The sequence below is a fragment of the Carassius carassius genome, chromosome 40, assembly GCF_963082965.1.
Source record: "Carassius carassius chromosome 40, fCarCar2.1, whole genome shotgun sequence".
In the NCBI taxonomy this organism is placed as follows: Eukaryota; Metazoa; Chordata; class Actinopteri; order Cypriniformes; family Cyprinidae; genus Carassius; species Carassius carassius.
In genome coordinates, this window is record NC_081794.1 from 16,447,194 (window position 1) to 16,693,660 (window position 246,467).

Here is a 246,467-nt window from a genome sequence, read left to right on the forward strand (position 1 = left end):
CTGGTGACCTGCTTCACTGTGAAAAGTCAATTGATGTTTTGGAGTAAAGAAGAATATTGCCGAATGGCTTGTTCCCACAATTAAAAAATTGTTAACTAAAGAGGAACAATCAGATGTTATTGCAAAGATGGCAAACACAGCTAAGAAGAGACTTCCAAGAAGAGAAGAGAAGTCCATCAGCCTCATGTTTTGTCCTGGTCAAAGATTTGAACCTACTTACTGGGAGAGATTTTTCAACTATTCATGAAATTTTTGAAACCATCAATATTTAATGGAATAACATTGACTCTTTTTCCTGTAAAAGGTAGTCAGCAAAAAAACAAAGGGAAAGGCTATCCGGTAATAAGTAACTTAGTTTACATTATTTGTGCAATTCTTGCTCTTTTTGATTTGGCCAGGAGTGTACATATATCTTAGCTTACTAGTCTGCTTTTAATATTAGTGTTGTTTTAAATGCTATTATGATATTGGTATTGTGTGCACTGTGCAGTCCACTCTATGTAGTGCCATAGTAAAGGTCACCTTCAGTAATACGTTTCATTGTATAACAGAAAAATAGACAGATAACCCACTTCTAGGGAAAATAGGGATTGTCTTTTTTTCCATTACATATTCTGTAGCATTATGAGGTGCCAAACCACAACAACTGATTTTAATACTTAAGGGTAATGAGCAATGAGTTTCTTCACCACAAGAGGGAAGCGTGGTCTGATTTATCATACTTATTGCCATGACAAATCAGCATAGAACAGATAATGGATCAAAACAGTAAATCCACATTATATTAGACTACAGTATTTACATAGACTATTGATTGTCCTTTACATTTTGTCATGATTGTCTGTTCTCTTGTTATGATTTTGAATCAAAACTAGCTAATATAATTTGTGATTGTTTTCAGATGCATATGACCCCAGTCGTGTGGAAAGAGTATGATCTTGGACACTGTCAAAGCAAACTCTTTGATCTTACTGAAATACACATTGTAAACAAACACACATCTGAAACTGGACATGATGCAGGCTTGGAATCAGTTTACTAATACATAGTCACAGAAGTTCATAAGCAGGCAGATGGACTTCATGCCACATATTAAGACTAATTTTTAGAACTTCTATGCCTTGGCAATGGATGATGAAATAGCTAAGTTGCTCATCAATGAGATATGAATGTATAATGTATATCAAGTAAAGCTCAGACATTACAGAAATAGCTAAAAATCAGTCTATAGAGACTTAATATTTTCTAAAATTTCTCTGCACCAGCAATTACTGGAGTTCTGTCGGACTTTCACAGAGCACAGTCTCATTGTGCGAACAGCGACAAGAAAGACACAAAAGCTTGCACTTCTCATTTACTGCAGTATTACCAATGAGAGAAAGGAAAGAGGCCTTGATGTATTAAAGCAATGAATTGGACTGGTGAGGTAGCAGCTGAATCGGTGACATTACACTGTGCTTTTAATCACAGATAAATATTTTTGTAAGAAATGTTAAAAAGAAAGTTTGGTTATCTGTTATACAGGTGGGAGAAACCATGTATGTAACTGTGGTAAAACTGCAATATAAAATCGTATTTTTTGCAAATGGAATAGGCTGCTTTTACCCAAACGGGGCAGCTAAGAAGAAAGCTAAACAGAGTCAAAGATTTAAGAATATTTTGTGTGAAGTCTTGGTCTCTAGCAACTTTAATCTTAACTGCAGAGTCTTCAATAGTCATTTCCCATAGTTATGCTTTAAAATCCTTGATAAAATCCTTCACTTAAGGTTTTTTTTATATATATATCGCATTTGCAGTTTGAGCTTTATAGCAATCTGATAATGTATCATCTCATCATGAAATGCAATCAAAAAATAAAATAAAAAATTTATTTATTTTTATCAAGCTATCAACAGTCTGTACAGATGAAAATATATTCAAAAAACGTGTTTTTATTTTATCTTGTGAGTTTTTTTGCTCGCTTACAATCATTATGGATATATAACATCTGAATATGTCTATTAATCCTGTATTACTTGGACAATGAATGATTCTTTTATTGTGGCGTGTGGTGTGCTTTTTGTTGCACAAATGTCAGAAAGTGTTACATGTGTTTTTTTATCCACATACTGTACAAAGTATTCTGCATTTTAAGTCCAATATCAATTATGAAAACTTACTCATATTGTGAGTATATATCTACAGGATGTAGTGCTTGTCAACCACTTTACATTTGTAATTGCTTGGTTGCTTTCTGTTATGACTCGACTTGCAAAGTTGAGGTGGACACAGTTCCTCAATGTTGTATCCATCACATAGTTTTTTAAATGCAGTCAAAAGTGCACTAAAAGGATTTTAGTATTTAGCACATCCAAAAACTGGCCAAAAACTCAAGCAGAAAGTCATTGCATCTATTTACTCTGAATATAGTTATTGTTATGGATAAAGAGTGCAATACCATAATGTTATAGTAATATTATTGTCAATATATTCCATAAGCATAATAATAAACTATGAATTCATACAGATAGATGTTCTGTAATCAGTGGATGGTATAAAAGACATAGCATTCATCACACTTACATTTTGTAAGTTAGAATCAAATAATTGTTGTAAGTAGATATTGATTGTTTCTACCATTTTGTACAATTTTGTTTTTCAAAACGGATGATTATATTGTTGCATATATCGTAAATGGCATTTAAAGTCTTTTTCTATGAAAACTGTACATGATTATTTTGTATTGGTTTGGAATTGATTTGCTATCTCTGCATGATATAAGAGATGTAAACTAGGGTCAGGAAAATGTTTTGCATTTGGTACTACATTAAAAATATATTCATTATATTACGTTGTGCACATTTCTATCCTGCTAAAAAAGAACAACCTTTAAACAATATTTAAATTCAAGACAAGCTATTTTTTTAATATTTTACAGAAAGGGAAGTATTTACTGTGCACCTCAGTACTTGTGTCTTTGAAGTATTGGGTGAATGCGAATGAAATGTTTGAGAGGAAACTCCTTTGTATAGTATAGCAGATTGCTCATTAATAAACTCCTTGCATGGACTGTTGTTTTTATTTTTATCTTTTGGTTAATGTCATGTGTAATATGAAAACGAGAAACTTGAATGCATATATCATCTTTAAAAGTTTTATGAAGAGTCATGCATGAAACGAAACAATTCACATGTCAGGACTAGTAACTTATTCTGACTCAAATATGATGATTCTCTCTTACAATGCATTCAATTAAGGTATTAATTAAGTTCAATCCTTTCTGGAAAAAAAAAAACCTATAAATGAACATCAAAAAACATTTGTTGAACAAATGCCAAGTAATAAAGAAATCTTTTCTCATCCTCTCTCATTACTGTCGTTTCTCATTAACCCCTTATTTTGAGTCATTATTTAAAACTGTTCCCTACTTTCACTGAGAAGTTGGTTTTGCCATATTGTTTTGGCAAACTATCACTTTATATGAATCAGTATCGCATTTTATCAATAGATTTTTAAAGAAGGCAGAGTGGGGAAAGTTGTGAAATTTGCTCTCAGGAAACATTGCATCCAAATCAGTTCATTAATTAAGAAAAATTATTTCAAAGTGCAGGAGTCTCTAAAGCCAAAGGAGGCTAAACTTGGGACCCCAGGACCCTCAATGCATGCAATGTATCGCTTGGGAACCCCTCTACAATTATTAGACATCTTATTCTTTGAAAATCATGACTGTTTTAAACCTTTTCACTTGACATTTGAATTGATCTCACAGGACCGTTATCCAGCCATGATTATAAAATTGGCGCAAAGAGGATGTGACTTTGTGAAATTAATTAGCTAATTTCAAACTGAGAGCTGCATTGACATTGCCTCTAATTTGCCAACACTTAAATATGTAACATATATGATGTACAAATGCGTAAAATTCTGAACAGATTTTATGAACCGAATATGCATGTTTGGTTCATTGTAAATCTTTCAGCTCTCTCTCTCTCTGTCAGTTTGTCTGCTTCCTCTCATGCCCCTCTGTGTTATTTCAAAAGGTCAAAAGCATAAATCGCCAGCAATTTATGCAAATTGAAGTCAAAGTTCAATTAAAGTCACAGGCAAAATTGTCAGTTGATGAGTGTTTGTGGGAGTGTGTTTGTGTCTCTGGTTACAGAAAGAAAAGGTTAGGCTAAATAATTACCCTTCCCCGGACTGAACCAGAGCCAGTGGCCTTTTCTAAGACTGACCCTTAGTTGAGCATTCAGTCGGCGGCAAACATGAGCTCTTACCAAATAGATGGACACAGAAAAAAAATGCTGCTTATTGTCAGCATTTAATTAATATGTTTGATTTCACCACCTAACCGACCTTTCATAGCAATCTCAGATCACTCACTCACCACTGGCAACTGAGGAACTATTTACTGTCAGTGCCTCAATCCAGATCTAGATAGTCATGCAACTGAAACCTTGTATACTACCCATCATGTCCACAGTGATTCAATCAGATTTACTACCAAAATGCTTTAATGTTGGATTACGGAGTGTTTTCTTGTCCCAAGCCCTGGATGAAGTTTAAAGCAATTGTACTTGTGTCAAGGATTTACTGGTTTACTGTTTACCCCTGCCAGACATTTACTTGGTAGCCTTCACAAAGTAAAAAGTTCAAAAAGTGTGCCGCTGACTGTTGACTCTTTTCATCAAAAGCATGTTTGAAATCAAGCCCAGCTCCATAGGAGGGTTTGGCCAACCTATTTATAAGCTTGGCCCCAATCACTAAACTAGAACCCACCATTTAGCTCACCAAGAAAGTCTGTGGACCACCTCACATCACAGAGCTGAAGTCTATGTGAAATATTGAGATATTTTCTTTCATTTCATGTTTTCTCATTCTTTTTCTGTTGCAGACCCTACCTTCTGCTGATTTCCCCAAGGTGTCAATCAGTAGCCTACCATCTATACTTCCAGTTCTTTAATGTCACGGTAATTATAGAGTCCAGAAGCACTGCTAAGTTTTATTAGTTTGTATAAATTTACTTTTCAATGTTTGCTCGTTCCAGTCAGACTGCGACACTGTTCATTAGTGCAAGTTTTTAGTGACTCTTTCTGCAGACATCACTACACCTGTAGGTGACAGCAAGTGACTGTTTTTATGAGTAAATAACATGTTCGCTCAAAAGCATTGATTCATTCAGCAATGAAATTCAATGGCTGAGGGAGTCATTGAATCATTCTGTCAACCAATTGTACAAAAACACTGATTCATTTAGAAATGACACACCAATATGTTGCTCAGAAACACCACTGCTAGTTTTTCTTTTCTTTTTGTTTTTGTCAATAATTTGTATAAAATGTAGGATACTCCAAATTAACTTCTTTCTTTACTGAATGGTGGATAAGGAAATGGGTGACTACATGCGCTAAATTTCTCGTTCTTACTATACAATATATATTGTATAATATATACAGTTTACAATATATATTTGTATAATATATACATTTTTAACCTATTACTAAATAGTCGCATTGTTTTTTTATAAATACATTGTGAATTCAATGTGAAACGTACAGTTGAAATCCCGTTTTAGTTTGGTTCGTTGGTTGTGCTTTAGGTCTATTAATAGATCACCAATACCTTCAAACATCTCACACTCATTTGGTCTTGTTATTGGGCCTATTTGTCAGTTCTGTAATGTTTCTGTTTATATGAGTGAGTGGATGTCTTTAAATTATTTATTGAGAGTACCCGGAGGCCACATACAGGATGAGATCTTTTTGTATTCATCCTCTCAATAGGACTTGACTGAATAATGCATATCTGAGAGTCATATGAAAATAAAAACTGGATGAGAATATTTGACATAAACACAATACAGCCACGGGCATGTTATAGTTGAGCAATAATATTATTATGATGTCTAACTCAATGGGTGGGGGATGGTGGTCATATTTGAAGCCCTTTTGTATTCTTTTCCTTTGCTTTCTTTTAGGTAAACACAGGCTTTGTCTCAGCAGGGGCTAAAGACATCTGACACTGCTCAGCATGAGCATAAAACATTTACAGATACTTTTTTTATCAATTTTTATTATTACAAAGATCATGTGATGAGTTTAATCACAAATTCAGTCCTTTTAGTCATCTAAGATATTTGCTGTTTTAATACATTGTGTCAGGACTGTTTTACATGTCATTTCACAAATGTTTTGCTGTGTTTGTATTATATTATGTTTCTTTTTTTGTCCTAACTTCCCTGAAAACTCTTCAAGCTGAAGGCTTAGTTTGTAGTTTATACAGATTTTTAGAATAAAGGGCTTTAATTTAAGATCCAATATAAACTAGGGTTCTTATTTTATTTTCTCTACAAAAGATAACCAAAACAACCAAAACCTTTGTGCCATGTGAGATTAATGGATCATAAAGTTGGAGATGAGTGTGCATGCAAACTGCCAAGGACAACCGGTCAGCAAGAAATAGTCCATCAAGCTTTGTAATTCTCCGGTCAACTTGAACCTATGATTCATGGTTTTCGGTCTCAAAAGACACATTTTCCCTATTATCTGGATACTGTAGTATGGTGTAACCAGGCTCCATTGGGGTTTTTATTAGGCTTTTTTTCTTCACACTTCCAAGTTATGTCTGATCTAATAGCATCTAGCTCCCATAAATCTGTACTGCATGGAGATTCATTGTTATAGGCAAAATAGACCTCCTCTTGCTCACACTCAATATGGCTCTTGCTCTCTTCTCTAACCCAGAGACTCTTCAACATGATCCATGTAATAAGTTCTGTTGTTGTCACTCTTATTTCACTCTCCATGTGTGCTTCTTCATTCCTTTCTGTTTAGATATGTTCCTCCTTGTCCCTTGTGAACCATCCATCCTTCATTCTCTGTCTCACGGACTCAGAAGAAAAAGAAGAAAAAGGCTTCCAGAGCTTGGAATGTATAAAGTGTTGTGTTCAAGTGGCTGTCACTTTGATAATCACAGTGCATAAAACTATTGAATAATTAATTTGTTATTTCTATTCCATATATGTTGCTCCCTGTCGACAGCATTCACACTTTTTCCTGCTGATCTGTTCTATAAAGATCTGGGTTTTGTTAATATATGTGTATGTAGTTAATACAAAAAAGCAGTGGTTCTAAAGTTATATCCTATGCTACATATTTTTAATAGTGATTTGTCAGTTTAATGTTTTAAGTGTAATAGGCTTTATTAGTATATATTAATATTTTTAGTTTTAGAATTTCAGTTTTCACTGTCATTTTAGTTTCAGTACTTTTGTCTTTCTTCCCTAATATTCATTAACATTTTTAGTAATTTTTGTAATATTTTATTTTATTTCATTTCATTGTTAATTTAGTAATTTTTTTATTTTCAATTTTCAGTTAATTTCAGTTCAGTAACACGTTTTAATAGTTGAAGTTTTAGTAAGCAATAACAACAGTGATTAGAACAGAATACACACACGCATGCACGCACGCGCACACACACACACACACACACACACACACATATATATATATATATATATATTCAGATTTATGCATTAGTTTCAGATGAAGTCTTGCTAGCTATGCATAAGACTTGAAATTCAATATCAAGACATAAAGAGCAAGATGCTGAGGAAGGTCACATCTGTTTCCTATGTATCAAAATTCCAAATGGATTTGCAATCAAATTTCCCTTCTGCTGCATGTGAAATGATGGTTCATGGAACATTATTTACAGTGTTCAACATTTGAATTTAGTTTCTCTTTACAATGAGCATTGAAGTGGGTCTTATATTAATGAAATCAACTGTCTTATATGTAAACAACACAATAAAATTAAGATTTCATTTTAATTACTCATAGAGAATATATTTGACTGTTGAGCAAGCAAAAAAAAAAAAAAAAAGACTGATGCATACAATGCATCATTTTGTTTGAGTGTGTTGCATCCAACACAGGTGTTTAACTCATAAACTGGATGGACAGATTCAATACCAAGTGTATTCATAACCTCTGGCTTCTTCAGAATGACTTTTCTTAGAGAGAAATGAATTCAAGTAACCAGTGCTGGAATGAGTCTTAGCTCTTCTGGATCCATTGTTTCATATGTGGTAACCCCATGTTTTTTCCTGTTTCAAATCTGTTACGCTGACATGCTGTTTCAATTCAAGTAGTCCGCCAACTAACAATTGTTGTCTTTTCAAACTTCAGCTCTCTGATTACAAAGATGTCTTTATTGGTGTAGCTGAATTTGTATTGCAGGGAATTTGGTTGCAAACCACAATGATGTATCTGACAGTTTGTATATTCATTCAAAATAATGAATAATGGAACAGCTGATGATAAGGGAACAATTGTCATGTCTATTATGGTTTCATGTACAATTTCAATTTAGGGATTGTTGGCTATATTTCATTCCCCCTTGTATTGTTTCAACCCAAAAAGAAACAAAACGATGTTTTGGAAAAACTACCTCAGTCACCATTCAATTTAATTACATTCAAAGAAAGTGAATGGTGACTGTCTCTGTACGTCCCTAAAATCTCCTTTAGTGTTCCATAGAAGAAACAAAGCAATACATGTTTGAAACGTCATGACGGTAAGCAAATTATTATAGTAATGTTTATTTTTTTTTTTTCTGGGTGGATCGAGTATGCCTTTAAGATTACACTCACGTCGCCCGGAAGCTGCTGCTGAGGACAAATGCATGTCCGAGGCGCGCGCTGGTGAGCGTGAATGATAGACGTACGCGCGCGCGGTTCCTCTGCACTCACTTGTTTGTCAAGATATGTTTGAGATATTTTTTGATGCCGCTTTTGTGTTCACGAACTACAGTTTGGAAATTAACTTCTAAACATCAGTGACAAGTACCTCTCGGTAAGTTGTTAAATTAATTAACTCGCATACGCACAGTTCGTTGGGTGTTACGCCTTTTAAACATTATTCCGCTTGTGCGTAATTCCCCAAGTGAGTTTAGTATTGTTTTCAGTAATACACCAAACAATAAACACAACCTAAGTAGGTTTGTGTTTAAGTACTCTTGAGGAAATAATAAATAGTGTTGAGCTAAAGCTGCTTCTCCTCAAAACCTGTTGTTGGTTTGTTTTTGTTTTTGTCCGTCTGTTTATCGATTTCCGAGTAAAGCTTTTTTTAATCGTTTTTATGTTCTTATTTGTTTAGTTTTACTTTAGGTGTTGCAGTTAGACAGCACGACTATCATTTTGTAATATTTCTTCAGTTAACATCAAGGTTTCTTGAGTTAAAGAGCGAACAGGATGCGCGCTCCCGTGCGCCAACAATTTAATGATGGTTGTGCTCTTACACGTGAAAAGTGTGCAAAATAGACCGTGAACTAAATATTAAACTTTATTGAAGATAGGAACAGTGCGGGATTTCGAAGCGCCATGTAAAACCTATTCAATGGTCTGTTTATCCTTCACTGTGGCTAAAGGAAGGGTCGCTCCCGTTACTTGATACACTGCATGTTTCCCAGCTGGGGTGCGCGGTCATGAAGCGCGCTCCTGCGGAGATGCATCTCTCTCAAAAGCAGAGAAATGAATGTGACATGCTGCTCATATGATGTCATGGACTCTGCATTTGGGTGTACGTTCTTTTACATTGTAAATCATGAATGTTACTCTATTTGTTGTACCAAACTAATGTAAAAGTTAGTTGTATCTATGTAAAAAGAGTTTGTTAAACTAAACTAACTACTTTATAGTTTAAGAGCTCTATGTACATACAGTTAGCGCACAAAGTAACAAAACCAGCCTTTGCTGTGCTGCACTGGATTATCTTATGATCCATTCTCATTTGCATTGAGCTAATAGAAACACCATAACTGATGCAGCTTTATGACCTTGTGGTTCCTTTTTGAATTTAGTTCTGCTAGAAACAACTGCATTTTTACATGTGGGTAATCGGTCTGAATTATGGGAAGTTGTTCTGTATGACATGCTGTAGACCATCTAAAACAATTTTAAACAACATTTGCATAATGCATTTATATAAGGCAATCCGTTTTATTATACATAAAAAATTATACATAGTTTTAAATCCAAGTTAATTACTATTTTTACTGTAAGCAAACTGTAATAAATGCAACTGTATAATCTCTTACCATTACATTAAAATTTAAACCTTGTTTTGCATTTACAAAGGGTATGAAACAGGCTGTCAATTCCGTTTGGTTGAGAATTGGCTAATATTCATATTATAAAAGTATACAATAAAAAGTAGCAAACCAATAATAGGAGCATTTTGCTATCAGGTCTTTTTACTTGTATTTAGGGTGTGCCTGGGTTGCATTTGGAAACCCTCCTGATCTTTAACGATTTCCTGCTTGGCCTTTAAAATCTGAATTTAATGGGTTTTGTAATGCTGGCAGCTATTAGAATAGATCTTCAACCAGAGAGTGAGAAAATGACATGCTTAGAGATTGGTATGGACTAAAACAGAGACAACTGGCCCAATGATGTAGTTCTGTTTTATACTCCAAGGACATTAAATGTTCAGCATGCTTTTTATGTGTCCATCTCTCCATTCTGGTGTAAACAGACTAAAAGTTATGTTTGAGTTAAAAAAGCTGATAAAACATCACAATAATCCACAATCAGTTTACATGACTGCAATCCATCAGTTAATAAGTGAAAAGTTGCATGTTTTTTAAGAAACAAATCTATCAAGGCTTTTTAACATGAAACCTTTTCTTCTGGCCAAATATGAGTCCATGATCAATCATAAGAAACTGAAGAAGTCTTTTGCCTGCTGTCCTCACATAAAAATCCACCTGACATATTTATTTAGGAGGTTTTTGGACTGTTTTAACTTAAAAAGTACATAAAAAGTACTTGATCTGTGCATGTTTCTCTCTCTTGATTCCAACAAGATGACATTTTTACTGAGAAAGCAAATTATGGATACAGGACTCATATTTTATCCAGAAACAGTGGTTTGAAGTAAAAGGGATAGTTCACCCAAAAATGAAAATTAGCCCATAAATTACCCCCCTTCAAGTCATCCTAGTGTATATGACTTTCTTTTTTCAGATGAATCCAGTTGGAGTTATATTAAAAATAGTCTTTGATCCTTCAAGGTGTTTCAAGACCCTCAGTGGGTGTTGCATGCATCAGTCCAAAAGAAGGTAAATATAAAGTGACCATCCATAAAAAAAGGGTCTCACACGGGACAAAGGACTTCTGTAGCGAATCAATGCTTTTTTGTAAATATCACTATTCAAAACATAATAATCACTTTAATGTAGCTTGCGATCACTGTTGTACACGGAAGCAATTCTGGGCTGATGATGTATGGACATCCTTACAGCATGGAATGCTCACACTGCAGGCGTACCAGGGATGGAAATTAACTTTTTTGTCCACCGGCCACTGTGGCTGGTGGATTTCAAAATCTACCAGCCACTCAATGTTTTTACCAGCCACTTACTTGTTTTTAACCGACAATGTGTAACTGCATGTGATGCTCAAAAATGCTGCCTATCTAGGCAGCTTACTAGGTTTTGAAACAGCCGACTCTTGCTGAAGTAGCTCATTCTCTCAACTGCGTTGCCCAACCGGATAATACACTGCACTGTTTTCGTACGCTTTAATAAGGTTGTATTTAATTCCAAAGGAAAGGATTCACCAGTATTTGTATGTGTAAGTGTATTTATTTATTTTTATTTTTTTGTGGTTCAGGGAACACGTGGGGAAAAGTCCCCTGTTCAACACTGTATCACTGAAAGAAATCTCGGCTCGCAAACGTTTACACCATCGACAAACGAACGCACAGCGTTTTTAATACATCGTTTTTCTATGCGTCTCGTCACGCCAGAGCTGCCATTCAGTGTTTCCGTAAAAAAAAAAAAATTGGGGGAAAAAAAACGGACAAAACTCCTGATAAGATATTAATAATAATACGATTCCTACTAATAAAAACTATAAAACACACTAAGGATTACTAAGGATTAATGAGCTGCTGGATTTATGAATATAAATCAGGTTTTGTGTGTTCGCTCGAACTGATTTGCTGAAATCAAAACAGGGACGATAATAGGTGAGCGCCAGCCAATGAGATTGCCATTTGGACATTAACTCCACTCACTAGGCAAGGCAAGGCAAGTTTATTTATATAGCACATTTCGTACACAATGGTAATTCAAAGTGCTTTACATAAAAGAAAGTAAAATAGTAATGAAGAAAAATAATAACAAGAATAAAACAAGCAATTTTATAACTTTTAAAATTATTAAAACTGTACTTATTTAAAATGAATTTAAAACAGTTAGAAAATGATTTTACATAAAATTAAATAAAAAAAAACAGTGAAAATATATATTGCAATCAGTTCGGACATTGCACAGTGCTCATTCAATAAATGCACAGCTAAACAGATGAGTTTTAAGTCTAGATTTAAATGTGACCAGTGTTTTAGCACATCTGATCTCTTCTGGAAGCTGATTCCAACTGCGGGCGGCATGTTAACTTAAGGAGGACTCCCCTTGTTTTGTGTGAACCCTTGGTGTTTCTAACTGACTCGATCCTAATGATCTGAGTGCTCTGTTAGGTTTATATTTAGTGAGCATATCTGCAATATATTTCGGTCCTAGGTCATTTAGTGACTTATATACGAGTAAAAGTACTTTAAAATCAATCCTAAATGTAACTGGAAGCCAGTGTAAGGACCTGAGGACTGGTGTGATATGCTCAGATTTTCTGGTTCTAGTTAGAATCGTGGCAGCAGCATTCTGGATGAGCTGCAGCTGTCTAATGGTCTTTTTGGGAAGGCCGGTGAGGAGCCCATTACAATAGTCCACCCTGCTGGTGATGAAGGCATGAACAAGTTTCTCCAAGTCTTGGCTGGAAACAAAAGATCTAATTCTTGCAATGTTTTTTAAATGATAGTATGCTGATTTAGTTACTGCTTTGACATGACTATTGAAACTAAGGTCTGTCTCCAGAATCACACCAAGATTCCTGACTTGATTTTTAGTTGTTTGACCCCTAGAGTTAAGGTATGCATTCACCTTGAACACTTCATCTTTGTTTCCAAATGCAATGACTTCAGTTTTTTCCTTGTTTAACTGAAGAAAGTTCTGGCACATCCAACTATTAATTTCATCAATGCATTGGCAGAGGGAGTCAATGGGGCTGTAGTCATTTGGAGATAAGGCTAGGTAAATCTGGGTATCATCAGCATAGCTGTGATAGGCAATTTGGTTCTTTCTCATTATTTGACTTAGGGGAAGCATATACAGGCTAAACAAGAGCGGTGCAAGAATTGACCCTTGTGGGACTCCGCATGTCATGGACGTCCACTTAAACTTATGCTCTCCTAGACTCACATAATAACCTCTCCCTTCTAAGTATGACCTGAACCATTTGAGTACCATCCCAGAAAGCCCGACCCAGTTTTCCAGTCTCTCTAGTAGTATGTTATGATCGACAGTGTCAAACGCAGCACTGAGATCTAGCAATACCAGCACCGATATTTTGCCAAAGTCACAATTTAAGCAAATATCATTTATTATCTTAATGAGTGCTGTCTCTGTGCTGTGATGCGGTCGAAAACCAGACTGAAAATTGTCCAGGTATCCATTTGAGTTTAAGTATTTGTTCAGCTGATTAAAAACGACCTTTTCTATAATTTTACCTATAAAAGGAAGATTAGATATTGGTCTAAAATTGCTCAAAATGGTGTTATCAAGATTGCTCTTTTTCAGGAGGGGCTTAACAACTGCATTTTTTAAGGAGTTTCGAAATGTCCCAGAAAGAAGTGAGGCGTTCACCACTTCTAAAAGATCTGCTTCTAAGCAGTTAAACACATTTTTGAAAAAAGATGTGGGAAGTGTGTCAAGATAGCAGGTTGACGATTTTAGGTGCTGCACTATGTCTTCCAGAATTTTACTATCAATTGCTTCAAAAATCGACATAGTATCTTTTTGATATTGTGGCCGAATCTGTCTGACCTCTGCATTACTTGAGGATGTGCTAATCGCCTTCCTGATATTGATGATCTTCTCAGAAAAGAAGGATGCAAACTCAATGCATTTGCTGTCTGAGAGCATTTCACTGGGAATCTGACTTGTGGGGTTTGTCAGTCTCTCAACAGTGGCAAAAAGAGTACGAGTGTTATTTAAGTTACTGTTTATAAGGTTTGAGAAGAAATTCACTACCGGAAAACCCAGCTGTTCTTAAAAGCTGAAGACTTCCATAGGAACGCTGTTATTTTGACAGGAAAATACAATAAATAATATTGTTTATATGTAGCACTTCAATCCCCTCTCTCTCTCTCTTTCTCTATGTGAGTGTGAAAGAAAGCAACGGTGATTTGTGCGCCTTAACACTAGAGTTCGCGGTACATTAAACACAGGTGCGTTGCGGATCCATTGAGGAAAAAAAGGCACAGATCGTCTGACGGAGAGTCAGAGAGTGTTTGTGAGTGGAAAAAAAATCTGTGCTAAACTTAGCCTACAACTAACACAATTTATTAGCCATTGGCTAATATTAGACATAATTTAGTAGCCAGAAGGAAGATTTAGTCGCATATGAGAGTGATTTACTCGCAATGTAGAAGGTTGACTTACTAGCCACAGAGCTAACTTCTGAAAAAGTACTTGAAGACTGGAAGTAAAATGCATCCCCAGGACAGCAGTTATTAGACACGCGACCGATAATACTGTTTGTTAGTTTGCTTATTATGCCGTTAAAAACAATAAGATAAACACAAACTGTCCATATAATCTAAAATGTTGCAGAATGCTGGAGGAAAATGAACTTACCGGGGTCTGACAGAGACGTGACAGTATGCAGAAACTTGTGCGCGATAACAAATTCAACTCTTCACACGATCTTGTATATCATGAGCGCGTGCTATAAAACGTCCAGTAAATAACCAACAAATATATCACTCCGTCGGCGGCACTAACTTCAGCTGCAAACACTGTACTGGGAACAACGCCACTGTTTCGAGCCCGGTTTACACTGCCTTTCTCCAAGGAGCTGCTTAGGATGATATTATGCTATTTTTATTTACCCGCCATGGTGGCCGGTAGGTGAAGCGAGTTTACCCGCCACAACACAATCACCCGCATTTGGCTGGTGGCAGGTGCTAATTTCCATCCCTGATGCGTACCGTCTCCAAGCCCAACTGAACTGTGCCCTGGCCTACCTCTTCCAACCAGGCCAGGGCCGGGCTAAACAAAACACGCCCGAGTGCGTCACGAAGCTCTCACACTGGTCAAACAAACTGGGCTTTGGAGGTTAAATGCCCTGGTGCGGAAAATTCACAAATGACCTCAAACACCATACACAGCATTTCCTTTTGATTGGCAGGTTTGAGCTGAGGAAAATATAGTTTAAGCAAATAAATTTTGTGTTGGGCGATGCACCTTGTTGGTAAACAAATACTACATCGCCGAGCTCGAGCATCTCCATTCATGTCACCCATCCGTGTTTGTACAAGTTCCATATTCCATGATCGCAAATGCCTGGCAGGTCAAGTTTGTTTAGGCTTTCTGCAAACTGGCCAAATACAAATGAGACAGCAATAATTTAAAGATGTTAACAAGAAATGTGGCAATGATTCCTATTTCAAAGAGAGCACGTGCAGATGAGGAGTTAGTGCACCCACTTGGTTGGTTGTCAGGTTGAGTCTGTCTAGTGTCTACACAGGACATTTGAACTCAAGATTCAAGATTTCAAGATTCAAGATTTTTATTCGTCACATACAAAATTATATATAGCATATATATCCAGCAGTGACTCTGTGTCAGTACCTCATTAACAGAAAAAGGCAGTTTACTGTCGGGGATTTGTCATAGTGTAGCATCACTGATTATGAGTAATATATCTCGCGTCTGGTAATCAGGGTTAATTTAAACTTCTTTTTTTTTTACTTTCTTGTTTAACTGTATTCTTTTATATTTATTTTAGTGTTTTGCAGGCTCCGTATTCACTGACGGAAGTGCTAAAATAAACACAAGCTAAAGAGTTAAATCAGGTGTGTTAGATGAGTGAGACAGTGCTGGGCTAATCAAGGACAGTTTTGAAAACCATATCAGAGAATGTTCTTATGAATCATATAAAATATATTACATGCATGCACCGTGTTAAGGCAGCTTTAATCGCCTTTTTGGTTACTCCATGACTTAACTGAACATGCAATTGCATGCACATAGTTTATTTCCGCCTTTGATGTGAAAAGCGCCTTTGTGCGTGCAACTGAAGAGTACGCGCTGCGAGCCCAGTACTGTTTTCACTCTCGTTTGACTCGTGCTGAAGTGGAGCACGCGGCTGAAATGTCCCATTTCTGATGGTACTCATTCACTGCACAGGATCCATTAGTAAACAAATGATGTAATGTTAAATTTCTCTAAATCTGTTCCAAAGAAGAAACAAACACATTTACATCTCAAATGGCTTAAGTTTAAGCAAATTTGTGCAGATGTTTTCTCCAGTATTGGAATAGGCAAATTCCATCTTTCGTTCTCCAAACTAAAGTCAAAGGATCATGCTGTCCATTCATATCTGTTTTCATCACACTGATCAGGGGAGCTTTGCCTCGTGACTGATCATAGTTCTAATGTTTCATAACAAAGCTGTCTTTCCATAGGCTGCTATATTTTGCAACATCAGGCAGTGGAAGGAGCATGATGTGGATTACAGAACAGGATGTCTAGTCTAGTGAGTTTATGGTTAACCTCACTTTCCGTCTGTGGTCCTTGAGTCAGATGACTGTTGTAATGTATACTTACTCAAAGCTCATGCCTTGTCTGCTTCAAATCATTTTAAAACTATAATTTGTATTAATTGGTTCACTTCTTAATGGGCTGTGAATTAGAGATCCAGAAAACTAGACTGTGATGGTAGACAGTAGTTTTTAAATGTTAATTTAGCCATCCCTATAGTATAATAAACAGTATTAAAAAAAATTAAATTTAACAAGTCTACAGAATTGTTTGTTTTCATTAACTTTATGTAGATTATTGAAAAGATAATTAAAAGAAAAAATAGGAGTAACTAAGCATGCACATTTAAATACCTATATATTCATGCCATATTGAATGCAGTGTTATTTTATTAATGTTTATATACTATTATATGTGTGTGTGTTGAATTTTCTATTATTTTTATGTATTCAGTTATTTTTAGTAATTTGTTGTTGCTTCTGTCACTTTTATTAGTTAATAGTATTTAGGAATAATTGAGTAAATAATTTAGGATTAATTGTTAATTAACTTATTTGAAGAGTTTTAAAAATCTTACTTGTGAATATATGGCTTTAAAATAAATATTTGTTCTAAAATATTTTGCATGTGAAAATAAAACCAAGTAATACATCACGTTCATGTCACTTTGATGTTTCAAATCACGCAAACTAGGGGTACACGCTAAATATTTATCGTGCACCCGTAATGCGCACTTCTCATTGAGTATAGGTCCGCATAATGGGGGAATGACCATGTGTCGAGGTTGGCACAGTAGCACCCATATCCATCATTCAGCAGACATAACCCTCAGGGCCTTCTGAAGCAACTGCTCGTTAATCAGAATCAGGATCAGCTTTCTGAACAAGATAATAGCAGCTGTAGTCTTTCTCTGGCATAAGCAGGAAGAGACCATGACCTCGCAATGAGACTGGATTGTTTTCTTGTCACCAACAGTAGTACTTGTTTTACCCTTGATTAATATTGTAATTTCCTTCACAAAGGCTGTCATTGTTTTTCATATGACAGGAAGACTGTACATAGAGCACTGAGTTTCTTTGTCTTCCTGTCTCTTTTTTAAATATTACTGATGAACTAACCCTTCTATCATAGTCTGAGAAGCTATATGGAATAAAAGCCGAACATATACAAATAAAGATTTCCTTTAAATGTGCCTACAAATATTTATAAAAAACAAAACGGGCACATATAAAGTTCCAGAAAATTGGTCTTTTAACAATCATCTAATAAATGCAGCTTATGAGAACATTTAATGAGAAAAAGGTCTTGATGTTCCCTTTCTAGTGCCCCTGAGTTTTCTCTCACACTGTCCCAGTGTTGTCCGAGAGCAGAACTTCCCTGTAGACACTCCTGCTTTCTCTCTGAGTCATAGCTGACTCTGTTGCATAAGTTCAGGGGCTGACATCATTGTTAAAGACCCAGAACTGGGGTTGGAAGGCAGTGTGAACCGTTGTGGAGCCTCAAATCTCCCCCTGCACTGGGATGAGGAGCAGCTGGGGCTCCTGAGGTGTGGTCCACACTGTTGAGGAAAGATTGTGAAAAAGCTCCTCTGTATGTACTGTAACACAGGCACCTGGTTTTTGCATTTTGCTTGTAAACGATGTAGGCTATAGCTTGGTGTGTGTGCCTTTGTATTAGTCTCTCCTCTGATAGATTTTGCCTATATATACATAACCTTTGAAAATTTGTAGAGAAGATTTTAAACGGCAGAGAAATGGATAAAATGTGGGCATGTGCATTTGTAGTTTAATAATCACAGACTAAGATGTTTAACAACGCTAAATATATTATCAATAGTGTTTGAGCAATTAATAGTCATTCATGGTATAAATAAAGTGCACATTTTTAAAAATGTGTTTTAAAGAGGTTACTTTATGTTGGCACCAATAGGGCAGCGCACCGACTTGTTGTGCTTTGGGTGTCCCAAATTTGAGTCCCGACTCGCGGACCTTTCCTGACACAACCCCCCACCCCCCCCTCTCTCTCTTGCACTTCGCTTCCTGTCTAATATATTGTACTATTCTAATAAAGGCATAAATGCCAAAAATACATCTTGTAAAAAATGAGAGAGGGTATTTTTATTTTTTTCCCTCCTTATAATGTAATGATTTTTATAAATAGTAGGCCATTAATAGGCTATTTGTTGCCACATATGCTTTAGATCTTCGGTGTAAACACCACATTTGCATGTGAAATAACATACAGCACTTAAATTGCAACCTATGGATTTGCTGTCAGGTTTATAGTTTTAGCTGCTGTGACATGTTCACAATAATCTGTGATTAAAATGTCCACATATTGCGAAGGTAGGACTGAAATTGATCAGGAATCTTGTTAATAATACCGTTGTAATTCTTCAGAAGAAAGTGCAGAGCCGTAGGTGCTACACACAGCCAGCAACAGTGCAAAGCTTAACCGTCTTTTATTAGGAATAAAAGTATTTCCCCAGATTTCTCCTTAGGGATTTCTGAATACCAGACAGTAGTTGCTGATGTGTAAATGTTCATTTTTCTAACATTTTAAAGTTGCAAAAGTACAAGGCGTGTGCAGTTTAGTTTCTTTTTTACACTGGGGAGGAAGTTTTCAGTTTTGAAAGTTGAGTTTACAGTATGTTTTCAAAATTTTATTCCTCATGATATGACCCCTTTAAAGCTTAAGCTTGGAGGGCATGTTTTCTTAGCTGAGAGAGAACGGATGTGTCACAATTATGAGTTGAGAACATCTCTGACTCACTGCGAAGGATAAACACACACAAGCACATGAGCTCCTGACCATGGACAGGCTTGGCACCATATTTACACACCGACATACCTTCAGATGCAAATAGTTAAAAACTTATATTTAGTGCTCACATGAGGATCCCAGATGTGTTGATCACTCACAATGTTCTCTGACAGTTGGACACACAATCCTGAAGTATTCAGGATAACACTCGGTTTCTAAGGCCTAATGAAAACATTGTCTGCTAATGGAAGCCACAATTGGTATTGCTTTTGTGTTTTTTTTTGATTGTTTAAAAATATATGTCACAGTAGAAAAAAACACATCCATTTAGAGGTTAGGATGGTTCATATCTTTTTTTTTTCATGCCCTCATTCCCTTTGCAGCCGTTGGGACTTCATTTGAAGACAACAGTGCTTTTATATTGATTCTTTATGTGCATCATCAGCTGTTTGGCTGCTTGCTTATTCATTCTAAGATGCATTGAGGAGGTTTACATTTATGCAATTGCATTTGTTTAAAACATTGTTGCCCATGTGATGGAAGTTAACAACTCCAGACAGTTGTTAAACTATGTGTGGTTTGCAAATTGCATTTGGTTAGTCTCTTAACATGGAATATGCAGGCACAGTTGTGTCAGTTTTTTTCCTGGCTGGATAGTGTAGCCCTTTTTTGCTCTTAGCAAAATCATTCGAATTAGGCAGATAGTCAGCAGTAATTTCATTAGCGGAACTTTTACATGGATGATTTTTGTTTCTGTTATTTATTGTAGCTGGAAGTAAATGATGCCAGTGAAATCAGTAAGCCAAGAAATACAAAAATGCGAATGAGATCCTTTATTGCCATTGTTTTGATCTAAGTTTTTATTGCATTCACCTAAGGTTATAGTAATCCCTGGACGTCATGAGGACACACTTAAAAACAAATGCCAGCACACTTTAGACACACACATCTTGTTTCTGGTTGTCTTCTGCATGCTGTGTTGTGGATGGATTTGTCTTTCCAAAATGCAACTCTGTTTTTCATATCTATCTGTATATTTTAGTTGATGATATGATTTATATGGCCTTGTCAGCTGCAAACTATTGCCTCTGCAAATGGCACTAAACTTCCTTAGCACAGTATATGTCACAGAGGAAAAGAGGCAAGAGGCAGTTTTTTTTTTTTTTGCAGAGGTGATGGGTTCAGCCTGTGCTTGAGCGAGAGAAAGAGAGCGAACATGATTTTTCAATTAAGCCTTCCCTCAGAATTTTCTTCGTAACAGTGCAAAAAGCCAGATCTGGAGGGAGATCAAACCTCCACCCATGTTAAAACCATGTTAAATTGCACACACACACACACACACACACACACACACACTTTTATATAGAGTAATGGAGAACCACCCCATGTTTAAAATCGTACTCTTACTTCAACATTCATTTGTTAAATGCACTGTGTAGTAGATAACCAATAGTGTCAAGCCCATGTTGACAATATCTGTAGGACATGTAAGCTAGTAGCACACACACAGTGAATTTTGGATTATGGTGGTGCTAGTGAGTGATTTGTCGTGATCTACTAGGTCTAATATGCATACTGGCTTGCATGATTTATGTGCAAATGCATGTGTCAAATGCACACATTGGCAACAGAATCACCATTGGCCAAATATTTTGCTACATAAGAATTAACTTTCAGTCATCCTGTAAAACTATACATCTGCCCTTCTTTTACAGCATCAGCAATTTTGTCCATCTTGTGGATGTTCTGGGAACTAAAGTTCACTTAAAGTGGTAACTGATTGTCTTTTCCAACTTAAAATCTATACATTTATATTTGTGTATAAAGCAATATATTATAACAATGTGTTTGTTGAATTATTATATATGTTTTTTAGCTCCTGTTCTGTAATGTCTATGTGTAGACATAGTCTCAGAAAAATATTTGCAGGAATCTCATTTTACATTATATCTTCAGATTTGAATTAGAAACTCATGAGACATGTGACTTTCAACCCATTAATTTTCTAGATTGCTCCAGGACTAATTTCATGTATTTTTATATAAAATGTAAAAAAAATTCAGTGTGGTAAAAAAAAAAGTTCAGGGCACTTCAGTGTCTATAACTTATAATATTTTTGAGCATTATCAAATCTGGTTGATAAAAAGTGAAGCCCAAATGGTCTTTCCAAAGACACCAAAATTATGTGTGTAACAAACATAAATAAGGAACTGTTACAATTTTAAGTTCGGCAGGGCACTTTCAGCTGTGAGTCCCATAATGGGGGGTGCTGGCTAACAGGTTAAAATGCCATTTTTCACTTTTACTTGGGTATTCATTGATTGACATGGAAGGATGATCCTCTGTCACCGTCGTTCACTCTCTCTCTGTCATGCTGGCACATCTGCTTTTTTTTCTCAGCAGGTGTGCCATCAGCATTGGTACTTGACATATAATGATTGTTTGAAAGAGTCTGATATTTTTATATTTTAACATGCATTTCTGAAACCGTATGCTATTGCTAATATTTGTGTTTCCTATTTGTATTTCGGTAAATTACATGCAAAGACATAGTATGCAAAAACAGTAAATGCTAAAAGTTGTTTGCGTGGTTATTTCCACTCACTGCCAAAGGAATCAGTGGCAGTAGCTTCTGCTTGGTCATAAATACTTTTAAGGATAAAGTAATTAATTCCAAACAAATTCCATCATTAAGAAATAATACAACTTACATTTAGGGAATCAGACAGACAGTAAGTAGCCTGGTGCAAAATTTTGTTGCATTTGCAAGTAATTTATTTGTTGATTTACATACATGCCTTCAATTGTGTTTCTTTAAAACAACCAGTTCCTTGATTCTTTGCAAGTAAATCTTGCTACTTGACATTCAAGGTATTCATGTATAAAGTTTGTAAAAACCTGCAATCTGTATGTGCAAATGTTATTTATTTATTTATTTATTCATTCATATATGTGTATGCAAATTGTGTAGTTTTTTAAATATATCTGTTCCCATGCAGTGCCCACTTTGACATCTAAAAGTATGAGAAATATGCATTCTCTTATAGTCTAATACTTTTTCATTACATTGAAATGTATTCAGTATGGTCTCGGACTTTTGGACCCTGCTATGTGTGAGTAATTTTCCAAGCATCCTAAAACACCAGTCAGAACACTATAATTTGGTAAAACGTATCATCCTGACTTTAATTGACCAGTTTGACACTAGAGTTGCTCAAATGTGTATAGGAAATGGGGCACTTTTCTAAATGTGTGCCTAGGAAATGAGGCACATTTTTGTTACAGTTTTACATGAGATCACTGACTTTTCTTTTCAGTAGTGCTTATCAAAAGTTTAGGCATTATCTTTGCAATATATCTGTCAGACATAATGCAGTAATGGAGAGATAAGTCTCCATGGTTTATTTGATGGATGGAGTGGTAGAGATAGAAAAATTGCCTGAGGAGAGACATAGAAAGAGGACGGGAGGATACAAATGTGTTTTTCACACATTCTCTTCGCCTTTAGAAATGCATTCACCCAGGGACACTGTACTCCGATGTTAGTCTGATTCTGCCCCCCACTGTCTATAATAATGTCAAGCTATAGTTTACCTGTCTTAAGCTAGTAGAAGAAAAGGTTGCAAACATTAAGCTTGAAACATTAGTGGGTGGGGAAAAACAATAATTATTCCCCTCTTAAGAGGAATAATTATTAATCATAAAAGTAGATTCAAGATTCAATGTGACCCATAATTTTTTATTAACATAATTTGGTATTTAAGCACTAATTAAAATTGGTAATAATAAATATGGGTCAGCTGATAAATGCTGGTAATTCTCACCAAGTAGAATATCAATTACACTGCAGTCTATACAACCGATTTTTTTTTTGTCATAGTCTAATGATTGTCCAGTTATTATTGTCAAGAAGCAAAAAAAAAAAAAAAGGAAGATGCAGATGTCCTTATGAATAAAGAGGCTACACTCATTGTGTAGACAGGCAGTGGTCCATGTTATTTATATGACATGTTTTCCTACCGTGACCCACTTGGTACCCTCATTAAAAGTTTTTCTTCATGATTTATGTTTCTATCAACACTTCAGCACTCTAATGAACTGTTATCTCCAATCATTTGAGTTCTTGATGAGTTGGCCAGCTTTTCGTTATCCTTTTGTGACTATGGTTTGGGGATGGCCATTGTAACTTTGTTACAATGTAACCATTTGTCCACTGTCTGTATTTGGGTACTGTACTTGATTTTCTTCCAGATTTACTTTCTTGCTCCTTACCAGTCATAAAGTGTTATCTTAAAAAAAAAAAAAACAACCTGTGGTAGTAAAGCTTCTCTGGTGTGAAACCACATGGTTTTGGGTTCATGTCACGTGTTTCTCAGTTCACTGGGCTGTCCAGTCCTTCTCAGACCATCCCATTTGGCATGCCTGTCTCTACAGTGACTTCTTCCCAGTCTTTGCAGGATGGATCGTCTTTCTGTCAGTTGCATGGTCTAAAGGCTCCTAGATTTCTTTCTGCTGTCCAGGTGCAAAGAAAGAAATGCTAAAGGGAGAGATCATGTTGAGAGGTAAAGTATTTTGGCTCAACGTATAGTGTCTTTCTGTTTGTCATGTGCAGATTTATTTCTTATGCTGATAAAGCTTATCCAGAATTCTCTATCTTGGGCTGTTAGTTGTTTCTTTGGTCTATATTTTAGCTCTAACAATATGAGTCTGTGTTCATGTATATTTGCACTTTCTGCCTTGAGTCTGGTTTCTTTTTGTTTAGCATGTCAGAGAGGATTAAGAAATACATTAAAGAGCCTCATCTGGTTTTGCCCATTTTAATGAGACATATACAAGCATGTTTGTTCCTCATTCTTCTCTGTGATAAAGTGTGTGTGTGTGAAGGAGGTTGGGGAATTGTTCCCTCTCTCCCATAAATATGCATCCTCTGCCAAACTTGCTTTGCCTAATCATAGATTTCTATTTTTTTCTCAGTAACACTGAGAGACTTGATTCAGGGCTCCAAGGTTGCTGCAAAAATACATTGCCATTAGTAGTTTGAATCGTTTGAAACCGTTTTGAGCCACAAAAGTAAAGCTGAATGACATAAGTTAATTTCATAGCGCTGATGAGTGACTTCTGTGTAGCTAAATTTTTAAAGCCTGTTTTCGTGCACAAACAAGGTGTTGATTACGAAGTGGTTGAGCGTTTGTGTTTGTTGCATTGAAATAGTTTTTGCTCATTTTTGTTATTTCTGGTTATTTACTAGTTGGATAAAGCATGTTCAAGCACTGTAGTTATTGGACTGAAAATAAAAATGTTCTGTGGACAATGACGCATCACATTCTCATTATCTTTAATTGCAGCTTGTCGAAGTGTTAAGACAAAACTTCAAATGAGTGTGTAAAACTGGACTCCTCTGATGTCTCTTACCAGTTGAATAGTCATCATCAGTTGAAATACTATTTGATGGCATCTAGCCTACGTAAAATCAAATATGCATTTACTTATCCAAATTCTGTATTCTTTTATATAGTTTAATGTGCTTCGTAACATAAATTACAGGAAATAATTATTTCTCTTATTGAGGGTGTCCCCAAAAGAAAGTTCTGCCCACAAACATTGAGTTGTAAAATGCTGGATAAACTAAAGGCTGTTGACTAATTCAGACCAAAGTTAAGTTTCCTCAAAGGTTACTGATGAATTGTTTACTTAGCTTAATTACAATAAGTGTATTATGAGCACAATAGGGAAGTAGAAAGGAAATATTTGTAAATGATTGTGTGTGAGGGTTTGAGAAGGGGCACTAGGTGGAGCTCTGATCTCTTTCAGGAGCTCAGCACACGTGAGGATCTTGGCTTTTTTCACTGTTTCTCTTTGTGTTATTTGTGTGATGTGTGTCTTTCTCTCAAACATTTATTTGTTCTTCTTCTTTACTCCTCACTCTTACACAGAATGCAGTAATCTTAAACAGCCATGATCTGTTTTATCTTACCCTGACACCTAGACTCTGGCCTGCACACTGTCATCATGTAATCTCCAGAGATCCCTCTCTTGGTTTAGTGTACACAGCACATTGGTTTTGTTTAGAGAGGAAACAACTTGGATATCTCTTTCACCTTTTTTTTTCAGCAGCAGTAAGTTCCAGTCTAGTGATTTAGATTATATGTCGGCCAGGACAATTAGTCAGCCAATATTTTTCCTCCGTGAATTTTTTTTTCTCTGCTCTACATCAAAGAATCCTGACAAAAAGTATCCTGGTTTCAACAAAAACAATAATAAATGTTTCTTGGGCACCAGTAAAGATCATGTGGCACTGAAGGCTGGAGTAATGGCTGCTGAGAATTCAGCTTTGCCATCACAGAAATAAATTTCATTTTATAATTTTATCAACATTTTTGATAAAAATAAATGCTTGTATGGTAAGCAGCACAAGAGGCACATTCAAAAATATTGCCGACCACAAACACAGGAGACACATTTGATTTGTTTGCACGTATTCTGAAACTTCTATTCACTTTTTAATTCAAAATTTCAAATGGTTATGCTGATAATACTATTTCATATAATTTAATATGTGAATGTGATCTCTTGTGTGTTATTTTCTTCTAGGCTCCTTATAAAACCTTGTATCCCTGCAATGTTACAATCCATTCTTATATTACTGTGATCTGCATTCATGCTTTAGCTCACCAACACATCACATCATTGTGTCAAACTTCACTTTGTCCTTGTCCTTTCATGTCACAGGATCACACATCCACTACTCTCCTCCCTGCCAATCTGTGAGGCCTGCTATGGCATGACTGTGGTGGGAAAGCACCGTGCTATATTTGAAAGCCTCTGATGTCTGTCTTCACATGAAGCTTTAGCTGCCGCACAGTACTCCTGTAGAGGGGGTGTGATTGACAGTAAAGGGGTGCTTGTGTGTGTGTGTGTGTGTGTGTATGCCAGTACCACTGTCCTCCCCTCTTCCTGTTGCTTGTTCGCTCTCTGACCTTCTCCAGAGCCGATACATCTCTTTGGAAGAGCAGCGAATACATCTGTCCTGAGTACTACTCTGTATTTAACCCTTTCATGATTTGAAATGTAGTGAAAGCAGTTGACTTTCCCCAGTGAGGCACATCTGATACAAGCATTACTGCTACAGTAAGTTATTTGGACACATTTTGTCTTTTTCTTTTTTTCATTCTCGTATTTATTCTGTTATTTAAAGTTTTTGAAAGTTTCAGAAAGGTGAAATCTGAATAAGCATGTAATTTGAATGAATTGTGTGTCCTCTATAGCCTGTGATTTAGTTTGTGTACATTAACTGAACTCAGAATCCCAGTATATCTGGTTTCTTACTGTAAGTAAAGTGGGTCAGTATCAGTGACTGAGAGTTCAGAGAGACTATGCAGTGTCCATTAAGGCTGAGTGATCCTTGATATGAGACAGACACGGAAAGACAGTGACAGAAAGTGCTTAAATAGACTGCTGAACTAAGTGGTATTGAATCGTAAAGAGCATTTGTTGCCTCCCATTCCTGACGAATTCCTTAAACTCTCAATGGTCCATTCTTACTATTCTAGCCAAATCGTGTGTACAGTATTTTTTGATCTGCTTGGAGTTGCTGTGAAAGCTTTTTAACATCATAGTATTTGTTGTACTTTATTTTGCTTGTTCCACTGGGTGTGGCTTAAATGATCACATCTCATCTGATTTTAGCATAATATAGAATAAGTTTGAAAACCAAGTAATGTATACAGATGTTTGCATAACATTCTGCCTGTTTCGTTACCTTCATCTGATCCTAGATTTGTCCTTTTATTAATGATATTGCTGTTCAGTTCGGCTTTTTGGTGGGAAGAATAAAAATAGGCTCTGAAGGATTGGCTAAAGGAGTAGATTTATTTTAAAATGTCCCTTTTTCAACTAATGACATTTATATGGAGCCCTGCACATGACTTGCAAACAAAAATATATTTATCATGGCCACAAATGAAGAATTTTCCTGCTGGTTTTATTCATTTATTATTTAATTTATTTAAATGTAATATTTAATTGATAAAAAAATAATTGAATTATTTTTGTTAAATCATAGCTAACAAATAAAAATTGATTTCCATCCTTACAGTTTATTAATGTAAGTTTCAAACATAGCCATAGTGTTGTTCTGAGCACTTTCTGTTGCCGAGTTGTTCATCCTTTAATGGTGTGTGTGGGCACTAAGCCTAAATAACGAAGCCTCATGCTCAACAGCTGTCCAGTGACCCCACCTGCTCTCTCTCCATCACTTTGACCAAAATAGACCCCCACAAATGGCAGATACACATTACAAACAATATTTTCTGTACAACATGAGGTCAGAAGAGGAAATTAGGCTTTTATGCTTGTATCCATAGGCAGTCAGATGTGATTAGGACGTGAAAACACATTCTGTACTGCTGGATAAGCTTTTAAGCTATGTAAATATTTTAACTCCATTTCCACACCACCATATCATTTTCCACTGGATGAGTATTTGTGTCTGTAGTCCTTAATAGTATGACAGGCTTACGTGTTTGCTGTAAATTAACTAGCCCAATGCTAAATATACTCGCTCTAGCTTTAGCTAAGCTTAACTGGCTAACAATGACTTATTATCTGGCTTAAGGATGAATTTCTGTGTTTTCACTGCATAATAAAATTCACATTCGTCACGACAGAGTGTTTAGCTCATAGCATTGTAATACCGAAGACTAAAAACATCTGAACACATTTTTGTTTTCAAAAGAGATTGAACACACTGAATGGAACAGAACATGGGACTCTTGAGATGCTTTTTAGAAAGTTGAACTGTTAGAGCATCTTAAATATGACATAATGCTTATGCATGTACACTACTGTTTAAAAATTTTGGGGTTGGTAATGTTTTTTTTGGGAGGGGGGGGGGGCTTAAGTGTTTTTCATAGTCTTTTATTTTCATCAAAGCTGCATTTTAATATAAAATAAAGTAAAAACAGTAATATCTTGAAATAAGATTACAATTTAAAGGAGCTTATATTTTATTTTAATATTTTAAAATACTGAATTTTCAGCAGCTGTTATTATTAGCAAGGTTGAAAACAGTTGTGCCATTACATTTTTGTGAAAATCATAATACTTTTTTCAGGATTCCTTGATAAATAGAAGGTTCAAATGAATGGCATTTATTTCAAATAGAAATCTTTTGTAACAATTCATGTCTTTTAGTGTCACTTTTGGGCAATTTAATACATCACTGCTGAATAAAAGTATAAAAATAAATACATCTTACTGACTTCAAACATTTGAACAGAAGTGCCCTTATAGCAACAATCAGAAAATACCTTTTGTGTGCGTTAATATTGTGTACTGTTTATGTACATACTGGCACTTGTTTGTTTTCTTTAAGCTGGGACTGAAAGCCATGGCTAAATCTGTTGGCTTTCTTTAGAAGGTGGCTTGTCATTGGTGCCCTAGATACTCAGTAAGGGTTATGCACTGGGTGCACACACAACCTCCTAGTGCTTTCAGCATAAAGGTACAGTCACATCATTGACACAGCCCAGCCATTCAGACAAGGGAAAGAGAAAAGCAGTGACCCAGAGTCAGCCACTCAGAAAGCACATTCCCTTTTTAGGACAGAGGTAGGGCAGTGTGTGAGTGAGTGAGTGAGTGGTAATTTTAGGTAAATGTAATGTGGAATGAGTGGACAGTTTTCTGACCTTGTACTGCTCCGTACTAAGGTGACCAACGAGTGGTTGAAACAGGACTCCATGATCGTTTACCAGTCCCTCTCAATCTCGGGAATTTGATAATATATCAAGCACTGTAGTCATACTGGTTAAATGGAGCAGAATGCTGCTACGGGTCATCAGTTCATTCTTCTGAGATTTCATTCTGCTACATCAGTTACGGGGTGAAGCATTGATTCACTGATGTAGTGTGATTCCTTTTGCATATTATTGACATTCTGCTTCAGGCTCTGCATATTAATATAAATGGAATCTTAGCCTTTAAATGAGGTCTACATCTATAAAAATATGTGAATTGATTAGTTTAACCTTTTTGTTTGAGTCTTATTACAGCAACCTGATATGGCATCCACAAAATAAGCTACCTTGGATCTGTAGAATGTAATGCAGACTAATGCAGATAAAATTTTATATTTATATTTCTGAGGCCCAATGCTGCTGGAAACCCAACTCTCATAGTATAACATTCAAGCGGCAAAGAAGATGACCGATCTAAAGAGATGCTGTTAATCTTTCTTCGTATTATTCAGCACAAGGTAGCATCTTCAGGGTTTTACAGTACATCTTAAAATAATAAAATTACAGATATTTATGGAGAATATTTTTTATTTACACTGGTGTGAAAAAGCTTTTGCCCCCTCCTTGCATATTTGTCATGCTTGAATTCTAATAACTGGTTGTGCCACCCTTTGCAGCAACAACTGCAATCAAGCATGCGTTAACTGGCAATGAGTCTTTCACATCTCGCTCTTTGCAGAATTGTTTTAATTCAGCCACATTGGAGGGTTTTCGAGCATGAATGGATTGTTTAAGGTCATGCCACAGCATCTCAGCCATAGCATCTTGAGTCATTCAAAGATGGACTTGCTTGTGTGTTTGGGATCATTTTCCTGCTGCATAACCTAAGTGCGCTTGAGTGCAGAATTCCTGTTTCCAGGGTGTGATTTGTGAAAAAAACAGAGGGGGGGATGTTTTGAAACATTTTAATTCATAAAAATAAATCATGAGAACATGAACTAGATGACGTCATGCACTAATTAGCATATTTATGACGTAAGTGCGTCGTATTGTATTGCCTCCCTGCAATTTAATTTAGCCATTTAATTAAATTCTCAATAAAACTGTTTTTATTACTATTTAATGTTTCTGTTGTCAGACAACGGAATGAATATTATAATGACTGAAACACGGTCCATTAATATACATAATCAGCTCTCAAACATTAATCTGCACTAATGAAATCAAACACACATACGATAAAGTCAGTAGTTGTGCTGTGACTGATGTCGGCTATACTTGCTTGTAAAATAGAGTTAGAAGCAACAGAATATCTTTTTTTTTTTTTTTTTACTGAAAGTGCCGTTCCTCTCTGCGCTCGCTGAACACAGCAGATGCAGAGAGAAAGGCTCGCGCTGGGAAAGAGACGAGAGACCTTGCACTCGTGCGGCAGCACCAGAGAGTCTCAGAGACTAAATAATGATTGCCCAAAAAGTCGCTAGATTTGTCGTTAGTCGCTTTTTTGGAATAAAAAGTCACTAAATCTAGCGACAAAGAAGCCAAGTTAGCAACTCCACTGCCAAGCGGACCGGCTTCAACCGTCACGCAAGTGTTGATAGGCTATTACTCGTGAGGTGTAACCAATCAGGGACATTGAGCAAGTCTGCAGAGTGGTGAATACAGAGAGCCAGCCAAAGTAGCACATTTTAAAATAAAATTTACTTTAATTAAACCATGGATCTGTGGTAAGTTTTGTGATCCGTCTCTCCACTAGTGTAGTAGCACTGATCACTTTGAGGGGGGAATAAATTTATCCCCACCGGGGATAAAAATAATTAAGCAGAGGCAGGGATACATTGACCAGAAAGGGGGAAATCCCACGCATCCCCCCCCGGCGAATCGCACCCTGCCTGTTTCCATCAATTATGGCAAGTCGTTCAGGTCCTGAAGATACAAAGCAGCCTCAGACCATCACACTACCATCACCAAGTTTGACTGTTGGTATGATGTTCTTTTTATGAAATGCTGTGTTGGTTTTACGCCAGATGTGACGGGACACACATCTTCCAAATAGTTAAACTTTTGTTGCATCAGTCCACAGAATATTTGCCCAAAAGTCTTGGGGATATTCAAGATATTTTTTTGGCAAATGTGAAACGAGCCTTTGTGTTCTTTTTGGTCAGCAATGGCTTTTGCCTACGAATTCTCCCATGGATGCAATTTTTGCCCAGTCTCTTTCTTGTTGAGTCATGAACACTGACCTTAATTGAGGGAAGTGAGGCCTGCAGTTTTTTTAGATGTTGTTCTGGGTTCTTTTATGACCTCCTTGATGAGTCTTCGTTGTGCTCTTGGAGTAATTTTGTTAGGCCAGCCACTCCTGGGAAGGTTCACCACTGTTCAAAGTAGGGCTGCACAATTAATTAAATTTCTATTCGTGATAACAGTTACGGTGGCCACAATTACGTAATCGTTCAGAGCGGCAATTAATCATGTTAAATGTTATTCTGCGTTCTTAAGATGCGTTTTTCTTTCTACATGTTACTTTTTATTTATTTATTATTTATTATTTGTTCTGGACAGATATCACATAGATACAGTACAAGGAGGGGAACGGAGTTCCACTCCACTTGCATGAATAAACAAAAAAATCCTAAGGGTTTTTATCTTAAGGGTCTTATCTTAAGGGTTTTTCCCATTACTTTAATTTGAGTTTCAGTATAAGATTTATAATGGCATTCATATTTGTGCTTTTTTTTATAATTTAAAGAAGAAACCAATCCGATGTATAGTTGACATTTTAGGCTTAATACTATAGAAAAGCAGTAAAAGTTTTTCAGTTAGTGTTTTCAGCTCGTTTATTTTCATATAAAAATATATTTTGCAGTTGTTTCAAACAATGGTATAAACATCATTTAATGTAAATTGTAATCGTAAATCGTAAAAAAACGAATAATCGTAAAATGTATTAATTTCAAGGGAATAATTGACATTTATGATTATTTTTGTCATAATCTTGCAGCCCTAGTTCAAAGTTTTATTCATTTGTGGATAATGGCTCTGACCATGGTTCACTGGAGTCCCAAAGCCTTAGATATGGCTTTATAACCCTTTCCAGAATGATATAGGTCAACTATTTTGTTTCTCATCTGTTCTTGAATTTCTTTAGATCGTGGCATGATTTGTTGCTCTTTCAGAATGCTTCACTTTGTCAGACAGGTTCTATTTAAGTGATTTCTTGATTCAACAGGTCTGGCAGTAATCAGGTGAAATCAGTTAAATTTAACTCTACTTCCTAAAATAATGTGGTTAATCACAGTTCTTTCGTGATTTAACAGGAGGAGCAATTAATTTTTCACATAGGGCCAGGTAGGTTTAGACAGCTTTTTTCCGTTGATGGATGAAATCATCATTTAAAAACTGTATTTTGTATTCGCTTGCATTATCTTTGTGTAATATTACAACATGTTTGATGACCTGAGTCGTTGAAGTGTGACAAATATGCAAAAAATGTAAAAACAGGAAGGGGGCTAAACCTTTTTCACGGCACTGTAGCAGATAATTTAGTTGTATTAGAAAACTAAAAGTCAGATTAGCTTAAACTCTTTTCCCGGTAGTGTATTTCTGGCACGGGACATTCTGAAATTTGATATGTGGGGAAATCAGGGCCATTTTGAGGACAAGCTAAACATGAGGTATAGTATGTTATCTTTAAGAGAATCCAGAAATACGGCTAGATTTCTGCTAGTCATATTTGAACTATCCGGACTTTAATTAGCTGCTAAAAGGATCAGATATTTTCCACTGGCTTTCCTACATGTTTCCATTTATTTTTAATATGTTTATTTGCCTTCCCTGGGACATTTTACAGTACTGTTTAATTGATGATAGATGTTAAAATTCAACAAACCAAAAACATGGCCAAGTCTCTTTGCTTAGATTTATGAAATGTTTTGGTACACAGAAAACAATTCTTACACTAACATGCAATTTTTAAACTCTGGATTTAAGCTTAGACCCACTGCATGGCCATTTGGCTTAATTTGTCTCATAATTCCTCTTTATTTCTGTTTGCTTGAGTTTATTGTCACCATTTACCACTTTAATCCTTATTTACTACTGTAGCGTGCAGATGGTGTTAATCCAAGCCCAGCAGTTTGAGCTGTAAATACTGAACACATGTGCATAAGACCGTGTCATTAGATGGTGTTTTGGATCAAGGGATGATGTCATATTTGTGCTATTTGTCATCTGAGAACGCAAACCAGTCTCAGAGGAACTAGTAGATTACATTATTTTTAATGACAAGGCAGTGCACATGCCCTCATAAGTGTCACGCGGTGATGTCATCTATTTTTGGGCTTTAGTTAGTTCCCAACTGGGACTCAAGTGCTGATATTTTAGATATTAGTTCAGTCTCTGGAATGTCTTTGATATCCTAATCATGGTCTGTGATGAAGGCTGATCTCCCTCAGACACTGATTGGCACATTGGCACATGTGATTGTGTCAAGAACAACAGCAGCTGGTTTCTCATGGCCACTTGAGACACTCATTGACACATTCTTGATTTTGGATGGGTCTCAGTCTCAGGCCATCCTTAAGGGCGTTTGTTTGTGTGTCGATGAGTATGAGAAGTATTGCAGTGGAAACATTGCAGTCAGGATAATAGGCCAGAAATAGTGCAGGGCAAATGCCATTCTGCATGTACACAACCTCATTGTGCCTTCAAGCAAGCAGAGCATTTAAGCACTTAAGTTCTCTCTACTGCTGTCTACTCTTCCTATATTCCACACTGGCCTGTTTCTTATTGTCCAATATCTTGTGAACTTCATACTGCCTCCCTCAGTCCTTTTTGTATCCCAGTGGCCATTAAAAAAAAACCCAATTTAAATATTATTTATAATGTCCATTTATAATACATTCTCACAGCAGCACAATGTGGTTGTCAGTCCTAGTTTAGAGGGCTAAATATGGTTTATATTTCCATAGAGTTAACATTGGGTTGCCTTTCCTGTGTTATGGATGACGTCTTAGATTGGTTGCCACCATCACAATATTAGAAAAAGGGCTTGACTTCAGTTATTTGTTCATATTAACATTTAGTTCACTCAAAGCTGTTATGTTTACAGGAAAATTCTAGAACAAAAGCATGAAGGTCCATTCTTAACTCCACCAATGGAAAAACTGTCAATGGGATGTAAGGACATTGTGCAACAATGGGATTGATTGCTAATTCACATGAAATTGAAGAACATTCCAAAATTTTTAAGTTACAAAAATTGCTCTATTGAAAGTGTGTCAGTCACATCTATAAGTAAAGTTGTCTGTCTTCAAAACTGACCTTGTCAATGCATCTGAAGACTCCTTTTTAATGGTTAAATCTGTATTAATCAAAAAGCATGTCTAATTAGTTAAAAGTATGACACTTATACAATTTCACATCAATGTATCAAAAGTTTAACAAAAATTACATGTTTGACATGTTTTTTTTTCTCATCTTATATTTTGTTACCAAATTCTGTGTTTTAGCATGTCTTTTTTTAATGCATTAAAACAACTTAATTTATTCCAAGTTATTATTACAGTAGCCTTAGTGTTGTTGTTAAATTTTTCTGGCTATCAAATGAAGGCATAAAACATACATTTTATTAACCTATTAATTATTGAAAAATTTCTGGCACAATGCCTTCAAATTAAATTGAACTTTTATTTTGAATTGTTGCCATGAATACCTTTTTAAATTTGATATTATGCTAGTTTTGCTCAAATTAAACTGTAAAGTGCTTATGAAGTGACTGTTGTTTATGTATTTATGTCCTCATTTAGTGAGAGGACAGATGCTGAAATCACCAAAAGTGAGATGCGAGCTTCAGTATATTAAATTAAACCGTGCGTCTGCACGATTCTTTAACACAAAGAAACGCAAAACTTGCAAGATTCATATTTAAATTGTCTTTCTGCAGCTAAATGTTTACAGAGACTAGTCCATATTGTGATCTGATTGAAGTGTAATGACCTACTTTTGATTAATTAATCTAAAAAATGGCGAATACCGTGACATTCCGCGTTATACAGTAAATGCCATTTGTATTACTGGATTATGTGATCCTGCCTGTGTTTTCTGCATCGCAGAAATCAGGGTCCTACGTCTGTTAGTTCTTGCACCAAAATATGCATTAAATTGATCAAAAGTGACAGCAAATGCATTTATAATATTACAGAAGATTTTTATTTCAAATAAATGCTGTTCTTTTGAACTTGAGAGAATTCACATCATGATTTTCTCAATATTAAGCTACACTGATAATAGTGAAAACAAGAATGAATGACATTTTAAAATATTCAAATAAAAAAGTCATTTGAAATTATAATAATTTTAATAATTTCTCTTTACACTTTCATCTTTTCCTCCATAACTCAGCATTCAATGTCTTCCTCACAGATGTGTGACTTTATTACACGAGAATTTCTGCGTTTGGCTGCTGGTTTGAATATTTTATCCCATTTGAACCCCGGAGCTAACAGGTGCGCTTGGTCAGAGTCATTCTTTTGAAGCTCATCGTTATTCCAGAGAAGAAACTCGAGCAAGGAAGGTTGTTTTTTCCTACACCACAGGGACCAGGATAGTAAAAATGAAAAATCTAAACCTATTTAACACAGCATCATCTGTTGATATTGGGAAGACCGAGTGGGAAATACCTGATGAGTCCATAAATCGAATGGTTTTTCTACTACACACGTCGTCAAAATTTTTTTGTCCCTCCTTTGAGCACTTAGCACAACAATATGACTTGGCAAGTTAAGTTCCCCATGGCAGAGATCTTGCTTTTCCACTTTCTTTCTTTCTCTCTCTCAGTACCACAGATATGTCATTGCTCAGAGATGACTGGAATCTTACTTTCTTGCCCTTTCAGCTGTCCTAAAAGCTAAACACATGTCCACTGTATGCAGCTGCTAGTGCATATAACCGCTACCGTCTGACCACTGTTGTCCCCCCCCACCCAACCCCTCCATATACATTTCTCTCCCTCCTCTCATCCCCCAGCCTCAGTATTGTTAATCTGATTAGCAGTGAGCAGCATTAGCACCGGAGTTACCTTGCTAGCATTTAGCAGTAGCCATGCAGACAGCAAAAGGCTCTCCGTCAGCATAGTGTCATAGTGTTGGAGAGATACTGTTCTCCTCCTCCTCTCGCAGTGTTTCTCTCTCTCTCTTTCTCTCCACCTCCCTTCTCTGGCTGTCCCAGGACTGCTGCAGCTAACTCTGCATCACCTTGCAGTTCAGACACTGCTGCCTTTCTGCAGTCCTCTCTCACTCTCTCCTATTTTCCTCCACCCTTTGGTCCTTCACAACCCCCTCCCTCCTTTCCAGTCACTTTCTTTTCTTATCTATCGCCCACTACTTATTTTATTTTATCAATATGTACCGGAACCCTTGGATCCCTAACTACATCAACCATGTCAAGTTGTGCCAAGGTAAGTAAATAGCAGTTAAAGAGGGATGGGATGGGAAATGGCCCACCAAATGCTGCTTGGGTTTAAATGGTACCAGAGCCTCCAAGGACCTAAGTCTTCAGGACAAGGAACTCGCTGACTCGAAATGAAGAGAATTGAGGCATTATGAAGCAGAATAAGTAATGTGTATTTTGCATTTTGTGGTTTAGATGCAAATGCTTTCAATAAATTCTGCAGATTCTGTCTGTTAGTCAGTTTAAGAAAGTTCAGCTTGTGGTATTGCCTTTTAATGGTTTTGTTTTGGTCTGTGCACTTGCGCAACAGCACATACTTTTTCATTTGTCCTGTGTGTTCTTAGTTGAGTGGTACATTTGCACATTTATAGCAGGTGTTTGTGCCTTTTAGATATTTTGTGCATCTAGATGAATATAATTGAGTGTTTTCAAATGTTTAATTTGTTTTCAATCATAGTGGAAGTATTCTATAATAATCGGTGTTTAGACTGCTTTAATTTTAAATAGGTTAATTGAGTACATGTATGAATGGGTTTTAGAGATTCCCTGTAACCTAATTCACCCTTTTTCTGGATTGCAGACACCAGCTGTCTCATTTAAGACTCTTAAGATCTTCCCCTTTGTCTGTGAATCTGTAAATGACAATTTTACACTCCTTTAAAGGCATTAGAGAATGTTTGGAGTTTAAATAATATTAAACATAGCATAAACATCATGATTTAGTGCAAGTGTCGCCATACCTATGCATTATGGCACACTTACTGTGTCACACTGACTAATCCTATTCCTTTTGAAGACTAATCCTTTATTAGATGTGACAAGTCCTACAATAGCACCTGACTGGCACATTTTGGACCTGTTTTCCAGGTTTTTTTAATTAATGAGTAGAATGTTCTACTTGCTGACTTTTTATAATTTCTTTAAGTGATTAGTTGTCAGTTGCTTTGCTTTCTTAATTTTACTTAAATGCTATACTTATTCAGATTTATTAAAAATATTTATTAGTTCATTATTGTTCAATACATTTGGAGTCAGTAAGTTTAGAAAGTGTGTTAATACTTTTATTCGGTATGAATGAACTCTGGAAAACACCACAACTGTTTTTGGCATTGAACACTAATAAAAAATATTTCTTGAGCACCAGATCAGCATATTCAAATGATTTCCAAAGGATCATGTGACACTAAAGACTAGAGTAATGGGTGCTGAAAATTCAACTTTGCCATCTGGAATAAATTGTTTTAAAATGTTCAAATATAGAAGTTATTTTAATTGTAATCTTTTATAATATTACATTTTTAGATAGTTTTGACCAAATAAATGCAGTCTTGGTGAGCACAAGAGACTTCTTTCAAAAACTTTAAGAAATCATCTTTTGAATGGCAGTGTACATTTGTTGAAATGTGATTGATTTAAACCTTTCTACATAGTTAGGATAATTATTCAATTCCTTTTCAGTTATTTTACTTGCATTGTGGTTTATCATTTCTAAATGTGCCTAAAAGGTGACAGCATTTAAGAGTCTGAGAGCATTGGGTTTATGATCTCGTCATTTCACCAAACAAGCTGTGACTTGCTTTATCTCCCTCATGCTTCTACTCCAACTAATACCAGATATCAGTGACTGAACCCTACAGTCATGCAAGTTTACCAGTCACCATATTATTTGATCCTGACTATGCTGGAAAACCGGTGTGTGATATGCTGGAACATAAAATTAACCTGAACAAGTTTCATAGCTGTGCAGTCAGCCTCTATATGATGCTTGTTGTAGATCAGAGAGGTATGTTGGTGTGTCACAGGCCTGTGGAATAACATGCGTGCCATTTAAAGTGAAGTAAATGTCACACTTGACTGTGTCTGATTAGCATCTGTACTTTAGCAGGCACAGAGCCAAGGTGTTGTGGATTTCCATGCATGTCTGTTAGCAGTGGGTGCTCTCAACAAGACCATGCAATGCACATAATTAGTGCTTAGGATAACTTAAGTGATCAGTCCAGTTTATCTGCATTGTGGACTGTCAGTTAGCATGATAGGTTTGTGATGTTGTTTCTGCTTCTGGGAAACATTGTCATTAACTTTTAATTTACCCTGTAGTGTTAATTTACTGAGGACATCGGAAAATCAGTCAATGCTTTGTTTTTAACACTGGCATCATTTATCACTTGGTATGGTTGAATGGCAATGGCTTTGTAGTTGAATTATCCCAGATGCAACAATAGCACTTCGTAACATATGGCACAGGAAGATATACTCAGTGCAGGGTACCAGAACAGAGGAGCTTCTGTAATTTGCTGTGAATTCTCTATTCCACTGATTCTCAACATGTGTACCCTATATGTGTAGAACTACTGTAAATGTTTTACTTTACATTTAAGTACAGTTCAGTTTTTAAGTACAGTAATTTTTTTATTGAACTTTTAGGTACAGTAAATTTTAATTTAATCATTTAAGTTTTTTTTATTTACCTGTATGTAAGCACATGCAGTGTTAATGTTCAAGCTGTATTTGCAATGTTTAAAGTGGCCAAAAATAATACATATTATTATTATTATTAGGAATAAAATTGCTTCGTTTTTTAACTGTGCATGCTGTAGCTGAATAATTAGGCCTACTATCTGCTGAAATTTAATGTTGGTCATTATGGTGGTACATTGAGAGCCAAATATTTTCTGAGGTGTTACTTGGTGTAAAATGTTTGAGAACTACTGCTCTATTCTTTGAAGCTAAAAAAAAACGTCTTGAATCAAGCATAGCAGGACAAATCCACTTAATTTTGCCTCCACCCAGTATCTAAGTGTATAATTTCTCTTTTCTTCCAAAACTTTCCTGTTCTCTCTTTCCATCCCCCCCTGGTTGATGTTGCCTTGTCCACTGGCCCTGTGACTCTGAAGTGAGAGGAGATTTTTAGGCAGGGAGGAATGTTTTTCACAGATACTCATCCCAGCTGTGAAAACTCACTCCGTACCAAAACACAAGCCATCAGCTGGCTCTCTCATTCACTTTCTCTTCTCAAATGGTTTTTATAGATCAAGAAGGAAGGAGATAATGACATCTAACCACACTCCTTATTGTAGAGTAAAATATTAAAATATTGAGTTTTTGAATGTCAAAAAGGGGGTTTAGTCTGTGAGGGTGAAAGTGTGGGCAGGCTATTGATCTGTGGGTAAAGTGGAAACATGTAGCTCTTTTATTTTATTTTACATATTATTTTATTACATAAGCATCAAAAACTTTATTTGATGTTGACAAAACATTTTATTGAAGTAGTAATAGTATTAATAAGTAGTAACAATGTTAATATAATAATTTTATTGCATTTTTGTTTATTTATTTGCCCTAACAATATAAATATAAATGAATATTATTATTAGTTTTGGAGCAGAATTCATTATCACTGCATTGCGTTTTTTTTTTTTTTTTTTTTTTTTTTTTTTTTCATATCTTTGCTGTTGCCTGAAAATGGTGCATTTCCAATCAGTCCAAGTCTTTTCAACTATGGACATAGCACCATGTTGACATCAATGAAATTGATACTATTGTTTTTGTTCCTGCCCTTCACATGGGGCCTTTGAAACAACTTTCGCTGATCACTCCTGTCACCAGCAGGAGTATTTGTAGTCTGAAGGCTATGCTTTCTTTTATGTGCACAGGCTTCACAGGAGAAACATCTCCTAAAGTTGGCAATACCAAACTACAACGGAGAGCTCTTAGGTAAGATCCTTATTTTTATATAACTTGGGTTTTGAGTGCTTGTATAAGCTCAGTGGAAAAGATCCACACTAACAGAAATTTTGTCTTTTTAAATGTCTTGTATAAGGCTTGAACAAATTTAACAGGACTACATTGTGTAGCTCCAGATGTAGTCATGCTTTGGGATGTGGGATTAAATGTGTTATATTTATTCTACCAACTATTTGTTTTTGTCCTGTATGGTGCTTTGGCATTATTTGCTGTTGGGAAAATATTTCTTAACCTTATTACCCTTGTTACAACTTTAATAAAAAATACCTTTTCCAGTTGTGGAAAATCACATTTTATGTGAAGAGATTGCATTTCACATTTTTTGGATAGATCTGTGTGATTTCTGCCAAGATTCAGATCCCCTTTCAGGTGCTGCTTCAACAAAAGCAGGCAATTCTGAGGCCTCTTGGTTCTGTTATAAAGATTATATGCAAAACGTATTGAAATTTAAAGCTGGTTTCTCCTTCTGTCCAGCTTCCAGAAAGAGTTCTTGTTTGAAGAGAAAGACGAGGGAACCAGCAAAGAATTACATGTCAATCTGCTGGGAAATACACCTAAGGGTAAGTATAGTATACACCAACACTCGCTGTGTGGTTCTTTATCATGACTATTATATCAGTTCAGTTAGACTCTCACTAAACCAGGAGCCACGAGCTCTGTCACAAACTTAGAGAGATTCACTTGACTTGATTTGAACACTAAATGATCTGTAGCTCTTAAGCCCATTTAATTTTAGGGTGTCTTTTCCTGATATAGACACATAAGACATTCTGTATTCACATTAGACAACAACAATCTGCTATAATGGCAAGTGAAAAAAGTATATAATGCTAGTGCCTTGATCAAAGTTTATCAGACTGTATGTTCTTTCAATTTGCATTGTCTTGATGGATCCTGGACACATGGAGGTCATTGGGTTGGGGGTTGGCGGGGGGTGTTGATGACCTATATTTGGTCTGCTGGGGGCCACCTGTTGTTGGGCAAGTTCTCTTGCTTACTGGCCCTGAAAAATGTGACAGTTGTGTGAAAGAGAGTGCAAAGATACTTTGTAAAAGTGTTTGCACTGAAATTCAATTTAGAAAATGGTTGAACATGATTTTGTGGAGCTCTCGAAGGAACAGCTTTCTTCTGGTAAGCACCTAAATACATTTTTGCATTAAGTCGTATTCTGTCTTTTAGTTTTTACAAATGCTGCCAGTGGGCTTATACATTTTGTCGGTCTCTTAACAGACTTTTTTTAACGCATATTTTGAATTGAATGTAAGCATATTTTTATTTAAATTTATTTTTATTATGTTTGTGCCTGGTCTTGTTGTGAACAATTTATTGTGCTTGTAATTGTCCATTGACATCACACGGGCTATTTGTTATTTATTTGCTAGCCAAATAGCAGTTTAGACTTTTGTTTTAGTGAACTCACATTTGGTTTGGCTCTATTTTAGTGCATAACACCCACTTTTCACCTACGATTAATTCCTGATGGATGAAATCAAGTCCACATTGTTTCCATTTGTTTTTAGTATGTGTGTGTTGTAAATTTGCAGGTCACAGTAGGTGTTCTCCTTTCAGTAAAGCTGACAGTGATTATTCTTGGCTAAAACTTTGTATATTTTAGTTATTTTATGTCCCCCATTCATTTTGCTTGCACGAAGCTCTAATAATTGTGTAATCCTGGCTTGTTAGAATCGGGTCTGTCTAATGTCAGTTCTATACTGCTGTTTGTTCTTCCCCACTTTACAAGTGGGAACTTGATTTAAAACATGACATAACAAACGCTCTCGCTGTGTTACTTAAAATATATTGGAGTGTCTAATAAATTAATAAAAATAAGATAAATATAATGAATTGTCCTTTGACACTTTGAAATATATGTTCTTGGACTTAAAAGTCTTAAGTAGCCCTTACACAAATTAAGGCCTAAAAAGATCTTGGATCAGAAACGTAGGCTTGTCATTATATGTGCTGCAAAAAAAAAAAAATCTTCCTTAGTATTTTTGTTTTGTTTTCCAATACAAAAATCCTTCAATCAAGATTGAGAGAGTTAATGTGTAAAACAAAAGAACAAGCATTTGAAAATTAAGCTGAATTTGTTTTTCTGAGGCAGATTTTTGTTAATGTTTTAATCAAACAGTTCATTTTGATAAATTTTTCATAAACAAAACTTACTATTTTGTCATTTTGTGTCTCAAGTACATGCATATAATTTAAGGATCTTTAGACATTTGCACTGGAAAACAACTACTGGCAGGGAGCAGAGATATTCAAACCTTGAACAAATAAATGAATACAAAGAAATATGAATAAAAAAATAGAGATTGGTTGAACATTTTTCCAATGTCAACAAGATATACAAGCTGCTACATATTTACATTTAAAGACTATTTTGAAGTATTGTATTGTGTTCTGTTGAATTTATTCCTTTATTTAGTTTTTACTTGGTCTTAAAAAGGTCTTAAAAAGTCTGTTACTTGACTACATGTTACAGGAAGCGAACTCCTGCCCTGTAAGAATGAACCTGCCCTGTGTCTTCATTGCATCGCTAAGAACTTTGCTTAAAATCCCAGAGAGACCAGACTGGGGAAGCATTGTTAAAAACAAGTGTGCCATGTGTACACATTAGCCCATGATGAGTCTCTTCTCAATCACTTCTCAGTCTTCTGGTGACTGAACACAGTTGAGTGTCATATTTCCATGGCTACAGCTGAAACAACATTCACTGAGGATGCACCTATGATTGGCTAACTTTTGTGTTTAGCCAGTCAGCCATGCTCCTAGCTAATGTCAGATGACTGTAAGCAGCTTTTGTTTTAGATAACACACTGGACATTTGTCTCCTCTACTATTATTGGAATTGTGTCACTGTAGCTACATGGCAGTATACTTGGTGACACTGGAAGCTATACTATATAAGGATAATTTATTTTATTTGGAAAACAAATACAAGGGATGGGATTGGCATTTTTATGTTTACCACTCATTCTTAGGTCTTACTGTAGGAAAATAATAGTGTTGCCAAAGAGCTCTCAGAATTTAGCAGGTGTAAGTGAGGGTAATGAGGGTAATGCCTGTGAGGGTAATACATCAAATTCATCATGAAACAAGACTTGGTATTAAACACCAGTGTGCAAATCTAAACTATGTAAGGATTAGACTGTCCTCATGTGGTGTGAAATGTTGTTTATCTTGCAGTATACAGTAAGCTCTACTTTTTTCTTTTCTGAGTTGTTTAAGAATATAACAAATACAGAATACTCTTTACTACATTTTAGTATTTCTAGTGGTTTTATCGATTTACTTGTTCTTGTGAGAGATCATTATTTTACCGGTCCATTTTCACTTTGCTTTTCTTTTTTCTCTTTTTTTTTTTTAGTCTCAGAATTAAGGAAACGTTTTGAGAGTGTAAGCTCGAGTCAGAGTTGGGACATGAACAGGTGAGAAGTTAAATCATTCTCAAAGCATGCACAGCCAAAGTTCAGTTAATACAGGTTAAAAAAATTGTCAGCACAATTTAATTTCCCTTTCAACACATGTTTCAAGCTCTTCACCAGAATTAAAGTAGCATACATATCCCAAAAAAAACACAATGACTGAATAATGTGTAATAAATGGGTACACTATGATTTAAAAGCTTGGGGTCATTACTATTATTTTTTTTTTCTATCAAATACATGTATCCTTTGTGAACACTAAAAGCTTCCTCGGGGTGTGATTTCTTTCCGACCTGAAAATGATGCTCTCGTAAATCATGCAAAAAAATTGGTAAACATAATGACCGCTTACCGCTGTCAACATTTTTTGTGTGTCTGATTCATGTCGTCATGTCACTCCGCAAGTAGTCCAATCATTTGTCACGATTGAAGTTCAAAGTGTACGCGCACCGTTCTGAATGCGCACACACCCAACCATTTCCCGATAGCGATGTATCTTCGCTCTGAAGAGCGCTCTCTACGTGCAAGGTTATAAACGCTCTCCGCAAATCCACGCGTTTTTCCCACTTTTAAAACTTTACTTGACATGAACGCGTTCTACGTGCTACTAAAGAGTCGCTGTTCATTCGCGAAATTCGTGCTGAAATATAACCTATGGAATCGTATTCTGAACATTCAACCTAATAATCTTCATCTGTTGTGGATTAGCAATCATAGAAGTCTATAATAAAGCACTGACAAAATGGCTGAACAAAAACACAAGAAAAGAAACCTTTCAAAAATATAGAGGGAAATAAAGATGTTATTTTTAATAGATGTAAAGGACACCATAGAAATGAGGACAAGAAATGCCCAATAAATGGCTAGTTTTCGTGCACGTCAGCAGCAAATCATTGACAGATTTTTTGGAATTCATCCCTATTTTGCCCAGTCTTTGAAGCATATGTACCACATTACTCCATTTATGATTTGTTTTTTGTTCAATCATTTAATTTAGATGTGCATTTAATTTTTTCTTCCCTTTTTAATTAATTTATAAATTCATTTAAACAAAAAACAAGTACAATATTTTTAATTTATTATTATACTATATAAATTATGTCACTGTAGGTGTGTGTGGTTGGGGATGGGGGGTAGGTTGGGGCTGTCGCCGCGTCATGGTAAGTGCACCGTAAAGTTTCCTGCTTTTTTGTCCTTTGCCAATCACACCTATGCTTCCTTCAAAAAAAAAAAGAAAAAAAAAAACCCTAACAGAATCTAAACTTTTGAATGGTACTGTATAAATGTAACAAAAATATAAAATATATGGAAAACTAATGAAAAAAAGTGTTTTTTCATTAGCAAATGTATTTTTGTTCACACTATTTTCAGTTCAAATTCTCGCTATTAACAAACCATTAACTATGACTTTTCCCTCAGTAAACTCCTAATGAGCTGCTTTTTAATAATAAGTTAGTTTTTAAGTTTAAGTATTGGGTATGATTAGGGATGTTGAATCTGGTTATGTAGATTAAATGCTTTATAAGTGCTAATAGACAGCCAATATGTTAATAATAGGCATGCTAATAAGCAACTAATTAATAGTGAGAATTGGGCCCTATACTAAAGTGCTAACACCAAGTCGACTTCAAAGAATTGCAGTGATGAAAACCGACGGTGTTGTCGTCTCGTGTTTGGCTGCATCGGACCAAAGAGCTGCGCTCAAACACACCGCACAGACTGCAGCAAATGGCAAACTATCATGTGCATTTTGCGCCTGCGTGAGAGGAATGAGCTGTCCATATCAGCAACTATCAATAGTATATATTCATCATTCATAAAGGAGAAACTGAAACATAGATATATGAGATAAACGCAGAAATAAGAAATGTAAACAAAGCGGCGCTTGCTTATCATTTTGAATATCAGTAACATTGATAACTGTAATTATTTTAAACGGCTCATATTGTTCTGAAAACATTTAGAAAAAAAATTTCAATGATTGGGAAAGGTCACGTAAAAGCCTTCTGTCTGTTCCGTCTTCATTTACATGCTTGCTTTCATCACTTTCGCTTAAATTCCTGGGCACTGACTCTAATCAGAGTTCTCACTTTTGGCGACAGTCCCGACACAGATTTAACATGTTGAATCGGGCAAGCTTTCTCCAACGTGAGCACGATGAGTGGAGCACACCAAACAAACTAGCCCAACTCTTGTTTGGCCCCAACGCTTACCATTGCCTTGGTGTGTCCCGGCCTTTACCGCTTCTGACCCCCGCCCCACCCAGATTAAGAATAATACGGTTTAATATGCCCTTGTACCACTCCTGTTTATAGGAAAGAGCGAATTGCAAGACGTCTGGAGGGATTCGATAGTGATGTTCTCCAAAATCTCCCAGGCTGTGACGGTCTAGTTACCAATCGAATGCTAGAGGAGGACACTCCAAGATATACCCGTGCTGCAGACACCTGTGACCCCTGTACAGGTGAGAACTGTGCTTAATATTTTTATACTTTGAATTGTTCACTCACCTATAACATGATTATAGGTAATAATGTGCATTAAGCATCTGTATTATAAGGTTGCATATCAGTACAGAAAAGATAGGTTTGAGTTTATTATAAAAGTTTAGACAAACTGATTCAGTATAAATTTTTTTTTATCTTTCTTTATCTCTCCCATTGTAGTTTCTCTTCAGCACTATGGCAAAAATGACCCAAACTTCCCAAATCTGCACAGTGCAGAGGTTCAGTCCAGAACCCACACAGTCCAACCACAGTCCAACCATGTCTATAGCACTGGCTGCACTCATGTGGCAGAGCTGGACTCTAAAGCCGAAAGGATCGCACGGTACAAGGCAGAACGGCGCCGTCAGCTAGCAGAGCGCTACGGCATCTCTCTGGATCAGGAGTTGGAGACTGACTATACGGCTCGCTACTCCAAAACCTCCAGAGAGCCCGACGGCTCAGACCGACAATATAGGTCAAAGGTAGTAGGAGGAGATGGAATGGAGCATAATGTTTACACCCCCAGCCATCATGTAGACAGGGCCAGTTCACACATTCACAGCGATCCAGAGTATATCAGGGATCGCACAGAGTCCATCTCCGAGCGCGAGAGGATGATGAATCTGGAGAACCAGAGGAGGGCAAAGGAGCGGGATAGATTGCATGGAGGTGGAGGGGTTGCACCTGACCCATCTGCATATATGGATGTATCAGGGTCTGCCAGGGTCCCAGGGAAGGAACCAGGGGCGATGGGGGTTCCCAGCTCGCCTAATGCAGGCCGAAGGGCCATGATGCTATCTCCAAAACAGGGAGCATCTCCTGGTGATCTGTTTATTGAGCAGCAGGCTCACAACATCCTCCAAAGACACGGGTGAGTGTTCTCAGCATGATAGATGTTTCTTTTTTATCTTAGTCACCTAGTAGAATATTTATATATCATTAATTTTATTTTCCTTCACTTACTCTTTCCTTTCTTGGAAAGAATGTTGGCTGGTATCCCCCTGAATCTGTCTTTCACAGGTATTTTCCCCAAAAGAAAGCCGTCAATATGCTGGATTTGGCTTGCATACTGTTATGAGTGTTTTAACAGCTCCCTAAAGATGGGTGGGCTCTGTTCACTATGAAACATTATCCATTAGCATTGACCTTTACTGTCCTTTGGCATTTGTTTCTTTATGGCATGGGTCAGTGCTCTGTGTGACGCATTGGAATTAAAGTGCGTGCCAAATTAAGCAGCAAAAGATTCCAGCAGAATTAAAATTCCCAACTTCAAGCCAAGCCAAAAAATTGCAAATGAATATGATAAAGAATGATATTCAGGAAATACCCAAAGCACTGTAATAATGTCAGTATAAAGTTTGATTGGTTAGTTAATGTGAACAAATGAGGACTTGGCCTTTAAAACCCTGTTCCCAGCAGGCCGAGCTCAATTTTCATAACTTATTTGAGGCCCTACTTTCTTTTCAGGAACCTAGTTTTTTCCCCAGTTTATTATTTATTTTATTATACTTTTTTTTGAAGAAGAATTGTTTTTCCCTTCTCTCAAAGCATAAACACTAAACTGTTGAGTGGTTCACTCTTTTGGGCATTTCTCAACTAATTCAGCTCCTGTAGTCAACAAACGGATCAGTCAACAAACCAGTGGTCACTTCAGACTGATTCAGAAGGAGACACCCTCTCTCCGATCAACTGGCCTTCCAGGTACCATACATTTGGGATTTATGGGTGTGTTTGACACCCTTCACTTAACAGTGGTCCCACCTAACCTCATGGCCCTATCTCAAACCATCTCTAGTCCTAAAAACAGAAACCCATACATGGATGTTTTCATAACTTGAATTATTGGGGCATTCTGACTGCATTTCAATAGGCTGCTTCATGCAGTCTGGACTTTCAAGATGTGTTTTTGTTTCTATTTGCAAAGTGAGTGACATACTCAATGTTAACTTGCATATCATTAAAACAACAGTAGCGATATTAAATCGCAAATGCTAAATATTGCACATCCCTACAAGGGAACAAACTTAGCCTGGAAGACTGGAACACAAAATTGTAAATTAGGCCTACGTGATTGTTTTCTTCTTATAGGATCATAGTAGCAACCTGGCATTACAAAGGGACAATGAGGACTGGTTAGTCAGTCAGGTTATTTGGAACCAGCAAGGTAGAGGGCTCAGGGAGTGGTTTTGAGTTGGGCCTATCATTTCCGTAACAAAGTGGCCATCCTCGCACACATTTCTACCACCCATCCCATCCACGCTGATAATGAGTGCTGTGGGTTTGTATTTGGTCATTGAACGTTTAGACCTCTTGCTGCAGTTTGCCCTTAACTCTTGCTAATATTCTTCAGGCAGATCCAGTTACTTTGTGTGTGTGTGTGTGTGTGTGTGTGTGGTTTATCCCTATATGGCAGTTATTGTCCTTGTATTGTATTTCAGTACCTGGCTGAATCAAGTGTGACATGTTTGAGTTTGTGGTATTGTGGTGGAAAAGAAAATTTTTAAGCTATGAGTCACCAAACTCGACAAGAATGTAAATGCAGATCATTTGGCCTGCATTAGCTCAATATGCCAAATGGAGAGTGTGATAACTTGATTAGTCATGCAAAACACTACAGCCAAGTTTGCTGGGAATCATTTCACATGCAAATTGTGTTCCCATCTTTTTTTCTTCTTCTATTCTTTCCCCGTGCTTTCATTCTCATATTCTTGTAAGTTCTTCCAGCGAATACTAATGAATACTAGTTCAGTGTATTATTTTACAATATGGACATATTTCTCTTTTGCAATTCCTTGTCACATAATGTCTGCTGCCATAACAAACCCAATGTAGATAGAAGAATTATAGAGGGAAATAGAGAAGGATGGGCTCTCCACCTCCTCCGAAGAAGGGTCTACAGAGTATTTACACAATCATAACCTTCTAAAAAAAATATGGTTTCCTATTGTTATAGTGATCAAGTATGAGTTGTAGATGCATTCTGAGTTAACGTTCAACTGCCATGAATTTGCATTTAATGTCTACATTAAATTTTATTTAGATATTTAAATACGTGATACTGGTCTTATTGTAAATACAGACTTTAAGTTAATAAACCTCTGTGTTCATATTTGCATGTACTTTTTTAAAATACTTTATTTTTCATTTTGTGTACCATATCTCTTGGCTATATTTTTTTAGAGACATTTTTCAGCCTTGAAAATACAGTCTGCTTGGAGAAGGTTAAAAACAGTTCTCATGACTCAACAGTTACAGAGTTTAGTGCATGGTTTCACTTAAACAGGGATCCAGAGGAGCTCAACAGAGTACAGTACATGGTACCATATGTGAAACTCAAGTGTGAGCGTGTAGATGGCAGCTGTCAAGCTCGCTTCAGGAGAAACTTTTTTTGTACACTGGAGTAGTGTGGGATAGAACTCATAAAAGAGTGATGTGTAGAGGATGTTTGAATTGTTTGCTAATATCTGTTTTTAACAGTATTATGGCTCTGAGCTGATGGAAACCAAGCATTAATGTTAACAGGTGGAGATGGAAGAGATGGACTCAAAGAGTGTAAACCTATGCCAAACAGACATTTTTAAAAGGGTTATAGGAAGTTTTCTTTGTGATATATGTCCCTTCACTGGTAGTGCAATGACTGCTAAAGCTTTTGGATGAGAGAGTCTTTTGCCTCCCCCTGCTGATAGCTTTGATTCTGCTGACCTAACATAAAGAACCAGTCATTACAAAGCAAGCTAGTTTATCAGCCAACCTTTTTCATCCATCATGTAATGAAATGCCGTGTTGTGTAAAATTAGCTGGTGGTTGAGATGTCCATAGCTATACATGTATAAGATAATATATAAGGGAGAAACCACCTTTATGTATCGAAATGGTTTGAGTTTTTCTACAGTTCACAGAAAAGCTTATTCAGTATTCTCAATGCAGAATCTCTTGTTTTTTTTTAATCATTTGCTATTCAAACTGGGGTCTGTGGAACCCCAGGAGGTTCTAATGAAGTCGGGGGCCATGGTTAATGTAAAAAAAAAAAAATAATTTGATTTAAACTTTTTTTTCTCTTCAGATTTATTTATGCTACACTGCAGATATTTTCCATTTGCCAATTATTTAAAGGGATAGGTCACCCAAAAATGGAAATTTTGTCATGTACTCATCCTCATGTTGTCCCCATTGCTATGAAAGTCAGCTGTTTGGTTCTTCAAAATTCTTTAATATATTTTCTTTTTGTCGTTGGATTGACATGAGGGTGAGAACAATTGTCACTTTTGGGTGAACTTCCTTTAATGGTTTTGTAATTTTGCATAGTAAGAATAACATAAAATTGCCCATAAAATTTAATTTCTATTAAAGCTAATTATTTATTTTTTCAAACATTGTTTTCTTAATTTTCAAATATAGTTGCCTATAAAAAGTTTGGGATTTCAGGATCTGTAATCATAGCTAGAAAGCCTCTGATTCAATAGACTGAATTATTCACATAAAATTATTATTAGATTATTTTGACTATAATCACTATTTTGAGATTATTTCAGTATGTTTCAGTTGTTTCAAATATCACAGTTGTTGTTTTGCCGCTCGATCTTTGTTACAGGAAGCGCAACATTTTTCACATGGTTCTCATTATTCCAACCACTGAAAACACCAAATTTGATGCACATTTTGTGTCTCAATGTTTTATATTTTATTCCAAACACTGTCAAATTTGCTGTTTAACCACATTCTAAAAAACACAAACCATACTGAGTTACTTCTACTGGTTCTGTGGCTTGGGTTGTTTTGGATGGATCAGAATTTCTTGCTTCCACTCACGTCCAGGGCCATGAAATGGTCCTGTTTTTTATTTCTTCTTTTGCAGAGTCCGTTAATATCTCTTAAGTCTAAGTAACCAACCCTTTTCTCTTCTTCTGAAGAATCCGAGTTAGGGAGAGACTGGCCCGTGACGAGCCATTTCACAGGGGTCAAACTACAGAAGGACCTGCACACAACCAGTTTCCCCAATCATTCCCTCGATATCTCCCTCACAATCGCAACCTACCTGATGCTGCAGCCAAACAGCGGCTTACACATCCTGGACAAGAGGAACGCCGTGACTTGGGGAGCCAGAGCTACTTCTCTATGGGCAGCGAATCTGGTTCCAGGCATAAACAAGAGACTCAAGAAATGCTTGAACCAGAGGGAAAACAGGATGTGAGAACAGTGGGGCTCCTGCGGAGCAGGAAGGCAGTTTTACCTTCTGAAATTCGGCGGAAAGAACGGAGCACTGAAGACCCTTGCCAAGGAAGTACCGACAACGTAGAGGTAAACCCAGGCATCAGTCGGCACAGAAGGGAGGATATTGCAGATGACCCCAGAGGGCGCCGTGGAGGTCAGTCAAGAAGGGAAGTTTACACAGAGCATGTGTCCCGACTTCAGGCCGCAGAGTCTATGCAAACAAGAGCTCGAGAGGCCCATAGAAGGGCTGAAGCTAACTGCTACCCCCCAATCCAGACCTCCAGTGGGATATATATGCCAAAACCTTTGGATATTGGAAATGTCCAACAGAATACCATCCAGAACCCAATCAGAGAGCATGCCCCTCAGGAGAAAGTGCTCAATGGTGATCACCTATCCCATGATGCAAGGGTTTCAGTTGCCCAACTTCGCCACACCTACCTGGAAAGTGTTGCGAGTCCCCGGAAAGCTGAACTGTAGGTGGTGGTACATTATCATTATGTCGACTTACTAACATTATCTAACATTGATGATTAACATGCCGTTAATCAAAATCTCATCTTATGTAACTACTTTTGATAATGAAATGTTAGAAAAGACATAGTGATCTTACAGAGGAATCACTCATTCAAAGTTGACCAGCAGATTCTAATGCTCTATTCTTTCAGCCATCATGCTGCTCGGCTTGTCTAGTGCGCAGTAATAATTAACCATTTCTGCCTGTCTATCTGTCTTACCTTGGCTTGGCAGTTTTGTATTTCTAGAGAATTATTGTGTATTTATGTTAGTTTTGCTGACAAAATAATTCTAAACCACTTTTTATGTTTGTAGGGTTTTCATTAGTTAGTTTAACCCACTGTGAGGATGCTTAGATGAAATATTCATCCAGCATTAGCATTTTGCCTGTGCACCGGTCATTCTACAATCTCGTTCAGTCATGCTTTGTGACATAATAGGGCAGAAGAGGTGCCTCCAGATACACATGCACCCTGGAGAAGTGAGAGAGTCAAAGATCGCTCATCTCGTCGCCCTTTGCGGTATATATGTCCTACTGAGAATAGAAAGACATCTGAGAGGTTTAGAACACAGCCTATCACATCAACTGAGCGTGAACAGTCGAACCGGTAGGCATTTTGAGTAGTTTTATGCACGATATTATATATATAATTGTCCTGGAGTGCAAATTAAAAATTACAATTGATGTGCAGAAAACTAAACCCAGATTGGTTCGAAATGTATTTTTTTATGTACCTTTAACTGCACTGTATTTATGCACTGGTTACTTCAAGTAAGCTTTTGGCTCACTAAATAATTTTACTCCTTTAACACACTGTATACTGTTTTTATGTGTATTGGATTCTAATCCAAAAGTTTGGTCAGTGGTTTTTATGAAAGGCTCTTTGTTGTCTTTTTTTTTTTTCTATTTCTGTAGCATGTTGCAAAATCTATAATTCTGTAAAACACTGTGGATTAATAAGGCTTGATTATGTTTTCTGCACTTTCCCTTTAGCTGCTTTGTGTATTTTCCTGATTGTCTTTTTCTTAAAGCTGCTGCTGCTTTTGTCTGCTTACACTATTGCAAGTCAGCTGGTTGACCAAATCATTTTAAAATCCAAAAATTTTTGATGTTTAATTGTAACCCTTTTTTAAGTTTTTTACTTTTGTTCTCTTTAGGTCTCATATAAGCCCTGAACCACTGAGCCCTGAAGGTAAGGTTTTTTTTTCTTTTCTTTTTTTGCATACGCAACACATTCTATGTTATCACTGAAGGTTTAGTATAGCATATTTAGCTTTTGTGTCATTTTTAAAATAGAAAGTCACGCTAGCCACCTTTAGTTGCTGTCTGGCTTATGTATACAAATTTTGTGATGGGGCAGGATGACACAATAACATTACAAAACTGTTACATTAGTTTCCTATGTGTGCAGCTCAGTAAGACAAACTGACATGCTGATGGTACATACAATTATTGAAACAGATGTGTTGAAACAAATGTATTGCTTAATATATTTGTTGTAAACCATTGCAACACTTCTGCAAAGAACAGCATTTATTTGGGAAAATAAATCAGTCTAATGCATCCTTGCTGAATAAAAATATGCTGAATTAATGCTGACCCTAACATTTTCAACAGTTAAAGTTGTGCCTTGAGCAAGATAAATAAATAGTATTTGATAATTTAACATTTAAAATTTGGTAAATCTTTGATTCAACGCAAATTAAGATATTTTAATGAAACTTAATGACACATGAATCTAAGTTTTGGTTTCCTGAACTTTCAGTGGATGTATATAAGTCTCTGTAGTTTAATTAAAAATAACCTAATTTGTATTTTGAAGATTAACCAAAATTCTATGAGTTTGAAGCAACATGGTGAGTAAATGGTCACAGATTTTCTTTTTTGGGTGAACTGTCCAGTTGAGTGTTGCATAAATAATGTCACAATTTATATAAGAGCATATTTTAATATAATATGCTGCATTTGAAAGATGTAAAGCATTTATTTCCCCCTGCTGTTTCTCATTTAAGGTTTCCTTTGTGAACTCAAAGTAGAGAAGCAGAAATTTGCTTATGTATTCTTTCTACCATGTGTTTAGCATTGTGTTTGTCCTCTGAAAGTCTTGGGTTTTAATGAAATAGTTCTCATGAAAAGGCTTCTGACTCATTCTTTTCTTCTCTCCTTCCTGTGTTTTTGCAGTGGATGAAGAGAAGTTGGATGAGCGAGCAAAGCTGAGTGTAGCCGCCAAGCGCTCTCTTTTCAGGGTATGTGGTTCTTGAGTGTGTCTGTGCTTCTGTTCCAAACCCTGAAAGTGAGCTGCTTCCTTTCTACTGTCTATAAAGACAGCATCCTAACCAAAAGCTTTTTAAGTGGCTTATTCGAAATACTCTGTGTTGGCCACAACCCTGCATATGGTTATGCAGACCACACAAATATTGTCCCTTACATGAAGTGCACATAAGAATCAACCACAGCTCTGTTGATTCCAATAGTGTCTAAGCTAACTATTTGATGCTCTAATAAACACAGCAAGTGCTTAACACACCAATACTGAGTGAAGTTCTGCATTTTTAATTAAACAGCACAATATTCAAAACAAAACAGTCAAAACAAAACAAATCATCCATCCTGAAAATTTTCGTTTTCTCTGAGATTGTGGCAGTGTGTTCTGGGAACCCCCCCCCCCTCCACACACACACACATACACACACACAAGATTGATGACTTGCAATCTATCTTAAACTTTCCGTTTTCTTATTTTTGGAACAGAACCTGTCTGTCTGTGGTTGTACATGCTTATTAATTCCAGCAGTTGTGTAAAGAGGACACCCCTCAGTCCATTACCCCTAAACTCTTACATCATGCAAACATGCACATTCCTCAGATATGACATTTGAAACTCCAGGAAACAGCCAATTGTGACCATCAACACAATTTAGTGAATCTAATAGAAACCTGACTTAAAGGAAAAACTTTAAAGAAAAAATATCTTGAACAAAGTCAAATGCAGCATTTTAGTGTTTTTATTTTTTGTTTTATATTTATTTTGTTAGAAGTTATTGTGCAAAGCTTTCATTCAAAGCCTTCCTGTTTCTTAGGAGCTTGAAAAGACCTCAGATGGTTCAGTTTTGAAGGCATGGAGCCGTAACCCTGCTGTTGAACGCAGGCTGAGGAGAGGACAGGATCGCTCCCGCACTCAACCAGTCACCTCGGAGGAAGTGGTCATTGCTGCTACGTAAGTTTTATAGCATGTGACGTGTTCAATAAGTCAAGTTGAGAACACACACAAAAAAAATCCCATTTTTACATTTGTTAGTTTCAAAATTTGGCAAGATTAAAAAAAAAAAATTTGAAATGCGCATCATTCTGTAGTGTCCTTCATTAGGCAAAATCATAACAGTCCACCATGACTAGCTAATCAAATCGCATATTCCCTAAATAACCCAGTAAAGACAGTGATGTTTTCAGGATGCGCCGGCTTCCCTTTAAATTTGTTTGATTGCGCCTGTGCCCGCCTCTGTTCTTGACAAATCACGTGAATGCAAGCAGAGTCTATGTTTGATTAGGCTTAAAAATACGAGTGTTTTATAATGGATGGTGCAGAAGCCTGAAGGTGTTTTTTTTTTTTTTTTTTTTGATTTTGAATGGATCCTTATAATAGCCTGCACAGTCAGGTCAAGTCAGTAAATTTAGTGATCTTTTGGTTTCTCCATGTGGTCCTGTTTGATATTGCAGCTTGACTAGTGCTTAATTGCATTAAAACAATTTTTTTGGTTTTGTTTTGCATAATATAGTATATAAATAAATTGTAAAAAGGTATGGGGGAATTAGGGGGTTTACTATTTGCCCTTCACTGTATGCCATGGATGAAACAATTCTGGATAAATTGATTGATTTGTTTGTTTTTTCTTTTTTTTTTCTTTCTTTCTTTTATATCAAATAGAGATCATGATCCTCCTACAGATAACGAAACAAAATAGCTTGTCTACTAGAGGTTCTGGCAAAGTGTTAATTGTTGCAGTCTATGTAATTTTGTACATTTTAATTATTTATTGCAAAATCTGCACCTCTTTTTTGGCTAATATTAATTTCATAATGATCCTTACTCTGTGAAGTCAAGTAGCAGAAGTTACAGTAATTGAAAATGTGCAAATACTGCTGGCCCATTTTGGGGTGACCTAAATATGCAAGACTAGTCTTACATCACTGTTTAACACGCAGGCAATTCATCCTTTGCTGGGCCATTTAAAAAACAAATGGGGACATAAATTAAAAATATACCCACTTCTCCAGCAGACACCACTACACCACTGTGCATATATATGTATTTATAAACAAAAATGTCAATCTATGTACAAGTGTGCTATAACTTGAATAGAACAGAAGTATGTACTGTACACAGTTTTTTCCTTTACATTCTATCCCTTCCTTTTCTTCTGTGTGGTGTGTAGAGCTATGATCTGTTTTCTTCAGTTTTTTCCTGTGTCTCTGTTTCTTTCCTTCTGCTCTGTGTGGTTTAAAGTGTCCCTGGCCATTTGTCACAGTCCGTGACTGTACAAACCTCTGTAACGCGTGTTCCTAGGCCCACTCTAGTCAGCAGCTCTGTGACCAAATCCAGGTACCCAGGACACACATACAGACACTCCCATGAGCGTGTGTGTGTGTAATACAGGCATGGTCACTCTTATCAGTACTAATGTTTGTCACTGAGAGCTTGCAGGTTCAACAATTTCTTTAGATTCATGCATCATGAGAAAAGCACTCAACTATTGTATTGTGAAATGTCATTACAATTTAAAATAAACATGATGAAGGATAAAAAACAGGATAAAACAATACATTTTTCCTGTAAATCATGCTTCAAAAATGTTTATGTACAACTTTTAAAAGTCAAATTGAGAACCAGTCCAATACAGATCATTAGTTTACATTACTAGAATTAAGAGTGAGAATTTCAAAAGCACACCCACATTTTCATGAATATCCTGATCCTCACTGACTTGTGTTGAGCTGTAATATATGTTATTAATATTTTGTAAGGTCATGAAATGTTAACAGTTGTTAAATGTGTCTGAATTACTTGTAAAGGTATGACACATTGCTTGGAGGGATTCGAGTCATGTCGCTTGTGTTTTCTTGCTTCATCAGCAACATGTTGAGCATATAAACTGCATGACCTTTTATCTGCACATGCTACTGTGATCTTAATATGAAGACATTTTTTATTTGTCATTGAAAATGTTTCACACAGACATTTATTTATTTATTTGTCTTCATAATTGGACTGCTGAATGAACAACACTTCCAAAATGTTATCTAGCTTTATTCATACTGTAACCTGAATTACGATTGCTTGTGTATTCTATGCATGCCACGTGTGTTTAATCCAAGTTTATGCAAGTAGTTATTTACACAAAATGTTGTGATTCTTCAGTATTATTATAATTATATATGATAAATACAGAAATGCAGCCCAGCCTTACAGGTGATTAAAATGGAATTAATATGAAACACATTGAGTGTTCCTGAACTGTCTGGTGTTGATGTGCCCTACAGCTTGCAGGCTTCATCTCAGCAGAGCTCCATAGTGAGAGAGCAGGCCAGAGAGGTTCGGCTGGCTCAGGAGACAGTGGAGACGAGTCGAGCTCACCATGCATCTCCAGAGGAGGATGGCCTAGAGGAGCCAGATCTATCCACGCTCAGTCTGGCAGAGAAGATGGCACTCTTCAACCGCCTGGCACAGCCGTCCAGCCACGGCCCTCGGGCCAGGGGAGACACTCGGTCACGCAGAAGTAATGCCCGCTACAAGACTCAGCCAATCACACTAGGAGAGGTTGAACAGGTATGTAACATTTCTGTATCTTCATTAAACACTTATTCAGTTGAGAATTGTATCAGTTTAGTGCATTACTCATCGTGTAATTAAATCATGAATCATGAATGGCCATTAAATTAAGCACATATGGGTGTGATCTTTTGGGTGTGCACATGCTTTTGGCCATTATAGTGTATGTCAGTTAAATACTGGAGGAGAAGAGAAAAGACAAAAAAAAATTAAGCTATAAAGCAAGTGAGAAATCTGGGGTCAAGAAACCACAGGCTGATCCTGGAGTTACATACTCTGAGTAGGTACTTTTTTAGTTTTTAATACTTACTTTGCATACTTAACTTTAAAAATTATGTTCTGTATAGTATTAATATGTGTAGCGTGAATGAAATCAGATGCATTATATTTGTAATATTGTCATTGTTGTGAACTACAGCAAAAGTTGCATTGCTTTACTACCATTCATGTCTTGTTTTCCACCTATTTTATGTTGCATTTCACTGTATAAAAAGTGAAATTGAGTCTGTGAGGGATTAAAGTACCTCCCTACAATCTTTCAGCAAACTTTTGAAAGCTAATGTGATGGTTTTTTTTTGTTGTTGTTGATTTAATAGTCAACACCCAGATACACAACGACGATGTGGGGTTTTTACAGTTAATCTATAATAACCATACATATATATTGTGTCGTTAGACTTTCACATTTTTAGTAGGTCTACTGATTATTTTCTTATCGAAATGTTTAGCAAAATTGTTATTATATTTTTGTTCATATCGCCCACTCTTACTGTGTACCCTGATTTAAGTTTATCGGAAACATGTTGAAGTATTGCATCCACAAAAATGTAATCAATCTTAGTTCTACACACACAGACACATACGATTGAACATTTAAAGAGGTTTGTCTCTGATGCAGGATGATTCTGATTCTGAGATGTTTGACGAGGAATCGGAGTTCTCAGAGCTTCTGAGTGATCTGGAACATGTGAGGATACCAGAGTCCTCTAGAACCGTATGATATTTTGTAGAAACCAAGGTTTTACTCAGCCTGCAGTAAAACCAATGTCCCATGTCTTAGAAGCAGTTGTCATAAGCATAGCTTCAGCATATATGTCAATATGTGCCAGTAGGCTAAATTCTGGCATTTCGTTTAAGCATCTTGCTTAGATGAACGTACAATTTCAAAGGAGGCATGGAGGTAAATGATTCTGTTTGTGAATGTAGTTCCAGATTGCTGGTAGTTCAAGTACTGGCTTCGCAGTCTTTATGTGCTTTTGAAATGGAGTGGAGAAATGTTAACACGTATGATGTTTTGTCTGTTTATTGTGTGTCATGTATAAACTTCATTAGTGCTGGGTTACTCTGCAAAGAAATTTGCTATAGTGTGTTTTGCTTTCTGTGATTAGAGAATGACGAAGCATGGAAAAATTGTGGCAAATGCACACCGGAATGTGTATATAATGAAGAAAAGAACTATTTCTAATCACTATGGGCTATTATTATAGCCCATTTTTAGGGCTTTCTCACATGTGCTTTCTCCCTTAGTTTGATTCATTTAGACATATCAGAACAGAGTAAATGTGCTTACATCACCTGATCGAATCTTGGCCCAATTGAAAACTCTGGGGTGGTTGCATCTGGTGAAAAAGCAGTATGACCCAACAAACCAAACTGTATTGTAATGCAAAATGTTATTAAAAAAGATAAAGAGGTAGTTTGTTGTTTTCCACTGCAAAAAGACACTGCTGCTTTGAAGTAACATTTCCCACATACTGCCCACCTCTATTCATTATTGTTCATTTCTATATTTACTTTTCAACGATCTTATACTGAATGGACACCACAACTGTATCCCTGCTGACACAGTAGTTTTAAATTTAAATGATTGTGTCTGTGACTTAGTGTCTGTTTCTGAGGGCATGATGGGAACAGTCGGGTTCAGTATATAAAGGGCATGGCTTTGTGAATTGTTTTGTTATTGGCTGATTTGATGCTTGCCTTTCAGTTACAGGAAATGCAATAAGTCAGCCTCTGATTAGTCAGCATGATTGACGTGTGTCTGCTGATGAACTGTTGATGAATGTGCTGTTTCCTGCCCATGCTGACTCACTTTTTGTTCTCATCCCATCACTCTCTCTTTGCTCTAATCTTTCTCTTTCTCATACTGCTCACTGTGAATTCTTCTGTCCTTTCCTTTTCTGCTCAAACTCTTGATCCTTTTCTTTTATTGCACTCTTGTAGCTGCAGCCTGCAGGTGGAGCTTGTTTTGCATCCACCTCTACCTCGGCCCTGAGATCCTCAACTGTTTCCACTGAACATGCTGGTGACATCCATCTGACCATGCCCAATGTATCTGGCCCTGCCTACTATGAGAAGACCCTCTCCCCACCTTACCAACCTCAAGCTGCTCATCAGAGCCCAGAGGCGGCCCAAGGAGAAAAGCAGTTATTGAGCATGGGGAAGAGGAAACACCCCTCTCCAGAGAGCATGAAACCGACACCACACGCTCAACCGGCTAGTGACTGGGATGAGTATAAAGGGCACAATGAGGCTCTGGTGACCCCTCAAGACCCTTCAGTAACAGATGGAGAGCACAAGTCAAAGGCAGCCATGTCAGGTAAAGAATATAGATATAGGTGATGTGTTTTTTTAAGTGGCACATCTTCTCATACGTTTCTGTACTTCAAGGTATTGTTATTTAACTCTTATCTTTCCTAGTTAATATTATGGCAAGATGCTCAGTGTAAGAACAGTGCACAGACACTGATATATAGTTAGACACATACAGTGAAACATGTACAGGTTGGTGACCCATCACCCAATAGATTCTATTTTTAGGGGAAATGAATGGACGTCTATATATATATATATATATATATATATATGTATATAGACGTCCATCAATTTCCCCTAAAAATAGAATATATATACAGTACAGACCAAAAGTTTGGAAACATTACTATTTTTAATGTTTTTGAAAGAAGTTTCTTCTTTTCATCAAGCCTGCATTTATTTGATCAAAAATACAGAAAAAACAGTAATATTGTGAAATATTATTACAACTTAAAATAATAGTTTTCTATTTGAATATACTTTAAAAAAATAATTTATTCCTGTGATGCAAAGCTGAATTTTCAGCATCATTACTCCAGCCTTCACTGTCACATGTAACATCCAGTCTATCACATGATCATTTAGAAATCATTCTAATATTCTGATTTATTATGTGTTGGAAACAGTTCTGCTGTCTAATATATTTGATGAATAAAAGGTTAAAAAGAACTGCATTTATTAAAAAAAAAAAGAAAAAAAAAAGTCTAATATATATTCTAATAATATATTTTTTTAACTATCACTTTTAATCAATTTAACACATCCTTGCTGAATAAAAGTATTGATTTTATTTAAAAAGAAGAAAAAAAAAAATTACTAACCCCAAATTACTGACCAGTAGTGTATATTGTTATTACAAAATATTTATATTTTAAAAACATAGCTACCTTTTTTTTTTTTACTTTTTATTCATCAAAGTATCCTAAAAAAGTATCACATGTTCTGAAAAAATATTAAGCAGAACTATTAAGAAAATATTAAACTGTTTCCAACTTTGATAATGAATCATCATATTAGAATGATTTCTAAAGGATCATGTGATAATGATCCTAAAAATTCAGCTTTGCATCACAGAAATAAATGATAATTTAAAGTATAATAAATTTAAAAACAATTATTTTAAATTGTAATAATATATCACAATATTAAATTTTTTTCTGTATTTTTGATCAAATAAATGCAGGCTTGATGAGCAGAAGAAACTTCTTTCAAAAACATTAAAAACAGTAATGTTTCCAAACTTTTGGTCTGTACTGTATGTGTGTGTGTGTGTGTGTATATATATATATATATATATATATATATATATATATATATATATATATATATATATATATATATTATAATATTATTATTATTAATTATTTCCTCCTTTAGACTTATATAAATTACTGTGCCCATGATGTGCATCTTACAATTCAAACAGTCATATACTGTTTTATCAAGGATGGCTTGTTATGAAGGTTTCCTGCAGTGTCTGCTGTACATGTGGTCTGTGCTGATGTGCGTCAGTTCTGTAGAGTCTTCCTGTTTGGTGTCTGTCATTCAGGCTGGTGGTTTTAAACTTTTCCTTATTTGAAAAGACAGAAAGATGTCTGTCTAAGCCACATGGCCACAGCATGAGCAACAAAGCTTCCTTTTATGCTTAGAAACTGACAGCCATTTCCTGTGTTACATTTTCATCAGTTTTACTATGTGTGTATTCACATGCTCAAGTGAGCATCAACTCATGACAGGACGGAGTGTGTGTGAGAGTTTGGCTTTGTTTGTATGTGTCTGGTGGCTCCGCCTGTCAGTGAGCTGTTATTGATTGAATCACTGGGGCTGCTCTAACCCTTTCCTGTATCTGTGTTTAACAGATCTTCCTGTTCACACAGCCACAGTACGTGCAGCAGCAGCTGTATCGCAGGGCTCATCCTCTTTACGGAGCAGCTCTCTCGCACCGCACACACACACAGAGTCTACTGGATACCTCTCAGAGGACAACAGGAGAGAAGACGAGCAGGAGACTGACTTTAAAACAGAGGAGGGAGACAAGTTCTCAGACATCATGTTTGCCCGACAGATGTCCATCAAAGAGAGGTGCGTGTATGAAAGCATTAAATATCCAAAATGACATCTTTTGAATAGTTTGTTAATTTTATGATGTGGTGATATGGAAAAGAAAAAAAGTCAGCATAATGCAATATGTGTTTTCTCTTGCATAGGTCAATGTATACATATAGATGTATATTAAAATCTGATACCTTTCTATCTCTATAAAGCAGGACATTGTAAATTGTGTAAAACAAAGCTGCCTTAGTCTTTTTTGTGTGTGTGTTCCACTTTGACTATTTGGGGAAAGTGGGTTGCATTGTGTATTCTGAATATATATGTCAGTTCAATTCTATTTAGAATGAGATCTAGGAGAAAAATGACATTAGAAATGGAAACATCAGATGCTCCAAGTCTTTACACAACATTTTTGACTATAAAATAGGTCATTGTCGATAGTAATGATGCTGTTGTAATGTCTTCGTGCCATGTGACTGCCTCCTTGTGTTGTGGTTTGACAGCAAGCACACAGATGGAGGAGGACAGATATTAGAAGAAAAAATAAATCATATTCCAGTTCCATGTAACAGTATATTGTGTATAACTCTGTATAGTTTGGTTTTAGTTTTGTAAGAGCTGTACTATTGTGTCCGGTTTAAGATCAAAGTATTGTGTAAGTGATGGGCAACTGTCTGTTGCCATAGAAAGCAAGCTGATGCAAGCTATTAAAATTGATTAATGACAAAATGAAAACCACTCATATGGAAGATTCCTGTTTGTTGTTGTTTTTTAACTTTTCCACAGAGATAAATTAATTTGCAGAAGAAATTTCTGTTTGTCATGAATGTTTAGTTACACAATCCCAGTCAAAAGTTTCAACACACCTATTTGTTCTTCAATAAACCCCTTTTTGTGTGTGTGTGTGTGTGTGTGTTTGTGTATATATATATATATATATATATATATATATATATATATATATATATATATATATATATATATATATATATATATATATATATATATTCTGGATTGCTTTTCAACAGTGTTGAAGGAGTTCCCAAGCATGCTTGGCTCCTGTCAGCTGCTTCACTATCTGTTCCTTCTCATCCAATAGATGTTTTTGTCAAGAAATAAGTCTACACAATTATTAATTAGTAAATGCATCTACAAAATTAATTTCAGGCATTTAAGTGTATATGAGATTTTTAGATCTTTTCAAGAATTGATGATGACCCATCATTGTGTCTCGCAGGCTGGCTCTGTTGAAGAAGAGTGGAGAGGAAGACTGGAAGAACAGGATAAATAAAAAACAGGATGTGGTGAAGGTTGCTGTGTCTGAAAGACACGCCCAGCTATGGGAAGTGGAGCAAAGCTTCAAGAAGAAGGTAACCTCTGAACCCTGAACTGTCTCAGCTCAGGTCATAGGTATATTGTAACATCTTGTATTATCAATTCCAGTTGATGAAGAGCAAATATCATACAACTCGTTTATTTTGTGGTTTAGTAGATTAGTTTGCATTTGTTGCATAGTCCAGCATTTCAGTTTAGAATTGGCTTTTGTGCAGTTGAGTAACTCTAAACAGAGAAGGGTTTGTGCTAGTCATTGTTTTCTTATCTTGTATCATTTCACTTTATTCTGTCCTTTCTGATAGCATGGTTTGTGGTGTGCACGGGTCACTTTTAAGTTGTTTTTCAAATTTAATTTAATTTGCTTCTGTGTGAAACTCTAGTTCTAATCTGCACACAATCTCTATAGCAAACAAGTTTGCTCAGAGCTAGCTAATTTATTTACTTTTAAATAGTGTAGTCTGATTGTTAATGATGTTTAGAAATCATAAAATTAGAGGTATTTATGCACTCTCAATATATTGTGACTGGAAAAAAAGGGCTGGTAGAGATCACGTGGTCATCATGAACGTGTAAAAATTTTTCTAGTAAAGAGTTCTGGATTATTTGTATGTTTGATACAGTATGTGTTCTTAACCTGCATAATCTCTGTCTTTCTGCTAGTCCACTACTCTAATGCATGTTTTTTTTTTATTATTATAATAAAAAATGTTTCAAAACTTTGCATGCTTGATGATAATTCTCTACAACGGTGGGGGATGTGGTGAGGTTTTGCATGCCTTTCTCTGTTTGGATTTATTCTCTAGATTATTTACTTCACACAGGGTTTTGATATCTTCAGGTTGCATTAATTCCGTAATGTGATTTACTTATAAAATCACTTATTACTAAATTCAGCATAGGAGATTAGCTATCATTAGAGCAAATACTTAGCTGAAGATCTGGCAGATCAGATTCAACAATAACAATTTATTTACAAGATCTTCTTTCATCAGCATGAAAGTCTTCCTGTGATCTTGTGGTGATGTACTGTATGCAGATAGTCTCAAATCACTTAGTCTATTTAACCCTTTCCTTTCTCACAAGAAACTGCAAGCTCGTATTCAGATCTGCCTCCATTCAATCAAACGCTTCACTTAGATGTACATGTAAATATGGGAGAAAATATTCAGTTGTATTCGTTTTCATTGTGACTTTAATACTTGTAGACCAAAATATGGTACTACAGTTTTTCTTGCTGATTTAACAAATAGGTTAACTTATAATATGAGTAGCATTTTAATAATATTGAGAATCTCAATCCGAGTTACTTTATTATTAGAAATAAATCAGGTAGAATCATCAGACTGCATAATAAACATGTTTATTCTTTACAGTAACCAGATTAAAGGTTTAATTCAGTATCCAAACTTTTAGTAGGGGATAATTTCTCCCCTGTTCATTTACCCCTTTTTGTAGGATGATGGGATGATGATTGATGACTTTGCAGTGTCTGATCAACTTTGGGTAAGGCTGTTAGCCACTGTGCTAACAAGCTTAGCATGGGTATAGCCAGTGTGCAAAGGGGTTATGGTTTCGTTTTTGTGTTTAATCCTTTAATCACGTTGATGTCAGTGTGCTGTCATGGTGTTTCCGATCTTGTTGTCAATTCAGGATTACCCAGTTGCTTGTGGTGGTGATTGTATTTGCTTGTTCCTCTCACATTGCTACCATGGTGATGTTATGTGTTCTACAATGTCAAAGTTTATTTTATATTTTATTTTAACAGCCATTGTGGTGGCTTTGTCATTTTACCCAATGGTGGCTTCACGGTTACAGTGTGGTATTAATCGCTTTGTTCAACCACTCTTATAGACAAGCTAACTGAAAGCTTATAGCCTAAGTCATACATTTTACACAGTGATGGTATCCATTAGGGTTTCTCTTGAAACTGCTTGATTGACAGCATAGTTGGAGAATGATTTCAGCATCATTAGTTTCAAGGTGGTTGTACAAGGATGATGATTGTGTGTTGTATTTTAGATTTGACCATAGCATTGTACAAAATTACTTTGTCTTGTCATGTGGTTATTTAGAGGTGACATTTTGTCTAAGACTAGACCAGTGTCACCTGCCTGCTGCCTGTCCCTTGGACTTCCTCTTCATTCCCTCCTGTTTTTTTCATGTGTCTCTCCATCTTTTGTCTTGCTTCCCCTCTCTGTACTGTCTGTAGGATCCTGTCTTTTCCTCCTCCTTTTCGTGTGCCTCTGAACCACTGGATCAAATAGCAATCCTTCCCAAGGTGAGCAAAAACACCCAATGTAAACTATCCTTCTCATTCCACCCTCTGATACTGACAGCTGCCCTCTTTTGACCACTAATATATTTTTCCCCATTTTTGCTTTCTGCCTCATACTAAATCCTTTTAAATTTATGGTTAAAAAAACATGTCAGACCAGACAAAGTCCATCTTACAAAATACAGGGTCAGTGTTTCAGGGATGGCAGTTCACTGTCTGTATATTTTACCTGTGTTATACTTACATGTATCAAAGTTATGTACATAAATGGTAACAAAACAAAAAGATATATATATATATATATATAAACATCTGGCTTCAGGGAACATCCTTTTACTTTGTTTTTAGTTTATAAGAGTACACATACTTTTTTTTTACTTAAAGGTAAACAATTGTTACTATTGTAACTCATTTATATTCTGTACAGTGTAACAGTGCACAACATATGTACAAGTATTTCTTGAAGTCTAAGAAATTAGCTCCTTGTATTTATTGGATTAATTTGAATGGCACTCTCAGTTCTTTTCTTCTTGACAGATTCTTGTCTTCTACTAATTAACTCTTAAACTCTTGATCTTTAACGTTGTGTCTTTTTTATATACATTTTATATACTTGACTAATGCTTAAACCTTTAGGCCTGTATAAATCTTTCTACCATCTTCATTATCTTGCCCAACTGGATACATACATGCCTATATAATTCTGTTTGACTTCAAGACCAAACATGGAGTAGCAGGTCAGCGATGCAGTGAAGAATCACCCTCCTATGTCTATTCATAGGAGCTTCTTTAGTCTAGAATGCATCCTCTCACCTTTTATCCTTTCTTTCCATTCTTTTCTCATCCCTCATTCCTCCCATCTGTCTTCCTGCTCTTCCCTCTGTGTGAAGGCTACCCCCCTGCCCGTGCAGGTGGATGAGCGTCACCCCTGGAGACGGAAGGTGCCTCTCACCCACAAACACACATCCACTATTCCTCCATAACACAACAATAAGACTTGTTGTAATGTATGTAAACATATGTATGTTAAGTGTTTTTGTCTTGTATTTGGTGTCTTTTTTGGAGTAAATAACTAGCTAGTTTGACTACATATGAATATTCTGTATATTTTAGATGCTTTCAGTTTGGTTTGTTTCCAGGTTAATGTTAGGAAAACAGTGGCTAAGTGTGTATACTGAAAGCTCCTTTCACAATTTTATTTGAGTTGCTTTCTTGGCTTAATCTTTTGAGATGTGTTGATTCTCTCACTACTTTTGTAAAAATAATGTTTATCAACAAAGCATCACTTTTAGATTAAAAATATATTTAAATTAAAGTGTGAGAACATGGTTCACCCTGACATTGATGTAAATGCTTATTTATTTTCTTATTTGTCATCTCAGAGGATGGGAAATGAGGTGGAGGAGAGTCAGCAGATTGAGCGAACCGAGATATCTATTCAGGAACGCTTGCAGCTCATCACCGCACAAGAGGATGCCTGGAAGGTCAAAGGTTACGGAGCATTCAATGACTCCACTCAGTTTACAGTGGCTGGACGTATGGTTAAAAAAGGTAATTGAAAAATGCACATATTGCTTCACAGCAGTGACACAAATTGAGACTTTTTAATGTATTTTTGCACTAGGTGGTAATATAGTTTTGATGCACATAGTTTTGTAACATTGTGTTTTCTCCAAACCAGGTCTGGCAGCCCCTTCTGTTCTCACAAATCCAGTGCTGTCCCCTGTGTCCTCTAAAAACAAGAATGCCTCCCATACCATCTCAAAGCCACATGAAGGTGAGAAGCTCATATTCAAGTCTAGCTTGTATAATTTCCTGGTCCCTCTACCCTTTTTTCCTTTGTATTTTCTGTTCTTTTTCTACAGTAACTGTTATATATTTTTTATATGTCATATATGCGTATATATAGTTATAATCACTGCTGTATTTTCTTAAGCAGAGATAGAAGTAAGACAGGACATGAAGCTGGAGTCAGACAAGAAACTGGAAAAGTTGGAGTCATTCCTTGGTCGGCTCAATAATAAAGGTGAGTGTGATAAGAAAATATGTAATGAACTTTAAAGATGTTACATTTTCTCCGATATCAACTTTATTTAGTTTATTCTTAATGTTTTTATACATTTCTTAGTTTCAGGACTTCAAGAATCCACGATTGCAGTCACAGAGAAGTCTGTTAAAGAGGTCATGACTGTGGATGATGAGATCTTCAATAAGTTTTATAGACACACAGAGGATATGGCCAAGATCACTAGCGGGGTGGAAATCAATGAGGATTTTGATGCCATTTTTGGAGTGCAGTTGCCCAGGTAAAGCCAAAAGAAACATTGTGGAGCAATTGTGGAGCTATAAGTGGATGTTGAAGTCGTCCCTATACAAACAGCCATATTTTTGTTTTAGAATATTAATTTGTTCATTTATAGCTTGACAAATAATTATAATTTTTTTTTAGGTTGACTTCAGACATGGTGCAGCACAAGCGTGCAGTACGGCCAACAAGAAACGTTCAGTCATCCAAAAACCCTCTGAAAAAGCTGGCCGTTCGGGAGGACATCAGACATGAGTACACAGAACAGAGACTGAATATCGGCCTTCTGGAGAGCAAGCGGATGAAACAGGAAAAGAGTGAGGGATTGAAGGCTGTAGAATTGGACTACTCAGTTTATGATCCCATTTCTTTTAAATATGCACAATTATATTAGCAATATCACATTAGTAGAAGTGAGATATGGCTGCATATAGGCTTTGATCTATCCTTTCATCTGTTAGGGGTGATTTTTGATGACAGCACAGTTAGATGCATTTGTTGGCTGCATACAAGCTTTTTTAAAGAAAAAATAACTTCCTTGCACAAAACTGCACTTTAGTATTTTTCAGTTGTAAAGTCTTTTCTGCTGACTCGTAAAAACATTCTCTTGCGGAACGATGCAACTAAAATCACCATCACGAACACAGACACACAGTTTCCTAATACTAAATACTACTATTATTTATTTAAAATATTATTTATTGAATAATATTTAATAAACAAAAACAACAGCCATCATAAAAGTTGCTAGGCAATGTGGTCAAAAGTACAAAGGCAGCGCTCTGATATAAAGCATTGAAAGTACATAAACATGATGAGATTTTGTCAAAACTATTTGCTATGGAATCAATAATAGCTTAAAGAGACCAAAGACTACCCGTTAGATTTGCCCAAAACAAAATATATCTTGTTTAATCACTATAGATACATCAGAGCCAGCAGTAAATTCCAGAAAATCTTTGACCGAGGTGAGGTGCTCTCTCCACGGGTTTATGAGCACTGGATGACTGCTGGCGCCCTGGAGCTTACATCTCCAAAGCGTCATAGCAAATTTTCACATTGACACAATCTTTATTAACAAACTGCATATTTGAAGTCCAAACAAGTACAGTACATTTCTCACCTAAAATGCTCTTAAAACTACACTCTTTGACACAAAACTGTATTATTTTTTAAAATTATAGTGGATTTGGGCATCTGCCATGACACTCGCTGTGAGAAATATGGCAACTTCAGCTCGGCAAGCGGAGTGATACAAATGGTGAAATGGCTGTTGCAGTTCTGTTGGACTGTAATATCAACATTCTTACCAGCCAATCAGATTCGAGGACCAGAAAGAACTGTTGTATAAAAATAGTTATGGTGTTGGAATTTCAGCCAATATGCATTTTTTTAACTAGACCTCTTTTTCTATAACAAAAACCAATTCTGCACAAGGATTTATGTGATTCCAAGGATAGTGTAGAGCAATACAATGAAACACAGTTTTGAGTTACTCTCTTTTAAAAGTTAGGAGTTCATGCTCTTGTTGTCGGTCTCTGTTCCTCTCTTTCTTAGTGAATAAGAACAGCGGTTTCTCTGAGGTCGCTCTTGCTGGATTGGCCAGTAAGGAAAACTTCGGCAGTGTGAGTCTGCGAAGTGTGAATGCATCTGAGCAGAGTTCCAACAACAGTGCCATGCCCTATAAAAAACTCATGCTCATTCAAGTCAAAGGTGAGTGACAATGACAACAGCTGTTTGTGATGCACAAAATTTCAGCTCAGTGACAGGATAGAGGGCTCCTTTTACAGATGGCTCTGCTGATTAACATCATCTGTTCTGACCTTGTTTGGGCACAGCTTTATTCACAACAGTGTTTCATGTAAAGATTAATGGTCTCTGATTAGCAGCTAGCCATATAGGGTATGCTCTATCTGTGTGTTTCTGTAGAGACCGCACTTATTTGGCAGTGAGACAGCCATTAAAGGTGCTGTTTACTTAAATGTAGGAGGGAGAAGCCATCTTGCATGAGACCTGCTGCTTTTGTTATGGGGACAGCTGTCCTTTGGACACCAATTCCTCATAAGGCATCCCTCTCAATCTAAACCATATGTGCATGTTCCCAAAAGAGCATTCTATCCTTAATAAAAACAGAGAGAAAGAAACCAGATAGGCAGTTCAACAACAACATATTATGGCCAACTGTAGTAATGTTTTGTTTGAAGGGAAGTTTATGCTGATTTTAACAGTTTTCAGTACACATTTTATAAAAGTAAACTATAACATTTCATTATGTATTATATCATAACATTAGGTGTCTTGAGTTTAAAATTCAACCAAGATTAAGCAGTACAGTCAAGGCAAATCACTTGGAGTGTTTGCGCCTGACACCAGAGGGTTCAGCATGTGACTCACATTGATAGTGTCCCAATTTCTCTGTGCGTTTTAATCAGGTCGACGGCATGTCCAGACCAGACTGGTTGAGCCCAGAGCTTCCTCCTTGAACAGTGGTGACTGCTTCCTTATGATCACACCTCATTATTGCTTCATCTGGATTGGAGAATTTGCAAATGTTATTGAGAAGGCCAAAGTGAGTGTGTCCTGATACGTACCAACAAATGCGCATCACGCTATCAAGCTTTAGCATTGTTTAATATCCAGCTGTAAACAGTGTTGTTATTGTTAATTAAAACTAATAAAATGAAAGCTTAAATAAAATAAAATATAAAAATATGTATTAAAGTTCTTAAACTTATTTCAGTTAGTTGTCAAGGCAAGATTTACATTTTGGACTAAATTTAAGTTAAAAACCTAATAAAATGAAAAAACAACAATTAAAATGGAAAAGAAAAATGGAAAATAAAAGCTAATTAAGAATTTTAATAAACACTAATAGTATATAAATAATACTGAAATAACCCTGGATGTTTAGTGCAAGATGTCAGTATTAGTGACTCGTATACGTAAGATGTTTTTTTGGGTCTCAAGATTTTGTTGCTGTTTAGTCTGTCATATCCTGTAGCCGTGGTGTTTTCAGTACTATTCATATGTTGGTGAGTCCCCCACGTGCAGGAAGTAAACAGAATTACCCACAAAGGAAATGTCATACTGTTGCACAAGAAGCAGGAGGTGAATTGTAAAAGCTCCTGTGCCTCTCTTACAAATTAGTCGCAGCCTCAAGTGTCTTATATTGTTGGAATCCTTGGCTCACAACGGACAAAACTCAGATTTGTGGGTATTGGTTTTTTTTTTTTTTTTTAAACTGCTTTTGTGAACTAGTCCTAGTTTTTTCACCCGATCGGAACCAAACCAGTGTAGAAAGATTCTCATGAGAGTGAATGTCAATAATTATTACAAAAATTATTACCCACCGACTTTTGACTCAGTCACAACGGGAAGCTAAAACATTCACAAGGGGCAGAGCTGCTTCTACTAAAATGCCTATTAACTCTTGAATGAAAAAAAAAATACTTTCACTAAACTGGGAACACATATGAAAGAGCTGAAAACTGAGCTGACAGTGAAAAAAGAAAAACAAGTTTGGACATATATAACAGGGAAAACCAAACGACAGGTAACAAACTAGGAAATAAATACAAACATAAAACCTATGACACTTAAAACCAAGTGTCTATGAGGACATCAAAAAACGTAGCCGCACTTGGCCAATGAATTTTGAGCATCTATTAGCCAAGGTTAACTAGTTTTTTCACTCAGCCTTGTTATAAGCACTGTAGCATGATTCTCTGAACTCCCTAAATCAATAATTATCAAAAAATAAAAAATACATTTAACTTTACCCTTGGGTTGCTATAATTGGTTTGTTTAGTAAAGACACATGTCCAAATATAACCCAAAAACCTATAATTCCTAAATGAAAACTTCACCAAACTTGGTGAGCACATGCGACAGATGATTCTAAACAAGCATGCAAAGTTTTAGTTAAAGCTATAAAAGTCATAAATGGTAATAAGCATCATATTTCTATGGTAAATTACCTGTAATTGACAAAAATAGTATTTTAATCACTGATTTAGCTGCCTACAGGCTTGTTAAATAAAATAGTTTTTCCTTATGTGCTTAAATGTCTTAAAGTGTTTGAACTCTGATTATATTATGATTATAATATACTATATTCATTCATGCAGGCCGCAGAGTTAGCTACGTTCATTCAGACCAAGCATGACCTGGGATGCAGAGCCTCGTATGTGCAGACCATTGAGGAAGGTGCCAACACTCACACTCATGCTGCCAAAGAGTTTTGGAAGATTCTTGGTGGCCAAGCCAGTTATCAAGGTAAACGAATCTGTAATTCCTTCTGCTTAAGGAAGAGTGTTTGAGCTTCTGTTTTTTTTTTGTGTGTGCACAAGCATAAGGCATGCTGATGTTAGAGCAGTTTAATGACCTTTACTTACCACAGTCCCTGTTAATATGGCCCTCTCTACCCTACAGCTGCAGGCACTCCAGAACAAGATGAGTTTTATGAGAGTGCGGTCGTAGAAACCAACTGTATCTACAAGCTCATGGAGGATAAACTTGTTCCTGAAGATGACTACTGGGGTCGAGTTCCTCGCTGCTCCATGCTTAACCCTAAAGAAGTACTTGGAAATATTATATATTTAATATTAGGGATGGTTTGATGAAATTAAATAAGATTTGTTTTTGATTTGCAATATATTTGATTCATATTATAAGCAGCAGTCTACAAGTTTGCATGCTTGAAGTTGAAAAGTTGATTGCTTGTTTTAGGGTGTATGGTCATATTTGGTACGATTATCTTTTTTAAATATTAGCCTACTCAGGCCAAAACCTGACAATTAAATTAAAATAAATTAAATTCAGTTCAATTGTAAATATACTGTACATCTCTGCTAAACACACTATATTATATAATATGATCTAAAGTATGGCAAATTCAAGTTAAAATCTTTTTTTTTTCTTGTTTAAAATCTAGGTGCTGGTGTTTGATTTTGGTAGCGAGGTCTATGTATGGCATGGTAAGGAGGTGACGCTGGCACAGAGAAAAGTGGCATTTCAGCTGGCAAAGCACTTGTGGAATGGCACCTTTGACTACACCAACTGTGATATTAATCCTCTGGACCCTGGAGAGTGCAATGCACTTATACCCAGGTACAAAAGGGGTCTCCTTATAAAAAATACATCTCACGGTTTAGTTTTGTTCTATTCTTATGAAGTTATATAGAGAAGTTATATACAGATTTGCATAACATTTTATGAAATTAAAACAATTATTGTATTTTCTGAATTGGTTATTCATAGGAAAGGCCAGGGACGACCAGACTGGGCTGTGTTCGGCAGGTTAACCCAGCACAATGAGACTATTCTTTTTAAAGAGAAGTTTTTGGACTGGAGTGACTCCAAGAAATCCACAAAGAATGGTGACTCTCACATTGTAGAAAACAAGGTAGACTAGCCCAAAATAAGTTACTAAATTAGAATCATATACTTCAGAATATATTTAAAATGATCCAGGACATCAAATTTAATTGGTTGGTTTATTTCTTTAGGAGCATCGGGGTGGGGAATGTCGGCCGTACGATGTGTCATTGATGTTGACAACAGTACAGACGCCAATCAAGACCGTTCTTGATGGGGTCAATGTTGGACGAGGTTATGGATTGGTGGAAGGTGACGAGGGGCGTAATTTTGAGATCAGCACATTATCTGTTGAGGTCTGGCACATTCTAGAGTTTGACTACAGGTAGGATGGATCATTTATTGGTTAAGCCTATTAAATTAATGGGGTTTCATATACAAACACTCTCTCTCTTGCTTGTTCTAGTCGTCTACCCAAACAGAGCATCGGGCAGTTCCATGAAGGAGACACATATGTGGTAAAATGGAAGTACATGATCAGTACAGCAGGTGAGTTGTATGTTGGAGGCGTGCAATGGAATGTTGTTTTTTCAACTTAAATATAAAAATAAAAAGTTTCAGCAATTGAAATAAATTAGCAATTTAAGATGGAAACCTTAAATGGGTGCTCTGGGAACTAACTAAAATTTTAAGCACTAAAATTGCTAGCACATTTTACATGTTTAATGTTAATTTAATTTAAATTAAACTCCTCTGCATGGCCTGGTGTTATACCCACTGTGGTCCCATCTTGCAGTCCATCTATATTATTTCATATGAATTCATTTAATTTTGTGAAACCACTGTGAAAACCAAACGTTCTTTGACCATGATCCAAAACTCTGCTTTTTTGTACAGTTGGCAAGAGACTGCATTCAGAACGGATCATCGGTCCAGGGAAGGAGAAATGTTGTTATTTCTTCTGGCAGGGTCGCAACTCCACTGTGAATGAAAAGGGAACCTCAGCACTGATGACTGTAGAGCTGGATGAGGAGAGGGGTGCTCAGGTATTCACTATAGATCATTTTATACTTCAAAACTCATTTTTAGGATGTTCTCACACCTTTACTCCACTGCTGTTTAAAAGATTTTTTTGTTTTGTTTTTGACGAAATCTCTTATGCTCACCAATGCTGTATTTATTTAGATTAAAAATACAGTGAAACGGTAATATTGTTTTTCATACTTTTCATACTTTTCTGTACCTTGACCTTGACAAAACTTATTTGGTAGTCTATTGTAAAGTCACAAGCCTCCTGGTTTTCATCCAAAATATCTTAAATTGTGTTCCGAAGATGAATAAAGCTTTTACAGGTTTGGAACGACATGGGGTAAGTGATTAATGACAAAAAATTTTTTTTAGGGTGGAATATCCCTTTAATATTTTTGACATGTCTTTTAATATAACAGCATTATTTGAAATGAAGTATTTGTAAGAACAAGTCTGTTTAACATGATGCTTGTTATGCAGGTCCAGGTACAGCAGGGAAAAGAGCCTCCATGTTTCTTGCAGTGCTTCAATGGAGGAATGATTGTTCATGCTGGAAAGAGAGAAGAGGAGGAAGAAAATGCACAAAGTAATTTTTTTTGCTAGCTTAACCACATATGGTTGATATTTTACATAATTTTACACCTTGAAAATCATATTTTGAGCAGATTACTGGTTACGGACTTGACTCGATTTCCTTTATTTTTTTTAGATGACTGGCGCTTATACTGTGTGAGAGGAGAGAAACCCATAGAGGGCCATCTGCTAGAGGTTGTGTGCCACTGCAGCAGCTTACGGTCTCGCACCTCTATGATTCTCCTGAACATCCCAAAAGCCAGCATGTACTTGTGGCATGGCTGCAAAGCACAGGTGCACACACGTGACGTGGGTCGTACTGCTGCCAACAAAATTAAAGAGCAGTAAGTCAACTCGCATGCAAACAAACAAATGGCATTTCGCATCAAAAAGGTTGCAGACACCTGAAGTAGACTTTCTGGTCTCCAGGTGTCCTCTGGAGGCGGGGCTTCACAGCAGCAGTAAGGTGTCCATCCAGGAGTGTGATGAGGGAGCTGAACCACAGGGCTTCTGGGAGGCATTGGGAAGAAGAGATCGAAAGGCATATGACTGCATGCTGCAGGGTGAGCCGACAAAGCATGTGTCTGTGTGTTTGCATGCTGACGTGCAGGTGATTTTCAGCATTCCTGAGGGTCCTTAAGAAGTCTTAAATTCAGTATGATCAGTTTAAGGTCATAAAAAGTCTTAAATATATTAAATAGTAAAACAACGGTTTTGAGAAACTGTTAATAAAAAATGAAAATCCTGTCATCTTTTGCTCACCATCAAGTGGAACTATTCACTATTCATTTCACTATCATTTTAAGAGATCTTGCATTTGGAGACAGGAAAGCAGGAATCGTGATACAGCCTAGTGTTATTATTAAACTAAATGCTGCACGTTACAAAAAAAAATGCAGTGCTGTTGTGCATTTTATAGGCTAATGGTTTCAGAGGAGTTAACAATAAATGAACACTGCGCATTTATGCAAAGCCATTGCTTATAATCTATTAGCAATGTCTATTCTATTGTGTTTGTTTTTAATATGTTTTTAATATATATATATATATATATATATATATATATATATATATATATATATATATATATTTTTTTTTTTTTTAATGAGCAGCTGGTAATAGTGATGCATATGCATTACAAAAAAAGAGTCTCAAACATAAAACGTCAAAAACTCTAGCATTATGCATACATTTTTCCTGGCTATTATTGGTACATTGGTTACATAATAAACTGTATCCAATATTCAGTTTATTTGTATCTGTCTTTTAAAAAGAAACTGTTGATTCATGTGTTTTGTCATGTTTCTCAGATCCAGGAAAGTTCAACTTCACTCCCCGGCTGTTTCAGTTAAGCAGCACTTCAGGAGAGTTTGTGGCAGTGGAGTTTGCGTATCCATCTAGGGAACCAAATTTGGTCAACTCGATGCCTTTCCTACAGGAGGATTTGTATACAGCTACTCAGCCAGGTGCTTGACATATTCATGTCCACTAAACACTGTTAAGAGTGCTGTCTGATGTAACTTGTTAACTTGTACTGATAGGAATTCTGGGTGGGTGTCAGATACACTTTAATTAGGCTTTTCTACACTCATTACATGCATAATGCATTAAGGAAATGTTATTCTTCACACTCATTTAAAAATCATGAGATTAGTCTGTGGCAGTGTCATGATGTCTCGACTTGTGTTTGATTGTCTTTTAGCCCTGTTTTTGGTGGATAATCACCATGAAGTGTACCTATGGCAGGGCTGGTGGCCTCAGGACAGTGAGAGCACGGGATCAGCTCGCATACGATGGGACTCTGACAGGAAGTGTGCCATGGAAACAGTACTCCAATATAGCAAAGGTGACTTAAAAAGACACACCAGTCTTTAATGGTGTTAGAAAAGAAACCATATGATATTAATAAAGCATGATATGTTGACTTTCTAGCAGCTCCCCATTTAAACTACTTAGAGGTTGGCAAAAGATAAAGATTTTGATTGAAAATTACTTGTATTGTTAAAAAAGATTTTGGTGCAGTGCAGAGTGCAGAACAACGTAATATAGGAAGGAAATCAGATATATTTGTTTTCATATTAATTCATAATAAAACCTTAAATTAAAGTCTTAGTCCCAAACAAAAATGCATGTTTGAGTTGTCTTAACTATGACACCGAATCATATTTTCATAATACTTTTTAAGAGTTACTCGCTCAGCCAATATTTAAATCCTAAATTAAATCAGTTCATCATATAAAGCGGTCATATAAATTCACAAAACTCGATTCATATGGATTCATTTTATGATGGATATCATGTCACTATAAAAATATCTTAATTTGTGGTTCAAAGATTAACAGAGTGATAGAGGTTGACAAGTATGAATTACTTTCTGAAAAGCAGCTATGAAATGAAAAATTAATTTTTATACATTTGACTTAATATCATTTTGAAATGAATTCCTCTTGAACATAAATGTGCATTTTTTTATAAGCGGCTGTGCTCATGGGGATGCATGTTCAAATCCTAACTGCATTATTTCCCAGTCAAAATGTTTTTGTTTGTTTTTTTGTATAATTTTTATTTTAATATTCTGACAATATTTAAAAAATTATGCAATAACTTCGCTTTGCTTTTGTTTTAATAGAAAAAAATGAGAAAAAATCTCCAAAATCATACCTGATCCATGCAGGACTTGAGCCTCTTACTTTCACTAACATGTTTCCCAGCTGGGAACACAGAGAGGACATCACTGAGATCACAGAGAAGGTGAGAGAGAGAGTTTCATCCACATACCAAGTTTGTGTTATAAGAATATGGTTTAAAGATTGTTGTTTTCTGTGATTTATAGGAGGCGGAAGTATGTGATCAGATCATTTTGGTTGAAGACGTCTTGACTAGACTCTGCAAGACCATGTATCCACTTGCTGATCTTCAAGCCCGTCCACTACCAGAAGGAGTTGACCCTCTACGTCTTGAGATCTACCTTTCAGATGAGGACTTTGAGGTGAGAAAAATCACATTAACAGTGACCTTTCAAAAGATTACTCATAGCATTTAAGTTTCATTAGTTGTGCAAAAAAGCTTAACTTTATAGTTCTGGACGATTTAAAGTATTGTCTGATTTTGAGACATTGGACAGAGATATTACTGAAGTGTTTCTGTTCTGTAACATCTGTCTGCCTGTGTGTGCTCATGTATTCTGTCTTTTTTAAGTACTGTCTACTTTTATTGTGCCTTTTTTACCCTTCATCTATTTCATGTTTCTCCTTCTGCTCCCACTGTCATCTTGAAGCAGCCTCTCTTAACCTGTCTCTACCTGCATCTTTCTGCTTTTCCCCTTTTTGCTGGTGTAGTCTTGCATCTGATGAGGTTAATTTTTCCCTTCACATGCCAGGGTGTAGGGGCTTCTGGGAAGGTGAGTTTTGTTTCATGAGGAACACTGGTGTTTTCTCACTAATGCTGCATCCTCACTGTGTGAACTGCATCACCGTGTGCTTGTGTATCACATGCCATGGCACAAACTGCCTATTATCTAGCAGCGTGTGGGTCACTGTTCACCACTGTTATCTCACTGATTCTCTTGGTCTCACACATGGGGTTGAATTTTTCTTGGTTGTACACTATGGTCCAAAAGTTTGGGGTCATTAATCTTTTTTTTTCTTTCAGTAAAAAATACATTTAATTAAATGTGAGAGTAAATACATTTCTATTTTATTGAAGACTTAATTTTCAAATAACTGCCTTTTTAAACTTTAAACATAAAAAAAATGTATTACAGCTTCCACAAAAGTAAGCAAATTAAACATTTTGAAGAATTTCAGATGTGTTAATAGGAAATGTCTTGAGCACCAAATTAGCATATTTCAAAAGATCATATGACACTAAAGAATTGAGTAATGGTTGCTGAAACTGTAGCTTTGCCATCACAGAAATAAATTACATTTTAAGAAGTTATTTTAAGTTGTAATAATATTTCACAATTATTTTATCATTTTATTTTGAAAAAAATAAATGCAACCTTGTTGAGCCTTGGTTTTTTCCCCCAAAAACATAAGAATTCATAATAACCCCAAACTTTTCAATGGCAGTCTTCTTTAATTGTGCTAATAATAAAATTAATCCAAACATTATTTTTAAATTATTTTAATGTTATGGCATATAACAATAACCACTTTTTTCTAAATGAAAAACAAATATATATATATAATTTTTTTTTTTTTTTTTTTTATGGGCATCACATTATAATATACTAAAATATATGATATTCACTTTGATTAGATTCAGCAGTGTTTTTAAATGATTGTTTTTATTAGCTTTAGTGTTAATGATGGCAAAGGTCATTTAAATGTTAAAAAAAAGGGAGAAATGAGCATGAGCGATTAAAAATATTCAACATTGATTATTAGCTCTCTCTCTCTCTCTCTCTCTCTCTCTCTCTCTCTCTCTCTCTCTCTATATATATATATATATATATATATATATATATATATATATATATATATATATATATATATATATATATATATATATATATCAGCTAATAATAGAATATAGTACAAGTGAATTGTGAATCTTTAATTTAAATACTTTTAATATCGTTCCCATTTTTGGATTGGTGAGTGGCAGTGACCAATATCCTCCAGCTCTTGTGTGTGTGTGATCATTCATCAATTTTTTTTGTTAAGCACCTCAGAGTCTTGAGTGTGATTAACACTTGTGTGTCACCTGCTTGCGTTTTTAAATCCCTATACTTCAAATTATATCTGTGTGTATGTTGTCTGCAGAAAGCATTGGAAATGTCAAGAAGTGAATATGAGGCACTGCCAGGGTGGAAGCAAGTGAATGTGAAGAAAGCCAAAGGACTGTTTTAAAGGAACTGCTGATTGAGATTGAATCTGAAGTGGAGACCTTCTCATTCCTTTTGATCCAGGCAGGACAAACGCAAGTGAAGGTCTACCTGTGTCAAACCACACAGGGAGGTGAAAAGGGGCTGGATGAAGGAGAAAGACACTGATGGGCAGGGGTTTAGCAGCCTCTTGTAGCACATTTCTCTCCTATTTTCTCCCAGTTTTTTTTTTTAACAGTAAATTAGCAAGATTTTTTTTTCTTGTTGAATGTTTTGAGTCTTCCCTTTGTTCTGCAGTGCTGTGTTCACATAAAGCCAGTCACCGTCCAACATGCACAAGTCAGCCCTCATGCACTGCCCAGCTTTATATAAAGACCTAATACATGAAATTATCTAATTGTAAGAAAGCTCAAAAGAGCACTTTATGTAAGTACATTCATACCTACTCTCATAAATGGCCTCAAGATGTGTTTAAACCTTCCAGATAGATGCTTGAACTTGAGAACCCTATGTGTGTGTGTGTGTATGTATGTGTGTGCGCGTGCATGAGTGTTTGTGAATCCATACAATGTGTGTATCTCTTCAAAAAGGATTGAATGAAACTGTGGCAAAAGAGAAAATCTCTTTCTTTTCTGCGTTGTATAGTGCCTTGCCTTCATGTACAGTTTATATAAAGACAGATGCTAGTCTGCATTTTGAAAACATATTTGTGATATAAATAAATAAACACTGAATAATGTAGATAATGAAAATCTTGTCCGGTGCTTTGTTCCCAAATCAGTTTTGATTCCACATATTGAAATCAAACTCATAAAATCTGAGGTTTTAGCACTATGCATGTATGATTTAGATTTTGGTAATGTTTTGTTTGACATGCTCTGTCCCAATTTGCATACAATCAAATTAAATTATATTAAATGGTATTCGAAATTAGATTTAGTGTGCCCAAAATCGTAGTATGTTGAAATCACTGTCCTAAAGGTCCTAAGTTTCCTAAATGTAGTCATATAGTAGTGTTGTATCAGATTATTGAATCCATTTCAAAGATGATAAAAAATAAAATAAAAATCTATAAAAACATTGGACCAGCAGAGGGCGCTGTTGTTCCACAAGTGAAATTGATTAGTATTGCATCATCCCAGAATGTCTTATAATAAGAAACTGTAAAATATCTGAATATACATTTGCAGTATCTCGTTGTATCTTTTTTCTTCAACTTGCCATATTTCTCAATAAATCCATAATTCACAAAAATACAAAAATATATAAATTGCCTTTTAAATCTCCATAGCTATTGAATCTATTTATCTTTACTCTAACACAGTTCTTATTTCAGGAATATCCATAATTAAATGTCAAAAACTGGTTAAAAAAAAAACAAATGAGCACTGCCATAAGTCCACAAGAGCGCAATTAGGACACTTTGAACTTGTCGGCTCAAGTGGGATTTATAAGTCACATGATCCAATCAAAGTCAGGGCTAAAAATGTTGTATGCCAAGCAGCCGCTTCCTGTCTGTCTGACTGAGGATTGAGGAGATACCTACATCTCAGACAACTCGGATGCAAATGTGCAATTACTGTACGCTAACCATAGTGTACAATAGCCATTACTGCAATCCGTATGAACACATTTTAACATTAACATTCATATGCATGTTGGCAAATTGTACCGGTAAGTGACTTCAAATAGTAACTCGGAGGGAGTTTTTTTTTTATGATATGCATTCAATTACTAGTCCTTTCAGGTGCTCTATTCTCTGTTACAACTGACATAGCACCATATTTTAGAGACTAGCCACAGGGCCTATAATCCAGGATCTCTTAACAATACCCATGATCAGGGCAGACAAATCTGCTTTACCTGGAATGCAATAAACCTCCAGGCAAAGAATCTGATTGGCTGAATGGTAAAAGGTCACTGCGTCTGATTAGCTGGAATTTCTACACTGAATTTCCTATTGGTTGAAAAAAGATGTAGGGTGTGTGGTTGATGGGTAATAAATGACCTTGAGGAACCTATCGACCAAGGAGCTGTGGGAATGTAGTGTACTTTTATTTTCTCTGCCATGAATCTGCTTATTTTGTGTTGACCTGGAGGCCTCTGTCAAGATTAAATATCTGTGAGAAACTAGAAATCACTTGAGAGCATGAAACATGAGAAAAATTGAATTAAACTGTTAGACTAAAGGCCCATTGAGCTACAGAAAAGCACACATTTTTGTACAACTGAGAGCTCATTCAAATAATGAGAAAGAGCCTCTGAGTGGTGACCGCACAGAACACTCTTCCCGTCTTCTGCTGTGACAGTAAGTCAAGTGAATTTTAGTGCACTTGGTCAGTACGCAAGGAAGGAACCAAAGCCGATTCAAGTTATCTTGTTAGTATCATTGCCTCGGATAAACCGTTAAAACAATGTGAAGGGCCCTATAAAGCTCGCACAGTGCGGATGTTCTCAGCATTTCTGCGGTTAAAGGACATGTTCATTTTAGAAAATGAGCAAGAAAAGGGGAGGTTTTCGCAGTGAACTAAAGTGACACACTCTAAAACTGTAGTGCTTTTTATATGATTTATGCTCACATGCTATATACTATGAGCTAACGGCAAAAACTCACTTTCCAATACTAAAACTCCAAGGACTATGACCCTTTTTGGGATCCTCTTTCACTGATATGTAGCTATTTTTATGAAAAATACAAAATAAATACATTAATACTTTGTAAATAAAAAATATACAGTTAAAAACTGAAATTATAAAATTAGATAAAATAGATAATTAAACTAAGATATTATAAACAAAACATTCAATTTAAATAATTGGCTTTCATATTTCCTTTATAGTAAAACCTAAGTAATTTATTAAAAGGACAAAATCATTTAGTGTTAACTTTTATTGTATTTAATTAATTTATGCTATCAAAACAAATTTAAATAATTAAAATAAATGGACATTTATTTAGTGTTAACTTTTTTTTTCTTTTTTTACTAAACCTTTGAAAAAATTGCACAAATTAATTTGCTGTTAACTTTTATTTGCTAAATCTGTTGTTCAGTTATTGTTTACTTTTTTTACACTTTTGAATATGTATTACAACAAATCAATTTTGTGCTCATTTTTATTTATAATTTTATTTTATTGTTTTATTTTACACTTTTAAAATTTAACTACATTGAAAAATGTATTTATATATATATATATATATATATATATATATACATACATACACACACACACACACACACACACACACACATATAACAGCCCATTTACATGACATTTATTATTTTATGTAGGCCTATTATTTTGCTTTTTATTTTACACTTTATGAAAATTACAAATTAATTTAGTGGTAACTTTATTTAAAAAGATTTAATAATAAATGTAAATGTATTATTTTATTTTATTTTTAAATGCTTTTTAAATGTTTCCTTTTGACTACCTTGCTATCGGGCCACGTTGCTGCATGTGCAGGAGAACACCGGTAGGGGGCGCGCCGCTCAAACCTCTTTGTTGCACCCGCTAGTGTGTGTGTGAGTGTGTGTCCGTGTGCATGCATGTGAGTGTGTGTCTGTCCGTGTGACTCGTAATATGTGTCAAGAGAGTGAGGGGAGACTTCTCTATGTAGGTGACTGAAGCTAATGTGTTTAACACCAGAGGTCAGAAAGACAAAGGTCTATCGAAGTAACACGTTTTGATCTGAAACTCGCTTCACAACACCGGCACATATGCGAAAGTAGCGGATTTTGTGAATAAAACAAAGATTTGTTAAGCGAACTTCTGTCAAGAGGGGAAGGAATTAAGCCGGACACGTCAGAAGAGGATATTTCTTTTTGGAAATCGTAATATGAAAAAGGAGCGGGCCGAGATATTAGGTTTTGTCCCTCAGAAAGAGATCGTCTACAACAAACTTCTCCCGTACGCAGACAAACTAGACCGCGAGTCCAATGACATTTTGGCCCAAATTAAAGGGAACTTGGGTCGAGCTGTCCAGCTCCGTGAGTTATGGCCCGGAGTTTTACTTTGGACTCGGAAACTTTCCGCGTAAGTACATTAAAGACTCCAAAACTGATTTGCCTTGGGAATTGAGCCTGTTTTATTATTAAACAGCAGGGAGAGCTTAATGACTCGGGGAACGTTAGCTTGTAGCCGTTAGTTAGCAAGCTAAAAGCTAAGTGCTACCTGAGTCACTCAGCTGTGCTTCCTTGCTCATATGTAAACATCACACATCTATCTGCTAGTACTCCACGATTATCTTTCATAGTATCGAAAGTAATATTAAAGTTACTTCGGTCTGGTTCGTCAGCGAGGCTTCAGTCTGTAAAATGCAGGACTGTTGAAAGCTCATTTTAAAGCTAATCAGCTAACGGAGGCTAACATTAGTGCTGGATAAGCAGCTGCCACATGCATCATTGCAACTAGTGGTTTAGACTTAAAAATACATTTTACTTGAAGGAGACTGCTTAAATGTTTGTTTCATGCCTCTATGGGTTGCCTAATTAATTTCGATTTATTTTAATATGTTTCTTATTGGCACTCACTCAATTCAGTGTGAGTCATGATTATTTTGTTTTACCATAACAGACATTTGCACATGTATATTAGACCTTATTGATGGATATAAGGGGATATTATGCCATTCAAATATTTAAGTTCTTTAATGCATTATTTAATGACACTTAAAAAGTCTTACATAAGTTCATGCTGCATATAACAGGTTACTTAGTTGTGTTAAGTCTATCGCTAGTGGTTTTGATTGCTGTAGAATTTCCATAGAGTGTGTATCACACTAAATACATGACTGCATCTCTGCTTAAATGAGCAGTGTGTTTGCAAACTTCATTCCTCATCTGTTTGGCTTCTTACCTCATCATCAGATGAAATTCAAGGGATTTGTATTCGTAGTGTGCATGTTGTGTAGAAATGGATATAATATGTGATTCAGTAAGAGAGCGAGTTGTTTGAGCCAATTCAGTACATTTTTTTCCATTGTAATAATTGTAGCTCTGTGTGTGTGTCATTGTGAGTATTTAAAGGTGTGCATGTTTAAAGATATATGTGTGTTTAAAGGTGTGTGTGTGTTTACAGATGTGTGTTTGCCTTTACAGTATATACTGTGCTCTTCCATACTGTTTTCAAGGGTACTACAGTTTAATAGTTGCAGAGGAAACTCTGCCAAATAAATAAAAAAAAAAGACCCAAATGCGAATAAGTCTGAGCTTTTAACATTTAGTTAAATGTTTATAAAGACTCTCTTATATAACCAGAGTCACAGCTCTCTCCGTTTGTCTCATGATCACATGGCGGCCTTCACGCTTACATATTTAGTGATAAGCTCAAAAGTGCTCCTACACTTAACTGATGACCATGTGTTCTTCCCTCCAAAACTATATATACAGTTGAGGTCAAAAGTTTGCATACACTTTGCAGAATCATACAAAATGTATGTTATTTTGTTATTTAGTATTGACCTGAATAAAATATTTCACATTAAAGGTGTTTACATACATATAGAATTTATAAAAATGACCACGCTCAAATGTGTGCATACATTGACTCTTAATACTGTTGTTACCTGAATGATCGACAGCAGTTTTTTTTTAAAAGTGATAGTTGGTCATGAGTTCCTTGTTTGTCCTGTAAACTGTACTTAATACTAAGAACTAAATAAAGTAACTAAATAAAGTCACATGCATTTTGCATAAATGCATAATTAGCCTAACATTTAGCCTATTCTTCAAGATGTATGTGAACTTTTGTATATCAACTATATATATATATATATTATTCATCCACCAAGGCTTCCCGAATAGTCACTGTATTATTATTGTATTGTTTTAAATATTATTGTATTATAATACTACTTGTTATTTTGGGGTGGTGCTCACTTTCATATTTGGTGGTTTATTATTGCTTTGTGTTTATTTAACCGTAAACTTAAAATCAATGAAAATTTTGTTTTAGAAATAGTGTGCAATCTGTAGACTTACAGACTACACAAGTTTTGGTTTAGTTAATCATGCTGTTTCTCTCCTGCTCTTACCACTCTGGCATGATCTCTGCACTTTTATAGGTACCTTCGGGTGTACGGGAGAAAGTTCAGCAAGGAGGACCATGTGCTCTTCATCAAGCTTCTGTACGAGCTGGTCACCATCCCCAAGCTGGACATCAGTATGATGCAGAGCTTTGCACGACTCCTCATCAACCTACTGAAGTATGCAGAAGTGTCCCCATCAAGCACACATTTGAGAATTACACAGAAATTTTTTTTTAGATGATTCAAATGTTTATTTACATGAATGAATGATTAAATGTTGAATTTCTTTTGTTAATTGCATATAAAAATCTAAATATCAAAACAAAGTAATTCAGAGTTTTGTCATTTTATGAGAATATGTTATTTCTATATAATTGAATAAAAGGCCTTTGCTTTGATAAATGCATTATTATCATTATTAATGATAATATATAATTATAACTTAGTGAATTCCTAATGTTTCTGAGCATTTTTTTTTTTGTAACATACAGGAAGAAAGAATTGCTGTCCCAGGATGACTTGGAATTGCCTTGGAGGCCTTTGTACGATCTCTATGAGAGTATCCTGTACTCAAAAACTGAGCATCTCGGTCTTAACTGGTTCCCAAAGTAGGCCTCTTACTCTTTTAATCTTTCTACCTATCGCTACTGTAGTCTCGCTGGTTTGCTGTGAACTATGGAAACAAGTCCAAACAAAATCTTTCATGTGACTGGATACAATGTTTTTTAATACCATGGTACCTGAAAATGCCATCATTCACAAAGTTTTTTTTTTAAAGCTCTAGGCCATGTTTATAGTTAGTTATACATTATTGAAACCCATTCAATAGAATTCCATCCCAAAATCAGCACAGAAAATATAAAATGAAGTCTTAAGTTTCTTAGTGGGCCTGTTCATGACACATTTGCAGAGATGTAAAGTGTTTCTGTCTGGTGAACACACATATGACGTATGATTAAATGTACAGGGCAAAGTGAGGTTTAAAGGAGTAAAAACTTTGTCAGTGCCAAGATTGGTTCATAGAAAAGAAGGACCCTGACGAGCTGCCTAAGATTTAGCAAATTGCTTTATCTTGTTTTATTTTTGTCTTCCCAGTTCCCACATTTCAGGCCGTTTAACTGGGCACTGCAGACTCTTGTAACACAAACAATCCAATTAAACACACCATGTATTCTCAGAAGAATCTATTAAACACTTACAACTGTGAGATTGATGTTATTGCTATGTCTAGCATTGGCTGATGCATTTTTCCTTTTCTCACATTCAGTTATCGAGCAGAAGCCTCAACTAAACAAAAAATGCTTAGTATTGTGCGCAAGCGGTAAGCACAGCCCATGTTTTACATGTTGCACTGTACCTTTCCAAGAGCAAAAAAACATACATTTATTTGCATGTGTCCACAATGAAAAGCAAATCAACAATCTAAATGAAAATCCCATCACAGCTTACACCTGCATTTGTATTTATAATCTTTGTTTCTGTAGTAGCCTGGTCGTATCCACTTAATAACATGCTTCATAAACACGTTAGGAAATGGTGCTCCTTTTAACGTTTCTAATATTTCATCTTTGTCTGTCAAACACAACTCCTGGATGCTCAGAGGGGTCAGTCAGCTCTCATATTTAGGCTAAGATCTCGCCTGACAAACTAAAACAGCACATTGATAAAAAAGTTGTTGTAAATAACTGTTCTGCAGCACACCTCCTCCAGGAATGGGACAGACTCACCGCTGTGACTTCATTCTCTTTATCTAAGAATTTGATTGTTCTTACAGGTGGGCAAGGGGTTTATATTAAAATAAGTTACTAATCAAAGCTGTGTTTTCCAAAAGCATCATAAGCCTATAGAGTGCAATCATTTTCTCCATAGGGAAAGAATTAAATGCAGACCAACTATGAGTTTCCGAACTATGAATTTCTCAGAAAAAAATATATATGTTTGGGTTCCACAGGAGCAGCATTCATGCAGATTTAGAATGACGTGAGGGTGAGAAAATTGTGGTTGAATTTTAATTTTAAAGTGGACTATCCCTTTAAGCTCACAGCACTTTTGGAAAACACAGTGTAGTCTGTTGTCAGTCCTGTTTCTTTTAGGTCAGGCTGTGTATGTGGGTCGGATCACTTTGACTCACTGATTTAGAGGGCAAGGTCACCCAACTTTTAACCAATTTTCCCCTTGGGTTCTGGTATCATTGTGTTCTATTTAAGGTAATCTTGCCCAAACTGAGAGAGTGCTGAATGTGGAAGGTGTTTATTTACACTTATACCAAGAGGAAGATCAACAGCTGCAGTGTCTTGCTAAGTTTCTCTGGGGTGTATTTTTAGAACTGGGGATGTACAAGACAACACATTGTAATTATTAACTAGTCATTGGGTTATCTGAACAACTAGTTGATAGGCCTGTCTTAAAGAGATATTCCCCCAAAAATGAAATCCCACCAAGTCATTGCAAACCTGTATGACTGATTTCTGCAGAACACAAAAGGTTCGTAAATAGAATTTTTATTTTTGGATGTACTTTTCTTTTAAGTAAGCCTTGAAAGATCAGGATCAGTAGACCCCAGTCAGATGTGTTTTAAGGGGCTTAACTTAGTGTTCTTGCATAAAAAAACTAGCTGGATTGACCACATTAGAATGGAACAGAATGCAGGTTGAATAAATCATAACTTCACACAATATGTAAAAAATGGTGCAGAAAAGTTAAAATAGCACAGAATGATTTATAAAGCCCTTCAATAGCATTATTTGATAGGAATCTAATAAATGGTTTGGTGAATATACATTTTATAGTAAATCACTGTCATAGTCCTAAAAAAAAAATATTAAAAAAATTCCTTGTGAGCACCACAGCCAAAAATGTAAAATTCTTTCATTCATTACTCACCCTCATGTCATTCCAAAACCGGAAGACCTTCATTCATTTTTGGAGCACAAATTAAGATGTTTTTGGTGAAATCCAAGAGCTTTCTGACCCTGCATAGACAGCAATTCAACTGACACGTTCAAACCCAGAAATGTAATAAAGACATTGTTAAAATAGTCCATGTGACATCAGTGGTTCCACCTTAATTAGATGAAGATATGAGAATACTTATTGTGCACAAAAGTATTTTTGTAGCTCCATAAAATTATGGTTGAACCACAGATGTCACATGGACTGTTTCAGTGATGTCCTTACTACCTTTTTGGGCCTTGATCGTATCAGTTGCATCAAAGATATATTAATTTGGATTACAGAGATGAATGAAGGTCTTACGAGTTTGGAAATATCAGGATGAGTAATTAATGACTAAAGAGCCCTCCCTTTAATTCTAAAATCCTTATCAAATAGTTCAACTCTATTAACAACATTTAGTAGCCTAATTGCAGTGTGACTGTATTCAGCATTTTGGAGCTCAGTTATAAAAAGGACCTGAGGAGAACCTGATAACCTGGCATGATGCAATCATGTGCCCAGACTCTGGTGTTGGGAAACTGTCATTCAACTTTCACAAAACGCACTGTAGTTGGGTTTCTGCTTTGCATGTGGTCTAATCGCATCTATTTGCTTCAACCTCAAATGAGCCTAGTCTTTCAAACTATAGTAACTTCCTTTCTCTGTCTATTCCCTCTTCCTCCCTCTAGCTCAGTGGAGAATGTGTTGAAGACCGTAGTCAAGAGCTGCAGACTGTAAGTGCTTTCATCCTTCGTCATTCACTAATGTGCCTATAAATGCAAGACCCCTTCCACAAATAAATGCACATTGTGTTAATCAGCTTTTAGTTGTGCTTTTGAAAGAATCATGTAATCAGGCCGTTGTTCGACAAGCCCACAGCTTTCACACTGAGCCGATTACAGCTCTCTTATCACATTATACTGTTGACCATTTCATTCACATAACATCCCCATTTCATCATTTTGCAAGAGCTCACATGACAAATAAACATCCATGGATCTTAGGAAATGACATGTGATTTGGTTCTCACAATGTTTGTGTGTATGTGCTTAGATATTTCCCTGAGTCAGCCACACAGGAGATGCTTGATGAGTGGCGGCCATTACTGTGCCCGTTTGATGTCACTATGCAGAAGGCCATTGGTTACTTTGAGCTCTTCTTGCCCACCATCATGCCCCCAGAACAGCATCACAAAGGCTTCAAGTAAGACTCTCTTATGCAATTTAGTAATGAAATAAGAGGATTGCAATCTAAAATGAATGACTCAATATTCATAAAGTGCAACCAATAACTGAGTCAGTGTAATAGGAGGATTTGTGCATGTTTTAGGTTATGGTTTGATGAACTGATGGATCTCTGGGTTTCAGTGCAAAACCTGCCTGCTTGGGAGGGTGTAAGTACTTCTCATTCATGATTTAATTTGTTAAAGTGCTAAATATTATGTCACCATTGGCTCTCTATCCTCTGACAACTCTTTTTTTTTTCTTCTTTTTTCTCTTACAGAATTTAGTGAATCTTTTTGCACGTCTGGCTAATAACAACATTGGCTATGTGAACTGGGATCCGTACATTCCCAAGGTATTTCCCTGTTTATAATTGCTACTGTTAAAAATTTTGTTATGTGTTTGATGTCTCTTACTAAGGCTGCATTTATTTGATGAAAAATACAGTAAAACAGTAATGTTGTGAATTATTATTATTATTATTATTATAATTTAAAGTAGCTTATATATATATATATATATATATATATATATATATATATATATATATATATTCAAAAATATTATTTACTCTCTAGTCTTCAGTGTCACTTGATCCTTCAGAAATCATTCTAATATACTGATTTGGTGCTTAATGAAACATTTATTATCAATGTTGAAAACAGTTGTGGAAATTGATGTATAATTTTTTTGATCAATAGTAAGTTCAAGAACAGCATTTATTTGAAATCCATCCTGGATGAAAGTACCAAATTATTTCCAAAAAAGCTTAGTGACCCCAGACTTTTGAACCATAGTGTAGATGATGATGTAAAGACATCAGAGCATGTTATCAGAGCATTTAATACTGATACTTTGTTGTCTTCCTTCAGATCTTTACCAGGATTCTGCGTAGCTTCAATCTCCCAGTTGGCACCAGCCAAATGGTCATTCCCAGATACTTAACCAACTCCTATGAAATCGGTCACGTGGTCCTCTGGATTTCCTCCATGCTTGTAATTTCATGAATCACACTCCTGCTATTATAGGTTAGTAATTAAAGGGTGCATTTATTTACAGATCTTTATGATTTTTTTTTTCAGGGTGGCCCACAGAACCAGGTCCAGAAACAGCTGAATGGGCTCTTCAGTAGTATAGCATCTTTCTATCACCCTTCCAACAATGGGCGCTGGCTGGTAAGATGTTCCCTATTAGGATAAACATCCAGAACAGTATGCTTCAGTGCGCAATCTTGTCCCCTTTAAAGTCCAGCACATTCTGGAGCTGTCTGCGGTTTGTGTGTTGTCAGCTGAGCTTTATGTTTGCATTCAAAAGGAAGATATGCAGTGACAGATGGTCCTCTGACATAATGAGGTCACTCCACATTCCAACTACTGAAAAATCACTAACAACTTTCCAGTTACTGACCACTGGAATTATGCTAGACATGCATGCTTTTCCTGCACTCGTGACACAGTAGAGTACCATACAGTATCATAAGGGTAGTTTGCAGATGTAATTATTTAACTCAGTACTGCAACAAAGACCAAATGTTATTAAAAAGGGTTGAGTATCACTAAGTCTTTATTCCTTTGTGCTACTTTACCATTCAAATGTGGTGATGCACCTAAATTACATTTTTACAGAATCACTAGTGAAGACTGGAACAGAAAATAAAGTTTGAATAATACATATGATTAATGGAACTTGGTATAATGTTTAGGGTGTTAGTTAGGTGATCATTTAAACCAGTCTTATTAAAGTTCTTCAGCAACAAGCAACCTCTCAATATCTCAGCCAGCTCAGTTTTTGCATATTGCTACAACCCGAATTCCGGAAAAGTTGGGACGTTTTTTTAAATTTTAATAAAATGAAAACTAAAGGAATTTCAAATCACATGAGCCAACATTTTATTCACAATAGAACATAGATAACGTAGCAAATGTTTAAACTGAGAAATTTTACACTTTTATCCACTTAATTAGCTCATTTAAAATTTAATGCCTGCTACAGGTCTCAAAAAAGTTGGCACGGGGGCAACAAATGGCTAAAAAAGCAAGCAGTTTTGAAAAGATTCAGCTGGGAGAACATCTAGTGATTAAGTTAATTGATATCAGGTCTGTAACATGATTAGCTATAAAAGCTTTGTCTTAGAGAAGCAGAGTCTCTCAGAAGTAAAGATGGGCAGAGGCTCTCCAATCTGTGAAAGACTGCGTAAAAAAATTGTGGAAAACTTTAAAAACAATGTTCCTCAACGTCAAATTGCAAGGGCTTTGCAAATCTCATCATCTACAGTGCATAACATCATCAAAAGATTCAGAGAAACTGGAGAAATCTCTGTGCGTAAGGGACAAGGCCAGAGACCTTTATTGGATGCCCGTGGTCTTCGGGCTCTCAGACGACACTGCATCACTCATCGGCATGATTGTGTCAATGACATTACTAAATGGGCCCAGGAGTACTTTCAGAAACCACTGTCGGTAAACACAATCCGCCGTGCCGTCAGCAGATGCCAACTAAAGCTCTATCATGCAAAAAGGAAGCCATATGTGAACATGGTCCAGAAGCGCCGCCGTGTCCTGTGGGCCAAGGCTCATTTAAAATGGACTATTTCAAAGTGGAATAGTGTTTTATGGTCAGACGAGTCCAAATTTGACATTCTTGTTGGAAATCACGGACGCCGTGTCCTCCGGGCTAAATAGGAGGGAGACCTTCCAGCATGTTATCAGCGTTCAGTTCAAAAGCCAGCATCTCTGATGGTATGGGGGTGCATAAGTGCATACGGTATGGGCAGCTTGCATGTTTTGGAAGGCTCTGTGAATGCTGAAAGGTATATAAAGGTTTAGAGCAACATATGCTTCCCTACAAACAACGTCTATTTCAGGGAAGGCCTTGTTTATTTCAGCAGGACAATGCAAAACCACATACTGCAGCTATAACAACAGCATGGCTTCGTCGTAGAAGAGTCCGGGTGCTAACCTGGCCTGCCTGCAGTCCAGATCTTTCACCTATAGAGAACATTTGGCGCATCATTAAACGAAAAATACGTCAAAGACGACCACAAACTCTTCAGCAGCTGGAAATCTATATAAGGCAAGAATGGGACCAAATTCCAACAGCAAAACTCCAGCAACTCATAGCCTCAATGCCCAGACGTCTTCAAACTGTTTTGAAAAGAAAAGGAGATGCTACACCATGGTAAACACGCCCCGTCCCAACTATTTTGAGACCTGTAGCAGAAATCAAAATAGAAATGAGCTCATTTTGTGCATAAAATTGTAAACTTTCTCAGTTTAAACATTTGCTATGTTATCTATGTTCTATTGTGAATAAAATATTGGCTCATGTGATTTGAAAGTCTTTTAGTTTTCATTTTATTAAAATTTAAAAAATGTCCCAACTTTTCCGGAATTCGGGTTGTACTTTAGAATCATTTTTGGTCACAGTGAAGCATGACCACACTGTTGTAGCCTGCATTGTGTGCATGAAATAGGGTAGATGTTAATTATATTAATGTTTTAACTATAATGCATGGCAGTTTTTTAAAATGATTATTACTTTTTGAAGTAACTAAAGAAGCGGAGCAAAGTCCCATGTCTACTAAAAGAAAAACTGTCATTTTGAGGTCATTCTAGCATTCTAGCAAGCATTTTAATTTGGTACCGTTTATTTAGAAAAAGAGTTCTTAAGAAAAGAGTTATGACATTTGAAGAAGTTAGAAAAGCCCATTGCAATGTTTAATAGCTTTTTCAAATATTAAATACTTGACTTCACAAAGCCCAGTTTTGGTTTTTAAATGGCAAAAGAATAATCTTAATTTATCCGGAAACCCTACAGTTTATTGTTCTGAAGGCTGTTCCATGTGTGAGTTGCACAACTTTATTGAAAGAAGATGCAAACTTTGTCTAACCAGAACTGAAAGAAGTGGTCATTCTCTATAGATTGGGAATCCTAAAGTTTAATTGAAAAAACAAACAAAACAAAAAAAACATGCAAAATGCTTGTTTCATCTGCAAGAGTCAAGAGAAGACAATGGGATGCTGCTGGCATTTTTAGATAAAAAAAAAAAAAAAAAAGGCGGATCACTACTATGGGAAGTACTACAGAAACCATAGAATGAAACTTTAGCTTCATTTTGTACTGGATTAATGATTTCCAAACTCAAATGAATTAGTCTTGGCCATCTGCGTCAGTAATATCTTAATGTTGCTGCCGTCTGTATCTTATTTACTTCTCCAGATGAAGCTGATGAAGCTTCTACAGCGTCTGCCTGCCAGTGTGGTTCGGCGGCTTCATCGGGAGCGCTATAAGAAACCCTGCTGGGTCACCCCTGTTCCCGCCAGTCATAAACTCACAGACCAGGATGTGACAGACTTTGTGGAGAGCATGAAGCAGCCGGTACTGATGGCCATGTTCAGCAAGACAGGCAGCATGGATGCAGCTCAGGCCTTGCAGAACCTGGCCCTGATGAGACCAGAGCTGGTCATCCCACCTGTGCTGGAGAAGTGAGTGTGTGAAACTGCTGGAGATGGTCAGTCCTGTAGGCACTAATAACAGGCATATGGCATTGACTAATCCACCTAATTTACGTCAAAAGTTTACGATGACTTCAGAGCTAAACCAGCAAAAGTGAATTCACCCCCACAGTCTTTTGCTTATTATCTATTCTGATAAATTTGTTAGTATATGATGATGTATAGCTTATCAAATGTGGTTAATTTTGTAGTATTTAAGCAGTTATTGAAGATGAGTTGCCATGTAGAATCATGATTTAAAGCTTAAAGCTGTATCATAACCTGTATAGTGGCTTCTTTTATTCACTGTCAGGATCTACAAATTTAATCTTTGTAAATAGGCTTTGTAAGCAATGTAAAGCAAGCGCTGGATTTTTCCCAAAGGAGGAACCAACTAAAAGCATATGTGTGAATTTGCTGCCCCTTGCAGGACGTATCCTGCTATGGAGACGCTGACGGAGCCGCACCAGCTTACTGCCACTCTCAGCTGCATGATTGGCATGGCCCGCAGTCTTCTCAGTGGGGGCCGACATTATCCCGAAGGCCCCGCGCATGTCCTGCCCCTGCTAATGAGAGCACTGCCTGGTGTTGATCCTAATGACTTTAGCAAATGCATGGTGGGTAAACTGTGACACAAACATTGACAATTAAATAAAGATTCCTTGTTATTGCTCTCCCGACTGTGATTTTATTCCCAGTTGACTTAAAATAATGTTCACATATTTTGTTTTTAGATCACGTTCCAGTTCATTGCTACTTTTACTACTTTAGTGCCTTTGGTGGACTGTTCATCAGCCCTCCATGAGAAGAATGACTTGACGGAGGTAGAGCTTTGAAATCTTATGTAAAAGACCCACTGCAGAGATTTTACATAATTATTCTGTCTGTATTCTGTCAAAATCTTTTATTTGTTGTAGATGGAGAGAGAGTTGTGTTCGGCTTCTGCTGAGTTTGAAGACTTTGTTCTGCAGTTTATGGACAGGTGAGTCATTTAGTGAGATGTGTGTCTGGAAGAAGTATAATACACTATTGTTGTGGCTTATGCCCTATTTTGTGTGTCTGTAGGTGTTTTGCATTGATTGACAGCAGCACTCTGGAGCAGACACGCGAGGAGACGGAGACAGAGAAAATGACTCATTTAGAGAGTCTGGTGGAGCTGGGCCTTTCATCCACCTTCAGCACCATTCTGACACAGTGCTCCATGGAGATATTCAAGGTTTTTATTACATTTAATAGGATTTTAACTATTTCAACTATTTTAAACATTTTCTTTAATGAAAAGATCTCAGATCTGTTTTCTTTTCCTCTTAGTAATTAGATTTTGTTAACCTTACACTCACACACTATATATATATAAATATATATTAGTGCTGTCAATCGATTAAAAACTTTAACTAGATTAATCACACATTTTTTCTGTGATTAATCGCAATAAAAAAAGAAATGTTTTTGTACGTTTTTAATATATTTTTTAATGTAATAATTTCACAGTTAATCAAATTAATGTAGAAACAACATAAAGACAGTATATTTTAAATACTTGTTTAAATGGCATCTTTTTATGAATATATAATGCATATATATAATGCAGTTTTAGACAGACATTTTTGAATTGCATTTATTACAACAGCAGTCTCAAACTCTGCTGTTGCGTTTTTAACATTCTTGTCTTATTTTAATCTGCAGCTCAGTGAGTAATCTAATCTGATTTAGTAAATAAGTGAGTTGCGTGAATGAATCATCCCATGAGTCAGATCAGTGACTCTTTATAGACTGATTCACCAGTTGTTTTGATTGATTAATCAGCCAAATTTTATAGGACGTTGCACTGTGTGGTTGCATTTGTGTAAAGTCAGCGAGCACAGCGATTAGTTTTTTTTAATTATGTACATTATGTACATATACATTCACATTAATTCTGGCAGTAAGGTTTAGGAGCTCATTTTTATTCCATCTCCTGTCCTGAAAAGTCTTGCAGAATTGACTAAAAATTAGCTCCTTAAACTTCCTGCCTGATTCTGGAAGATAAAGTCTTCAAACAGTGGTACAAGAGGATGTGGTGCTGGTCCTCCAAGAGTCCCTCTCAATTAATCTTTTCCATAAAAAAAAAATTAAAAAAGTTTTTTTTTAGGATTTTGTACCCAAGTCTCTGAGAACCTGACACCTTGTAATTCTGGAGACTTTTGGTAGGTTACAGTTCTGGAAAATGGTGGCGCTGGAGACTAAATGGTTTCTGGTGGTTTTACATCTAATTCTTCACATTCATTCTTAAATCTTTTGCACTTAACTTTTTTTCTCGCAGTTTCTTCTCAATTCGGTTTTTCTGACCTGGCTGACCCAGTGAGCATTTTGCTGTCCAGTGGTCATGTCTTAACTTAGCAATTTCTGTATTGCATTAGTTCTGAATATTTCTCATGGGGATTTAATCATTTTTGACTTTTCAGTCAGAGGTAAACCTCTTTTTTGGCTTATTTTATCTGTAAGAGAAAACATGCCTAATAATTCTGCACACCTGAATATAAGGAGTTTTTCATTTCCAGACTTCATGGACAAAAATATATATATTACTTATAAATGATTAAATACAAAAATAATAGTATTTATTAAGATTGATGTGGTTTGGAATTGGTAAAATGTGCTTGGAAAAAAATATACAGAATATAAATGTGCCTAATAATTATGCATGTGGCGTAATATATTATTTGTGGCACCCATATACGCTACTGATAAAAGTTTGGGGTTTTTCAGCAAGGATGCATTAAATTGACCAAAAGTTACATATTTCTATTGTTACAAAAGAATCCTGAATGAAAAAATGGATCTCAATTTCCTTAAAAATATGAAAGAACTTTTGATTAAATATATGCAGACTTGGTTGACATAAGATTTATTTCAAAACATGTATAAAAAAAACAATTATTCAAACTTTTGAACAGTGTATTTTCCCATATACAATCACGAGTTAAAAGCTGTTGTCTGTCAATAGGTTGCTCTTGAGAAAGTCTTCAACTTTGCCACCACCAACATCTTTGAGACTCGTGTCGCAGGCAGGATGGTGGCAGACATGTGCAGAGCAGCTGCCAAGGTAATACTTTCCCTTTGCCCAACTTGTGCTGACACACACACAGCTGTCGGGCTACTTTGATTCAGCTGTCCTCTGCTTTGTTTCAGTGTCACCCGGCTGAGTCTCTCAGGCTGTTTGTACCACACTGCTGTAATGCCATTACTCATCTAACTGCCAGTACGTACAAGAACATAAATTACAGTTTGTTCTCTTGAGTCTGTTTCATCATCCTAATTGTGCTTTGGTGTGTTCCAGATGAAGATGTTTCAAATGAGGAAGAACTGGATAAAGAACTGCTCTGGAACCTTCAGCTGCTGTCTGAGGTCAAAATAACACTAAATTAAACTGCACATGAAAGATTATGTGCAGAAGAGCTTAAAATGTATTACAAAATCACGATAGCTGCCTAAAGATTTACTCACCTCCTAATGGTGCTTTAAAACCTTTTTGACTTTATTTTTTCTATACAACATAAAAGACGATATGCTGTTAGTAGTCAAGCAGTTTCAGTTTCCATTTATTTTTTTCTTCATATAATAATAGTCAGTGAGAATCAAAACTGGTTACCAACATTCTTTAAAATATAATTTATGTTCCACAGAATTAAGTAAAGTCATACAATTCTGAAGCAACTTAAGTGTGTGTAAATGATGACAGAATTTCGGTGGTCTATTCCTTTAACTAGGTTAAATTATTAAGTTTGTATGACATGCACTTTCATTAGGGAAAGTAATGGAGTCGCTGCTTATGAAGAGTTTCTCACATCAATCACCTTACATCTGTTTAGACACTAGACAACAATTGTTGTGTATCTCACATCACTTCAGGTGACTCGTGTGGATGGAGAAAAGCTCCTCCCGTACCGCACACAGCTGGTGCAGACTCTGCAGCTGACCCTGCGTTTGCGCTGTAAGCAGGGCTACACTCTGGCCTGCAACCTCCTGCACCATATCCTGCGTTCCACAACACTCACTTACCCCACAGACTACTGCAGTGTGCCCGGCGGCTTCAAAAAACCTCTGCAAGAGTACTTGCCTATTAAGGTACTGGGATTTTGTCTGGACCATGTGAAGGACATATTACCAGTGGAGAGAACAGAGCAGTGTATTAGATAATTGTTGAGCCCATGAGTTCTCACTTCCTCCCCTCATGTTCTTTAAACAGGACTGGGGTCGTCCAGGGGACCTTTGGAACCTGGAGATCCAGTGGCATGTTCCCAGCGCAGAGGAAACAGCATTCGTTTTCTATGCTCTGGACCTGCTGCTGCAGCCAGAGCTCCAGCGTCTGCAGAAATATGCACAGGGAGAGCAGGAAATGAGCAGGTCAGATGTCAAAAGTGCAATCTGTAATAATGGTGAAGACAAAACAAAAAAAAATCATTCTGTATTGGTTTTAAAAATCTTGAATATTTGCTTAAATAGCTTTTGCTAATGCTGACACGTTTCTGAACTTTAAACAGAGATGATGTTCTTCAGAGCCTGTGTATAGTCCAGCACTGTCTGCTGGGTGCTGGCAGCATGCTCCCCCCTCTTGATGGACCCACAGTCACCGGCCTGTAAGTCCTAAAACTCACTTTGATATAGAGCAAAGTTTGCTCTAAGCAGCGGATATGTGAACGGTCACACAGCGCTGATTAAATTGTATTTCACTTCTAAAAGGATAAATTGGGACTCTTAACCGGTTCAAGGAACCCAAAATGAAAACCGTAAATGAATGAAATTTTAACAGGAACAGAACCAAAAACAAAAATTAAATCAAATTTTATATTTCCAAACAGATTCGAAAATTTGAAACGGCCATTAACCGGTTAATAAAATTGTTTTTATTGTTCCATTTTAATATTTGAAATTTGCTATTAACCAATCACGAATTCAAGTAGTATGGCGTATGCAGATGTGAAGCTGACGCATCCAACGAGTGAAAGGCTTCTTAGCTGTGAACTCATCATTAAGCCGCAGTGGCAATGCACCAGCATTAGAGTTTATCCAAGGATAATGTAAGATGGATTCATCAGATCACATGTACCTGCAGCACTTCTGTGAATGGAGAAAACAGAATAAAACTATAGCCTTACAAAAAAGGAATAAATAGGGATATATACGAAATACATTTACATCATTGACAGGTTAACAAAACAAAAACAGAACAACTGTTGTCAACATTCTTAATAAAAAGGAAAAAGACTGCTAAATGGCTGTAAAAAGCCATGGATTTTTTTTTAATTATGTTAAAAATCTTAAAGTTTTGCGTTATTTTTTTTACATTCTCCTTTATGCAGTGTACCCAGCTTGGTTAGTTTGGAGGAAACAAAGCTGTACATTGGTGTTGACTACGGTAAGCAAAAACTGGGGAAGTTCACATTAAAACTCTGCTAATGAAACCTGTTGTGATGAATGTGCAGTTAGAATAACTTGTTGTGCATCACGATGATAGAATAGGATATCAGCTTCTCAGTAAGTCATTGCTGTTTTTTTCCAGATGAGTCCAGAGAGAACTACCGTGAGGCCATCTGTGAAGTTATGAGACAGTTGCTTCGTAAGTGATCCTCATTTAAAACACCTTCCAGCACACAAAATGTCTTTAATCTACATTACCCACAATTCTTAAGACAAGCATCTTCTAATTCTTTTTTAGATTACATTCTGGAACACTCAGAGGATGACACCAAATCCCTTTTTGCCATTATCAAGGTATGTGTGCACAGTAGATATTCGTGCAAAATGAATTAACTGTTGTTCATTTAAGTTTGTATTGGATCATAAAGCAATTATTAGGCATAAACATTTTGTGATTTATCATGTTTTTTGTCTCCCTCAGATCATCTCTGACTTGATGCACTTCAGAGGTTCCCACAAAAATGAGTTTGACTCTCGTTGGAAGAGTTTCACCTTGGTGAAGAAGTCAATTGAGAACAGGGTGTGTAGTTGGGCCTAAAAAAATCTCCTGTGCCATTTATTTGAAATGTATTATTATTGTCTTATGAATCTCCTTATTCTTTCCAGCTTCATGGGAAGAAACAGCACATCAGAGCTCTTCTGATTGACAGAGTTCTTCTTCAGCATGAGGTAGGAGCCAATGCTAATAACCTGGCATAGTCATTTGAGCTGTCACAATATCGTCATGATATCTATAGAACGTTTGAAAAAATAAATGACGCCATCAGTCAATACATTTTTGTGTATTCTGTTGTTTGGCCAAAGAGTCACACTAAATATGATTATTTTTTAATCATAAAGGCAGAGGGAAATATTTAACCAAAAGTACAAAGCATATTAAAAAAACGTACTGCTGACTTACTGTTGGGGTGTTTTTTTTAAGCAATCCAAAAAAACTCACACAATGGCTGGATAGCTTTTTTAGGGTATGGGTAGTTAAGTTCAGTTCAATTTTATTTATATAGTACATTTAAAAACATCCTTGGTTGACCAAAGTGCTTAACAATGTGAGGAAGAACTCACACATAAACAAGACAAATACAGTAAAAACATCACAATGTCTCAGATCAGCTCGAAATAAAAGCAAAGGAAAACAGGTGTGTCTTAAGTAACGACTTAAAAATTTCAACAGTCTGAGTAGTTTTTATGTGTACAGGTAAACTATTCCACAAATTAGGTGCCACCACTGAAAAAGCTTGGTCACCTTTGTTTTTTTAACCTGGCTCTCGGGACATCGAGGAGCACCTGATTGGACGACATCAAGTGTTTTAACAGGAATGTGGACTTTTAAAAGCTCTGATAAATAAGCAGGCGCCAACCCATTTAAAATCTTAAAAACAAACAATAAATCTTGAAATCAGTCCTGAAGCGGACAGGAAGCCAATGTAGTGAAGCTAAGGCCCAATCCCAATTCTATTTTATACCCCTTCCCCTTACAGTTCCCCATACAGTTTACATACTGAATCACTACATTATATTTTCCAGCGACGAGAGGATACAATCGCTGTTTTAAAGTAAACTCGCTCTAAAAAGATAAACACACAGACGCGAATACACACAACTTTCATTTCTCTTTCTCTCTATCTCTCTCTCTCTCTCTCTCTCTCTCTCTCTCGAATAGGCAATATTTGAGAAAATGGTTGAGATTTCTAATTATTGGGGGGATTAGCCCCCATCAATGTCTACGGCAGTTGTCGCCCTGATCAGACATATGCTGTGGCACTATCATGCAGTCTGTAATGATATGACATAAGCAAATATTAACAAGGTTTTGCAAACATTTCTTTGAGTAACATGTTGCCGACATAATTCATACCCCTTGTTTGAAGTGTGGTCCCGAAAAATCTTTGTTTGAAGGGCTATCTGGCCTCTTCCTCTTACCCCTACCCCTCCAACCAAAAGAGAATCGAGACACCTCTACCCCTTCACGTGAACGCGCGAAACGGAGGGGTAGGGGAAAGTGGAAGGGCTAAGGGGTAGAATTGGGATTGGGCCTAAGACTGGGGTAATGTTCTCATACTTTTTAGTCCCAGTTAGAAGCAGAGCTGCTGCATTTTGGACTAACTGTAAGTGTTGAAGAGATGACTGATCCAAACCAACATATAAAAAAAAAATAACAGTAGTACAGTTTATTACGTGTGGCAACCAACAAAAGGCAGTTTCCCACCTATAATTTTACAGTGTTAACCAGATAGTTACTGGTGCTGGATTATATACTATTAAATATAATCATATGTATAGTTTTAACATGATATTGGTATTTAATTTATTTCAATATGAGATTGTCAATACCAAGTATATTTAAACACCCCATATAGGAAGTTAAATTTTTTCTCTTTCCATGTTCAGTTGCGAAAGCTGCTGGTCGAGGGCTGTGAATATAAGACTGTCCATCAGGACCTGTTGAAGGACCTTTTGCGTCTTTCCACCAGCACCTACAGCCAGGTCTGATTCCACATTCACCAAATGTAAAAAAAAAGGAGTCCCCTTTATTATAAATGTTCTCCTAATTACCCATTTTTGGACCCTCAGGTCCGCAGCAAGGCCCAAAAGGTGTTGTTCACAGCTTTGGGGACCTATAACTTCTGCTGCCGAGACATTACTCCACGTGTCCTGGAGCTACTGGAGCCCACACGAACTGATATCACCCAGCAACAGTTCAAGGTCTATAGTCTAAAGTTTTCACTTTTTTTGTCATTAGTGTAATGCTGTATTTGTCTTTAATTTAATGATTTAATACCATTGTTTTGATCATATTTTGCTTTAGGGTGCGCTCTACTGCTTGCTTGGGAACCATGGTGGAGTGTGCCTTGCTAACCTACATGAATGGGATTGCATTGCTCAGACATGGCCGGCCATAGTGCGCTCTGGCTTCAGCTCAGCGATGTCTCTAGAGAAGCCCTCCATTGTCAGACTGTTCGATGACCTCGCAGACAAAGTCCACCGGAAGTACGAGACCATCGGCATTGATTTCACTGTGAGCAGCATCACCTGTTTTATACATTTTGTACATTAACTTTAGCTTAATGTGGTGTGTCGTTCAGACTGTTAAAGTGCAGATACATTAATTTTTTGGTGACTATTCACAAGAGAAATCCAGTAATTTTAATAGGAATCCAGATATTCTGGAATTTGTCATAAAGATTTGCCCACAGATTCAAATTGTTCAATGGATTTGGTGTGTTATCCAGTAGAAAGCTGCTTGATTTAAAAGTGATTTTTCTGCAAGCTGAACTTCATATATCGTTAAATTGTTTCATAAATTTCGCTTTTGTGGCCGCACTTTTAATGGGCCTTTACATGCCACCATTTTCAAATAAAAACTGAAAAGTTTTGGCCATTTATTTACATGACAGCTGCGTTTTGGGTGGTTTTGAAAAGTGCAATTTTTTCAAACGTTATGTCATCTCTGTGTAAATTACAAAAACATGAATTTGAGAAAACAGGACATGCATATAATGTGTTTCTTTACAAAGTGACATCGCCAACTAGTTGCCTGGCATGCATAATACAGCGTTTCTCATCGTTATCATGGATCCACGTAAAAGACAATTGAATAGAAATGTTTTCAAAACAAAGGAAACATTTTTGTTTTTAGCATATCATTTTCTTGTAAACATACCATTGGGTGGAAAATAGCATCTACCTTGTGCTGAAAGACTCGTGTTTCACTGAATGAATCTGTAGGTCCCTGAGAGTGCAGTTTTGCTGGGCCAGCACATCACTGATTCAAGGCAGCCAACGCCACACATTGGCACTCCCACAGAACAGGAGCTGGAACAGGGGCTGAAGCTTCAACAAGACACAAATCAGGAGGCAGTTCAGTAAGTGTTACACATATACACAATCACAACGTTTAATACTCCTATAACATGGCTTAGAAAAATCTTTGCTGTAATTCCTCTTGTAGGAAATATGAAAAGCTGGTCAGAGACCTGTTGGAATGTCTAGATGACAGGGACATGTAAGTATCAAACAGATGTTTAAAAGTGCTACATTGTTTCTATAAAACTGGACACATAAAAGTATCACTTAATTTATGAATATGTTATTGTGTGTCATCAGGCCTTGGAAGTTTGAGCACATTGCTATTGGCTTCCTGTCTCTACTGCTAAGAGATGACTATCCCCTCCCGGCCCCAGCAGTGCTCTTCTTTGTGCAGAGCCTCAACCATGATGCACTTATTGTTCGCAAGGTTCGCAGAATGCTGTTTTTGTCAGCTTTGCATAAATCTGTATCAGGGTTTGCTGGGGTTTAGCACCAGCCTGCTCCAGTACACTTACCTAGAAGAATCTGTTTAGATGTGTTAAATTTGGATTAGGATTAGATTTAGGTCTAAAATCTTTTTTTTTACATTTTAAAAGAGGTTATACTCCCAAAGGCAGCATTTATGTGATAAAAATATTGAAAAGCAGTATTATTGTGCAATATATTATGAAGTAATTATTACTTTTTTGACGTTTTGTTCTATTTAAATTTTGATCTATTTTAAAATGCAATGCAAAATGTATTTTTCTAATGGCAGAGCTAAATTTTCCACATTAATTTTTAGCCTTCAGTGTCACATTAACCGTTAGAAATTTAGAATGCTAATTTGGTGCTCAAAAAACATTTATTGTCAATGTAGAAAATTGCGTAAAGTGTGTTTTCAGCATTCTTTGATGAATAGAATATTCAAAAGAACAGCATTTATAATAGAAATTTATAAATGAAATTTTAAGTCTTCACCGTCACTTTTAATTCAACAGTAGTAAATGTGCACTTAGTCTGTTAAAAAACATTGTGTATATTATTGTTTTGCTTCCAATAATTGCTGATATAGATGGCGATCGCCGCTATGGCAGGCATACTGAAACAGCTGAAGAGACAGCGCAAGAAAATCCCTGTTAGTCCCTGTGATATAAGTGAGTAAACAACAGTGTACAACTACAAACAAATAAATAATACAATTAAATGAGGAGCTCCATCTGTTGGTCCATCTGTAAGATCTCAGTATCTGTGGAAGGAGATAATTACACATGTGGTGCCTTGCAGGTGGGGTAACGGAGCCTGAGGGGCTGGTGGCAGGAGACAGGCCGGGGAATGACTGGCTGCAGTACCACGGTGACAGCCTGCCGAGCACCCAGCAGGACTGGGACCATTTCTGTTTCATAGAGAAGACACACTGGGGCTACTACTGCTGGCCAAAGTAAACAGTCTCAGCCTCTGATCACTGTATGATTCACTCCAAATCTCTGCTTTTAGCTATCTTCTCAGTCTCTGCACTTCTCTGTTTATAGGAAGTTGATGGTATATGCCCCAGCAGCAGAGCAGCCCGAGGATCTTTCCGCTGAGAACATGAATGAGGTATACATGGACCGAGTGTGCTAGACTTTGTTTTACTGCCAAACTTGACTTTGTGTATACTAAACGTGATTTCCATACAGAGGGAGCGCATCATCTGTGACCATTTCACAGACCCCATGTTCATCGAACAGCTTATTGAGTTCCTGTCTCTTGAGGACCGAAAGGGCAAAGACAAGTTCAATCCTCGTCGCTTCTGTCTTTTCAAGGTACGTGCATTTATAAGACAATAATCATGGTAGAGGAGACAAAAATACAGGTTGGCAGTAGATTAGAAATGAAATCAACAAAATGGAAATTAAATTTACTAATTAATATGACAATATGGTCTTTAATATCATCATTGAAAGGTTTTGTGTTTAGTAAGATTTTTTTTTTTGTCTTAATTTTGACTGCATTTATTTAATAAAAAATGCAAATGGTAATGTTATGTAAAAAGAAATAAAATTTAAAATAAATTTTTAAAATGTATTTTAATATAGTTTACAATTAGTCATTTATTCATTTGCTGACATTTTTAAATATGTAATAAAAAAAAAAAATCTGATTGGACCTAAACTTTTGAACAGGAGAGTATAAGTGGTTAGAACTAGGGGTGTGTGATATATCGTCGTGATTATATCATAATTGTTGTTTTAAGGATGTGCGATTTGACATTATCGAGTATTTTACAAAAAACAAACAAAACACACACCTACAGAGTGCACTCATACATTACATGATGAAGTCTAATGAAGAGGACTAATGATGAATAGACAAATGTGGGTGCACATTTAGAGTGTGTTCTTTCACTGCATGATTCAGTCTATTAAAATACATTTAGAATTATGACAAATTCAATACATGGGTGGAGAAAATGTATATATTTATACCACTTTATTTAGTTAATTTTATACAGAGTGCAGTTTTTTTCTCCAAAAGTGACCATGATTACAAATGTGATATAGATTTATTTTTCAGTTCAACAGTTCAATAAACAAGAATTATTTCGACAGCAAAATAATTCCAAACACAGCCACAATGCTGTTTTGTATCTCTGAGGAACATGACAGTGTTTCATTCTTGAATGATTTGGTTCAATCGTAATGACTCACTTATTAACAGTGACTTGCTGCTGTTGGTTTAAATTTCACAATTAAAGTATCTATTCAGCGTTTTATGATTAATATATAAAAACATTATTTATGCATTTTGTAATCGCAGGTTAAATGCATTCATCTAAATGCCACTTCAGGATGCAGCTTCTGCATTTCCTCTGCACTGCAAAGATAAATTGATGATACTGATTTAATTTTGCTTGGTAACAGCCCACATGTCTTATTATTCTAATTTACTGATTAAATGTAAGAATTTGCCTCGAAAGATAATGGACACTTTTAGAAAAAATGGCTTTGTAAATGTAAAAATCTGTTTAAACTTTTTGGTAAAGATTAATTTCTGCCTGACCACTACATTGAATATGAAGAATATCAAAAACTCAATATACTTGTCCACGGCAGTCCTAACCAGCACAATAACACACTCAGCAAAATATTGTCTAATTATCGTTATAAATATAATCCCAGATATTATATACCTAGATATTATTATTTTTTTCAATATCACACACATCTAGTTAGAACTAATGCTGTCCCTCTACAAACTGCACAATTTTTTGACAAAAGTCAACAGGATGGAGATTTAATAAGCTTATATTCGCTCTCTCACAAGTCATCATACTTGGCTATCGTTGAAAGCATGTTGAATAGCCTTGGTGCAATCTGTAGAAATATTTTTCGATGTTCTTGTGCATCTTGTTAACATTGTCCTCTGCACCGGGCTGCATACATAACTCACAAATGCAGAGAGGACATTAAGATATGTTCAATCGCCACATAATTTTGCTGACTTCTATTTTTGGCTTCTTAGCAGCAAGAAAACCTTTAAGAAGTAGCATTTGTTGGATCATTATCATCCTGTTTATGTTCACTGATTCCAGCAGTTTTGTTGCAGTTTCCCCAGCTGTAATTCCCAAACTGAGAGATTGCACCGATTGTAAGGACGTATTCAATAAATGATTAGTGGAGTGCAGTTAATACAATTGTGCTCCCAGCCACATCTACCTCTGAATAATCTATACATTTTAACCAGCTCATAAACCTGCCTTGCTCACCTGCCATCAAGAATTTATTACAAAATACAGTTGGCTTGCTTTCTCATTCAACGTCCACAGGGACTCTTCCGGAACTACAGTGATGCCTTCCTGCCCGTTCTAAAGCCTCATATGGAGCGGCTGGCAAATGACTCTCACGAGAGCACCCAGCGCTGTGTGGCTGAGATCATTGCAGGACTGGTTAGAGGCAGCAAGCACTGGAGCTTCAGCAAGGTGAGCAGGCACGAGGGACACACTTAAAATTAGGACGCCGCTGAGATGTTTAACCACATTGATGTCTGAAGCCCCTCTTTCTTTCACACAGGTGGAGGCATTATGGAAATTCCTGATTCCTTTGATGCGCACAGCACTGTCCAATATTACTGTCGAGACCTATGCTGACTGGGGTACCTGTGTGGCAACTGCATGTGTATGTGTTATAGAACCTTACTCTGTTAAATTATATGCTACGTAATCCACTGCCTGGATCTCTACTTGCAATAACATTAAATAGTCATGAAGACATTATAAATTGACTTTAAATAAGTAAATGTGTGTATATTATATTATATAAAATTATTTAAAATACCCAAATTAAAAGTCATTGATTACTTACCCTCATGTTGTTCCAAACCTGTAAGACCTTTGTTCATCTTCATGTGTCACTAAATACAGCAGTAATGGTTGGAAACCATTGATATTTTCAGGAGAGCCGAGATCCACGAAAGCTCCACTGGCTTCTCGAGATGCTGATGGAGTGTCCTCTCAGCGGGGAAGGTGGATCGTTCGTAGATGCCTGGTGAGTGTATTTTGTGTGTTACTTCATTGGAAATTCGAAAACCATTCAGATTTGGACGCATTATTGATTTCTGAGAGATCAATCATTTCTTTCTATCTCTGTAGCCACCTGTACGTGCTGCAGGGTGGTCTGGCACAGCAGGAGTGGAGGGTCCCAGAGCTGCTACACAGATTGCTGAGATATCTGGAGCCCAAACTCACTCAGGTTTATAAGAATGTAAGAGAGCGCATCGGCAGGTATGTGTGCAGTCGGGGTCAAAACGGTCTCTGTAGTCTAAAAATACACCAGCAGTTCTCTCTTGTCATGATTTCTGTCTTGTCATGTCTTCTCTTGCAGTGTGCTGACGTACATTTTCATGATCGACGTTACCCTGCCATACACTCAGCCTACAAAGTCACCACACATTGCTGAGTTTACCGAAAGGATCTTGTCTCAGCTGAAGCCCCTGATTGAGGGAGACGAGGAGATCCAGAACCACGTGGTGGAGGAGAACGGAGTGGAGGAGCAGGACGAGAGGACCCAGGCCATCAGACTCCTCAAAACTGTTCTGAAGTGGCTGATGGCCAGTGCGGGGCGCTCCTTCTCTACTCCAGTACCTCAGCAACTACAGCTGCTGCCCCTGCTCTTTAAGGTCGTGCATGCTTTCTCTCTCTCTCTCTCTCTCTCTGTCGCTCTCTCTATCTTAGCGAATGTTCTTTGTATCTCATTCTTTATACATTTGTTCGGAGTGCTCTTAAGTGGATTGCTGACTTCCACTCAGTGCATGTTTCTCTCCATCTGTAGATCGCTCCTGTAGAAAACGACGACAGCTATGATGAGCTGAAGAGGGACGCAAAGACTTGCCTGTCCCTCATGTCTCAGGGTCTCCTCTATCCGGAGCAGATCCCTATGGTACTGAAGGTGCTACATGAGGTAAGGCCTCAGACACGCTAGACACGACCCCGCATATCAGGACAACAGTTTAAGAGCCGCATAACACACGTCATAACCAAACGTTATGTGATTGGCTTATGGGTAACCAATGATTTTAAACTTCAGACAAGTGCCCCCCCCCCCCACGAGAAAGAAAAAGCTTGTCAATTATGCCATTCCAGACTCTGTCTACGAAGCAAAGTGAAATAGTAGAGTTTTGTATAACCAGGCTAGGAAATCAGACGGTTGGTCACGATATGATATCAATTCTCATACCCAGTGATACAATATTTTTCGATACCACAAAAAATTCTACGATTACAGATAACCAAATTACAAGCAATAGCAGAAAATAAATACAGTAGAACAAAGACACAAGTTCAATAAACCGTGCTTTTCAGGTTTTTCAGCTCAGTCTAAAATCATTTTCAAGTACGCAACAGAAATGTAATAGGCTAATCAAAAGTAAAATAACTGCACAGTCTTCACGGTATAAATTAAATATAGATTAATAATTTTTGATGTTACAACGGTTATTTAGTCAGGAGCAGTGAGCACTTGTATTTTTCATTGACAGCATTAGATTTATTATTAGTTTGCTTTCACTTTAAGAACGAAGCACAGATTTTATATACTGGTACACGTCTTTTTTTTTCTCAACTGTTTACGTTAAGACATATGCCTAACCGACTGTGTTTACTAGGATATTCACCAAAACGCACATTTTGATGTAATTTTGTCTGTATTTATTCATCCATGCACAAAAAAGTGGAAGATAGCTCAATTTAGTATTGAGTGCGGTCTAGACGCGGCTGTCTGTGTGCGTGCGAGCGCTTCAGATGTGTGCGCTGAAAACTTTTCACACAGCGCTCGGGCAGTCCGTATCTCGAGCCCTGATACGTGAGTTTGAGCGAGAATGCATGCGTTGGTGGTAATGCATAGATGGATATTATTTACAGCTATCGATATTTTACATCTGCCATCGATACATCGTATCATTGTATCGATCTATATTGATGAATCATTACACCCCTAATGTTTAGTATTACATACAGTAATATCCCACATGCTTAACATGTCTTTTTTTTTTTTTTTTTACCATTGTTACCCAGTTCTAGTGAGTGCTATATTTGCTGTGCAATCATAAGATTCTCATTTTTTCAGATTGCTGGCAGCAGCTCTTGGCATGCACGATTCTCAGTGCTAACATACCTCCAGATAATGGTGTTCTATAATCTGTTCACCATACTGAGTAATGAGCAGGCTGTTCAGGACGTGAAAGCACTGGTCATCAGGCTGCTGGAGGATGAGCAGCTGGAGGTAGCTTTCGGGCCACACTAGCATCCTGGCATCATCACTTATTCACTTTCATGCAGCTTTGTTCATTAAACCTTTATCTCTGTGTCTTAGGTGAGAGAGATGGCTGCCACCACTCTCAGTGGCTTCCTGCAGTGCAACTTCTTGGCAATGGATGCCTCCATGCAGACTTACTTTGAGGCTCTATGCAAAACCAGATTACCCAAAAAGAGGAAGAGAGGCTCTGTGGTGGACACTATTCCTTCAGTCGGTATGATCACGCTTTAATCACATGCAGTGATGTGCTGTTTGTATCAGAGCCATGGCATAGTACTAACATTGAATGCCTGCCAAATTTAAGAACCAAAGTCATTTAAGTCTGGAGTCAAATCACATTCCCTCTGTCTAATTATAAAATAGCTGTATTGTTTTATATATGTGCATATTTTTTATTTTGAATAAAAATTTTAAAAAATATACTTAAGACATGATACATTCACTTGATAAGCAAAACTCAGGCCAAATGCAATTATGTTCAAGATAAATTACAAGTGGTTTATTTATTTATTTTTATTTTTTGGCTGTTCTGGTGAATTTATCTTGTTTTAAGGATATTTAGAAATTTTACTGGAAAACAAAATTATTTTAAGAAAAAAATAGAAAATTATTAACTAGTAAATTAGTTTTCTAGTAAATCTTCTAAATATCCCTAAAACATTTTTTTCAGAAGTATCTAAATATCCCTGTGTAATAGAAAACAATCTTGCATTTTTTATATCCTTTTTTTATTTTATCTGTATACTATTTTAAAAGAAAAAATGCCTTAAGAATCATATTTATCTTTTTAAAAATGTATTATTTATATTATATTTAATTAAAATTGAATTTAAAATAACTACACAAACATTTTATAGGGATATTCAGATAAAAATAAATTAAATCAAGTTTTTGAAATCATTTTCTTTCTAGTAAATCTAAGTATCCTTAAAACAAGATAAATCTGATTCCCCTTTTTTTTTTTTTTTCAAAAGTACCTGAATAGCTTTCATTTTCATCAATATATATTTTCTTTTTATACTATTTAAAAAAAAATCTCAAGAATCCTGTTAATTTTGTTTTAAATACTTTTATTGCTTTTATTTTTTATTATTTACTAGTAAATACAATTTTACTCAAATAAAATGTTAAAGAAGTACACAAAAATAAACGAAATCTGTTTATTAAAAAATATATATATATTTTTATTTTTTATTTAAAGGGATATTCAGATTCTTTTATTGAAAAAAAGAACAGAATAATTTTTCTGTAATTAACCCATGTTTGTCTGTCCTCAGATCTAGTGCGGCGTCATGCCGGGGTGCTGGGACTCAGTGCTTGCATTTTATCCAGCCCCTATGATGTCCCAACCTGGATGCCTCAGCTCCTCATGGACCTCAGCGCACACCTCAACGACACGCAGCCTATTGAGGTACACCGGTCACATCACAAACACAATTGCTTTCTGTCTCCCTCTTGTGCTCTTGGCTCTTAGGGCCCATTAAATCTAACAAAAATCAATACAAGCCTATCTCTGCCTGATTTAGATGACCGTGAAAAAGACTCTGTCTAATTTCCGCCGTACTCATCACGACAACTGGCTGGAGCACAAGCAGCAGTTCACAGACGACCAGCTCGTGGTGCTCACAGACCTCCTTGTGTCACCCTGCTACTATGCATAGACGGGTACATTACAAAGACACTTGTTTAAAGAAACCGCTCATCCAAAAAATGGCAATTTGCTGAACATGTACTCAAAATCTAAACAGGTTTTTTTTTTTCATCAAAACACATTTCGAGAAGTTTAGCATTACATTACATGCAGTGAATGGGTGCCGTCAGTCCAAACAGCTGATTTTTGTGCTCTCATTCTGACGGCACCCATTGAAACTCATAAATGAAATTGTTTAGTCTATAAACACTGCTTAAATGCATGATCGTGATCTTTATCCCTTTCTTTTCAGGTTGGGATGAAGTTGCTGCAGGTTTTAGTTTAGTTTAGTTTAGTTTTTTTTTATTATTCAAATAAAATATCTTATGCATTTATGAGGGTGAGATGGGAGGACACAGATGCTCAGGATCTCAGCATCTACAGTAGAACCTCTCGAAGCTGAACCCAGAAGCCCACTTAACCACGAGTACACGAGGAGAGGAGGGCAGGAGACAAGTATAGGCACGAAGGAGACAGGAGATGAGTGATTTAATGACCTAGACATATACTCTGTACGTACTGTTTTATGTATATATCTAGCCCATATTTTTGCATTTCAACTATACTTAATATTTAAGGTTTACCAGTGCAGGGATGTACGGCCTGTAATATTATTGTACAGATAGATTTTTTTTCCTCTATAATCCTGTGACTTGATATTAAGTGTGTGATGAAGGACAGAATGCCTATGGATCACCCCATAAATCCAACTCCCAAGCCTTCATGATGCTCTCTGGCGAGGTTCTCATTGATCTGAGCATGTGAAGGTAGTCCGACGACTGAACCAGATGCATTTAGAATTTGAAACCACTTAACTGGGAGATTTTTCATGTTTTAGCATTTTGTTTTCAGTCTACATTTTACATCTAGCAGCATGTAATTCTTGGTTAAGTGACATTGTTGGCACGCCAGCGTCTCTTCAAGCTAACCCTCCACAGTAATCTGTTGGCGATGGTTTCTCGATGCATCGGTAACTTGATGAAGAATATATTCGGGCTGAGCCCTCGTTATTTATCATCACATGAAGACGCAAGTCTGAGTACTGTGACGTTATTGTGGTATGTGTGTCATTGTCCTGATTCAGTATGGGAGTTTGTGGAAGGCGGCGGGATACATGTGCATGTTTGTTTGAGTGCGCATGTTTGTAGTTTGATCGTGTTTTGAGCAATTTCTTACTGGTATGTGACCAGAATCCAGGATTGATTTTTATTTTATTTTTCTCCAACCTCAGTACAGAAACACTTTAGATTGTCGTCTGAATCACACACAGTTCCAGGAAGGGCTTCAGGTTCTACTATGGTTAGCTCTGTTGCAAATTTGGAAGTGTACATAACAGAAACATTATTTAGCTTAGTGCCAAAACTGCAGTGATTTTTCTCTATTTTGTTAGATGTTTGCTCTGTTTTACTCTCAAGGCCAGTAAATGTATTGTTTTTAACAAATAAAAACACAAGGCCTCTTTTTTTCCCCAACAATGTTGCATTTTTTATTATTATTATCTGGGTCTCATAATAAATATGCCACCATGATAAAGTCATCATTATTAGCTAGTAACAGTGGTGAACTCAACAAAGATCTTGTACACAAAATAATGTCAGTACAATAGACTTGTGCTAGAATGGAGCTGTAACAGTTCTGGCATTGTTTTAAAAACAATAACTGATAAATTATGAATAAAAATAGATCTTGCTTGGGTGGATAGATAGATAGATAGATTTTTTTAAAAGACAACATTAAAGTACAATATAGTATTTTATTAAGTACAATGTTAGTGTGAATTTGGTTGGAAATTAAACCGTTGTCATTAAATGTTAAACAATCAGAAAAAGGTTTGAAGAACAGGTTTAATTTGTTTAACATGTTTATGTTCATGAGATTCACTTTAGTGTGGCTGATTTGAAGATCAGGATGGCAAGGAATTTTAAAAATACATAGGAAATGGCTTGGTAACATATTCAAGTATCCTGAGTAAAATGAACCAGCCTCTGAAAAATAAATTATCCATTCATTTACATTTTTCATGGATGTAAAAACGTACAATATGTGCAATATACTGATATTCCTATAAGTTCTTGATTCATATCTCAAGTTTTAAAGCGAGACAAATTATGTTAAATGTCACATCTTAAAATCAAGTGCAGATTCAGTAGAGTATGCATCGGATATCATAATCTATAAATGAGGAACAAAAAATGGACTCAATTCCTGAGTGTTTCAGAAGATTAAGGACAAAGCAGATGATAGAAGATCACTCCATCTCCTGCTTCTGCAACTCCTTCACAAGGTGCTCCAAAGAGAACAGGTGATCGTCTAAATCTTCAGGTATTAGCTGCCTGAGGGCTTCGGCAAGCTCAAACAGGTAATCTATATTCTTGCCACTGGGGCCTACAGACTTCACAATCTGCTGAGCAATTGTCTCCAAAGGTGCCGGGCCAAGGTAATTTGGGTTGTCACAGGAGCCGATGTAGAGCAATGTGTCCTGCATCGGTTGGTGTTCTTCATCTTTGGGATGAAATGTAACGGTGATCACCCCATAGCCGCCTTTCTCTCGGTAGTCCAGATACTCCTTCACTTCTTTTTCTCTTCCTGACGGCAATTTATAAGCAACGCCCCAGACACAGCCCTACAAGCAAATAGAGTTAACGAACAGGAATAAATCTGTTGGATTATTCACTTTTGTTTGGATTACCTTTTATATGCATGTAGCATCTAATCAAAATAGCATAAAAAAAAAATCAAATTTTAAATCATGAAATGTTTGTAAATCTCATATACTATCATTAAATGATGTATCAAAAATGTATCAAAAATATGGCACTTTACGTTATTGTAAAAAAAAAAGGGGGTCTGAAACTTTTTCAAAACCATTAAATAAACTAAATATATATATAAATATTTAAAGTACAAAAAATATTAAAGTGAATTAAAAGTAATCATTGTATAATACGGTGTATTCACCATTTAAGGTGGGATATACAGACATTTGCTAAATGTCATGCTAGGTTAATTATGGTTGTTAATAATAGTTTATGAAAAAAACATTTTTCGGAATAAAAATAAATATACACTATGTTACATCTCCAGTATTAAGCTGGATAAAAACATTTTTGTTTAAAACTCGTGTATTTAACATTCCATGCAAGGTTAATTACGTTAGATAATTTATATATATATATATATATATATATATATATATATATATATATATATATATAAATGTGTATTAGAAAACTATATATACTGACACTATAAAAATACTGTATAATCATCATTTTAAGGTGGTATACAGAAATAAGATGTTTAAAACTAACTACATTTCATTCAATGTTCGGTTATATAATTAACAGTTTATTTTAAATATTTTTAAATACAACTTTTAATATAAAATATTACTTTTAATACATTTTATAATGATAATTTATATTCATGTTATGCTAGATTATTATAAATGTAGTATTCCTTTTAACTAGATAATAGTTCATCATAAAATATTATATAAAGTAAGGCACTGAACAAAAAACAAAGTGAACCGCATTCGAGGAATGTAATGTGCCATATATCGGGTACAGGTTGACAGTCATTACCTCAGGGTCCTCTATTAATGTCACCACTCGCCCAGGCTGAAACACAATCAGTAAGAAGTAAAAGTGTTAATCGTACTGTAGTGCTCTGTCATGCTGAAAGGTCACTATGACTGGGCACCTGCTGTTCAGAAACTCTTGGGTCCAATAATTGTGTTCATACCTTTCCAGGGACACCGCGATGATCCGTACTTCCCTGCCAGAATCTGCGACTGAAGCCTTTGACGAAACCCACTCGTTTCTCCTCGAATGGAAAGTCAACTTTCCAAATCAAAGATCCGTAACCAAAGACCCACATGCTTCCTGTTGACAGCTCACGGTGTGCCTGAACACATACTCCACACTCATACATCGATGGACGGGTTTGTTTAGGGCTCGTGTACCGCTGACGAGTTTGGTTAGGTATGTTGACACCGTTGGCATAGGTGTGGTCTCAAAACAACAATTAGTATGCTAAAGAGTACAAAAGAAAGTCATAACGTTAGTTACTTGCCAAGGGCAGATACAGATCTAGCCGATAATATCTGGCATCAAGTCTCACATCCGTACGGCATTAGTTGAATGTATGAACGGCAACGTTGTTAGTAGTGATTATTTTTCAAAATAAAAGCCAGGTCACCGGCTTTAAAAATAAACCCCTACAAAATAATACATAAATAAATCTACCATGGTAACCAGAATATCCACTATTATATTAATACATTACTGTAGTAATTTACAGGATATTTGCAGTTACAACTAATAGCGAAGACATTCTGATGAAACCTGTGTGTATAATCGTTTTTATGTAAAGGAAGTTCCCTTTCATAGGTCACTTCGATGCTGCGGTGACGTCACCGTATGGAAACACCTCTCGGTGTGACGAATGTCTGAAGCCCTATACCATCCCACCAATCCTATTGGCCAAATAGCGATTGGCACCGCCCCACGCATGCGTACGCATCGTATACCTGGGAGCCGCGCGCTATTTTGCTCAGATTTCATTTCCTTCAGGAAAGCGAATCATCTGTGCCCTAGGAATCATCCCGCGTTCTCAGCGGTTTTCTCCGAGCAGTGTTAACTCCTCTTCGCGGACGCGATGAATTTTCGGAAGTGTAAGGAACCGTGTACCAGGTTCATCACGAATGGAGACTCTCATGAAAGGTGCGTAGTGTGCTTGGGCTTACATCACGCACAGGCAGCGCTTATCGGCCTTTCTTCTTGCCCCCATTGTGATGGCCTGCGGCTTAGAGTACTGCGCTCGAGGGTAGAAGTATTTTCTAAGGTCGCCCCCGCGTCTAACCCACGCCGTGTCACTTCTGCGGCTGCCGAGGCACCGCACGAGGCGATGGCTTGGGGAGACATGTGCGACATGGATTATGAGGACAGCGCTGCGCTGGAGTTTTCTCCACGTAGCTCTCTCTCCCCTACCCTAGTGCAGGAAGCGAGCTTTGTCAAACCAGTCGTTTTCTCAAATGAGGATTTACAGCCCACCCCGGAGGCATATGATGCTATCTCCTTCGGTTGTGGATGATATGATGACGACATCTTATCCACCACGGCCTCGGGGTCTGAGGACTTCACGGCTGACGCTTGCATCCCTCTCCCTCCTAGTGGACAGGAGAAAGCGTGTTTCTCCCTCCTACAGCGAGCTGTTGGACGTGGTTTCTCGCGCGGTGGGTAAACTGGGACTGGATTGGGAGGTTGAGAAGGCCGAGGCCCAACCTTCATCTAAGCTGGACGACCATTTTCTAACTAGTCGTACACCTGCGCAGCCCCGAAGGCCCTTGCCTTTTTTCCCGGACCTCCACCAGGAGGTTTCTAGGTCCTGGAAACAGCCGTACTCGGCGCGCATTACTAATGCTGCGGCTGTGGATTTCGCCACCATTTCTGACATGGCGAACCATGGCTATGCAGCGATGCCTCCGGTGGAAGAGACTCTCGCCGAACATCTCACGCCTAATTCGGCCACGGCACAGAAGTCTCGTCCCCTTCTTCCTTCTAAGGCGTGTCGAGTCACGTTCAGCCTCGTCAGGAAATCCTACATGGCTGCAGGCCAGGCAGCCGCATCGCTCCACTCTATGGCGGTCCTTCAGGCCTACCAAGCAGAGCTCTTAAAGGAACTCGACAAGGGGGAGGGTATCACACCCGAGGCTGTGAAAGAGCTGCGGCGAGCAACGGATTTGGCGTTACGCGCTACCAAACATACTGCTCAAGCAGTGGGCTGTTCTATGGCTGGATTGATTACGGTTGAGCGCCACCTCTGGCTTAATCTCACCGACATCAAAGAAAAGGACAAATCTTTTCTCATGGACTCCCCTGTTTCTAAGGACGGTTAATGCCTCTCCTTCTCGGGCCTATAATAGCAGCTCCTGATATTCTCGCTGCTTGCCAGGGACTGTGCCCTCCACTAGAGAGCGCTGTTGGACCATTTTTGCGCATCCAACCCTCTCACTGCAGTCCTCACGCTCAAACATTGATTGTCTCGCCGCAAAGGGCGCTTCGAGCAAACGTTGTGAAAACGTTGCAGAAAGCAGAAATCTTGAAACCGCTAATGTTATTTTGGGCCGCGTGGGAACGCTTGCCCGGCATTTCACAATGGGTGTTACGCACAATTCGTCATGGATGCACCATTCAGTTTCGAAAAGGCCCGCCTCCTTACCGCGGAATTCTTCCCACGGTTGTGAAGCCAAAGGAAATAGCGGTGCTGCGACAGGAGATGTCAGCTCTGTTGAGCAAAGGGGCTATAGAGGAAGTACACCCCTCTCAGATGGAGTCAGGTTTTTACAGCCGCTATTTTGTTATACCAAAAAAAGGCAAGCAAATTCAAGATGTTAACGGTAAAGTCTATTTTGTCTCAGATTCAACCAAACAACTGGTTTGTCACGATCGATCTGAAGGATGCATATATTCATATTCAGATCAACAAGAGACACAGGAAGTTCCTCAAATTCGCTTTAGAGGGCAAAGCGTATCAATACCGTGTTCTTCCCTTTGGCTTAGCTCTGGCTCCCCGAACTTTTTCGAAATGCATGGACGCAGCTCTGGCCCCGTTGCGGCTCCAGGGCGTTCGCGTGTTGAATTACTTAGACGATTGGCTGGTGTTAGCACAATCGCAGACTCAAGCACACTCTCACCGGGATCTTGTGCTGAATCATCAAACAGCCTGGGCTTATGCACGAATTTCCAGAAGAGTGTTTTAATTCCCTCTCAACGGATAACCTTTCTGGGAATAGACTTGGACTCTCACGCGATGACAGCAAGACTATGTCTCCCGGACGCTCAGTCTCTCACGTCATGCGTCCGTCACATCAAAGTGAGTCGCACAGTGACAGTGAGTTTGTGCCTCAGACTTTTAGGTCTAATGGCAGTGGCATCCCCTGTAATCCGTCTGGGCTTACTTCATATGTGCCCTTTTCAGTGGTGGACGAAAAGCTGGAACATTTCACCCCATTGTCTTCCGCATCGGACGATTTCGGTGACACGGAGGTGTGTTATGTCAATAAGACAGTGGATGTCAACCGAATTCCTTCTAGCTGGAGTTCGGCTGGGGATTTGTGCTTCCCGAGAGAATGTCACGACGGACGCGTCTTTGACCGGTTGGGGAGCTGTTTGTCAAGGGCGCCCAGCTCACGGAGTATGGACGGCGACACAACGCAGTTGGCATATAAACAGGTTGGAATTACTGGCGGTTTTTCTAGCCCTCCAGTACTTCTCGAATCTGCTGATCGGCCGTCATGTACTGCTCAGGTCAGACAACATAGCGGTTGTGTCGTATCTGAATCATCAAGGAGGATTACGCTCTTGCCCCCTGTGCAGGCTGGCGAGAAATATTCTTCTTTGGTCTCAGAACAGATTTCTGTCGATCCGAGTGGTTCATGTCCCCGGACGTTTGAACTTCGGAGCGGATTTGCTATCCAGACAGACTCTGGAGCAGGGGGAATGGAGGTTGCACCCGCAAACGGTGAGCCTCTTATGGCAAATATTTGGAGAAGCAAGAGTGGACTTATTCGCGTCGAGCATGACTAAGCATTGCCCGCTGTGGTTCTCCCTATGCCCTCCATCGCCCCTAGGCTTGGATGCGTTAGCTCACAATTGGCCCAGAACCAGCTTGTATGCTTTTCCCCCGTTTCGTCTAATTCCAGCGGTGTTATCCAGGATACGGCTGGACAGAGTGGAGCAGCTGCTGCTGGTGGCTTTGTGGTGGCCCACACAGCCGTGGTTTGCGGAACTGGTCAGTCTGTTAGCGGGCTCTCCATGGGAGATTCCCCTCAGACAGGACTTACTATCGCAAGCACAGGGAATGATTTGGCACCCAAGGCCAGATCTATGGAAGCTATGGGCTTGGCCTCTGAGCGGAGTGAGTTAATATAACCGGTCTTTCTGTTGAAACCACCGAGACTATAATGAATTCTAGGGCAGCTTCTACGAGACGCTTATAAGCTTTCAAATGGAAACTGTTTACGGCCTGGTGTGGAATTCATAATATGGATCCAGTTTACTGCCCAGTGGCTTCAGTATTGGAGTTCCTTCAAGACCGTTTCTCTGATGGAGTAACGCCAGCCACTCTGAAAGTTTACGTGGCAGCCATTTCAGCTAACCACGTATATATAGATGGTGCTATGGTACGTATGTAACCACGGCTCCCTGAAGAGGCCGTTCCATACCTTGATAGCGTTCTTCTTCAGTTCATGAAATCTGAGCTAAATAGCGTGTGGCACCCAGGTATACGATGCGTACGCATGCGTGGGGCGGTGCCAAGCGCTATTCGGCCAATAGGATTGGCGGGATGGTATAGGGCTTCAGACATTCGTCACACCGAGAGGTGTTCCCATACGGTGACATCACCACAGCATCTCGTTCCCTATTCAGGGAACCGTGGGTTACATACGTAACCGAGATGTTACATCTGTAAAGCTGAGCATAAATAGAATCGCATGTAAAAAATATTATATATATATATATATATATATATATATATATATATATATATATATATATATATACACACATACATATTCATGTATGTCACAAACATTACACGTATATTTTTTTTACGTTTTCTGACTGTGGTAACCCTACTTGTTCAATAGACAAGCAATGTCTTGCGTTATGTAATTACATCTAATTAAAGATCTGGAACAAATAATTCTGAACAAAAACGACTAACGTTAGATACTGTTACATATTGAATAATATCTCCTTATGATGAGAAAGTTTCCGTCTAGCGGATGGATCACCTGCAAATCTGTCAAACAAAACACTGGACTTGTTTTTATGATGTTGTTGTTATTTTAATTTGTATTTCCTCGTATTTTTTTATGGACGGAACGAAACATTACATATATGTGTTCTAGCCGGAGCTCTGAATCAGCCAATCAGAAAACAGCAGCGCCGGAAATACCCACACATTTATATTTTCCTAAAACTAATGGAATAATTCAGTCGTCACTTTTTCATGTGTGTACAGATGATTTAAGGACCGCGATGTGGTTTTTGTTGTCTTGTGGACATATTAAAGATTCAAAGTGGGAAAGTCGAACTAGATTAACGTTACTTGACTAGTATAGTTACTAAAAGTGGCACAGCCGTTAACTTATTCTGCAACCAAAACACTTATCTGGCCAGTTTATCAGAATTATTGGTGTAACTAGTGTGAACTTGACCTGGTTGTGAATTATAGAGGTTTAACCTGTAGCACTTCAGTGTAAGGTATAATATAAGACCTGGACCTGTCAGCTTGCTCTCAGTCTGAGCCGCTGTGTGTAAATACTGAGAGAACACGAACTCTTTCAGTAATGTTTGAGGGATAGTGCTGTGTTTTTAAACGGATAATAATCAGATGGACTTCACGGAGTGCTATGGAGACACCTGCTCAGCCGTCGCGCTGGCAGCCCGGGAGGGGAAGGGTCGACGGGTGCAGAGGCTCATCCAGAGAGGCTTCGCGGTGGATGTGAAAGATAACCGGGGCTGGAACGCCCTGCATGAGGCTGCGGCGGCTGGATCCTCGGAGTGTGTGCGGCTTCTCCTCCCTGCAGCCGGTAAACTACTTCAGATCGGGGTTTAGATGCTTTGAATGCGTGGAACATCACAGAGAGTGTCCCGTTTAGACAAGGAACGGATAGTTCACATAGAAATGCAAATTCTGGCTTTTACTTAACCTCATGTCGTTCCATACCTGAGCGACTTTCAGTAAAGCACTTGGTAAAACGTTTACGCTGCTCTTTTTCCATTGCTCATTTAATTATAATGAATGGAGACTGGGGCCATCAATCTCAACGACAGACATAATTGTGCAATAACGTTCATCTTTACCACTTGTGCGCCATTTATCATATCTTAGTACAGTTTTGCATGTAACAAAGTGAAGTCTTGAAAATGGGAGCGACGAGTGATCCCCCCCCCCTCCCCCCCAAAGTTTTAAACCAAAACTTTTTAAAAAACAACTTTGTAACCTGAAATAAATTAAAGATTAGCTGAAATATAATAAAAACTTAAACTAATTTGATTTCATCTCGTTGCCAGTGCAGCATCTCTAATTTTTGCCAAATTTCATTTGAAGTACTAAAATAACAAAAACTGTAATTAAAATAAAAAACAGCAACAGAGAAATGTTTCAAATAATGACAAAAAATGTCTTTCATTTTCGCAGAAGAGACAAAAACAGTCAGATAAATAAAATCAATACAGTTTTTAATCAAAGGAGGGTAAATAAATGATGACGTAATATAATTTGAGGGTAAATTATTAAAGATTACCTGTAAGACCAATAAGCAGACCTCTTTTGACACTAGTATGTTTAATAATTATAAAACTGTTTAAGATGCAGTACATGACTGTATCTTTTTCTCTAATGTGCAATTCATTAGTTGTATGTCCCTGTTCACTTCAGTCAATTGCGAAGACTACGTCAACACTTTGACTCATAATTCAGAGACTCCTCTTTATTTTGCCGCGAGGAATGGACATCTCCGGGCAGTGAAGTGGCTTATCAAGGGTGGTGCAGACATTAACAGGAAAACCAATGAACTCTCCTGTCCCCTCTTTGCAGGTAAACTCAAAGTACCTAGGATCTATCTCCTATCATTTTAACCATGTGTATTTTTTCTTCTTTTGTGTCTTATATAGTTGTCTCATTTTTTGTTTCTAGCTGTAGATAGTGGGCACAAAGATGTGGTGGAGCTACTGGTGGAAAATGGGGCAGACGTCAATGGGACTTACTCTGTGTCAGGCTGGTCTTGTCTCCATCAAGCTGTTTACAAGGTTATAGCTTTAAATTTATAACTCTGATTTAAGATTGATGTTTTGGAAACATCAAAAATTGCACAAATACTAGATTCCCATGCCTTAAAATGTTCTACAGCTCTTCTTACTCACTTTTAAGTATAAATGCTTATCAGCTAGTTGTTATCAGGAAAAAACGTAACAACAATCACATGATTACTACTTTTAAATGTATACCTCTTTCAATAAATGCTTTTAAATGTTAAATTAAGCTTCAAATAATGAAACCCCAAGGCCATTTTGCTTATTCTAATTTATTTAAGTCTTTAAATGTTACATCTAAGGCAGTTATCAAAGTCTTCCATCAAAAGAGTGATGAAAAAATATATGTAAAACCATTTCCAGGGCCATACAGAGATTGTGAGGTACTTGGTGAGCATGTGCTCTCTGGAGGCCGTTGATGACTATGGGATCACACCATTATTTGTTGCTGCACAATATGGACATCACCAATGCTTAGAGATCATTGCAAATGTCGGTGAGAAAATTTCATTAATGATTAACCCTGTACGTGCTGCATCTGGCCAGTCACATGCTTCCCTTTTTGTACATTACATGCTTTGATCAATGTTAAGTCTTGCAACACCACACTGCTATTTACAGCGACACATTCTTCAGAGGCAGATAAAGAGTTTGATGTTAGGGTCAATGACATGCTGCTCAGTTTTGTTCAGTTCTATTAATTTATTAAAAAATGACCCTTGCCCACCCTTGTGATTCTTTTTCCAGGTCAGTAATTCTCTGAAAAGTACAGATAATTGATATTTTTAATTAACATCCAAGGTTAGTTTAGGTTGTAAAATGTCTTGTGGTGTTATTCCAAAAAGAAATTGTATAATAAAGTATTTTTAGTTAAATACTTTTGTTCAGAAAGACTTTTAAATTGAAAACAGGTGACAATAAAGTCATTTAGATGTCAAATTAATGCTGTTCATTCAAACTTTCTATTAATGATTAAAATGTTGTTTTTATTTTTTACTTGATGTTCAATTTTTATAATAAAATTGATCTTGAAAATAAACATTTATGAAAGTCATATGAAACTAAAATGAAGACATTTCTAAAAACATGGCACATTTTTAAAAGCTTTATTTGATTTATGGTGGGCTTTTTTTTGTCATTGACCTAATATGTGTAATTGCTTATCAAATGAAGAAAGCAGAAGCCACACTGCAGTCGTGTATAAGTCTGGTTGCCTAAGCACAGCTTGTCTTTACCACAGGGGCGAATGTGAACTGCCAGGCAAATGATCTGGCCACGCCGCTGCTCATTGCCGCTCAGGAGGGCCACGTACGGTGTGTGGAGCTTTTACTGGCCCATGGAGCTGACCCCAACCTGTACTGCAATGAGGACTGCTGGCAGCTACCCATCCATGCTGCGGCCCAGTTCAGCCGTCTTAGGTATGGCAGCTTGGTTAATGACGTATGCGACAGTTACTTACTATAATGATAAGCACGTTTGAAAGCTAACCTTTAGTTCTTTTTAAATAAAGATGTTGAGAGTGTAACTTTGGCCTTTATGAAATAAAATTTTGTTCAACTGCATTAATCTAGCTGCTCATCTTTTGACGTTCTCTGTAGTATTTTAGAGAAGCTGATTCCGGTAACGAAGCGAGAATGTGACCGGGGCGAGGGAAAGGTCAGTCCAGTTTATTTGGCAGTACTTAGCGGACAAGCAGACAGCCTGCGGGCCTTGCTAAAGAAGGGCTACAGTCCAGATGCCCAAAACTGTCGACAGTTTGGCTACAGCTGCCCTTTGGACATGGCTCTGTGGTGCAACTCTTGGAAGTATGACATAGATGTCCCGTTTTTTTTTTTTAAACACAATCAGTTGGTCAGCATGACGCATTTTGTCCTGTTTGTCTTTCAGTTTGAACAGCGAGCGTCACCAGATTCGTGAAATCACTCTGATGCTCTTGGCAGCAGGGGCCCATGTGAGCTTGGGCATCTATGCTTTTGCGTTACAAGGCCACGTACCAGAGCACCTTCCCTTGATCTTAGAGCACGCTGGCCTTCCTCAGGGCGACCGACTCGAAGAACTGGCCCACAGAGCCATCGGTGAGATGCAGAGTGCCTCTTTCTGGCTCCCCCTGCTGCTCAGAGCAGGAATGGACCCCCTGCTGCTCCTCCAGGACAAAATGTAAGCAACACATTGCGGTTGTTGTGCCACACAGGTTTTTATTTTAATCAAGAGTGGATTCACCATGCGTGCATTTTAATAAATGCCTGTGCTTTATTAGCGTCAGAGTTAAATCGCACTGTGTTAAGCTCTTCTCTTCTGCCTGTTATGCTCTAATTGGGTGCAGGCTTGAAGAAGCTGAGAACAGAGTGCTTAATTTCTTTCTGGAGTTCATTAATTGGAAGACTCTGCCCTCCTCAATGCTTCAGATTCTCTTTCACCGTCGAGCAGATGGCTCCTGGACGCCACGGAAGCATTTCGGTATGACCTGTACACTTTAAATCATATTGACGTATGTGTATGTGTGGGTTTCATGACATTGTTTAGGCTATATATATATATATATAGCCATCAGAATGTTGCATATATCAAATATTTACAGTATATTCACAGTTATTTTGTTGGTGATATGAAATTAAATGAATTGTTCATCTAAAAACGAAAATGTAGTCATTTACTCCCCCTCAAGTCTCTTTCTTATGTTTAACACAAAAAAAGATATTTTGAAGAGTTTTGAAGAGCCAGACAGTTGTTGGTCTCCATTGACTTCCAAAGTAGGGAAAGAAATACTGCTGAAGTCAATGTGGACCGTCAGTTGATTACCAGCATTCTTTAAAATATCAAACTCCTACAGGTTTGGGACAACATGAGGGTGAGTAAATGATAAAAAAAATATTTTTGGGGTGAATTATCCCTTTAAGAAACTTTTAAACGTAGAGTGATTATATTACACTTTTTTTTTTTTATGTCCGTTAAGTTTCCTTAAGAGAAACATGGTGAATGATTTTATTATACTTTTTATTTGTCCATTAACTTTCCATAAAGAGTTTCTGCATTATAGTCGATAAGCTCAGTTTATTTTTTTGGAATCCGATTGTTTCAACAAAGCAATTTAAAACCGACAGATTAGCCACTCAGCCATTAACCCACTCAAAATTAAAAATAAAATAAAAAGATTATGTATTAAAATGTTTTGTTACGTATATCTGTTGGTAAATGTTGCTGTTTAATGCAATTTATTTTTATAGTGTATAAAATATCATGCTTTCATGATTATTTTAACTATTTAATCTATATAAAATAGATGGCTGATTGAAAATGTGAGTTTGTGTGTGTGTGTGTATACACACACACACACACATGCACGCACTGTGATACCAATTGTGGTATCTTTTTTAGTATTTTAACGTCATTTACATAATTTTTTTACAGGATTCTTTATGAATAGAGCAGTAAAAAAGAACAGCCTTTAAAATCTGAATTTTTTGTAACAATGTGAAAATCTTTACTGTCACTTTTGATCAATTCAGTGTGTCCCTGCTGAATGAAACTATTGTTTATGTCACAAATGATTTTTTTGAAAAACAGCTCTGTTGTTTTACTGTATGCCATATCATCTGATGTGGTAAATGGCCACAGCTCAGTAACCTCTTGTCTTTGGTTCCAGAATCGGTCCCTGTCCTTACCCATCTGTGCAGACTGGCAGTGCGGGCAGCGGTGGGCAGCAGTGCTCTGTCTAAGACGTCCTTCATCAAACAGCTGCCCGTCCCCACACTGCTTCAGGACTACCTTCAGTTCAGCGAAGTCTCAGGCTTGCTTACATAGCGGCCTGACTGTCAAGTGTGGCTAATTAAGTTATCTCAACTTGTTCCACTGCAGTATTTTGTATATAATGTTAATACAATTTTAATGACTGCTCAATGACGCTGGACTCTGGCTCTTTTCATTACCTTGATATTTAGAAAACGTGGGAGGACAAATGGAGAATTCTACCAATTTATCCTCACTGTTCTGTCCCCCTCTTACACAGCTGGCCTTCATACCGAGTTGGTGTTGAAATTCACCTCTGCTCCGTGTCTTTGGTCTGCCTCGTTATCTTCTCTCTCTCAGCGGCTCTCCTCTCTGTCTGCCTCCAAGGTCACTCTGCCTCAAAGACGCATACTCTCTTCGAATGTTAATTGCCAACGCAGCCACGCTCATTCAGAGATGCTACTATCTGCCTTTGGTCATGCTATTTATTTAAAATTGTATGTTACCTTTTAGCAATGCACATAACACCTTCAGAAGATCGCGTTAATTTAAATATCTCTGCGGCGTGATGCTCTCAACCTCTTGCTGCTTTGTGAAAAGAGGTGTACAGTTATGAACCGGCACTTAAATTTTTTTCTATTTCACACAGGCTCAGTGTTTTTTCTGCTATACATATCCTGCCAAATTGTTTTTAACACCTCTAACATCAATTATGGAAAGACCAACTGATGCTTGTGTTATTGTTACAAAAATAGTGTTATATAACATCAAGGTGTTCCTTATTTCCAAGCCATTTCTATTGGAATACTGTATACCATGTGCAAACAGCAGGGGGAGAACACGGATTACTGACAGCATGCCCACCAGTCTTACCCACAGTACCTAGCAGCCTGATTACATGAAAGAGGGGAGCCATTTCTGCTCACTCCCTGATATTTTGGATTCAGAGCAAACCAGAGGCTGTGTCTCAGCAACTCTGTGCCTTGTTCTAGACAATCAGGCCACCTCTCTGTGGGAGACTCTGAAAAGGCAAGGCATCAGTAATCATGTGCATTAAGCTTTTCTTGTGCTGCAGGTAAGCTCAGGTCCAACAGTTCGCCTTTGATTAGCAATCAGACTTTTGAAATACACCAAAGGAGTGACTGACATTTGCACATTCTTTTTCATATTTATAAAATGTATTAAGAGTAAAAATAGATTTTCCGATTATTCAAACCTCATTGAGAAAAATATTTAAATCTTTGGATACATTATGTATAATATATCATTTTAAAAAAGGAAATAATTGTTATATTTCATATGTACATCTGTTGCTAGAACATACTGAACATCCATATACAGCAAATTCGAATGTCATGGAAAAGTTTATTTCAGTAATTCAACTCAAATTGTGGAACTGGTGTGTTAAGTTCAGTGCACACAGACTGAAGTGTTTTAAGTGTTTGGTTCTTTTAATTGTGATGATTTTGGCTCACATTTAACAAAAAACCTCCAATTCACTATCTCAACAAATTAGAAAATGGTGACATGCCAATCAGTTAATTAACTCAAAAAACCTGCAAAGGTTTCATGAGACCTCAAAATGGTCTCTCAGTTTGGTTTACTAGGTTACACAATCATGGGGAAGACTGCTGATCTGACAGTTGTCCAGAACACAATCATTGACACCCTTCACAAGGAGGGTATGCCACAAACATTCATTACCAAAGAAGCTGGCTGTTGACAGAGGGCGGTATCCAAGCATGTTAACAAAAAGTTGAGTGGAAAAAAAGATGCACAACCAACCGAGAGAACCGCTGCCTTATGAGGATTGTCAAGCAAAATCCATTCAAGAATTTGAGTGAACTTCACAAGAAATGACTTGGACTGAGGCTGGGGTCAAGGCATCAAGAGCCACCACACACAGAAGTGTAAAGGAATTTGGCTACAGTTGTCTTATTCCTCCACAGACAACATCAGAGGCCTTACCTTGGCTAAGGAGAAGAAGAACTGGACTGTTGCCCAGTGGTCCAAAGTCCACTTTTCAGATGAGAGCAAGTTTTGTATTTAATTTGGTAACCAAGGTCATAGAGTCTGGAGGAAGAGTGGAGAAGCTCCATATCCCAAGTTGATTGAAGTCCAGTGTTAAGTTTCCACAGTCTGTGATGATTTGGGGTCCAATGTCATCTGGTGGTGTTGGTCCATTGTGGTTTTTTTAAAAAGCAAAGTCACTGCACCCGTTCACCAAGAAATTTTGTAGCACTTCATGCTTTCTTCTGCTGACTAGCTTTTTGAAGATGCGGATTTCATTTTCCAGCATGACTGGGCACCTGCCCACACTGCCAAAAGCACCAAAAGTTGGTTAAATGACCATGGTGTTGGTGTGCATGACTGACCAGCAAACTCACCAGACCTGAACCCCAGAGAGAATCTGTGTGGTATTGTCAAGAGGAAAATTAATTGATGAAAAAAAAAATGCAGAGGAGTTGAAGGCCATTTTCAAAGAACCTTGGGCTTCCACACCACCTCAGCAGTGCCACAAAACCAAGTACATGTACAGTAAATGAGCATACTTTCCAGAAGCCAACAATTCAATTAAAACTTTTTTTTGTTATTTCAATTGCTGAAATAAATGAACTTTTACACATTCTAATTTCTTGAGATGCACTTGTATATGCATGCGTGCGTGTATTCAAATATATATATACACAGTACAGACCAAAAGTTTGGACACCTCATTCAAAGAGTTTTATTTTCATGAATATGAAAATTTTAGATTCACACTGAAGGCATCAAAACTATTAATTAACATGTGGAATTATATACATAAAAAAAAAAAAAGTGGGAAACAACTGAAAATGTCATTCTAGGTTCTTCAAAGTAGCCACCTTTTGCTTTGCACACTCTTGATGAGCTTCAAGAGGTAGTCACCTGAAATGGTCTTCCAACAGTCTTGAAGGAGTTCCCCGAGAGATGCTTAGCACTTGTTGGCCCTTTTGCCTTCTGTCTGCGGTCCAGCTCACCCCAAACCATCTCGATTGGGTTCAGGTCCGGTGACTGTGGAGGCCAGGTCATCTGGCGCACCACCCCATCACTCTCCTTCTTGGTCAAATAGCTCTTACACAGCCTGGGAGGCGTGTTTGGGGTCATTGTCCTGTTGAAAAATAAATGGTCCAACTAAAATGCAAATAGGATGGAATAGCATGCCGCGGCAAGATGCTGTGGTAGCCATGCTGGTTCAGTATGCCTTCAATTTTGAATAAATCCCAAACAGTGTCACCAGCAAAGCACCCCCACACCACCACACCTCCTCCTCCATGCTTCACGGTGGGAACCAGGCATGGAGGCATCCGTTCACCTTTTCTGCGTCGCACAAAGACACGGTGGTTGGAACCAAAGATCTCAAATTTGGACTCATCAGACCAAAGCACAGATTTCCACTGGTCTAATGTCCATTCCTTGTGTTCTTTAGCCCAAACAAGTCTCTTCTGTTTGTTGCCTTTCTTTAGCAGTGGTTTCCTAGCAGATATTCTACCATGAAGGCCTGATTCACACGGTCTCCTCTTAACAGTTGTTCTAGAGAGGTGTCTGCTGCTAGAACTCCGTGTGCCATTGACCTGGTCTCAAATATGAGCTGCTGTTAACCTGCGATTTCTGAGGCTGGTGACTCGGATGAACTTATCCTCCGCAGCAGAGGTGACTCTTGGTCTTCCTTTCCTGGGGCGGTCCGCATGTGAGCCAGTTTCTTTGTAGCGCTTGATGGTTTTTGTGACTGCACATGGGGACACTTTCAAAGTTTTCCCAATTTTTCAGACTGACTGACTGACCTTCATTTCTTAAAGTAATGATGGCCACTCGTTTTCCTGTACTTAGCTGCTTTTTTCTTACCATAATACAAATTCTAACAGTCTATTCAGTAGGACTATCAGCTGTTTATCCACCTGACTTCTGCACGACACAACTGATGGTCCCAACCCCTTATTAAACCTGACAGGGCACACCTGTGAAGTGAAAACCATTTCAGGTGACTACCTCTTGAAGCTCATCAAGAGAATGCCAAGAGTGTGCAAAGCAGTAATCAAAGCAAAAGGTGGCTACTTTGAAGAACCTACAATATGACATATTTTCAGTTGTTTCACACTTTTTTGTTATGTATATAATTCCACATGTGTTAATTCATAGTTTTGATGCCTTCAGTGTGACTCTACAATTTTCATAGTCATGAAAATAAATAAAATAATATATATATATATATATATATATATAGGCAGCAGCAATCATAAAGGTGAACATTTATTAATAAGGAAATTAAAAATGTTTATTTGATTATTATTTTTTCAGCTTATTATTGTGTTTAACCCATCATTTTTTTAGAGAGAGGGTGTGTGTGTGTGTGTGTGTGTGTGTGTGTGCTTGTTCATGCTACACGGTGGGGACCAAATGTCCCCACAAGGAGAGTAAAACCTGAAATTGTTTGAAATTGTGGGGACCGGCCTGCACTAGGGGAAAAATATAAGAAATTGTAGATTATGTTTATCTGAAAGTGTAACAATGCAAACAGGTTTTCTGTAAGGGGTAGGTTTAGGCTAATGGTTGGGTTAGGGGATAGAACAAGTAATAGTATAAAAGTAATAGAAGTCTATAAAGTCCCCACAATTCACAGAAACAAGCGTGTGTGTTCTTTAACTCATTTTAAATACAGATACTGTTTTTTCACATGTACTATCTGTTGTTTACAATAACATTTTTCATAAATGTTAAAACCTAGCCTCAAATAACCCCTTTGTCTCCCCTAATTAAATTTTGACAGCAGCATGGAGGAACCATGTCTAGAATAGAGCACGTACATAATTGATGCAACATAATCTAAAATGTATCAGTCCTGAAATGTGGTGCACGTTCTATAAAAAGCCAGTGTGACGTGCAGCCCTAAGCCAGTCTGCCCGTTTGCAGCTGTAAGCCTGAAATTTTGAACAGCCACCACCCTTCATACTGTGAGTTTTGTTGATTCCAGAGTGGCTCAGGACTTGGAGGCTTTGAGCTCTGGGGAAAATCATCACAGTGGAGCGCATTGCCTGTCTCTTTTTTTAGTCACATACTATGTCTCACATTCGTGTGCTTGGGCTTTTCAGAAATGTGTTAAAGAATGCTTTCTCTTAAAGCTTCTCTGAGTGTTCATTACACAAACGTAGTTGACTCTGGCTCTAGTACATTAGTTTTTTCAGTGATATAATGGGTTTTTATCTGAGTGAATTATTTTTCGTATTTCTTATACACAGGGATTTAGTTTGTCTCAGTGTAAGATCCAGCTTGGAAACATAGAGCTGTGATCATTGCCTCATTGTGCTATTCTCACCATGGACCTGAATCATGAGGACACAGTTGCCTGGCGACCTGCTGATGGGAAATATCTGCTAAAATATTACCGGGGAGTTGTTTTTCCTCTAGACCCTCTAGAACATCTCATACAAGACGTATACGTGCTAATACTGTATAGATTTCAATCAGTTATAAGGACAAAAGCATTAAGGCTGCTTTGCCTCGGCATATTGCATCACCTGTTGGGAATCGTCCAGCTTTGGTGCTGTATGGATGATTTATTTTCGTCAGTATGATTAGATAATTCTTGCCTTTTTGATGGAAGAATACTGGATCTTATTGCATTTGTGCAGTCTGTTACCCACTGCTAACACACTCCAAGGAAATAAACAAGGGTGATGGGCTTCTGTTTGCTTTCACTGAACATGAGATTAATGTGTTTTTCCAAGTCAATTTGTTGTTTTATCTTCCAGGTACTACATGTCTCATCTCATTGATTTTACTCTTTGCCACCTCACAAACAGGTCATTATGTATTCGTTTGCATGTGTTTGTGTCAGTGTGTTTGTTTTGTCAGGAGTAATCTGGACAGAGGAAATGGGCCATTTCATTCGGACATTTGTTTCAGGGAATAGAAGTAGAGAGCTGCGGTGTTGATATAAGACTTGCTGTTGGTGGGAGGTGTTTTCAGTGATTGGAGGCCTCATTTTCATTCCTGTCAAAAATTAAATATGGTGCTACCATGACTAAGGATTAACAGCGAACAGTGAGAGCATCAAAGAGGTTGCCAAATGCTCAACTTTATGCAAATATTATGCAATAACCGCAGGGTAGGAGAGATACATTTAATGACATCTGCCATGAGTGTTTAAATGTCTGTTTGATTTAGTCCCGGAATCATATAGTTTACATATTATCATGTTTCATCCTTAAGCCCAGTTCACACTTCCAGCAACTTTTTCACCATTGGTTGTCATTACGAAATTCGCTGCTTATTTACATAAAGTTGAAGGATTCTGAACTTTTGTCGCTTGACTTGCATCGCTTGACACGCCCATATTCCTTCGCCAACGGTCACTTTCACTCGTGTTCCCGGAAGTCGACAGCTGTCCATTGAAAATGAATGGGATTATGTCGCTCTTTCGCTGTGTGTCTGGCAGTTTGAACATTGCTTAAACTTACTTTTAATAAAGTCAGGATGCTTTCACTCAAATAAATTGGCTGTGTTTACAAAAGTGTATTAAATTGAGGCTGTATATTTACCTAGGAGATCTGGACACAAAGCTGGCATTCTTCCAATCACATGTATATGATGATTATGTTGCCCATGTTTGCTTGCTGCCAGCACACCCAAAAGTGGAAATATTGTAGCAATTTGAGAGATACAGAGAAGAGTTCTGAAATGGATATTCCGTTGAGGTGTGAGGTTACATTAGTGAAATGTCAGCTAAATTTTTAGGGAAAAAAGATCCATTGTCTACTGTCAATAGTGTAGCAATCACAATCAAACCAAGCATTTTTCTGTTGTTCAGCATGATGAATTCTTTTGAAATTCACCCACAAAATTTTACTGAGCAACAGTAAATTTGAGTCCACGTTTAGAATATAGCCTTTTAATATGGATTATGTACAGCGCATGTTCATTCATGTTGCTTGAAAGGATCTAAACATTGTTGGCTTTCATTATGGAAAAGAGCATCTTGAACATTCAGCAAAATGTCTCCTTTTGTGTTTCCCGGGAAGAATAAAAAGAAGTAGGTCTAAATGATGACAGAGTTATCATTTATAAATGAGCAATACCTTAAAAACACTGCTCTGTTGTGTATTCCGCATCGTCCTCACTTACTAAAGCAGATTAGCAGAAATAATTGGCGTGGATCGGTACTTTCATCACATTGGTGTTCCAGGTGTGAAACAGTCGCTGATTGTGTGAAGAAGTTGCTGATTGAGAGAAATCTGAACCTCCCCGGTGAGGTAACGTCCGTTTAAATAATGACTGCAGTCAATCACTTAGACATTGTGTTAATCAGTGAGGTACAGAGCCCAGCAGAAGAGAAGATGGAGGAGATTACTTCAGTAGGTAGAGAGAGAGAGAGACTCTGGCCGCAGACTAATCCTCCACGGTCCTATACTCTCCATCCAGCCGTTCATGTTTATCTATCTTGTGTGAGCGTGTGTTATTGTCTTTGCATGACTACATCAGCCTTATCAAAGACTAGGAAATAAAATTTTTAATTAACCTATATTAAAAGCAGGCCACTCTTCTTAATGAGTTCCCTGAATAATTGAACAGGCAAACCGGTGGATTTTCACACTTCACGTGCTTTGTTAGCTGGGAATGTCCACAGTCACACACCGCCTGCAGTGACCCTGCTGAAATGATACGCCTCTGCTCTGGTTCCCCAGGCAAAGAATTGGTTTTAACCTCATATGTGATCTCAGTGTTTGAACAGTTGGTTGTTTCTTATCAAGCTCATTCTCAAGAACTTGAGAGTCCATAAGAAATGACCCCTTGGCAGCCTCCACACCAGAAGACTTAACTCAGTCACAGACCCCGCCAGCTCCCCAGCCAGATGAACATAAGTGCTATCTGATGAAAGCGCATCACAGAAGGTTGCAGTGACAGCCGCGGCAGAGAAAAAAAGTCTAGTTTTAGATCATTTAAATGCTAATTATCCATTTTCAATCCCTCATAAACTTTAACTGCAAGCCTTTGAGATTTGAACAAAAATAACATCTTGAGAAAGAACGTCCCCTTGGGAGCCAAGTCTTTTAGTTTTCTTTTTCTTAAAAAAAAAAAAAAAAAGGATTATTCACAAGAGGAAATTAACATGCTTTACCATTTCAAACCAACCGAAAATTAATTTCCTCCATTTCCAATCTGCACAGGTTTTACTTATTTATGCCACAGGCATCCTTGTCCTTGGTATTGTATATTGTATCCACTTATGAAGCAGAGCCATTTGAGATAATCACAAGCATCAAGGCCATACGTTATGGACTTTGAAGTATTTTATTAATCACATAATAGTAGCATGTAAAATACAACACTGTCCAGCTTGTATATATCGTGTACACACGTTTTCATGCGTTACTTTTAAATGAGGTCATGAACTTAGAAATCAAAATACATTTATATTTTGATAGTCATTTTACTATAAAAACATCCTGTAAGTTTCAGAACTCAAAACTTTCTTGTTAGTCTAAAAACAGCTTATATTGAAGCCAATCTGATAAAAGACAGGTTGTGGAATGTTCCACTCTATTACATAATAGTGTGGCTAAACACCACATCTGCAGAAGATGATCAATGCCCGCCTCTACATCGCTGCCTGTTTAGCCCCGCCCACCGTTTCGCACATGTAGTAGGTAAATGACAAGAGCGGCAAACACAGGTCTACACAGAAACCAATAAATAATAAACTTAATTTTTAATGACGTTTCTGATTGCATCAGTAAGAACTTGGTCATTTGTACACTGTTATTTTAGATTATTTGATATGTACAGTACTTTATTTAAGTGTTTTTAACTTAAATCACAGCAGAGTTCATCTGTGAAGGACTTAGGTTGTCAAACATACACAACTGTTATCTAATCATAGCAGTGGGCGTTTACTTCCTAGTCTACAATCCACCACGCCTATTGAAAAGGAATGTTCCATTTGAGCGTGGGTCAAAATAGACTATTACTTCTATATTATGATGTTTTATTTGATATGTAAAGCATCGAAAACCTTTATTAATTAATACATTTTAGTTACAGATATGAAGTATTAAATTAGAATTAAAACATTTTACAGTATGGTGTTTCCAAGCACCTCTGTGGACTTGAGACCTTAAAACTGCTTGAAACTGGTAGTCAAGAGAAGAAAAACTGACCTGTGTGTGTTCCATATTTAGCTTTTGGAATATCACCACTTGTAATTTGTATATAAATTAACTGTATGTACAAGTCTAAAGTATTAAATTAGGGAGCTGAATTAAAAAAAATTAATGAAAAATGTTGTGAATAATATAATGAAATTGGCTACATCCAAGATAGGTCTAATTAATCTGGGTTTTCATAATGATGTTTTTGAAAACAAATGAGTGGTTTAATTCTGTAGGGGTAAAAAATAAAAAAAGTAAAATCATAATTTATTGTTTATATTAAAAAATAAATGGGCAGCTGTTTTTTCCAAACGACCTCAAAATATGCACATTTCATCAATGTCAGAATATTAAGAAATGGTGAAATTGCTGATTTTTTTTAAAAGTGAACCTAACTTAATTGACTGCAAGCTTTCATTCAGATCTCAACTGAATATCAGAACCAAGTCCTAATCCAATTTTTTTTTTTTCAATGATGTTTCACTCGGAAGTACTGTATGTCATAGGAAGAACACAGGAGAAATGATATTTTGCTACTTATCTTGAAACATGTCTCCCATGGGACCTTTCAGGCTCAATTCAGTTTGTGAAGATCAGCTTTTGTTGTAAAGCACAGTTATTTAAGTCTATGGGATCTATGGGAAACATCTGTCTCATTTGCACACAAAAGTGCCTTAAGCACTACACAGGTTATCAGCAATTAATATATCAATGTGATTATCGATAACATAGTGCTGAATATATAAATGTGACTATCAACTGCTTTAATTACACATGCTGGTGAATGATAGTTTTAATTGTCTGGTATGTGTTAATCAATAATGCCTGTAAAAGACTGATGGCAGACATACATGAACTGTGTATAAGAAATCTCCAATCTGACAGGCCATCAATCAGCCGTTTGCCACTAGATGTCACAGTCCAATCATCCATCTTTCATTGTTGTCGCTGACAGCATTGGCCATAAAGATATAATAGACCTCATGATGTCAGTCTCATTACATTCCTGCCACGTTTGTCTTTTTTTGTCGTGCTGCATTACAATTATTACAAGGTCTTATAAATGTGTTTTATACCCAACAGATCTTCAAACACACACAAAAACATACAAGGGTTTTTACACAAACGGTAAAATATACAGGTAAGGACCCTCTGGGAATGTTGCATGTGAGTGTATTGTGTAAATAGTAGCCTGTGTCTTTTGTCTTTGGTTAGTGTGATTTCCTCAGCTGTGGTCCTTCAGGGTGAACAGCAATTCACAGAGCTGTTCCTAGGGACTGTGCAGAGCTTTGCCTGATTGAGACTAGCCTCAGGAGGGAACCCATTGCTAAAGTGCGACTGCAGCCTTCTCAAGGTCCTCTAAAAGTCAAAGGCAGAAAATCAACTTGGCTCCCAGCAAGCCGTTCACAGAATCGGAGCGGGGCTCTGATGAAAGTGAGATGCTTTGAAAGACTGTTAAGCAAAAACGCAAGCTCTGCATCCTGCATCCATGCTTTTAACTGCGGAAAAGATCCGAATCCTGCCTTTGGCCCCCAGTGTAACAAATGTTATCTTGGTAATTGTATTTGCTGTATTCCTTGCTTAATGTTTTATCGCTGATTCTAAATGTCGTCTTGGGCTTGTTGCCATGGTGACATTCCCTCCAGAAGTCAGCTCAGCCCCTCCATACAAACACCTTTGAAGCAATTACTTTCATCCTGCAAAAGAAGAGTGGGCCATTTTGAACTATGTCACATTTTACCAGTCTTTGATGCTTTGCACTCATGGCCTTGCTTATGGTGTTTCCAAGCTCCTCTGTGGACCTTAAAACTGCTTGAAACTGGAGAAGAAAAAACTGACCTGCGTTCCATATTTAGGCTTTTGGAATATCACCATGCTCGCTACAGCTTTTTCAAAGGTGATAAATATACTATGTAACGTTTGCCAGGGGGCCAAGGCTCTCCGACGGACATGTTTAAAACAGGGAGAGGGAAGAAAACAGAACCCTGTAATCATGCCTCATTAAAACAACCTCAACTTGTCGTTTCGAGAAGCCTTGCACAATCAGTTGTCATCATCCATTAAATTAAGGCCTTCGTATGTGCCAGATTTGAATGCTTCTGCCCAGTTGCACTCTCAGCTTTGTCCTCACTTGTCAGTGAGAAGGCCAGAGTTGTAATTATGTTACAGCACATTAAGGTGGTTTAAAAAAAGTAGAGCTGTATATGTATTAAATATAAATTCGCCATAGTGTAAAATGCAGTTTATGACATGATATGACAAGTGTGCCAGATGGATGTAGATTGATTATAGCTCTGTGAAGAAATAAAACAGATGACATGCATAAGAACATTCCATGCAGTTTCTGATTGATAGAAACAAATTCCAATGGAACGCCTATACAGAATTTCCAGTATGATTGCCACAGGATCCAGGATGTACCTCTGACAACACACGTCTCAGAATTACTCAAAATGATTAGTAATAAAGAGATATGTTTAAAAATTACATAAGTTCTGCCTAGGCTAAAACATCTGGTGTCAGACTGAACAGTAATGCCCACATCATTAATTTAAATCTATTTACTATATATAGTATAGTTTTCAAAATGTATAAATGCAGCCAGTTGATACACTGTAAAAAATATAATCAAAAGAAAAAAATAGACAAACAAAACATTAAAATGTTTACCACTATTATTACATTTCATATTTTAAATGCATCGGTGTAATTCTGCCTTCAGTAACAAAAACAACAACACCAGCAAAAAACTACAGAGGTGGAAATAGGATTCGCACATGTCATAACCTGAGATCATATCTGGTTTGTTTGTGTTTGGAAACGGCGCCCTCTAGCTTTCTGGAGGAATCGAACACTTCTGAAGAGAGTGTTTGACCGCCATCGTGTGGACTGTGGAATCATTTAGTAGAAAAAAACTTGAAGGATAACTCGTTTGGAATAAAAATAAATGAATAAATAAAATGGTCGTAATTTACTAAAGCCTTGTCCTGACAGAACAGGAGTTAATAGGTATGTGCGTCTTCATTACTTTTGACAACTCTCGTTTAGATTTGAACGATAGATTTGCTTGTTTGATGTGTAACGTTACTCATGACACAAGTTAGTATTCGCTGTAGCAATTTATTGGCTAAAATACTGGTCAGTGGTCATAACTGGACTGTTATACCAGGATTGATTGTCAAAATTAAGATAAATTATATGTTGTCGTAATACCGTGCAGACAGTTTATGTAAACAAATTGTATTTCTGAAAAGAAAACCGTGGACATTTCCTAGTTCATTTGGTCAAACTATCAAATGAAATCTCACTTGTAATTATCTACGAATTTAAAAACGGGGACAATATGGTTTTGTGTGTTTTTTTTTTTTTATTGTTGTGGTTTCCATACAGCATAGTAACTATTGGCAAATAGCCTGGTGTGTGAAAAGTCCACTCCCTGTTAAGAACATCACTAAACATGATTTATGATTAATTTAACATACCAAGCTTTTACCATTTAATTAAAAAAAGCTGTCATCCCTGCCAAAACATGAATTGTATTTAAATTCTCATCACTGATAGCATTTGCACCTTTTTTGTGCATTCAGCAAATACAGCTAAAAATATATCAGAATGGACATGAATTGTGTGTGCTTGATTCGAAAACAAACCTCATTGGTTCTTTCACATCAAAAGCACTTTTGAGTTTCTGTTTTCCACATTTAATGTGCATGACATAAAATAAAAATGCAAAAAATATTAATGAGTACTTAAGTTGAAATAAAATTGTAAGGAGTAAAAAGTAAAGTTCATTTTTTCAGACATGTAATCAAGTCAAAGTACAAGTAATCAGTTTACATTTTACATGAATAAAGTACAAATACCCGAAAAATAATACTTAAGAACAGTAATTCAATAAAATTACTCAAGTATTTTACACATAGCTGTAAGGGCAAACAGTACTAGCAACACCCACTATAGCATATGTGAACAGTGCATTATCCTCCCATTCTTGTTTTTCATTTTTTTTCTTTCAGTGATGTAGCATCACAGATATGTGCTTTTGCTGTGGCAAATTGTTTTCTTGTCTTTAATAAGGGATGCTGTGTTGCCAAGTTGCTTTAATAACATCTTCTAACTGTTATTACTGTAGCAGCAAGTCTCCCTGGAGCTTCGTAGAGGGACAGAATAGAGCACATTTGAGAATGATGCAATTAAGGGGAAACTTAACTAACATTGTACCTGATCTGCTCGATCTGATGTTTTTTTTTTTTTTTTAAATGCATTTTCCTTTGCTGGAACACTTTTTCTCAGTGCTATACCTCCAATGTTTTAATAGTGCATTTGAATGACATCAAAGGAAAAGTGATTTCCCAGAAATTACCAGCATAATTCCCATTTTCGGGCGAAGAAATGGGGGAAACACTAGTAATGACGTTTTTAAATTGGGAGACATGAAGTATATCTCTTTAATTATACCTTAAGAGAGAGCTGAAAGTCCTTAAGGCACTGGAGAAATCAGCTTTTGTATTACATAATGTGGCAGGGGATGAAAATGAGCACAAAGAGTGAAAATGCCCAGGAGAGCCACTTTAAAATAAAAATTCACACGACAGAGTCTCCAGTGCCTTTGTCAAGGGAATAGTAAGCACAAGGTTCTTAGGCGGTGTGTTGAAGTCTGTTGCATTGCAATAATGGCAAACCAGGGTGGGCGCGAGGTGACAGGCGGCTCAGGTTAGACTTCAAGTGCTGAAAATATAGTTTAAAAAGGGCTGGAAATCTTGGCTTGATTACTACTTGTTCACCTTATGAAGTTGCTGATCAGTCTTGATGAAGCACAAAAATTATGTCCTATGTTTGCCTATTTTCTTTTGCATTGCCTATTTCTGAATTCTCTATATAGCTGTGTTTTGACACAGTGGCTGCTGTTCATGGACTCAAGAGCAGTAAGCACGTATTTATACATATGTAAAATAGGTGTACGGGAGCACCTCTGCTGGTGCTGCAAAAAAAAAAAAAAAAAAAAAAACAAGAATCCGTAGGAAACACTTGTGTAGAAATGTTCTCCAGTGCCCACAGGCACAGAGTGAGTAATATTCACAATGATTTGCTGGCACCATGCAGAATTTTACCTAATGTAATAACAGCTAATGGTATGTTTCCAGCTTGAAGTGCTGCGTTATGTGTACCTTCATGTTATTCAAGGTTACCAAGGGTATTTAAGTCTGCAGGCAATGCCAGTGTGTGAAATCAGTTTAATGCTACGCTTTATTTCACTCAACATGATGTGGTTTACTGATGAAATTCATACATGTAAGCTAACGTAAGACCACCACAGAGAGTCCTTATCATCAGCTAGGGATTCTTATTAAACCTATACATCGACAAGCCTTTTAGACGTGCAATGCCTGGCAATGTGACTAAAACACAGCTAAACATGTCACACCACAGCATGTCAGTGTATTTTTCTACTCTAGTGTGTCAAGCTGCCTTGAGGATATTGTGGTACAGTATTGTATTATTATTTATATGTTTATGTATGGTTAAGACAGGCTCCAATATAAACAGCTACCGTTGAATCATCTGGTTGGATAGCATAGCAGTGATAAGAAAAGCCATAAGAAAATCCATGCTTCTGAATGACAGATCCTAATGATGACATGTAGATGGAGAAGAGAAGAGGTCCAAGCACTGAACCTTGAGGAACCCCAGTAGCGAGAAGTTGTGACTTAGAAACCCCACTACATATTATAAATACTCAGCCTATATCAAACGATCTGTAATAACACAGTAATAGTGATCATGTAATAAAAAATGTTACACAGACTTGTGTGGTGTGACATTGGAAGCAATATAGTCGACATTGCATCATCTTTTAGTTTCAATCTTTCGGAAAATCCCATGTCGAATAGTGCCTTGTTTGTAAATGAATCCGTGGTACTTAAAGTTTATCACTTGGTGTCTGCATAGACCTGCAATTGCCACTTTGTCTTTTACCTATTATTTGTGCAAATCGGTGGGTGGGGCTAAACAGGCAGTGATTTAGAAGCAGGAATTGATCTTCTTCTGCAGAGGCAGTGTTTAGCCACACTATTATGTAATAGAGTGGCACATTGTTTTGGCAGATTGGTTTCAATTTAAGCTTTTTTAGACTAACAAGAGGTTTTTATAGCACAATGACCTCTTCTATATTGAAAGATCAAAGGAATTTAGATTTCTCAGTTCATGACCCCTTTAACTAAAATCAGGGAATAAATTAGTAAATCGTGGCCATGATACACATATCATGTGCAGGGCTTTGTAATTTAGAGTTCTTTGAGGGTGTCCTTTTTCTGGTACTCATTCACTTGTTTTGTGAAAAAGAGCAGCGTGAACATTCTTCATAAGGTCTCCTGTTGTGTTACGTGCACGAAAGAAATTAAAAAGTGAGTAAATAATGACAGATTCACCTATCCCTTTATAAGCACTGTAAATGGCATTGATTCGTCCTCCTTAATGTTTAGCAGAGGCATACAGGGCAGTACTGCTGAGAGTACGTCAGTCTCCGCAGAACAGTTCATAGGCGACGAAAATATGAACCTCTCTGAATGCCTCTGTAATTACCATTACCAAGTGTTTCTGCAGGAATTGTGGGCACTAAATTCTGCCCTGTGTTTTAGTTGTTAAATATCTCAAATGTATTACCGATAATACGGTTACACTGCAGGAGAAAAGCCAGCATCTGTCTCATACTGCATCAAATGACATATATTGAAAGGCTGAATATTTTAATGCATTTTGACATTTATCTGACATTTGACGTCTTCATTGCTCCCCCCTGAAAATATGCTAATGTGCAAGTGAGTGCTGTGGCCCATCAAGTCAGAATGTGTCATCACTGATGTTTACAGAACAGCTGGATTGAACGAGATCTAGATTTGACTGAGCAAATATGTGCCTTTGATTATGGGTGCAGAGAGAGCCTGCCGTAGAAACCTTGCCATAGGATATTAGAAGGCTGTTGCCATGGTAACAGCACCTTGGAATATGAGTGGAAAGCAGAGGTGCTCTCTTCTCTGTTTCTGCTGTCATAGATGTGCCGGAGGTGTATTTGATGGAGTCATCTATGCACTATTGAGGAGGTCCTCTGAAGTTCCACATCCACGATGACTAAAACATCCATTAGCGTGTTTATTTTGCATGCCCTTGTGCTTTTTCAGTAAAATTATAAAAACACTGTAGCATATGGATGGTTCATCTTCAGGGCTTCAGACCAACATAGAGAAAGGTGAAAACCTGTTTCTTTTTTTCATTAACCTGATCTACACTTTAGGCCTGTCACTTTTATCCCAAGGGACTTGCATTTATTTTGACTTTTTGTGATTTCATTGGCCACTAGTGGTAAATAATAAAATGTCATTATGTAATTGTGACGAGTGCGGTGAAGTGATTGGAAATGAACGACACTGCGACACTAACTGGTCTTGAGTCCCATGAAGGAGATGGAAGGATATAAAAGAGGAGTGACGACAGTGAAGGACGAGAGAGCACCGGGCCTGGGTTTTATTTTATGTTTTGGTTTTGTTTGTGCGCGGCAGTCGTCCGTAAGTTGCTGTCTCGCTGTTTTGTGTTTATTTTATTATTAAAGCTTGATTTTTTTATTGTCCGCCGGTTCCCGCCTCCTTCTTCCCATTTAAGAACATTGTTACAGTAATAAAAAAACTCATCATAACCAGGGTTGGGGAGTAACAGAATACTTGTAATGGCATTACATAATTCAGGATACAAAAATCTAGTAACTGTTATCCATTACAGTTACTTCAAAAAACGAAGTATTCAGATTACAGTTACATTTTGTACAAAGTGGGAATACTATCAGGATTTAAAAAAATAATAATTTAAAATTAAATAAATGAATATTTTGACATAACACCATATATTTAGCACTGCATAGTTCCTGATTCTGTTGACACGTAGACAGCTGCCTGATGGTGCGTGCACAAATAACACAGTCTACAGTCGTGGCCAAAAGTTTTGAGAATTACATAAATATTAGTTTTCAAAAAGTTTGCTGCTAAACTGCTTTTAGATCTTTGTTTCAGTTGTTTCTGTGATGAACTGAAATATAATTACAAGCACTTCATATGTTTCAAAGGCTTTTATCGACAATTACATGACATTTATTGCAAAGAGTCAGTATTTGCAGTGTTGGCCCTTCTTTTTCAGGACCTCTGCAATTCGACTGGGCATGCTCTCAATCAACTTCTGGGCCAAATCCTGACTGATAGCAACCCATTCTTTCTGGGGAGTTTCCAGGCCATGGACCCAAAATTTCAACATTCTGGTCCCCGAGCCACTTAGTTATCACTTTTGCCTTATGGCACGGTGCTCCATCGTGCTGGAAAATGCATTGTTCTTCACCAAACTGTTGTTGGAAGAAGTTGCTGTTGGAGGGTGTTTTAGTACCATTCTTTATTCATGGCTGTGTTTTTGGGCAGAATTGTGAGTGAGCCCACTCCCTTGGATGAGAAGCAACCCCACACATGAATGGTGTCAGGATGCTTTACTGTTGGCATGACACAGGACTCATGGTAGCGCTTACCTTTTCTTCTCCGGACAAGCCTTTTTCCAGATGCCCCAAACAATCGGAAAGGGGCTTCATCGGAGAATATGACTTTGCCCCAGTCCTCAGCAGTCCATTTACTATACTTTCTGCAGAAGATCAATCTGTCCCTGATGTTTTTTTTGGAGAGAAGTGGCTTCTTTGCTGCCCTTCTTGACACCAGGCCATCTTCCAAAAGTCTTGGCCTCACTGTGCGTGCAGATGCGCTCACACCTGCCTGCTGCCATTCCTGAGCAAGCTCTGCACTGGTGGTACTCCGATCCCGCAGCTAAATCCTCTTTAGGAGACGATCCTGGCACTTGCTGGACTTTCTTGGACGCCCTGAAACCTTCTTTACAAGAATTGAACCTCTTTCCTTGAAGTTCTTGATGATCCTATAAATTGTTGATTTAGGTGCAATCTTAGTAGCCACAATATCCTTGCCTGTGAAGCCATTTTTATGCAACACAATGATGGCTGCACGCGTTTCTTTGCAGGTCACCATGGTTAACAATGGAAGAACAATGATTTCAAGCATCACCCTCCTTTTAGCATGTCAAGTCTGCCATTCTAACCCAATCAGCCTGACATAATGATATCCAGCCTTGTGCTCGTCAACATTCTCACCTGAGTTAACAAGACGATTACTGAAATGATCTCAGCAGGTCCTTTAATGACAGCAATGAAATGCAGTGGAAAGATTTTTTTGGGATTAAGTTAATTTTCATGGCAAGAAGGACTATGCAATTCATTTGATCACTCTTCATAACATTCTGGAGTATATGCAAATTGCTATTATAAAAACTTAAGCAGCAACTTTTCCAATTTCCAATATTTATGTTATTCTCAAAACTTTTGGCCACGACTGTACGATTATTCTCCTCAAACGCGGGATGACAGAGACACTGCTACAGTAAATTAATTACTACACTTCCTGCTGTGAAAAACGTTTTCATGTCTTGAAATTTCACAGTTATTTTGCTTTTCAAAGAGGATAAAGGAATATATATAGTTGTGCAGCATAATATAGTTGTGCAGCGTAAGCTATGCATGAAGACTCTTGCTTTAACAAAAGCTACTCAACCAGCTTGAACATTTGCAGGTACGAGTCCGACAAGCATAAAAATCATCATGTTAGCTTAAATTAAGTGTTTTTTTTGTAATTTAAAATTCCATGTTGTGCATGACTGTAGTTGTACATTTTCTAGCTGAAAATGAGCCTGGAAATGTATACAGTCAATTCATCATATCAGTCAGTGAAATAATGATCATAGCATTTCACATGCATTTCGGGATGTAGGCTTATTTTAAAATAGACTAATATGTATATGGTGTAAATTTTTAAATGTGTGTATAAACTATACTTATTTTCACTCGTATATATATATATATATATATATATATATGGAGAGTTCAGATGCAAAAGCCTCTAAGTGCCATCTGAAATTTTCATCTAAAATTTGGATTTTTATCCTATATTTATGTTCAGTTATTTCACTTTAATAGCCTGGAAAAGGACCTGCACATTGCCAGTAAAATTACTCAACCTAAGCATAGGAGCCTGATAAAAATAAAAATTTTAGGTGGAAATTTCAGATGGCACTTAAGAGGCTTTTGCATCTGAACTCTTCATATATATATATATATATATATATATATATATATATATAACAGATTTATAATACATGTTTGTAAAATGGTACAGTTTTTTAAATATAGGAAAGTACACTCTTAACATCAGTCAGTCAAGCAATCTTAATATGATAATTAAGTATTATTTAATGATAGAACCCAATGAGATTGCCGTTTGTGCATTAGTTCCGCCCACTAGCGGAAAACCCTGCAGTCCTTAAAAGCTGAAGAATTCCGAAGGAAAGCTGTTATTTTGACAGGAAGATACAACAAAGTATATTGTTTACCTGTAGCATGTCAATTCTCTCTCTCTGCGTGTGTGTGAGACAAAGCAATGGCGGGTAGTGCACCTTCACAATAGAGTTTACATTACGTCAAATACAGGTGCATTGTACATCCTTTATAGATTAACTGAAAAATATCACGGATCGCATGATGAAGCGTGAAACTCTGAAGCGCAAATATATCAGCCTCCATGAAATATATCTGTGATAAACTTTCACTTAGTCTCCAACTCACACACTGGCGAGTAAAATCTAAGAATTTATTAGCCATTGGCTAATATTAGACATCATTTAGTTGCCCACAGTGAAGATTTAGTCGCATATGCGAGTGATTTACTCGCAATGTCGAGGTTACCAGTCAAAGGTTTGGACACTTTCCCATTTGTGTGTCCAAACATTTGACTGGTACTATAGATAGAGTGCAGTATATATATTGGGGAAGTCATGGCATAATGGTTAGAAAAGTTTGACTCCTAACCATAGGGTTGTGGGTTCGAGTCTTGGGCTGGCAATACCATGACTGAGGTGCCCTTGTGCAAGGCCCTGAATCCCCAACTGCTCCCCAGGTGCCGCAGCATAAATGGCTGCCCACTGCTCTGTGTGTGCACTTTGGATGGGTTAAATGCAGAGCACGAATTCTGAGTATGGGTCACCATACTTGGCTGTATGTCACTTTCACTTCACTTTACATGAACAGAATATATATTATAAAACATTTTCTGCAGTGATCACTCAAATGTAGTGATCAAACACTTATAATGACGTGACAGAGATATGTAATGGAGGCAGGGCATTTAACAATAAACTTTATTATCCAAAATGAGTCTGAAAGTGCACTGAACAGTTAAGTTGATGTTTACTCAACTTTAATTCAATTCAATTCCATTCAAAACCATTCAACTCCTAAACCTTGGGGGCTATCATGCAGTCTCATTTGAAAGAGGGCCTCTAGACATACACTGGATTCGAATTCGACTGGGTTCCTTTCCAATTTGGTGCGGATTCGCCACATCCTTATGGAGATATAGCCATTCAAAGTTTCAATGTTTATCTCTAGACTTAAGCTTTAAAGCATTTCATCCAGGTTGCCAGTAGCAAATAATGGAGTGCGTAATTACATCATTTTAAGCATGTTATCTGCTTTATGTTTCGTAAAAAAGTTTACATATCGGTGACATATCGGCGAAATATTCACCGTAGTATGTGTCTCTGCTGAAGCTCGTTTAAACCTCTCTCCATTTTAAAGTTGGACAGCATTATGTTTATTTATAAATCATTACATCTCACTGTCGCATGTTCTCTCTAGTATTCACAAGTTGCTCTACACACTGTGACGTTATGCAGAACTTTTCAACTTCTTTCTTTAAATAGTTGCAACAATGTTCAGCCAGCCAACATTAAACAGCCTCCATCAAGATGGCCACAGAGGAGTTCACGATTACGCATCCTACATGAGGGGAAACAGTAATACACAAACAAGCATCTGAATTTATAAACTAGTCAGCCTTAATTGCCTGTGCAAATAAAATCATAAACTCCCACTCGTGTATCCCTCATTTTCTCTGCCTTTTTTGTCCTGCACTTTCTTTTCTCGCACACCGTGACTCACAGAATCCCACCAGATCCTCCTGCACAGTGTGAGGCTCAGCACTGCAGAGGGTGGTGAGACACACTGATTTAGAGATAACTAAAGTAATCCACCCTAAAACAAGTCCAGCTCATGAAGCATGGGGTCGTTGTCTGGTCACTCAATATGAAGTATCTGACAGTCTGGCAGACAGACAAGGGATGTCTTGAAAAGGAAGTCGGAGTACTTTTTTGACAAAGTACTATTTCTACAGTCTGAAAGAAGTATAAGGCTGATCTGTTGATCTTTCCCTCAGGCTTTACAACCTGTCATGGACAAGCTCTGAAAAGTGGTCACGTGAAACTCAACACTTGACCTCTCGAGAGGCGAACAGAAATCTGCCCTCTGGCAGGGCAGAGGTGTCTGCACTCGATCGTGGTACTTCTTGCCTTTTAGAGGTGCCATGTTGACCCTCAGGGGACAACTTTGACCAACTTAGAGTGAAGAGAGAGAGATAGCAGATCAGCATCTCATTTTAATTACCTTATTTCAGATGTTGATTAGCATATACACACATACTCTGCTGCTCTTGCTACAGGTTTCAGAAAAAGCTTCAGGTTTATTAAAACCTCCTCATTTAAATATCACCTCAAACACTGAATCACACTACTTTACAAATTAGACTTTTATTCCTCATGAAATCAAATCAACTTTCCATACTTGCCAATAATTAGCTGTGAAATGAAAATATTTTGCACTTAATGATTTACGGGCATTATAACGGTACCTTTTGTGTTGATAGTGATGCTGAGGTTGGGGCAGAAACATTTAGATTTTCTTCATTTTGAAAAACTCTTTGATTGTATTGTAGCAATAATTGCTTGTTGTGATTGTATGGTATATCTCAATATCTGTTTTTTTATGTTTACAGGTCATATTCATATTCCTCATTCCATTCTATGATTTATTTAAAGTTTTTTTGTTTTTGATTTGATAAATGATCTTAGATACACCACCATTCAAACGTTTGGGTCAGTAATTTCTTTTTTTTTTTTAATAATTGAAAACTTTTATTCTGCAAGGACACATTCAATTGATCAAACGTGACAGTACAGTCATTTATAGAGTTACAAAACTATTTCAAATAATGCTGTTTTTAAGCTTTGTATTCATCAAAGAATACTGAAAAAATATTACATTTCCACAAATTTTTTGTTTTCAAAATGTTTTCAACATAGCTTATTAAGAAATATTTATTGAGAAGCAAGGGATCATTTGACATTAAATGCTGGAGTAATGGCTGCTGAAGGGATGAATTACATTTTAAAATATATTACAACAAACAATTATTTTAATTGTAATAATATTTTGCGATATAAGATTTTTTTTTTCAAATAAATGCAAACATGAAAATAATAGACTTAAAAATAAAAATCACAAACTTTTAAAAGATAGTGTAAGAAAATCCTAGACCTCAAACATGCCCCCATTAAAGGTGCTCTAAGCGATGCCGGGAGTCGTAACTTCTTGTTGACGTTCAAATTGTTGTCAAACAAAACGGAGGCTAGCTAGACCCTCCCGCCTCCTCATCCGTGCACTAACCCCCCAAACCCCACCCCCAAATCTTTCTTGTCGGTTATTGGCTGGAACAGTTTGTTATGTTTTGTGGTGCGGGTGAGCCCAGTTTGTTTTTCTTGTTGTTTGTGGAGCCTGTGGTGTCTAGAGAGACCCCGTTTTTTTACAGTGTGTTCAGGGGACAAGCAGCTAGCGGATAGTGAGGAGATGTTTGCTGGATGCGACAAAAAATGTTTTGGCCTAAAAAATGTGTGACATCACTTAGAGCACCTTTAAATACTCATTATATTTAAAATGTATAGTTTAAGTCTAATTCCAAAGCTAAAGCCTCATGTACAGTGTTAAAATGTGTGTAATTGGCCATCATTTTCCTTAACTGGCTTATTAAACTGAAATGGCCATAAGCTGGTGCAAATAACAATCATCTAAAAGAACATCTGCACTAGGATGGAGATACTGTACATAAAACAGACACAGAAAAAAACTGCCCACTGTTGTATTCCATGGCTGCCCATGTGGGACTGCTTTGGTTGAATGCATTACATGCACAGATGACGGTATGTACCAGTCCTCTAAGCTTCATATTCTGTTCACTTTTATTATGTTCAAACTGGCTTATCACAGAACTGAGAATGAAGATCCACAAATGGTGTGGTGGTCCACAAATAGCCGAACCAAACCTTTAATGGCAGGTCTGGCAGAGTTGTTGGACCCTCTCTAAAAGCTGCCCCAAAGATCAAACATCGTTCAAAAACCTAGTGAGCTGCCTTGTTGGATTGCCTTTTCTGTGAAAGATACTTGTGATGCTCCCAGACAAGGCAGTGTAATTATGCTCTTTGCCTTTTGGCACAGCCTTTGTGTCTTATGATGCCTTAAAATGCTGCCTACTTAGACAGCTCACTGGGTTTGGAATTGAATCATGCCGTCTTAAGGGGGTTGTTATGTTAGCTAGATTCTGGCATCTTTGAGTGAATGTTCACCCTTCATATGAGGGTCTCTTGAGATTGTACCATCTTGTATCTGAAAATTCTGACACCATGTCAAGATTTCACCACAAGGATCCTTTATTCTGGGAAGTGGTGTAGATTTTGTCACTGGTGTCAGTTAAAATTATTCAACCCAGTGATGTATTTCTACAGGGTTATTGTTTCTCTTGTAGAGTTGGGTGATATCTTCAAATTTGGCATTGGACGATGTCTACAGTGAAACATTTGCAGGTTGAAAACCACTGTCCTAAGCTGTAAGTCATAAGCATCCGAATTAAAACAAAAAAACTCTTGAAATATTTCAGTTTGTGTGCAATTAATCTACAATATAAGAAAATTGGCTTTTTTTAATTAAATTACAAAAGAAGAAGAACCTTTCCATGATATTATAATTTTTTGAGATGCACCTGTAATCCACATCCATAATCAAGCTTTAGCAGGTCTAAAACGCAGCAGCCAGAATTCTTGGATCCATAAAGTTTTGACACACCAGGGCTATTTTATCCACTGTGCACTGACTACCTGTTCAGCTTCTTCTTGACTTTAAAATACTACTATTGACATGTTCAGCTCTAAACAATCTAGCCTCCAGTACCTGAGAGATCTCCAAAGCCTTATAGCCTTTTGCACCCCCTACAGTAACAAAATGCAGGTGTTTTACCACTACAAATAATAAAGAAATATAGTGCAAAAGGAAGAGCCATCCCCTAAACTTTGGAACAGCCTGAGAAGCCATACATCCATTCTTCCCTCATCTCTCCTGTGTGATTGTCTGAACCTGAATGATGCTACTCTAGTAACTCAATGCATCCATGCATTGCGCAAAAGAACCGGTGAACCATTTTCTTCAACCGGTTTATTGAATCGAACTGTCCGAAAGAATTACTGGTGATCCGAAAACCGATGCAACCGGTTCTTGACTCTTGAACGAGTCATTATCTGGCTCAGCTCGGTGTTCATCTTCAGTTCTCTCTTCACAGCAGTTCAGTCAGAGTACTGTTTGAGTAAATGAATTACTCAGGGATATTGGTTTGTTTGAACTCAGAGGGAGTGTCAGCCACATTAAAAAAAGTTTACAGCTTAAGTCATTTGTGGATTAATGCGTATTGGAGACGCGAACCGTTTAAAACGATTTAGTTCGATTTGGTGAACTGGTTCAAAAAGATCCGGTTACATCGAATGATTCGTCCGCGAACCGGATATGACAAACTGCTTTGTTTTGAGCTCTCTCACAACAGACACGGAAGAGAAGACAATGCTTAATAAAGTCATAGGTTTTGCTATTTTTGGACCAAAATGTATTTTCGATGCTTCAAAATTTTCTAACTGACCCTCTGATGTCACATGGACTACTTTGATGATGTTTTTCTTACATTAGGGTGAGTTATTAATGACATAATTTAGATTTTTGGGTGAACTATCCCTTTAAAGAGATGGATTCTCATACTAAACATGTCAAAAGTAAAAAAAATAATAATTTGGATGAATGACAATTTCTGTGCTGAAAATCTTACTTCCGGGTTGGTACAAGTTTCGGCTGTTTTTTTCCATCGTGGATCTAATGACGTAGACGATGATGGAACTCCTTATATGAGCATTTCTCTTGGAAAAGCGCACCCACGCACACGTTGATGAGAGGAGAGCAAGACCGCACACATCAGCGCGCTTCATCGGGAAATTGTCGGCAGCACTGCATAGGATTTGTTCGAGAATGTTTCCAAATAAGTGTGTTTTTGGATGTGAGGGAAAGTTTATCGTGTTCAGCTTCCCAAAGAACCCACTGTTATACGAACAGTGGATGCAGTTTGTTTTTCCGGAGGAGCAACGGTGTGTAGCAAATCCGTTTGTGTCTCCAGGAGCTCGGCTTTTTACAGAGAGAATCGGAAAGCTGTATTTTTCTTTTATAAATATGATAAAACTAAAGACTTTTTGGAGATATGAAGGATGCAGTACTACTCTATAGGTACTCAAGATTAACATGAGATTAGGTGAAACTGTGTATGTTATGTACCCTTTAAAAGATACAAAAAGATCCAGCAAAAGATTAAATAATTAAAATTTTTGGGTGAACAAAAAATGTAACATTTGAGACTGGATTGACAAAAAAATTAATTTGAGAGCTGGAGCAGTCTGATTCCTGAACGAATCTTTCAGTTTTGTATAGTGGATCAACAGCTTCTTTGAAGAGCTAGAGCGATTGTCAAGCTATTAAGTGAAGAACAACTAATGTTGCATGTTCGATTTGTTGACATATCTTTGAGCTCTTGGAAAGTAGGCATAATGTAAAACGTAGCAACGCGTTGGAAGTTAGCAAAGTGGTTGGAAACACTCACAGCTAGAGCGACTAACCGTAAAAAAAAAAAAAAAAAAAAAGGTGTTTATCCATTCGAAGACAATAGAGTTGACTTTTTCAGTATTTGGGTAGGAAGCATTTACACATGCCTTTCTGAAAAATATAAACTAGCCAAAAACATCTACCAAGCAACTGCCAAGAGAATAGGTTTGGGCCGATGGCTGATAGAGATCACAATGTTGCGCCGGCATCATGATACCCCGCCCCTTTTTGAATGCACAATCGTTTTTTGGTTTCACTATCACTTTCAAGATTCGCGATCGCGATTAGTTGTTTTTCCTTTGCCTATAAAGATTCATGATTCGGGCACATCTCCCCCAATCACACTGCACGCGGTAAAAGGCTAGAAATAAAAAATGCGAAAAATTGCTTTCACATTATATTTATCTCTCGCTGCTGACCGCATACACATACTGTATACTCACTGCAAACACCTGAGGCACCGCTACAATTAATGAGCTCTATGAACAATGCATGGCAAAAAAAAAAGTCCCTGTACACAGGATTTTTTTTTTGCCATAAGTCTATACATTTTGTTACATCTTTACTATAGTGATAATTTTGACTTATGTCTGTTCTAGAGACGTTACAACTTTTTGATAAAGCTCTAATTGGTTTTCTTTTGGAAATATGTTTCAAATTAATCCTGAATGCATTTATCCATTAAGCATATCGGTGTGTGTCACAATCGCAAAATTGATCAAAGAATTCGCGATAGTTTTTTTTTTTTTTTTCATATCGCACAGCCCTAGTTCATTCAATAAATACAGTTAACAATCTAGCTTCTGAGTACTTAGTTATTAACCCAACAATAGCGGGGTCAGTTACTTTTTTTGAAGTGGGCCGCGCAAACATATTTGTGTGGTTGTGTGGGCCGCGAGTTGAAAATGGTTGGGAACCACTGGCTTAGGAAAATTTAAAATTCAGTATCTTAAAATATAATATAAATATTTTCAAAAATCAATAAATAAAATCTATAATTTACAAAACAAAAATCTTCAAGATCTCCAAAGATCTCCAAATTCAAGATCTCCAAAGCAGGTTTAATTATGCACTCAATATTTAGTTTGTTTGGGGCTCATTTTGCACGAATTTCTGCTTCAATGCGGAGTGGCAAGGAGGCGATCAGCCTGTGGCACTGCTGAGGAGTTATTGAAGCCCAGGTTGCTTTGATAGCGGCCTTCATCTCCTCTGTATTGTAAGATGTTACTTATCTTCCTCTTCACAATAATATCATGGTCAGCAAACCACTTGGAAGTGGTTTTGGCACTGTGGGCCAAAGGTGCTAAAGTCCTGCTGCAAAATGAAATCAGCATCTCCATAAATCTTGTCAGCAGATGGAAGCATAAAGTGCTCCAGAATCTCCTGGTAGATGGCTGCATTGACTGTGGACTTGATAAAACACAATGGACCAACACCAGCAGACATTACAGCACCCCAAATCATCACTGACTTCAGAAACTTCACACTGGACTTTGGATTCTGTGCCTCTACAGTCTTCCTCCAGACTTTTATTTTCCATATTAAATGCTAATTTTACTTTTATCTGAAAAGAGGATTGTGGACCACTGAGCAACAGTCAAGTTATTTTTCTCCTTACCCCAGGTGGAATGCTTCTGACTATTTTTTCTGATTCAGGAGTGGCTTGTTGTGTCTGATTCAGCAGTTTGTGTGCATTAAGTATAAGAAAGTTTGCTATTTTCATTTTCATGATATTCAAATCTTTTGAGATGCACCTGTATATTCCAAAGAAAGCTGAATTATTGAATCCATTAACTCAGTACCTCAAATCAGATGTGAAAGCATGATTATTATTACATTACCAAAAAGCAATAGTCTATTTTTTAAGTATTTATTTGCATCTGTTGCATTGCAAAAAAATAAAAAATCAGTTAAGTATGAAAATGGTTTAAATATGGCTAGGCATGGAACAATGAAGATTTTGTTAAAATGTGTGAAATTTACTTGTAATACATTTTTTGATTCATATATAAATCTATTGTGTTTCAACAATTTTTTTTTATTAGTACAATTACATAAATCTTGTTTTTATTTGTTTCTTTTACGTATGACTGGCAAATGTGCATCGTTAAGACCAAATTAATGGACATGTCATGTGCAATTAAGACATAAATGCTAACTATAGGCCTAAATATTTAAGGCAGTTTTTTTCATTATTCCAGTTACATTTCAACATTTAAAGGCGCATTTAGTATTTTTGGTTTATGTTGTATGATGGTATTTCTCTCTTGGTGTTGTGATATGAAAAAAACATCTTTTATTACAACTTTGGTTGGGAGTTGTCATCTCCAGATTTTTAAACTTTTTAACAAGGAGAAAAATTCTTAGTGGACCTTTAGATTACTGTCAGCTATGACACCACATCTTGTAGTACATGAAACCATCAAAACAGAAATTGCTCTTGTGAACTTGTGCACATTTTATTCAGATGTTATATAGATTTAGTGACTCTTAATTCTGTTTCCTTGAAGATAAGGAAAAGAAAATTGCAGGTCACTCAGCCTGTAATGTCCTTTTTACAGCCAGCTAATGTAAAAAAAGAAAATTAATCTGCTTCAATCTGACAGGTGAGGTATAAACCAGGCAAGCAAATGCTGACATACAGTAGTTCTCAAACCTTTGAAAAAGGATACTATGATCTGTAGTGTCAAATGTAGCAGTAAGGTCTAGTAATAGAAGCACAGGGATACATCCATCGTCGAATGTAATTAAGTTACTCTGACAAGAGCTGTCTCCATGCTGTGACAAGACCTAAATCCTGAAGCTCTTCAATGAAGCTCTTAATGAACATTATTCTCCAGGAAGGAGCACAGCTGAGAGGAAGAATTGTTAAATCTAAAAGTGTCTATACTGGGTTAAAAAACAGTTCACTGTAAAAAAGGAAAAATATTATTTTAGGTAACAACTGGACTGAAATGATGTGTGCATGTACAGTAGTAGCAAGAAAACGGTCAGTGAAAATGCTTTATTGCATTCTTTTCAATATACAGGTTTTTATTGAAAATTATATAATCAGCATAACTTGAGTGAAACTTTGCATTGATCGGACAAATATCAAAATGGTCAATATAACAAATTTGTTTATTTGATTTGATCAGTTTCAGATTGCTCTCAGACTTGTATGTATATTTAAACACACCTCAAAAAATCACTAAAAAGGGATTAGCAGATCAATATCTACAAAACATGCTCTAATCTAAACTGTACTCTAGAGAGTTATGTCAGCTGATCTCTCACCTCTCTCTTGTTTATTACATCTGATGTGTTCCTTGTCAACATATAGCCTAAATAATCTTTGATAATAATAATTCTGGTCACATACTTTACCAGGAAATCCGTTTTCTCAATGCATTTCTTGCACCTACTGTCAAATCATCAATTGGTCACTGAATTTGTAGCATCATAAAAGATCTCCATCTATTAATGTTTCTTAAAGATGCTAACTTGGCACTTAAGCAGCAATGTTTGCTGTGTCATGAGCCTTTCCAGTTGTTGTGGTTCATATTTCCATGAGGACCATCGTGCTTCAAACCATTCAATCACATTGGCTTATCCAAATACTGGACTTGTAATAGTACATATTTAAGATTAGGACCCCCCCCCCCTTTGATCCTTTGATGTTCACTTGTAATGTTAGGCGAAGTTTTTGTGGCTAGATCATTTAGTTTTCATGGCCATTTTCCACCATCTTCCTTTCTTTTCTTTTTTTTTTATGCTGTACCTTTAAAAGACCATCTTAGAAATAAGTTTCAGCTATTCTTTGCTAATTCTGTGATCGGTTAAGAGATATTCAGAGTTGCTGGTGCTACACATTGTCAGAAATATGACTTTTCACATTTATTAGTTATTGTGGAAATCATATTTTAAACCAAGTTTCTGAACACCAAATAAGTTCTGTTGAAGTGTAAATGTGGGCAGTCATATTTTAATATTTCAGGCATCAGACATCAGAAATCCAAGGATTTCAAAATGGGACATTTTTGTCAGCCTAGTTTCAAAAGATCTTTCAAAAGATTTTATTCACTGGAAAAAAAAGATTTGCATTTTTTACAGTTATTTGATGGTTTTATTGTATATAAAATGAATTATTAAATATCATAATACCGCTCAAAGGTTTCATTATCATTATAATGGTTTCAACACAAATATTAAGCAGTGCAACTATTTTCAGCATTGATAAAAATAAGAAATTAGGTCAGAAAGCACCAAACTCAGGACTGTGTGACAGTGAAGACTGAAGAATAATGGTTGCTAAAAAAATTAAGCTTTTTAAATAAATTGAATTTTAAAATAAATGAAAATAGAAAAGAGTTATTTTAAAAGATATGTAACATTACTAGTATTACAGAATGTTTGATCAATTAAAATGTAGCCTTGATGAGCAGATTTTTCAGTATTTATTATAAGGTGAATGGACAGAGAAATTGGGTGTCTCATCATGCGTCTGCATTTCTATTGAATAACTAATTTAAAGGTATCATTTCATAATCCTTTTTGTCATTACTGATGAATAAATTTTTGTCAATAATATATGTTGCCTGACAAACAAAACTGACAGGGTATAATTAACTAATTTGTGTACTGCGTTATTTGGGCACACTCGTAATGTCTGTGCTTGTATGTGTATGTTTGTGTGTTAATTAGATTTAACACAGAATGATAGGCCATGTGTGTGTGCTGTATTCTTTTTTTGGCCAGAATGGGATGCTTGACCTCTAGCTGAGGGTTGCACTAATGGGCCAGTTGCACACAGCAGATGTGTGCTGAAAGCATGTGTGCCAGTGTGGACTCTGTCCAGCTCAACAGCCAGGGAAAAATGACATCATTTACGAGGCCATTAAACCTTCATTCCGGTGCGATAATGACATGTGATGTAGTAGAGGACGAAGGCCTTTTTGACATGAAGCCGTGCATTCCACTAAACCTTTGACTTAATGTACAGTATATAGACCCTCTCAAGGACAGATGATACACACACAATGTCAGCCAGACCTAGATAGATTAACTAGAATAGGTAGATAAACTGGATGGGCATCTTATGTCTTTCAGCCTTAAGTGTAGGCTTTGCTATAAATGCTATTAAAGGGACTGTAAGTAGGAATTACTCCCATCTAGTGGTGAAATTCTATTTTGCATTCAAACTAATTTTGCTCTCCAGCGCCTCGCTTTTTCAAATGCGCGTTGCATCTACGGTAGGCGATATGTACCAAAAAGCTTTGACAGGATGTCTTCTTAATAGCACTTCGTTGAGTTTTCCTTCAGGTGAACAGGTGTGTTATTTCAAACAAACTGCAACATGACAACTAACAAACGAATGTTACAGTATGGATTACTGACTGTGGAAAACATAAAATATTGTAATTAGTAATTATGTCTTCTTTATTCGTTATATTTTCTGAATTATGTGCATTGTTAGATATCATCATCAGATGATTCAACAATAGGGAGAGGAAGAGGTAGAGGTAGAGGGAGAGGACAGAGAGGCAGTGGATCAGTGGGATCTAGGCGAGGAGGTGGACGAGGAAGAGGAGGAGAGCGAGAGTCAATACCACGACGACAAAGATGCCTGGCAGCTACGAGAGACGATCTTGATAGAATTGAAAGTTTACAAAAGGCAGAGAAGAGAAGCGACCGAGGTTTGTAAAATTTATGTCTAGCAATAGCAATGAATTTTCATTGTCTGTACAGTTATATGCACATAGCAAAATATTCACAACTTGAGCTAATTAATTGTTTTTGAAAAAGTAACACTGACTTACCTGTCGAGAAGAAAACGTGCCACTTCAGCGTCTCTATTGAAATCTTTATCCAGCATTAGCTCTTTCCACCTAGAAAAAGCTTCCCCGACATTAACTCTTGTTTTCTGTAATGTACGGTCACGTTTCCTTTTACGTTCTATTTTTGACTGTTTTGGTGACGATATTTTCTTCTCCTGTGGCGCGGCATATGTATGGTCCATAATAAGAATGCAATCCAGACTTTTAAACTTGCCGGTGCAGTTTCAAGTGCCTCTCACTGCTCTGCACCTGCGTTTCTGGCTCTGACCGAAAACGCGTTGGCTTAGTACTTTTTGTCCCTCTCTGCTATTATAGTTTTGCAAGATGGCGGAACTACATGGAAGCCTCCGTCGACCTACCCGTCCCATGTATATAAAGATAATAAATTCTTCATTTACGAGGATTAGTTGAAACATTGGCATAGGTATTTGTACACCATTGAGGGCATATTTATGAATAAAAATATTGATTTTAGATAATAAAATACCTAAAAAGTTACTTATTGTCCCTTTAATGAAATAAAAGTGGATATGACTGAATGAATTAAAGCAAAAAAGTATAGTCTACAATACACTTTGGAGTTGACAAGAAAAAGGTGTCTTGGTTTTTAAATGAAGAAGCACATCTCACAAGAAAAAGTCTCATGGCGATTCACAAGTATTTTACAATTTGGCCAATTGGTGACTAATATGTATGCATTTGTAACTCAGTCATGGTTATGTTTATAGATGGACTTACGTTTTGCCCTCGTTTTTCATTAGAGGTCGACCAATAGTGGATCTTGGTTGGACCACACTGGCTGATACCGATTAATTAACAGATAGCTTTTAAAATGGATACTGAACAAAAACTAAAAAACTTTATAAAAAAAAACAAAATTACTGAACCATACTACTAGTAGTAATAATAATAAAATAATAATAATATTAATAGTAATATAGTAAATTTTAAAATATATTCTCACATTTTAACTGCTTCTATTCTTGAACATTTAATGATAATCTAATCAAAATAAGAGCAGTGCTGAGTCCTTGAGAACTCACTGGGTATCACACACACTCCGGAGATGTCGCATTCAACTCAAACAGCGATCTAAAAGAGTAAATTTATATTTAACAAACAGACACAAGTTTACTTAAAGGCAATTAGGCATAGATAAGTTTGAAGTTCAGTGTTTAAAAAACAGAGCAAACACAAAGAGCAATCTATATTATAGCTCTATAAATGAAACATACAGACTTTTTTAGAGCCACAGAAAGACAAACGTTTCGATGAAAATGCTTGATGTACAATTCATTATATAAATTAACGATTTGGGGCGAATATAATGTAATTTAATGGAAAACTATGTGAATGGCGCTCTGTGGTGTGGCAGGATTTTCTTCAACTATCAGTGCCGATTAATCTGCAAAACCGATATATTGGTCGACCTCTAATTCTCATATGGTTCACAATCACATTGCATGAATTCATAAGAAATCACTTTGTAATAGTTTCATAAGAAGTCAAGTTAATATTTGTGGCACAATGTGTTGCTATGACACGGTAAGGCAATCAATACTAAAATGACAAAAAATTGTTTAAACAGCTTTTCAGTTCGAGTAATATACAGGTTTTAACAAGAAATTAATTGAAGTGCTTTTATAAAATTATAAGCTTCACATTTCTGCTTTTAAGTTCATAAAAATTTGCCCCGTTTACTTCCACTGCGCTTTGTTGTAACCTAAATTTTTGCTTTTTTACTATTATTGTGATTTGCTTAATTTTTTTTTTTTTTTTTTTTGAGACAGAGGATGTTTCAGAATTATTTTTGTGGTAATCATCTTGACTTGTATTGAATTCAGAATATTTCTGCTAGTCATGGGATAAATCCACAAAATTGTGATAAGGATCTTAGGGTGGATGACATAAATAAATAAATAAATAAATAAATACAAATATTAATAAAAAAATTGTGGGTGAGTTGTGGGGTTGATGTCTGAAATTAGTTGGTAATGTTCTCAGCCAGTTCTCTCCCCTCCTGTGGAGAGAGACCTTTGGTGAATATTGAATGATGCTAATGTCAGTCTGCCTCCAAAAGTCATTCTCATTTTCCATCGACCAAAGCAAGGAAAACAATTCTGGCCAACCAGCTGAGCAGGCAGTAATGAAGCAGGGACGACAAATTAGAGCTGAAATTAAATAAAGGAGATTACATAAAGCAAGGGCGTGGGAGCATGAAATTCAGCTGAAAGATTTTGTGAAGTGGAGAGATGTAGAAAATATTAAAGGGGTCATATGATGTTGCTAAAAAGTACATTATTTTGTGTATTTGGTGTAATGCAATGTGTTTATGTGGTTTAAGGTTAAAAAACACATTATTTTGCACAATGTACATTATTGGTGCTATGCCCCACCTTTCTGAAACGCATTGATTTTTATAAAGTTCATCGTTCTGAAAAGCAATGTGTATGCTGAATGGCCAGCTATCCAGCGTGTTGTGATTGGTCGAATACCTCAAGCATGTGACGGAAATGTTACGCCCCTTACCATACTGTGATGCCGTGTCCTGGCACAACAAGACAAAAACAATAAAACCCATTATAAATGTGGCATTTGTTACATCCAGTGGGGACATAATTACTGATTATAATGACTTATACTGTCTTTTGAAACGTTGTGTTGAGTTTTGCGCTGTGTAAACATAAAACCATGTCTGCATGTGTGATTGGAGAAATTACAAACAAGTGCTACTCTACACTGCTCAAAACTCGCGTTTGAATCATCAGTGGTAAATTCTTTAAATATGAAAATGTATTTACAGGCTGTGAGTCAGAAGTGCCAGACTGTTCTTGCAAAGTTGGAATTCACTCACTTTATAGAAACATACACCGTATTGTAGGCTACTGTACTAGGAAACAGTCCTCGTCCTCCGTAAAATGCACTGCACACATATAAAAATTTGAGTTGAAGTGTTCCGGAACAGTGTTATAAATACAACTTAACCACTGATTTCTAGTTGTGTCCTCTTTTGGAGGACCAAACAAAGTAGTTTTGCTTTCACAACGAAACACACAGCTTCTCCACAACATGGTGGTGGCAACAGCAAGAATAAAAGTTATGCCTTCTTTTTTTATATGAACATTTTGATGGCGTTATGCAAATCTTCCCACATCGCGACGTATAGTTGTGGGGGGCGTTTTAGAATGAGCCATTTTAGGAGGACGTGGTTGACGCTTAACTTTTCAAAAATAATATTTCTTTGGATTTGAGACTTTAGTCTTTGCAACATTGCAGATCTTCTTTATGCACCAAGAGCTTGTAACACTCCAAAGAGAAAGAAAAAATTTAAATTGCATCATATGACCCCTTTAATACAAATCTCTCTCTCTCTTTTTTTTGTTGTTGAAGAGACCACATTCAAACAGATAAGGGTACAGTATATAACAATTATAAACCAGTCTTTTGTTCACTTTCTTGAATCAGTTATTCAGTGGAGGCCAGCAATGACCGTGTGAATGGACATTGAACAGAGTCTTACTTGTATCACCATGGTAACTTCTAATGCTTCTGGTTCATATCTGAGGAGAGGAGAGAAGTCTCTTGAACAGTGTTGCGTTAGGGCTCATTAATTACAGCAAAAATCAGTTACGCCTGGCCAAGTCACACATCTGTTCAACACTCCTGCCTGCCTCTGTCTAATGCACCACTGATCACACAGAACACAAACCTCTCTTATAATGATCCACATATCATTCTCTCTCCTGCATCATCCTCTTCCCTGTTAATTTTCAGTCTGGATAATCTGATAGTTCTTCTGTGTGTTTATGGCCATGATTTTCTAAGATCACAGATAAATGGCACTGTGTCTATGCACTTGTATTGTGGCTGATTTGCAATATTTTCTCAAAATAAATGTCTTTTTATAATATTCAATATCTTAGTATTGGTGTTTGTTTAGGAAAAAAAATTCCACACTATATTAAACTGCAGTATTTGGCAACACATTTTTACCACAACACACTCTGAAATGTGAACATGAAATGCATGTTGAAAACACAACAACCTGTTTTTTTTTTTCAAACACATCTAACTCGACCAAAGTGTTAACCTTCTTAAGACACTGTGTTTAACATGCTTGTTGAGTTAAAAGCAGCATAAAATGTGTTTCCTTAAAGGATACTGTAGTTTACCCATAAGTAAACATTCTGTCATTAATTACTCACCCTCATTTCACTGCGAACCCATAAGACCTTCGTTCATCTTCAGTACACAAATTAAGATTTTTTTTTATGAAATGTGAGAGCTTTTTGACGCTGCATAGACAGCAATGCAACTTCCATGTTCAAGGTCCAAAAAGGTAGGAAGGACTTCAATACTTTTTGTGTGCAAAGAAAACAAAAAGAATTACTTTACACATACACATACTGTTTTAACGATGTTCTTACTACCTTTCTGGGCCTTGAATGTGGCATTTCCATTTCTGTCTATGCAGGGTCAGAGAGATCTCGGATTTCATCAAAGATATCTTAATTTGTGTTCCGAAGATGAACATTCCATGGGTTTGGAACTACATGAGGGTGAATTATCCTTTTAACTAGATGTGTCAAGGAAGTAGTTTAGAATCACGATTTGTTTAAAATGTTTTATTTTTATTCATTAATAAAAAAAGAAAGAAAAGAAAAAGAAAAGTTAACAGTAATTGAAGTTCCTTGGATTTACAAAAATAAATTGTGTGCTGGTTTACATTGCAAGCATCTTCAAACATTAGAAATAATTTATCTTATTTGTTCACGTCCACACACGTGAAGGTGAGGTGATGGAGATGGTTGCAAATCTCTCTGCCATTAACTGTACAAGTGTTTAAGGGCTTCTTCCATTAGAAGCTGAAAATGTGCATAAAAAAGAGAGATACATTTGTTATGTAAATATATACAGTATACAGCAAGCATTTAGTTTAAACAAGCATAGTTCATTTAAACATTAGTGAGAAAGCTAAGAAAAGCTACTTATTATATAATTTTGCAACACGTTCTCACTCCCAACTTCTCACATATTAATGCTTGGTCAGGACCACTTGGAATCACTTTTTGATGCTCAAGGTACCCCTTTAGCATAATTTTTCTGGCTAAAGACATTTTGTATGTTGCTAATAACAATGAACATTCAATGAATCACCTAACTTCCAAGTATCATGTATATCCATATATACATATATGATGATGATACAGGAATCCTGATTTTTTATTATTATTATTATGGTTTCCACAAAAATATTAAGCAGCACAATTGTTTTCAGCATTTATAATAATAAGAGATGTTTATTGAGCACCAAATAAGCATATTAGAATGATTTTGAGTGAAGGATCATGTGACACTGAAGTCAGAAAATTAAAATAAATAAAAAAAATCAGCTTCATCACAGTAATAAATTACATTTATATATAATATTATATATAGTAACTATACATTTAACGGCTAGTATTAAGTAACAATGTATGAAGTAAGAGTATGTACTTGCTATAGGGTTAGGTTTAGGAATAGAGTTTATAGGAATAAAGTGTACTTGAAAGTAATTATAAGTAATGTACTGTTATTATTACAGGAAGTACATGTAACATGTAACAAGGACGTTAAAATAGTGTAATCAAAAGTTTTAAATAAAAAATATATTTGAGAAGTTTTAATGTATTTATATTTAGTTTTAATTTATTTTTTTATCAAATAAATTTAGCCTTGTGAGCATAATAGACTTAACCAAACATTTGAATGGTGTGAATATATATTAGGGGGTGACCAATGTGTTTTTAGGGCCAATGCCCTAATACCGATTATTACAGATCAAGTAGACTGATAAAACTGATATTTGGAACTGATATATATGTCTGCTTTAAAAATGAAAATTAATGTCACAATTAAGAAAAACAAGGACTCTGACAAAAATTTTATTTTAAATGCTTTTAAGTGATTATATTGACAAATTTATTTTGAAAATGACAGAAACCGATATCCATAAAACTGCTTAATATTGGCGCCGATATTTGGCTCAGGGCGATTATCGCTAATTCATATGTGTATTTGGTAACAGTTTATTATAAGGACCAATTTTCACTATTAACTAGCCTGCATATTACTAACATTTTGACTGTTTAGCAGTACTTATAAAGCACATATTAATCTCGAATACTTAATCCTTTATAGTCTAATAGATGTTAGTAGATGACCTCTGATATAAATCAGAGTGTATTTGAGGTGCCATTTTACGGATATGTGAATAGAGGATAATTAATTTCTGTAGAATACCTTTAGCAATCACAGATGTCCGTATCCTGCACTATTTACAATAACGAAAGGGTAACGCTTATATATATTTGTGACGAGTGGGGTGGGGCCGAGAGACGTGGGAACAGGAGCGAGGCCGGTGGAGTGATTGGAAATGAGCAACACCTGCTCGACCCACCGGTCTCGAGTCCCACGGAGGAGATGGAGGGATATAAAACCGGAGCGACGACAGTGACGGATGAGAGAGGACCAGGCCTGGATTTTAGTTTGTGTTTTGGTTTTGATTTGTGCGCGTCAGTCGTCCGTGAGGGGTTGACACGCTGTTTTGTCTTTATTTGGATTATTAAAACCTAATTTGATTGTCCGCCGGTTCCCGCCTCTTTCTTCCCGATGATTATGAAGGTTTTATTGTTACAATATTGATTTACCAAATTTAATGACCTCAAAGACCTAAACCAAAAATAAATAAATAAAAAGATTAAAAATTTACTCATATATATATTATAAGTATCTGCGATTTATTGAGATTTATTGATCTGAGGTGCCCTTGAGCAAGGCACCAAACCCCCAACTGCTCCCCAGGCGCTGCAGCATAAATGGCTGCGTACTGCTCCGGGTGTGAGTTCACGGTGTGTGTTCACTGCTGTGTATGTGCACTTTGGATGGGTTAAATGCAGAGCACGGATTCTGAGTATAAGTCACCATATTTTTTTTCACTATTCTCCCTCTCTTTCTCTCTCTCAGTATTTTGGTCATCCTCTCTGTAAGCTTTCAAAGAGGAAAAGCTCCCTGGACACCGGTCTTATATGAGAAGTGCAGAGCAGTCTAAGTTCATTTATACCCAAATGGCACTTAGTTAAAGCTCCTCCTGAGACATATTTTAAATATGACACTGTTGAGTGTTTAGGTGAGAATTACAAGCTTTCGGTTTGTAGTATCTGCCTATCATTCTCTATTGTTTGATAGTATGCTGAATGTTCCTCTAAAGACTTGAACATACATTGTAGTAAGTGCTGGTAAAGCTATAAGGGTATTTTGGTGTTGCATGCCTGTTTTTATTTCCATCTGCTGCGGTCAAAAAAACAAGAACAGTTATATAATTTATGTAGTTCTTCAAAACACCATAATAAATATAAACTGAATTACATTTATCATGTGATCATGTAATAATTAAGTTACTCTAATGTTCCTGTCATGATCCAGCCACTGAACTGTTAATTCACCACCAGAGGTCATCATCCACAACACAGACTCTCACACTACAAAGTAGTGCACCAATCACATTTACTTGATAACAATCACACCATGCACCGAGACCAATCAGACACACTTTATAAACACTGGACTTCCTTTCACACACTGCTGAGTAATGTTCTGCACATATCCCTCTCCTAGCGATAGCTGCGATACCAAGCCATTCCCTGTTTGTTTTCATAGTCTTGTTTCAGTTTCTAGTTTTCATAGTCTTGTTTCAGTTTCTAGTTTTCATAGTCTTGTTTCGGTTTCTAGTTTTCATGGTCTTATCTTAGTTTATAGTTTTTTATAATTTAGTCTTTTTCCTGCCTTGCCATGTTTCTCGTGTTTTGACCCTTTGCTCTGGATTACCAAAGGGTATGCTATGGATTATTCTGGATTATTTTGGATTACCCCTCTTTCTTAGCCCTCTGGATATTGTTCGTTCATCGAAGACCCATGCTTGCCCTAGGACAGTGGTTCCCAACCTTTTTCAACCTGCGGCCCACACAACCAAACACATATGTTTGCGCGGCCCACTGCAAAAAAATTAACTGACCCCGCTATTGTTGGGTAAATAACTTAGTTTTCAGAAGCTAGATTGTTAACGGTCTTTATTGAATGAACTGGCAATGAACAGAAAATACAGTACAGACCAAAAGTTTGGACACACCTTCTCATTCAAAGAGTTTTCTTTATTTTCATGACTATGAAAATTGTAGATTCACACTGAAGGCATCAAAACTATGAATTAACACATGTGGAATTATATTATGGAATTATACACATAACAAAAAAAGTGAGAAACAACTGAAAATATGTCATATTCCAGGTTCTTCAAAGTAGCCACCTTTTGCTTTGATTACTGCTTTGCACACTCTTGGCATTCTCTTGATGAGCTTCAAGAGGTAGTCCCCTGAAATGGTCTTCCAACAGTCTTGTAGTGATGGGAAGTTCGGATCATTTTACCGACTCGGACTTTTGAGTCTCGTTCAGCAAAATGAACGAATCTTTTTTCGAGTCGTTCATTTTAGCAAAATGTAATGAAAATGTTATGTGTTACTTCCCCAACACATCTAGTACTTACGCAAACGTTGATCACACTAAAAACAATACAAAACTAAAATGCTATAAGATACAGAAAAAAAATTCATTCTTTACCTGGGTCTTTAGTCTGTGATTGGCTCACCTCTTATCTGACAAGAAGTCCTCGGGTTTAAGTCATTCCTTAATCACGTGACAGCCCCATACGCAAAACTAACGCAGTCTTGAGCCGGAAAGAGAATTGATTAGTTCATTAATGAGTCTTTCGGGCCTCGGGTCGAGTTTGACTCGTTCCTTAATCACGTGACTGTAACAAGGAGTCGGAGGCGTTCGGATCCAAATGCAGCATTTATTCCACAGAATGGTAATACAGGCAGAGATCAGGAATGGCGTCAGGTGTGTCAGGGATAACCAGAATCGTAACCAAAAACAAGCAGAGATCGGGACAGGCGGCAGAGAATCAGAGTCGGAATACACAGTCCAAAGGTCAAAACACAGGAATAACAAACAAAGAAAAAAAACCGCTCGGAAATGTCAGACTGGCTAAACAAGACTTCGCAGTGAGTGAGAGTGAGTGTGCTGCTTTTATGTGTGTGTGTAAATGAGGTGCAGGTGTGGCAAGGAAATTGGCTGATGAATGAGGTGCAGGTGTGGCAGGGTGATTGTGATGCAGTGACTCATGGGTAATGTAGTTCGGGTGTGGTGCAACAGTTTGAGAGGTGCTAGTGTCCAAGTGACAACTGGTGGTGAATGGGTGGAATGGTCCTGACTGGAGTGCCCTCTACTGAAGCTCATGGGCACTCCATCTAATGATCGTGACAGTGACAGACCAATACGCTATTTCTGACATTTTCTGTCACTGTGTTTTTGTTACTGTTTGTTGAGGATCTGTAGTTTGTTATTATTTTATAAATAAATAAAACCTTGTTATAAATAAAATATTGATTAATTTGTCTTTTTGACGGTCTATCGGTAAATAAACACCAGGCTATATAATAATATAATAATCCAAGCTTACAATAAAAATTATTTATAGACTAGTTTGTTAATTTTTACTCCAATGTTGAGTTTGCTGGTATAATAATTGCTTTTCCAAGGCAGACTTGACATATTGGTGTAATATATGTATAAGATTGCTCAAAAAAGGACATAATGACATATACATTAAAAGCAAATAAAATTTTGAATTTGAATTATTAATGTTAGTTTAAAACATTAAGATTATGATAACTTCAGCTTTAACAGTTTTAACCCAGCTCAGAGTGAGGAGGATACTTCAGATCCTGGTGCGACTGCCAGTGCAGGGGCCATGTTTTGGGAAGACTTTGACGAGAGGGTAGCAAGCTTGAGGCCTTCTGCTACCTCTTCTAAGACCTCAGATGCTATAAAGGTGCAGGCCTACCTTGCAGAGCCACTCTTACCCCGCACATCAGACCCTCTGGCCTGGTGGAGGAGATGTTCACCAGTATACAAAAGCCTTTCTGAAGTCACAAAGACAAGACTTTGCATTGTGGCCACATCTGTGCCATCTGAAAGAATTTTTTCTAAAACTTGGCATATTATCTCAGATAGAAGAAACAGACTCAGCCCATCCAAGGTCAGGGAGCTTGTTTTTTTTTTAATGCAAACATGCCTTAAAGCAAGTCCTAAAAATATAGCCACAGTGTGTTATTTATTTTAAAGCTTATTTATTTTTATTTATTTAGAAAAAGACTAGCTTGTTGTGCAATATTTTTGTTGTTGTTGTTGTGATTTTAAAGGTAATTTGTTATTGTTATAAGGCTCCGTAGCTTCAGTATCTCTTAATTTTCATTTATTTTTATTTAAATGGTTTAAAATTATTTGGGGAATAGTTATGCTCTTTGATATAAAGTTTTTATTTTGGCACAAAAGTGTTATTTATTTTAAAACATATTCATTTTAAATTATTATATTAAAAAAAGCAAAGCTTGTTGTACAATATTTAGTTTTTCTTTTTTTTTCTTTTTTTATATTGTACTTTTAAAGTTCATTTGTTAAGGTTATTAGACCCTGTGGCTTTATTATCTTTTAATTTTAATTTTATTTTTAATTATTTACTTTTTTATTATTTTGATTTATTTTGGAATAATTGTCCTCTTTGTTACAAAGCTTTTCTGGCACAAAAGAATAAACAATAAACAACGATTCAAAAGTATGTACACAGTGTTTATAAAGTGTCATATGTTACAAAAGTATGGTTTATACAGACAATCTGATTTAATAATTACTCTAGCCAATGTTGTCACATCACGGGACAAAAGAACGAACAACCCGAAGAACCGAAAGATGAACTAATCAATTCTCTTTCCGGCTCAATACTGCATTATTTTACTGTCTATGGTTTTAGCGTATGGGTCTGTCACGTGATTAAGGAATGACTCGACCCGAAGACTCATGAGATGAACTAATCAATTCTCATTGACCCCACTTTTCTTTTGTGCTTAGAAAATGTTTTATTTGGTTTTACTAATATCCCTTCAAATAAAACCAAAGAGTATTACATTATAAATTTAATTTTAATTTTTGCAAAATTTCATATCCACAAATGTAAGTACAGTAAAACCAATCCTTTATTTTTGGTTCTTGAAAAAGAAATTCAAATTTATGTGAATACGATTTTTTATTCACGTAATAAGAAAGCAATTAATACAGTTTCCATTTGTAAATCCTTCAATATATTTATGTAATGGTTATCCCACCCCCTGGCTATATGTGTATTTTGAATGCTTATTCTTTCTTTATATTATGTTTGTGTTATATATTTTCATGTGTATTATTGTTGCTGTAACTGTACTTTGACTGTGTTTTTTGAAGTTTAATAAAAAAAAAAAAAAAAAAAAAAAAAAAAAAAAAAAAAAAAAAAAATAAAATAATCAATTCTCTTTCCGGCTCATACTGCATTGGTTTTAGCGTATGGGGCTGTCACGTGATTAAGGAACGAGTCAAAAACCCGAAAGACCCGAACTATGAACTAATCAATTCTCTTTCCGGCTCAGACTGCATTGGGTAAGCGTATGTGGCTGTCACGTGATTAAGGAACGAGTCAAAAACCCGATAGACCCAAACTATGAACTAATCAATTATCTTTCCGGCTCAAGACTGCATTGACTGACAGGTGAATCACTACTACTAGAACAGAACCTATAGAATAATGCGCATGCGCGACTGAACGAATCACTCCCCGAGACGACTCGTTCTTCCCAAGTCACATTAAAGATTCGTTCAAAATGAACGAATCGTTCAAGAACGACACATCACTACAGTCTTGAAGGAGTTCTCCGAGAGATGCTTAGCACTTGTTGGCCCTTTTGCCTTCCGTCTGCGGTCCAGCTCACCCCTAAACCATCTCGATTGGGTTCAGGTCCGGTGACTGTGGAGGCCAGGTCATCTGGCGCAGCACCCCATCACTCTCCTTCTTGGTCAAATAGCCCTTGATGCCTTCAGTGTGACTCTACAATTTTCATAGTCATGAAAATAAAGAAAACTCTTTGAATGAGAAGGTGTGTCCAAACTTTTGGTCTGTACCGTAACTCGGGCTGGCACCACTTGGCACAACTGCTGTTGTTCTGTAGCATATGTAGCAAAAATATCTAAGATAAATTGGCGGTTTATTCTTAAACCAATCAGCAAACTCGAATAGTGGAAGCATAGTTAGTTTAATATAATTTTTTTTCTTATTTAATCATATATATGAAATGGTGGTATTATGTTATGACTTAGACATTTTTACATATATGAACAATATTATTATTTATTTTAAAAGTAATTGGAGGCTCACCTGCAATATCATTGCGACCCACTAGGGGGCCGCGGCCCACAGGTTGAAAACCACTGCCCTAGGAATATTCTTTGTCTTGCCCTGTACAGTATATACCTGTTTGCCAGTGTTTGACTCTGTGTAAAACAATCTTGCACATGGATCTACATGTCTCACGACTCGTCAGATCCGTTACAGAATACTCGGCCACACAAGAATCCAGCAGCTGTTCAGGTGAACACTGGACAAGTATGGACACTACAAAAATACTATTCGCCATTAAGCAAGGCCCTTACTATTTTGAGTTACCGGACATTTTTTTTATAATTTCCGCGATGGCATAAATCAACATCTCCAATCTAACCTTAGTCGCGAGGGGCCACGTTCATCACTCTTTTGGCTCTTTGTTTACTGTGAGTGTCACAGAGGAGGAACGCGGCATCGCACTCATTCATGAAATGGCAGCTGCACAAGAGCACACTCACAAAATAGCAGTGAAAGTAGAGCCTGGTCACAAAATGGCAGACACGACAACACCCCGTCAAGTCACCGTTGGTCTTCCAGAGTCAAATCAAGTCACTGTTGGTCTTCCAGAGTCAAATCAAGTCACCGTTGGTCTTCCAGAGTCAAATCAAGTCACCGTTGATCTTCCAGAGTCAAGTCTAGTCACCGTCGATCTTCCAGAGTCTCGTCAAGTCACCATCGATCTTCCAGAATCTCGTCATGTCTCAGCTGAACTTCCAGAGTCTCGTCACGTCTAAGCTGAACTTCTAGAGTCTCGTCACTTCTCAGCTGAACTTCCAGAGTCTCGTCACATCTCAGCTGAACTTCCAGGGGCTCATCACGTCTCAGCTGAACTTCCAGAGGCTCATCATGTCTTGTCTGTTGCACCCAGAGCCTGGAGGTCAGCTCTTCAGTATCCCAGACTGGCATCCAGCATGGAGGATCCACCGCTGCTGTCAGTAAGAGCAGCTGGTATCCCAAAACCAGTGCACTCAACCCCTCCTGTGCAGGAACTGATTCCCCAGTCTGAAGTGCTACCCATGATGGGGATTGTTTTATGTTGCGTTTGGCTGTGTACACCACCACTGAAACTCTAGAGGGGGTGGTGTCCACTATGATTTCTCCAGAGGTTGCAGCTAATGCTGCAGAACCTTCCGAGGTAGTGGTGCTTGCTGCTGGGTTCCCAGAGGCAATGGCATCTGCTGCAGTTTCTCCAGAGGTGGCGGCACATGCTGCAGAACCTCCCAAGGCGTTGGAGCTTGCTTCAGCTCCTTGCTTGGTGGTGACGCCCAGCAACTCACTTTTGTCCCATTATGTCACTGTCAGAGGAACCACTGATGAACATTGTTTCTGCCCTGCTAAAAGACTATTAATGATCTCCCCCTGTTTTCTGTAGGTATCACTGTAGAACTTCCAGAGGTGTCAGTGGTATCAACCTGTGTACTCTCGTTATGTCCTGTCATGGCTATGGAGACCGTTTATGAACCCTCATCCTGTCCTGTCACAGCTATGGAGGCCGTCTATGAACTTCCGTTTTGTCCTGTTACGGCTATGGAGGCCGTCGGTGAACTCTCGTCCTGTCCTGTCACAGCTATGGGGGCCGTCTATGAACTTCCGTTCTGTCTTGTCACGACAATGGAGGCCGTTTATGAACTCTTGTCCTGTCCTGTCACGGCTATGAATGCCATCTGCGAATCCTCATTCTGTCCTGTCACGGTTATGGAGGCCGTCTGTTTGTTTACTCTCGTTATGTCCTGTCACGGCTACGGAGGCCGTTTATGAACTCTTGTTCTATCCTGTCACGGCTATGGAGGCCATTTATGAACTCTACTTCTGTCCTGTCATGGCTATAGAGGCCATTTATGAACTCTCTGTGTTCCCTGCCTCGGTTCCTGAGACCAGGAATTCACTGCCTGTGTTGTCTGTCTCTGCTTTCTCTAGACCCAAGTCTGTGCCATGGGTCCTGGCCCCATCTGCTCCGCCCTCCGCCTATGTTCTGGACATATCCCTCTCCTAGCGATAGCTGCGATACCAAGCCATTCCGTATTTGTTTTCATAGTCTTGTTTCAGTTTCTAGTTTTCATAATCTTGTTTCAGTTTCTCATAGTCTTATCTTAGTTTATAGTTTTCATAATTTAGTCTTTTTCTGCTTCTTGTGTTTTGACCCTTTGCTCTGGATTTTGGATTACCCCTCTTGCTTAGCCCTCTGGATATTGTTCATTTATCAAAGACCCATGCTTGCCCTAGGAATATTCATTGTCTTGCGCTCTATATACCTGTTTGCCAGTGTTTTACCCATGCCTGTTACGACCACGTCTCTGTGTAATAAAAGTTTGCACATGGATCTGCACGTCTCACGACTCGTCAGCCCCGTTACAGTTCCTACAGCATTAAACAATTAAATGCATGGTACATACATGCATGGTAATATTAAACTTAATTAAGAAGGAGAGGAATGTATTAATACTAAGAATTCCTTTAATAACGGTAATGAGGTTCAGGAGCCATAACTGCCGAACAGTACAAGACTAAAATAGCAAGCCCTTTTCACCAGAAGTCTGTTTGGTCTGCTCTCGGCAAGACTGTGCTTCTTAAATATGCTAAAAACAGCTGCCTTAAATTAAAGTTGGGATTTTCTCACTGGCAGAGTCTGATTAACACTATTTCTCTCACAGCTGGGAAAGCGGATAAATCCTGTTTCTCTTGTTAAATATATCAGTTTTGGGACCCGTCCTTTTGCCACTGTGTTGATCTTTTGATTTGCTCCTTTGTTACCTGCTGGATAAACATGCCACAGAAGTAAATTCACACAAGGCATGCAATTTATTTTGAGTTTTTCTGTTTGATTTTGGCATTTAAAAAGGTCATAGATTACAACATAAACTGTAACATTGTTGGAGAAATGGCCTGGTTGATAATGAACGTACTCCAATGTGTTGCATGCCTGGGCTTGATTATGGGCCTGGTTCAGGTATTTTCTGGATTTCTCTTCCTTTTCTCTGTCCTAACAATAAAAGTCAGAAATTTTTTTTTACATTAAAACAAAAACAGAAATGTGCTGATACTATATAGAAAAACTAATTTTGATGGGAGCCGGTGGTGGAATACAAACAGATTTAAAATAAATAATAATAAGCAAACAGTTCAATAATGAATTATTAAGTCATAGATACTTATTATATGGATGAGTAAATTTTTAGTCTTTTTATTTATTTAATTTATTTTTGGTTTAGGTTTTTGAGGTCATTAAATTGGGTGAATCAATATAACGTTACCCTTTGGTTATTGTAAATAATTCAGGATACGGACATCCGTGATTGCTAAAGGTATTCTTAAGAAATTAATTATCCTCTCTTCACATATCTGTAAAATGGGAAACAGATCTATGTGTTGAGTGGACTTCAATGGCATTTATTGTAAAAAATAAATATATACGGAGAGAAAGTTCTGAGTGTGCACATTACAGCAATTATGATACTGGTAGCTGGCTTATGATTGATAAAGGGGTGAATGCATCTCTGTAATATCAGAGAATGGCAAAAGCCCTTCAGATGTATCCAAACTACTTGTGATCATGGAAAATGGCCTAAAATGGGACTCTGTCAGGCAAGAAAGTATGTTTTTAAAAGCTTTTCTTTGTCAAGCAGCCCGAAAGAACAACCGGTTCCCACTGTGTAATACACATAAACCATCCGACAGCCATTTTTAAAATGCTTCTAATTTCCTGAACAATTTTTGTATAGTTAAGGCATATGCACAAACTTCATTGTTTATTTGGTTTTCTTTTGTTAAATGGTAAGAACATTAAAACAATATGCACTTCATTTTAAAAAGCCAAAAAGGCTGTGGGGTGGTAAATAAAAATAAAAATAGAAATCTGCAAATTAATTGTGATTAATTACTAAAACAGTTTCGGTGTGTTTATTTATTTATTTTTTATGATTGGCAATATTATACTGTAATTTGGTCTAAAGTAGAAAGCATGTCATCATTAGATGGACACACAACAGAGATATTATTAGTTCCCCTCAGGGTTTCCTCCTGTCTCCTCTTCTTTAGTCTATGATTGTATTTGCTGCCATACTTCCTATCTTGAAACTTTGGTTTCCTCCACCTCAGAACTAATAAAGTTATGTCTGTTCTATGAAGACTGCTGACCTAAAGGTTGGCAATGTCAGAGCATCTACTAGTGGTGTTAAATTACAGTTACAGTGTTTCTACAGACACCGTATTGTTTTGTTGTAGGGTTAGGGTCATCTATGTTGATGATGGGTAACCAGATACTGTTGAATGAAGAGGGACTCACTGAGACAATTGTGTGCATAGTTTCATAACATTTTTGTCATGTCAGCACTTGGAATTTTAAAGGTACAGTAGCATTGATTTATGATTTTAATAATTTACTTATAAAAACATTCAACAAAGTTAATTACTATGTGTACATTATATACATTATCCATGATAGTGATCTCCTTGGATCAATATGCAGGGCTCTAAACCTAAAAAATAATTAGAAAAATTTAGGAGCACAGTTTTTTTTAGATTAATATAAAAAACTAAACTTATCAAATATGACAGAGTTTAGAATCATAATGTTAAAAAAGTGAAGTTTAATAAACTACTTTTTTTACATTTTGTTAATATGACAGGCTGCAAAAATAAACAAAAAACAGCTCATGTTAAACTGTTTCACTTTGTGAACATAAATACAAATAAATAAAATTATTGCATAATACAAAATACCATTATTATTATTATATTGTAAAAATTAAATACACCACAAAATGGTACTGTAGTAATTATACTATTGTACCGTAATATCAACTCTGTGAAGAAGAATAGCCTATGTTTTAACAGTAAAATCGCAATAGGTATGCTTATGTCATATTTGCTTTCAGTTGTTAAATGGGTGGTTGATTGTGATTTCACTTTTTACATTTTAATTAATGTGTAATGTTGCTGTTTGAGCAAACAATATCTGCAAAGTAATGATGCTGAAAGTTGTTGCCTTTTTAAAATTATGTCAGTTTAAAGAAATAGTTCACCCAAAAATGAAAATTCTGTCATTAACCCTCTGAGGTCTAAATGTATTTTTGGGGCCTGGAGAAGTCATTTGTGCTTTTTTCAGTTACTTATAAACATTTAATGGCCAAAGTCTAATATCACTGTAATCAGCACAAACTGGGCTATAATAATATGTGAGCAGCATGTATGTACATGATTGTGTTTTTGAGAAAAAAAAATGTATGTGTGGTTAGTGAAAAACTAAAAATGTTAAATCACTTGAATAAGGCCATAAAACATACAAGAACATTGGTTCACAGGACTTTTGAGAACTGGAGCTTGAAGCCTAGAATTTTTCTTTCTAAATTATGTGAAAATCATCTTGTTTACTCACTCACAGAAAACAATATGATTTAAATTTTCTAAGACACTTTTTTTTGTAAAAGTCATATGTGAGTAGGCGTCAACTATCATGAATATCATTGTGATTTACACCTGAGAAGACAAAGGCCTGCATAATGAGCTGCATAACGAGCCTTTCAGTGAGCTGTCACTGAGAAGGAAGAGTTACAAGAAAGAATGTGAGGACAAAATAAATGTATATATTTTTATGTTTGTAGTTTATTTAGAATATAATTAATTATCCCACAACATAATTTAATATTCACTTGAGAGTGCAGTAATACAGTTTATTAGGAACAATCAAAGCTGACTTTCAAAGTTGATTTTTTTTGCATTAAAAAAAATATTATCATTATTATTATTATTAATATTGAAAAGAGCTGAGAATATTTTTTCAGATTTTTTTGGGATAAATTGAAAGAACAGCATTGTTTGTTACATTTGTTACATTTATATAATTTACATAAAGCTTTTGAATGGTATAGTAGTGTATATTGTTATTGAAACCATAATGTTACACTTGATTATACATTTAGTCAGGAATTATAGTTTGGAAAAAGTCTTAACTAGTAAAATGTTTACACGGTATGTGAAAACTAGTACAAGTATATAAATAAATAAAAAGAGACTTTCTCATGTTTATGATCTCTGCTGAATAAAGCGCTTAATTCTTTTTTTTTTCTGAGGAAATCCTAATCTCAAATCCTGAGGTAATCCACATCACATAATTTTGGAGTGAATTATTCTCATTCCTCTCATCGCGAAGCAAAGAGTAAAATAAAAAAACTTGAAGAACAGTCTCTCTGCGTTGTTTTCTGTTGTATGGGCGTATTCAAGCCGCGCGCTTCAATGAAACATGGTCGCATTAGAAGATAAGGAAGGGAGACATCAAAAACAGACATTGCGTTGTTTTCATATGGATTACTTTATCACACAATATTTGTTTTCGGCAGCACTTGTTTAGTTTAAAAGTAGACATATCACGCATTCTGTAGATATCTCTCTCATGTCTCTTCGTTGAGTATTCACTGAGTTACAGTTAATTTTAATGACTCGTGTCTAAATGAAGATCAACGCAGACAAAGGCTGCAGACAGCACACCTTGTCTGTTATCTTTATCTTAAGTTTTGTTGTTATTATGTCTGTATACAAAAAAAGTATAACCTTTACAGATTCGATTGATGTATTGCTCTTATCTGTATGATCAAAACTGAAAGTGTAATTGAAGTTCTTTTCGGGGTTATCAGGAGAAAATGACTCATAACGTGTATACGCGTTAATCGACCCGAAAGGGTTAATCACTCACCCTCATATCGTTCAAAAACCATAAAACCTCCGTTCATCTACGTAACACAAATTAAGATATTTTTGATGAATTTTGAGAGCTCTCTGACCATCCCATAGACAGCAATGTAATTAACACTATCAACGTTTAGAATATTTTTTGGGTGAAATATCCCTTTAATGCCTACAGTTCGTGATGTCACCCATAGGTTTCCGAAGAGAGTTTTTGAAACCAAAAATGGGCAGGGTGGGCCGTCGCCATCTTGGTAGCACATCACCGCGTGTCACTCTGGGGAAATCAAAAATATGCAAAAAGGCGGGAGCTGGTTGCTGAAGCCACTCCCACCTAGCGCGACGGCGGTGACAGCAGCGGCAATCCACCTGTCACTCTAGTGGCCACACCTTTAATTCTGCAGAACTTTAAGGCATAATATAATTTAAACGGATGAGTAATAAAAAAATTCACCCCCCTCACAGTTGTCATGAAGGGTAAAATTAGCTATATAGACCAAAATAATTTTTTGCACCAGGCTGTAAACATGTTTTTTTCTGCTGTAAAGTTGGGCATTTTAACATGGTGATTCTATGGGATTGACTCCCTTTTGCAGCCAGCCTCAAGCGGACAGTCGATGAATTACAGTTTTAGTCACTTCCTTGTTGGTTTCAAGAGAGGGAGCGGGAGGTTGGCGCTGGGTATAGATAGACATTTTTCACATAGCTACTTGCTATAATACTTTCTGGCAAACACTTTTACTGTTACAAAATAAACAATTACTTTACAAAAATGCTACAGTGCAGTCATGTATTCTGCTGTATTAAACCTTTAATAAGGCTAAAACCGTATATTAGAAGCTAACATAAGCAGTAGCATTTAGAAATAACAGTGTATCTTAAAATATGAGACAACAACAAAGAAACATAGCATTCTGAAACTTCCTGTAAGAGCTGTGCTTGTACACGTACTACATGATACTCTTTACTAATATTCTCTGGGTCTCTCTCGGGCTCAAATTGATTAGCAAGATTGGCGACTCCATTGTTTACAATACAACCAGAGTGCATTCTGAGGTGAGGGGTGTGACTGTTCTGGACTGCATGAGGTGGTTTAGAGAATCACAACGCACTGGGCCAGCTAACCAGTCTGAACCCACTGCGTATTTCTAAGGGAGGGGTTTGATAAAAACAGGAAATCATCAGAGCGTTCATTGGAGAAAGGACAGAGCACTGTGGAATAAAGGTAAATTATTTGGAAAAAGCTATTTTAAAAATGAACCATTAACAAGTTAAACTGCACCTCATAACACAATCAATCCTAGAAAAAAAAGAGTCAACCACACCTTTAAACCATCAAGTTGTATTTGCAGGGAGACCTTAAGCTGTTGCAAAACCTTAAGTTGTTGCAAACCAATTTATAACAGATTGAAAACAAATTGGTGGTTGGCGCATATTGTGTTTATAAATGCACCTCATAAACGACCCAAGATGATCTCAGACACTGAAAACAGGATTGTGCATTGCACGCGTTTAACTGAACATATAGCCGTGTTTCACCTTGAAATGCACAGTGCATCAGACTAAAAATGTGACTGAAATGGTCGACAGTTATCAACAACTGCGGAACAATGAGCAAATACAATTTAACCAGGAGGAACAGCTTTCTTTGCAACTATAGCACTTGAAAAGAGTCATTCTGTTAACAGCTCCCGTGGCATTATGGGATAGCAAAGTGTCTGCTGGTTGCACACTCCAGAATCTCAGCAGATGCAGTTCATCATCCCGGTATTGTGCATTCTGTGGAGCAGGGAAGTACGTTTCTTCGGACACAGGGAGAGTGAGAATGTCAGCTCTGGATGCTCTTCGTCTCTCGGGTTGTTTTGTGTCAATCCATGAGGGAACTGGTAAAGAACATTACCTTTCCCTACCTCGCTCTCTTTCCTTACCGTACCATGACAAAACGACTTCTTTCAAGAAAAGACATGTGACTTCAGGTGTCTAGCTGTGCGTTCAGGGACACCGTTAGTTTCACTCTGTGGTTTTCATGCATCGTCCCTAATCTGCAGAGAACAATCATTAGCAATTGATGTCGAGCTTTATAAATGGTTATGACTGTAGACTACATAAACCGTGCAATAAAAAGTTAGGCTAGAGTTGTTTCCTACATTAATGACCATTTAATGCTTCTCCTCCCTCTTTCTTCAATTTGTATTCTGCTCATGGGGTGCAGTTTGTACTAGGTTTTTCCGCCCCTCCCATCCCTTCCCTCACCCCTTTGCTAAATCCCTCCCCTCTTCTCTTTCTCCAACGCTCCACTTGTCCGTTGAATGGCAGCTTGATTTTTTTCTTTTTTTTTAACACGGGCCCATTAAGCTCTGGAATTCCACTTTGCCAGTGAACCAAATCCCTGTCTCCTGTCTCTTCTGTCTTTCCCTATGGACCGTCCTGTGAATATACAAGATGGTCTGTGTCACCGCACTGTCCTGCGCTATCAGACGCAGAAACACTGCGGAACGGTCCGTCCGCCGGCAGCTCTCACAGCCTGTTGTTTTGTGAAACCTTTGCTATATATGCCATTGCTTCCTGCTTTTCTTCTTCAAAACATCACTTTAATTTGCCCTAGTTCTTATCTTCTCCAGCAGAAGCCTTTTTATGTGCCTATCTTCAATTAGAAAGATAAATGTTAAATAGCATTAAGGCTACATATTATTTAGTGCAGAGAATATTATACATTTAATGTATTGAACACTAGTAAATACATATTTAATTATAAATATGTTATATAAAATTCTAATTATATAACAAATGTATGACATAGCTAGCAATAACATCTATTAGCTAGATAGATATCTGTCTGTCTGTCTATATTTATGGATGTAATGATTCACTCAACTCACGATGCGATGCGATACGATACGATTCATGACACATTTAATGATACAATTTTCTCATTTTTTTTTTTAAAAATGATATTCAAGACAAATTATAAATGAAAATGTGTCCTTTTTTATTGCTTGGACAAAATGCAGCACATTTCTTTGCATTTGCATCTATCTGTCTGTATGTCTGTCTGTCTGTCTGTCTACGTGTCCGTTTTCTTTTTTGTCATTTCAGAAAATGCTTTGTCATTCTAAGATTTAAAGTTTGCTATTCAAACATTTCTTATTTTAAAATGACATATATTGCAGTGATATTAACGTTAGAGATTTGGAACGATCAGGTTTTTATCAGTCTTTTGGGAAACAAAATCCTTGTTTATATGTACCAGCTTGTTATTATGAGCACTTAAGGAAGAATGCACTGAGCAGAAAATGAACTATTGTATAACTAAATTTAAGCCAATAGAAATAGTTATAATTTGCTTAGCCATTAGCCACTAATTTCTAATTTCTCCTGTGTATGTGTTTTTTTAATGTGCCAGTCTATTATTGTGGCAACACCTGCCACTGACTTAAGGGGGTGGTTCTTGGCCAGAATAAACTGCTGTGTAGAACATACTTTATGAACACTTCAAAGTGTGAGTTACAGTTACAATTTAAGATTAAAGTTTTGACCTACAGACTTGTGAGAGTGAGATCAGTGAGAGACCAGTGCATCAGTATATAGATATTGGAGGATGTGGATTAAGATCCATTCAAGTCCATTTGGTTCTTTTCAACAGAACATCTCTTTTTGGCTCTTTCACACTCTGAAATACAAATGAACTGATATACACATCAAAAGTGGGAGGCTTCCCTCCTGTGTATGACCTCTCCTCTTCTGTGGTCTTACCTCCCTCCTAGATATCAAAGACAGTGAACATCAGGAGATCTTTTTTTTCCCGCATGTCTTTGATATTTTTGTAGCTTGGGTTGCAGCTGCAACTGAGCCATCAGACATAACTGTGTTTTTTTAAATATCTAAACATTCACAAAAACTAAAATGTACTTGAATTAAATTTGTGTTAAACAGAATATATAACAGAATATATCTTGAATTAAGCTTATTTTTCTCTTGTATATTTTTTATTGTTTTAAGTACAAACCTTACTAAATGTAGCTACATTTATGCTTAACACCAGAAAAAAAGTTATCAATGGGGTAAAAAAAATAAACAAATTTTGAAAACAATGACTATAAAGTCTCTTATCAATGGGGTAAAAAAACAAAACAAATTCTGAAAACAATGACTATAAAGTTTTGAAGTAAAGAAAATAGATTTTAAGTATTTAAGTATTTAAAATTTAAAAGACAAAAATACTGGGTTACACTTTATTTTAAGGTCCAATTTCTCATCATTAACAAACCATTAACCACATTTGCCTCAGTAAACTCCTAATTCGCTGCTTATTAATAGTTAGTAAGGTAGTTGTTAAATTTAGATATAGGTTAGGATTAGGGATGTAGAATATGGTCATGCAGAATATGTGCTTTATAAATACTAATAAACAGCCAATATTTTAAAAATAGGCATTACAGGTAATAAGCAATAGTGTTATCAGATATTGTTAGGAAAATGATAATTGCAGTGAAAGAGATTTCATGAGATTTTCTCTTTTACATTTTAGTTTTATGGCAGATTAACATGTTTTCCTGACTGATTTACAGAATAACTAACCAAGTAACTTAACACGTCTCATGTAGTTGAAATGTGATTAAAAGGATTTACTTCATCAGTGAAAAATGAAGCTCTTTTGTGCATGTGTCTGTGTCAAGTCAAGTCAAGTCACCTTTATTTATATAGCGCTTTAAACAAAATACATTGCGTCAAAGCAACTGAACAACATTAATTAGGAATGGTGTTGACCAAGGGAAATGGGGTAGTTACAGATGTAATAATTTATATGCAAATCATCACAAGAATTTCAAGTAATGAGATGACATTGTGGAAAAAAAAAAACTCTTGGTGGCAAGAATTTAATTAATGCAATCAAAGGGCTGTGAGGTAGATCAGTTCAGTGATGAATATGCTGTTGCATCAGAATGAAAACTGGACCTGAGCAGAAAAAAGGCTGTTTTTTTTTCATCCAGTAGAATGTTAGGTAAAGGTTGTGTTGCTTGAAGCTTAAGGACATTCATGATTTCATTTTAATGCATATTCTACACCTTTTCCTTTTTTTTTTTTACTCTCTTTTCATATTAATAATGTAGGAAGGATTGAACCATGGTGACCTTGCTGTTGCTATGTATGTCTTATCCTAGTTTAGCCTCCTTATTCAAAGATGTGGAGCTCAGCGGTGAGCTTGGTGACAGTGCCTCACGGGCATAAATCAAGGCTGCAGTGAGTTTAGGAATAAAATACATGTGAGAAACGCTCTGGCATTGTATTCTTCAGGTGAAAACACTTTGAATGAATGTATTAAATGGACGCCACAGCAAAAAGGAATGCAGACTGAGTAGAGAAATGTATGCTTGCCAATTCTCCTGCTTTAAAATGATATTAAACATGTCAGATGTGAAACGGAGATAATTTTTTCAACATTTCTCTCTGCATTATCCATCTGTCATCCGTCATCATCTGTTCTCTGACACAAGCCATTTGGATAATTTTGCACAAACTGCATGTCTAGCTGTGATGTCGCACTCCTCTGAGAGTCTGATGATCTTGGTTATACTCACAGTTGTTTCTTTGTTTTCAGAAAGAAGTGTTGACTAATTATCTCCTGCATGCTAAGTATGGAAAGAAATGGACAGCAGGAGGAAGAATGGTTGCCTGGGTTAGCTATTGGCGCTTCTAAAGCTTCTTGTGCTTTTACGACCCTGTGAAGCAGACCATTCTTCATCATTATCTGTGGTTGTTAAGAAGCAGCCTCATCTGTATGCCCCTCAGTCGGCGCATGGCTTGCTCACACAGCACACATTGACATTCAAGTCCAGGTGTGGCTCAACTACAAAAACACAGCTCGGTTTTAGACCAGAGCTATGTGTGATAGATTTCAGACCTTTCTGTGATACGTGTTTGCTTTTCCGAAACGTTTCTTTTTTTTTTTCTTTTTGTTCCTTATTCTTAATACTGTGTTTAGAACTGTCCTGCTGCCTTTATTTGGAACTGGACATGCAGCCAAGGCACTTGCAGACAAGTGCCCGCTCCATATCGGTAAGTGGTGAAATGGTACTCAGGCCTGATTATGGAATGAGGCGGTCTGACCGTTAAGCCCTTTGAAGCAGACGCCTATAGTGCTGTTTTCATCCAATCACAATAAATGATTTATTCCCCAACAGACATGCGTTGCTGTAAAGCAGAGCTATAACTGGGCACTTATTCCCTACTTAAGAAGCTGGCATGATGCAAAGACTAGACGGCAGGCTTTCTGCAAAGGTAGCGACTCAGCAAAGTGACATGGACCAGAACAACAGAGCCTTTCTTTTCCTCAGCGTGGTGTTACTTAATACCGCTATGGGCCATCCGTGAACTAATTATATGGTAATGAAGCTGTCAAAATAAGGCTGATATTTATGAGCTTAGGTCTGGCGAGCAAAACCCAAGGAAAGTATTTTCAGTGCTGTCATGTGATGATGCCTAGGGATGGGAGTAGCAAGGAATTGAAAGATTCTGGTTTTCTGGTTCTTTAGCATTTGATTTGTTTGTTCTTACAGAATAATTGATCATAATAACACAGCTTGTGCTGGATGTTTTTTTGACTCCATAGAAATAGAAATGTGCTTTCTACAGTCTTTTTTTTCAGCAAATTCAATTCAGAATTGACTAAACAAGAGATGGACAATATATTGGTACCAGATTGTTTATTAGCTGTTATTTATTTAGTTATATAAATATAATTTATCATTTCAAATGCACTGAGCCTGTCATTCATCTCAGTCCATCGGTTCAACCGATGTGTCTGTGATTGGCTACATTGTTCAGCACTGCAAACGTTGTAAATAGAAACATCTAATGCTTTCCAGAGAACAAATGCAAATATGCATAGAAGAGTTTGCTAAATATGTTATTGTTAAAGTTTCATCTAAGGGTGCTTTTTGGTTTTTGAAATATCTCTTACATTATCTTCATCAAGGCTGCATTTATTTGATAATTCTATAATTCTAATAGAAAGAATTCTAAAAGAAAACAAGCAGTAAATGAATAGAGAGCAAATCTAAAAGGGACTGGCGCTGGCTGTGTTTACTTGGTATCAGATCGATGCCAAAATTAGCAGTATTGCACACCCCTTGTATAAATATGAGCAAGAATTTAAAAGAAAATCAGTTCGATGATGCAACACTGTCTCGACTGTGGAAGTGACAATTCCTGTCGACTGTGCAGTTCACTTATAGTGCAGACACTTTGTGATTTGAAGCCATTTGCGCATTTTGAGAGGGAAAGAGAGCATGCACAGTGATTCACTCATGGTGTTTGGGAAATTTTATCTCACATAAATTTTTTTTTTTTTTTTTTAAATTTTATTTAACTTTTTTCAAATACAATAACAAACATCCAACAAAACACTAATGAAGCAACAGTGACAACAAAAACCACAACAAAAAGAAAAATAAATGAATACAAAAAAAAAAAAAAATACAAATAAAAAATTACAAATGGAGATACAATGAAAGACAGTTAGAAAATTAACTATGAAATCAAGACATGTGGTATATTTATATAATTCAAAAAGGGTTTCCAGATTTTATAAAATAATTCACCCTTGTTTCTCATTGAATATGTGATCTTCTCTAAGGGTACACAGCTGCAAATCTCCGACAACCACATTCCAATAGGCACGTCAGTGTCTGCTTTCCATTTCAAAGCAATACATTTTTTAGCTATTATTAACAACATTTCAGTAAGCTTAATAGCTTGTCTGTTTCGGAGATTAGAATTGGTAAAATTGCCTAATAAACATACCTCTGGATCCATTGGAAAGTCAATTCCATGAATCTGTGATATACTATTACATACTTGTACTCAGAACACCTTAACTTTAGGACACAACCAGGTGGAATGCAAAAATGTCCCTTCTTCTGTACCACATCTGAAGCATAGGGGTGAAATACTGTTATTAAATGTATGTAATCTAGATGGAGTATAGTAAAGCTGGTGTAAAAAATTAAACTGAATTAATCTATACCTAGAATTCAAGGTTGATGTCACCCCATCTTTACATAATTCACCCCACAGGTCTGCATCTATTCTTACCCCCAAATCCTGCTCCCATCTCTTTCTCGATTTATCTAGGTCATCTAAAGGCTGATTTGAGATAAGAGCTTCATATATTCTAGAGATAGTTTTATATAGTGGTTTATCGGAGTAACAGAGTTGCTCAATAAATGTCAAATCTGGTAATTTAGGATAAGTTTTTGCTTTGACTCTTAAACAATCTCTTAATTGTAGATAACTAAAGACTTCTTTATTACTCAAATTATATCGATTCTTTAACTGTTCAAACGACATTAAAACATCACCATCAAAACAATGCTCTAACAGTGTAATTCCTTTATCTGCCCATATCTTAAAATTTTTGTTTTGATGACACATTGGTAGCAATCTGTTCCCCCATAAAGGTGTTTTAGGGGAAAGAAAATTATCCTGTCCCAGCAGAGACCGCAGTTTTTTCCAAGTCTGAACTGAATGTCTAATCATGGGATTATTAGTTCTTGTTTTAATCAGTCTATCATCCCATGTATATAAAATATTGGCAGGACATTCTTCTTTTATCTCAGATATCTCCATATTCAGCCAAGAGGGAAAGGGGGTATTAGCAAACATCTGAGCTAAGTACCTGGATTGGGCTGCCCAATAATACATCTTAAAATTGGGAAGTCTCAGTCCTCCTTGCTTATAATCCAAGGACAGTTTATCAAGGCTGACCCTAGGTGTTTTACGATGCCAAATAAATGATCTTATTAACTTATTAAGAGAAGTGAAAAATGAATTAGGGATTAATATTGGAAGAGATTGAAACATATATAAGAATTTGGGCAAAATATTCATTTTAACAGCATTTATTCTACCAAGTAATGTGAGTGGTAGATCCATCCAGTTGGTTAAATCTCTACCCACCTTCTCTAAAAGACTGGCCAAATTGAGTTTATAGAGATTCTTTAAGTCACCATCTACCTGAATACCCAAATATTTAATTCCAGTAGGAGAGCACTTAAAGGAAAAGCCGTCCAGTGCAGTAGAGTCGAACCCTGATAATGGCAAAATGACACTCTTGTCAATATTCACTTTGTATCCAGAGAAAGTGCTATATAATTGTAACACACTCTGTAGATTTGACAAAGAGTCTATGGGGTCAGTAAGAAATAAAAGAATATCATCTGCAAATAATGATATTTTATGCATTTCAGGGCCGATTCCAAAGCCTTTTATATCAGAGTTGCATCTAATAGCCTCGGCTAGAGGTTCGATAGCCAGTGCAAAGAGAGCTGGGCTTAGGGGGCATCCTTGCCTACATCCTCTGTACAAGGGAAATGTAGCAGAAGTAATTCCATTAGTAACTATTTTTGCTTTAGGAGATTTATAAAGTGAATAAATTAGGTCAATATATGCAGCTCCAAATCCAAATTTTTTCAGCACTTCAAAAAGATATGGCCACTCGACGCGATCAAAAGCCTTTTCGGCATCAAGAGAAACAGCTACTCCCGGTATGCGTTTTTCTTTAGCAGTATGAATGACATTGAATAGTCTCCTCAAGTTGTTTGCTGAAAGTCTCTCCATTACAAAACCAGTTTGGTCTGGGTTAATCAGCAGAGGAAGACGGGTTTCTAACCTCTTGGCTATCATTTTAGTAACTAATTTATAATCCACATTAAGGAGAGAGATTGGCCTATAGGACGCACATTTCAGCGGATCTTTACCTTTTTTATATATTACCGAAATTATTGCATTGGAGAAAGAGTCTGGAAAACACTTGTCCGTCCTAGACTGGTCAAGTACTTCCATCAAGTATGGCACAAGCAAATCTTTAAAAACTTTATAAAATTCGGATGGGAAGCCATCTTCACCCGGAGATTTATTATTAGGCATTATAAGAATGGCTTCAGTCAACTCAGAGGCAGAAAAAGGCTGATCCAAATCAAACCTGTCCTCCTCTGAAAGACATGGTAAGTGGATTGAGGATAAGAAAGAATCCATTTGTGTACTATCTGTACATGCCTGAGAAGTATATAACTCTGTGTAATATTGCTTAAATGCATCATTAATCTCTACAGGAATATATGTTTCCGCGTTACCTGTATTTATAGCATTTATCGTTCGTTTCTGTTCATCACGTTTTAATTGCCAGGCCAAAACTTTATGTGCTTTCTCGCCAAGCTCATAATAACGCTGATTAGAACTAATAATAGCCCTCTCTGCCTGGTAGGTGTTCATTTTATTATACTCCATTTTTTTATTAAGTAATTCCCTATAAACATCCTTATTCTGATCCTTATGGTATAGTTTTTCAAGTGCTAAGATTTCGGATTCTAGCTCATTCAATTTGGATTTTTTTGATTTTATTAACCCCTTAGTATATGCAATACAATGGCCCCTAAGATAAGCCTTTAAAGTGTCCCATAATATGAAGCTATTAGAACAAGAACGTTTATTTGTAGACGTAAAAATATCGATTTGTTCTCTAATAAATTTTTGGAATTCCAATTGTCTAAGAAGAATTGGATTTAGCCTCCACCTATAAGTTCGTCCTATTTTTTCTGGGATGGACAGTGACATTACAAGGGGAGAGTGGTCACTCAATAAACGAGGAAGATATTCAACATCCATCACACAATATAAAAGTTGGGTGGATAACAAAAAATAATCTATACGGGTGTGTGTATCATGAGGATGTGAATAAAAAGAGTAATCTCTATCTTGTGGATGTTCATGCCTCCAAACATCAGTTAGATTTAAATCTCTCATAAAAGCAGTGGTTGATTGAGCTGCTTTAGAAAGAGGCAATGGTCTGGTTGAAGATCTATCAAGTACATTATCAAGACAAAAGTTAAAGTCCCCACCTACCAAAAGTGAGCCTGATGATTGAGCGATTTGAAGGAAAACATTTTGCATAAACAAGTGATCATCAATATTTGGCGCATATATATTTAACATTGTCCACTGTTCAGAGTACATATGTCCTTGTATCATTACATATCTTCCTGACGGGTCGAGTACCGATTTTGTAACTGTAAAAGGGATATTTTTATTTATCAGTATAGCCGTTCCCCTTGACTTAGAATTAAACGAGGATGCAAACACTTGACCTACCCATTCTCTTTTTAATTTTTTATGCTCAGAATCCGTTAAATGGGTTTCCTGCAGAAAAAATATTTCTGCCCCCAACTTCTTAAGGTACATATAGACTCTTTTTCTTTTAACTGGACTATGTAGACCCTTAATATTAAATGTCACAAATTTCAAAGGCTTTGTTGTCATGTATAATCTATGGTATCAAAATCACCATATAAAACACCCTTATAAAAAATAAACATTATCCTGATTGATCCACTGTCACCCTGTATTTTAACTGTTGACATGTATCTCTCCGAAAAGGAAATAAATAAAATAAACATGATAATAATAATAAAAGAAATACACATATAAACACAGAAACCCTGCTAAAGCTGCTGAACCAGAACTATCAGCAGCTGAGTGGAAAAAAAACCCGTTGAGAAACGAATAGCTCGCACTTCCTTCCCAAGCAAAAATGAAGGGCTACCCCCGAGCTCCCTTTATATTTAAAACACACTGATATAAGCAACAGTCATTTATAATAATGCCCCAAACATATTGAACTCTATTAGCTACAAATCTAATCAAGTGCAGCCGCCCGTCAGAGAAAAACTGTCCAAGTCTGTTTTTTTTTTTTTCAGTCCATTATCAGATGAAGCCCCTCACTGATATTGTACAAGGAAAAGAGAAAAACAAAATACAGTAGGCCCAACTCAATACTTGGGGAAAATAAACCAAAATAGGCCTTTACCCATTCAAAAAATAAAAATAAATAAATCGCAGGCGACCAAAGAATATTAAGTAAAGTTCCCAAAATATCAGTTTAACAATCACTCACCCGTCCAGATCTAACAACTAATCGCTGAGTCAAATCGATCTGGGACAAGTATGAGACTGTATCCATCCCAAAACGTCGCACACTCCGCCACGTCAACTACAACTTCAGTCACGTTCCGACAGAAACTTGAGGGCTTCGTCCGACGTGTGACAGAATCGTGTTCCACCATCCTCCGTAAAAAAATACGAATACGAGCGGGATATACAAGATGACAATTGACATTCTTCTCCTTTAATGCCTTAAGCGCTGGAATCATCCCTCTTCTGCGGGTCATCACGTCTGATGAGAAATCCGGGAAAAAGCTGACTCTCTTTCCATCAACAGAAATTGGTGCTTTGTCTCGGGCGATACGAAGGATACTTTCACGGTCCTGGAATCGCAGAAGTCGAATCAGGATGGGCCGCGGAGCCTTTCCCGAGACTCGCACTGCCGGAACGCGGTGTGCACGCTCGATGACAATTGGAGCGCCGAAGTTCTCTTCTCCCAACACGCTCGGCAGCCATGTCTTAAAGAATTCAACCGTTTCCCGACCTTCAACTCCTTCACTCAGTCCAATCAAGCGGATGTTATTTCGCCTGTTGTAGTTCTCTATATATTCCAGCTTATTTCTGAGAACCTCGTTTTCTTTTTTGATGAGATCGAGAGACCGCTCACTTCCCGAAACTGCATCTTCCACATCACTGATTCTTTGCTCGGCCGTAGTGATCCGGCCTTGCATAGACGAGACAGACATGGTCAGGGTATCAATTGAACCCTGAATGGAGTTGCGAAGTTCCGACATTTGAGAGATCAGCTCTTGCTTAACACTCCCAATGATCTCCCGAAACTCTTTCAGCGCGGCGGCGAGAACCCCCGCTGAACTTTCCCCCTCAGAGACGATCCCCTCAGCAGCCATTTGCGGAGACTTTCTCTCAGTAGTTTCGGCGGCTTTATGCTCATCTTTCCTGGGTTTTGGTCGACGCTCCATTGTTCCGCGTTGCACACAAGTATCAGATATTTTTCAGAACTATTTGGGCAATGCTTCAGTGTTTAATTCAACATATATTAGGTGAATTCTAGAGAGCTCTCTTGGATACGTCTAACTACCTCGAGCCCATCACGTGACTCCTCTCACATAAAATTTTAAAATGATTTTGTAAGTTAATTATTCCACTGCACCGGACAGAGACTGATGAGATGATGCCACTGCATGTCATGGCGAACCTCTTAAAGTAAGCATGTCATCAGCTTTAGACCGGTTTATGAGATCTGCCTTTATAGACCGCTGATCAAACATCCCAAAGCGATTATCGGCCAATAGTGATCGGGAGCCGATCAATCAGAGCAGCCCTAGTATTAGTGCAATGATCTGTTCACATAAGTGGATGTTCAGGAACCATTAACAGAAAATCGTTCAATCTGTATTTGCTTTTTAGAAATGGAACCGGATTTAATTTCCCAACCCTTCCCGTGTTTGGGAATTTCCACTGTGCGAATGTGTGAGTTTGACTGAAAGCCCACCAAACGCACACAGCTTAGGGATCCTGCACTGTCTCTGATTGATGGAGTGCAAGGTGGAGCCGCCTGTTCCCATCTAACAGATTCATGAGTCAATCACACGGCTGCAAATAACTCTGGCCAGCAGCATTTCTGCAGGAAAAAACGCCTGCAGGAGGTGACATCCTGCACTGGATGAAATAAACGCAGGCCTGCCCTGTAGACAGAAATCCCATGAGCCCTGTCGGAGCTGCCATTGTGCTCTTTTAAAGGCGAATTTAAAGCCTGACCTCAGGAACAGTAAAGGTTAAGTAGAATCCGCTGTGAGGCCATATACCATGTGTTGTGTATGTGTGTGAAGGTAAGATGCACAGTGTCGTATAACCCCCCTTCCACTCCTCTCTTCTAGCCTCCCATCTCATATGAAATACACTCAACCCTTCCTCCAGTAGGGGGAGGGAAAAAATCACACCACATCAATATCGAACGGAGGGAAGATTGTATTTTAAAATTCAATTTACTGAAGCAGAATGAGGTGAAAACTTGTTGGCGGGGTTTCGCTGACCCGATAAGAGGGTGGCAGCCTTGCTAATGGAATGAGGTCATGCTCTGATGGGGCGGGGCAGGGGGTGTGGCATCTGGCCCAGACCTGTATGTGATCCACAGCACTACTGCTTGAAGGACTTCTCATATTTTATTAATTTACTCCTGCCACACAAGTGTTGTGCTTTCTGTGATATGAATTAAGAAGGCTAGTGCTTATTTTATATATATTCCACTCCAATTTTGCATTTTCCAAATCTGTATGACTTTTTTTCTCATTTTCAATATAATGACAGTGAATGACACTGATTGTAAAAATATCCTAAAAGAAAGTATCATACAAGTAAGAGAAAAATATATAAAGTCTGTGTTGAATTATTCTTTGAGTCATAATCTTTTGATTCAGTTCACACAACTGAACGATTGTCTGAATGTTTTGTTCTAGAGTTGGACTGATCCTTTTTTTCTTAAATTCAACCCATAAATTCAAATTTAAGGTTTTGTGGTTTAAGATTAAGTTAAGATTATCGGTGAACCTAAATTTCAGACTGGCCCTCACACCACAATAAAATACAAGTCCTACTGAATTCTTAGGCCATCCTTAAAAATATTTTGGTTTGCAGTAACAGTAAAAAAAAAATTTTTTTAAAGGGTCAGTAGGTAGGTCTATACATTGTTTTTCCAAGTTTCAATGTAAAAAAAAAGTAAATTTTGGTGATTGTGATTACATAGGTATGGATTTAAACAAATTAGCAAATTGTGACGTTTATAAATGTAAATCTTTGTCAAAAACATGTTTATTGCATGAATTTTTAGGTGAGAAGAAAAAAAATGAGGTACTGCCAAGAGAAGGTCAATAAAATCAATTTCCTATTTTCGTTTTCGAAACTTGTGTTAGTTGGTCCAATCGATTCGTGCAATAGATTTTCGAACATAAAGTGACAGTCGACACAGTCAAGGTTTTAGACTAGATGGGAGAAGGGATGGGAAAAGATCTGGGCACAGTTTTTCCAGAACTTCGTGCCAAGTTAAAGCGTTGTCGAGCTGTTTTAATGAATTTTAGATGTATTATGGTGCCCGAACCCGTATGACTTTGAACAGTGACCGCGAACATTTTGTATACTGCAGCCGCAGCCATCATTACAAAGCGCGAACCATTGACTCTGACAGTAAATGAAAGTATGAGACGAAGCGAACGCACAGGCCACAGTGTGACATCAGTTAACCAATAGTGTAAACATAGATGATGTCACGTTTTTTATTTTATTTTTTTTTAAAGAAAGTACGTAGCCTTTGTTTGTATGTAGGCCTAGGCAATTTATATATTTTCAATACTTACAAAAATATAATTAATATTATTTTATTGCTTTTGTATTAGTTGTTTGAAGAGTAAAAAAAAAATTGGTCGGTCTTAATGCAAATTTACAACCGGCAAGTCAGTCGGACTAAAAGCAAAAAAAAAAAAAATTGAGTCGGTCCTAAATTGACAGGGTCGTTCGGGTTACGGCAAACAAGAATATTTTTAAGGATGGCCTTATGTGATACTTTTATTGTCCTTTTGCGGCCATGTTAATTGTAATTATTAGAAAACAGCAACTAGCTGTTATTATTATACAAAAAATGTTATGTTGTGTTCCACAGGAGAAAGAAACATCCTATGGACATGAGGACATGAGAGTATAAAGTGGAAAAAGTTCTTGTTGTATGTAGCACCTACTACTCTGCAATTCCTTCTCAATGATCCTAATATTAGAAATAAGCAAGTGAAGTTTATGTTTACAAGGTTCTTGTTCCTTTTTAGACACACAACCAAATTATGACTTTTCAACAACAGAAAAATTGTAACAGTTGTAACAATTTATAACAGTTTGCAATATAAAGAATAGACTGAATGGATATTTAGAAGTTGAGCAAACATCAGTTAGTGTCTCTTCTAAATAAAATCACATGGCATGGTCTTACAAAATATTCTAGGATAATATAGAACATGGTCAGACTTGTGATTCTAGATTTCAACAAGGCCAATTATTTTATTTTTTGTCATTAAAATACTTTTTTTTTTTTTTACTTTACAACACATGTAAGACCTTATAACTTTTTGTCTTTTGATTGTAATTAATTCTCTCTATATGATAATAAACAACAACCATGCATATTTAAAATAAGGCTATAAAGTTAACAGAGAAAGAAGAAATTCATGTTATAACCCTTTTCAAACGACCTTAGCAAAATTGCATTAAGATGCGATTAGAATAACTACTAAATCACAGTTCTGTCTTCAACTTGTTTCACTGGTAATATATTCCGATGGAGCCCATGAGGGTTTCATTGTATGTCGAAATCTGCTGCATGAGAGGAAAGGATGACATGTGTGAGTGGGATTTATGAGGCGCAATGGAGGAAACTTTGATCTCTCTCACACACTAAGGCAGGTGTACCTCCCAACCAGACAGGTCCTGTCACCCACCATATCTGCCCTTTTCAGCATACACACACACACACACACACACACACACACACACACACACACACACACAGGCACATAAAGGTGCTAATGGAAGGGTCCGGATTCTAGGTATGAGGGTCTGCAGCACAGCGTTGGTCTTCGTTTTCCAGGTTGAATGAATCACATCTTAGAAAAGGATGCCAAAAATAAAGACACAGCTTGCTTCAGTCAGTCCTGCTTACAAGACACAACCATATGCACACAGCAAAGCACCTTTCAAAATGTTGAGCGGCTTTTTTCTGCGATTGCTTTACGGTACACGGCTTGTGCCTGTGCTCATATATTTCTTCCTCACTGAGAAGTGCAGGCTCCAATTGACACATGGTTGCAAATAAATGGTATATTGTGACCTCTTGACTTACTGTCCTGTTGCATTCAATGGCCTTATAAAGATTTGATTTAGATTTACTACTACTTCTGCTTAAAGGATTCGGCCTTCTGAATCAAATTCCACTTTTGCAGCAGCTAAAAGCTGCCATACTGCGCCCGTAGGAGCCAGTAAGTAGGGTGGCAGTTTCCCAACACATTATTTATAGCCCTGTTTGCTCAGACTTTGCGTCCTGCACATGTGGAAAAAGAAAAAAAGCTAGACTCATTCCCATAGTGCTCGCTGAATGTCAGAGACTAGCTTTGAATGTTAATTCTCCATATTCCTCACTGAGTCTATTGAGCTCCTTTGACTTTTTCACTGATGTTTTCTGTGAAAGGTGCATGCTGCACGATACTTAATTTTGGTTGATAGGCTTCGTTTTGGAATCCAGTTTTTGTTATTTGTTGTGTTTTATTCTCAGAAAACACATGGAGTTGTTTTCTTACGAGAGTACTCTCGTGTTGCGTAAGCTAGTTTACGATATGGGAAAATACCTTTTCTCGAGAATACTAAAGCCAAAAAATTGTAAACACATTGCTGCACAAGCAGACCTAGGCGAGACAGCTCGCGCGCCTATTGGTTGCTCTGCAGTAACTGCTGTAACCTATCGAGGGACTGCTCGTGACGTAAGCACCAATGAGGGCGTGGGCACACGTCACGTCCCGCCAAGATGGGCACGGCTTATGTCTATATAAGCTGAATCCAGATAGGATATTCTTTGATTTTTCATCTCTTCGGCGTAGTGTTCACATCACATCGCTGTTCTCCGGAGAAGCCTGCGCCATCGACAAGCCTTCTCAGCAGGACGAGCCATCTGCCTCGCAGACAGAAGCCGGCCTTCTTCTCGCTGCTTCAGCTGCCATTCCTGCTGCGCTATCCGGCGCCTATATCCTTTCTCTATATTGTTTTTGCATTGTGTGTGTTCCCCCCGCGACACATGCCATTCTAAAAGAGCTGAGGCGTTGTTTCAAAAGTGCGGCTCGTGCAGAGCCTCCCTCAGTGATGGGGACCGTCACATTCTGTGCGTTTCCTGCCTGGGAAGAAACCACACAGACAACTCGCTTTCCAAAGGCAGATGCCCGGAATGCGATGCCATGGCTATGTCAACCCTTTTTGCTCGTCTAGCCTCCTTTGATGTGGCCTCACCCCTCCGCTTCTCTCTTCTGGGCCGTGCCATAAAAAGCGCCGTTCACAGAGAATGTTGGAGGACATCCCTGAGAGCACTCGCATGCCAGCTAACTTCCCGTGTGCATCACTCTCTGAGTCCCCCTCTTCGATCACCGCCGGCCAGCCCTCCACCATGCATCTTGAGTCTGATGGGGACAACGCAGAAGAGGACAGCTGCTCTCTTCTAGCCTTTGAGAGTGAAGGATGGTCGGGCTCCAACCCGGACCCCGCCCCTTCCACACAAGAGTCGAGCGGTGTGCGGTCTAGCTTCTCCGCAGAGCTTCTCCGCCTTCTCACCCAGGCCGTCAAGGACCTCAGCCTCGATTGGTCTCTGCCTGAGGAACCCGCGCCCAGCAGGCTGGATGGCTGTGATATGCGCCGCACACACACAGTGACCAGAGCCCAGATACCATTCTTCCCCTAGCATTAAGCATAAAAGCATGGGAAATGATCCCCGGCGTGTCAGATTGGGTAATGAACACTATAAAACGAGGCTATTCGCTGCAGTTTGCTCGCAGACCCCCGCGCCTTCGAGCCAGTGCCAAAACCACTGTGAAACTGCTGAGAAACTGTGCTATAGAAACCGTACCGCTAGTACAGAGCGATGCAGGTTTCTACAGCAGATATTTCCTCATCCCAAAGAAGGATGGCAGTCTCAGACCCATCCTAGATCTCAGGCGTTTGAACAAAGCCCTCATGCAGAGGTCGTTCAAAATGCTCACGACCAGAAAGATTTTTGCACAAATACGCCTGAGAGACTGGTTTATCTCAGTGGATCTGAAAGATGCCTATTTTCAGATTCAAATAACACCCCATCACAGGCCTTTCTTGCGATTTGCCTTCGAGGGTCAGAGCAGGATCAGTACACCATCCTGCCCTTCGGTCTATCTTTGGCACCTCGTAGATTCAAGAAGTGCATAGACGCGGCGCTTGCTCCCCTGAGACAACGGGGGATGCGAATTTTGAACTATTTGGATGACTGGCTAATTCTAGCGCAGTCAGAAGCAGAGCTTTATTACTCAGCCACTTTGGTTTTTTGATTTGGGTCTCCAAATCAACTGGACCAAGAGCTCACTGTCTCCCAGCCAGAAAATTTCTTTTCTGGGGACAGATTTGGATTCAAGAATTTTCAGAGGATGCTGGGTCTTATGGCTTTGGCCTCAGCAGTGCTCCAACAGGGCTTGCTTTACATGCGCCCTCTACAGCACTGGCTGAAAACACGGAACTGACTCAGAACTATGTGACAGCACTGGAGCCCTGGAAGGTGGCAGACTGGTATCAGTCAGTAGGTATCATCAGGCCTCTTCGAACTGCTGCAGTCCATGGATTTGCGGTATCTTTCATTTAAGACCATTTTCCTTGTGGCTCTCGACTCGGTCAAGCAAGTGGGTGACCTGCACGCGCTCTCTGTGAGTCCTACATGTATCAAGTTTGGACCTAACGACTCTAAAGTCATTCTCAAACCGAGACACGGTTATGTCCCCAAAGTGCCTTCCACTCCATTCAGAGCACAAGTCATTTCACTGTCAGCTCTTCCAAGATCTGATAGTGAGGGCGATGTGAACCTCCTCTGCCCAGTCAGGGCTCTAAGGATATATGTCAGATGGTCTGCTGTGACGGTGGGGTGAAGGAGAGGCTGGAAACAAATGCGAGTAAACAGTTTTTAATGAAAAGAATAAACAAACAAACACGAGGGAACAATGAGACTGAGAAGACGATAATCCAAGGTGGTCGTGAGGAGGTGAGGAATCCGGATGATGGTGGTGAGAAGGCAGCAGGAGAAGATGGCACAGGAACTGCGGGGAATAGAGCCGAAGGTAAGTGTTTGTAGCTGAGTGGAAGTGCGTAGAGTGGATGAGGTTCTGGGAAAACATAGACATCCAACGCAGACAACACTGAAGCCGACAAACAGGGTAAACGACATGACACAACGATCTCACAAACACAAGAAGTGAGACAAGCCAATATATAGGGGATGAGTAATGAGTGACAGCTGTTGCTGATGACAATTAGCGGCGATGCCCACGAACTAATCAGTGCAGACGCGAAACACACAGACTTCACCACAAAGTGCAAACACCCAGAGATCACGGTTTAACAACCGTGATATCTGCTGCTTTCAGACAGTCAGAGCAGCTCTTTGTTTCTTTTGGTGGCCACACTAAGGGACTAGCCACGTCGAAACAGAGGCTTTCCAGCAGGATAGTTGACACTATCGCTCTGGCTTATAAGTCTAAGGGCCTTTATTGCCCACTGGGCATCAAAGCTCATTCCATCATATCTGTCCCTCTGGCTCAGATGTCCAACTGATGTTAGCCTTGCTTCTATGCAGTTCAGGCTGACTCATGCCATTCCTGACTGTTATACTGTGATAAGCACCCATGTCCTTCGAGATATTGAAGCCCACCCATGTCCTCATATTATATTCTCAGACCCACATTCATTGGTCTGGATTTACCCACTATTATGTATACCCCGGGCACATCAATGAAAAACCAAAGGACTCAGCTTATATAGACATAAGCCACGGCCATTTTGGCGGGACGTGATGTGCACGGGCGTCTGCGCCCTCATCGGTGCTTACGTCATGAGCAGTCCCTCGATAGGTTACAGCAGTTGCTGCAGAGCAACCAATATACGCGCGAGCCGTCTCGCCTAGGTCTGCTTGTGCAGCAATGCGTTTTAAATTAATGCAAAAATTAAGGATAATTTTGTTGCTTCAGTATTCTCGAGAAAAGGAATTTTCCCATAGCGTAAGCTAGTTTACGCAACACTCATTCCCTCATCTAGAGAGAACCGAGGTTATGTTAGTATCCGAGTGTTTTATTGTCTTGTCGGATCCAGAGAGAAATCAGTTGGAAGGTTAAATTCAATCCATCATGAAACTCGCTGTGTAGTCGAGACTGTGAAGTGTAGGAACTGTCTTTGCCTGTTGATAGGTAGACACATATGTCAAGATTCAGACTATTCCTGTCATTACTACAAACAGACGAGTAACAGCATCAGGTTCATGTAGAATGAGTAATGTAAAATGGTTCCAAGCTCTGAATAAGATGCAAACGGAAACATCAATATCATATGAGTTGTAAGAAAATAATGCCTTAGAGTCAGTATGACAGATTAGGAACACAAAGCCTGTCATGATTTTGACAATGTAAGGAAAGTAGTCTAGTGTTTTCAACCTAAAATACTGAAAGTATTAAGTTATTTAGTTATGTCTGTATTTCAACCCTCAAACTTTTCAAAGGGGTTCAAATGTCTGAAACCACTGGAATTTTTTTTTCTTAATTTCACAATTTTTTTTTATGAATTGTCATCAGCATAACAGTCTGATTGAAAAGCTGACACGTTTCTGAATGTTTTAGTATTTGTTTGTCTTCCTTTTTTATTTGAAAATGAACTGCACAAAGGAGTGTTAACATTATCAGTCACAAACTCTGAAACCTGAAATATCTCTTTATTTTTGTACGTTTCTTTGTTTTAGATTTTCCTAAATCATAAAGTTCTTTTTGTTTATAGGTTTAAATTGAACTTTGGTTGGGCAATATGTCCAAAAAATTAATCAATTATTTATTTATTTCAAGTTTAAAAGCATATTACGTCTCCTGAGTGAAGGTTGTATAAAACAGTTAATTGTGGTTTTAAACTACTACTATGAAAAACAGTAGCCTAAACACATTTAGTACAAAATACGGTACATACAGTTGTCATTCCGCTTTTGGTGCTAGAAATTAGAGAAAAAATAAAGTTGCCTATACTACCAGTCAGAAGTTTTTGAACAGTAAGCTTGTTAAGGTTTTTTTTTTTTTTTTTTTAAGAAGTCCATTCTATTCATCAAGCCTGGATTTATTTGATCCAAAGTACAGCAAAACAGTAAGATTTTGAAATATTTTTACTAGCCTATTTAAAATAGCTGTTTTATATTTGAATATATTTCAAAATGTAATTTATTGAACATCCTGGATCTGTTTTTTCGCTCTTCTTTATTCTTTTTTTATGTATTATAGAAGTATCGGATCGGGACTCGGTATCGGCAGATACTCAAAATCAAATGACTCGGACTCGTACTCAGACTCGAGGACAAAAAAAACCTGATCGGGACATCCCTAATGAGGATTACACTTAAAGCTTTTGCAACACAAATGCTTACATAAAGAACATACATATTTATCTGCTTGTTAAAGCTGTAGTAGTCAGCAATTATGGTCGCCAGACACGTTAAATTTACAAATGACTGGACCTGCTCTTACCGGAAAATTAAGGTGTAATTAATTAATTAATATATATATATATATATATATATATATATATATATATATATATATATATATATATATATACACTTGTCACGTCTCTAGCGACGCTAGAGTCAGACAACATCTTGCCCCTTTTGAACACTATCACCGAGGGGCTAAGATCTTTAGTGTTCCATTAACCTGCTGTGCTGCAGTAACAGACAGACTCCAGAAAGTGCCTTTGAATATGCTTTAATCACGGCTGAGCGGACCATACCATTCACAGAGAATCCTCCTGACAAAACAATAAATTAAATACAATGGCGTATAGAGCATAGATGCATACCAAAGGTAACATGACTCATTGCATCATTCTTCTGTAATGTAAACCTCCCCTCTGTCACTGGCAAAACAAATTTGGTTTTTGATTGCTTCAGCTTGTTACTCAAGTCATGGGACGTTACAGCTATTTTTATATTTAGACAGACATCTAGCCATCTAGTCCATTTGCATCCATTATTGCTGCACTGAAGTGTTGGTACATTTTGTTTTCAAAAGCATACAGATGTTTGGCCTGCAAGGAAAAGGGATGATTCGCTTATGCATATATTTATTTAAAAAGAGAACAGATGAATAGAGAATGTGCAACACCACAAAGCAGATGAATGTTTTTTTTCCCCTGCAGTGACAGCGGAGGCCACTAAAACTCAATCAAATATGAACAACGCTTGGGCTCGGTAAAAATTAAAGATTTGATTTTTATGAGGGGGGCCAGTAAAAGTACAATAGTTGGGCTCATTTTTTACACAGACCTAGCAACCCTGGACCAGAACAAACTTGTCCAAGGCAAAGATGCAAACTCTGAGTCATCAGTCTCCCTTGGTGCGTTTGATTATGCACAGGCAAGCAATTAAGTCCAGTTGAAAATAATAAAGTTATACTAACTTTATAAATACTTAATTATGTTTTCTTCTTACAGCAACAGCAGCCAGCTCCTATATAGCCATGTTTGTTTACATCCGAATGGCATGATGGCTTGAGTCTCCTAGTAACAGTAGGGTGTGTGTCACGGAGATGAACCCCGTGATTCCCTCTACTGGCCAGCAGAGGACACCCTCACCTGAATACTGACACACACGCATCCACTCATTCATTTACACTGACTACACTACATTTCCCACAAGCCCCGTCCTTGGACTCTGATCACCTTCACAGGTGCTACTCATCAGGACTGTGTATATAAGCTGGACTATTACAACAGTTCTACGCGAAGTCTTGATTTGCTGTGTCTGTCATTTCTGAGCGTTACTACCCGTGTTTGTTTTCCTGTTACCGACCCTGTTTGATCTCCTCTATGTACCTTTGCTGCCTACCTACCGACCCTTGCTTGTTTACTGGATTTTGATTCTCTGTTCTCCCTACGTTGCTGATATTGCTGGTATTGACCATTGCCTGTACAACTACATGTTTCTGCAATAAAGCCTGCATATGGATCCCATGTCGAGTTCTGGATCATTACAGAAGACTTCGCCAACACGAGATCCAGCGGCTTATGAAGGTCTGCGTACCACCATGGCGGCCCAAGCCAGTCAGATCGCTGCTAATCAGTTTCAGCTGAATCGACTGACGTCTAACACCGAGGAACTCATCAAAGCCGTTCAGAGTCTCCATACAGCTCCCACGGCCACACCAACGCCGGAAGCGTCCGCCATTGCCCACGCTGGAGGGACGCCGCCCCAGGTGAATCCCCGTCTCGCTTTCCCGGAGAAATTCAACGGTGACGCCAACAAGTGTAAGGGCTTTCTATTACAATGCTCATTGTTTGTGGAACAGCAACCCACGCTGTATACTACTGATACTGGGAAGATCGCCTTTGTTTGTTCACTGCTAACTGAGAAAGCCCTGGAATGGATTACTGCTGTATGGGGCTCCGATGGATCTGCATTTTCTTCCTTTCATGATTTCCTACAACAGTTCAGAGCAGTGTTTGATTATCCTAAGGAGGGAAAGGGAGCTGGAGATCGCTTATTGGAGTTATCGCAAGGCAGAATGACGGTGGCTGATTTCGCACTTTGGTGGCACAAACCAACTGGGTGAACGACACGTTAAAGGTACTCTTCCGCAAGGGGCTGAATTATGATCTTCAAGCTGAGCTAGCATGCAGAGACGAGGGCAGAGATCTTAATAGCTTCATTGAACTTACCATTTCCATTGACAATCTGCAACGTGCCCGACGAACCAGTTCTCGTCGCACTGACCACCCAGTTTTCTTGCCATCTAATGAACCTACTGAACCCATGCAGATCAACACTTACCATCTGTCTGTTGAGGAGAGAGATCGACGCATCAATAACAGACTATGCATGTACTGTGGCTTACCTGGCCATCAACGGAACAACTGCCCCACTCGTGCATCTACCTCCTCACAACACTCAGTGAGTACTCCTCTCACTTCCATGTGTGATACCCAGTGTGTAAGCATTCCCGTTGAATTATGGATAAACGACAAACAAGTTATTACCTCTGCTTTACTTGATTCTGGGACTGCTGGCAACTTCATTTCTGAAGAGTTCGCTAAGAGATATGACATTCAACTGATTCCATGCTCTACCTCTCTCTCAGTGGAGACAATAGATGGTCGACCATTGGGTTCTGGATCCATTACTCACCTCACTCACAAAATCTTGATGGCGGCTGGTTTACTTCACAAGGAGAGGATTCAATTCTACGTTCTCCCCACATCTCACACTCCCGTGATTCTTGGATTACCCTGGTTACATCTGCATAATTCACAGATTTCCTGGAGAGAGGGCCAAGTTGTGAAATGGAGCACTCATTGTCAACAGAACTGTCTTTCTCTGGTCAATCCCATTCCGGTCTGTTCCGTGTCACTCTCTCCAGCACGAGAGTACACTTTCAACCTTCCAGAGGAATATGCTGATCTTATGGAGGCTTTCATTAAGGAGCAAGCCAACACCTTACCTCCTCACCGTAAATATGACTGTGCAATCGATCTTCTGCCAGGGCATTCTCCCCCAAAGGGTCGCATCTTCCCATTATCTCAACCTGAGTCCGAAGCCATGAAGGATTACATCAATGAAGAACTCCAGAAAGGTTTCATCAGACCGTCCACATCCCCTGCTTCGTCCGGGTTCTTCTTCGTGAAAAAGAAGGATGGTGGTCTTCGTCCTTGCATTGATTATCGTGGACTAAACGAAATGACTGTGAAATTCAGATACCCACTTCCGTTGGTTCCTTCAGCCCTCAAACAGCTTCGCACTGCCCAGTACTACACCAAACTGGATCTGAGGTGCGCATACAATCTCATTCACATTAGAGAGGGAGATTAATGGAAGACCGCCTTCTCCACCACCACTGAGCACTATGAATATCTTGTGATGCTGTTCGGACTGGAACATATCTGTGATCGTGTATATTGATGACTTACTGATCTACTCCATCACACTTCCTGAACATGTACAACACGTCCGAGCAGTTCTTCAACGCCTCATCAAATACCTGTTATACGCCAAGGCTGAGAAATGTGAATTCCACATGACCTCCACCACATTCCTAGGGTACATAATCAGTCCCGGAGGGGTGGCCATGGACGAGAAGAAGGTCATCGCCATTCTTAACTGGCCTGAACCCACAACCCTCAAGGAATTACAGCGATTTCTAGGATTCGCTAACTTCTACAGGAGATTCATTAGGAACTTCAGTACGGTGGTCTCTCCACTCACCTCAATGGTCAAGAGAGGAACTTACCGACTACAATGGTCAGAATCCACTCACAAAGCATTTCAGACCCTGAAGCAACGATTCAGCAACGCGCCCATCCTCTGTCACCCTGACCCCTCATTACCCTTCATTTTTGAGGTTGACGCATCAAACACAGGTATCGGCGCAATCTTGTCCCAACGTCCAGATTCCTTATTCAAGGAAGCTCAACTCAGCGGAACGCAACTACAGTGTCGGGGACCGGGAACTCCTTGCCATGAAGGCAGCCTTCGAGGAGTGGAGGCACTGGCTAGAGGGAGCTACACACCCGTTTACAGTACTGACAGATCACAAGAACCTGGAATACTTACGCACCGCCAAACGCCTTAATCCTCGTCAAGCTAGATGGTCCTTGTTCTTCACTCGATTCGACTTCTCAGTAACTTATCGACCCGGCTCCAAGAACACCAAGGTGGATGCTCTCTCACGTCAATTCAAGGAGGACATTCCACTAGATCCAGAACCCATTCTGCCATTTCATGTAGTAGTTGCCACCATTCAATGGGACATCATGACTCTGCTTCAACAATACAGGGAGCAGAACGAAACCCCAGTGGCCTGCCCAGTCGACAGAATCTTTGTCCCTGAACATCTTCGTGACCAGGTCATAAGTCAAGTTCACTGCCATCCATCATCCGGTCACCCAGGTATCACAGCCACCATTAATCAGCTGGAGAACCGCTTCTGGTGGGAATCACTGCACAAGGACACAGCCAACTACATACAGCAATGCAACAACTGTACCATTAACAAATCATCCAAGCAATCTCCTGCCGGTCTCCTGCAACCACTTCCCATTCCACAACGACCCTGGTCTCACATTGCCATTGACTTTATTACGGATCTTCCCAGTTCCCAAGGCCACACTACCATACTTACTATCATAGATCGATTCTCCAAGGCTTGTAGATTCATTCCACTACCCAAACTACCTACAGCTCTCCAGACTGCAGCACACCTTTGCAATTGGGTCTTTCGATTATATGGCTTACCAGAAGACATCGTGTCAGACCGAGGACCTCAATTCACCTCTCAATTATGGTCAGCCTTCTTCAAACGGACAAGTAGAGAGGCTCAACCAAGAATTGAATCGCTTCCTCAGAACCTATTGCAATCAGAATCAGGACGATTGGGCTCGATACTTACTATGGGCATAATATGTGCAGAACTCCCTTCTCAAACCCTCAACTGGTCTGACTCCCTTTAAATGTGTACTGGGGTTCCAACCACCAATGTTCCCATGGTCAGGGGATCCAACGGACGTGCCGGCTGTGAATGATTGGATGGCGCGCAGTGAGGAGGTTTGGAATCGGGCTCATGTTCACCTTCAACACGCTGTTCGAAGGCAAAAGGAGCAAGCGGACCGCAGAAGACGCCCAGGTCCCAACTATCAGCCGGGTCAATGGGTGTGGCTATCAACACGGGATCTCCGTCTCCGGCTTCCATGCCGCAAATTGAGTCCAAGGTACGTGGGTCCATTCCAGATCACTAGACAGATAACCCCAGTTTCCTTCCGGCTGGCACTTCCTAACACATATCGTATTCCTCCTACCTTTCATGTATCCCTGCTCAAGCCCACTGCTGGTCCCAGAGATGAGGGAGAGGGGAGGTCCTGTGCACAGGCCCCCTCAACCCATCACCATAGAGGGCGAGGAGGCTTACCAAGTCCAGGAATTACTCGATTCCAGACGTCGGGGAAGAATTCTACAGTATCTGGTCGACTGGGAGGGGTACGGTCCAGAGGAACGCTCTTGGGTAAATTCTGAGGATATTCTATACCCCAATCTCATCGATGAATTTCATCGCTTACATCCTAAAAGGCCGGCCCCTCGACCCCATGGTAGACCCCGACGTTGTTTGCCTCCTCGCACCAGGAGTCGCTCGCAGGGGGGGGGGGGGGGTGTTTCTGTCACGGAGACGAACCCCGTGATTCCCTCTACTGGCCAGCAGAGGGCACCCTCACCTGAATACTGACACACACGCATCCACTCATTCATTTACACCGACTACACTACATTTCCCACAAGCCCCGTCCTTGGACTCTGATCACCATCACAGGTGCTACTCATCAGGACTGTGTATATAAGCTGGACTATTACAACAGTTCTACGCGAAGTCTTGATTTGCTGTGTCTTTCATTTCTGAGCGTTACTACCCGTGTTTGTTTTCCTGTTACCGACCCTGTTTGATCTCCTCTACGTACCTTTGCTGCCTACCTACCGACCCTTGCTTGTTTACTGGATTTTGATTCTCTGTTCTCCCTAGATTGCTGATATTGCTGGTATTGACCATTGCCTGTACAACTACGTGTTTCTGCAATAAAGCCTGCATATGGATCCCATGTCGAGTTATGGATCATTACATAGTGTTTCCTTCAGAGTTGGCTGTGGTTGGGTGGACTTATCAGTTGGACACACTTTGAAAAAAAAAAAAATCTTCATTAACATAGATGGTGCTTTGAAAAATCTTTAAGATCGATGGAAGTGTTCAATAGCACTAAATGTTCTTTAGAGTGGAAAAAGGTTCTTCTTTTGTTTATCATAGTATTTCAATCAGGACCACTTCCGTCAAGTATATTTATGGCAATTATATTGCATACAGTTAATGTTGGCGGTATGGTTATGTTCTGGGCAACACTCCACACGCCTGTCCATGCAGCCATGCTTGGACAAAGCGGGGAGAGCAGCAGGACAAACCCCACTAGGGTACAGAACATAACCATTATAAGCATACATAATTACAATTCACAAATACATGATTTGTAAACAAAATGTGATAGATGGAAGAGACACTGAAGAATGGGAATTTAAATAGACCACATGTGATCGGTGTCAAGACTGGATTGGTACACATCAGGAACAGCTGATGCAAGCGTGACTAACGTGGCCTGACTGAACTAACGCAATGCTAAATTTTTCACACTAAGTAAAATGATTGCTTTTAAGAAATGTTCACCTTGGGTAATGCAAAATTGTGTTTCTTTTGAACTGCTATATAAAACCCCTTCTAAACCTTTATTTTTAAGAGTGCGGTGCATGTGATCCTATTATTTTTATTGTCTGATCGACTTTTACACTACAGTGAACTGAAGTAGGCAGAGGGTTGACTTTCTGAAGTCAAGCCAAGACGTAAGTAATTGTGAAGTTTTTGCCAAAATGAAATCTAAGCTCTTCAAATTAATTACTAAAGTGTGAGTCAAATCAAAGTTCTAGTTTTGAGGCAGCATCTCAGTTCAGTGATTAATGAGAATATCTGAAAAAATAACCATTAATCAGGAAGCCTGGCAAACCTACAAGCTAGAGGTCTATAATAATGAACCTTAGTCATTGTTCGCCATGGCCCGTCTTATTTCACCATGTTACCAAGTGAAATTAAGAACAGACAGGAACAAGCAGCTATGTTTAGTATGCTTTTTAGTACAAGGCTGTTAGCATTTCCATTTTGTTCCAGTGCATTTTAGAAGACATGGCCATTAAAATGATTAAATATTAATAAACGAGCAGTCAACAAAATCGTAATTTTCTTTTAGACCATTATTTACCATAATACATGATAATGTTCATGTCTTGCATGACAGATATTAACTTATATGCCAGCTAATTGTTTCATACAATACGTTCAATATAAATAGAATTGACTGTTAATAATTAAAAATCTATTTGCCATTGGAGAGCTTGTGTGTCCATACAAATGTGGTTTTGCCAGATATCATCTCTCATGCACTAGCGATGATGTCTGACTCTGATTAGCAAACAACCAATGACTTCTATAGTCATATTTAATGATTCATGAAACTGCCTCAAACTTACTTGTGAGGTAGTGGTTTGAATCAAGCTCATTGTGTCAGTGAATCAATCAACCACTCAGTCAGAATCGGTCTTTACTTAGTACTTCATGAAACTGTGAATACATTTTCTGCTATGTCTTATTTAAAACGAACCAAGAACAGTTACTTCTGACTTCTGACAGAGTTTTGTTGTATGGTATTTAACACAGTTGCCAACTCTCGTGAGACAAATACACAACCGGAGTTTCAAAAACAAGCCCAAAACAAGCCCAATATCATTCGATTATTTATTTTCCGCATTATCATTTATCATCAATAAATGAGCCTGCAACATATTAAACTGAAACCACTCCTTTATTAGAAAAGGATAAACTGATTAGGAAAAAAAGGATAAAAAAAAATAAAATCATCGAACTGCAACAAAGCGGAGGGCACGCACTTTCCTCATCTCCGATCACCTGTGAGGCTGGAGGCAGTGTTTGTAGAAATTTAAATATGTGTATTTCTGTCGATCATAGCAGGATTACAGCGTTGCGCGCGCCGCCTGTACGTTGAACGTGATTTTTCTCCAATGAGGGGGATAAGGGGGCGGATTCAGTGGAATGTTTTGACGAATGTTACGCCACAGCACTTATATGAATGCCCTGATTGGCTATATCTGTGAGCAGACCGTGTCAATCAATGTATTGGAGATTGCGAAAAACGGCAACCACCATAGATGTAAAGAAAACAAAGTTGCTTGTCAGATTTTCCTAACAAGCAACCATATATTTTTTAATAAGCCCAAAAAAAAACGCAACCCGCAACCCGTGCTGATTTAATGCGACTTACAAAAAAAAAAAAAAAAAACAAAGTCACGTATTATAAGCGGACTTGGCAACTATGGTATTTAAATGGTATTTAAAAAAAAATAATAAAGCAATTCGGTAATTTGTCAATTAAAATGTAATCAAAAGAATCCAACATACCGAAATCTGTATTCTGTCTCATGTAATTGCTCAATCATTTCAACGATGGAAAGACATCAATATAAGTTTGTAAATAATATGTCACGTAACACCACATTTACCTTAGAAGAAACATATTCAGTGACCAAAAATTTGTTAGTCAGCTAAAAAAATTAACTCTAGAGAGGAGCATTTTGCTAAATATATGCACTATATAACATATTCATTATAATTTTTTTTACTGTTCTTCTCTTTTTAATTTAGTAAATCTGTCAAGTTTTTATGATGGCCACCATTGAAATGGGACATGGACAGCCAAGGTATACTTTGGGCTTATGCATGTTTAAGTACTCTATTGGAAGAATTCCTGCCCATTTATGCAGAACCCTACTCTACAGATACATTTCTGCAGTGTCTCAAAATTCAATATTTCATTTGACGTGAAGGTCTTGCATCGTTTGTGATCAGTACACATAATATTGTGAAAATTTATGTCTTGCTGTCTTTAGCAACTTTGACTCCAAAGGATAAACTCTTATAGACATTGTCGATACCGTACCTTCAACTATAGCAAAGACTCTCGAAGCCACATGCAGTTTTAAAGCTAAGTTGATAGAGTGGACATCATCCATTGAATATTAAATAAAACCAAGCTCAATTTTATTGACATGAATGTTGTGCTTTTTCCCATGTTAAGATAAATATATGCTGATTGATGTGCATGGGATGTTTATAGAGTTTTTCACCTCCCTATTTCTCTCACTTTGTGGCGCAGCAGAACAGCTGTCTCATAGAACTGTTCATTTATTCAAGTTCTTTTCCCCCGGAATTTGGAAATTCCCAGGCTGTTAATTAAAAACCATGAAAGAGAACACAGTATAATGTGCTGCGTCTGCCAGCCTGCTGTCCCTAGCAGCCCCAGCAGGAATTCATTCTCTCTCTCACTCTCTCTCTCTCTCTGAAGGAAGAGCAAAATTACAGCACACAGACTGAGCTGATCTTCTAAACCTTTATCTTAAATGACAGAACAGCATAGTGTCATGATTTTTTTTAATGGTTTATATGTTCATGTGATTAATTGTGTGATTTTAATCTGAAGGTTAAGGTTAGGCCATTATTCATATCATCTGTGTACAACGCTATTTTTTTATTATATATATATATATATATTTTTTTTTATTGTATTGTTATCTTAAATATATGGATAAAGATATGAATAATTATTTAAAATGCTAATAAATAATAAAATAGTAATATTTGGTAAATTATGAAAGTATTGTTTAAAATATTAAGTATTCTTAGGCAAACAAGAATTTACAATTTATTACGTCTGTCACTCTGTCCCTTTCTGTTTCTCATTCACACAGACACACACACACAATCCCTAGGAGACAAAGTTATGAGGGGGAAGGTGACATATTTAAACCTCCTGGAGTTTATTTTTTCTCTCTTGGTATTGTCTTGTGCTTTTACCTAAGTGTGAAGTATGCAATTTTTGACATGTTTTCTGTCAAGCTGCTAAAACACTCTAAAAGAGGAAGAGAGATTCTATTTCTGTCTTTAAATGAGAGATCATGTCTGCCATCCTAAATATGTTTTACAAATTGCATAATAATTTGTGATTTTAGTCAAAAGTGAAGTTTATAATAATTTGTATTTTTTTAAAGCACATCTGAAAGTGCATTTGCTTGCACTTTGCTGTCAACATCTGGGCCAATCATGATGCACTGACTGAGTCATATAATCATAATGTCTTTCTGAATTTTATATGAACTGTAAAGTTTTCCATTGTTCTCTCCTTAGGCAATATTCTCTTTGTTTCGTTATGAATCAAAAAACATACACATCAAGGCCAAGCAGATTAAAACTACATGAACCACGCAAAAATGCAGCATGTTAGTGCACGCACGCACACACACACACACACACAAACACACACACACACAAACACATCCCGCCAGCAGTAGTAGTTTCAGGCCACTGTATGTAATAGTACAACATGAAAAAAGTGCAAGTCCATTTTAGGCGCTAATAAGATGATTTCTTGAGCACCAGTAATATTTTCATTCAGTGATTATATTTTTTAATACTTTGCATTAGATTGAATATAAGCCTCAGCTGACTGTGAGCTGACAGGATCTTTCAATTTGCCTTCAAGGCTTGTGCAATCCCATTATTTGAAAATATAAAGAGCTGTCTGGTGTAGCTCATTATTTTAAGTCTGATGTATTTGACTGTGTCACACTGAATCAAGTGCAGTGTGATGACATAGTTATTAATGGTTATGTAACCTTTATGTGTGATTTATTATTTGACACACTGAAGGCAGCTGACATTATTAAAACAGGATTTAGAGAAGAAATAATTTATTTAATATTATAATCAATCTTAATAGATCTGCAGTGACTTGTTTGTGCAGGGTAATCAAATACCTGGCAACGCACAACAGATAATAAAAATTCAAACATTCATTAACCCTCAGAGTCTATTGATATTGACTGTACAGCCTATATTTGGGGGGGCCAGAGACCGCAGTATTGTGTTTATAACTTTTGGGAAATATGACTGTTATCCAATATAGTTGGATTAGTATAGTACTAATATAGTGTAGCATTTGTTATAGTTGGTTTGTTGAGGTCCAATACACACCAGTAAAAACATATCTGTGGTCTCTTAAGACCCCAAACACAAGTAGTACATTTAATGTTATAAGTTGTTCAAGAATTCTGGCATCATTTACTAACCCTCATGAGTCACCTGTAGTCCCAGCATAATATAAAAATATATTTTGATGCATTTTGGTAACCAAACAGTTTTGACTTCAACTGTATGGGGAAAAATAATGAAATCAAAATCATGAATTATAAATTTTTGGGTGAACTCTATATTTTCTTGTATTGGTGGTAAGATTTTTAAAAAGACCTGAAGTATGAACCTGAACCTTTTTTTATTTTATTTTATTTTTTACACTTACAAGGGCCATAGAGGCTGTGAGAACCTAAACAGAACAAGAGGGTTAAACAAGATCTGATTTGAAGAGGATAATGTCCCCCAATCCCCCAGTTGTAAGTCGCTTTGGATAAAAGCGTGTGCAAAATGACTAAATGTAAATAATGTGAATCTGTTTTGATTAATAATGCTAGTAAATCTTTAATATTGTTTCAAAATTGGTCCCACTTAACTACTATGTACTAACATTTTATTTAAGAATTTGGTACAATGCACTTATTGTGTACATTTCTTTACATTATACTTATTTAAATTCTGTAATTACAACTTATATTTACACCTTAGCTCACCCTTAAAGGGTTAGTTCACCCCAAAATTAAAATTCTGTCATTATTACTCACCCTCATGTCATTCCAAACCTGCAAGACCTTTGTTAGTACAATATAAAATTATTATAAAATTGATCATATTCGTTACATAAATTAAGATCTTTTTGATTGTAATCTGAGGGCTCTCTCTCTCCCATAGACAGCAACTCAACCCTTTAAACCTATCCATAACACCAAACCTGTCCCTAACCTTACCTATATCCCAAATCAATCTATGTTTTTTATTTATGTTTTGAAACAGTATCATTCCTTTTATTTTGTAACAGTATCAGCTAATGGTGGTCATTCTAGCACATTAGCATGCTAACACACAATAAAGTGTTCAAAAAACCCAACATATGTTTGCTTTTAGTCTTCAGACCACATGCTGTGAAATATGCCTCAGAATGATGGGGTAAAATAAACACTGACTGGAGATTTCCCAAGCTACTGTAGTTTGGCTAGTCTTGATCCGTTGACAAGGAACACGGACTTGTTGTGGTTTGTCACAACACAACTTTAAAGAAAAAATAGAATGGCACCAAAATCCATAATTCAGATGCCTCCTCCTCTTTTCTGCGACACCAGCGCAGAGCAAATTATGCTCATATTCAAAGTGACCTTTTGATAGAGATTAACATGGCATACCTCCTCAGCTAATTCAGTTAGTCATTCTGACACACCATTGATCATCAGGGAGAACCGAGCTATTGAGAAATTGTCACGGCTATGGCATGCATAGCAAACATCATAGAGCAGGTTCTCTCCGTTGGGAAAGAAAAGAGGGAAAAGGGAGGGCAGCAATGGTTAACTTTGCAGAGAGGGAGAGAAAGAACTCAAAATGGCTTCTATTTGACAACTTCATTCGCTCTGTCAAAGACCTGTAGGCTATCGCTGCCTTCGCTATATAAAAATTTGCTCCATAAATACACCTACAGTACATCTTAAACACCTGTATATTTACATCTGTCTCTCATCATTATCTAGTTTGTGTGGCGGTGCTGAACACTCTGAAATAGTAACATGTTGAGGGTGCAAACGTTGTTAATACATCACAAGTCTAGCCATTGTCAGTGGTGAAATTTCGCACCTCCTCTCAATGTGTGTGTCAGCGGTTCACTCTCTGCAGCACAGAGAAGCAGCGGTGAATGTACAGCAGGAGAAGCAAAATAGAGGCTTTATCTTCTCTCCCACTCTCCCTCACCCCCACTTCCCTCCATTTTTTTCTTGTGCTGTCAGCTCTATTAAATCTGTGTGAAAGTGCGTGGAAAAGGAAATGCACGTTTATCTTTACAAATTATGCTCTTTGCATTAAGCATTTCATCTTCTGATTAATTATCTCCAAAGCGAACTGCTGCCTGTGCTAATTTTTTTTGCTCCGCAATTTGCACGAGGGTAATGCTTGCTCAATTAAATTCCTTTCAGCCTTTCACAGCCAGTCATGATTACAGAACATAAAAAAAATTAGGAAAACATGTGAATGAAAAGGAAATGAGGAAAATAGACATGTGTCCAAACAGCATTTTAGGAAGATGGACAAATACTGCCAATATCGTTTGAACGTTCAAACAGCAGTCATTTTGTAGAGCAGACTTTTCGTTGAATACAAAGTATCTATGCATATTTTTTATTATATTAAAGGAGTCATGACCCACAATTTTCACTTTTCCACGAGAATCAATGTATGTTATGATTGCCTAACGATTATACACTGGCCGGGAAGCTGATATTTAAAAGTGAAGCGTTTGTTTACCTCAGGGTTTGTAAAATAGCCCACGTGCACGCGCACTCAAATACGAGATTTTGATTTCTTCCCCGTCTTGACGTCAAGACGGGGCAGGATATACCATATATGGACACCGCAGCAGGAAGCTCGCCCTTCCCCTCTCCCCCTCATATTCAGTCGAGAAAGACGCTGGAACTAGTGCACACGTGAGTTGCTCTGTGGTTGACTGCCAGAATCAACATGTAAATGTGTTTTCTCTACCAAGAACGGACCTAGCTATCAGAGACCAGTGGATTAAATTCATTTTTAATGACGCGGTTCCTTCAACCCTTCCACTGGCTTATCGTTACGTGTTTGTGCTAAACATTGTAAGCCGAAATATTATATAAATATCCGCTACATATTAAGTCCGGTTTACGGTGTGTTTTAGGTGGGTTTTCGCCTGGAAGGCTTTATAGAAATCTGGCATCCTTCTGAACGAAGTTAAACTGAGAGAGCGTGGCGTTCACAGACACCAGAATGAACGACTTCACAGTAACCTTCATCAGGCAGTAATGCGGTACGTTCAGTTCATGTTCGGCCAAAATATGAACGAGTTCATGAACTATCGTTCAATGAACGCGTCCAGGCTCAACTCTGGCGGGAGTATTAGCTTCGAGGTATGGGGAATGGCTGCTAACGTACTTTGCAAAAAACAAATGACTGAGATCATCATGAATTTGGTTATTGTTTATTTATTGCCTAACGCTTACATGAGGCCCCGTCTAGTTTGTGTGTGTGTGTGCTCACGTCTTATATTTGTGTGTGTGTGCTGTGCTCACGTCTCATATGAGTAACTTTATGTGCGTAGATAGTTCATATACATGTATGTGTGACTAGTACTTAGTATATATGCAAGCGTGTTTCATATGTGTGCGTGAATGAAGCTTGATTTAAGCCCTAAACGGCGCTGGCCGGGAAGCCGGTCGCGTTCATTCACAACTTGCGCCATGATGTCAGTTTGTAATGATATGCTAAAGTGTTTGCTGCGGTGTCAACCCCCCTCCTTCCTGCAACCAATCAACGTGCCCCTCATTTGCATTGTTATAATGACCGTCCACGACAGCCAAAATATCGCATCAGATCTCGCGAGACAATAATGCCTACAGAGATAAGGGTCTGAGGAGCTCTGTGTTTATTTTTTTTCCAATTTTCTTTTTTAGAAGGGCCTGAAAGACTATAATACAGCAGTAGGTATCCAAGGTAATACGAGGGTATGACTCCTTTAAAAGTTCTTTGAGTTTTGATAAACCTTATAATTTGTTTCATGTTTAAATTTAACAAGGGTTTTTTCCTCTCTCTCTCTCTTTATATGTTAGTGTTACTGTTATTGACTAAACCAAAAAGTTATTGGTGAAGGTAGGTGTTGGGAAAATTAATCTAAAACTGTGGTTCTCAAATAGGGGGCCGGAGCCCACTAGAAGAACCAGGTTTCCCTTGAATGTCTTCAATGTGTGAGGTAGTCCTGTATAAGTTTTGTGGGTTTTATAATGAATTCAAATTTTTTATATTTTTTTTTTAGTCAAGCCAGTTTTCAGACAAAGAGTGAGCGAGTGAGATAGAAAAGCAAGGAACAAAAATAATTATTTCTGCTGCTCTTTTGTCAGGGCCTCTAGCACCCTATTAGATAATTGGTGTTGTGGGCTCTGTGCTTTCTGTCTCTCTGTCTCTCTCTCTGACAGTGCCATGGAAGATACAGGGACCAGAAGGGCCGAGCGGGTCTAAGGCATGCATAGGCTATACACGGTCTCCTCAGGGGCCATGCTGCTGTTTGAAGTTGAGAACAAGAAACAGCAGCATGGATCAGAGGTAGGTGGGGTTACTGCTTTATCTCGGCATGACACTTTATCCAAGGTGATAGAGAATGCTGACATTTCTGGATAAACCTCCTTCTGACAGTGAAACATCTAAAACGGTTGTCGTGCCCTAAGAACAATTCCCATAAAATGCTTGTGAGCATGTGTGAGGGGGAGATCATCTATTGCAGTGCTTGTGGTTTTGTTCAGTGGTGAAGGCTGGATTTGTATTTCGTATTTTAATCATAATTAATACATTAAATTAAATAAATGACGCTAACTATCATAATATCAGGTGTACATAAAAATCAAAAATTTATCAGTAAGGTCCATTTTTTCCTAATGGACATAGGAAACTTTTGTTTTGTGTGCATTTGTGACATTGTGGATCTGAGCCAAGTGTCTTGTCCTTCCCTCTTGCATTGCTTCATTTGCTTAGTTGCCTAATTTTCCTATAACTTGCAACTTTTCCTATAATTTGCGCTAACATTTACTAAACTCTTATTATAAACCTATATAGACAGGTTAGATAGCAAACTGTATATGGCTGCTTCATTAGCAAATTATTTCTTTCAGTCAAGAAGTTGCAGCTAGACTATAGATACATATATGCTAGATTCCCACAGTCAGTGAAAACTTGGAAATAACCGGAACATTGGGAAAGTTATGCAAATTGATAAAATCTTTGTCATTAGAAAGCCAGTTGTGAATACACATTTTGGTTATTTTGATGTTTCTAGCTGATGTAATATTTTGAGCAGACTAAAAGTTCTTGCCCTATAAAAAAATAATTGTTTCTAATACAACATTCTAAAATAATAAGCAGCTTATTATAATTACTACTGCTACTTAGTGCTGTGTCCACCTGGTTGAGTATGATTGAGTATGGTTGAGTATGAACTCGACTGTACTTGGAAAAATTACTGAGTACTGTAATGTAAGTCTCTGGTGTCCTTAAAATGTGTCTGTAAAGTTTCAGCTCAGAATACCCCACATATCATTTATTATACCATTTTTAATATGTCCATTTTGAGTGGAAGCAAAAACATGCTGTTTTCGTGCCTGTAACTTTAAATGCAAATGAACTACTGTTCCCCGCCCACGTTTCAGAATAGGGCTATGTCTTTACAGCTTGTACCTCAGATACTCTTCCAAAACAAAATATCTGTTTGGATTTGATTATCATTTCTATTGTGCTGAAAACTTATTTGCATGCATTTTAAAGCCATATGAGTTTAAACTTCTGATATACAGTTATCGAAGCCCAGACATCTGAAGCATGAGCACAGAAAACAGCTGTCACACGGCATGTCTTATTGCACTTAAATTGTCAAATACACACAAGGTTATGTCAAAAATACACTAGGGGAGTACACGACTAAGCATTTACATAGTCAAATAAGAATAGTCGAAACTTGTTGATAGTTGACTCATTGACTCATATGTTTGGGGGCGGGGTAAAAGACATTACCAAGAGTGTAAGGTATCAGAGTGAATCAGACAATTTAAGAATCGATCAGACTGGTGTTAAAACAACCCAAAGAACCAAATTCCACAAAGAGGCCCAGGACAACAAGACAATGACATAAATCTGTCCATGATACCCTAGCACCAGCCAGTCTGAAGCAAGCCTAACCAACCAACTCTTTCACAGAACAGTTTGCAACATTAAAACACTTATTGATAATCCCAACTCAGGAAGGAGATTGTCAACTTTGGGGCAAGAAACCCAAGATTAATGATTGAAGAGACAACATCATGACTATCACATAAGGAAAACCATCAGTAGAGAACTTTGTTGGGTGTTTTCCCCACCCAGGACAAAGACCAGGCTCCTTCTTGACCTTTTGACCTTTTTGTTCCTCACAAAGCACATCCTCATGTTCACAAAACAAAAAGAGATACTGTCTTTTACAGATATTTGCACCTAAATTATGCTAAAAGGACTTATTAGCAACTAATCATTTTTATGCATAACTCCACATTATGTATGTAACCACCCATCTCACTATTATGTACTAATGGCTCGTTGTGTATTTCTTTTGAATAACTATTGCATAGCTTATAGGTTTATATTCATGTTGGGTATGTATGTAGTTTTAAAATTCATGCTTTAAATGTTTCTATCAATCAATACTTTATAAAATGCATTATATTCTTTTTATAGAAATCATGTCCAAATTATACTTTGCAAGAGCGGGAAAATTCAGACCATGTGAGTGATAAGATAACATGTTGATTTCTGTATTGGGAGGAGAAACATAGCAACACCCCAAGCTAAGACGGTTTCTAATTGGTCAAGACACCATTTGAGATATGTCCAACAGCCAGGTTTGAAAACTCACGACACCATCAAATTATACTTTTGCCTTGTCTGCTTTTGGCCATTGCTTTTAGTCTTTGCTTTTTGGATTAGGGCTTTTAGCCATGCTTTTTGCCCTTGAATTCTTCGAGCGCCATTCCAGGGTACTCTGGCTCACATGCCAGCAGCTCCTCTAAAACCATGAGGGGATAGGCCTTTGACCGCCTTAAAGCATCAAACAGCTCACAACTCCTCATCCTCAGCCAGCACCCAACCATTGGCTTCTCAAGAATTCGCTTCAATGACTGCTTAGCTTCCAACCAATCAGCAACCTTGGGAAACCCCTTTCTGCAACAACTACAACAAGGGAACCCCATAAGCGAGCAACAAGTACCTCCAGATCCTAGTTGCACTGGTGCATTTAATATAAATATTAACTTCATTGAGAAACTCAGTGCGATGGTTAATTAAGTGATTGATGGTTGTTCAGGTCTGTGCAATTGCACATATTGCTATAAACTTGGGATTTTAGATTTTCATTCTCTTAAACTCATGACTCACTGCAGCTTGTATAAATGTGTGATTGCCTGTGTTTTTGTGTTAGATTAGTTTAGATTGTTTTAGATTTATCCAATAAAGTCTTATTTATATTGAAAAGAGAAGTATTGTGTGTTTTGTTCTTACAAGTTAATGTCTTAATATCCATCTAAGAGTTGATGTTATATGGCTCATTCAATTAATCATTGGCTGATTAAGTTGATTATCCATAAAACATTGATTCTGTTCAAATTCCCTATAAAATCTAAAATAATTCCCTTTTCGATAAATTGACCTGTTTCCCTTACACATAGTCAGATATTCGATGATCATAAATTCTGATGTTAACACACAGGCAAAATGTGTAACAGACACCTCGCAGAAACAAACTGGGTAAATAATGATTTATGTTTTGATTAAAAGATAGGCTAGTTAACAGCCGGTCGCATATCATGTTGTTTATTACATATCAAAGCTGATGAAACTGGAGATTTGCACTAAAACCAAATAATTCACACATAAGATGAAATCAACAGAAGCGGGAGTATTCGAAGAAGCCTATGTGCATGTTTACTCTAACTGTATAGAGATTTTCATGGAGGAAATTAACAATTATCCTGCCAATTTTTCAGACCTATAAAGCATAGCCTAATGCCACACGAAACTCCATGCGATCACCTAAACAATGAGCAGCAGTGAAAACGGTCCCAGAATTAAATACTGAGGATGCTTTAGAAAGTATGCTGTAGCCTAATTCAGGCCTGGTTCTTGAAGGCTATAGAAGGGTGAGCTGGCAGATATCCTGGTGTTACTGGCAGATATCCTGGTGTTACGTGGTGTTACGACCCAGGCCATTGTGGCTCTCTCCGACAGCCACCGGAGGGCACCTTCACCGGAATATTGACATTCTTATGGACTACATTACCCAGCGGCCCCGTACCTCGGACTTATCACCACTTGTTTTGCCTGTCTGACATTTCTGAGCGTTTATCCCTGCCTGCCTTTCTGTGTATTACCTTGAACTGTTCTGATCCTGACAATTCTCTGCCGCCTGCCTTACTGACCCTTTGCTCTGCCCACGACTTGTCTACTGTCTGCCGCCTGCACCGATTCAAGCCTGGTAATCGACCCTGTCTTTGATTGTCTCTGATATCGCTGACGCTGTTGTCTGAACCCTGCCTGTTATCATTACGAGTTCTCAATAAACATTGCACATGGATCTGAATGTCCTTGACTCCTCCTTACAGAAGACTTTGCCACCTCAGGATCCAGCGATGTTCTTCCAGTTATCCTCCGAGGTTTCTGCTCAGGCCTCCGTGCTGGTCACACATCAACAACTGCTACAGAGACTCACCTCTCTCACAGAGGAACTAGTAAAGACGCTACAAACTCTCCATGTGTCGCACCCTCGCTGCTCAAACGGGCTGGAAGGACGAACCGCTATGGCTCTTCTACCGCAAAGGGCTCAACCATGATCTACAGTCAGAGCTAGCCTGCAGAGAGGAAGGAAGGACTCTGGATCAATTCATGGATCTTGCTATTTGTTTGGATAATTTGATACGTTCCCGACGCACTCGTCGACTTTTCACCAGGCCGGTCGCTCAAGGACTCCCTGAGCCAGAGCCCTTACAGATCGGTGCCACCCAACTACCCTCTATGGAGCGAGAGAGATACATTCGACAACATCTGTGTCTGTACTGCGGGCAGGCCGGTCATCTAAGAGTCTCCTGTCCCATCAGACCCTCACGCCAGAATTCCACTGCGGTGAGTACCCACCTTCATTCTTTTGGGGTACCAGTGGTCATTAACATTGAGGGGAGGAGAGTCGATACAGATGCCATGATAGATTCTGGGGATGCGGGAAATTTCTTTGACATCTCTTTCACTGAAACTCACGACATCCCTCTCCTTTCATGTGAATCCCAGGTGGCAGTGGAAGTGCTAGATGGCCGTCCGCTGGGCTCAGGAAAAATTTAATACATCACGCCAGATATCAACCTTCAAATTGGACCTCTCCACACCAAAACCATTCGACTGTTTGCCATTGACTCACCTCGGAATCCCATCATTCTAGGACTACCCTGGCTGGAAAGACATAACACACGCATATCATGGTCAACCCAGGAAATTGTTCAATGGTCTCAATCCTGTCAAGACCACTGCCTCCTCACACGTCTGCCATCCACTCATCCCCAAGAGGAGGAGCGCAACCCTTCTGACATATCAGGCCCGCCGATCGAATATCAGGACTTAGTTGAAGCCTTCAGCAAAACCAAGGCTTCCAAGCTTCCACCTCAGGCCATCATAAAAAAAAATATTTTGGTTTGCAGTAACAGTAATTTTTTAAAAAAAAAAAAGGTCGGTAGGTCGGTCTATTTTTTTTTCAAGTTTCAATGTATATAAGGAAATTTTTGGCGATGGTGATGATGTAAGTATGAATTTAAACAAATTAGCATATCGTGACGTCACTGACTGTGTCTTCAACCCGTGCCTTCGGGAAATAATTGCAAACCTCATTTTGATGCAGGCTATATAGACCACAAACAAATTAAAATCTTTGTCAAAAAACATGTTTATTGCATGAATTTCAGGTGAGAAGAAAAAAAATGAGGTACTGTTATACTGTTTTACTTGCATCCAGCACTAGGTATCAATGCAACCTACAAATGAGAGACCGTTTACTTTGCTTTCTTGGGTTGTCACTTTTGTGAAAAAATCCTGTTTGATTTGAGTAACAAGTGTTAATTGAATCGATTGTAAAATTGATGTTGCATGTCTAAATAAGTTCTATAGGGCAAATAACACCAAATATAGGTAAATCCACGGACAACAGGCAGGACGAATGTAAAGACCAATATTTCTGATGATTTATTGGCGTGAAGTTACGTGCACAATGACAAACAGGAGTGCAACATTTTCAAAAAACAATATAAACAATATAAATGCAAAACATTTACTGCAGACTTCAACATGACTGTGTTTACGGTTAGAAATGTCAACAACAACAAAAAAATCACATAGGCGATTCTAGGGCTGTCAAAAAAAATTGAATAAAATAAGAAATGTAAAATAAAAATCCACATTCGAATGCCAAAACGTTGCATTCGAATTTTAGGTGTGCATTAAGGAAGCTGCCTTATGAGCCCCAGTACTTCACAGTCCGTGTTCCATTCCATCTCGCCGCGCGCACAGCCGTGTCTACACAACTTTCAAAGGCGGACGAGCTCGACACGCAGTAGCTGCCGTCTTATCTTTCACCTCATGTACGCGCACCGTCTGTGCGGGTCTCAAAAAATGCCCGCACACGGAGGATGAAAAGGACATAATGCAGACAGTTTGCGGATGGCCGAAGTATACTTGATCTTTATCAGTGGCGCACGAGATGCGATGACATGGGATTGCATTATAAGGTTATGTTAGCCTATCCAGCTGAAGCCACTTCAAAAAAAAAAAAAAAAAGAGAGAACATCAATGTGGAGAAGATCTTGTTTACATCAAAACTGAAACCAAGCCGTTCACACAGAACGCATATTTCGCGCATTTTCTAGAGGGACACCGTTGGACTCGCGTCTCGCACAAGAGAGCCGCATGTTTAGAAAGACATGTAAAATTAATTTATTAAATTACATTTTCTAAAAAGATCTCGAGACTTTATGTTGGGTTTTTGTTTCCCATCCCACTGCATCTCATGTTTTTAATTAAAAAAAAATGATTCCGTGTGACTGGTTTTCCGCCCTTTTTATTTATTTAACAATGCATGCATACATGACGCTGTTTTGTTTATAGTTCTTTAAGCAACTTAATTAATAATAATTGGTTCATAAAAATTATTTTAAATATTATGTTGTTTTTATCACAGTCATGTATTCTAATGCTTTGAATAAACATGCAGTAATATTTTGCTCGATGCGATCGATCTTGAGGCCTCAGAAGAGAAGCAAAAAGCTTTTCTTCACCCTAACTGAAATTATGCATTTTAAATTCGAATACAATCATATTTAAGTAAAAAATTCGAATTTAGTTTTTCAGCTATTTTGACAGCCCTAGGTGATTATAGCCTGAATCTGTATCTGTATGCATGAGACATGAGTCTGAATACCAGCAGAATTCACATTTCTGTTGTAAAAAGAGAAACATTGTGGCAGACTACGGTCTTCCAGAGGACATAGTGTCAGACCGAGGTCCACAGTTTACTTCCCGGGTATGAAAAACCATCTACCAGCAACTCAACATCAACGTCAGCCTGACCTCTGGATATCACCTGGAGCCCAACGGCCAGGTGGAAGGCCTAAATCAGGAACTTACCCGCTTCCTCCGCACCTACTGTCACAATAATCAGGCAGACTTGGAGTCGTTACCTTCTGTGGGCAGAGTATGCCCAAAACTGCCTTCGAAAGCCTCACTCCCTTCCAATGTGTGTGGGTTTCCAACCACCATTGTTTCCCTGGTCGGGTGAGCCCTCGGAGTTCCCTGCAGTTGACGACTGGATGAGAAGGAGCGAGGAGACTTGGAACAGAGCCCATGTCCACCTTCAACTTGCGGTCTGCAGGGCTAAGGAACAGGCGGATCGTCACGCAGAGCTGGCCCTCAGTTCACTCCTGGTCAGTGGGTCTGGCTTTCTGGCTTTCAGAGATCTTCGATTCCGGCAGTCCTGCAAGAAGCATTGTTTCAACACTGGTGATTCTTTTCAACTAACTTTTTTATTTATACCAAACAAGGCCATAATCATGTCTACAGCATTGGAGGGACTAATTGTTTTGAGGAAAATATAAAGACCATACCTCTATGGCAATGGTACTTATTTAAAGAAACTAAATACTGTAAATGAAGGATTTAAATGAATTTAGGGGAATAAAAAAAGAACAGTAAATTAACAAGAATAAGAATTTTTGTAATCAATTTGAACTGCAAATAATATTTTTATTTTAAAATATGCACCCATTCAATTTTAATTTTATTGCTGAAAACGCAAAACAGAAAAATGCTATTATCATAATTATGAATTAGGCTAAATTAATCGTAAATGACAGACCTACTTTCTATTCAAAACTGCAGAATTTGACATAAAAAGTCAAATAGTTTGCATCACTGGTGGTTTATGTCATAGAAGGGGAATGCTACATTTCTTACAGTCAAGCCGACTGTTGCTATAGTAATGAACACAACTTTCATTGCACAAGATCTTTACTTTCAGTTTTCATTCTTACATTCAGCATTAACAGCAACCACAAGGGGTAAGCTTTCAACTGAACTGTAATAGCCTACATGCGTTTTAAATGCTTATTCTCTTGCCCCGTCCATGCAATGAATGCACGTTATTGAATGAACAGGGTTTTTAGAACAATAAAATTTGCTCAGGTAATTTCAGTGATAGGCTATGATACATATTCATGTACAGTAGCCTATTAAACTTCCTGTAACTCGCAAACTCCCCGTGATAGCAGACAAATATTTCAGCCCATTTGCGCTCGTTGCCATGCCTTTGCTTTTCTGCAACAGACTGAAGCGTGAATTCAGTGCATCTTGCATTCAGCCAATAAAAGTAAAATGCTACAATTTTCTGGTGTTATTTTATTATTGTTGGGGCAGTCTCCAGCTATATCTTAAACTTCTCAAAATACAGTCTGCTTCAGATCGGTTTTAATTACTGCATAAAAAAACGCAATCTTTATTTAATTTTATTGGGTGGGCAAGAGTCATTTGCTGTCCATGTCTGAAGCTGGCCCCAGCCCCATTCACATATATTTTCACGTATATTCTTGTACTGTCCATTGCTCTTTCAAGTTTTTTCCAACATAAATATGCGGATGTCATTCCTGAAACTTTGCATCACGTATGTGGCTGAAAAATAACAAGTTATATAAAAATTCTGAGTGCATTATAGCCTATAAAGCAAACAACAAGCACTGCGTTTAAAATTACAAAAAATCTGTCCTTCTCACTTCATCACACAATTTTATGAAGCTTTGTTATAATGAGAGGAAAATAAACTATTAGATTACCTCCAGAGCACGAACACAAATATGCATTTTATCAAATGTTTCACCAATGTGATAGTGATAGATCTCGAGTTCTTCAGCGCCTATGTTCACAGCATGCAAAAAACTAATTCGTACCGGCTGAAATGTGTTGAAATTTTGTACTGTACCTGATTGAAAATTAAAGTTTTCCACTGCCTGTGTCAATTTGAGTCTTGTTAAAGATTTAAATCCCTGCCACCTCTGGTGATGCTCCTCTGGTGGTCAAGGATCATAGAAAGTTAACCTTAAATCTGTCACAGGTGTGGTTGGATTTATTCACGTATGTTAAAAATATTTATTAAAATCATTTCAGATTCTTATTTCCAGCATTATCATAATAGGCTGTATATTAACTTATTGGGAGAAAAACAGTTGTTCTATGTGAAATGAGACATTGAGCACCCCCCACCCCATAGCCAGAATGGCATGCTTTTAAATGATCTAGAGTGAAGATAAACATGGCGGATTGTGTGTGGCTCACTCAGGGTTGGGTCTCTGCTAACACGGCAGTGTCCGGCAGTAGTCATGGGTGGGGCCTGTACAAAGTGATGTCAAAGTGATTTTTTATCATTATAGGGTGGTTGTGTACACAGACTGCCAACACACATTTTTATCCAGACACCATGCAAAAGTGAATTTTGCATAATAGGGGCCCTTTAATTGAAATAAGTAACACTATACAATCAGTGATGGATAAATGGATGAATGGAGACCAAGCACTTAACCTTAAAGTTAAAGGAACCATCTGGTTGTAGGAAAATACATTCAGAGTTATTCAAAAGTCCTTTTATGGTACAAATATAGGATTTTATGAGAAGGTCATGTCCTAATGTCCCTCAAATCTATGTCTATGACGCAGTTGGTGTTATCTAGAAATGTTCGTATCCTTGTACACCCACACGTTTTGTTGGTAATGTTTGTCTGTGGGCTTGATGTGTTGCACCATATGGGTCTGTCTCTCAACGGGAAGCCCACCACCTGATCCTCTCTTCTAGAAGAGGGAATGGGTGCTCAAGGGAAGAATTTCCTCTATTTTCACACTTTTATTCTTTTATTTTATTCTTTTATTTCTTTACAAAAGTCATTTAAATAATACTGATTTCCCCCAAAGAATATCTAATTAAATAATATTAAAATAAATCTGCTAATGCCATACTAACATAATGATACTGACTCTTTCCATTCACTGTAGTCATTTCCATAATGCTCCATTTTTGTATAAATGCTATCATTAGGTTATAATTACACTCTCCCTGGTCTAATGTGGAGTTCCACCTTTGCTCTCATGCACGTAACCTCCTGGGATGGAGATGCTCTGGGGAAGTGATCTAACTAAATATGATTAATAGAGTCCAGGTCCTGGAGGATAGGTGCAGGATAAAAAGTAGAGGACATTGCAGTGTTCGCTTTGCTAATCTGTCCTCCTCCACCCACAGCTTCCTTGGAATCCAACTTTTGCACAGTTATCGGACTCGGTACATCAGAAGGTCCATCCTTACAGCCCTTAAAACACTGCATCCTTAACAATAACACTTACTGATGTCACTCCTGCGTCTTTGTGATGTCACTTGTCCAATCAGGTTGAGGCAGTTTTTTGTCAGTGTTATTGTGGGGTGTTTCGTTCCTCCTGCTTGGGAAGAAATTGCACAGGCGTAGGCTCTATTCCCCTGGTACCAGCTCTACCATGGTGGCTCACTGAGTTTGGACCTAATTAAGCTTTTTGAAGTAAATACGCCGCACTGTTGCATTCTAACTCCTGCTGCGGCTCACTGAGAGCGTTCAGGGCTTTCGTGCTTTTGTCCCCTAGGCAGAGGAAAAGCAGGCAGCTCACACTTTCATTAGATTCTCATTTGTTGATCTCCCCCACAAGCCTGTTCGCCGCCTGCCAATGGAAGCGATTCGAAAGCTGTTTTTATGGTTAATTAAGACAGACGTATACAGTATAACAAGTGTTTATTAAAAAATGTCAGTCATCTAGAGATGAGCTCTGTATATGTCTGCTGGCAGTTTGCAACAATGCTTTTGTAGTATGATTGAGATCCGTTATAGTTAATACATATTTTTAATTAGTTTTTATTTTATATTTTCTGTTTTCATTTTACTTGTAGTTTACATTTTGGTGACACTTTGGGAAACCTATTCACTATTAACTAGTTGCTTAATTAGCTTGCATTATTAGCATATTTGCTGATTATTAGTAATTATAAAGTACTGTAATAATACCTTATTCTGCATAACCATATTTAGATCCCTTAATTCTACCCCAATACCTAAACATAATTACTACAACCACTAGGGCTGGGTAAAAATACTGATTTCTAGATTTGAATTGATACTCAATTTTACGGAAAAATAAAGAATCCTAAATCACAAGAATTGATTAGTCTAGCCTCTTTTCAGTTAATGAACGGAACATTGTAGTGCACACTGCATCCAAAAATCACAATGAGCTTCGTTACTTTTGATATGAAACAAAGTTTCAGATTTCTAATTCTTACCGTTTTATATTACAGTATTCAAACAATAAATGCCATTTTGGTGCTGTTTAATTTGGAGTGACTGAGTTCGAGAGAAGCAACGGTGCAAACGCACATGAACTGGTCATCTCCTCCGCTTTAATACCAGTTTCAGCATGAAATAAACATGAATAAACAGCCGAATATATGTTAAAAGAAAGAGTATGACTTTTACGAAATTCACTATTAATTAAGAGATTAATTACTTAATAAACACCTAATTTGCTAAGCTTGTTATGTTTAGGTACTGGGCTGGGTTAAGGGATCTAGAACATATTCATTCAGAATAAGGCATTAATATGTGATTTATAAGTAATAATAAACAGCCACTATGTAAAATGCATGCTAGTAAGCAAATATTATGAGAATTGGAACTTAATATAAAGTGTTACCTTTATTTCCATACTGTGGTAGTCAGAGGGGACAGACACCTGTTTGATTACCAATATTCTTCAAATACCTTCTTTGATGATGAACAAATGATAACAGAATTTAGAAGAATTTTTTTATTGGACTGTCACTTTTTGGATTGTTTTATTTTAATTGAAGATCTTTTTATGGTTAGGGTTAGGTAAAATAAAATAACCCTGGTTCACTGTATTGGGTTTGTTTACCAGTCTGGTACAGCATCGTGATAGTCATTCTGTGTGGTGAAGTACTTCAGCATGCCTTCTGGAACATGTTAATTACTGTTAAACACTCCTGGAAAATTAAAAGGGGGAAAATGGATTCAGTCAAATTTTATTTTTATTTTTTTTGCTCAATAACAGGCAGCTTCATTAAGGGAGAGAAAAGTTGGACTTTAGAGTAGTACTAGTAGATACGTCAAGCCTAGTGAGATTATAAAAAGCTGTTTGTGTCTGTGCCTGGAGAGGATTATAGTAATACAGTTGTTATGGTAATGATGAGCACACGCAATAATAAAGACCTCAGGGCTTCCGACCTGTGGTAAGGTGTGCTTCTAACTGATGTGCTGACTAACTGCTGTGTACATGTATGTAGATGCAGGCATGTAAACATCTGCCTAGAGTCTTTTTGTATGTTGATTCATTCTGATCCTGTCTGATTGGTTGATCCGAAGTCCAATTTAAATTGAAGTTGAATCCTATGATAAATCAGAAGGCACCTCTAGACATGAGAAGTCTTAGCTGGGAAATGCTCAACATGTTAAATGTGCTCGTTTATCTTCATTCACTTTAAACTGCACTGAATATGTAGGAACATTTTATATTGGATTCAACTCCATTGGTTTAATTAGTTAGCCACGGTGTCCTGTCTCTGAAAGGTGGTGACCCACATATAGCACACCCACCCCCAACTCCCCACTCACTTACGTCATGTTTTATTTTGTTTGATAAGCAGCTTTGAAGATTGTATAGATTGTATATTAAACTGTTGAAATAATAAATTGTGATCTATGTAGACATCTTCACTCTGAAGGAGGCAGTCGGAAGCTTTCATTGTGTTAATGGGAAGATGGACGAATTTCTGTATCTCTTTCTCTCCCTTTTCTTGCTCTCTCTTCCTCTGTTGCTTTCTCAGTTAAAACATCTTAGCTGGACATTCCTCACAGATGAGGGCCTTTGACACCGAATGGATGGGAAGGCATGGCCCCTTTATTAACCTTTCCTTTTAGCAGAGCCAGTCTCTTCACACCAAGCCACTTCTCCTTATCGAACACACACCACACTGGAGATTAAGGGCATAAAGAAGGAACGGACAGGCAGAATGGATGTGAGCAACACAGGGTTGAATTAAGAAAGAGAGTCATTACTGCAGTTTGGGGCTCTTTTAGATGTAAAAATTAACCAATTTTCTTATGCACTGTTTTTTTTCACATTTAAATTGGGAATGTTTCACACTTTTTTGATGTTTTACTGAAAAACCTAAAATGGGCTGTTAAATGGCAGATTGCCTTTGTAACAACTTACTGCATATATTATGTCCCACTATTGATGCAGTTTGTCACAAAATGTCAGCAGTTCTCAGTATTAAGTTAACTATTTCCTTATTAACATGCCTATTATTAACATATTGGCATTCTTATGTATTTATTAGTTCCTATAAAGCACAAAAAGCACATATTGTGCTTGTTCATATTCTACGTCCATCCACAAGGTACCAAAAGTCATAGTAAATGGTTTGTTAATGGCGAGAATTGGACCTTAAATTAAAGTGAGCTATTTCTTGTGACAATAGTGGTGTAAATATTAAAAACATTTTTTTTTTTTTTGGTAGCCAAAATTTTATGGTATATGGAAATTGACTTTCAAATATTAACCATAAATTAAAACAAACATCTGTGCTTTTGGGTTGGTAATACAAGGTGAATCTCAATAAATTAGAATGTTATGGAAAAGTTAATTTCGTTCAGTAATTCAACTCAAATTGTGAAACTTGTGTATTAAATTCATAGCACACAGACTGAAGTAGTTTAAGTCTTTGGTTCTTTTAATTGTAATGATTTTGGCTTACATTTAACAAAAACCCACCAATTCACTATCCCAACAAATTAGAATATGGTGACATGCCAATCAGCTAATTAACTCAAAACACCTGTAAAGGTTTCCTGAGCCTTCAAAATGGTCTCTCAGTTTGGTTTACTAGGCTACACAATCATGGGGAAGACTGCTGATCTGACAGTTGTCCACAAGACAATCATTCACACCCCTCACAAGGAGTGGAAGCCACAAACATTCATTGCCAAAAAAGCTGGCTGTTCACAGAGTGCTGTATCCAAGCATGTTAACAGAAAGTTGAGTGGAAGGAAAAAGTGTGAAAAAAAAGATGCACAACCAACCAAGAGAACCACAGCCTTATGAGGATTGTCAAGCAAAATTGATTCAAGAATTTGAGTGAACTTCACAAGAAAAGGACTGAGGCTGGGCTCAAGGCATCAAGAGCCACCACACACAGACATGTCAAGGAATTTGCTGAACCACATACAATGTCAGAAGCATCATAAGCCTCGTTTCCACCGAAGGAACTTTACCCAGGAACTAGGGACTTTGGCCTGGTACTCGGTGTGTTTCCACCGCAGGAACCAGGAACTAAATAAAGTTCCGGGTAAAAAAATGCCCCTCAGAAAGTCCCTGCTGGCGAGGTTGTACTTTTTCAAAGTTCCAGAACTTTCGGGGGCGGGACTTGGGCGCTAAACACCCTGATTGGTTGAGTTCACGCAGCATTGGTTGAGTTCAACCACCATTTTTTCGGATCAACATTTTCAAAATATCATTGTTATTGAGTCATGAAATGTAATTTTAAAAGTATTTAAGGCGAGAATGTAGTTGTTTAAAACAAATCTGTGGTTTATTTATAAAGACAGCGCCTATTTAAAAATGTGTTTCGCCTATCTCGGAACTCCACACGATCGCTCCACGTGATCAGTGGGAGCTCAGTCCTCATGTATACTCCGAGAGCAGCCTCACCTCGGCTAGTCCTTCTGATATGTGCCGCTGGCTCTGATGTCTCTTTAGTGGTTAAACATAAAATATTATTCGTTTTGGGTAAATCTAACAGGTAATCTTTGGTCTGTATTTATTTTATCTTGAAAATAAAAAAGGCAAATTTATATAATATTTTGTTTCATTTTAATGGCTGTATATATACACATATTCCTGAACTAAGAACATTTCTGCAGCTGTTATTATGTTTAAATGAAAACGAAAGGAGGCAGTGGTATTTGATATCATATTTTGTTTTATAGTAAATTAGGAAAATTGCAGTAGTCAAGGCGAGCTGACTGATGTTATCAAGTACGCTGCTGTTTGCAGAATTACTGGACTTCCGTCGTCGCGGATATCAAACTCCCGAGTCGAATGCGCAAAGTTTGAACTATCGAGAATGCACGGCTAAAAGCAGCGTACTTTGTATTGAGAAACGCGTGCAGATCTACATCACCAGTCTATTTGCCTAATCTTCCCGGTACTTTACACCGCGGTGGAAACGCAGAAAGCAGCAGGTCTGGGGGGAAAATAGTTCCTGGGGAAAAAAGTTCCTGGTACAAATGTTCCGGGTAATTTCGATGGAAACGCGGCATTACATGGGCTAAGGAGAAGAAGAACTGGACTGTTGCCCAGTGCTCCAAAGTCCTCTTTTCAGATGAGAGCAAGTTTTGTATTTCATTTAGAAACCAAGGTCCTAGAATCTGGAGCAAGGGTGGAGAAGCTCATAGCCCAAGTTGCTTGAAGTCCAGTGTTACGTTGCCACAGTCTGTGATGATTTGGGTGCAATGTCATCTGCTGGTGTTGGTCCATTGTGGTTTTTGAAAACCAAAGTCACTGCACTCGTTTACCAAGAAATTTTGGAGCACTTCATGCTTCCTACTGCTGACCAGCTTTTTGAAGATGCTGATTTCATTTTCCAGCAGGATTTGGCACCTGCCCACACTGCCAAAAGCACCAAAAGTTGGTTAAATGGCCATGGTGTTGGTGTGCTTGACTGGCCAGCAAACTCACCAGACCTGAACTCCAGAGAGAATCTGTGGGGTATTGTCAAGAGGAAAATGAGAAACAAAAGACCAGTGTTGGGCAGTAACGCGTTATTAGTAACGCGTTACTGTAACGCAGTTCCATTTGACAGTAACTAATACTGTAATGCATTACTTTTTAAATAAATTAACTCTGTTTCCGTTACCATATGGTGCATTGTTCGTTACTTTTTTTTTAAATTAATTAATTTTGACTGAAGTGCAGCCTAACCTGTTTGCAGCAGCGGCGCATTGTAGGATTGGTGGATGCCAACCACTGTAAACACGAAGACACACTGTGGGCGTGTTTCCATTTATTATATGAGCATAAAGACAAAAACCTTTTAGTGAAATGTAAGCTGTGTCTTTCTGGTTCGAATGTCCTATCCTAGCCCACGAATTTCCAATCCGTGCGCTCAGATTTTGTAAAACGTACCCTCGGTTTTTGAATCTGTACCCACGAAATCATAATCTGCGCGCACACTTTCACAATCCGTTCCCATGGATTTGTAAACTGTAGCCTACTCACGGATTCATGCAGCAAGCTCCTACGTGTTAACTTACAGTTTTAATGAATATTATTATGTGGAATGGGTCTACAGAAAAGTGTCTTAAGTGATTCTCTGTATGTTTTACTCATTCAGGTGAAACATTGTTGAAAACATGGAGCCTGTCTCTACTGTGGAGTCGCCGGCTTTCAGTCAGCTCCTTAGCATGATAACATAGATTTCATTATTTAATAGTATTTATATATATATATATATATATATATATATATATATATATATATATATATACAGTATATGTATATGTATGTATGTATGTTTCTCGAAATTGATTCTGAATAATTCAGATTGCTTTCATTTATTTATTTCAAAATGTTTTGTGTTATGTTGTCCATTGTTGATAGTTTTCATACTTAAGCTGTGAAAGGAACATTTTTAAGGGCTCAACACAACAGCTTTTATGATGCAGAAGCCACTTTAGTTTTTGATTCTGAATATATTATTCAGGTGTTTTGTTTTTTATTTCAGAAATCCTTGTGATATACAATATTCAGTTTGTGCTGGTCAGACTTAATCAAAATAGTGTTTAAAAATTACTTTCTGTTTTACTTTGTGTTTGTATAGACCATAACGCATAAAAGTGCATTCATGGAAACATTAAAGAAAGTTCTTTAAAAAAGTAACTAAAAAGTTACTTTTAACAGTAATGCATTACTTTTTGGTGTAAGTAATCAACAAAGTAATTGAGTTACTTTTTGAATTAAGTAACTGTAACTAGTTACTATTTCTTAGTAACTAGCACAACACTGCAAAGGACCAAAAAATGCAGATGAGCTAAACGCCACTTTCAAAGAATCTTGGGCTTCCATACGACCTCAGCAGTGCCACAAACTGATCACCTCCATGCCACGCTGAATTAAGGCAATAATTAAAGCAAAAAAAGCCCCTACCAAGTATTGAGTAGAAGGCCAACAATTTACTAAAAATGTTTTTTTATTTTATTTTTTTATTTTATTTTGTATTGGTCTTATGAAGTATTTCAGTTTGTTGAGATAGTGAATTGGTGGGTTTTTGTTAAATGTGAGCCGAAATCATCACAATTAAATTAAAAGAATTACAATTACTCAATTAAAAGAACCAAAGACTTAAACTACTTCAGTCTGTGTGCAATGAATTTATTTAATACACAAGTTTCATAGTTTGAATTGAATTACTGAAATAAATTAACTTTTCCACAACATTCTAATTATTGAGCTGCACCTGTATTTTATGATGTTTTTGAAAAATGTTTCTTATACTCACCAAGACTGTACAACACAAATATTGGAAAATAATATTTTTGATTATTTAAGATTATTTAAAATTATTTTAAAATTAAGTAATGCATGTACACATACATGCACTTACTGTAGTAATAACAATAAATTATGCATAATTACATGTAGGGTTGAAAAAAGATGGACAATGTCATGGGAAATCATGGCCTAATGGTTAGAGCAAGGCACCGACCCCCTTCTGCTCCCCGGACGCCGCAGCATAAATGGCTGCCCACTGCTCCGGGTGTGTGTGTGTGTTCACTGCTGTGTGTGTGCACATGGGTTAAATGCAGAGCACGAGTTCAATGTCCAGTAAATTTTGGAAGCATTCTAGAAATTTTGGAAACTTTCCAGGATTTTTGGAAATCTTCCGGAGATAATTAAATAAAATCAAACCAAACCATCATATAAACCTGCCTTAAACCAAGCCATCATATAACAAGAACACTTTAAATTTAGTGTAACATAAAATTATGACAGTTTAAAAGTGTGTGTGTGTGTGTGTGTGTGTACATATATATATATATATATATATATATATATATATATCTATCTATCTATCTATCTATCTATCTATCTATCTATATATATATATATATATATATATATATATATATATATATATATCCTTGTCCTTTTGTTCTACAGTTTTTATTTTATTACGGTGTATTCATAAATGGAACTGGAATTTGAGAAAATACGTGAGTAAAATAGAGCAGACATAAACATCATAGCAAATAAGTGTCTTTATTCCTCTGTACACAGGGATCTTCAGGCTTCTGTTTGGCATCTTTTGTATCATATTACCCACACGCTGTTTTGTAATCTCTGAACTAAACTAACAAGCCCAATAAAACAGTGGTTACACTGCATCTGCACATAATTAAACTAATGATTGCTTAACAAACAAAATGCAGCTAGAATCCAATGAATATGATAGATGTGGAGGATTTGAATATGTAATTAACTCTCACTTCGTGTTACAGTTGAAAGAGATCCATTTTACTGTTGTTGTTTTTAGCACTGAGCTGTTTGCTGACTGCACGGCTTTCGGGAAGCCAGAACGCGAGAACTGTTAACCGGTATAGATTTAAACAAGGCTGTGTCTCATTTGTATTCCTGACGCAGGCTTTCGCACACTCACCCGTGTACATACGCCTCACACTCGCTGCCTTATTTGACTCCCTGTTTCTGGTGGTTGATTAGCCTTTCTGCAGAGAAATACGAAAAATAATCTCTGATCATTGCTCCCTTGCATACACAAGCATCACACGCTACTCTGCTGTTGCTATTAATGACGGAAAAAGAAATAACTGTCATTATGCAGAGCAGATTCCAAGGGATTTACCCCTTAAAGAGTCTTTGATACCCCCATTTGCATTTTGCATGCTAAAATAGGTAAATTACAATTAATTGTTCCTGAAATGAAAATGTTTGTGCAAATTACCCTTTTACCTCTAAACATCACTATGCGTGATTCACAGTCAGATGTGTTCAGAAGAAAAAAAAGTAGTGCTGAGCAGCCCCTGTCACACAAAATCTACATCACCTTACCCCTCAGGGAGATGTTCCTTTAAATACAGGAAACCTAATGGTACGTTTAAATAAATGTGAAGGAAAATAACCTGCATGCAGTAAGATGGAATTGTGGGTTGGATGATCTTCCACTGCGCCATCAACACTGCTTGAGCAAATGGTCTCATAAAGACACAGTTCAATGAACGCTTCACCATTAGTCCATAACAGACTGTATTGGAAATATTGTGTGTAATAGCAGAGTAGACATTAGATTTTACTATAAAGTGCATAAGATTTTCTGTTAAATATCAAGAGCACTTTTTCTTAATTAGACCGCCAGTTCTGCACCCAGATAACAGCTACTTCCCACACTCACCAAAATCTATAATACTATGTAAATGTCAGCTAATATGGGAGACGAGCATGCAGCTTAGCTCTTCAGTAAACCAAACAACCCTCTTTCTGTTATGTATTGTTATTTTTGTATGCTTTCAGTGGTTTTTGTTTGGGAGAATGTGGTAACTGTCTGAACACTGAAGACAAAAGACTTTCTGACAACACTTGAGCCAATTATTTTACTGTCATGTTTCCAACTGGTCAGATGTCATTCACCTATATATAGACACCTATTTGTCAGTAAGTGCACTCTATTGAACAAAACAACAGACGCAATAGAGTAATTTTTTAAACTCAGCTGGACAGAAATTAGTCAAGAAGTCAAAGCTCTTGTCAATTGGCTAAATTGAATTCTAGATGGTCCACTGAAGATCCAAATAAGCTATCCTTCACTAAAATGATTTTGTTGTTATGTTTAGAAAATCAGTATTTACATGTGCGTATTGTGCTTGTATAACATATTTGTGTTGGAAGCACACAGTAACAGTAAAAGTATTGGCCTACAGTAGAGCCATTATTGTTAGAAACCAGTCATTGTTAAACAGCTACTAATGGCTGGATTGTAATGGGTAGTAAATTCTGAGGTTTGACCCTTTAAACACTGTTGAAAAGCTTTTTTTCTCATCATGGGGAAATTCTAGCATTTGATGGAAAATTCAAGCCTAGAATTCTACTTTGATGTTACAAATCTGTATGAAGCTCAGTTTGTCCAAAAGGATCTTCTTGTACTGTGGATTCTTTTCATACAACAGTGGATTGCAATAGTTGGGTTTCGGAAGCAAAAATCCCATTAATTTTCTCCACAAGGGAATTTATTTCTTTTAACGATAACCTATAAACCTTTAAAGACAAACCTACTGTGAGCTTCAAGGTTGTTAATCAATAGTATATATTAGCCTGCATTATTTCAACTTATTTTTTAAATAATCTTATTTAACAGGGAAAACTACATTATGGCAAGATTCTTCAAAGAAATTGAAACCGAAACAGGCAAATCACACCAAAAGAACTCTCTAGTGCTTGTCCATTCCCATGATGAGTGTGTATTTTGCAATAAGCGTTAAATGTATTGTTTATATATACATATTCATTGTATTTAGTAGTACATATTTGTTTAGCATTTATAATTTTGGTTACACTTTATTTTCATAGTCCACTTTAGGCATTCTACTAACTATAAGTAACTTTGCAACCACTAATTCTAGTCTAGTCTAATAATAAGTCTACTACATGTATACTTACATGTCTACTAACTCTCAGATTAGACTGTTAGGTTAGGTTAGGGTTAGTAGAATAAGTTGACATATACTTTTACAGTTTCTCATAGTCAGTATGTTATATGTTGTGGACCCATCAAAATAAAGTGTTGTACAGGATTGTAGTTCTTAAAGCTGTTAAGTATACAGTTGAGTACCTTATTTTTCTTTTTGGCAGATTTTCAAATGCTTTTTTTTTGCTTCAGGTCAAGGGTTGTAATGTTTTGAATTACCTCAGTGCTTGTTGGTTTGGTTTATGGTTTATAAGTGTTTAACAAGACTAAAAAGTGAATGGGAACTATAATGCGCTCTATAATTTTTATAATGGAATACATGATTGGTCAATAATGGCATTTAGGGGTGAACTATTTCTCCACAATGGCCATTGTCCAAGGCAACACTATATTACCAACTGCATATGTCCTTCATAGGTGTGTTTGTATTCTGTCTTCCAGTGGTCTCTACAAATAAGCTAAAGTTCAACTCAAGTCCAACGTGTTTGTTTATTTGTTACTGAAGCTGCATAATACTGTAAGTGCAATAACCAGCTGGCCATACTTTACCAAAAAGTACAAAATAATATTATTAAACTAGTGCATTCTTTTTCACAAGTCTTCTGAAGCAGAACGCACTTTTACCCATAGTAAGTCTTTTGGTAAGTCTTAAAACTCAAATATGGCACCTATGGTGATGCATTTATTTTATGGTAAATAAACATCTTTTGATAACATCTGCCCTATTGCTGATACATTGAAGCAAAACTAACAGCATCTGGCATCACTTTAAGATACTACCACTATGAGAGCCAATTTCAGGTCAAAAAGTGTGCATTTGACTGACAAGTTCTTATTCCCTAAATCCTCTTGATGTTAACTGCACATTAATATGTTTTGAAAGGCGGTGTCAATCACATCTTTCAGACCGATACTCATTCTCCCTAAGGGATTGTTTCAGTTATTATTGGCTGTATAGTATCAGCAGCAGAGGGGACAATCCTTCTCATGTGCTGGAGTGTAATTTACTATGGCAAAGATAGAGAAGCCATTAAATCTGGTCATTCAGGCTTCCACACACAGAAGAGTTATAGAGGAGCTGACGCTCTCCAGAGTGCATATAACGCAGGACACCTGATCCAACATTTATCACTTCTTAAACAACAGCGACAAGCCTAGCAAAAATCAATTACACAGCCACTCAGGATGGAGACGCAGGCAGGCCGGGGGTGCAGAGAACTTTTCAGCGTAATCGCACCGAACTGCCTCTGAACGTCACCGAATGAACATCTCGCCCCGCATGCGTATGCGTGTGAGCCCACATTTGGGCAGTTGTTCAAGCATGGTTCTTTTGCAACCATTCAGATGTCTAATTTACGCAATCTCACTCCTTGTGGTCTGTGTGGGCTCGATGTTTCGTTCTGTTAGGGAGCCCATGGGGATGTATGATCTTTTCCGAGATGCTATGTGCCTCTAACACCATGTGGGACATGTGCCAAGATCCTCTTGTTTAGGATTCGAAGCGAGAACAGTTTCAGAGGCTTTCAGCTGCCATTCTTAAGAAAAAAAAAGGATCTGCATTCTTAATCTCTACAAAAGGTTGCTGCTCCGCTCTCATCAAATAGCCTGAGACGTTTAAGACTACTTAGCTGTATTCTTCTGTTATCTGCCAGGGAGAATAACACTCTCTCAAAAGAGAATCAAACCTCTGGTGAAGGATACCCATAATCCTCCTCATGTGGCTTCTCTAAGTATGGAGGAAGCATTCTCAGTTTTTTTGATAGTAATACACCCTTGTTCTCACCCCTGTGCAGGCATGTGATAGTGTTCAGGGTGGAGGATATCCAGATGGCTGTGCTTATTTGAAGCCCAGCACACCGTAACAAACCCCTTGGCCAACTGCTCCACTCATCCAGGGCTGCTGCAGGATTTAGGCTGGGTCCTGGGAGCCTACTCGAGCGCCACACTTACCCACTCACTAACGGACAAATAAACACACGCATACATAGACCCTAAGCCGTCATTTAGTTTGTTATATTTGCTTTCATTAATTACAGTCACGTTGTATGCTGTTTGGAAACTTTAATTTAGACAATAACAGCTTCAGAGAGCATTTTGATAGTTTAGGTGAGACTGTCAGCATTTATTATAACAGTTTATTTATTTTATTTTTTTATTAAATCACTTTTATTGTAACTGTTGAAAATACTGTCGTCGTATACTTGCCGTTATGCCATTCCCAACCTGTGTGACTTTCTTTCTTTTGAGGAACACAAAAGCAGATGCTACTTTTCATACAACAAGATGACTGGAGACAGGGCTTGTCGAGCTGTAAAAATTGAAAAAAGTGAAAAAAGCATCATTAAAGTAGCCCATATGTTTCATGCCCTGTAATTTGTCTTCTGAAGCTTCTTCCCCTCAACCATAGCTTTCAAATCTCAGTCTTGCTCATTCAAACTTGGCACATCATGGACCAAAGTATTGATGCAGATGTTCCTTTATGATTCCTATTCACACGCTCAGATTCAATTTTAATCTGATTCCATTTATTTTTGAAATATTTCAGTATGGAAGTATCCGTCATATATACATATACTCTAAAAGGTGACAAAAAAGATTATTCAGCAAGGATGGATGCATTACGTTGATAAAAAATGTAGAGCTGAAACAACGAATCGATTTAATCGATTAAAATCGATTATTAAAATAGTTGTCAACTAATTTAGTCATCGATTCGTTGCTAAATAACTTTTATTTGCCGTAAGCGGCTCATTTCGTGCATATTTCAAATCTGCGGTGACCAAAGTGTGGCAGTAATGAGCCACCGGAGGTTTTACTCAGCCAGTACAACAGGAGAAGTAGCGAATAGCCAATAGCTGGCCTTGTTTTATGTCACGTGCTTCCCGAACAGCGTCTCTGCAGCCTTTAAAAAAGAAGAGTAACCTGTAAACTCTGCACTACTGCATTGTTTAAGGGAACGTTCACATATCGCGTCTTTTGCGCGCTCAAGTTCGTTATTTCCAACACCGCACCGCATCGAGTTAAAAACATTTAAACTTTTCAGAATGCAGCAGGCGCACCGCGGGTCATGTGACAAGAACTAACCAATCAGCTTCATCCTTTCCCGTAACAACGTTAAAAGCTCAGTCAAGATGAAGGAACAGCTGATCATAGCTGTATATGGATTTCCATTTTGAAATAAATTTAGTAGCAGAGCTACTGCAAGCGATTTTTTGAGCTGCAAATCCATTTATCCTTTGCTGAAATTTCCGCGTCTTCAAGGAGAGAGCACGTCACGGTTGCTTATCAAAGGCAGACGCCTCAGGGGCGCTTCTGCCCGAGCGCTTTGGAAAGGAGGAGAAAGCGGTGCGCCTAGCGTTTTCCACGCGTTTTTAGGCGCGATTTGTGAATGGCCCCTAAGACTTTCATTTGTGCAGATTCTCCAGTACAATGTTGTTTGCAAATGTTTAGTCGTAAAAGCTGATAACATTGCTTTTTAACAGTTAACATTTAAAGCTTTACAAACATGTTCTGTGATCAGTTTGTCGTTTACCAGTTCAAAATTCAGTCGTGCAGCCTAATTATGACTGAATGAGAGAGGTAAATGTAGATATTTGAAATGCACTTTTTTTTCTAAGTATTATTCACTGCTCTTTTTCACACAGCAGGTTTTTTGTGTGTGTCCTATTTTTTTTTCTGGACAACCTTCTGATGGATTTTACTTTAAATTGTGAGTTCCATTCAGGTTTCATGCCATTGGCACTTTTTTTGAAGGATTGTTTACAATTTCACAGCAAAAGCTATAAAGCTTTTTCCCAGTAAATAATAAAATACAATGCACTGCAATTTTATTCTGTTTTATCCTTATTCTTCGTGAAAATATTTTCTGAAAGATTCCTTAATAAACTTTGTTCGGGATGTTAACTACTTTAGGAGCTCTAAGGACTGCCATGGTGAAAACATTATTTGAAATCTCCTTGTGAAATTTGCTAGAGTATGGGTCAGTGTTCTGATTGCAGAAGAGTTCGACAAAGGATTACTAACACAATAAAACAACTCCAGGTATATTTTTGATGAGGATATGACAGTGCAAAATGGTTAAAATCTCTTAAATCTATGCTGAATGATAAAGACCATTTATTAATAATTTACTTGGGGGAAAAAATGGAAAAAACTAAAATATAAGTACATAAACCGATTAATCGATTAATCGTAAAAATAATCGACAGATTAATCGATTATCAAAATAATCGTTAGTTGCAGCCCTAAAAAAATGACAATAAAGGCTTTGTAAACATTTAGAAAGGTCTAATTTTAAGTAAATACTGTTATTTTCAACATTGAATTTGTCAAAGAATAAAATGTGTGAAACATGTTTGTTCCGGTTTTCCTTATGTGGTCATGTTTCCTGTCCTCAGTTCTATTAGTTCTATGTGTTCCCCATTTAGTTTATTTGGTTCCAGCTGTGTGTCATTAATTAGTTTATTTGTTCCCAGATGTGTCCCATTGTGTCATTTTTAAATAGTGTTCCCTGTGTTGAATTCTCTGTCTGCTATTAAATGTCTTTTAGTTCCTGTATATGTCTGTTGATGATTAAATTCTATATCTGAAGAATTCTCCTGCGTCTCCTCACTCCTTCCCGAGTGTAACGTGACAGAACAGTAGACCATAAAGTAAAGCTGCGCCTTTTTTCTCCCTGCGTTTTATTTTCCGTTTCTTCTGAAAAGTGTTCTTTTTTTTCCTGTCTGTTTCTCCCCTCGGCAATGGAGGAACGAGCCCTGTTCATCTCACTGGCTCAAGCGAGCCCAGACCCCATTGACTTTGCGAGGGCGTTCGTGCCGCTCGCCCTCACCAGCTCCCTCGAGGGGGGAACGCTCATGACAATGTTCCGGATTGGGAACTTCCCACTGTCCCACAGAGCTTCCAGACATGACCAACCTTGGCTGGAAGCAGGCAGTCATCCAGTGTCTGGAGAGTCTCCGATCCTGATCCGGAACCAGTCAACCGGCAGTTCCCAAGTTCAGTCAGCCAGAAGTTCCCGATTCCCAGATAAGACCAGAAAGGGCTCCTGATCCCCAGTTAAGCCCAGGAGAATTTCCCGATCCCCAGTTCAGCCCAGGAAGGGCTCCTGTTCCTGAGTATAGCCCACGGAGGGCTCCCGATCCCCAGTTCAGCCCAGGAGGGGCTCCTGTTCCTGAGTTAAGGCCATGGAGGGCTCCTGTTCCCAAGTCAGGTCCAGGATGGGCTTCCGTTCCTGAGTTAGGCCCAGGATGGGCTCCTGATTCCCCGTTTATCCCAAGGAGGGCTCCTAATCCCCTGTTAAGCCCAGGAAGGGCTCTCAATCCCCCATTGAGCCCAGGAAGGGCTCCTGATTCCCAGTTCAGCCCAGGAAGGACTCCGGTTTTCCTGTTAAGCCCAGGAAGGACTCCTTATCCCCAGTTAAGCCCAGGGAGGGCTCCTGTTTCCACCGTTAAACCCAGGGAGGGCTCCAGATCCCCAGTTCCACCCAGAAAGGGCTCCAGATCTTCAGTCAGCCCCAGAGCTCGCCCCAGTGTCGACTCTAGCCTCAGAGGATAAACATTTTTCTGCCATGGCCTCCTGAGTCTCCAGATCTGCCATGGCCTCTGAGTCTCCAGACCCGCCATGGTCTCCTGAGACCACTGATCTGCAATGGTCTCCCAAGTCTCCAAAACTGCCATGGCAACCTGAACTGCCTGCTCCGACATCTGCAGTGAAGCACTCCTTGTCTCTGCCTAGTCCCAGTCCTGCACTAGCCTCCAGGGGGCCCGCCCCCCCCTCCACGATGGTATTGTTATGGCGCAGGACACGCCGTCCGGAAGGGGGGGGATCTTTCACATGTTTGTTCAGGTTTTCCTTATTTGGTCATGTTTCCTGTCCTCAGTTCTATTAGTTCTAGGTGTTTCTCGTTTAGTTAATTTGGTTCCAGCTGTATGCCATTAATTAGTTTATTTGTTCCCAGGTGTGTTCCATTGTGTCATGTGTTTTAAATAGTGTTCCCTGTGTTGAGTTCCCTGTCTACTGTTAAATGTCTTTTAGTTCCTGTGTATGCCTGTTAATTAGGGCTGTAACGATTCATTCGTTTTCTCAATGCATCGATTACAAACCCTGATGATGTATATGCATCGATCTTGAAACATGATTTTCGAATCGTGAATCGCCGATCTCGGACAGTAATCGATTCAGAACGCTAAGAATCGAATGAATCACGATTTCTATAGCGATTCAATGCTTTCAAAATATATACACATTAAGTTACTACACGCACAAATTCGTCTCTGACGCAGCTGACGTGCGATCTATAGGACTCATGGCCAGTAATACTAAAGTGAAGTAGCTTTACTTTTCTGTAGTTTGTCTCTACTCTCAGCATCTTACCGATGTCATTACCTGAGCAGTCGAAAGCTGTATTTATTGCATGGACGGAGCAGAAATGTAAGTGTCTAAATCATATGCACAGTTCTATTGAATGATAAATGTGTTTAAACAATGTGGATGAACCGATTGTACAAAGGAAAAATGAAAGAGAAGTGATCTCGCTCTCATAGACGTGCCAGGCTTTATCTGCAGCTAAACTGAATAAAAGCAAAATGAACTGATGAAACGTTAAAAAACCCCACAATAAATAAAATTTATGAATGATGCAGTGCTAATTGACATATCATTTATTACAGTACAGAAACTATAAAGTATATTTTCTACCTTATTCTGTGCAGACAATTAAAATAATAGCTAATTAAATGTAGTATTTAAAACAATCATAAAATTGCCATTAGGAAAAAATTATCGTTTACATATGATTAATTATTGTCCAGCAGTGTACTTAATTTCTTACAGCTAATTAAAAGTAATAAAAAAGAGAATTCCTTGTACAAAAATTAAAATAAAAATTATAATAATTAAGATACATAGGCTACATACATAAAATAATTGTATTTGACATTTCTGTCACTTCTGAAATGATGGCTGCGGCCCTGGTGTGACAAAATGTTAGCCTATACAGAATACTTTTAAAGCTCTCTTTTAAAATCTTGGCTTACATTTTACGTATGCCATGTCGCATCATTAAACTAGCATTTAACAATGAACAAAAGGTTTTTTTTTTTCTTCTCTAACCATAAAGGCTGCTGTAATTTGCCCCCTGACTAAGCATTTAAAGAATTTAGGGGAAACATTTAAATAATCCTGTGAATGCACTTAAAGAATGCAGAATCAAATCGAATCATTCCAAATTAGCAAAAATCTTTCTTGAATCGAATTGAAAACCTATGAATCGTGAATCGAATCGAATCGCTGCCTTCCCAAAGATTCACAGCCCTACTGTTGATGATTAAATGCTACATCTCGAAGAATTCTCTTGCATCTCCTCACTCTTTCCTGAGTGAAAAGTGACATGTATATATAATTTCAACAAAAATATTAAGCAGCACAACCAGTTTCAACTGTGATAATAAGCTATGTTACTTGAGCATAAAAATAGCACATTAGAATATTTCTGAAGGATCATGTGTTACTAAAGACTGGACTGGAGTAATAGCTGCTGATAGTTCACCTTTGGCACAATAGAAATTTAGATTTTAAAATATATAAAAATATATAAAAATATTTTAAATTGTATTAATATTTTTACTATTTTATGTTTATCAAATAAATGCACCCCCCCCCCAAAAAAGCTTTCTGATGGTAGTGTGTTTTTTTTTGAAAGCATGTGATTTGCATGTGATTCCACTGTGTAAACATAGTAAGCCCGATGTTTTTGATACAATAAAGCATGTGAAAATGTCAACATGCAATCTTCACATAACTTGTTTGTTCAAAATAATTAACACTTACTGTACACACATGACATGTACTGTATGTTTTCTAGACTTATTTGCATATTAATGCAAATTACTTTTATTTTTTCAGGAAGCCTTAGCTTCAGAACCGGGAAACAGAAGCCACTTGTATTTCTTACATCAGCATTGGAACATGCCATGTAGAGATGGTGTGAGGAAAATTTTCCAGAGACACAGACACAGAATCATGAAGAGACCTTATTTGCTTTCCATCCTCGCTGACAAATGATGACAGCACTTGTTTTTCTCAGTTGCAGAGTGTCTGACACATTAGGAGCTATTGTTGTCCCCTCGGTAAGTCACAATCGTGCATGCAGTCATCACGTACATTCGTTGCCAATGATGACTGGCCCCTTCCTGAGTCTAAGAATTATCATCAGGCTATCTCATCCTTTCTCATCAGCATGAACTATTAGCCTGGTCTTTAACGCATTAACAGCCTCAAATCCAAAGGAAAGAGCAACAAAAGCTTTTAAGATGTTGATGATAATGGCAGGGCCTCTCTCTGAGAACAAGATTGGTAAATGCAGGTAAACCAGCCTTTTGGGTTTGTCAGTGGTGTAAGAAAATGTAATTTATTTAATTTATGTAATTTAATTTGTAATTTATCCATTTATTTATTTATTTTTTGTAAGAAAGAGAAGCTTTTATGTGTTGTTGCATTTACAAATGCAGTCATAATCAAGCTACACTCGGTCTGTACGTAGTCTCAGGAACATGCTAATTGAATAATTGCTTTAGTCTAGTAGAAATCAAACTTTTAAACCTAAATCTTCTTTGTATGTAAATGAGTCTTCACTTGCCACTTATTTCAGATAAAAATATTGAAGGTCAAAATACTGTTCTTGAAATTCAATAGCTATTCAATTATCACCTATAACTCCATTATGTTTACTTCAATGGCAAGTCAAATTTCCATCAAATTTTGTGCATATTGAATGTTAATTATGTTAATTACCTATCCATATGCAGTAATTCAGAATCTACATTTACACAGAATGATTATGTTTCTGGCAGCTAATGACTGTCTAATTATTTATCAGACGCCATTCTACTCATAACAGTAATAAAAGTAAAAAAATAAAGAAAGAAATTGACATAATGAATATAAAATAATTTCCCCCAGCACCTCCAAATTGTCACCTGTACAGATAGTTCACAGGATCTTTCACAACTGGACATTCAAAAACTAAGTGAAGGTGCTAAAGCAGCATAGCACATGTAAATAAACAGTAGGCACATTTTTTTTAATTCCCTCCCTTAGTGTTATAGTGGCAAGTGGTTTGATAAATTCTTTATTGTTCATGTGTTGTTGTTGCCAACTATGTCTACATGCCCAGTTGTTCAGTTTCCACCTCACACTTTAACCTGCACGAAATTCAATTCCCTAAGAACAATATCAGGAGGGAGAGAAAAATAATCAGATGGCTTTATGTGGAAAGTGTTTTATTCTCCTGAGCTCAAACAGATGTGAATGCATAAATCTGCTTTTGTGCTTCATATCTGCTTGGAATATCCACATGCACAGCACACACTCTCCAAAATACACAAACTTACGTCTCCTATTTACAGTCAGAGGCATTGTCTGAGAGCTCTGGCTCTCTGGTCTATAATTATTACAAATGTACATGTTAAATGGTTAAGTGATAATCAAAAGACCAGTGGGTTTTACGCTTGCCTCCAAGTGATGGCAGCTCAGGTTGTAGTGTGATGGAAAAGGCCATTAACACTAAACCTGCTTTGTTTTCAGATTGACTGGTGCGTGAACTACATGTTTTATTGGCAATGAAAATTATGAAATATTATGTATACGATGGAGCTCATTAAAAACATATTACAGTTTTAACCTTGCCTGTGCACTTCAGAATGACTTTTCACAAACGTTAAGTTTGTACAAAAGTTTAAAGTTTCCTCTCACACTAGAAATGTAAAAAAAGATAATGTAGTAGATAATTTTCAGACATTTATTGAACTCACGATCTTCCCCAACAAAAATGTGCATTTGCAGAAGCTACACGGTGAAGATCTGCTCTAGAGACAAACTCAGTAGAAAATTTTCTGAATATCTGACCATCAATCTCTCTCAGCCTTATTTTCCTAGAAATTCCCTTCCCATTTGAGATTGTT

At 37.5% G+C, this 246,467-nt stretch overlaps 4 protein-coding genes and 2 long non-coding RNA genes across 14 annotated transcripts; 5 read left to right on the plus strand and 1 right to left on the minus strand.

The window, feature by feature from the left end:
• The first annotated feature begins 8,681 nt into the window (after positions 1–8,681).
• On the plus strand, positions 8,682–80,863 carry LOC132122226 (supervillin-like). Of its 8 annotated transcripts, none has more exons than XM_059532225.1 (44): positions 8,682–8,834; positions 40,241–40,301; positions 40,806–40,891; positions 43,702–43,762; positions 46,075–46,223; positions 46,426–47,116; positions 47,851–47,946; positions 51,156–51,932; positions 52,413–52,580; positions 53,131–53,165; positions 54,155–54,219; positions 55,054–55,190; positions 56,478–56,573; positions 57,512–57,797; positions 58,699–58,767; positions 60,024–60,399; positions 62,255–62,477; positions 63,685–63,817; positions 65,238–65,285; positions 65,992–66,060; positions 66,948–66,998; positions 67,440–67,608; positions 67,739–67,834; positions 67,997–68,083; positions 68,186–68,363; positions 68,507–68,679; positions 69,920–70,075; positions 70,795–70,931; positions 72,490–72,637; positions 72,794–72,939; positions 73,296–73,471; positions 73,622–73,766; positions 73,870–74,063; positions 74,145–74,227; positions 74,576–74,724; positions 75,188–75,293; positions 75,417–75,624; positions 75,710–75,843; positions 76,591–76,746; positions 76,983–77,126; positions 77,910–78,031; positions 78,114–78,269; positions 78,660–78,680; positions 80,050–80,863. In XM_059532225.1, exons 4-44 carry the CDS (start codon positions 43,755–43,757, stop codon positions 80,134–80,136), a joined length of 6,648 nt encoding a protein of 2,215 aa, XP_059388208.1. In that variant the 5' UTR covers positions 8,682–8,834; positions 40,241–40,301; positions 40,806–40,891; positions 43,702–43,754; the 3' UTR covers positions 80,137–80,863. The 8 variants fall into 8 exon arrangements, with proteins under 8 accessions (XP_059388208.1, XP_059388209.1, XP_059388205.1 ...); XM_059532226.1 differs by lacking the exon at positions 8,682–8,834 and adding an exon at positions 26,407–26,535; XM_059532222.1 differs by lacking the exon at positions 8,682–8,834 and adding an exon at positions 36,291–36,594.
• A 2,768-nt stretch (positions 80,864–83,631) lies between these two features.
• Positions 83,632–112,855, plus strand: LOC132122227 (proteasome activator complex subunit 4B-like). Of its 2 annotated transcripts, XM_059532231.1 has the most exons (47): positions 83,632–84,152; positions 86,182–86,322; positions 86,637–86,753; positions 87,413–87,466; positions 89,769–89,813; positions 90,133–90,282; positions 90,409–90,472; positions 90,583–90,657; positions 91,175–91,297; positions 91,385–91,477; positions 94,521–94,786; positions 95,226–95,412; positions 95,530–95,619; positions 95,713–95,777; positions 95,861–96,011; positions 97,782–97,880; positions 97,967–98,036; positions 98,115–98,182; positions 98,687–98,902; positions 99,024–99,181; positions 99,319–99,414; positions 100,138–100,193; positions 100,338–100,394; positions 100,494–100,549; positions 100,677–100,775; positions 100,862–100,924; positions 102,644–102,739; positions 102,827–102,958; positions 103,062–103,271; positions 103,982–104,118; positions 104,205–104,258; positions 104,360–104,489; positions 105,117–105,198; positions 105,329–105,482; positions 105,574–105,640; positions 105,721–105,846; positions 107,850–108,002; positions 108,094–108,198; positions 108,476–108,567; positions 108,672–108,803; positions 108,904–109,198; positions 109,351–109,479; positions 110,644–110,799; positions 110,890–111,046; positions 112,110–112,243; positions 112,359–112,497; positions 112,776–112,855. In XM_059532231.1, exons 1-46 carry the CDS (start codon positions 83,956–83,958, stop codon positions 112,491–112,493), a joined length of 5,532 nt encoding a protein of 1,843 aa, XP_059388214.1. In that variant the 5' UTR covers positions 83,632–83,955; the 3' UTR covers positions 112,494–112,497; positions 112,776–112,855. The 2 variants fall into 2 exon arrangements, with proteins under 2 accessions (XP_059388214.1, XP_059388215.1); XM_059532232.1 differs by lacking the exon at positions 87,413–87,466.
• On the plus strand, positions 86,761–87,352 carry LOC132122230 (uncharacterized). Its single transcript, XR_009426351.1, has 2 exons — positions 86,761–86,941; positions 86,975–87,352. It is a non-coding gene; the product is annotated as an uncharacterized LOC132122230 (long non-coding RNA).
• A 1,400-nt stretch (positions 112,856–114,255) lies between the features above and the next one.
• Positions 114,256–116,455, minus strand: LOC132122229 (putative glutathione-specific gamma-glutamylcyclotransferase 2). The gene is made up of 3 exons (XM_059532234.1): positions 116,267–116,455; positions 116,107–116,142; positions 114,256–115,145 (listed from the first exon to the last, which is right to left on the minus strand). The coding sequence occupies exons 1-3, from the start codon at positions 116,453–116,455 to the stop codon at positions 114,771–114,773; spliced, it is 600 nt and encodes a 199-aa protein (XP_059388217.1). The 3' UTR covers positions 114,256–114,770.
• LOC132122228 (ankyrin repeat and SOCS box protein 3-like) lies at positions 116,368–127,248 on the plus strand. The gene is made up of 10 exons (XM_059532233.1): positions 116,368–116,505; positions 121,925–122,123; positions 122,975–123,133; positions 123,233–123,345; positions 123,712–123,844; positions 124,589–124,766; positions 124,947–125,153; positions 125,236–125,505; positions 125,672–125,805; positions 126,992–127,248. Exons 2-10 carry the CDS (start codon positions 121,925–121,927, stop codon positions 127,147–127,149), a joined length of 1,551 nt encoding a protein of 516 aa, XP_059388216.1. The 5' UTR covers positions 116,368–116,505; the 3' UTR covers positions 127,150–127,248.
• An 11,905-nt stretch (positions 127,249–139,153) lies between these two features.
• On the plus strand, positions 139,154–246,179 carry LOC132121896 (uncharacterized). The gene is made up of 4 exons (XR_009426329.1): positions 139,154–139,250; positions 244,411–244,634; positions 244,744–244,870; positions 246,091–246,179. It is a non-coding gene; the product is annotated as an uncharacterized LOC132121896 (long non-coding RNA).
• Positions 246,180–246,467: the final 288 nt, after the last annotated feature.

Bases quoted from the DNA above. Each gene is read 5' to 3' on its own strand.
- LOC132122226 (XM_059532222.1), top strand. From the start codon at position 36,540: ATGTACCGGAACCCTTGGATCCCTAACTACATCAACCATGTCAAGTTG. The intron at 68,084-68,185 runs GTGAGTGTGATA...TACATTTCTTAG, and splicing joins TGGTCGGCTCAATAATAAAG to TTTCAGGACTTCAAGAATCC. The intron at 68,680-69,919 runs GTGAGGGATTGA...TCTCTTTCTTAG, and splicing joins GCGGATGAAACAGGAAAAGA to TGAATAAGAACAGCGGTTTC.
- LOC132122227 (XM_059532231.1), top strand. From the start codon at position 83,956: ATGAAAAAGGAGCGGGCCGAGATATTAGGTTTTGTCCCTCAGAAAGAG. The intron at 100,550-100,676 runs GTATGTGTGCAC...TGTCTCCCTCAG, and splicing joins CCCTTTTTGCCATTATCAAG to ATCATCTCTGACTTGATGCA. The intron at 104,490-105,116 runs GTTCGCAGAATG...TTGCTGATATAG, and splicing joins ATGCACTTATTGTTCGCAAG to ATGGCGATCGCCGCTATGGC.
- LOC132122229 (XM_059532234.1), bottom strand. From the start codon at position 116,455: ATGTATGAGTGTGGAGTATGTGTTCAGGCACACCGTGAGCTGTCAACA. The intron at 116,143-116,266 runs GTATGAACACAA...ATTGTGTTTCAG, and splicing joins ATCGCGGTGTCCCTGGAAAG to CCTGGGCGAGTGGTGACATT. The intron at 115,146-116,106 runs GTAATGACTGTC...ATTTGCTTGTAG, and splicing joins CATTAATAGAGGACCCTGAG to GGCTGTGTCTGGGGCGTTGC.
- LOC132122228 (XM_059532233.1), top strand. From the start codon at position 121,925: ATGGACTTCACGGAGTGCTATGGAGACACCTGCTCAGCCGTCGCGCTG. The intron at 123,134-123,232 runs GTAAACTCAAAG...TTTTGTTTCTAG, and splicing joins CTCCTGTCCCCTCTTTGCAG to CTGTAGATAGTGGGCACAAA. The intron at 125,806-126,991 runs GTATGACCTGTA...CTTTGGTTCCAG, and splicing joins GACGCCACGGAAGCATTTCG to AATCGGTCCCTGTCCTTACC.